Genomic DNA, 243,793 nt, shown 5'->3' with positions numbered 1-243,793 from the left:
GTTAAATATGGCTGTGTTTGAGATAGTCATCTGAAAAGAGTCTGAATTTCATGAACCTTGATATAGCAGCTGTCTGAGAAAAATAGATCTGTCATCTGAAGTGAAACTGTTACATTTGTCACTTAATTTTATTTATTTTTTATTCATTTATTTATTTCCAGACATGTTAATAAAACAGACTTTATAGAGCAAACAGTAACAGCGCACATGGGTACATTGGTATGATAAAAAAAAATAAGACAGCAAATGCTAATTTTACACCTCTTGGTTTGAGTGAGTCTAGATAAGAATGAATGTGCTATAATGTTTTACAGGCCGATATGCACAGAGTTGCACACTAATCACTTCATTAGAGCCAAACCGGTACCGTAATACTTTCCTCAATGATAATGCATTTTGTCATGCACCCACATTTCCTCATTATTCCTCAGATCAGATTTTTTCGTGTTGCCCATCTGATCACTTGCATGTCAGTGAAAAACAAACTGTAACTGTGGTATGGCAAACCCGTTAAATACAATTTTCTACTAATTTTGTACATTAACCAACTACCCAGTGAGCTTTACAACAGGACCCAGTATCGATCCTTTGTCATTCACATTCATATACTGGTGGCAGAAGGTCTCATACAAGAGGAGCGAAAAACATTCACTCAAACACTCACAAACAAATTGAATGTCAGGAGCAATTTGGAGTTTTTGGCAAGCTGTCAACTTTTTGATGATTGTATGCTTTACCTCCTGAGCCATAGTACCGTTGAGGTGGTAAACTGCACTTGTGCATTTCCCTTTACTTCATGCAAAATATTACTATAAGGTTGTTGTGCATAAGAGCCACCTCTTTCAACTGGCTCCCTGTCCTCTCTACATATCCTGTTCTGTCAGTGAGCTACTATCAGGTCTGCCAGCTGGCAAGCAAGCAAATATTAACTTGCAAATCAGTTTAACAGTTTGGAGACAGTAGAGTTTTGCTCTTATCTCATATATAGTTTGGCTATAGACCAAGCATATTCATTCAACATCTGCTAGCTTACATTTTCCTTTCAGTTCTATTTTCAGTGTCTGGTTGTATTAAATCCAAACTACATGTCATGTTTCTCACCTTTGCTTTCTCACTCAAAATTCTGCTTGAATTGACAGATTGTGGATGACAGCCAAAGCATGCTGCGGCAAATAATCAAAGAAGTATTTGACTGAAATACTCCCAGAGTTGTCCTATGTATGATTATTTATTGCTTGTTTTATTCAGTTTCAGTTATTTAAGCTGCTTTAAAACTTTTTATTTGATTTTGAGGACTGTATGTTTATGTTTATTATTAGAAAAGACATAAAGATGAGTACTAACACCACAACTAACCGAATTGTCACAATGTACGTTCTTCATTTTATTCTTTTGGTCTATTGCTTCTCTTGCTGATTGGTTTTAAGCATTTTTGTCTGAGAATGCTGAAGAACTGGGCAATCAAACCATATACTCTACAATGAAAAGTCATGCACTACACTAGAACAAGCAAGAAAAATAAAAAAAAGATTGAGATTGCTTTCCTCTAAGGCCATTCTGATATCATCACTGCTCTATCCCACAATCTGATACTGCAAGTGCTTGTTGACAGAATGAGCAGTGTGTTGAAAAAGGAGCTAGGCTAGTTAACCAAATGAGGTGTTTGGGAAGCTTGATAGGACTTGAATTTAGAGATTTCCTTCACAAAATAGGTTCACACTTCTCTTTCTACTTTGCATGATTAGCAGCAGAGCTTGTGAAAATCATTTAAATAGAGCTCATTGAGAGTGTGTCTAGGGCGTGGCACTACACTCTGCCAAAACACACAAGGATCTCATGGGAAAGGGGAGAATTAACCTTGCAAGCAGAGAAGATTTTTATATTATGTTTAGATAAATATTTTCTGTCACTCCAGTGAACAGGGGACCCAAATCCCTAAAATTGGTTTTGTTTTGCTCATAAATAGAGTTTTTAATGATACTGAAACAATTGTTGTCACAGCAGTGTGTGTTAGCGGAGTCTGAGTCTTTGCTCTACATGTACAATGTGAGAATTTTGTCATCAACCATGTTAATGCTGGCTGGAAGGCAAGTATTATCTGAGCAACCTATAATAATAGTGCTTGAAAAATGAACCAAAGTCTTTCTCTACAGTCCTCCCAACCCAGTAGAAATTGTTTATCACTTGGGTAGATGTTTGGTTGCTTCCCTCGCATGTCTGCTTTGGGCCCTTAAGCTGATTTAGCTACACAAGCACATTGTCTTCAAAGCATGTCAAGATTTTCCACGCACACTAATGAGGCAAAAGGATGGCTTCTGTTTTCTTCACAGGTTTAACTTTGACGAAAGTACTTGCATGACTTACGCAAGAGCTGTGTTGAAAATCAGCCTCAAGCATTTGATAAAATATCTAGCTCTACAGAATTATCAATTTGTGCTGTAACATTCATCTGCCACACAAACATGTACATTATACTAGATGCATGCACACAAATATATACCAGCATGACAACAAAAGATCTGAGGTTGTCATTTGTTCTTCTGAAAACATTTTGGAAAGCAACATGAAAGTAAAAGCCTGTTCTGAAAGATTCTTCTCTCCTTAGAAATGTGGATACAGTTTGTAAAAATCATGCAAATGATTACACATGCAGGGAAAATTCAGTACCCACTCTGATCTGATCACAGAATGGAAGTGAATCAAATCCTTTCCTACACAATAGGAGTTCGCTGGCTGCAAATGATGGTAGAATAAAAGCCTCAATCTGAACACTTGAAATGTTTAACTTCGGATGTGACTATTGCATTGACAGTTTTTTCTAAATGTGTGAGTCCATAAGTTACTTTAGGATACTGGTTACCTGAGGTCCGTTTTACAAAGCAGGGTGAACAAACGCTGAGTAAAATCTGTGACTCTCGGGTGATTTACCCTGAGCTTGGAAACGCAGAGTTTGCAGTTTCACAAAGGCTGTTTTGTGTTATAATCAACTACTACAGTGTAGGTGCAACACAACCATAAAAAGCCATCATTAATGGAGACCCGATTTGACAAATCACCATGATGGACAAGCGCTGTGTGTACTTTACGGTGGGGTAAGTCCAGATCTTAATGCAGGGATATGAAAACTTTGAGTACATTTTCCAAAGAAAGAGCAAAAGCGTTGCAGCTGCAAAGGAGAGGGAGATGGCGTGGGAGGAAATTGCTGCTCGAGGTCTAAAATATTGTTCACACCGGTCAGTCTCCTGCATTATCTGGGGGTACCTCCTCCTTTCATTATGTTTGACATTGTACAGTAAATATAAGTGGCCGCTTGACTGTTCAGTAGTTTTATCATGAACATAATGCTCTTTACACACACATAAATGTGCTGTCACCCAAATCAAGTTATGTTAAATAATGGAACTAATTTAAAGTTCTTAATGTTATTTAAATAAAAGAGTAAATTGGGAATTGCATGTTAAAGAAACTCACAAGAAGAATATTCACACCCATGCATATATCTGTATTATATAAGAACTGAAATCAATAACTGACATCTGGCCATTTCTCATGGTCTCCTTGATAATAGCCAAAATTTCTAAAGTGCTTACATCAATAGCTGTGGTATTGTACTGCTAATAACAGGTTTTAGGCATTCCAAGTTTTATTTTCTGTCTGTTTTATTCACATGATACACACAGGAGTTAGTACTCGATGTGGGAAAGAAATTAACAAGAAACTGAGGAAAACAAAGTCTAATATTTCATGTTACTGTCTCTGAACATTGTGATGGAATGTTGTGATGTAATACTGAGTGTGACATTTAGCCTCCATTAACCTATTAACATATTCTCATCCTTTTTAACAGAGCATGGCTGGGCAGCAGCAAGAGGCTCCTTCAGTGTCCACTACATAGGATGAACACAGTAAGCTAGATTCTCAATGAACATCAGCGGTTCATTCTTTGGAATTCATGTGCATCTCTTTGTATTAATGTTCTACTCCTGTATTCCCAGCTGTCGGTTAAAGACGTTTATAGAATTCACCACCTTAATAGAGAAAACACATGAGAAATGGTTTACTTGGACCGTCAGATTAGGAGGGCAGATCTGGAAATAGAAATACAAGGGCACAAGTTAGATGTGGGTGCAATCCTGTGGAACTCCTTCATGGTTCTGATGGATTTATTCCAGGGAAATTGACAAACTGGGGTAAAAGCCATTTCAAGGACAGGCACTCTGAGCATCATCTGCAAAACAAACAAACAAACAAACAAACAAACAAACAAACAAACAAACAAAACAAACAAACAGGTTTGCCTCTAAAATACCTCCAAAATAAAGACTGATGTTTTCTAATGCTTAAACAGAACTACGGTAAAGTGGGTGGCTTTAAAGAGGGCGGAAACCCGAGTTTATGGAGTAAAACCTGCTCCCAAACAGGTTGGCGCGAGAGACTGTTACTGTGGTAACAAACCCAGGGGTTCAGTTTACCTTGCTTCGTGAAGCAGGCGAGTTTCCCTGGGTTTCCCTCTTTTCTGGGTTGACATACCCAGAGTTTTAGTAACCTGACCACAGGACTTTGTGGCATCCTACTAGCCAACTGGAACTTCACTTCTAGTGACTTGAGTTTATGTGCATATACATGTACATACATACTCCTTTAAACCCGCTTCATCTGCTGTTGCAGGTCGCAGCCGACTGGGGTGTGAGGCAGGGGACACTCTGGGCGTGATGCCAGTGTAGACAAAGTCTACAGAGAACTTGGAGAAAAACCACGCGGACACAGGGAGGACATGCAAACTCCGCACAGAGCGGGGTTACCAGATACCGCCTTAGGGTACCCAGATACAATATCTAGAGTCTTGGCCCCAGGGGTAGATCTCATCTACCCCTGGGGCCATGCCACTATAGAACTGTTTTCTGAGCTGCAGCGACCTCAGCCCCAGTGATAAGCACACCCACCTCCATGTCCTCCAGCTGTTTCCTCACTGGAATAAGATAAGATAATAATCCTTTATCGTCCCACAGTGGGGAAATTTGTGGAACAGTGGGGAAATTTGGGAATGTGTGTCAGTGAGACTGAGGAGATACTCAAAAAATTCCTTCCACAGCGGAGCCATTCTCGCAGTTGAGGTAAGCAGGTCCCTATCCATCCTGGTTTGGACAAAGGATTGCTTTACCTCTCTGAAACATTGAATTGTTTGCCAGAGTGTTCTTGGTGGGGAGCCTCACCATATACAGGCTCACCTAATATAATATCATTAGTTTTATTGTTTTGCGGCTGTTCGTGTTTTACATATTTTTTTTAATTGGATGAGTCGTTCTGGTCACTGACTCTTTCCCACTAATGAGATCACGTCTCCTGAGTAAAAGGTTAACTACCAAATAAATCCTGGAGTGAATTATTTCCTTCCTGTTGAAAATGCTCTGGATGAGGTAAGCCAATGATAAAGCTTCTATGTAAAAGAGATCCTTGTGCTGATGATAATTCCACTGAGAATCAACTTCTGAGTCTGCAATGTTACCAACATTTCAGGACATTGCAAGCCATGATTGATTGTGGGCAGAAGCTCTGTGTTCTTCATGTTAACCATACAATACAAAAAACAGTGAAGGGCATGGTGAGTGATCCTGATAACATCAGGGATGAGATTATCATGTTGTTTTGATGTATGAGGTGTGTTGACAATTTTCAATGTTAATCTAAATAAAGAGGTGAACGAAACAAGAACCAGTCTTTCAAAATTTTATTATCAAAGCTTTGGGATTTAGACCACACCAGCAGCAATGCTGGTTGGGAGAAGAGAGTGAAGAGTGGCTATAGAGTGTACATATCTATAGCAATACGAGCAGGGGTGTACTGGGTGTAAAACAAAGGAAACAATAGAGGGGGTCGAGAGGGTTTTGAGCACCCTCGACCTAAACACTTGTCAAAGCAAATGTGAAACCGCAGTAGACAGCTTCTCGGTTTAACAGTCAAATTTATAGGTGCAAAATTCATAGGTGTAAATGCTTTGGTTTTTCTCAGTACCCATGTAACAAGTACGAAAACTTCAGACTTCATACCAAACATATGAAAAGAATAAATAGCTACCTTGTTCTATGGAGCTAACGCTACACTGCTAAAGTGGAGAGCTCCAGCTAAACATAGCCAACTGGTGCTAGCTGAGCTTTTGATGCAACACAATGCGAGACACGGTGATGTCATGTATGCTAGCGCATATTCCTTCTAGATCACCTTACTACCTGAACAGTGATTTCTACATTTTATTAGAACGATAAAAGTTTAAATTTTGATGATGTAACTTTCCAGAGTTGGAAACATCCTGTTGTGAGCAGATCTGCCGGAACCAAAACGAGCAGGACGTCTATTACGGTAACGACACAATCCTGGAGAGACTTCTCAAAATCATCCATACAGAATGAGATCACAGTAGGGATTCAGCTCGTCTTCATCGGAGGAGCATTAATAAACTCAAGAGTCTGCAGCAAAAACAAAAGTAGACGGTCTGATGACCGTCCAGTTGTTTTGGCCATAAACTGATTGTTGATTGCATACATGAGCAAGGCTGGAAGGAAACTTAATAAACGTGCAAAGCGAAGCTTTGATTTAATCCTTTTCAGTTGAGTTTTGCCCATTTTTTTGACGACGGTACGACAGTATTTAGATAAATTTTCACCCCTGTTGTTTGCAAACGGATGGATGTCGCAAATATATGAGATTCCTTTTTGGCCGAGGCATTGATTGTGTAAACAGCCATACTTTTTGTAATACCCCACATTCATTGGCTCTGGCTAAGTAGTACTTCTCTTTTTGTGACGCAATCCTTTCCTCTCTTTCAGTTGGAGTTTTACTCAGAATTCATTGCCGTTTTCTGTCTCATTCCTGCTGTTTGGAGTCTCTGCTCAAAAACGTGAAAATTGTTGTAACAGTAATGTAACTGTAAAATTATGTTAACTGGGAAGTCCATGTGTAGTTATTTGTTCTCCTAACATAGCAGATGCCTTACGCCATATTGTTCACGTGATTCCTTCTGGTAGATATGCTGTGATTGGTTGGGCGCTTGATTGACAGGTAGAGTTGGTGACAATGTGACAGCGTGAGACTTTCAAGTGAGTTTATTCAAATATATAGGTGGGGAGATAATGATACGGCATGCAAATAATTGCAAAAGCGTAGTTTGGGTCTACCTGGTAGATGGTAGAGGACGCATCTTTACAAGTGTGCTTTAAATATTCATTTATAGACAAGCTAATCATTTATAGATTGTATTTAATATATGAAATAATATAGGAAATATATGAAAGAGAAAGTCTATATTATAGCTGTTAGATATCATTTTGGAGATGCCACAACTGTGCAGTAATCATTCAATGTTAATTCAGTCAATTTTCTTCCTTATTACTATAAAATGTATTTGTTTCAAATGAATAACGAAAACGTGGGCCTGTGTTGTGTTGTTTTGTCTCATGTATCTCATGCAAACATTTGCATGGAAGTTATTCACTTTGCCTTTTCACTGGCCATCTTGGTAAATGTTAAAAAGCTCTACATTGCAGAAATAGTGAAAACAGCCTGAAAAAAATGAAATGTAGACAAAATCCCACCTGGAAAACAAAGAGCATCACAGATGCCAAAATGTCTTTTAACATCAAACAGAGAAAAAATTTGTTGGGAATGAACACATTGAAAGCTGTTTCAGTCAACATTTCATACAGTATTTTGCCCAGTGAGTCTCATTATCTTTCGACACGAAGACTCAATGACCAGATGTTGGAGATGAATCAGCTGGGAGCAACTCACTCCTCTGATTCATGATTTCATCTCCTTTCAAATACAACAGTTTAAATTTTTCCATTCTACACAAAAGTTCATGGTTCCCAGAGGATGAATCCCCCTGACTCGTGGCGTCCTGATTTTTTTAGTGGCACCTTCATGTTGAAGTTTCTGACTGTTGCCGAGACATTATGACAACTATTGGATGTACTGCCATAAAATCTGTTCCAGACTTTACACTATCTGGAAGATGAATCGCTCTCACACTGATTATGACCTGATTTTTGCATATTTTTTGCAACACATTGTGTATTACACTAAACAAATAAAGGACTGTGTTGTCCTCAGAGAGAGCTGCTGCCTAACTAACAACTTGCATTTCTGAACAATAATTTCTGAGTGAAGGTCAGTCAATAATGAGATTATTATGGACCAGGATGTATATATAATAATAACATTCATTTTAGTAAACACTTGAAAATGTAATTTATTTTATTTTAAAAACACAGTGCCATGTATGTTAGAATATTTTCTAGGCGTGTATTTTTTAACTATCACTGTAACTCAGGTAATACTCAGGTACTACTTCTTACATGTGTTTTCAGGTAAGGAAGAATATATTTTACCCGAAAGCCTTGCTGCTTGTACTATTAACCTGAGGAGAAATAGACACAAAAAGAACATGTGTGTTAGCGGTTGCCAGTCTCTTTGCTCTTTCTTGTGTGTCTTGTGTTTTCCCTGCCCCGTGTATTTGTCCTGTGTATAGTGTCTGTCTTTCCCCTGTGTGTCACTGCCTGTATTACAAGGTGTGGCTGTCAGTGACAGTATGTCACTCCTCCTCTGTTTTCTACTCCACCTTCTTCTAGTCCGCAGTCCTGCCTCTCATTAGCCCATTCAATCTTTAAGCTGTGCCTGTATTGTAAAGACCATGGGCATATCACTAGCATTGCTATACAGTGTTATTATACATGGTTAAGTTAAGCTCTCAGAAACCTGGAGGTTTTTTTATGCTTGTGCTCATTCCGGATTCCCCTTCCATTTCCCCTCATCTATCTGTAAATGTCATACTAGTCCTGACAGCTCTCTCTCTTCTTTGTCCTTCATTCATTCATTCATCCTCTTGAAAACAAGACAATCTTAACCGTTTCAACTTCAATCGCTTATTCAAAATGAGTAATGGGCTAGACTGGAACCCTGGTACACTATGGACAAGTCGCTGGTTTATCGCAGGGCCACACATAATCAAACACTGGACCTATCTGTTTTGCCTGTCCAGCCTTGAGCTTATGAAACTTCTATAGTTGAGATCAGCTGAAGCACAGCTGAATGTTGTGTGCATTTATTATTCATTCATTCATTCATTCATTTTCTTAATAAGGAGACTTTGTTATTCATCTAGTCTTCATCCACATCCATCTTGCTGGTCACATGTCTGCTCCAGCCTGTCCCATCAGACTATGGGTGAGAGGTGCACCAATCTTGGATAAGATGACAACACATTGAAGGGTCACACACAGACAAACAACTCATGTACACACACTCACACTTACTCACACTCAGTTCACCTAAGCTGCTTGTTCATGGAGGTGGGAGGAAGCCAAAGAACTCGGAGAGTGCCCGTGCAGACACAGGGAGGACATACAAACTCTGCACAGAAAGAATTGAACCTACAACCTTCTTGGACTTTGGTAGGGCTGCTGTCCAACACCGGTTCTGTTCATAATCTTTATGGACAGAATTTCTAGGCACAGCCAGGATCCAGAGGGTGTCCGGTTTGGGGACCAAAGGATTTCATCTCTGCTTTTTGCAGATGATGTTGTGCTGTTGGCCTTATCAAACCTGGACCTTCGTCTTGCACTGGAACGGTTTGCAGCAGAGTGTGACGCGAGTGGAAAGAGGTTCAGTACCTTTTAATCTGAGGCCATGGTTCTCAACCGGAAAAGGGAGATGTACCCTCTTCAGGTTGGTAGAGAGTCTTTGCCCCAAGTGAGAGGAGTATCTTGGGGTCTTGTTCATGAGTGAGAGAAGGATGGAATGTAAGATTGACAGACAGATTGGTTCAGCTTCCACAGTGATGCGGTCGCTGTATAGGTCTGTCATGGTGAAGGTCGCAAGACAAAGCTCTCAATTTACGGGTCAGTCTATGCTCTTGCTTTCACACATGGTCATGAGCTTTGGGTCATGAACAAAAGGACGAGATCACGGATACAAGCGGCTGAAATGAGTTTCCTCCATAGAGTGGCTGGGCGCACCCTTGGAGATGGGGTGAGTTCAGTCACCAGGGAAGAGCTCGGAGTAGAACCCCTGCTCCTCCTTGAGCGGAGCCAGCTGAGTGTTCTGTCCTACCAGGAGGAGACCTTGGGGAAGACCTAGGACACGCTGGGGGGACTATATTTCTCGGCTGGCCTAGGAATGCCTTGGCATCCCCTCGGAGGAGCTGGAAGAGCTGGAGAGGGAACTATGAGCATCCCTATGGGCATCCCTCCTGAGACTGTTGCCCCCTGCAACCTGGCCCTGGATAAGTGGCTGAAGATGGATGGATGGATGGATGGACCTTCTTGCTGTGAGGCAACAGCACTACCCCCTGTGCCACTGTGCGGTGCATTTGTCATCCATCCATCCATCCATCCATTTTCTTGATGAGCCAAACATAATTATCTCGTCTTCAGGTGCTAATCCATCTTGCGGAATCATTGGGGCCTTTACCAGTGTGCTATAGAGGAGAGGCGGGGAATGCCCTGGACACATTGGCAGCGCATTGCAAGATAATGAAAGACGAACAACCACTCAAGCACACACTTACATTTACAGACAATTTAGATACATCAATTCACCTAAATTGCATGTTTTTGGAGTTAGGAGAAAGCCGGACAACCAAGAGAGAACCCACGGAGACACAGGGAGAACATATAAACTCTACACAGAAAGAAATAAAAGCCAAATCCTTGTTGCTGTGAGGCAACAGTGCTACCCACTGTGCCACTGTGCTATGCTCTTGTCATTATTCCTTCCATTCAAAATACTAGTCTAAGTGAAGGATTTATACAAAATCTTGTACAGGTTTGGATAATTCCAGAAAACTTATTATCCTTCTCCTTTTTACCTGTATTGACATGTGTGGCTTTAATTAAAATAGCATGAAATTCTGTGCAGACAGTTTATTTCCCTCAACCCCCCCCCCCCCACACACACACACTAGTTCTATGTATTGGTGAACTATTCAAAATTTCAAAGTATGTGTTGAAGGTAATTCAGTCAAAAGGGTAAATGGTTGCAGCAGACTTTTTAAGTAACGTCAATATGTTACAATTACAGTATTTTCCACACTATAAGGCGCACCTAAAAGCCTTTAATTTTCTCAAAAACTGACAGTGTGCCTTATAATTCAGTGTGCCTTATACTGTATATGAAAAAAGTTTTAAAATTGGCCATTCGTTGAAGGTGCACCATATATAGACCAGTGCCCCTTATAGTGCGGATAATACTGTAAATTGTTTGTATATTAGCATGCCAGCATTAGCTTGTCTCACAGAGCTGACATTGATAAAAAAAATTTTAAATTCCGTGGTACTTCATAGACACCACAAAGAGTAAAACAGACATTCTTTGAAAATGCTAAAGACATTTTATTAGTAGACACTCATCAGCCAGAAAGATTACCTACCTGAAGAATGTCTTCCTGAAATACACCATTTAATTGGCAGTGTAAAATAAGGCAAAGGGCTTAAGATATTATATTATACAATTTTGCACCGACAATAAATATTAATACATTCACTTGTTAATGAAATCTCACTTTTGATAATTCTGTGCATACACTCATATATCAAAAAAACTTCATGAGTAGGAGGGGCAGGGACTGATGTAGTATTTGCAAGAATGATACTCATCTTAATGCGATAGCTGACTTGGCTAGAGATCAGACCACAACATAAACAAAGGTTCATTTTGGAATTGCAAACGCTAACACAGTATACTGACAAAGGTTCATACAATAACCAACACTGCAAGTGGGTAATACCATCAATATTGTTAAAGATCCTCAAAGGCAGATTATATTGTGTAAAGACTTAAATAAAAATAATTTTCATTTACTAATAGGAAAAAGGATCTCTATAAAGTCTCTTTTTTTTACATGACACATATTTCCAGTGAGCTGCAAAGCACATAGCATAGTATCGACTTCTATATTATTGAAAACTAGCATTACGTTGTTCTGTGAAGCAAAATGACCCATGTCTGCAAAAAACAAAACAAAAACATTTCCCACTTTGGTTTTAGCCAAACTTGCTGATGTCATATAATATTAACATTTTGTTGTTTTTATTCAAGGTTTTCCATTTACATTAAAAACACACATCAGTTGAGTTTATCTTTTGTGTCTATAGTCATATTTATATCCCTTCACTGCACTAAAAAACAGTAAGTTTGAACTGCGAATCAAGAACATGGAAAATGAAATAAAAAACTTAAAATTGGGAAAATCCAAGACTGATGATTTCACAGAGTAAAGTATTACCTGCTTAATGATCACCTTGTCTAATGTTACAGTGTTCAAACAGACATTTAATTAAATATATTTAATTGTTAAGGAGTTAATTGTGTTGGTGCAATGTACACATGTGCATTATGTTTCATGGTCTAAGCTGCATCAAGTAGTGCTTCACAAAAAGAGTGTCTTTATTTCTCTCTCTCTGTCACAAACACACACACACACACACACACACACACACACACACACACACACACACACACACACACACACACACACACACACACACACACACACACACACACAGAAAATGGAGTTGCTGTGGGTGAAAATGTCATTAGCAAGATGGGTTTAGGAAGAATGCAGCTCATCTGTACAGGGACTATTACCCTATTCAGAGACCAAACTGATTAGGAATAAGTAATTAAAGAGCTAATTTCCAAGTTCTTTATATCCATTTTCATTAAAATACTTTTCAGTGCTTTCAGTGTCAATCCTTATCAATTAATCAATCAAACAAAGCTGTCTTGTTCATTTTAAAATGATTAACGCTTGTAGTTACTGGGCTTTTATAGGGTTATATGGATATTTCGTTTTGGAAAGAAACTCTTCTTTGAAACAACAATCTTCACTTGTTTTGCACAAAGAACAATCAATGACATCAAAAAGAAAACAAACATACCTTTACCAAGAAGCACTGACTACATATACTTTAGAAATACATAGAAAAATATATAGAATCTGAATGCCCATCATATAATTTTACACAGTAGTGTCAGTATAAAGCCTATAAGATGGTGTGGAATATATGGGATTCATACAGAGGGTGTGGAGCCACTTGAAGTGAGATGTGTAAGTGAAACTGTAAATTAGGTGTTTAGTAAATTAAACGGTGAGGTTTGGGCACCTTTTTTCTTATCTCAAATTTCTAAAAATCCAAATCTGTATTTTAAAATTTTCGGAAACACCTGTTTTTGCATTTTTTCCCTGATTCTATAGTTTTGTTTTTTTATTGTCCACTTTTATCTACTTGGTTGCCAATGCTTTCAAGACCCCATGGAAAGAAAAGCAAATCTGTAGAACAAGTATTTAAAGATGTTGGCAGCATTTTTACCCTGAAAAATACCCTTCAGGAAAGTCCTCCAGTGTCGGCATTAATGACTGTATATGTCTTTGTTAGACTAAGCCACAAAACTAACTGACAACATTAGAGGTAAGAAAATGCTACAATATGTGCACACATCCTCAGAATACTGTGGCACTTGTATATCTACACCTATATCTTTCTTTCCACCTATCATCCATCTCTCTACTTATCATTCGTTCCCGGATTACTTTATCAAAAATAAAAGTCTACAAATCACAATTACAGAGAGTTAGGGAGCAATTACATTTAGTTATGGTTTAGGTTTAGTAAAACCATTGACACGAACACTTTAATTGGTGTTCACTGATACACAAAGGTATACTGCTGCCTATAATGCTGTAAGTCAAACAGTCATTGCAAATTTCCACAGTAAAAGCCTGAAATGTGGACTTAATTTGAAAAAACTGCAGTATATGTCAGTAAGGATTAGTTAATATTCATCTGAAGCCAACCAAAGACCAAAGCGACCATATTCCTAAATGTTTTGTTATGTTTATTCCAAAAGTGGTGATAGAGGTGCAGGTAATTACAGATAGAATACTGTAGGCTGACTAAAATCACTTCAGTAAGGTGATTAGATTTTCGATTAAATGTTTGGAATGTGTTGCACACAACCAAGAATGCATTTGAAAATACTGATTGACTGACAGTAAGGCATAATTCTGTTTAAGTCTGTTTGAAAACAACAAACTGTTTTAGAAGCATAACATTAAAATTTGAATATTCTATCTCACCATGTGCCAGATCTCGGACAGGGAAGACAGATGGTTGGAGAGAGGGGTGAAAGAAGCCATCCATGTCAAAGTGGAGAAGCCATCTCTGAACAGGGGGGGTGGTGGTGGTCTGGGACATTACCTTTCGCCCATTTACACTCAGGTTCTTTCGAAACTCCCAAAAAGAATATCTCAACGGATTAACTCAGATGATGTGTCTCATACTAATGACCCTCATTAGTATACAAAGGCTCAGTGAAACTCGCATTTCAACAACCCCCCTTTGACACCCCTGGCACCTCCATCAACCATCATTGAGGAGCCAGACGGGTTTCATCTACGGTCGTTGAAATGTGAATAGCACTGACTGCACCCCACAGGGTTAATAAGCTGGGACAAGACCAGCCACCTTCAGAACTGACAAAGCCCCTTGGATGACAAGCAAACCATTTTCAAGAAACTTTCTTAAAAGTCCTGTGAATTGATTTCAACTGCTTTGGATATACACGTGCCAGAAGTGAATAAATATCTTGCATGTCACAACTATTTAGAATATTTCACATGACATCACATCAACTTTCTTAACTTAAAATTCTCTAAAAAGGAAGATAATCTTATAGAAACATATTCATAAAAAGTACCTTTTGTATAATTCAGAGATATATTTGGTCTCCAATCTCTGGGGTTTGATTCAAAGATCCTTGTGAGCATGTGCATGAGACTTTTACATTAATGACTGATGCCATATTAAGGATGTAGACATGTTGGAATGTGACTGTGTTCAAGCGTCTTTATAGGAGTCAGTTAATATAAATCTTTAAAAGGCTTGGAGTAGTTGAACATCAAATAGTCCATGTAGTAGAAGTCATATACTCGCTGTCTCTCCAGCATGCTGACCTGTGAAAAGTATTTTTGTGTGATCTGCATAGAGGTCCTCGTGTCAGTAGGGTTCCTATCTTTAAAGCTGGGTAGTGTAATGTTGGGTGGAGCACCAGTCAATCTCAGGACAAAGTTAGATTCCTCTTCCATGTTTTCAAACTTGCCAATAAAGTCATACTCTATGAGACAAGGGTTGCAGAGCTGATTCACTTGTTCCCAATGGATGTCCATTCCGACTGGCCGGTGGACGTCCAGCAGGTACTGGACAAATTCTTTGAAAGTGACCCCACTGCCTGTCTTCAGGGCTGCCCGCGATGGGTTTGACCTGTACTTGGAAATGATGGGCTTTCCAAAAAGAGAGTGGTAGTAGTTGTTGGGATTTTCAAATTTGTCTCTGTATGCCGACACCATTCTCTCCAATGGCTCTCGGACAAAGATGACTTTGGTGTAGGTCTTAAGGCGATGCATGATCCCCTGGCGTCCAAAACTGTCGAGTGTCTTGAGATGATGGCCATAGTGGACTGTGTCATGTTTAATACTCTGGGCATTTGGGGCTTGGCCTGCCAACACCATTAGGGTCCTCTTCCAGTTGGAACAGCCAGCCTTTGGCACCTGGCAGTACAACAACTTATATTTGTCCTCAACATAGAGATGTTTCACATGATGACGTGTGACAGTTCTCGAGATGCTGCTTTTGTACTTTGCACAGATCTCCTTCATCAGTTGCCGGCGTGCTCCTAAGATACTGGGGGAAAAAGAAGTTATGGCTGAGGATGAGGAAGATACTGAGGATAGGGAGGAAGGAGAAGAAGAGGATGAGGACGAGGAAACATTATTGATGGTGTGATTGATAAAAGGACTTGTTTTCAACAGCTTCCGCTGTCTTTTGGAGACATGCAGAGAGACAATGTCTTGCTCCCGAGATCCGGTGGTAGCTGCTTGTCTACTCTCCTCAAAGTGTGGGAACTGCATCGGCGGGATTGGGCTGGAGAACATACTTGCTTCATCAAGTTTGGGTCTGTCTCTGTCTGGCGTCGAAAGCGTCTATAAAACAATGACAGCAAATGTGGAAGAAAGTAGAAATTATGTATATATACCGGAAAAGTATCACCACACATATAATATATACTTTTTTTTAGCAATTGAGGTTATGCTTTGCCACAATCAATGACATTGAAATCTCAAATTGCATTGAATACATAAATAGGCCACTTGATGGTGCTGTTTCACTATATCTTTAACAAGGGTCTACCTTTGTAACATGAAAATATTACATTACCCAATGCCATCCATGACGTATCAATAAATGGAGCTGTAATATAATGTAAATGTCTTATAAACACTTAATGGTGAATCTAAATTAGAATCAGCCGCTGTCTGATTAGCATTATTTGATTCCCCAGGTGATAGTGCATTCTGACATTTTATTTCAATTTGATGCTGTAATGGTGTCATAAAACCAATGGACTGGATGTATAATTTTAATTTTACAACCGACAAGGTGAGGAGGCCATCATGAATCTAGGCTCAACCCCACCCCCCTCTCCCCTTATGACTTAAATAGCCATATTCTTACATCTGCAGGGACATCTGGAGGAGAAAAAAGGAAGGAGTGATTCCTTGATATCTGTTTACGGTGCAAGGCCAGCAGCCTATGCATCAGACGTCACGTACTACAGGGTTTGCACTTATGTAAGTCTCTCATTGGTACTGAGAATCACAGCAAAGTTGAGAGAAAAAAGGTATCAGTTTAGAAGAGAAACAAAAGACTGGACACTGTAAGTGTGTGAGAAATATTTCAAACCTGATATTGTTCTTTATTAATTTGAACCTTGTTGGTGATAAATTACATAATAATAAAAATTTGGTTCAGAATTTCCATGCTTTAATAAGTTGTAGGGCAATTCAGGGCACATTTAATGCCCTGTAATGGTTTATTCAAATCTTAGAGCTTTAATTTATTTTTGATCTGGCACATGGGAGCAAGGTCATTAAAACTTGCACTTGTAAAAATAATTGCCAAAAAATACAGGAACTAACCTCAAAATGCCAAGTTGTATGGGTTTGAAAGGGTTGATACAATACTTAGCTCTTATCCGCTAAAATTGAATTGCCTAATTTAATTAATGGAATTATTATAAATCTGCATCCTTATGTTAATAAACACTGCCTACTATTGTAAATCAATAAAACTCATCAAAATTAATAAGCTTCTATTGTGGAGGATGAAACAATAGATGGATGTGATCCTGCACCTATGCCGGGTTGGACCAGGATTTTTTTATTACCCAGTAGAGTCTGACTGGCTGTCTGCACAGTGTGAGGTCAGTCTCTCTACACAGATGCTATTGGACACGATAGGAGGTACAAGGCATTTTTTGCAACATAACAGTTGGGAGCTGTGTAGCTGAGTTGGGAGAAAGAGAGTAAGCATGTACCTCTCTGGACTGCCGTAGAGCACTTCCAAGCTTCACGCCTGGAGGGGAGAGGGGAAGAAATAAACAAAATCATCTCTTAAGTAAACAACAACACTTTTTGTTCTTGTGGAATGCAGTTGAGCCTTGGATGCATCAGACTTCACAATAATTTAACGTTTCCTATCTCTTAGGACATTTGCTTTAAATCCCCAGGAAGACCACTGCTGATCAAGAAGTCCACAGGAGGAAGGCAAGTTATATCTGTGTGTAATGAGGTGCCACAAGCATGAAAAGTTGGTAAATGAGTTGTGCTCCAGGTTGCAAACACTGAGAATGAGACACAGAAAGTTAACACAGAGACTGAAAACTAGATGTTATTTGTTCTGAGAGGAAAGAGACAAGAAATAGAAAGACCAGGAAAGGAACCAATGGAAGTTTTATAAAGGTTTAAATTGCATACAAGTGGATTGTAAGAAAGTGAGACAAAGAGAGTCACGACATTTGTAAAATTTCAAGAGGGGGCAGTGGAAGGGTGATGGAGATATTCAAACTGGTTTTGTGGCAGCCTTTGGGACTGGGGTATGTATATTGACAGATAGGAAGCAGCAGGATAGACAGTGTGTTTAGTGTTCTGTCGTTGTTGGACATCTCCTTTCCTTAGCCCCCCCATCTTGCTGGTATATAATCAGGCTGACAGGTCTGAGTGGAGCTGTATGGCTACTGATGGAAGGGAGAGAAGACACCTTTGCCTGAGTATGCTGTCACTACCAATTTGAGTGTGGAAGTGATAGGAACCTGCACGAGGGTGTTGTGGTAGGGAGATGTTGATTCAGGTCACAACCTTCCCTAAGTGATGAGAATCGCAGATCCCAATCTCACGCTTAAACACGCATCGTTGGAGAGGGAATAAAATGTGTTGCCCAGGTGCAATGTTGTTTTAGATTAGTATGCGCTAGAGAGCTCTGTGTTGCTTTCTGGCTCTGTGAGACAAATCCTTACTTGTCTTCACTTCACTCTTTTGATACACTGGAAGAAAAGGCGAAGAAGGAAAAAGAAGAAGAATGGACGTTGATGGCGTTTGGCATTTTATAATCTTGTTTGAATGCTGCTGTGCCGAGCCCTAATGATAGCTTTTGTTCGATGTGCATCTTTGCTATCATTTACATTGGCGCATTAATAGTTATCGCAGCAAAAAAAGATGCAATCGCTGGGGAAACACATCCGAGCGCAGCGATAACAATGTTCTTTCCGTGTCTGGTGCTCTAATCTGATAGAGTGGCACAATCCAGTTGTAGTCCTGATGATCTTGTCAAAATATATGCTGTATATTATCAATGTACAAAAAACATCGATATGGTAATTAAAATCTCCAAAAATGTCATTGGTTCCTACTCACAGGAGTTATGTCAGGCTGCTGTTCAAGGTTTGTCACAGCTGTTGTGTCAATACTTTCACACTCTGCTGTTCTATAAACACCTTCAAGCACAGGGACATTTTACACCTGTTGGCCATTTGGAAAAAATAAAAGACTTCTTTAAAAGAAATCCTGTGAAACAAGGATCTGTTGAAACAATTGAAAAGTCAGCAATCTCCATACAAGGCTGTGTTTGTCAAATGAATCAGAATTAACACCACAGCATGAGATCATCATAAAGAAACTCACGGGAGTCTGCAGTACAAACAAACCTTGATAATCCAACACTGGCCATAGTATTTTCTCGTGCACAAACATGGCTGTAACCATAGTAGACAAGTGCACATAAAGGCTGTGATGTCATAATTTTCAGAGGACTTACATTTTTTCCATTTTGCTGGCACGAGAATTATATTCTGGGCTAAGTTTTCATTGGCTTGTGGTTTTAGGTTCTCACAAATAACAAAGTTGTTTGCATGTAAATAAATGACCAAAATGCAAAAGAAAAGTTTCTTGTTTTCAGGTGAAAATGTTGTGTAAATTGACCCTAACAGAATGACTATCAACTACATAGAAATGTTTGTCACAATACACATGTACACAATACACAGTACTTACACAGAGTAATTATTTAAATCATTGGCTCTGGAATGGGAGGCCATTGATAAACGTAGAAAAATGAAATGTAGTTACGTTAAACTAGATTCAAGCCTAAGGCATTGAGTAGAGCATACAAGACATCCAGCTGTTCTGTTCAGCACTTTGTGACAAAGATGTCTAGTTAAAGTTGCTTTGAAATTAAATGTGACACAGCTTGATTTAGCCAGTTAAATCTGGACTTTAACATCTGTTACAAATACCATTGCAAATTCTGGCTATAAAAATGCAAGCCACTGTAAAGTAAAACTAATTTCATGCAAGAAACAGTTTTACCATAATAAACTATGACTGAAACAAGTAACAATGTAAAGCAAATTTCAGGTGCACTTGCAAACATCATTTATCTCCGTAGTGTCTGTTTGGTTAAGGCTAATAGTTGCTATTTAATTCCAATTTCACACTCTGTCAATTCCACTCAGTATAAATATGGTATTGATTTTTACTGCTGTGTGGTGAAACACCGATAAATTGTTTGGAGGGTTTGTCCAAGCAATGCAGAAAATTCTTCCTGGTAATCCAACACATGTAGAAAGCTGTTGGCCAGTTTTTATGTAATAATGATGAACATATAAGTACAAAGAGTCTAGAAAATACAAGATCTAGAAGATGTTCTACAAGAGGATTATACTCTATAAGGGTCTTTTTGTCTTTAAAGCTAAACAGAAGGATTTTCTGCAGGACTAATGGCAAAATTCAGGGAAACTACACCAATCCTGTAACGTGAATGGAACATTCAACCAATAACACTGAATATGTTTTTATGCCCAGACATTAAACATTGGACTGTCTTTTCTTACAAACTCTAAAGGATTTCCTGTAAGCCCAAACACATAGGAAGCCCACTAGGCACAGTTTTGATCAGAAAAGGATCTCTGATATTTTTTGCTGTGATTCTGAGGTATTTCTCTCTAATTCTTTTAATGGTGGAAGCTGATTTTTAAGCAGAAGCTTTGTTGTCTCTTGCCCTCTAAAGTAACCTTGAACATCCCTGGCTGTCTTGTTGAGACAATGTCTCTGAATATTCATGCAGATGACCCCACATTACTGCAAGGATCCATATAATCAAGTGCCACATCATTAGCGGATCTATTACCATCCTTCCCTCTCAAAGACCCTTGTGTAAAAGAGACACACATCAAACATCCTTTTTTGTGCTACTGTCACAGAGGAGGAGTGACGGGCGAAAACAACGTGAAACTAGAACCAATGCAGTCACATACTGCAATATCTCGCGACACCCCTGAATTCAAAATTTTACCCTGACCTACTTGCATAGGTCAAAGATCAAAGCTAGTGCTCTGACCTACTTTCATAGATTAAAGCACTAGCTTTGATCTACGGTCTTACTCACACTGGTCTTCTCCCTCATCTTTCTATCCTATCAGTTCCTGAGTGTAATAAGGTTGAAATTTGACCGTGACCTACTTTTCTCAAGATCAAGGTCATCATCTCACTTTCATTCCCTTTGCCACCCGAGTAATGTGCTTTTTGTTTCATCTTTCTATCTGCAACGGTTGCGAAAATATTTGGTGGACGAACGAACGAACAAACGGACGAACACATGAACACTGACAATCACAATACATCACTGCTTTGAAGGGGGATGTGACAAGAACTTAGGCAGTCAGAGGCTGCAACATCCCGCGAAGTGCATAGCTTTGACCTTTCAGGGTAGGTCAAAGCTAAACACTAGCTTTGACCATGGATAAAAGCTAGTGCATAGGTAGATCAAAGTACTAACTTTGATGGTTGAATGAAGAAACGGATGAACAAAAGGACGAACGGACGAACACACGAACACACAAACACTGATAATCACAATACACTACCGCTTTGTTAAGCTTGTTAAGTGAAGGATTGTAGCCCGTCTGTTCTGAAGGAACTTGTTAAATCCGTGGTTTCATGCAGAGACAGACCAGGATGGTGCTAGAAGCCAGACACGGTTTGTCCTTATGCAGTCCACTTTTTAAACTAGGCAGTCCTGTTGTGCCACCATAAACCCTTATTAGTCATTCGGTGCACTGAGCTACTCTGACCCCGACCAGCTGCACGCCCCTCTTTCCCCAACAAGCCACCCACACCTGCACTTTTCACACATGCTCCTCCTCCACTTGACTCTCTGTGGGAAGACAAAGCTTTCGCATGCTGGTGTTCTTTATCAGAGGAAAAAAATACTTGAGAACAGAGGAATTAAGCTTTATACCCAGGTCCATTGATGTTTAAACTTGTTTTGGTGAGAGATAAAATGATGTTTCAGCTGGTGCAGAAATCCTCCAGGACTGGGCCAGAGAGAGCAGCTGCAGGGGAGGAGGATGTGATGGGTGAGCACTAAATGATTTGGGACTGAAGATGCACTTGCAGAGGCTCTCACAAGAACAAAAGCTGATCCTCTAAAATTTGAGTGTCTCATCATCAGACGGATGGCTCATGTTATGAAGGAAGGCTTGGCAGAGTTCTGTCGATCTTAGATGTTCACACCTCAAAGCCGAAGTTTGGTCGAGAATTAATCAATAACACAGGTCCAATGTCCTGTAAACGAACCAAGTAGCCAGGAAACCACAAATCAGAATATTCCCAAAAGTCCACACCAATTTCAATTGGATTTAACGTAATTTCAGTAGACTTTGTACTCTGATTTGATTAACTAAAACTGATTTGATTAGGTTTTACACTTTTCGATGCAGGGTCACAGAATGCTACAAAATAACTTCATATACTGTATATCATGATTATACTGCTGCAGGTTCTTCTGTTGTGACAGAATCTGATAAAGGACACAAACTGGCTCAAGCTTTTTTGTCTATGGGCATTTCATTCAGACATTTAAAGAAATCGTGATTCAAGGTGACCTGAAAGAATGACAAAAATACGTGTGAATTGCTCCCAACATCTCTGTTTGAATTTTGCTTTGTTTAGGTCCACCTTGTAGTAAAACTGTAGCTGTGAATATAGAGTAGAAAGAGGAAATAGAGGAAAAAAGAAAACACATTTTGTGGCTTAGTGACTAATGATGTGTATTAACATAGCTTTTGAATGCCCCTCCTAACAAAACCCAGCATTTTTCTGATCTTTGCAGAAATTTATTTATTGCACCTTGATGTATATGCAAAAGTATATTTATTTATGGTTTATTAGTGAATTACATAAATTGTCAAATATAGATGCCATATATGGGCTGTCCTTTACCTCAGGTGAAGTTTTAAGGTGTGAAGGGATGTTCCCTGTCATTATTTGCATTTCAAACGAAAGAATCCAATCTCCACTGCATTAAATCAATGCATCTTCCATGCACCATAAATAACATATAGTTTGGCTCATAAACTTCCATGGCAGAGCATGCAATGCACACAAAGACTACATTAATATTCAGCAAGATACAACCTAAGCATACTGCAAGACTATTTATATAATGCCAGCCTGTGGTGCTGCGTTAAAACCTTTGCACTATTTTCAGTGCACTTTGCTCTGTTCCTCTTAAACAATAGATGATGGCTTTTCATGAATAATCACTTCCATCATAACATCATCTCTATTTATGAGTTTGTGAATTGCTTAAGAATGATACACATTCAAGTGGTATTCATGTCATACCATCTTCATATAAATAAAAATTGCTTAAAAATGCTCGTTTCCAAAGATGATACATTGATCATGACAATCTTACAATTTCTTTCTAAAAAAAAAATAAAAAAAATCAAGGCTATTAAAATGGACATACTGCATATTCCTTAAGGAGTAAAACCCTTATGAAGGCATTTTCTTTTTTTGCAGAACTGCATAAAGAGAACCTAACTCTGTGGGGTAGTAAAGCTAGTAGGTAATATAATCTTCCTCAGTTTGCTCCAATATTAAGATTCTTTTCCTGTCCAATCTTTAAATTCTTTTTCTCAAGCTGTTAAGACTGAGAACTGAACACAGCAGGAGGTAAAATAATGAACAGATAGAAAGCCACCAAAGGATATCAAATGTGATCCTTATTACTGCTATGCCAATTAATTTTGACAACTATATCGTCTCAGGGAAGATCATATGTGGGTTCCTTTCAAGGTTAGGTGATGCACACACTACCGAGGGTCAATTTCCATAGAAACAGCGAGTCATGGAGCTGTATGTATGACTGTGTTGGGAGGTGGCTTGTTGTAATACATCGTAAAGGGGTATGGCATCCTGCACAAGAAGGGATGTGTAAACAAATGCTACCTGTCAGCTCCACGCCTGGGGTTAAGTGAATTATCTCGGCCGAGACGAGGTGCAGGAGGCTTTAATTGGCACATATCATATTTAGATGCTCAAGAGCTCTTGACCCAGCCACTGGGACAACACAGCACTTCCTATGAATCTCTTTCTCACCCGTGACAAGAAGCCAGTGGGATTATAAGAGGGACATCCTAAGTGGAGTTTTTTTTGTTGTATTTTTGAGTTTTTCTGTTTATAACCCTAAAATGTTTGTTTAAAGTCACAAAGTCTGCAGGTGGTGCTCTATACTGTCCTGGAATTTGCAAAGCACGGCTAGGTAAAGAAAAAAGATTCACCAGAATGGAGGATAACATGAGAGGAGCAATGTACTCTCATGTATCCATAGGCTGAATACTAAGTATTCCAAGGGAAGGAAACCACAGACTCACCTGGAAGAAAGTTTCTTCTCTGACACTCAGCAGACTTCAGTACTATATATGAAAAATAAAGTTGAGGACAGAGAAAGATTTGGCGATGTATATCAAAACTTTCAGCTATTTTCCCAGAAACCTACTCCTTCCATATAATTTCAAATACGATTGAATCTACAATGAAAATGTGGCGGACCTGGTCCTGGTCCGGTCCATTCAGGCTTATATTGATATAATGCTTGGTTGTCTCTTGCGAAACTTTTGACAATGGTTTGACAATCTCTGTGAAGGAAAATCTCTAAATAGAAGCAAAATGGAGTGCTTGTAAGATCAAGTTTGTTTCAAAACTAAAAACTCAATTCAGTTGTTGTGCAGTATACACATATATTTAGACCATGACCTCATTTAGATCAATGTTTATATGAAATAGACTTTTGTTTTTGTTTTACAAGTATCATTCAATATGCTATTTTATCACTTCCATTCTTTTTAAGTGCTGTCTATATACTTTTCATGAGTATTAGATGTCACGGTCCCAGTTTCAGTTTTCTCTCTTGTTCTCTGCATCCTGAATTCACTTCCACTCAATCCACTCATTTCTATTGGCTTTGTCGCTGCAGCCACCTGCTTCCCAAGTCCAATCAGGCTTCTCCCTACTGAAGCACTGCTGAGATATCTGTTCGGGGTCAGATTGTCATCGATTCATCCTACTCTTCAGCTTTCCTGGACTTCCATGTGATTTTGCCTGTCTGTCTGTTCCTTGCCAGATCTTCTGCCAACCCATTGTAGGGTTTTGAGGAATGAAACTATAAATGCAGTGGGTAGCGCTGTTGCCACACAGCAAGGAAGTTCCCGGTTTGAGTCTCGCTCTGTGCTGCAGTTTTCATATTCTTCTGTGTCTGTGTGGGTTCTCTGCGGGTTCTCGGGCTTCCTCCCAGCTTAAAAAAAACATGCGCTTCAGGCGAATTGGCTTGTCTCAAATTGTCCGTAGGTGTGAGTGTGTGCATGTGTTTTTATGTACTTGTACTTCATGTGGCGTTGCACCTGGAGTGTACCCTCCCTCATGCCCTAAGTCCGCTGGGATAGGCTGCAGTAACCTTGTGACCCGTGACATCGGAAGAAGAGGGTACTAAAGATGAGTGAATGAACTATGAATGTGGACTTCTCCCCGTATGTACAGTATTTCAATCAATCAATCAAAAGTTTTATTTGTAAAGTGCTTAATCACGTCAACAGACATTTGTTGGTCCTAACCACGCCTGTGACATTAAGAGGTGAGGTGATCTGCAATATATTGAAAGTAAAAGCTGGTTAATCGTTCCAGAATTTAGCCACAATTACATGAGAATTTGAAATTTAATTGATAAGCTGAAATCGAGGTTTCCAATTATAGCTGGCAGCACCTCTTTGCCCTCTGCATTACATCCAACTTTAAGTGGATTTTCCATATTTAGCTGTTTCTGTGTCATGCATATTTAAATAAGTTATGCAGTAATCACTCGTTACTCGTGATTAATGCGTTCCAGGACCACCCGTGAAAAACCAAATTCCGTGATATAGTGACAAACTATTTATTTCATTATTTCCGGTTATTTAAATGTTTATGAACTCTTCCATACTGATATTAAACCACCTTATATCTGTATTATCTCTTCCCACACTATTACAAATGGTAAAGTAAACTTTACCGTTTGTAAGAGTGTGGGAAAGCACCAGGAACCGTGAGTCTCTGAACACAGCACACACACATACAGCTGCTCAATGCCTAAATAAGGATCAAATTTTATCTCAAGAGAAACAAATGACAATAATAGTCCTATCATTTAGAAAAACATCTGTCATTCAATGGCAAAAGTTTTTCACCAATTTCTTAAAAAGAGAATTTACATCTCAAATGTTAAAAGATTATTATTTGCAGCATCACAGCACTGGCATCTTCAAAAAAAATGCTGAAGTGGCTGTCTTTGTATTTTAAAAGCAGAACTCTTTATTATTTTCATTATTGAAGATACTTTTGTCTTTCAGAGTGACCTGATGGCTTTTGAAGTAGGGAAACCGAGTTTCACTGCACTCTTCAAACTAATGAAACTTTTTACAACATAATTGTAAATGTTACATTATTTTGTTGTTTTTTTTCACACATTGAGATTATGTGCTTGTGCTTTGTGTGGAATTATGAGCTTTTTGATGACCTCTCTTATACCTCTTTCTCCCACAGTTCTTAATTTCTTAAAGATTAAAGATGGTGCCAAATCTTTTTACCATGACCTGTTAGTATACTATGGACTGAGGTGCTGTGATCAGATGCTGTATGTCTTTGTTAAGTCCCTCTGCTCCCCTGTTCACCTCTATTTGCAGTGAGATTGGAAACCTGAATTGGCCCTGTCACTGTTTACCCTGCCTCTCATTTGAGTTAGCTTCATGTTCTCCTGCACACCTCTTGTTTTCCTGTCAGAGCGCTCCTGATTACAGCAGCGAGTGATGAGTCCAGACATGTGAGTAAAACACAGTGGCCATGGCTGAATGCTAAAGGATCAGCAGTCACTCTCAGTCTGCAGTTCATTCCAAATCAACACAGGGGGAGGAGACTGGAATTGCCATTACGGAAACACTATCCATATTGCTCCATATAATACAGGTAGTCCTCAATCTACAAATTGGTTCGTAAGTCGTTATTTATTCAATTTCAATCTATACCGGTAATCAACATTTGAGGTAATTTAAATGTCATCAGTACTAAAGCACTTTTCCTTAAGACTTATCAGAAATAATTACGGGACATAAAAAACCACCTCAACAAAATAAAATACTGTATTAGCATAATGTAACAGTTACATCTCTACTTCTGCTGAATGAATTTTATCCTCGGATGTAGCGGCTGAGCCAAGCTTTCAGCCACTAAGGTATTCCACTGTACTTACATGAATGACACACTGATGCACTTCCTTGTAATCAAAAGTCCGACACGCCACTTTATGCTCCCTTATTCTGTTTTATTTCCATTAAGTTTCTCAGTTAACTCGACAAATGTACAGAGTTCAGCCTTTGTCAGTTATTGCTTCCGGGCAGAAACCTAACCTGAAGACATTGGTTCCTACATCAATTAGCTCCTACCGCGTGACAACCCTGTCAATAATTTAAAAATATGTAGTAACAATCTAATCCACTTTATTTACACAGCACAATTACAGACAGTTTGTAACAGTTTTCTTAGTCTATAGGTAGTCTATGGTCTACATTACTGGCTCTAACTTTCAACCTGACCTGGATTGTTGGCAGTCTCAATGGTCATGATGGTCCCCATGAATATAAATATATATGTGTTTGTTCCCTGTTCAAACGCTGCAGGTGAAGAACCAACAGGAAAGCCACATGAAATCCGACTTAAGAGCAGACTGTTCATTTAATGTAATATTTGCTGAGTTGATGTGACATGACGTGAAATCTTAATCTATGGGGTGTTAATCTTATGCTGCTTGACGTGGCTTGTGGCAGAAAGGGGAACTACAGCAGTTAAACATGGTGGCGCGTGGTTGTTTGTATTGACATATGTTTGTAAGTTTAGATGTTCATATTGTGAGGACTACCTGTACTGAAATGTTAGTAAAAACAAAAGGTGAGAAAGGGTGATGATTTAAGAAAAAAGCTGCATCTACAAAAAATTCACAAGTCAGTATAACTATTTAAAGTCAGAGGAGCCTTTCTTTTAATGTAATGTGTAGGTAATTAATGATTTGTACTCTAAAAGTTCCACTCTAAATTCACTGAGTATCTCTCCAGATTTTACAAACCATGGAACACCCTGGCCCAAATAAATTACTTATATACATTTATTAAAATCTGTTAAAACAAAATTGGTCTTACAATAACTAGTCCCAGTATTTCAGTTCCACAGAGTTTAGACCCAGCACCAGTTTGTTTGACTTTAACAGATTGATTAAAAAAAGTTGCAAATTATTTAAAGAGCTTTCATTCATTCATTCATCTTCCGAACCGCTTTATCCGCCGTAGCGGATCATGGGGAGCTGGAGCCTATCCCAGCTATCTTAGAGCGTGAAGCGGGGCAAAGTCCAAGCATGACTCCAGAACGCCGCAGAGCCACAGACAATTATGCACACTCACAATCAGATTTCAGGTTAGTTGGCCGTTCCAAATTTAAAGAACTTCTGATTTCATAATAAAAATGAAATCAACTAGTTGTTGAATATTAACATTGCATAGAATAAATGTCATCTAATAAACAATACGGTAGTATGCTGCAATGTATATTCTGTGGTATGACAAGGAATTCTGGAGAATTATTTTTCATAGTTTCTAGCAGTTCTGGTTGAATGGGAGACAATTTACAGCATGACAAGCATATTATTTCCTTATAAATATGATCAAGTACCCTGGATCCATTTGGTTTCAAACATTTTGCTTGTAAAACTGATCCTCTAAAATCCTCTCCATTAAAGTGAACTGATACTAAACTGGACTGTAAATAACTCAGATCGATAAGCTGTCACAAACAAACATTATGGGCTATGAAGAACACCACTGGAACTAGAGTTCACACCTCCAAGCAGCCTTATTTCTCTGTCAGTGCCCTTGAACCATACATTTTTAACATGCCTGCTAGCTCACCTCTGGGTCCAGCCAACACACAAACAAGACCATTACAGGTCTTCATAGCAGCTCCTGACTTGCCTTGAGCACATTCCTGTTTTCTTCTTACTTGCCTCTGGCCTTGCTTTTGTTATCCTCCACATTCCCTCCATTATAATTCTCTCCACCTCCATATATTTTTTTATTATTTTACTTCATTCCCCCCAAGTGCCTTATCTCTCCTTGTTCCTCCACACCTCTGGCCTCTAGTCTTCAACCTATAATTTCTTCTTACTCCCTCTAAACCCTCTGTCACCTCCCTGCTCCATTTTTTATGACCAGAAAAACAGTGAAAATATCACAAAAGATTAAACATAACTACACCTTCACAGTGTCTGCACCATCACAACTTCTGTGATTTCCTTCTGTCCTCGACTCTGCGTGGGAATAAAGATAGAAATAATGATGGTAAAAGTTTCCGTCTTAGCGACCTTTCTGAAAAAAGCTCGAACAAGAAGTGAAGTGTGTATGAACATCTGAACAGTGCAGAGCCTATTCAACCCCTCTACAACTCAGTGCTAATAAGGTATGTTGGTCTGTGTGTACTTGTACAACTGACTTTGTGGGAACCCTTCTAAGTTTTAAAACTTGAGTGTGAGCACATTTTTGGAAAATGAGGCCACGGTGGCTAGACTTTCAGACAGACCCCCCAAAGACCTGTTTCAGGGTTAGGACGTGGTAAGAAAAAGTTTTAATGAGGTTACGGTAAATGTGGAAAATGGGCATGTACGTATGATGGTTAAGTTAGAAAATTCAGATTAGGGGATATAGTATGTTAATGAAGAGCCTCCCAAATATAGAGGTATATAGCCGCAAGTCTAATGGCAGATGATCTTATGTCCTAATAGCTACAGTATTGGTAAAGAATCACAGTCTGTTTTTGCTGCAACTTATATTGTTCAAACCACCAGCCCAGGACTTTGCCTGTTGTCCAAAATACACCTACAAAGACATGAAAGAGTACAAAAAGAATCAAGGTGCAGCAGTCACTTTGATACACAAAAGTGTATCATTAAAATTATAGTCAAAATAATCAATTTAGTTAATGGTTATTCTAAATTCAAGGACATATGACTTGTGCCCAATTCCTACAGTTTAATGAAAATCAATTTTTACCTTTCCAAAGATACCAATATTATGTTTCTACTCCAAACAGAAGAAAGATATACCCTTATACATATTTTATGTCCTAAAAACACACTGGCTACCCATATAAACTGACCCACTCTCAACTCATTCGAATGCAACATTTTGCCTTGAGCTTGGCTTATAACCACAAGGACAGCCACTGTGACTGGTATTAGTCTGAATTTAAAGGCTCATTAGACTGTTAATGTTTAAACGTGATCTCACACTGTTTGTAAATGTTACATTAGCGTTTCGTCTAGGGTTGAGCCTCATCAAGGCATTTTTGATGAGTACGAGCACGATACAAGTAAAACTCATCAAAACTCGTGCTCGTGCAGAAGGAAAATCCTCATAACCAGCGGTCACCAAACCTTGTGCCACGGACCGGTTTCACCTAAGACAATGTTTTCATGGACCGGCCTTCATTTTCTCGATAATCGTTAATGACGCCAAGATAGCTGTAGTCTAATTATAAATCATTTGCAGTGGTTTTATGTAAAATGCAGACATCAACAGATAATAAACAACCTTTTTTGCATAAATTGATAATCAACATCACTGTAAACGAAATAATTGTAAGGAATAATTATATTACAAACTAGATTCAAGTGACTGCACTGATGAGGTTTAGTCATAGTTGACTTTATTGTCATATGTACCATATTCTGAAATATAGCGACGTACAATCAGTGCATTCAGTGTAGGAGAAATACTGACCATTTCCAATAAAAGGGTTAACAAGTCAATCAAATAATAATTAAAGTAATGAGAATTAGTGTTTGGTGACCGCTGATCTAGTTTGTTCCGGACGTCCGGTCTACTCCGCAGTTTGTTTTCTTTACGGTCAGAAAATCCCACGTCACAAAGACAGCAGGTTGGAAATGGAAGCAGGGTTTTCACTTTTTTTTTAGGTGATATCAGGATAATCTGCCTTGACTTTAATACAAAACGCTGGCAGATCAATCCATATCAATTTCAGATTTAAAATAATGTACAGATTTAAGCCCCACCCATTCCAGTCAAACCACACACACTTCCGGTTTAAGTCCTGCCTTTCTGAGTACAGATACGGATACAGATTGTGGTGTACTCGCTCATCCCTAGTTTCTACATTTGTTAAGCTGGAACAGGGTTAAGTGTTATTTGAAATGTAGCCACCATATCAAAAAGTCTGGCTGCTTTTATTTTATCTATTTATTCTTTTAAAAATTGGACTTGACTTATTGATCTGGTATTACCTTCAACTGGTGATTGCATATCAGTCTGATTGAATACATTAAATAATGCTAATGGGATATTAATGCAGTATACTTGATGATTATTTGAGTACTTTAAACTTAGAGAGATCTTAACATAAATAGGTCTCATAGAAAAAATGATGTAGAACATTAGTTGATAAAAATGAAAGAACTTAAATAAGAAACAGATGATCTGCATTGAATATAGATTTGATATATTAATAGGGTCAATATTTTAAGTGCTTAATACTGTTGTGTCTACATTTTGTGTCACATTGTGTTGTTTTTTCTGTTTCTGTTTTGTTTAATAATAACTGCTTGTAGGAACCTAACTTTCTGTAACAACTGCAGAGCTACACAAATGATAAGTGCACTAAAACGTGGAAATTTGTACAACTGCATTCTTATTCAATACAGATCCCACAAATTGAGTAATAACATAGGACAATGCCATGCATTTACATCAATGTAACACAAATGAATATATAAATCTGACTATATTAAAAGGAGATTAATGCCCCTTAAGAATCAGCAATGATAAGGCAGATACTGAAATTGAATATAACCAAAATTTATCTGAAATTTGCATATAACTTTTATACACATTTTGAATCTGTATTGCACAGATTTTTTCAGACATGTTTAAGAAAATATGAATCCGTTCATCCTCTTGACACCTAGAAGACATTTTTTATGCGTCTTGATGGTTTACACTCTGCTTTGCAGCATCCAAATGATCAGCTTTTTGTACGTGCTTTTTATCCGGTGTCTGAATGTTGATGACTACTGTGAAAAACAAACAAACAAACAAACAAACAAACAAACAAACAAACAAACAAACCCCAGCAACTCAACGAAACACGTTTTCAGTTTACAAGTATAGCAATGTCATTATAACATGTCCTGCTGGGAAGCACTTGGTCAGGAATTAATAAAGTACAGCCATGCTTGGCACTTATATAAAAAACCATTCATAGCTAAATGTCTTCAATCTCACATTTTTTGCTGGTCTCATTGACTCCTTCTGATTACCTGGCTACAGCATTTTAAGTGCTCATTGAGCCCAGCCTAGCCCCATTCTGCTACCTCAGACTCCTTTCTTCTCCCTGTCAGAGAAAATGCCAGAGAGGTGCAGTTAGCACCATTCTCTGCTCCCAGTGCTGGTAATTTGACAGTGAGAAGAAATTGTACAGAATAATTGGAATAGCATTTACGTGTCAATCTGACACTGAAGGAAAGCGCTCAACATGGGAAGGGAAAATGATCCTTGGTGATCCCTAAAATAGAATTAACAAGGTGACTATCTAAAAAAAAAAAAAGAGGTTAATCAGACAGAACAAGAAACACAAGACAAACAGACTGGAGCAAAAAAAACAAAACAACGTGAGTCAATAATTTCCAGTGCTGGTAGTTGATGATGGTTTTAATTGGACCTAACTTAGAGGACCAGATGCATTTAAATACAGGAAGACAAGTTTGGTAGTTTTCCTGGTGATATTTCTCAGACAGCCAGTTCTGTTATCAGCAAAAGTGAGAAATAAAACAGCACATTATATTTATTGAATCTTTCTCTGTCAAACACCACAAGCCGTATCAAGAAGCATCTAGATGGTATGACTGTTAAATTTCACTGAACTTTTTAATTGGTTCCCTCCACTGAACAGCATACATTCACTGCAGCTGCAGTGTGAAAAGGGTGAATCTTCCTATTAGGAGATGACATGTGAGCAAAACAGCAGCCGTTTAGTCTGTGCGAAGAAAAAAACAAACCCCTCAAATCCTTCAATAAAAACATCACATATGCTTCAACCGATCTGGTGCCTTGATACAATTTGGACAGTAAAGGCAACGATGTTAAGGAGATGGTGGGATTTGTTCAGTTATCAGTGCTTATGTTTGCATGTCAGACAATGATAGTTAGAGAGGTCTCTGATGACATTTGAATGCTCAAGTGATCAAGATGTAGACTACAAGACACAAGTACTGGTTACAGCCTGTTTCTGGCGCTGACTCGTCAGTGTGATTGTCCTGTTGTGTTCTCATGTTACTGGATGCTGCTTCCAGCCTCTCAACAGAGGGACAGTATGGTGTAATGAGCAAGGTTATCAAGGGAGACCAGCAAGAATAGTATTGTATCAAAGGAAATCCAGTCAGTGAGAGATATTCAGACAGCACTCGTGCTCTTTTATTCATTGCCTGCGCGTCCAGAGTGACTCAGCTCACTCTCCTGCTGTCAAACCCTGTCATTATCCATTAGTGTGTTTGTGCCTCACCGGGGACCGCCCACAGCTGCTGGCAAGTGTGAGTAGGTGTTTTGATTTTGTGTGTATACATGTGTTTTGCTTTACGGCTGGTGAACACACATTTTGTTTACTGCATGCTTGCTGTTGTATGAATGGGTATATTCACATACCACTGTTTTTGAACGATTGAGGTTACTATTTGCTGTTGAGGAGCCTAACTGGTGGCATTTTTGCTTCAGGGTTTTTGTGTTCATGGTAGCATGTGCTTTGTTAAGCATTGGGAAATTGGTAACAGGAATACAGCCTCTATCACCACCTTTCAAACAGATCGAAAGGATGAATTACTTGTGTGTATACATGCTTTTATACCCGGTTGTACATAATTGAATTTTTAAATTTAGTGTAGAAGAAAGCTTAACAATGCTGTCTATCACTTAAAACCAAAACTCTACTGCTTTGTTTAATAGGTCTGTAATTACCATATGATATCCTCATGAGAAAGTGTTTTTTTACTGTTTGAAAGAAAAAAATATTTTCTTTAACTAAAAAGTTTAAGTCAATATAAATAAACAGACCTTTGTCAAATTATTTTCAGAAATACATTAATTATCTATATTTGCATATTGACTTACCATTTTTAAATATTATGTAGACAAACAACTGTCTGGATACACTATGTATCATAGATCAGCTGGGGCCTATTTCGGTTTGCTATGAGCGAGAGACAGGGTACACGCTTGATGAGAGACCAGCACATTGTGGAAAACAAACAACCATGCACGCTCAAACTCACATCAACAGACAAATTGGGAAGTCCAATTCACTGAAGTTGCATATTTTCGAAGGTGAGAGGAAGGCAGAGAACCCAGAGAGAAAACATGCAAACCTTGGCAGAACATACAAATACTGAACAGATGCCACAAGTAGAATGTTTTTGATTTTGAAAATGCAGAATTTTCAGTATTGTCTTATTGAAAACTTTTCATCATTACTTTCAAAGTGCTATCTGATTTAAAGCAAAATCAAGCACTGCAGTGCTTTATTATGAGTCATTTTGTAATTAATGGCATCCGTGATGGCTGCTTAATAATCTATTTAATCACTGAGCCATGATTAATGTTACACATCTGCTTTATCTTTGATTTGTTTGGTCGAGCATCCAACAAAGAACGAGAAGAGGAACAATGACAGACCATCTCTGCAACAGTAGTACTGATTTGCAAATACTAGTCGTCTCGTTTTATTTTCAAAATCTATTTCATTATAAAAGCATCACATCCAAGAAGGTAGCTGTCGACATTGTCACTCTTATTGGGAGGGCTGCCACGTCACTACTTATTTTTGACTGACTGGCTTTTACCAGTGTCGTATATACCTGGAACGGACAGCTTGTTGAATTCATTTAGTGGAATCCTTTCCAGTTTTATTGTCAGGAAATGCACTCATGAGAATTGTGTTTTAGTTAAATTTGAGGAGGCTAGTTCTTGTAAACATTTTTGAGAGATGTCAGTATATAGCATCGTGTGTATGTGTGTGTATATGTATGTATCTGGATCAGTAGGCTGGACGTCAGGTGTTACTTCCCTTTTATCTCCTCTCAGCTGTACTGCCCCAAGGCAAGCAATAGTGTTTTAAGGATCAAGATAAGATGGATAGAAAGAGAGAAGTTGATGTGAGCATCAGTGCATATGTGAAAGAGTGATGTTAGGACGGGAAATATATTTTGTCGGGGGAAAAAGAGAATGAAGCAACTGAGATAGAGGATATACTGTAGATATATAACAACTACTTGAATGAGAAGAGATATATAAGGAAAGAATCAGAGTTCAGCTAAATGGGAATAGAGAAAGGGATACTATTAGAAACAAAAAGTGCAGGTGACAGAGGGGAAAGACATGTTTCATTTACCCTGCCTGGTCAAGACAGAGCTGTTGCAGCTTTAGGGGTGCCCCATTGCAAGATGTAATCCAGTGTTTTGTAGTATGAAATAGCAACTCATGTTGGTGCACTGCGCAAAGACACTATAACCCCCCTTCAACTTCTCATGAAGACACTATAAAGTGCACTACTAACACCCCATATCTCCTCTGTTACACATTTACATGGCACACCTCTTTTGTCACATATTCAGGTGATTGTGTGAACATTATGTTAGTTGTTATCTTTCAAATAAATGATGGTAGTTCATTGATGAGCCTCTGTCTGCGGCCAACCAGAGTGTAAAATCACCAAATTAATTCATTAACCAAAATGAAACTTAATTCTTGTGTTGGTTATTCTTTCCATCAGTCTAAATAACAAAGAAGTGAAGATGAGGAGTGAACCCAGGCTGAGACATAAATACATTCTACATAGTCATCTATCGGGACTTGTGCTAGTAACAGGGCCTTAGTTTTGCTTTTCTTTGCCTTCTGAACTATTTACTTGCTAACCAATCTACTAACAAGTAACTGACCTTACAGTGACCTGATAACAGCTAATCAACTCATCAACCACTACCTGAGTTGCCAACTGACATGCTACATGCAAACTGATGTGCTAACTACTGACTAAGAAATGTTTTACCCCAAACTGAATAACCAAAATGTCCTTCCTTTTGTAGACTTTCCTGTAAACTTTTGCTAAATTATTCAGGATTGTTAAAAGGATGAAATCACCACAACTGAATGAATGGACTATATTTGAGTCCATCTGATACAAGGTTATATGGAAAAAATACATACAATTAATTTCTGAAACAACTGACTTGCTTTTTCAAAGAGTTATAAATATTGAATGATTGATTACATTTATCAAATTCCCAAAAACTGACACAGAGGCAGGTAAGAATTCCAATTCCTCAGGCCCTACTCAAACTTGTCCTCATTAAGTTTCAAAGGACAATGGCACAGTATGGAAGCACAATTATTCTGCCATCAATTTAATGGATTCAGTAGGAAAAATTTCTTAATTTTGCACTTGTACTTAAGTTTTGTATTGTCCAACAAATACAAGCAATGAGGTTGAGTTTCATAGTAACATAAAAAGATTTAAAAAAGTAGGACAAATTAATAAAACCAGACAATGATTATGAAATGTTTTTCATAATAATTTTTCAGGTTTTTCAAATACACAATAAACAGACCGTGCATGGAAATGGATTAATTAATTTGCTTGGAGTGCATTATTGTATAGTGATTTTTTAGCAGCAATACATTAAAAAACAAATGTATTGTATAATTATACAACAAATATCAAGTAAAAAATTAGTTTATAAAATGAATACAACAAATGATGCACATTATGCAATGTTGCTACACGCTACTGTTTCAATTTAATCAGCCTATATGAATATTAACTAAAAATACAAAATTTTGATCAAATGTAGGTAAATTCAAATTTGTAAATGATCTCACAGAATTTCTATGAAAAGACAATTTTAATTACCAGTACTGGGAAAGTCAGTAACTCTAGATTAACATTACACATTTTTTGTGTACATAATGGCATTTATTGTGTTTTTAATGCATAAATTTGTTTTAACTTTTTAATCTAACATTAAATACACTGTGCCGGCCTATATCTAAATGTCTGCAAAAATACAGTCTAAGCTGAAGCAAAACAACTCCGCTGCAGAATGAATAAATTTCACAGCACAAAAAGCATCACTAGTGTTACTTGCATGAAAACTAATACAACACAACAACACAACACAGGTACACTAATTAGAAAGCACACAGCTACACAACACAGGTACACTAATTAGAAAGCACACAGCTACACAACACAGGTACACTAATTAGAAAGCAAACAGCTACACAACACAGGTACACTAATTAGAAAGCAAACAGCTACACAACACAGGTACACTAATTAGAAAATTCAATAGTCCAGAGAATGCCACGATGTCTATGGCTACCTTTGTCTTGTATTTATTTATACTGTACTCACATAAACTCACTTCCACAAAAGTTTCCAAAATATTTCTACTAAGGATAAGTTAAGAAAGGTTGAACTTTGAAAAAGAAAGGCAAATGTCAGCGTTGTCTAAGAAAGTATCTTTCACAATGAATCAGATCGTACAGCCTGATGATGGCAGTTGTGCTTTGAGTTTGCCCTCACTTCTAAAAAGTCTTGGACAACTTTAATTGCTGAAGAATGGTTGTGGTTCTGATCGGCAGCTGAACTTTAGCCTGTATGAATACGTATTGCAAAAAAACCCCTGCATGCCCCATCAGCTTAAGTTAAAAATGTGCAGCTTCTCCTGCACTATTATTGTGCCTCTGGCTGCTTAATGATGCTGACCTAAAACTTTAAGCTTATTTCATCACAGCATTAACAGCATCATTGAATTGCTTACATTGAAAAAGTGAACACATTTATACCTTTCGTACACTGCAGGACAAGGTAGAGACATGCTGTCTTTCTTTGTAAGGTATTGTGGCATGAGATTGCGCAGCAGAACAAAAGTTTCTCCGCTCAGCGACTTGACTGAGAGACAGCTCTGATGTTGCATGAAAAGTAGGTTCCACTAATGACAGATCCGGCCGAGCAGGAATGTGGCCAGAGGCATGTTGTGAGAGCGCTGGCTCCATGGCAGATCTCTGTCATTTGATCAGGTTCACTTTGAATTAAATGTCTTACTCTGTGGCTGCAAATGGATTTACAACGGGGTTGTACTTGGGTGTGTGGAATATAAATAAAAAAGAAGGAATCAAGGCAACAGAGATATGGATTCCAGGGAGAGATTGAAGCTGAAATTATCAAGAAGTGACAGGAACACAGACAATAAGAAAAGAAAGAGAAAATACGAGGACATGACATAGAGCAGGAAAACATGAAGAAAATTGCACAAAAATAGAAATGTCATATATAACATACGTATGTAACAATGTTGAATGAGCTACAGACATGACAATGAAATGAAACGAAGGAAGGTGTACAGACTTTGTATGCTCTCATCATCTATTCATACTATAATTATGCATGTCTACCCCTCATATCAGTACCCACTAATCACTCATTATTTGGTCTTAGTTACATCTGCTTAGTTACGGCTTATCTTGATGCTTAGGTGTCACCTTCCTCTGTTGTTGTTGAGACAATTTATTGTCGATTCTTGCATCAATTTAGTACTTATATGTATATTCAAAGAATACATTATTTCCCATTACCCTTCAGGATCACATTTGTGTATTTAAGTTTTGTAAATAATTGAACCATTTTTAACTAATTATTAATGATTTATTTAAAGTAACTAATCTCATGTTCCATTGAACAGAAACTCAAACTTCTTTGGAGAAGTAAAATTAATAAAGATTATATAAAATTTACTAAAAATTACTACTAAATAAAATATTATTTATAATTTCTACAAAGTTATGATTTCTGTTTCAAATTTGAATGTATCCATCCATCCATTTTCTGCTGCTGTATCCGCCGCAGTGGGTCACAGGCAGCTGGAGCCTATACCAGCTGGCATAGGGCGTGAGGCGGGGGACACTCCGGGCACGACGCTAGTGCACCGCAGAGCCACACACAAAGACAGACAACCATGCACTCACACACTCACTCCCACAGGCAATTTGGGACCGGCCAATCAACCTGAAGTGCATGTTTTTGGAGTTGGGAGGAAGCTGGAGAACCTGGAGTGAACCCACGCAGACACGGGGAGAGCATGCGAACTCCTCACAGAGCGGGACTCGAACCTGTAACTGCCGTGCTGTGAGGCGACAGCGCTTCCCACTGCTCCACCTCACCACCCTGAATTGACAATAATAAGCTAAAATGTTTCAAATACACTTCATATTTGAAAAATTTATTTATTTCTGCTCATGGTAGTCTCATCCATTTAATAGTAGTAACTCCCATCATTACCAAAGCTTCCATGAATCATAGCCTGTACTGAAGCCACGTGGGAGCTGTCATTTTTCAATATCTATGTCTAAACCAAAGCAAACATCTTCTTTACAATGACATTCTATTATGCAGTTTTCTTTTATCCTATTTCTGGCCTATTCATAATGGCAAAATATCCTGCTTGTTTATAGTTTTCCTTTTTCAGCCAGAATGTAGATCAGCTCATCACCACATAACCCTAGTGCATTTAGGAACACCTGTTGTTATTAAACTTTTTGGATTTTTATTTTAAAAAAGTCAGAAGAGACTTAAAAATGACGTATATAGAGCAGTGAAAAGACTGTTACCTTCTAAAGCTGTCTCATAGCACCTGGGAGAAGGGAACACAGACGCACCTCTCTTCTAAATAAATGGACCCATGTAAATTTTTCAGAAATGAAAGATTACGTTTGTGCTACACTTTGAAAGAAACTTGACAACTACTTTGAGAAATTCCAGATTTAGAAGTAAATAGGACACTTAAGTCTGTCTACAATTTAGTTTCACTTTGTGTGAAATTGAGTAAGCTGTGCTGGCAATGTTTTCTGTCAGCAAGGCTCAAACATCATATTCCGCTTCATGCTTGTGCATTGCGGAGCATCTTTATGACACTTAAGCCATTAATCTGTCCTCTGCATCAGCCTACCAGTGAGCTGCTCACGGCAGTTTTAAGTGAACAATAGAGTGGAGATGACATCAGCTACCAGGAGGATGAGTTGTCAGACTTGTTGCACATTCACAGCTGATAAAACCTAAAAGGGAATGGCCAATTACTCACTATTGCTGTAAAGAAAGAGAGAAGGAAGTCAACCACCTTGCCAGTCTTCCTGCCTAATGATGGCGGCCCACAAACCCACATACAAGGACAGATCAGCCTTGTGTTGTGTCAGCACAGCATTATTAATGATGGAGTCTTAAAACCTTATTATAGCCTGAGATTGTGAGTACGCTTGATGTCTCAGAGATTCAGCAAGGTGGGAATTAGCCAGGCAATGAATAAATGACATGCTTCACCATCCACCGAAATAAAATTGCACTACATTAATAAAGGAAAGGAAAATAAGAGAGTCTATAAAAGTGAAGAGCTATTAAGTATACAGCCAGTATAATCACAGTTTCCATAAGAGCAACATAATAATACGAATCAAAACAATCCTGATTGCCAGGGAGTAGATATGATGTGGTGTGGAGCTGCTGTCATTAATCCCCACATTCGAACAGTCTGTGAAACAACTCGAAGAGCCGAAAGTACATAGCCATTGATTTACAGTACCAGTCAAAAGTTTGGACATAGTTTTGACTGGTACTGTTACACCTGTCATGAATCTCCCTGATACATCCACAGAAAATGAACGAATGAAGTGATTCTTAAAGTTCAACACAGGATGTCCAAAGAAACATTTCAAGCCGGAGGCAGACTCTGACAACCATTAATATTTGCTTCCTAACATTTTTAGACTTAAAACCTCAGCTTTTTTCCTCTCCTTCCCACCATGGCTCTTATTAGCATAGTTTCCATTTGGAGCAGGCTGTTGTTCTCAGCAGAAAAAAGCTCCTTCAGGAATTGGATTAGTGTTAATGAATAAAAGGTAAAAAAAAAAAAAAATCCCAAAACAAAACAACAGACAAACAATAAAGCGAGTAGTAATTTAACCTTTGCTGTCCAGTAACAGTATTACAGCTAATCTTATTACTCATGACACTTGTCAATAAGCAGCTCTGCATGCGCTAAGGCACCTTAACAGATGTTTATTAGTTGGAAAGTTGCTTCTGCTCTTGTCTCATGTAAATGTATTTATTAACATAGAATTAGGATCACCTTGTTGTTGGAAGGTACTGTACAGAGAACAGAGAATCCGAGATCATAGTTAGACCATATAAAACCACACAAGCAATCAGAAAAGAACTAAGAAGTTGTGTTATTTGTGTTAGACTGCACTCTTCAACCCCCACAGTGCAGTGTAGTAATTGCACTACCTGCCAGCATGGAAGAAGTGCCCCCTATTGAGTGTTTCCATCATTTTGAAGGTTATGGCACTTTGATGTAACACAAGCTGCTTCATTTGACTATCTGCCAAATGTATTTCAGGTGGCTCTCAGGTATTTGTGTGGAACATTATCAAACCTCCCAAATGAAATAACTGACAAGGAATATACGTATGAAGCACTACATTAATGAACGAAAGGCCAGAGTGCATCACAGAAAGTTAAAAATGTAATACCCTTAATCATTTAAATTCATTAATTAAAATTAATTGTTGGAAGGTTTATTTGCCTTACTTATGAATTAGTAGAAAAGCTAATGAGTAGCGTGATTCTAAAAACGTTTTCAGACCTTATTGAAATATAACTACAGTAGTTCCTCCAGATACGAACATCTGACTTACGAACAGTATGATGATCTTATCTGGGGAACATCTGAATATAGTTCAGCTTCGTATTAATCCCCAATAGGCATTTTTCTCATCAATCCTCGGTTTTTTTGCAATTATATATGAAATATAATATACAGACATGGTTCGATTTACAAACACAGTCGGTTTTGGGAAGCTGTTTGTAACTGAATTGTTCTTAAGATGTTATATATTGAATTTCAATCTATAATGCAAGAAGAAACTGGGCGGGACGAGGGATATGAGTGTTAAAGATACACATATGGAGCAGTGCTGCTTGGCAGGGTTACAGCAAAAAGGGGGGGACTACATTTATAATGACTAATGAACAATTCAGCTCACAAACAGCTTCTCAGAACCTATTGTGTTCATAAATTGGGCACTGTCTGTATATCAGATTTAATCTCAAAATCATATTATGGCTAAAATAAAAAGTGATCACCCCCTTCAGGAGTTTAGTTACCCTGAGTTTAAGATGATGAAATTTACTGAAGTGCCACTTCTTTCCATAAATTTCCAAAAATGGCAGAATGTTTCACATATGATATACAAAAACTGCACTTAATAGCTGGAATAAAATATTGGAATATAAGAGGAAGCTTTGCAGTAATAAGAACATATAACAAGTCCCTTCATTCAGCTAATGTGAAGCATTGATAAAATGTAGTGGAAATATTAAGATTTCACTTTTCACAGCAAAGTTTAACGTGTACTTAATCGAAAGATGTAGACACTGCCAAGCAGTCTCCAGGTTTGGTGGGCAGCTTCCGATACTGGTAATTTTGCAACAAATGAATCACTTCATCTTTTTAGGTGACAGCCATATCGGCATCACAGTTTAAGTACAATCATTTAACAGATGTGCTTGTTCTGAGCCGCTTACACTGAGTGCGGCAAATATCGGAGCAAAATAAAATGGGCACAAATAGCCTTCCGCGCAAACACAGTTCTGAATTTCATAGAAGCAGCGAGAAGGAGCTGTGAAAGGAGTGAGTTTGTGGGGGTGATGAGAAAGACTTTCTGAATGTTTACATCCTGGCTGAATTGGCAGTGAGTAAAACCCTGTAACCATACCTGTCCAATAAAATAAAACACACATTGTACTCTATGCTGTTTCAATCACAATACAACAAGAGAATGCAATAAAAAAATAATATGAGAATGATGTCAATATGAAGATCACAACCAGCACTCCAAGCCATAGGATATGGCTTGGAGTGCTAGAAAAGGTCAGATCTGTTTTTTTCTGAGAAGCTGCTGGAGTTGGATTGCCTCCAAAGCAACTGGTGCGGAGAGAGCTGGTGGAGGGTGAATCACCCTGACCTGGCACCAGCTCTGCTGTGAGGGCACCTCTGATGATCTCAGGTCACGTTTCCTTCCATCTCTCTTCTCTTTGTTATGTTTCACAGTTTCTGTTTCTGATGCATTTTATTATAAGAAGAAAAGCTCCTGCATGATCAGACACATGGGGCCACCTGCCGTTGTAGGAACCAGTGGATAATAATTCTGGATTCAATCACCTCGTCCTCCAATTGAGGCCGTCTTTATTGTATTTATTATATTTTTTTCTCCAGTCATAGTGTGTAAGAAGAAAGAATAGAATGAAAGGAAAAACAAAGGAAGGAAGGTGAGAAGGAAGGAAGGTGAGAAGGAAGGAAGGAAGGAAGGAAGGAAGGAAGGAAGGAAGGAAGGAAGGAAGGAAGGAAGGAAGGAAGGAAGGAAGGAAGGAACAAGAAAGGAGAGAGAACAAAAAAGAGTGTGGTTTGAATATCACGAGTGCAGTGGGTGTGGCTGATGGGCCTTTGGGTGATGCTGACATTTTGCCACATAAAAAGCTTCACGCAGCTGTTACAAAGAGCTCTGAAGACAAGGCCGATATAGCGCTGTAGCAGGATAAATGCTATCCACAAAGGATGTCCTTTCCTTACTTCCTCTCATGGTAACCTGAAAGATCCTTCAAATATTCATAAACATTCCCATCAATAACGAACCACAGAAGTCATCGCCTAGGCACCACACATCAGACACTAATGGCAGTGAAGCTGAAAAGGTTAGTGGTGGGACGAGGAGTGGAGTGTGGTTGATTGGGATGATGTCTCTTCTACAATTTAGATGTACAAATTGTTCCTTCAACTAACTGTTCACTGATTTTTAAGATTCATTTTCAAAACCTTTCCTGGGATCCCCTGATTTTTTAAGTAAATATTATTTCATTCATTCATACACTTGAATGGGAGACAATCAGTAATTGTCTCATCTTCACTTGCTTATCCAGATCTGGGTCATTGGTTTACATTGAAGCTTATCCCAGCTGGCTATGGGTGGAGGTGGGGGACACCCTGCATAAGGCATAAGTCACCAGTTTATCACAGGGCCACATAGGAAGATAACCACCCATTCACACTCACAACATGGATAATTTGAAGTCACATACGTTTCATGTTTTTGGTGGTGAGAGGAAGCTGGAGAACCTGGAAAGACCCCATGCAGATATGGGGTGAAAAAACAAATATAAAGGCCCCAGGTGGAATTGAACCAAGGACCTTCTTGCCGTGAAGCAAAAATCACTACCCACTGTGCCACAGTCTAGTTTCATGTAGCGGTTGTAGTTCTGTAGTTTAATTTACTGTAAATCATTATATTATATTAATTTAAAAACATGGGCCATCAGAAGTAATTTAAAATATATGACAAAAGTAATACATACCTGATTTTTTTTTTTTGAAAGATGGATTATGGTGATGAATAGTTGCTGCAACATTAGTTGTCCCAATAAAATAAGTACTAATTAAATCCTCCTCGTAAAAGATAAGAGATGCTTTGCAATTTGTCTTACAAAATATAAAATAAATAGGAGAAATAATGTAGAAAATTTTGCAATTGCAGGAAAAAGGTGGTGATATCTCTTTTTTGAAAACACCTCTTTTCCCACATTAAGCATATTATTACATTAATACAGCTACAGGCATGCATTTGTAATTACCCCGTGGATAATTCCAGTCTTAAATGTTTTCATTCAGAAGTAAAAATGGATTTTTTTAGTGAACATGGTCATGGTGCAGAAAATTAGACCTTAATTCCAGGATGTTAGAGTGGAATTGAATTTCACAGAAACAGTATAAAGTTATATGCTCACTCTCTGGGTAATGCCTGTCAAACCCTGATAAAAGGCTGTGCAGCTACAAGATCCACCAAAAGGAATATGGGCTTTCAAGAAATAAATTCAGCTGATCCTCTTTGTAACTTTGGCTTTTAATGAACCTACTGAGAGCAAGAATTAGTGTTATTTGAGCTGTGACCGTGAAAAAAAGATGTGGTAACGTGATTTTACACGTCTGTGCTCATGTATGTGCTAGCATCTTCATTCATTGAATATCTATACTTGCATGTAAAGGCTGCACTGCAAGACTGAGGGTCCCATGTGGAAGCATCCCATTCAAAGTTATGCTTCATTTAATCTCTGTCATGCTTACACCTACGGTAAATCAGATATAATATGCGATGCTTTAGAACAATGGCATGCAATTTATTTGACGCCATGGCTAATCTGAATGCTCTATCTTATTCCAAAGTGTTATCTTATGATATACTACGTTTGTTCTCAGCTCAGGTGTGTAAATGTTCTATGTGTGCAATGAATTGCTACCCCCCTGTAAGCAGGAAATGGATTGCAGGGCTTTTCATGGGGAAAAAATAACCTACATTAGCAAAATGAAAGACCACCATCGTATAAAACGAACCCAGCCTCCCACAAAAGGGGAGTAAATTCCAGAGGAAGTTGTACGTGCTATACAGAGAGCACAAAATAGAAAAGCAGGAGAGGAAGAAAAAGTTACAGAAGAAATTTTTAACCCATCTAATGAAAAGCTTCAGTTCAGAGTGAATCAATGTAAAAGCTACAGAGAGCGATATCAAAAGTGACTTCATCATTGCTGTGCATTCTTATTAGAAAAGTACCTGATGGAATAGCATGAAAGCCATTAAAAATGCAAACACATGCATGCATTAATGTATTAACATTTGAAATTTGAAATTACTTGTCATGGAATTCAATTCATGAAGTTAAATATTGATCTGATGTAAGTAACCATCTTTTAAAAATAATTTCCTGTTCGACAGGAAGTGTGAATGATTCCACGTTTAGAAATAAGTGTGCAGCCTAATAGTCTAATTAGTATCACCTTTTTTTTTACCTCAAAATAAAAAAAAAGGCCTTCTTCAACACCTACACAGCCCAAAGGTTTTGGGGTTTACTGTTAATCATACGTACATTTTTGTCATTGGACATATTCATTACCCAGAAGATGCAACTTTTGTTTTTGGTTTTGTGACTTTCTTAAGAAAATTATTGTTTTTGTTACCTGGGTTACGATTTGTCCCAGCTACATTTTGCATTAGCTTTCCTTGAAGGTCTCAAATGAAGGTTGTCTAAAAGAGTGGAGATGTGATAAATTATTTAGATTGTAATTCAGGATGAGATACATTTGTTTGTGCATCAAAACCTGGTGTGGTGCAGCTGTATGCTTTGTGATGACGAGGATTAAAGAACTAAGACAACTTTGATGAACAGATGTGCGATTCTTCCCTTCTCTACAAATGTCTGCCAATGCCTCGGCACTATTTGCAAGTGAACAGTAATATGGCATGGGGCTGTGTTTGCATTTCTCTGCTGATGTTGCACCTGTAATTGTGGTTCAGCTGTCAGAAAGGTAGATTCTGTGTTATTGTGCAGCAGCCCTCTAGCTCTAAGATCTCTGTGTGTACAGTCCAAGCAGTGGGAAAGAGATTACCTCCACCTGTGGCTCAACTGGGAGCTGCTGAAAAATGAAAAAAAAAAAAAAAGTGTAGACAAGGTGCACTATTGCAGAAGAGACAGGTGTAGGGAGGTGAAACTGAAGTACGAAATTATATGGAAGAAAAGAAGCTCACAGGACAAAGACTGTATTCCCATCACCCACCCTGCCCTTCTTTGTGCCTTGATTTTGTATAAAACAATCCATCAGAAAAAGCTCAATGTAACCCCATCTTCACCACAACAGGCTCAGCTGTTGCTGACTAAGTCAAAAGCGTTAAACTAAACAGAGCAAAAGAAATCACACATACAGATTTTACATGTAACAGCTGATCACCATTTACTGCTGTTTTATTCAACATGTTATTAATGATTTGTCAAGTATTAGATGATATATATATATATATATATATATATATATATATATATATATATATATATATATAGCACCGGGCCCGGATATGATCCATACATACTGGCTAAAGAAGCTGACAGTACTCCATGAGCGTCTAGCAGCACAGATGAACCAGCCGCTAAGGGATGGGACGTACCCAGACTGGCTGACTGAAGGTAGGACAGTCCTGATCATGAAAGACCCAATGAAGGAATCTACCCCATCCAACTACCGGCCAATAACCTGTCTCAGTACAACATGGAAGCTCCTGTCAGGCATCATGGCGGCTAAGATGAGTAGGCACATGGATCAATATATGAGCGGGGCACAGAAAGGAGTTGGTAATAACACCAGGGGAGCCAAGCACCAGCTACTGGTGGACAGAGCAGTACACAGAGACTGTAAGAATAGGCAGACCAACTTGTGCACCGCCTGGATTGACTACCAGAAAGCCTACGACTCAATGCCACACACGTGGATACTGGAATGTCTGGAACTGTGTAAGATCAACAGGACACTAAGAGCCTTCATCAAGAACTCAATGGGGAAGTGGAAGACAACCCTGGAAACTCCAAGCCAATTAACCAAGTTAACATCAAGTGCGGCATATACCAAGGGGATGCACTATCACCACTGCTGTTCTGCATAGGCCTGAACCGCCTCGGTCACATCATCACATCAATGAGCGGTTACGGATACCGATTCCAAAGTGGGGCAACAATCAGCCATCTCCTCTACATGGATGACATCAAGCTGTATGCCAGGAATGAGCGAGAAATTGACTCACTGATCCACACCACCAGGATCTACAGCGACGACACAGTGATGTCATTCAGATTAGACAAATGTGACCAGATCAAGAAGAGGCAAGATGATCAGAACTGAAGGGGTTGACCTACCAGGGGGCAGGATAGAAGACATCAAGGACAGCTACAAATACCTTGGAATCCCACAGGCTAATGGCAACCATGAGGAGGCCGCAAGGAAGTCATCCACAGCCAAATACCTCCAGAGAGTAAGGCAAGTCCTGAGAAGTCAGCTGAATGGCAAGAACAAGGTCCGAGCCATCAAAATGTATGCACTGCCTGTCATCAGATACCCCGCTGGGATCATAAGCTGGCCAAAGGAGGAGATAGAAGACACAGACATCAAGACAAGAAAGCTCCTCACCATGCATGGAGGGTTTCACCTCAAGTCCAGCATCCTGAGGCTGTACACTTAGCGGAAAGAGGGAGGCCGAGGACTAGTGAGCATCAGGGCCACTGTCCAGGATGAGACATCAAAAATCAAAGAGCATATCAGGAAGATGGCCCCAACAGATGAACTGCTCAGTGAATGCCTTAGACAGCAGAAACCTGAGGAGGAAGAGGAGGAGGAGGAGGAGACAACATGGAGGGACAAGCCCCTACACGGCATGTACCACCGTCAGATAGAGGAAGTGGCTGATATCAAGAAGACCTACCAATGGCTGAATAAAGCTGGACTGACAGACAGCATAGAGGCACTGATCATGGCAGCACAAGAACAGGCCCTAAGTACAAGGGCAATAGAGGCCAATATCTACCACAGTAGATCTGACTCAAGGTGCAGGCTATGTAAAGAAGCCCCAGAGTCAGTCCAGCATGTGGTAGCAGGGTGTAAGATGCTCGCCAGCTCAGCATACATGGAAAGGCACAACCAAGTAGCTGTGATAGTGTACAGGAACATCTGTACCCATTATGGACTAGAAGTACCCAAATCCCAATGGGACATACCACCGAAGGTGGTTGAGAACGGCAAGGCTAAGATCCTGTGGGACTTCAGCTTCCAGACCGACAAACAGCTACTGGCTAACAAACCGGACATTGTGGTGATGGACAAAGAGCAGAAGAGAGCAGTGGTGATAGATGTGGCGATTCCAGCTGATGCCAACATCAGGAAGAAGGAACATGAAAAGATTGAGAAATATCAAGGGTTGAAAGAACAGCTGGAACAGATGTGGAAGGTCAAGGTTAATGTGGTCCCCGTGGTAGTAGGAGCACTTGGGGCAGTGACCTCCAAACTGGAAGAGTGGCTCCAGCAGATTCCTGGAACAACATCTGAAGCCTCAGTCCAGAAGAGCGCAGTCCTAGGAACAGCTAGGATACTGCGCAGAATCCTCAGACTCCCAGGCCTCTGGTAGAGGATCCGAGCTTGAGGATGACACACAGATACCACCCTGAAAGGGTGAGAGGGACATTAAAAAAAATAAAAAAATAAAAAAATAAAAATATATATATATATATATGTATATACCGTATACTGTACACACACACACACACACACACACACACACACACACACACACACACACGCACACACACACACACACACACACACACACACACACACACACACACACACCTGACACACCTGACCACACGTCCGCTGCCAGATGTGTCTAGGCACCATTGACTTCGCTGTCACTTTTAAAACACTCTGCAGTTTGAGTACTTAATATCAAAATCTGACCATTGCCTTTTTTGTATTCTATTTGGTATTGAAAAATATTTTTAATTGACTCAGAACGATGTCCTCACTTATAAAATATTGAACCAACACAAGTGTGTCAAATAATTAATCAAAACAAAACTCTAATTCAAACAGAAGCACAGGCATTTTAGTGGGTTGTTTTAAAGCAGCTTGATGCTGGTTGAGTGAAATTCAACCAGTGGATCTGCTGTAAGTAATTGTGGTTTAACAGTGCACAACATCACTCCAGCAGAGACTGCAGATGGAACAGACACATGCTGTCTTCAGACAGTTGTAAAGCGACACCAGTGTAAGCAAATGGTCAGAAAGCAGAGCCCTCTTCTTCAAATCATATTGCCACGATGGGAGAATAAATAAATAAAATATCAAAAGTAGCAGTGTGGAAAGATGAGCAGGGAGAAGGCTCATTGGAATGGAACCACTTTTTGTCTCAGACACAGGCCCGCCTGCAGGCCTGCCAAGGCAAGCTTGGATCTGATTCAACCTTTGAAAACCTGCCACGGTGTGGTTGCACATGAATTACCAATCGATGGATGCTATCCTGCTTGACAAACGAAATGGGAGTCTCTTGATTCACAGTAATAGAGAAGAAATTGATCCTATTTGTGCAAGATTTCCCAAAGCTGTACAACAGATGTTTTTAAGAGTCTACAGAGGAAAACAAAACAAAGTTGGAGGTTGCAAAACACATATGTCAATAAGAGTCACACAAATACAGATGACACATAAGCGTCTGAAATATAATGTGGCACCAGTGATGCCACATTGCATTAATTGATAAAAGTGGAAAAAGGCCTGATAACTGTGTATGTTGATGTCTATTATATGGTGGTTAATTGTGCTACATTTATGTCAGTGCTTGATGGCATTGTGTGATGATATGTGTTTGAATATGTGTTGTATAATCTATTAGCAAATGTGGAATCTATTTTTGCGAAAACACTATATATCAGGGTCCTGTGCCACACTGTTATGATGCTATCCATAACATCCTAATTTGATGGCACTCCTCAAACATAAGGCGTTTAGGAATTCATGTATATTGCTTTTCATGAAAGGCAGCAGATGGTTGTTATATTGATGACTTTTGTCAAGAAATGTTGCCATAAATATTTATGTGGTCTACTGCTCTATTTTATGTGTAATAAAAATGTGTGTCCAAACAATTTAATAACATAATCTGGTTTTGATACACTAACAAAATGGCTTGCAGTACATAAAGTATACATCAGGAATTCTGAATATCCAAACCAGGGTTTGGATACGGAACAAACGCCAAGTCAGCCTGGACCCAGTCTGTGTGTTATGAATGCCAAATGTCATAAAGCTATCTTTTTTAGTTGCTCAATAGATTGTTAGTAATGTTCAATGCACTGTGTATGAAGATCATAAGCTGCGATCACAAGAGGTGTCAAATTAACTTCACAGGGATTGTTGGTTTTAGCAATTGATAGCAGGCGAACAGTGTAATTTCTCCCAGTAGGCTTGAATGTATTTTTAATTTGTTGACAGCTGTAAGTTGTTTTGACTGTTTTAATATTTTTTTTTTATATTTGACATTTTGGATGTTGCTTGACAGTGATAAGTGTGTTGAAAAAATGTACATGTGTTTGAAAAAGCAAGTTCATTAAATGCCATTATACCAATCCTAATTGTTCTAGACCTCTGATCTTAAATGCTCATTATGTAGACGTTTGAGAAAAAAAGTCTGTGAACCTCTGCACTATGTGAAAAGAAACATACTGTGCCTAGGCATAAATGTCGCAAAGCTTTCTCTTGTTGAATAGACAGCTACCCCTTGTATCAAAATTGGGCAGATGGATAAAGAGGACAAACTCATTTTTAAAATGCCACTTCATTGAGCTGCAGTGCACCAGAAGCCAATAACTAATACTCAAAATGAAAGAAAGCAGTCTGAAAAGATCATTCCATTTTTATTATGAATATCCAAAGCAATACTTGGTTATTAAAATCCAACGGTCTATAGACAGTACCTCATATTCAGCCATTTTAATATCCTTATAATTTAATATCCTCGGCAGGATTCATTTTTACCTCTCTGTTTGACACTGCTCCCTGCAACATTCGGGAGAGAAAATGTAGATGTAATGCATTAAGTGACAATCCTGAGTAATAATTTCACAGCAATGATATGAGTATATTTAATTTTTTCTTTTAAACCATGGAGCAGCTACAGGATCCATATTGGCTGTTGAATCTGATAAAAATTACATAGTGACAAAGCAGCTATGTGTAATAGTGGGAAGAGTTTAGTACTGCATCATTTTCCTGAATATGGGCAAGGTCAACAATTCATTCGATAAAATGGAATTTTAACTCGTATTCAAGATTATTTACATCAGTTGTGTTTCCATACTACCTATTTATTTACTGTGTTTGAAAGAATAATATGACTACAGTCAGTGGTTTATTATGTTATAACTTAAATGCGTATGAGGTATTAAAAGGTTTGGTTTATTGTTATTGTACCATCATCTGTGACTGAGCAGCTCCAGAGACTTAAAAACATTTTTGAACTTAAAATCATTATACCATCCACGTTGCTCTCTATTATTGCCCAAATTGAACCAAACCCTAGGGCGTGTTCAGTGTGAGTTGATGTTCAGTTTCAAGCACAATGTGCAGACAGACAGTGAGGTAGTCAAAAAAAACTTTGACTCAGTTATTAATTAATTAATTTATTTATGTATTTATTTATACCAATTATTTGCTAAAGGATATCTGTAGTGTGTGAGGGCCACATGCATAAATCTAGTTTGTTCTTGTTGAGAAAAGCATGTTACTACTTGCCCACATAAAGACGTGTGCATGACTATTATTACTGGTGCAGTACCTAGGGAAAATCCCAACTGGCAGTTACTGATATACAGAATAGGAGCACCATTTTAGCCCTAGGCTAACTGTCTGAATATATAGAAAGAGCATAAAAGTTAGCATCCTCCCAGCACTTATTTAACTTTGAACCTGTATCTACATTATCCTTGGTGGATCCAGAACAGCATGAGAGGATAATGTTTTGGTATGAAAGTGATCATGGAACTCGTTAACAACATTGGAATAATTACAATTTCCATTTACATCATGTGGACAAACTTGTAATGGAGCTCACTTCCACCAGAACCTGGAACCTTGTACTGGTGGGAAAATCAATAGGTCAATATAATTCAACAATTAAACACATCTCTAACAGACAAAAGTCAATTAAAAATTTTTGAGAGAACCTGTTGACAGAGAGAGATCTGGATTCGTGCAAAACTACTAATGCCATCTCACAGAGATACATCAAGACTTATTCTAAATTAAGTTGTCATAGAATGAGTTAATGGAATTTTTTCTATTCTGTTTTCATTTGAGTGGTTTGCAGTTCTAAACTGTGTAATCTTTTTCTTTTTATTGTTTTGTAAATGATCTCTACATTTAAAGTCTTCAGCAGCTTCAGGTGGGTCTAATACTGTCTCCAATTAATTCTAACATCTATGGTAAGTAAGATATGCAATGCTTTCGTTGATGCATTTATATATAAAAAATGAAAGTCATTGGATATTAAGTGCATTCTTTTTTTTGTTTTTTTGGGTGCCTCTGGGGATGATTTAATGTTGTCTTTAGTTCTAAGAGCAGTAAAGCTTAATTTTTGCAAAATTTTCTGTTAATGATAACAGGACAAAGAAAAATATGTGTGTATTATCTTCCACTTCCTTGACGGAGCTAGCGTAGCTTCTCTCCCCAGCAGAGCTTATCTCAGCATAAAAGGCAGATTTTCCCTCACATGGTGACTACCAGGCAAGATATCTCATTAGATCACACAACACAACACGAAACAGCTCTCTGCACTGATGGGCCAATAAGGTGCTCAGTAAAGCAAGCCATGTGCCACTCAGCTCACATCCCAGATGCCGCAGAACGCTGTCAGTCCATTAATGGAAGACAGCAGCATGTTCAGTGATTAAGCTGGGTAATGGTGAGTGACTGCCTCTGGAGGGTCTGGATGGATTGTTGGGGTGGTGTTTGCGGATGATGCTGAAGTCTTCACTGCATGTTTTCAATGAAAAATTGTCCAAAAAACAGTATGTGGACTTTCCCTACTGAGACACTTCATTTCCTGACTTATGGTCACAGACACTTTGAATACATTTAACACTTTTAACAATATGGCAAGAACATTCCATGATAACAAGTGTCCAGAAATGTGGAACTCAATTGAATGTTATCTGTCCTTTATTTACTCATGGATGTTTTGCTGATAGTCTGGAAAATTTTCAGAAACATTTTCTTGTGTTACCATCCATCCATCCATCCATCCATCCATCCATCCATCCATCCATCCATTTCCTAACACCACAGAGGCCATTTCTTGTATTACACTATATATATATATATATATATATATATATATATATATATATATATATATATATATATATATATATAAATATAGATATAGATATAGATATTGATATATTACACTCATGCAGCTGCAATGCTAAACACAACAACAGGTTCGTAGATACATCTAGTTAACAAATGGGCTGCAATTGCCATAAAAAGGCACTGCAGGCTGTGGGTGGATTGGAAGCCGTCATTTGTGGATGACCAACTCAAATCTTATGCTTACAGCATATTTTCAGTGAAAAGTGGTCCAGACAGTTTTGTGTACATTGCCTTTCCCTTTTAAAGTACATGAAAACTAGAGCTGTGTAGTTTCTCACTTCTCTCATGTGAAGGCGTTGATAGGAATTAGAAAGAATGACGGTGATTCATTTCCTGACATTTGGCACAGACACTGTGGATTCCCCCGTGGGACTGCAAAGCCCACATTATGCTGGAGATGCTTACACAACTCAGCTGCTAATGAAATAAGAACTCCTCTGATGTTTTTCTTATTCCAGAAGTTATTTGCAGGCAGGAATAAGGACATTAATAGCTCTACATCACATAACTTTTGATTGCTGAATTGAATGCATCTTTTCAAAGAACTAATTCTAATTTCCTTCTGAGGCTAACATACTGCTCACATGATAATAATAAAATACATTGTATAGCATTGGTAATGCAAATACTAGAGAGGAATAGAGAAGAAGATTTTAATACAAGTCCAGTTACGAAATTAATTATTGCTCTAATCTCTTTATACAACTGGATGTCTGCCACATATTTGGCAGCCAATTGGCATCTTGGCAACAAGGTAAAATTTACATCCCTCTGCAGTCCTGCTTCCTAAAACTTTACGGTAATGTTGTTAATTAATGTACCTGGGAAGCTCCGGAAATTCTAGATTGAAGCAATCTTTCTATAAAAATAATACATTCTTTGATTAATAACAATGACTTAACTTTATCCTCTTCTTTTGCGGAGGCTTTCCTTTGTAAGCCAATACAAAGCTCTCAGCTGTTATGCTCAGACGTTTCTTCCATAGTTGTACAGGTAGGTCTTCATAGCCCATGCCTTATCAACTGCGTTCTTAAAGCTGTTCCTCGTGACTGCGCAGTCTGTGTTTTCTTGTAGTTTGTTCCACGGGTTAATCGCTCTCTGCAAGAAGAACTGCCCTCACGGCTTACTCTCAAATCTCGGCATGAAGATCTTCTCACTATAACTTCTTGTGCACTCAGAGTTTGTTCTTCTGAACATGCTTCCCACTTCAACCTTGTATCATCAAGATAAGTACTTCCATGTGTTCATCAAGTCTCCTCTTGCTCTCCTGTAAGTTAAGCTTAGAGGCTTCAGCTTTTGCAGTTTTTCGTCATATGTTAGATCCTTTAGGTGTGGCAGCAGTTTGGTTATTCTCCTATCAACTCTCTCTATAGAATGCACACCTTTCATTAATTGAGGGTATCGTATTGCAGCTTCATACTCCAAGATCAGCCGTATTTGACTTTTGTTATTAGTGTTTTTGTCAAAGTATCAAAGTGCTCTTTTTATCATCCCAGTTTTATTAGCAGTTTTATTTTCCTTACCTACACAGTGTTGAATGTGTTGCAAGAAGGTCAGCTTATCATCATTATACACTACAAGGTCTTTCTCACATTGGCTGACCTCCAGTTCAATTTCATAATCCCACTGGATGCTGTCATGCATGAAGTATGTGAATTTCTGGTGATGGCCCCCAATCATCATTGATTTGCAATGATATGGATGAAACCTCATCTGCCACTTAAGAATCCATTGTTCCATTGATAGCAGGTCCTTCTGTGTGTCATCAGTTATCATTGGAGTTGATCACACAATATAGTTTGGCATCGTCAACTTTATACCGTAAGAGACAATTCCTGGGAGGTTGTTAAAAATGACAAATAATCATGATCCCAAAACAATTCCTTGCAGAATCCCACTCAGTACATCTTGAGTGTTTGATGTTGTGCCCTTGAGTAAGTTTGATAATGGTTTTGTATTACACAAGCAGAAGTGCTTGGAGACAGGGCTGCCCCAATATAATTCTGGTATGTAAAGCATGTTTTGTCTTAATATCCATATTACCTTATACCTAAACTGTTCATTTATAAACATCTGCATAAAATAACCTGGCCTTCAAAAATATATCTTCATTTTCAAATAATTCTATGGACAAATGGGCCTGATCATTTTATGTATGAAACACAAATGTAAAAAACAACAACAAGTAAACAAACACAAACTAATAAATACAACACCTTAACCCATAGACATTTCACAGCATCAATAACAGCATCAATATTATTGGTCGTGCTGTATCCAGCTGTCTTTCTACATCCACAAAGTAATGGAATAGGGAAAGGCAAACAGTATTTATATCAACTTCAAATTTGTATCTCCCTGGCTTTATCTCCAAAACCTCCAACATGTGCTGTCCCTCTGATGTACTCATTCCTGATCCTATCCATCCTGGTCACTCCCAGAGAGAACCTCAGCATCTTCATCTCTGCTACCTCCAGCTCTGTCTCCTGTCTTTTCCTCAGTGACACTGTCTCTAGACCAAACAACATCACTGGTCTCACCACAGTTTTGTACACCTTTCCTTTCATTTTAGCTGAAACTCTTCTATGACACATCACACCTGACACTTTTCTCCACTCGTTACATCCTGCCTTGTACACGCTTCTGATTATTATTGTTTAATACTTTATTTCTTTTCTATTTTTATTCCTTGTTTGTTGTATATATACTCTTTTAGACATCTAAAAAAATTGAGTCTGTAGGACGCAGCTATACAGCCATATTATTAATCTCACTAATGACATTCCATTGGTAAATGTCCTTTTACAAGACCACTGGGTGCCTTCATCCCACTTGTGTATTTTTATGTTTTAAAAAAAATATTTTTTCTCTTTCATTAATAGACACAAATAAAGGTGAAATATTCAGCAGTGAAGCAGTGGGTATATGAAGAGATATTTAAAATCTCAAATGTGAAAACCAATGTAACAGCTGAGTCAGGAAACTCGGGTCAAGGTTTGATACTGTAAATGCAGGAAAAAGCATTTTTGCAAACCTTTTTTTTTTTTTAAACAAATCTGAGCAAATGGATAAAATAGTTCAAGACCCACAACATTTATTGTACATGAAAACATGCTGAAAAAGGGGCAATTTATGTGCAACTAAATACTAAAGAAGGAATAGGCTCAGGATCAAAACACGATTTTCATATAGGCATAGTCATTGAAACAAGGACACAGCACTGTACAACAGTATATATATATATATATATATATATATATATATATATATATATATATATATATATATATAATTTAAGTACAACATACCTGTTGCCCTGTTGCACAGCACTGTACAACAAACTATAGAAATACAAGCGTTAATATGGGGCTACTTTATGGATCAAAGTTGTATAATGAGTGGAATATATGACCATTTAAAGACTTCTGTGTCTAGCAGAAAGAAAATACTCCAGTACATACAAATAAAAACAGTCCCAAACATTAGTCTAGACTGAAAATAACATGACTGGAGAGAATGAATGTTGTTAGATTTTTAGCAGGTTCTTTTCTTTCCAAAATAACTCGAAGAGACCTTATTAATGCATAAGAAAAGGGTCATGAGGTTCTTAAGCAGAGTTAACTGCCTCTCTGAAAACCATATTCGCTACCTAGCACTTTTTCGCTCTATGCTTGATCACAGTATTGCAGTTTATGGCTGAGTCTGAAAGATTGTATTGTTGAAGCTTAATGAAACTCAAGCTCCGTGACAATGCTGTGGAGCTTTTAAATCATCTTCTCTTCCTGCCGTTCAGATTCTGCCAGGAGAAAAGTCACTCGATGTCGGAGGGAATGACTTGTTTAGTTATTACTGACGTGAATACAGGGAGGATCCCATTATGCTCAAGTTTTATTACAGGAGTTCCAGGAAAATTAAAATTGATAGAATGCATGTGCAATCGAACAGAAGGTGTATATGCACAGTTGGATTTTGCTAATGGCCAGTAGACCTACTATGTATTTGAATTTGTCCCTAAAAGGATTGAGATAATGAATATTGGGTTGATCAGCATTCTCAGTTCATGTTAGAAAGCATTACTCCCAGGACCTGCAAATATAGACTAATTAAACTGTAGTATGGTAAAATATAGAGTGAGCTAAGGGAGATTCATCCAGTAATTTTCTTCTTCCTGAAGCCTTCGTTGTTACCAGTCCCTCAGCACCCTCAGTAGCTTCATTTAACCAAGAAGAAGTAGCGAGAGATTGTTTCAGCTAAAATGGTAATTGTGCTAAAATGTCTTGAAGTTCAGCTTACAGTACATATGTTGTTCATTAATTCTCCCTTTCCCCATTTGATGTTCTATTAATTGATTGTGGAAGAGGAGGAAATAATAAAACAACGCAAAGGCTCTCCAGAAAGAGTATGTACAGTACTGTTTATCCTTCCTTCCTGCCTTCACTTATTCATTTGTTTGTTCGTTCGTTCATTCATCCATTCATTCACTCATTTGTTCATGAACTGGAAATCACACAGCCAACCAAACAGACGGTGTGATCAGCTTTGTTTAACAAACAAGAGGCTGCATGACAAACACATCTGGTCAGGAACCTTTGCTTTTTTTTATTAAATTTTCTGTTCTGATCAAGGTTGCTCCCAATTTCTCTGCCATCTGTGTCTGCTCTCTTGTCAGTAAACTCCATCAGCAGACCGATTTCATATTAATGCCATATAGAGTAGAATATATTGTCATTACATTAAATGCTATGTATGCAATACAACAAAATTATATCAGTCACTGCACACATTTTAATGAAATCTCTACGTAAGAAATGCAATATTACATAATGATTAATGTTTTTTTCATAAAAAATTCTGAAGAACTACGTTTAAAACCATCACTGCCACCCCATACCTATGCAGCAGTGGCTCAGTGGTAGAGCGCGTGGTAGAGCGGGTCGTTCAATGTTTCAAGACCAGCAGTTCGATTCTAACTACCGCCCAAAACAACACCCGGAGGTGAGCTGACAGTGAGAGGTGTCAGCTCACCACTGGAGCACTGCCGAGGCACCCTTGAGCAAGGCGCCGTCCCCCTTACAAGTTGCTCATTTGGGCGCACCATGAAGGAGCTGCCACCACTCTACCTCCTTTGCATTCGTACAGGCCCCCTGTGTGTGTGTGTTTGTGTTTTCAGGGACTGTACACACACACACACACACACACAGACACACACACACACACACACACACACACACACACACACACACATATATATATATATATATATATATATATATATATATATATATATATATGCATTAAAAACATCAAAAACTAACTAGAGTGTGCCACTAATTTACCTGCGAGGATCATAATCAGTATATCAAATTAAATTTAAAAAAAATGTAAAAAAAAATAAAAAAAATTCAACAATACCCCTTTTTCGACCAAACCTGTTTCAACACTTGAATAAAGTGAAGTAAATCACAATATTTTTCATGTCTGCTGTCTAAACATGATTGTAAGATCCAACATTTAATCAATTTTATTGATTCAATGACTATGATAATGTTCGTTTTACACTTACATATGATCATAATTGCATATGGGTGCATGTTTAACCTCGGTGTGAATATGGGTGCATGTGCAGTTATTTCTTTCTACATGATACTGAAGACTTAACTTATCAACTGATAAGTCCCACATATAGCCAGTGATTACAGTTAAGTTTAATATTATCAGAGGAACCATTCCTATTTGATACTACTCCAGCCATCACTACACCTTTAGCTTTAACATGTCACATCTGTCATCTTCCAAATTGACTGTTGTGCGCTTCATCTGTTCACCAATTACAGCATTTGTGACACTGACATTTGTTAATATTATATATTAGTATTCTTTGAAAGGTATCAGGTACAGTTCAGGAAGCAGATCCAATTATCTTTATTGGCCATGCATAGGACATATGATGACTTGGTAACCATGGCAACACACACATGTAGGCACAGGTATTTTCCTTGATTAATGTTAAAATCTCAGCCAGTCCATGTTCATAAAAATGTGTGTGACATCAATCTACCAGTGATAAGCACCATATCATGACTTACAAGATGCCTCATTTTCTGCCTGTCTCTGCCTGTTAGTCGTGTTTTATAAAACATAGTTGATGGCATCATCATTCGGACTTGTTCAGCTCACATGGATGTGAAATTCTATTGTGTATTAAATATTTTCTTTTCTCCTGGTTTGGAATTACAACAATCTTGTTTTCACAGTGGATCTATGTTCTCACCAGCTCCTTCTGCATATCCCTCTCTCTGTCCCATTTCTCTCCATCCTCCGCTCTCCCTTTTCACATTGTCCATCAAATACAAACATATTATACACAGAAAGAAGATAACATGAAATCTGATGATAAATAAAGCAACAAGTATATATTTCATAAATAAGAGCAAGCAGAGAATGGAAAAAATACACATTGTATAACAGAATATCATTTTGCTCCTTAGTAATGTAGGGAATTGTGAAGTTAAGTGCAGTAAATGTGGACAACAACAGCTGACTTGGCATAAAATAACAATGCTATCTTGACAAAACTGACACTTTTATACCTGGTTCTTGGTCTGTCCCTCTGGGTTGCTAAAATCTAAGGATCTCCAACCTGCATATTGCTAGAGTTGTTCAATTTGCATATAAATGTCTAAAATTGCTGGGAATTACAGTCCAATAATAGTAATCAAACCAAACTCAGAATTTCATTCCATTGTGGAATCAACTTCTGGATTGGTACCAGTGCATCTTGATTAGATTAGCTACAGTGAAATAAATCAGAATTGCCTTGTTTTTCACTGAGAGACAGCTGCCATGGCTTGATATAAGCAGGAAATTTGATCAACATATTTATTTAGTTAACTTTGTGAGGACTTGTGCTGTCGATGGTTAGGTTAATGTATTCTGCATTTTGCATGGGTGTATTAAATGAGGGAATTGAAGAGAAAGACTCTCAGAGCTCCCTGAACAGCAAGAATACTTACTATATAGTGGGGGATACTTGCCAGTGTAACCTGTTTTTAACTTTAATGTTGGATACACAGAAAATAATATTTAATCTAATCCACTGACTGGATTCTACATTAACTAATGTCCAGGTTTTTTTTCTGATACCACCAAACCTAGAATCTTATTTTCTTGGATGTGTTTTTATGCTAAAATAGTAAATAGTTTTGCTTATGAAATTATGTAATTGCTGGTCCTAACCCTAAGAAGAAAAAACAAACAAACAGACTTGGTATAGCATCAGCCCTTGAATTGTATTTGGTTTATTATTTTGCTGTGTTAAGAAATTTTGGGTGTCAGCAGTTTGGTAGAATGAGTGTTAATTTTTAGTCCCAGTGGAGGAGATATCCTTGCAATGAGACTCAACAATCACTTATTTTGCTCACTTACTGCATATGTTATTGCTGACTTACACCATGCTTTCAGGGGACACATGGTGTTCATTAGTGAGCACGACGAACAACACTAATGCGTGACTCAAGAAACTGAATATGTAATCAATCAGTAAACAAACTTCGTTTTAACTTGTCTGTCTTGCTTTTGACAAGGACATATTAATGACAACCAAATGTAAAAAACAATCTGAAGATAGATAATGCTACTAATGTAACAGGTTCATATGTAGCTCTGTATCATGGAAATGTAAAGGTGGAACGTTTTCCTTTAAAAAGCAGAACAGTCTCTCCATATCCTGTGTGTTTGGATAGCTGACTGACAGATTTATCATAACAAGTTTTCTTGTTTTTTGAATAGAAAATTAAGTCAGGTAATAGCTATGTCTAACAGAACTTGTATTGTGTTGTACGTAGAGTGCTATTCAATAAATTCTTTTCACAGAATCTCCTATGTGTGAAATTTCCTTGCGATTATCCACCAGAAGAAAAAACCCTCTCCAATCTATTGATTTTCTTAAGAGACTTGTTACAGCAAAGTAATCATACTGAGTTATACAGTATTACAATACAGTACAACTGTACTGCATTCAGTTGTATTGATTTTATTATAGCATTAATCGAAAACATTAAGCAACATATTATTTAGGGTAAATAAGCCATTAAGGCCAGATCTAACATAAAAAGCTAGTTCATAACAACTTTTTATTCACTCTTGAGTAGTTTAGTTTAAATAACTGTAATGTTGAAACAGATGAAAACTTTTGGACATTTTCTTTTTGATTCTCTGCAAAAGTAAAGGTCTTTAATATTAGATCATTCAAAATTTTGTTCAGGAAATATTAGCAAATAATTTGAATTGGGGAACTTAGGCAGGGCAAGAAAACTTCAGGCTGATTAAAAATGTATTCATAACCGGTACAGAAAGAAGTTCCAAGAGTTTTCACTCAATCTCCCTGAGGTTGTGCCTGATCTTTTCCAGCACATGTGATTTCCGATTTCATTTTTGTGTATATTTTTGGGGGGATGTAAATTTGAAATTAAATTGAGAACTGTAAACATAATTACAGTACTTTGACGATAATTGTTTTGAGAACTAGAACCAGAATTATTAATATTTCAAAGTAGAAATATTAATGATTCTGGTTCTGTATATTCTGTTATTTCTCTTCCTGCCAAATGCATGGCCCATAAACAAAAAAAAAAAGAAAAGGAAAGGAAAACCAAACACAAAAACAGGAGGACTTCAATGAACCATCACAGGTTTTATTTGCACCAACGCTGTGCTGTCCAGCCTTTTGCACCTTCCATCCTCTGAGGTCCTGCCTTCTGTTCACTGTTACTGTTTGTTTCCCACTCCAGGCTCAACTGTGGGCTGCCAACTGCTCCTCCTCTGAACCTCCCTCCCTCCTCCATCTCCTGCAGAAGCTTCCTGTGTTGGATGAAGGCCTAATGCTTCCAAGCTTAAATAATGTGCATTTCTCTCTTGCATCCCTGCTTCTGAAAGAAGATTCTTCACCTGGAGACTGAAGAGTCCTTTCAGTCTGTTCCATCTAGGCAAACGCCAGGCTTGTCTGCTGTTTTATTTACCAGTCTCCTGAATTATTCAAGTCAATTTAGGTGTGCTTCAGTCAGTTGGAGAAAATGACAAGCTATATTATAAGCCAGGACGAGCTAAAACCTAATGAATAATACACTGAAAGATAAGAAGAATTAATAATTTTAAATAAAATGTGTGTGATTCATATGGAGCATGTTCTGTGGACCACATAAACAACCTGAGTGGCCGTCATCTATTTGTCTATCTCATCTTAGACTGGAAGCATGGATTGTTTAGTGAGTATGGAAGGTGATATCCTTGTGTAAAACAGTAGACTCGCTGCTAAGTGAAAAATGTGACTCGTTTATGCACACTAGAGAAACAAGTCTGCCTGTGTGGCTGGTGTACTACTTAACATGACAGAAAGTGTGCACTTGTAGAGAACGAGTTTATTTTCATGGATTCATTAGCTGTATTCTATGGTATGGTTAGAAATGCATGTGCTGGAATTAAAATGCTTGACTTTGGCTTTTGTTTTGTTTTTTTCAGGTGAAAGATAAATTCTTCATCAGATGCCTTCTGGCTTCGAAACACAAGTCTCCTCCCTAAGTATCTAAAATGTACTGCACAGTTCCATTTCCTTAAAACCTGTCTCGTAGGGAAGCTGTTCAGTGGCAGCACCATCCATCTGTCACTCACTGGATGCAGAAGTGGAAAACTCATCTGTGGTGATTGTGCCATGATAAATATGTCATCAGCTGTCCATCCTTTCCTTGCCTGATATCCAATTTATGTAGCTTGTAAATGATTACTCGTGCTTCCACACTACACGAGTTTAATATCACACTTTGAGATTTTTTTTCCTGCACTCTGTGAAACATCTATTCACTTTGCATTATCTCACAGCTATGGCTCATAAACAAGTTCTTGGATGTGTTGGATGGTGGTGGGAGTGGCAGTGACCTCATTTCCTCACTTAGTTTTGCACTTCTTCCAGCACCATCAAGACTTGCTAAAACTAACACCATCATTTTATCAATGAGTCCTAGAATCACCTATTTCTCTAACAAACCTGAACTAGCTGTTGGAAGCGCAGTGGCACAGAACAATCACCAGCTGCTATAAATAGACCTCGTGTCAACCTCTGAGCTTTGTGGTTTACAGACTGCTCCTATCGATCAAAAGAAATTGCAGGAACTAAAAAACAAAAAAACAAAAAAAACCCCCAAAACATTGCCAAACCATATCTGTTTCTGTACTAAGCGACGAAGTTGACCTTAAACTATAGCCGCGTGGATGCAGTCAAGCAAAATAGGACAGTGGTGTCATCTTTCCCGAGTTAAAGCCCCCCTTTCAGATTGATTTAGTCTGCAGTGAAAGCAAATTCTCCTGGGCTGCCCACTTGCATTTGCCTCTAGCTGCTTGGGGAGATCTCCTCTGGAGTAGCAATCTCAAGGGTGAGGTGATAAGAGGCCAGAGGCCAGGCATGACCAAATTTAAAACCTCCGATCAAAGGGCAACGGGTGAAGGCAAGGTCACCAATCTCAACTTGAGAATATCATACAGAATAGTCTACATTTTTATGTGGATGTAAAGTGCTTTTCTGGTGAGGAGCATAGAACAGTCACTGGTCCTTTGTGTCCAGGAGTAATAGGATTGGCTGCACTGCATATGTCAAAGTAATCTGAGACCAGAAAGAAATGTGATTGATGCAATCTTCTTAAGGCCCTTCTTCAGGTTGAGAGGAAAGCTCTTTTAGCTATCAAATACCAAGATGAGCTTTCTCTCCGCTCTATTCAATCATTTTGTTGTGTATATCTGCCAAACTTTTCATGGAAAGTTACATGTCCCACGACTCCACGTTGTTTACTTTCAACCCTCTGCTAACTCTGGGGAGTCAAATCTTTGTTCTTTTCATTGTTGTCACTGCATCTGCTGCCTGTTGGTTATTTATTGACAGGATTCTGTGTCAGGTGTGCAAAAATAAAATGTAAAACTATCAATACACTTTGTCTACTTCAATTATGCTGCAGTGAAAAAAAAAACACCCTCATGAGAATGTTGCCAGGAAAAGCAAAAAGTGTTTCACTAGTGAAGGTTTCTTTGAAAAAATCAGTCTGTGTAATTACCTTATGGGTTGTAACAGTTATAATCCTGTTTATGTTGTGTATTTCCTGAGGAGAACCTTTGTTCCCTTTTCTTCTACTTTTTTTTTTCCTGGCAACTTAATAAGATGCAGATTAATTTCCATTGACAGAGACCACCTGTTTCAGCAACCATCTCTCTTCTCTCCGTCTTCTTTGCAAGTATCTTTTATCTTCTTTATTGAATCAATGCAGCTCCAACTGCATGCGGTACAGGCTGAGGCGTGGACGTCTGTTGGTGGAAGGCTGTTTGGCTTGGTTCAAGAATGAGAAGATGCAGGCAACCTGCCACCCGTCAACAACTCATTCTCAAAAAATAGATATGCTTTCATTTAAACTTACTCTAAACTTATTTATATACGAAAGTATAACTATTCTAAAAGTGTTTGAGAAGTTACAACAAACACCATATGTTACAGCATTTTACTTCTATGCTTTGAAGTTGGCTTTAGCAATTGAAGCAAAATAAACAGTATGTTGTTAAGTGCAAGTTTCCATAGTTAACACTGCACTGTTTTGGAGCTTTTTGAAAGGCAGAACTCTACATTTCTTCTTTTGCCAGGCATCTTAGCACAGCTAAGAATTAGAATTTCACCTGGCTATTTTATTATAATAGCACATTAGCTCTGAGTGTGGCTCAGCAGCAGCATTACCCAAAAATTCACATGGTCTTCACCAGTAAAATGAGGATTGCTTAGACGCACATTAGTGAGGACAATTAAAAACAGAGCAACCACTGATAAAGATGAATGACAATGAATGTACCCAGACTGATCATGGTTTAACATTGAAGTAAAAAATCTCCCTCAAGAAAATTAAAACTGATTTCTCTGCATTTCAGATCACATTGTAAGTATCTGGTTGATTTTTTTTTTTTACACAGAAATTTGACTACATCAAAAATACACTCTTCTTACAGAAACCATCAAAAATATTTGAAAACTGTCATAAGGAGGTCTTTAATTCAACTATAAACATTATATTGGAACAGTTAAACTAAAACTTCTGACAGTACAAACTGCATTGAATCTGTATAGTGAAAGCAGGCTCTGCACCTGTCTTCCCTGAAGGCATTTGGCTGAAACAACAGAGGAAACTCCTGAATGAGGCCTCTGATCCATGCAGATATGGAAACTACAAGATGTATATGACACGCTGAGCAGTGGAGCATGGGAATTATGAGCATTGCTTGCCTTATCATCTGGTGTTTACAAGGATATTTTTGGGATTTTTTTTATGCTGTTGATTGAAGGGCATCAGAACTGACAAAGCAGACAGATAATCCATCACTTGACTCATGGGCCTCTATTTTCCTTGAATCTATTGACTGAGAAGCAATACTAAACAACAATTACCACCATAGTCAATATACTTCTCTACTACAACTGAAGCTCTTCTGTAAAAGGAGGCTAACATCTCATTAAGCAGGTTTAGAAACATGAACTCATCTTTTTTTTTTTAATCTTACGATTAAGCCTACTTAAGAACTTTTTTCTGTCGTCCTCTCTACTGTATGTCCCTCTTTGCCCTCCTTCAAAATCACATGGGCAAAAAATGGCTTATAATTCATCCGATGGGTGATTCTGACAGATCACTTCAACAGACGATGCGCCTCATTTCGCCAACAAGCAAGAGCTTATCTCTGCATTTGAGGTCTGATATGTCTGATGTTAATGTAATCACCAACTGAAAAGGCCAGTTTGGTCCTCAAAGTGCACTGACCTCATGACAGCTCCATTACAGTAGATGTTTATATACACAAATGAAAATGTGGCAGCAAGCCAATGGATAACCTTTCCTGATGTGAAAGCACCAATGACATGCAGTCTTATGTTCACAGGATACTTAAATTAGAAATTACTATTGAGAGACATAACAAGAGACAATATGTGTATTGTATAAACACAGTAGTGGAGGTGTAAGTGGAAAGGAGACACTATGGGTTCACACACAACCACTTCTAATATTTCATCAAAGTAATTAATGTGTCTCGTGTTGTAATACTTGCTTGTGGTGTAGGATTTTGGCATAGGATAAAGCAAGCTGGAACTTATGATGCACATTTTTAGAATATACCATGAAATTTAATTCTGTGGCTAAATATTTAGATGATTAGTGTGAGCTATCCGTTCCAATGTTATTTAAAACTATCCATTTGGTTCACACCTATAATTTCAATCCTTTCTTAGGCCATTCGGGACCTTGTAGAACTGAATGTTTTAGAGATTCATAACTGTAACTGGATGTATTGGTTATAGCTGGTGATTACTTGTCTCAAAAGCAATTGAAAGATTTCCTACTTTCTTTGAGTCTGATGTAATGTGAGATAACCCTTTGTTGCACCCATCATTTTCAGGAGTGGGTATTTTTTTTAAATCATTGACTTGATAAACCACTGGGGGCTGTTTAATATTTAAGCACATAGCTCTTTAAAGGAAAGCCAATCTTCATTTTCTCAATAAGTACAAGCAAAGCACATGCTGTATAGTCATAGCTACTTGGAATGCAAATGAACCTCAATAAGAGCTCCTCAGTTCATTGAAGCTGCACAGAGTAAGACCTAGATCCAACTTATTGCTTAAGAATTAGTGTTGAAACAATACTCTCCTCTTTTTTGTGTGGAACCCGTGGTATAAAACTTATGTGTTTGCATCATTTTAAGTTCCTCATGCAAGGAGAGCAAAGTTGCTACAACAAAGCATGCTGTTGTATGAATTTCAATATAAATCCACGCCATGAGGCTCAAGGCAGCACACGCCATGCCAGGGAAGAACTAATATGTGATGAGTGCTTTTTACATGCTTGCTCTTTGAAGGATTTTGACAGTGAATGCAGACCAGGAAGCATGGAAGCCATACAAAATGTTTCATAAGAGACATTTACACAAAGGAGTAATAAAATGTTTAGACAGGATTTTCTCCCTTTTTTTTCCAGGTAGAAAGTATTCATAGCATCTGCCATGTGCTTCAACATTTGAAATGTGGTAGCGGCATGAGGGTGTACAGCACCCTTATTTCATCTTGCAAAAAATGTGAAATGGGCTTGTGTTTCTGTGTTTCACCCTGGTTATGTTATAGCACACAACATGCAAAAATGTAAGTTTTGTTCAGGACGGACCAGTTAGGAATTTGTGTAGCTAGACCTTCTGATGTTAAATATAAATGTTGCAAAAGCTAACCGTTAACAAGCATTCGATCTCTGTATACTACTATGTTTTATTTAGTCATTAAAATGTATAATCTGCACAGAGAAAATTTGTTACCTTCCTTAAACTCGTCATTGATTTAAAATTTTAACTGTTTTTCAGTAAATGTTCACATCACAATGTACAAATGTATGATTAGGGACTATTGCAAAGGAAACGAAAGCCTCGTTTCGGTTAATACCTTCAAACTCTTTACCAAGTTTCTGCTTCAGATCACGGTGCCTTGAGCTAAATGATTTAATAGACACTTGTCACACAAAGTAAGCAAGACACACTGAGAAAGATACTCAGCCATTTTCCTGGAGGAACTAGATTATTATTTTCCTCTCCAGTAATTTGGTAATGTCTAGTCTTGAGGTGATAATTGGCACATTGCGTGTCAGTTTTTCACACTGGTGCTTTGGCGACTATGATTCACTGGTGAGTCATGCAACACGAGCTGTGAGGATTACTCAACTGTTCCCGGATGCGATCTAGCAAAAAGAAGTGTTATATTTCGCTTCATTAGTATACACTGTTGCAGAGACAGAAAAAAAGTCTGAAACATCAGGAGTCCAAGTCCAAGGGGTTAGTGTGAGCTGAATAAAATTGTTTACTTTTTCTTATGTTAAGTTTAAAAAAAATCACCAGAGGCACTATAATGATCCAGGTGCAGTGTGTGTGAGTGTGAGTGTGTGTGTGTGTGTGTGTGTGTGTGTGTGTGTGTGTGTGTGTGTGTGTGTCCTTTTCCCAGTGGCTAAATATTGACTGTGCTATATAGCAGCAGATGGGCAGAACGGTGAATGCAGGCTGTGCTGGAAGGAATGAGTGAGTGTACGAGTGACATCTGGTCCTTTCTAAACCCGGTGGACCTGGTTGCTACATCAAGCTGCCTCATTAGAACTACCTGGGGCTTTAGGAGCATTCTGCCACTCAAGCCACAGCTCCGGTGCTCCCCACTGAATCCCTCATTTGCCACTATGCCAAGACTGAAGGACCATATAATGTGTTGTGTCGGCAAGTTTTGCACATTTGTTTCTCTACACGCTGCTGGATTCAGCTATTCGAACTTTGGGTAAGAGAGTGATGAGGTAGTGACTGTCAAAAATATCTGCATTCAACCTTGCCTCAGAGCTGGTTTTCAGTAATGCTTCCTGAATGATGGCATATAGCTCTTACATTCCCAGTTTCAACTGACAATTATAAAAAATGTTATGATTCTACCCTTAACATTAGTTTTGTACTTAAATTCCAGAATACTAATACTGATGCTTATATTAATACTAACTGTATAGTTGGATATTATGAATTCCACATAATAGACAACTATATGTGATTTGATTGTTTAAATAGCTGGAGCTGATTGTGGAGGATGATGGTTTGCTACATCATTTACTTCTCAGGGCAGAAATGACTGATTCCTGATGCATCAAGTCACAAAATCACAGACTGCTCTTAGTCACATAGTCTTACATTCTGGTATATTTATCAGACATATATACACCTTGTTTAATTTCCCAGTTTGGGATCAATTAAGTTCATCTTATCTTATCTCTCTTTTTCTCTCTAGTTAGGGATATTGTCATTTCTTTATGAGTGCCTTTCCTATTTGGTCTGAATTTTAATGAAATAAGTAAAAGTTTCCTTTGATATTACTAATAATGAATGAGAAGAAACACCATATTCATTGGTTTAATATTTATTACCCACCAAATTTAGACAATAACAAGGATTGCCACAAATAAAAAAAATTGCAATGTCATCAACGGGTGTTTCTACCATTGGCCGCAATGACAGCTTGACAGTGATGTTTCATGATTCTCACTAGCCTCATGTTGTTCTGACGCAAAGCGTTCCCCTCTTCCACAAGTGCTGCACGCAGTTCTGCCAGGTCACGTGGGGGTAGGGTACGAGCATCCAGTCTCTGCTTCAGCTGGTCTCACACGTGCTCTATGGAGTTCAGGTCAGGGGGCATTGCTGGCCATACTATATGAGGCACTCCAACTCCCTGAATTCGAGCTGTGACAATTCTGGCATGATGTTCATCCATGAACAGAAAGTTGGGGGGTGTGCTGGCGGAATTGGAGGATGATGATGGGTTCTATGATGTCTCTAAGGTAAGAATGTGCAGTGACTGAGCAATCTGCAATAACCAAATTTGTTTTGCACTGTCTGGTGATGCCTGCTCAGACTGTTGCACCTCCTCCACCAAAGCGAACCCTGGGGACCATGTTGACCTTGCCTTCTCCAGCAACGCTGACGACCATTATTTCTGCGCAAGGTGACCCAACACTCATCAGTGACACTCATCAGTCAATGCAGCAGTGGACCACTGCTGCATTGTCCAGGTCACATAGTCTTGTGGCCACTGCAAACGTTCACGGCTGTGTCTTGACGTCAGTGGAATCCCCTGCGATGGTCATCTGGCATTTAAGCCAAAGCGGTGGAGTCAGTTGTGAATGGTTTGTCTGGAAATTTGAGTACCTCTCACATATCGTAAACGGGCCTGCAGCAGTGTGACAGTTGCATAATGATGTCTGAGTGCATAGGTCCTTAGGTGCTGGTCATCGTTGCGGTCTGTCACTCCTAGGGCACCACTCCTGGGTCTGTCACAAACTCTGCCAGTAGTTCTATGTAATGCACTTGATCACATAGTGTTACATTGAGATATATATATATATATATATATCTCAATGTAACACTATGTGATCAAGTGCATTCTGTGATTTTGTGTTTAATAAATGTTTAAAAACACCACACATCCACAATTTGGACTTTGCTCTTATTGGGCTGCATTTATGGTGAAAAATCCAACCCAAAGTATTTAGTGATGAATCACTGCAATCACAAAGCATGAATTCAGTGATTTCCACTCTGGGTAAAGAGTCATTTATTTTTCTGATGGCTGTGAAGAGTCCTCATTTCAGTTCAGTCTCTGACCCTCTCCTCTGCCGGTAGCGGCAGCTGGGTTCCGGTTCAGCAGCTCAACTCGCCTCTCCTCGGGGCTGCAATCATCTGTGGCACCATCTACTTGTAAAAGAGGGCTCTTTGGATTACTGCACCACATTTAATGGCAAGCTGCCATATGATGAATATCATAATACACAACACAAGTGGTGCTACAAATTCTGAGTCCCTTCACAGCCTTGCTAATCTCAAACCTGAAACCCCCCAGCTATTGGGTTTCTGATATCATAGAATACAACACAAATTATTCTGGGAAATGATGAATACAAAAACTAAACAAGCAGGAGACACTTTGTTCTTTCATATTCACGCTCTTCCTTATAAAGCACAGGTTTTCTCAGCACTACACACTAAAAAGCGATGTTGATTTGCATGATATTTTGGTAAATTACAGTATTCCCAAAGTTAATCTTCAATTATCAATAATATCCACTGGTCACACACCTTGCTTTTGGGTTTCTGAGCAATGCTTAGAAACATCAAGCCGCTCAAATCTGATAAGTGATTTGTAGATTTAGACTGGTTAGAGCAGCTGTAGAAATGGGGGTTGTGTCAAAATCCTGACAACAAAAAAGTTACTTGAGGCTACTGCGCAAAAAAATACTCAAAATAAGACCTGTGGATTTAAATCAATAAAATGGAACAGCCCTGCAATAAAATTTAAACCTTGCCAAGCATATAGTTTTAGCAATATTTACGAGAGCTGCCAACTTGAGGGACATTTAATTACAGTAATCTTTTGGTTTGTAGAATGATACATAAACAGTACTTTATAATTTTTTCTGTCATGTAACTCAATTTATCCTCCAGAACTAACAGCTACGTATGTATACCAATTTCATTCTTCCCTTACAGGAACTCAACTCTTTATCCTTCATGCACCCAATTTTATCACTTTTTGATTAGGCCTACAAGAAATAGACCACTTTAATCTATTTTCTTCCTTTTGTAACACATTGAACTGTTCACTATTATGTGCTTGTGATGCAACAAATTTAGGAAATAAAGTTTTTTTTTACTAGCACACTAATTTCTCACCACTCAGGATAACAGCTAAAAAGAGGAAATGAATAATGCAGACCCCAGGCCTCTGGGGAAAAAATCTCTTTTAACATCACTGTCTCTTGAATTCTATTAAATTGTAGTTGGTACAATGCAAAATGGAGCATATCATATTCAGATGTTATGTTCTTAGTTATCCTGCAGAATTACTGACCTCCTGTCTGAAATAGATCAACTATTTTCACAAGAACATAACACAGACAATTTCTCCACCATCATTATTGATATCAGGATTCTAAGGGCTTTGGCTTGGAATATTTCTTTCAGAAACTGAGATATTTTGATGTAGAAAAAAACTATCATCATTATGTAAAGAATGTCATTCCAAGATGCCCAAGTCCTTGGATTAATGATTCGTGGGTTGGCTCTGGTCATCTGAATTTACCATAATCATCCGCAATCACACACCCACATGGATTATTTTCTCCGTTTCAGATATATTCAATTTTACTCCACCTCTTTCAGCTCCTCTAAACCATGTTGCATTTTTATAAACATTGTGTGAGCTGTCAATGTGATTCATCCATTACTTCATGAACTAAATATATTTATACAGCTCTGATGGGGCTAAAGATGTATAAATCTGCTTTATGACATCAGCAACTGCTTTACAACAATGATGCTGCGAAAAATGACCTGATAGCATAAATTAATACTTGATCCTGCTCAATCCAGTCAGTGTGTGAGTGTGGAGATTTCCTTTTTTTAATCGGGAGACATGCAGTATTTATCATTTCTGCTGCTGAGGGATCGCTGCAGGTGAAGTTTTATTTTTCTCTTTGGCAATGTATTTCACTCACCATGCAAATTGTTCACCATGTAACAGAATTTTCATTTTGACCTGGTCTAACTGAACTACAAATTAACCAGCACGCCCATGGAAATAACTTGTCTTTCACTTGTGTTGATATGCAGACTGAGGTAGTGGGCTGGCATTCTCTTTTATTCAAGTCTAGTTTTCGTAATCTCTCATATGACATGGATGTAGGGCTTGCCATGTTTCTGAACGAGTATGATGGGGATGCAAATAAAGGATTTCAAAACTTGGCTTTATGTAGACTAGCTTAAAAGTGAGCTTCTGATATTGACTGCTAAGAGTTAGATGACTTATGACTGAATTGTTGAAATACACTGCTGACAAGATTTTCATGTGAAATAGAGAACCCAGATACCTTTAGATCTGCAAGCCACCAAAATAAATACTATATTTAGACCCACAAAAAATATGAAAACAAGAAAATAAAGTACAACACCACAGTACTAAACTATACTACTATTCATGATAAAATGTGTTACTGCTACACCAGGACCCAACCACAAAAATAACTACAGCACCTGCAGCCCGAGCCCCAGATTGTTTAGGTGCCAACTCCTCAAAACGCTCATTTCTCATACCATCTACTGTAAGCTAGTGGTTTCATTTTCACTTTCCCATAGCTGATGTTGAACAAGAACATGTCTCCACTATGACCCCCAGATTTTGCATAAGTATAGAGATCAAAAAGCTTGTAAATTGTTCAACAGTCCTTTAATGTACAATGAAACAGTAGATTGTCTTTCCACTTTGTCAGAATAATGGCATTGGTGCGCATAAACAAAGTGGAGCTACTTTTTTAAATTTATTATTTAGTAGTACAGTATTAATATTATTGTCTTGACTATGCTGGTACTATACACACTTGGAAATTGGACAGTGTTTTATTCAGCAAATTTCAGATTTGTGCTTTAAGGCCTTTTGTGATGCAAATGGTTATTTCTGAGGCAGAGGCAGTCAACCAGTAAAAGTGTGTAACCTTAAGCTATAAATAAGATTCTAAGTCAGTTGCCTCTTTAGAATACTGTACTGTAAAATATATTATTGACTTCAAAAAATGAAATAATGTATTTAGTTGTTTGTTTTTGCGCTCATGTTACATCCTGTTTCATTTTGTTCATGCATGGACAACAAAATCAAACAGCTAGCTATACGTGAAAAAAATCATCTGAAACTATTGATGTGTCTTACATCAAAGCAGGAAAACAGAACAAATAAATAAACAGAAGTGAACACCATGCATGTCAGTAGGGTGTCACGCCTAACAGTATTCCATTTACTTGAACGCCGTAACATGAGCTGCTAGCGGTGGTCTATTAGTGAAGCTGCTGGCTGACTGCATCTTCTGGGGTACAAAGATGCATCTGGGCACTACATTAACAGGGAGAGGGCTGCTGCCTGATGGAATATTGATAAAATGTTTTTTGTTTGCTGCACATTGCTCAGTAACTTGATGGCTGACTGCACTAAATCATAAAGCCCACTTGGGCGTACTGCAGAGTCAATAACCAGTTCTTTTTCTATTCTGGGAATAGTTTCTGGGAGGTTGTCAACTGAAGCCACGATGGTATTGAAAGACTCAGCAGTAACTCAGCGCACTGCTACTCTCTGGTACCCAATGTACAGATTTTCTCATGGAAGCCTTTCTTGACCTGAGTGTGAACTTATGCAACAGTTTCAGTATCTTATTTACAGTATCTTATGTCTTCATTCATTTGCTGTTCTTACCCCCACGTACATACTTTGTTTTCTACGTTATCCTTGGAGACAGTCCTAAAAATCCTTTCAAATGCAGCTATATTTATGAAATGAAGGGATTCTGGCTCTGACATCACCACATTTTCATGTCTTGAAAGACAGGTACATATATCAGAAAAATGCAGTAGATATTTTACTCCTAAACTCACTGATTTGACAGTTATTGTAAATGCTTGTAGTTCTCTGTGAAAGCAAGTGACATGTATCTTCTGTGTGAATGAAATGTTTTTCTCTGCCTGGTGACAGGTAGTTAGAGCATGCTGGAGCTTTGGCTGTTCAACAGCAGCAGCAGCGGCAGCAGCTCCAGCTTTGAGGTGAAAGGTGACGTACCACAGGAAGTAATGATGCCAAGAATGGCTGTATTATCACAAAGCCTCTCTTAACACTCTTAAATTATACACGACATCATGAAATCTTAACTCTGTTGTTTCCAAACACTCTTTTCAAATTGCTGCGCTCATTCAAGTGGACTCACATCTATTTGATGAGAGCTGACTAAGAATGCTCGGAAATTCTTTATTTGCATTTGGGTAACTCCATGGAATGGCGGGTGATAACACTGTCACAGCATGCATGATAATAAAAAAAATTAATATATGTCAGTGTGATGCATGTGCGTTGTGGACATCTCTGTATACATCAAGGATTGACCACTAGGTTTGTTTTCAGAGCTGATACCAATAAATTAGTAGTAGTAATCAAGAAGGCTGATAACAGATATGTAAGAAATTATATTAAAAATAAATGCATATCAGTATCAATGCTTGGTATGACAAGTGATGAATGTAAAGTACTAAACCGAGTAATTAACTACTAAGTATTTAAATCAAAAAGATCAAAAAATAATCAACTAAATTTGCTTTAGGTTGGTTGAAGACATTTGACTTCTCATCAAAAAGAGTTCTTCGGTTCAAGACATAATATGTTCATGAGTATTTTCCAAATTTTCCATTCCCTACATTATGAAAGCAAATTTTTAACATTTATTTGATAGCTTCACTAACAAGTTACTTTGCAGATCTGGATTACAAAAACAAGGAAAACCTATTATACAGTATTCACTCTAACAACATAAAAGTAAGAACTTAACTTTATCAATGATTAGAAAAAAAACATTACAATATAATACTATAAACAAAAAAATCAGATGTGATGATACCCAATATATTAGTACAGTAGTTTTAAAACAGCCCATGTGTGAAGCAGATAAAATATTGAGAATTAATTATGACAGTCAAGAATGCAGCAGTATAACATGTTCCTGTTCATTGTGACTTCTGTCCTTGTGTGCTTGGCCAGACTGGCAGTTTAGATCTTATCCAGCAGAGTGGAGTATTGGTGGACTGTGATGTGTTTATTTATAGTGTACATGGAGCCTAATTGGTAAATTGGTCTAATGATTTATTCCTGATCGTGTCTGGTGTCGTCTTTCTCGCCTCTGCTGTGAGGGATGTCTTGAAATAGCAGAGAGGACAGCAAGGAGAAAGAGCCAATACTTTCCCCTGAGTGCTTGATACTCCTATTAACAGCCCATTGAGAATTCAGCCCACTGTAAGCAATTAGACGTATCAAGGTTACGGCTCAGTATGGCTATCACAGGGATGAAAAGAAAAAAAAAAAAAAAAACGCTTAAGGTTTCTTTTATAATACCCATTGAACAGAAGCTTTTGTTTTATATTGCTTCCGTTTTTTAACCATGAATTCATCCAATTACCAAATTAAACCTTTTTTCACATTTGTTAAGTGATGACCGGATGCAGCAGCTTCAATCCTAATTCTAAAGATACATAAAACAAATGGCTGAAGGGGTTTGTGACTATCCTTTGTAGTACAGGGTGCTAATTAATCAGTTTTATCAAAGCATGATATAAAAGTGCTTTGTTCAGATTTTGTGCAATAAAGTGTGCTCCTCCATCTTCTCAAAGTTCCTTCTGCTGTCGTGTAAAATGGCCAAAACCAATACATGCTTTGTCTCAGCAATCGCTTTGTTGCCCCATAAGTGTTGTTTCAACAAATAGATTAATTCCTCTTTGTGGCAGAGAGCAGGCCATTGCAAGACTTGATAGTCACAAATAAATCATGACTTTATGCATAACAGTATTCCACTTCATATGGAGGACTTAGCTCAGGGGCCTATCTTGCTGGCTTCAGGTTTGAAATTCAATTACGCGCTGCCCTGGGTAGCTCCTTGCTGGAAGCAAATCATGGATCTGAGGTAGGGTTTAATGGATTTGAAATATAATTTAGCTCAGGCTTGGCTCCTTAGAGACAGGTCACCATTACCTATAACCACATTAGAGGTAATCAAAGATTCTCCTGAATTTGTTACCTTGGCTTCCAGCGAGCATCTAGAACGTTGTACTTTTTCCCCCAGCTTGGATACATTTAAAGGGCACATTTTGTACGGGCATGAGTCATGAGTAATGTAGATATGCTGTGAAAGACATCTACTGTAGTTAGAAACAGTGTTTCTCCTTTGTAGCACTTTCCTGTGAAATCTATCATTGGTACTGTATCAAGGATTTTATTCATTAAAAGCAACCTTACAATGTCTAACAATATCTATTGCTAATTCTCTTCACACTGCATCTCCTTGCAGGACCTACAGGATGCTGGGTTGAGATGATATGATACAACACACCCGCTGCTCCTTTGCTTTAATTGCAGATAGGGGCTTATTGCTTGGCCTTTCTTCCCAAGGATCCTTTTTTTCCGATAGGTCGAGCCTCTCCTTCCTCAGACACCTGTTATTAATTCTCTCCTGTTTAATCAGAGACCTGGGAGGGAGCAGTCACTCCTCAGGCTTTGAGGATGACAAATGAATTGCCAGGTTAGAAAAATGGACTCAAATTCATCCGCTCTTGGAATTTGTGTTCACATCCGTGCATTGTTCTTCCCCAAGGATAATGGATGGCAGAGGAGGAATTTCAAAGGTGTAGCAAAGAATTCCAATAAATAGTTGATGTTGCAAAAAGTCACCTATTACAGTTCTCTGGGACTTTGGCAATCTTACTGCAGTGAGCATATCAGCGGGGAAACAATGTAACTCCAACAATAAACCATCACTGTCAGGGGAATGCATATGAAAAAAAAAAGATAATAAGACATCTGAACAATTTGCAGGCAAATACTGTGGCCTTTGTAAGCCACTGAATTCCTACCTTTGTATATAAATCAGATTCTAGGTTTTTAGATTCTTTTGGTTTGCGTTTTTTCTTCTATCTGTAGAATAACCTGGAAATGCTGCCATTGCTGTCTTCCATATAAGTACAGTCCCTCTAAAGATCCACTGTGGAAATGTTCACATGCATTCTACAGCAATATTTAAATAAAGTGTTGATAAAGGTTGCAATGGGGCAATTTTAACTCAAATTAATAAAATCATAATTGTTAGAATTCTTCTTTACTCCACCTGCAGTGAAACAGGAGATCATGTTTTCTTGTAGTCTGAAAGCTATCATTTCATATTTGGTCTTTTTTGTTGATAAAAATCTACACTAACATGTGCTGCCTTCTGTAAATAATTTCTTATTCTGTGTTAATCCATAAATAACTCATATTTCTAATTATTAAAAAGCAATTCTAACTATATTAAAATGCATAAAGATTGGACTTGAGCTCAGGATTATCACAAGCTGATAAAGGATATGTTCTAGAGGCACAAAAAGTTTTTGTAGGGTGTAAAAGTATTTACTCAGCATTGCATCATCAAAAAGGAGCAGCAGTCTGCTAAATCCCCCAGTGGTTGTACTTTTAAGTGCCTGAAATGGCATACTTTTCTCTTGTCAACCAGCATTAAATACAGGACAGAAAAGAGGTGACCTTGCCCTGTCAAGACACTGATAGGACTCCCTACTGCTTGTTAAAGTTTTGTATTTCACAAGCTTTGTGAAATAATGTTATTTACAACAGTTTAAAAAGGGATGTTTATTTTTGTTTTGTTTTCTCTCTTTTTTATCTTGCTTTATTGTAAGATCCTGAATTTTTGGCATGCTCTGTTAAGGGTTGACAAAAACAATGCTCAGTTTAGGTGAATTAACACGTTAGACTTGCCTTTTTTGTTTTACATAATATATGAGTTAAGTTTTTCCATTCATAGTTAAAAAAAATTCAATTCATTCAATTTATGAGTAAAATAACACTTTTCTGCATTGATGTACGTAATTATAAATGTTAAAAACAAACATTTTTAAACTGTTCACATACTGCACATTCAAAAACGCTACATTTAGTCAAAGTCTTTGAGGCAAACTTTCTGTCCACTGGTTTAAATTCTTTATAAGTTGTATTTATGATTCCAGCTGCTGTCAAAAGATTATAACATCATTTATGCAATATTACTAAAGCAAAAAGTTTCATAAATCAAATACATGTGTTTACATTTTCTTGCATTGAAAGTCTGAATGCATAAATGAAAATGAAACACACAACGGTAAATATCTGTGTTGAGGAAGTATTTACTAATGATATATATATATATATATATATATGTCATAATTTAAAAAAAGAGATACACAATGAATTTGATTGTTGCTGACATACAGTATAAAACAAAACCAACTCCCCCAGGTTAGGTTTTTATAGGTTTTGTGTTCTGATAAAAGCTGCCTAACAGCTGGGAATAGCAATGACTACTTACATTTATGAAAAAAAAAAGGACGGTGTGGGCCTACTCCTACATGAATCATGTTGTCTTAACATCAAAACAGCTGCCGTCTGGGCACCAAATCCATTCCCTTTAATCCGACAGCTCACTTACTGATAATATGGTCTGGTACTTTCACACATTGTGCTGAATTTGAGTCTTCCAGCTGTCTTTCAAAGTCCTTGTACAAAGCATTGCATTGATCATTTGGGGAGAGTAGTGTCAAGGACTTATACATCTCATGCAAAGTATCAGAGAGAATAAAACCTTAAGAGGATTGTGGTGTTTAAAAAATGGATACAGGAAAACATTTTACAATGACTACAAATAAATGCATAAAATGAAGTGTTTCCTGGGATACAAGCTCCGGAGTTCAGCATGTGTTTCAAAGTCAAAGGCTGACAGGAGGCGCCTGTTTTCTGCTGCTCTTCCGGTACAGTAGTCCTGAGGAATTGGTATTCTCCTCAAGCTATCTGCCTTTCCTGTGAGACCGATGCTGAGCCAATCATCAGGTGTAAGAAACAACAGAATCCCTCATATTGCCCCAACCATTAAAGCTACTCCTTACAATAGCATCACACTCACATTGACCCTCAATCTAACAGTATAATAACATGATCAATGTCACTGAGGCATCACTGATTGTTATCTTTTCTTTTTAATAAGCCTCGGTGGTAAGTCACTTTTTCTATAGCCGAAGAAAAAAAAGACATTCTATAACTGACAAGAGCTTGACCGTTTAATGAGACTAAAGGTCTTGAAGCTGTATTTTACAGAACACATCCAGGAACACTAATATTTGATGGATGGAGAATGTTAAAAAAATAAATAAATAAGCTGCTGATAGGATGAAGAAGTGTGTAATTTACAGTTTCTTCAGAGTCAAAGGTTACACCAGAGCCATCAATATTGTGCAGAAGCAGCCCACGGTCAGGTGGCTTTGTGCTGCTTTTGTCTAGGTTTGTGGAAAATCACGATAGGCCAGGGGGCTGGTTAATAAGGCCTGTGTGATTGTCGGTCCTTCAGCTATTTGATCATTGTAGGAGGCAAAGCAGGAGAAATAATCAATACCACAGGGCTATGAACACATAATTATGAGGCTGGAAACATATTTGAATTTCTGAAGTGAGAAGTCTTTTTAGAATAATGGAAAACAATTCAGTGTCATTCTTACGGTTGTTATTACAAGATTTTGGTTAAGAAGCAAATAATAACCACAGAGGTTTAGCAGTCCTTTAGTCATATCACATGACATGTACATGTCCAGAGAATGTCACTAAACCTTGCATTGTGAAATCTTGAGAGGAACAGAAAAAAGAAAAGAGACACTTCTCTGTTCAACTGTCAAAATGCTGGACAGGTCCAAGGCCAAGCCAGTGCAAGTGATAAATTTCTACCATGCAGAGCCTCTAATAGAGCTCCCAATGAAATATGACTTTACAGGACTAATTCTCCAATGCCATCCAGGGGGCCTCAGATCAAGAAACTTTAGATGTGGTTTCAAAAGGCTGGTAGATTGAAGCAATTTATTCCAGACTTGTATTGTTTTATGAGGTTACAGACAGGCCTCGGATTGGGCTCCTTATTGATGGGCTTATTGAGGCATCAGACTGGGGGATAAATCTTCCAGAATGTCAAAAATCATCAATTTCTCTATTCTTTCTCACCAAAAAATAGTAATATAGAATTGCATTGCATTTCTGGAAGTAAAATTATTCATCACCCATTGTGTGTTATGTCCATTGGCAAAATGTACTATTCTTTAGCTAATTGCAATAATCAGGTCAGAAAAGATGACTCTAAGAACTTTACGATGGATATTATCATGCGTCTCTCAAAGGAAAACACAAAATACTTCTTTTCCTGATGACTGCAGTCTAAACATGTACTATTATGGCATGTTAAAGTTTAATGCCATATCTTATTTTCTCTTCTCATCAGATCCTTCCATCAGGACTCTTGCTAAATGCATATCAATCAATTCAAAATATCAGCTTTCATTAAAAACCTCACAAAGACAAAAGTCTGTCACCAACCATCGATCCTTCAACTCAAGAGCCACTGCTCTCCCACTGACTTCCATATCAGCAGTCTATGTGTGTGTGTGTGTGTGTGTGTGTGTGTGTGTGTGTGCATATGGTATATAGCAGTATGAATGACTCATGCATTGCATGAGCTTGGTTCACCAATGAGGTGGGATAGGTAAGAGCAGGGTAGTATTCATGCCGTGTGTGGTTCTGAGCTGTGGGAATCTGACCCTGTTAAATCTCCACAGACTGTGAGACAGCTTGACCACATTTTGTAGTGACAAGCTCATGGTATGGAGTTCAAGCTATGTGTAAAGAATGTTCTAGTTGTTCTAGAGAGCGAGATAGGAGCCAAGCAGGCGGACCATGCCGCCCGCCTGTCGAAGCAGAGCGGCAGCAACAAACAGGCCCAACGCCTCTCATGTGACTCATTTTGACAATACTCTGGCAGCTGATGTGTGATGCCGCTGCCTTCCGAAAATCAAAGGCAGTGCAACAAATGCAATAAACAAGCTGAGGCTGGGGGGCATGGAGAAGTGGGTTGAAGGAGAATGTGAGAGAACGATTCTCTGACTGGACACAGACAGGAGGAGGAGGGCCTGTCCCTGCTGAGTTTCTGATTATTGTCTGATCCATCCTAAATCACACACCGCTATCTGCTGAATTACTGTTGAATCTGTTGCGAGACAAATCATTTTTATTATAATTCCCTCTGCACGCAATAGCTTGTTCTTTGTGTTATTTCATGTGTTTGGTGCATCGCAATTTATCAGAACCCATTCTCATTCAGAGGTTGTCAGCAGACATTTTTTCACATGCCTATTTGTCTCATAGAGATGCACAAGGTGGCCTTTAGCATCGCTGTCCCGCTGACAGACAAGCTTTACCACCAAGCTTTACAAGCCTTGCTTGTATAATGATGCCATAGGATTGGAATTTTCTTTAGGATTAGGCACGAAAGTACTTGGTTAGGTTCAGGTACTGATTCATGGAATGGGATAAAAATGTGTTGTTTTTTGTGTATTAATTGAGTAGTCAATAAAATACATACTTTCTCTCAGTAGATAAAATAGCAAAATTTGAGGGTTTGAACTATTGATCTGTGGCCTTTACTAAAAGTAACCATGAACACATGATGCCAAAAGCTGTGATGTCTGTATATGATGACCTGGGAATGAAAACCGGGTGACAATCACAGATTGAGTAAATTGGTTGTTACCGTGTTACTACATAGATGTCAATATTGTGGATTTTTATATAAGAGGGTCTCATTCTGACCCTGGAAGAGAATTACTGAGTATAATATTGTGAGTCAGACAATGCAGTATAGATATAATGCAGGTGCTGGTGTGTATACTACAGATGAGGGTGGGTGTGTTGTGTAGGATGGTTGTGTGTTAGTGATAAGCCCACTGGAGGTGTCATGTATTTAAATTTAGCAAACATCTGGGATGGGAGGAGTACATACTGCACTCCAGTGGCCTACTGACTCAGTTAATCTTTGCTTTAATGTCTGAGCTAGATTCTCATATACTGTATGTTCACCTAAAGTGGGATGAGGAGTGTTATGTTGCTATGATACGTGCTTTATAATATCAGGCGACACATACCATTTGTCAAAGAATTCTGCTTTCATGTATTGGAGAGTTTCAGAAAGTCAAGACAGAGCAAATATTTTTATAGCTGAGATCAGAGTCCTTGAAGCAGTGGTCAGAAGGTGTCTGCTCAAACATCCCTGTGAGGGTGTGGTTAAGATAGCCAATATTTGTCTCCTTTATTTCATATTTGTCAAGCACATCCAAACCAATGAAGCCAACATACATAATTAATAAAATATGACCCTATAATAATGCAATATTGGATGAAAAACTCCATAAGTGTATTCTCTAGGAGGAAACCCTTTAAATTATTTTCTCAAATGAAGATCTTGTTCAACACGATCGCAAATGATTTGCTTTACTAAAAAAATCCAATTTCTAAACAACTATCAAACCTCTTTCAACTTAAAATTTTGATTGATTTATTTTTCCTGAGATTGCTTTCATGTAGCTGCTGGTAAACAGATTCATTACATGTCTTTTGCAACCACCTTAAAATAGAAAACAATTCACAGAAATGTCCTCTTCCAGCAACACGAATTTCTCTTGGGGAAAAACAATAGCTTTGATATGTTAAAAAAAATGCAAGTATGCAATTTCTGCTGAAATGTTTTCTGTCATGCTGCACTGTGCATAGGGATGCACTTTGCATATCCATTATGCATGTTCCCAGTAAACAAGAAACCATGTAGAACTCGTTTGAAACCTCTTGTATATTTCTTTTGAGACCTTTTGGCTCATGTCATTGAATGACAACTGCCTACAGTTGCTCAACTTGCAGGAGTCTTGTCCAAGTAAGAGCCTTGATAAAGATTGCATCACTTAGCTCTGGTGGAGTAGAAAGAGTGGATACTGGATCTAAACATTGTCAGCTCTGGGGAAAACTACGTTTTAGCTGCTTGTTTATTTCGGTGTCAAACTTTAAACAAACCTTTTAATGTTTGTGTAGTTCCAGTGCTTATGAATTACTCACTATGCTTTAGAACTGTTTTGGTAGTGTTTGAGTAAGCTTAGTTCAAAAAAATATTTGGAACGGACATTGTGCTTACCTGTCCGGCCGTCAGCATGAACAGAACACAGAATGGGCGTGCAGAAAAACACAAGGGAAAGGGAAACAAAGGGAGAACAGAATTAGTTTTCCATCAAACAAAGTGAAAAGGTACATCCAGAGGACTATTTTTGTTAGTAATACCCGCTCTCGCTTAATATTTACTTGCTTCACAAAGGAGAGATTTAAGGTGACTGAAAAGACGACTAAATTCCATGAGGAATTTGAAGGAATCGTCTGACATTTAATAAAATTCTGGCACCACTCACAATTGCAGAGTAAATATGTAGCTGGAGATGACGGCCACACACACAGAGAGACAGAAAGACTAAAAAAGGGGGAAGAGACTGAAACAGCTCTATCCAAAGCAACAAAGCCCAGCAGCACCTTTACAGTTCTCCAATTAACACAGGCTGTTAATCTGATTTCTAGCCTTTGGCCTAATAGCTGTTTCCCCTTTTTCTAGTTTTTATTAAACTACATTATCTGTCTTCTTGCTGAGAGTGTTCTTATCCTATTCAATACCAAAAGGTTAATAAGAGTTTAACTAAATGCATTAAATATTTAAATAATTAGCAGGAAAAAAGATAGGTCTGTCAGGACATTGTATACACTTAGAATGGGCATAAATTGTCACTTTATACTTCATATTCATGTGTGTGTGTGTGTGTGTGTGTGTGTGTGTGTGTGTGTGTGTGTATGCGTGTTGGATGCGTTGCGGGGCAATGTGTGGATGTGTTGGATGCAATGTGTGGGGCAGTAGAGCAACAATATGGGCATGTGTTAGGAAGTTCAGAGAGCGGAAATCTGCAACAATGACCAAAGGGGAACATTTTGAAGACAAGATGATGGACTTATAATACACACATTTTCAGTGCTGCACAGCAACATTTTAAGGAACTTATTACAAAGAAAGAAATCTGAGGCAATTTCATCCATGCATGAAGGAACATGATAAAAAATTTGTTTAACCTTCTTTGGTGTGTCCTCATGATGAATTGTTGAGTAAGACAGTATAATTAAAAGTTTGTAGAATATAAATGTAATATACATTAAATATTTCAACAGTTTTTATTAATCCATTCATCCATCTTTCTTCTTGCAGATAAGACGATTGCAGTTGTCTTGTCTACAGCCTATTATCCAAACCTGCTGGAGCTACGGACAAGAGGTGTCACGGTTCAGCGTGGCAGTGCTGCTGCGTGGCAGGGAGAGGCCAAGCTGGTGGGTGGAGCCACGGCTCCACACCTGAGACTCATCCACACACCGTGGTGATCGTCTCACCTGAACTTGTTTTGAGCTAATGACTCTAAGGCTTTTTAAGCCTGGCTCAATGAGAGCTCAGTGCTGGTTCATTGCTCATGTTTGGTTCCTGGTAACCTGTCTTGTTTTTTTCTAATTCTTGTCTGTCTGGTTAAATTTTGAGTTTCTGATTAAATCATGGATGACAGTTTTGCCTTTGGTGTCCTGCATTTGGGTCCATACCCCTACATACTTGACAAGAGGTGGGGTACAAGCCAGATGATACACCAGCTGATCGTGGGGTCACACGGTTTGCACCCGAAAACTTAATGCTGTGACAACAGCGTTACCCACCGTGCCACTGTTCTGTATTAGTTATTTAAGTAGTTAGATGTTTTGTTAGTTAGCTTTTTTTAAAGTACTGAACATTTTCACAAAAGTACAATCAATACACAACATAATGCTATTTGTACACAAAATACAATATATACTATACAATTTATATGCGGCATTTACAACACAGCTCCATTCTCTACAAATGTGTTCGTGTGCGTGCACTTCTTTTTATTTATTTATACGTGAGTGCGACTTTTGTGTGCGAGCGTGCAGGTGTCCGCATGCGTGATTTGCATGATTTCAGAAATACAACTTTCAGAATAACAAGAAAAATGGATTAAAGAAACATGGGACCTGTAATTTGCACATTGCACAAGCAGTGCGCTCAATCTTGGCCAGCTGGCACAGACTGCGAGGAGCAATCTAATCTTGTTCATTATGAAAAAGAGAAATCTCCAGAGCCTATTCAAGACAAACCTCAAGACGATCCCTGGAGACTCTTTTTCTTCTCTAAAGGCAATTGCTCACCCTTTGCTTGCTTATTAATGTAGGTGTAGATGCTCCTTGGCCTTCTATTGGCCTGTGTCTTTCTCCTTTTACTCACAGCCTTTAGCCCCAGGGCCTCAGTGAGGACTGCCCTTGGACCATGGCCTCCAGCTTCCTCCAGCATGACTATATATCTTGGCTTTGAGGCCTTGCTCATAGCAAAAAAGACTACAATAACTGAGGAACCAGAGAGGGGGTTGGGATTATTAGACGTGACAAAAAAGATACAGTGGTTATATTTTTTTTGATTGCTTATTCTCTGTCCTAAAAAAAGGTGACAACAAAAAGACAAAAAGAATCGAGGCTATTGTTTTAGCACACTTTTCATGTAATATTTTTAATCAACCTTTGACAGCCTGTGTTGCTGTTTCATAATAAATTACCAGTGATTTAATTAATTATACAGTTGTATTAAATAAAACATTTAATAAAATAGAAAATTATATCTTATTGAATTAAGTGTGCACATTGTAAAATAACGTACATTTAATATGGACTGGTCTATTTAAATTATGAAAGTCAACAGTAATGGCCATGAAAACCTCTTAAAAATACAAAACTTTCTCTGAAATATTATGCAGTGAGGAGGAAAGTGGATGCTTTTTTCACCTATTACACCTTATTATTAGCCTTGAATGTGAATGATCACTTTCAGTTTTTGAAAGCGCTGTAGATAGTGAAGCACAGCTGGCTAATGCTATTAAAGTAACACTGCTGAGAAAACATCCAGGGTGTTGTTCTTCATCCTATGATAACCTATTTACAGCCATCATGTTGAATTCTAATGTGAAAAATTAGATAAGATCATTTGTTGCCATAATTTCTCTATCATTTCAGGTTTTGTTACAGTAGCTGGCAGTCACTCATCCCATGAAGACACCTGAGACCTTCAGTCCTTTTGTGACTGGTTAACACAAATGCCCTCAGAGCTTGGATAAGTTGGACAAGTCAAAGGCCATTTATATTACATTTTGGTTTGTTAAAGCACCACAAGGTGTAGGCTGCTAGAGAGACACCATGCATATCTGGAGCCTGGAAAAGCATACCTAAATCAAATGCAGATATACCGTATTAATTGTTTTTGAACTACAGCAGTTAAAATGAACAAATGATAGTGGAATTAAAGTTTATGTTTATCAAATTGTAGTACTGAGGACTAAACCTATAGTTACATCTATTACACATATCATTGTTCTGAAGAATAATCCTCTATCTATCCATCCACCATAATTGTCTCATTCACTGCTTCCTCTTCCACTTTGTTGGTCACGGGTTACACTGATTGCGGGTGAGAGGTACAAGCCAAACACATCGCCGGAGCCACGCCAAAGACAACCAATCACATCCACCTTGACACCTACAGGCAATCTAGAACAGATCAATTCACCTAAATTGCATGTTTTTGAAGGTGAAAGAAAGCTGGAGATCCTGGGAGAACGTACAAACTTTACACAGAGAGGGCTCGAACGCTGTGAGGTGACAACGCTACCCAATACACTAGTAAGCCACACAATCAAGAACTAAACTTAAATCAATTGCATACTTTTGCAATTGATCAAAACACAGAAGCAAACTCATGATGACCAGTCACAGAAATGTGCTGCAAAAGAGTGCTCTTACATTTTCATTTCAAACATGTCTTTGATCACACTGAATTATTTTTTTTTACTTGTGAAGCATAGAGTGGTCTTCCTTAATTAAATATCTCAACATTTTGTCCCACACCTACTGAGATCCTACTTTGACTGACTCACCATATTTCTCTTCATCACCAATAGGTAGCTATCAAAACAAGGCACAAATATCAAGTTTTGCTGGACACAACAGATTTAACAAAATTTGTTACTAGTGTGCTCCATTTGACAGTGAATTGTAACAGTTACACAAGCTCCATTTTTATGACTACTGTTTTTTTTTTTTGAGGAAGCCCACCACATCAACTGTGAAAGAGAGAAGTACAGCTCATTATGTGAATATTGCTGACATCAGTCAGCAGAAATAATTAGGTGTTATATTACTGAGTGTCATATCTTGTGTGAGACTGAAGCCATCCAGTTGGGATCGATTGGACTCACTTTCTGTGGAAAAGTAATAAACATAATTATGCTTTTTGCTCCTTTTTGGATTGAATCCACACAGAATGGGATGTGTGTGCACTCAAGCAAAACACTTGGCCAATTACCACGAATCATAGTCAGCTGCTTTTAATAGGACTCAAACTTTTCTCCCTTTTTCTTTTTGTTCATGCTTGGCATTGCTGAGTATGGCCCATTCAATACTTCCATCTCATGTCATGCTCCTTAAAATATGCATTGATTAACAATTACCACCTGTACCTTTACAACTGGATCAATTGATAATGATGTGAACTGAGGAAGCGATTAAAAGACAGTGGTTAGTTATACTGAGTTATTCACAATATGATATCGCTGCAGCTAACACATATTTGTTATAATAGCATCACTTTGTCTAATTAAATTGTGAAACATATCCTGCACAGTAATACATTAAACAACAGAATAAAACTAATTCAATCCCCATGAAACACATTTATTCCCTATTGATTGATAATATATCAGACAGCAATTATTTCTGACTTCAGTATTAAGTGATTGCAGACAAATCTGTGGTAAATTATATGTCCAACATCTGTCCAAACCTCCTTATTAGGTGGTGTGCTGTAGGCAGGTTCATGCACATGGTGTATGACAAAACAACTCTTAGGAACTAAATATTAACCTTGATATTTATTGAATTGTAAATTTGGGTGCAGAAAATATAATTCACAACACATACTTTCCCCAGAACATGAACTTAAAACACCAAAAGTGACATGACAGGGGCACTTCACGGTCCAATCAGAACTCAGTGGGGTTCGGTGCACCACTGCTCCCACCTCTGAATCTACACATGCGGAACTGCAATTTCTTTTTTTTCTTTTTTTGCAATTTCATGCAACTAGTTGTGTGTGCAGCGTTGTGCTCATATTTGCTGTTGCATTAAATGATTTCATTGCCATTAAAAATTCAAAGCATTTCGATTTTTCCGTTTACATCATTGTAACCTGTTCAGCAATTTTGGGAGAATTTAATTTAAAATAATTGTCACAAAAAACGAGAATCATTTTGCTGGGTGATGATTTTTTTTTCCTTCTGTGAACCACTGCTTTAACATTAAACATATAAAGTTGTTACAAGGGTAAATATAAAAACTAGGGATAAAATGACACTTTCATACTGGTTAACTTTTGTTAAAGGTGACACAGTGCTGAAGGAAATATACTGTGACACAAAGTCAGGAATGGAAATGTAGGGACAGAAACACAACTGTAGGTGGGAGCACAGTAAGTCTGAGCCTTCAGATCTTCTTTCTTTCCCATGCATAAACTGCAAATGTGATGCAAATGTGTTAATTCCTGTCATAGGAGGAGGATCCAACTATATTAAAACCTGATTGATTTCAGTATCCTGCCTCAGACAGTCTGACATTTATGTTGAATGAAAAAGTATGACTTTAATTAATTCACACATCCTCTCAGCTTAATAATAATCTCTTCCATCTTCAACACCCTGAATTTAATCGAGCATGACTCTTAGAAAATGTAAAATAGATGTTTGGTACAAATAAGCATTCCTATAGAGAACTATGAAACTGGACTTCATTGAAATTGCCAGGCATCCGATGTACTATTTTTGTCGCTATTCTCTAAAAAAAAAAAAAAGAAACGAGATGTGCTTATTGCAATCACAGCATGGCAATTAGTAAATATGAAACCTGTTTAGAATAACATGTTAACAAATAATGTTAATCATAATCTATTATAAATACTGTAAATATAAAATATCTCCATAATATAGAGCTTAGTAACAGATAGATCCTAACTATTTTGGATCTGTGTTGTGCAGCTCAAATGCTAAAGGTTATGAAATATTTTCTCATGAGGGTCATGAGGCATCGCCATTTTGGGGGACGAGGTGAACATTTTGAGAACAATGGTTTAAAGAACTCTGATATCCCATCTCCACCTGACATTATAATGCATCTTGTGTCTGTGCTGTTTTTAATGGAAAGGGAAAAGAAAAACTATGACGAAAACGTACATTACATGTAGTCAGAATCTCTGTTTCTATGTTGTAAATGTTGTTAATTTGTTGTCTAGTCGGTTAAAGTTAAAATTGTAATTTTTATGTCAAATTTTTATGTTTTCAGAGCACTTTCAAGATACAGCTGTTACTGTCTGTCAGGCACAATTACCATAGTTACCCATATCGTCCTCACTTATCTCATAGAGAAAGAGACATTGATTAGTTGTTCATACATAGTGTACATGTCATTCATTAAACAAAAGAATGACCTTCCTCAGCAGATCCAGACATACTATTTAAGAGTTCTCTACATTATTTATTTATTATTTTAGCTAGTGGCATCATGACTATTATTTAACCTTGGATAACAAAATTATACACTATTTATATAAGTATTATATTTTGTGTTTCACAACATTGATGATTTTAGAGTTTCCCAGCAACCCAGCTACTAGTGGACAACAGATGACGGTTATGAACTGCATCCCCTTTTTGCGCAAAGTAGCGCAACTTAAACAGACCACTCACAGAAGTTAATAATATATAGAAAACACAATTAAAATACAGTTTAAAATTAATCAAATAAGCAAGCAAACCATGTAAAACCTTCCACTTAATGAATAATGGCTGTGTCTATGCACATTTAATATTGGCTCTGGAGGTTGGTTTAAAAAATGGCCCACAAATTTCCTGTAATATCAGAGGTAGCACCTTGAAATACTCAACCCTTCTAGCATTGAGTCATGTCTTTGGTGACAGAAAGAACACCTCCACCTCCAGATGACCAGACTTGACTTCTAACTCATCCTTCGCATCACTGGGAATTACTTGTATTTTCTAATTTATATGGCATCATTAAAATAAATTTTGATTCCTTTTGCAGGAAAACTCGAGAGCACAAGAAAAAAATGAAGAAAAAGCTGCTGCTTTTTCAAGCAGTGATCATATAATCATTGTGTTTTCATCTCTGCTCAGCATGGAACTATTGCTTCATGGCAAATGTTTGAAATCCTTGCTAGCACACTGGCAGGCTGCACATCATAAGAAGTGAACTGAGGAAAAAAATTTGTATGTAGGGAGTATAAAGATAAAAGCAACATACAAGGATGTTAGACTGCCATGGTAGTATTATTATAAAAGATTTAATAAAAATGTATGCTTGGCAAAATATGATTGTTTTATATTGTAGAAGAAAAACAGTATAACAATTCATAATAAAAGTAAGGGTGATTAGACTTATCTCTATTGGAGAAATGCACATTTATCTGTCATTTTTCTTAGACAATGTGATGCTTAGGGATAACATTTATGTTATCAGATCAACGCTTAAACACACAAGATTGAACCTGCCCTAAAAATATACCACATGTTGTAATTATTCCCACACAACATTGGGTACAGATGCTTCTCTAGTGAATATGGACACTGTTACCTGAGGCGCAATAAGGTCTGTAAGGATTTGTGTTTCAATTTATACAGTTTCAATGACAACAGAAGAAAACAACTCAACATTTCACGGCCATGTGGTGGAATTAACGATAATGCTTAGGATTCTTCTTCCTCATTTTTCATTGAAATAACTGTCATAAAATAATACAGTGTCTGGCTGTGTCTCATACACCTTCCTGAGTGATGGCAGACTCTTGACAGTAATGCCCAGTCAAAGTCGCCATGGGTTAGTGTGGAGGTGTTCTGGGGTGTGAATTATAGCTGATTCGGAGCATTATCTTTAATGGGGCTCCAAGCGGTGGCTCTAAAATGTCCGTTTGTTGCCTCTATAGGCACCATTCATGTGTACGTATTACTTTGCTGACACAAACACTGTATAAACTGTGGGGAACAGGGATTACCTGTGTAAGATAGCGTCCAAACTTGGACTTTTTTCAACTGAAACTGGATAATGACTTCATGGTCTGCTACTAGTGGAGGTGAGACAAATAGAACAGAGCCATTTTCTGTGGCAACATGAGAGTAAGATCATACTTATAGTCTTGAAAGACAATGAATCTGGATTGAATTCTGATAACGTACAGTACAGCACAGCACATGATGTGATTGTTGAAAAAAAAGTGTCCTAAAGGCAGTGTGAGAAAGCCATGTGACAAAACTGTTCCACATTTGTGCTATGAAGACACAGTCACATCTTTTAAAATCAATCTTCTCGTCATGGTGCTCCCTTCAGACCCACAATATACTACTGTGTCTTATTTTTAACATTTGTCCCCTTACACTTTCTCTCCAGATGGCCCCCTGCCCAAATTTCAGGAACCTAACAAATAATCAAAGACCCCTGACATATAATTTCTACTCTTGAGGAAACTGAGGAGTGATATAGTAATAGATTTTCTACAATTATTTTTTACTGACAACTGAAATAACAGTCTATTATGCTATGAGCAGTTTGCCCTCATGCTGCCTCTTCTCAATTTACAACATAATCATTGGCCAGTGCTCAAAGCCATCAGAAAAAGCTTTCAGGATTCGCAGAATAACTAAACACCATCTTTATCATGTGCCTCATGTTTATTCCACCCAGTGCTGAATCCTGTTTGAGAGTACATTCATCACCATGATGATTCCAGACAACATGTGCATTGGTTTTTAAGGTAACAGAAAACACGCACAACCTGTTACAAACCATACGTGCCACACTGGGCTCATTAATGGCCAACTTTTCTGTTCACAAAAATAACCGACCTAACCAACATCTGATTGATCTGATTTTACACTATTAATCACACCGATGTCATCAAATCATTCACGTTTTTGTGCCAGTTTCCGCATTCATAAAAGACTTACAGAGGGTCTTTAATTGCTGTATATTGACAATCAGGCATTGACAGAGTGAATGCATGTAAATCCACTCAATATTGTAATTGTTACAGGATCAGACTGTTAAATGGTAGGGGGGCACTTTAGATTAATTTGACATTCAAATCAAATAAGAAGTAATAGCTGTCGACACTTAGTTGTCAGGGGATCTCAATCTGCAATTTCATGACAGTAATAGAACCAATATCCGATTCTCACCATAATTTTATGTGATTTCCCACTTGGTTCTCCTTCTTGTATGTGTCATTAAAAAAAAGTTAGTCATTGAAATGGGTTGTGTGGTGGTTTATGTTTAATAAAATGTTTAATAAATGTTTAATAAAATAATCATGTGATAAAATGGTATAATCAAATAAAAGTTATGTGTTAGGCCTAACAATCATGAAGGCCTAACACTACATTCATATGACTAAAATAAATATAAAAAAGAAATGATGAAATGAAAAAGGCTTCGCTGCTGTTTATTTTTGGGTTTTAAAAACATGTTTTCCAGTGAAAGAATACAGTATTTGCTTATGAATGAATAAATAAATAAATAAATAAATAAATAAATAAATAAATAAATAAATAAGGGGCGGCATGGTGGCACAGCGGGTAACGCTGTTGCCGCATAGCAAGGCAGGTCTGGGTTCGAGTCAAGCTCTGTGCGGAGTTTGCATGTTATTCCCGTGTCTGTGTGGGTTCTCTCCAGGTTCTCCGGCTTCCTCCCTACTCCAAAAGCAAGCACTTCAGGTTAATTGGCCGTTCCAAATTGCCCGTAGGAGTGAGTGTGTGCATGTGTGTTGGCATGTCTCTGTGTAGCTCCGCGGTGCACAAGTATCGCGCATGGAGTTTGACCCGCCTCACTCCCTAAGACAGCTGGGATAGGCTCCAGCTCCTCGTGACCCACGCAAGCAGATGAAGCAGTCAGGAAAATGAATGAATAAATAAATGAATAAATGAAATGAAGAAATACTACAATTCTTTGGTTACTTTTGAGTTTTTTTCCTTGTGGCAGCTTGTATAATTCTAATTAATATTAATAATAATTAGCTGTTCATTGTGTAACTACATCTACATCAGATCACACCAAGAGAGTAATTGGATGCAGAACATGTGAATGTGAATCTGTCCAGATCACAACTTCCTCAAATTGTTAAAGATGAGGCTGTTTCAGAACTATTCACCTTGACCCTGCTATACATACATTTACGTGTAAAGCTGACTACTGAAATCTATAAAAAAAAGTTTAGAATAACAACAACAAAAAAACCCACCAACAGCAAGGACAACAACAACGACAACAAAAACAAAACACACCTAAGACTTACAAATCCACACAATGCTGCACCGATTTAGACACAAATTCAACTAGAGGAAGTACAATGGAACCATGGGTACCATTGACGGATAAGAAAAATTGTAGAGCAGAGACATATGTGAGCTGATGTTGGTATATTAAGGCATTGATTATTGGACAAATATTTTTTTCAATCAATAAATCATGGGAAAAGTCCAACAATACAAGACTGTCCTCTGCATCATATTGCAGGCAAAAACAAAATAAAAAACAAACAAATAATAATTTATCTCAGTTACTTCTGTCAGTAAACCCATTTTTCTGTAGGTCCAGTCTCTTAAAAAAAATCTAATTTCCCTACGGGATCAATAAAGTGCATTTCTTTCTTTCTTCTTATATTCTTACTGTTTTTGGAAAGAATATTTAAATGTAAAGAGTTTAGTAATGTCAAAAAAGGCAAATTTATTGGTCACATCACCAGGCTGGTGATGTTATACTAATTTCATAAAAATCTGTGTTGAATGGCAGTTGCAGCAACAATTTATTCTCCTTCTCAGTAACACTGGCCTGTCTGTGTTGCATAGCAGCACCCCTCTGTTCACACTCTTTCCACTGGGGAGCCCGCACTCAGACAACATCATACAGCTGCCAAGATAAAGTTAGAGACACAAGGATAAAAAGCACAGGCTATTTAGAGTCAGTGAAGGCTTCAACAGATAAAGTGTTGTTACTTTTAGTCACCCTAGAAGATATGGCGCAAGCAGACTTTGGTGCCTCTATTACTTGTGGGTTATTTATGTGAAGTTCAAAGCTCCCAAGTTTCAATAAAGTTGTAAGTCATATAAAAATGTGCATAGAGCAGCATAAAATCAAAACCAAGTTTATAGTTCAAATGAAGAAATTGCACTACTTGTGATAAGATCTGCACATCATACAAGAACAAAATTATTAATGCAGTTCTTAGTTAAGTGATTTATATAATTATTTTCTCAATAAATTATACGGATGTTCCTTTGCAAATCAAAAATGAATGATCCTCATAAACTTTCCAATTTGAAAAAAAACAAAACTTGACACATTACTGACTGTAAAACGTCTTCAATGTATTTGTTAAAAGATGAATGCACTCAACAGTTATTGGGCTTTGGCTTTGGTGTAAATCATCAATGAGAAAACCTGTAAAACAATCAGTAGATTAATGAATAAATACAGCATGATGAATGTACTCAAATCAAGTCACCGCAGAGTTAAGGCATGCGTAACCACATTTGTGTTCCCAAGCTCATATTTACTTATTAGAAAGAAAAAGTTAGTCGTGTTAGTTGTGAATGATTTGATTAATAGCTTCCCATCTTGATGCATCTCCCTCATGATAGATGTCAACCTGAAGGGGTTTCTTGCTTGCCTCATTACAGGATGCTTGGAAATTGTAGGTGTGGGTTAAACTGATATTAGCATACTAACAAGCACCATCACTGTGTGTGTGCTATATCCCCTCATCCTTGTGTACAATAAAATATAGTGCAGCAGGACATTTTGCTCATTCCTGGAAATGAGGGTAATGAATTACATTCTGCATATGGCACATTGATAAACTCACTTCATGCCATTAATCAGCAGGAGACGGGAAGTCTTGGGAATATGCTGTGACTGACAGGGTAATTTTGTAAAAGGAAGAAGTTTGGGGTTTTTTTTTTTGCTGTGTATATGGTTCTGCTTACACAGACTGATTTAAGGTGGCTGCTGCACAGAGAAGACCTTGCCATGGATTCTTGAGACCAGTTCTGGGAGGTCATGCCACAAGAAGGAAACAGTCAGTAGGTTGGCAAGGACGGGATCAGTGCTCAATTTTGGTATTTTTATAAGAAAAAAATCCTTTTGAGGAGAAAGAAGGAACACTAATCACTGGCTTCACATGCTAATGGTTACGTCAGGAGCACTATCCTTTTTCTTTGAATACACAAGTTGGTTTTCCCAATGGGCCGTCATGTGGTTCATTATCATGACCCCAAGTATGAATATTGTTTACCCTCTCTGAAGAGAGATGCTAAGACCACATTGTATGTGACTGAAAGGTAGAGGAGTAGACCACACCCTGTGTTTGAGGTAATTTAGAGCTATTCATCTAGAATCATCTAGAATTGTAATGATTTAGTACTGAACATTTTCAAGCCCTAAATAAAGGTCCATTACCAGGATTATCATGACCTGAATAAACGAGAAACTAGACCAACAGAAATGCTACTTGATTGTGATCCTAAGAGCCACAATTCTGTTGTAACTTGCCTGCAATTGTCATCTGAGAAAATTATACTGTTTCCACACAAGACAAGATTATCATCTTCTTAACAAACAAAACACATGGATAATTAAAGACATGATATCTCCGATAAGGGTTTCTATGCAGTTATTCTAAAGAAACTGAAAATAGTGAAGGTGTCAGCTCATTGGTTCATGAAACTGAGCCTAATGTAAAGTGGACTCTACTTTACATGTCACACGACAAGATTCCTGTTTTTGAGGTTGATTCCATGAGATTTGTCCAGCAATTAATAACCACAGGGTTTCAATCACAACAAATAGTGATCGGTGGAAAAACCTGGCACCTCCAAGTCCTCACCTACAAATCGTCAGTAGTGACTGGTGCCATCTGTGAAGTAGAACACCTAGCCCATTCAACTGATTTGACATTATTAGACTACTACCATTTGAAGGAGTTTAGTTGTACTTTGACAGTAACAATGATGATTGTTGCTTTGACCACTGGATTAGAGGAAAACTCAACCAACACTGGTTCTACATTTCATGTCAGTGGATTTAATATAGCCATACAAAATATGGCTATATTATTTTGGTAGGGTCAGATTTTTGGTCGAGTAAGTAAGACAAGGGATATGGATTTGCAACTGTACAGTGGATGGTATTCCAGAAACACTGACCAATGTGAGTCAGATACAAGCATGATACACCAGAATTGTTAAGACAAGAAGGGGATTATTGCTGTTATGATTGCCCACATAAAAGCTGATTGTGCTGCGTGATTATCTTGCTCATCCTGCTCTTACAGCAGCAGGACTGAGATAGCTTTAGACATCAGCCTTGCTCCCAGCCTTGAAATATCTGATGTGTTGCCGCCCCTTTGAATTTCCGAGGGCAATTCCTCTATTCTATTAACATCTCATCTGGCCCTACGCATTGAATTTTCTCACTTTACATTTGTGTGCCAAGCAGCGCTTCTGCTTGAATAGCAGAATAATCCAATCAACTAGGAGCGTCTCACACCCAAGACATCTGACCTCTACTGAGGATGGGATCTTGTCAAAGAGCCTCTTATTTGTGATAATAATTCTCCTGCTTTGTTTGTAGAACGTTATTTCTGCTGTGTGCTACAAGGCAATTTCAGCTCTGAGTAGCAAAGACATTGGAGAAAATTAATAGAATGTGTTTTGAAAGAGGGACAGATTTTAAAGAACATCTGAAGATGGTAAATTTGTAGAATTGTTTATTAGTCTATTGGTTTAGTTGTCAATGACGGAATACTTTCAAGAAAATAGATTTACCCAATCTGAAAATGGAAAAGGAGGTAATAATCACATTCAAAAATTATGGTATATTATTATTGATTTTTCACTTGGGTTTACTGGTAATTAAGGTACTTTATATAAGTACTCTTCTGGGCTACACAGCAAAATAAAAAACAAAGTTCTGTGCATTTTTCTTTATTTTTGCTGTGTGATATTGTGACAGTAATATGACTATCATCATCATGTTAAAAGTTCATCTTGGTCACTTAAGAAATACTGTTCATCAACTGTGTTTGAAAGCCAAGCATCAATGATACATGGATGGTTCATTTCTTCTCTTCGTACTGTCCTTTACTCTTTTGGTTTGTAACAAGGTTCATCTCATTAATTATAACTGCTTGACTCTGGAACACTGTGGGCTTAACGGAGTCTAATTTTCCATTGCTTGGCCGGCTTTGGCTAGCCCTATTTTTATTTGCTTCATTTCTATGAATATATAATAGCCTGGAACTGGCATAAATCCAAACTTCACTAGCATGGCTCCCATCTAGTGATGGCAGTCCTACTACGCTAAAATCATTGTTATGATCGTACTTGTATAGTTCATTCAAGATATTTCACTAAAGTGTGTGAAATATCTTGTAATGACTATCCACATATATATACTGTATGTAGTTCATACAAGATATTTCACTAATGGAATATGTTTACAGCAATTTACATTCATCTACATGAAGACCAACAAAACGAACATACACCCTTCACCTTCTAACACTGAAGTGATTCATTGAATAAAAATAACCAACATCATGCTGTTGTGGAGGATGAAATAATAGGGACAATTTGGGGAAAAAGCAAACATGGCATTATGAAAAATAATTAAATGTGTGTGTGTGTGTGTGCGTGCGTGCGTGCGTGCTTGCATGTGTGTGACCCGCAAGGCGGATAAGCAACTGTTGAAAATGGATGGAATAATGGATGGATGGATGGATGGGTGGATGGAAAGATGGATGAATGTATTTTCTTTGGCAGGACATAATCTCTATAAGGCACTGTGTGCGGCCAACTTGGTATTCCTTTCCAAACTAGCATAGAGCTTCATCAATGGACCAATGATCATTATAAAACAAAGGCTATCAAAAATGACACATTGCAATGTGTCATTTTTGTGTGCAGAGTCAAAATAGTAAAACTTTCAAAGCCTTTGGAAATGATCTCTAAGTCTATATATTACATTTTTTGAAACAGGAAGGGCATATGTTCCTATAAACAAAAAGGAGAAAAATCACATTACCTGAGAGCGAAAGACACACAAATGGCAAATGTGAGTATGGCCATTTACTGTGCAGTGCATTAGCTTACATAGTTGAGGACTTATAAGTAGGTGCTTCAAATGAGCAACTGAGTGCTTGCAGCCCTTCAACATGGAACCATAGATGTTTTAGAACTGTAACAGCGGTTTAATGTTTTGAAATCACTTTATGTACTCTTAAGAGTATTTAAGTGAGTGCTCATTTGTCACAACAGGAAATCCTTAAGAATATACTACTATAAATCAACTGTCATTTGTTGTTACGGCTCATTATGTTCAAGGAAAATGGTAGAATATTAATTTGGTATAATTTTTTTGCCCACTGATGAGGATGGGGGAATTCAAAGAAGAAAGGGCTAATTAAAAGAACATGATAAGTAATGGTTTGATGGGTTCTAGGCCCCAGGGGTCACAGCATAAATTTATTTCATTTATTTATTTCATGCCTACATATGTTTGGCTCTTATACTACACTTAACTGCTGTCACACTACATAGCCCATCCGTTACATATGTGTTATACTGTATATTTCTTGTATACTGTTGGTCCTCTGCTTTGAAATGTGTCAGTAACAACTGTTTTTCCTATTTTACATGACACATTAAATTAATTCTGGTAAAGTCAAAGACCAATGACTGAGGGAAAGGAGAAGCTGGGAGAGAGAGCGAGCAATATTCAGTGTGCGACATCACCCACTTGCATGTGGGGATCCTCTGGCATAGTAACATAATCCTCATCCAAGGCTTTCAGATTAAGTAAAGGGACATGGAGCCTGAATCTTTCATTAAACGAAGGCTTATTTCATTATTTAGAGGGGTTTATTTTCTGCCTCAGTTCACCGGCTAAATGCCAACTGGCAACTCCAAGGTCTATTTAAATGAGTCAGACTCTGGTCCCATCTGCCCTGCTGGTTTCTTCACTCTTCCTTGCAAGTGGGTGGGCAGACTGGTGATGTAGTCAACCTCTGAGATACAGACTGGCTTCTGCTGCATCATCTGTGTTCCCACTAAGCTTCCCACATACCTGTTCCAAAGCCATGAACCCAGCAACACGTAGATCTCACAGCCACAGGTAAGACAGGTAGGATCTTTTTTTTTTTTTTAACCTGAGCACTCATCGATATCAGGAAATTGTTCCTCACAGAATAATCACATTAGTGAGGTCATTAACTGGCCCACACAGGTAGTACCAGGTCAGCGCCTTTGTTAGACATTTCATTAAGAAGTAATCTCTTGGCCTTGATAGTTTTAGGGTGACTTTTGGTTTCCATTGTGAAATGCTTATGAGTGCAATCAGCAAGCCACATACTATATTTAACAAGACCACAAGCTTTTTAAAAGAATTTCCACTGTTAATCGGAGCAGATTAAGAATAACGCTTTACTTACAGGGTAGCATTCTAGGATCACTGATAAAATTCTCAGGCTCTCCTCACTCAACTGGGATCTTAGTATTGGCTTAGTGGTATCATAATCTTTGGAGTGCCATGTACACTATATACATGAGAGTTGCATTCTTTATATGGGTTTTTCAAATTGTTCTCTCATGTTACTAATTTCAATTCATTGGCGTCACCATGTGCTGATTTACAGAAATTTAAATATTCTTGTCCTCTCCCAGTTACATGAGGTGAACGCATAATTCCGTAATTCTGTCTACGAAATAAATAATTGAGTTTCATAGACTGTCAAATAAAAAGCATCATTACAAGCAATTCTGACAAGTGAGGGATCTTTTGAATATGGCTGGGTTCATTATTATCTGTTTCATTCATTATTGGCTGGTTGAGTGGCTCTGATGCTTTTACAGAAGGATAACACTCCACGCTATAAAAGATTTAATTTAGTGAGCTGGGTCTGGCATAATGCTGTTTGCCGTCTCTCAGGAGGAAACCATTATCTGCAGTTCCTCTATCCATAGAAAGTCTTCAGTGTCATAACAACAAAACCTGTTTTTTTTTCCCTATATACTTAATTTTCCAAATGACTTCGTAAATAACTATTGGCTGAAGAAAGAAGCTACTTCCAATGCTTCTTATCAGGGGATTTGTGTAGTTTAGGGTGCTAGACAACAAGCAAAGCCATAAGAAATACAAGAGCCAGCATGAGCCCATAACATCTGTTCACACTGTCTGTTAAGTGAAATATGAACGTAGTGAGCACTTTGGTGAAAAGACCCACTTTTCATTGCTGGTGGTCCAATCTGTTAATTTACAGTGCATTTTCAAAGCATGACAGAAATCTCTCAATTAATTATAACATTTTGGATCCACCAGTCATATTTCCCAAGTGAGAAATGTGTTTTCTTCTTAATCCCCATTTGCCAGATGGCCTGTTAATCATCCTACGGGAATGGACGTTGCTGTTGTGGATTTCACATCCTTCTATTCCTTTTTAAAACAAATGACATTCCATACATTGGAAAACTGTCAGATTTCATCTTTAAATTGAAAGATATCTTAGATTCACATACTTTGTGATAATTTATTGATCACTTTCAATTTCAATGAAGCTCATGTAGGGGGTCAGCTGCAGAGCAGGGCCCCTGCAATGAGTATTGTCTTCATTCAGCTCAAGGTCAATATTGTATGGGTATATATACACCACATGTTCCATTAAATAAATGGAGGTTTTACACAAGCAGCTCCTGGTGGAGAAATGGATTCAGGATTGGTGTCAATATTTTACAATGAAAAACATCCACACACAGGTCTGTACTAGGGGGCAGTACAGAATTGAAGTTAGTCACTTTGAGGCAAGTGACCCTGAGGTGAATGGAAGTTATGTTTATGTATGCTGAATAAAAAAAATAACATTAATAAGACAGAATATTCCCATTAATTACTTTAATGCATGTCTGTTTTAATTTTAATTAATATTTCTTGAAGGGACATTCCATTTTCCAATAAAGTGTGTTCTATATAAAGAGAGCCTCAGGAGCTACACAAAGCATTGATAATCCAGCACAGACCATCTGCATTTGGTCTGCGCTAAACTAAACTACAGTGAGAGCTTTCTAGGTATTGTTTTCAAAGCTTTACTCCAATCTTGCATATGGATTAGTTTGCTTCCCACTGGTTTCTTCTCAGGAACTAATCAGAAGAAAAGCTGTATAATTACAATAATTAAGAAAGCACTGGGCAGTCAGTGTTTTGGATGTCATGAACCCTGAAGTACAATCCCTGGGTGGTTATTAAATAGTTACTGAATCAGCTTGAGGTTTATTCAAGGTTTTAACTGACACATTCAACAAATTCATTATTTTTGGAAATCAGGTGTGATTCACAACTGCTATTTTTTCATGTTAAAAATGGAGTGAAAAGCATAGTTAATCTGAGTGAAAGATTTCAATAATAAAACACTTTTGCCCATAAGATAAATGGTGAATAAAGATATCCTTAGATCTACTGTATTTTTGTGACATTTTGAATGTTCACATTTCACAATATGAGCTCAATTTCATCCAAATGACCTTGCTGCTTTGTTTCATCTGTGATACTCCTCCTCCCTGTTCTTCTATGCTGCTTTCTCTCCTACACATAGCACTGTCTCACAAAAGGTTGTGCGAGAAGAACTCCCTATTTGTAATGCCACAGTGAAAGTCGCCACTGGGGACTCACTAGAAGTCAGGGCACACCTGATGTGATACTGATAACATTTCTTTTCCATATCTCTGCACAACAGATACAGTTATACCTGAAAAGACACAATCAACCACTAAAATAATAACAATTATTATTGTTATTTATAATTTATTTTATTATTATTATTATTATTATTATTATTATTATTATTATTATTATTATTATTATTATTATTATTATTATTATTATTAATAATAATAATAATAATTATGTCTCATTTCTAAGGAAGAAAGTAAAATCACTTTTAGATATCCCTTCCTCTACCACCACCTCCTTCCTTGTCGGTTCAAATGGCATGTCTTTGCACTGCGAGTTGGACCTGTGACACACACCAAATTTTAAGTGCAGCCTTTAAAAAGTTAATGCATGCTATTGTCGGCATTAAACACGTTACACATAGACTCTGGGATATGTTTAAAAAGGCTTTAAAATTCAGTTCTGTCTTCAGAGATTTACACTACACTTTCACTCACAATACCGTAATACTGTGCATAAAATACAAAATGCAGTAACTGCTGTGTATGAACTCAATTTCATAAAATGCATACTCTTGTCATTGCCTCACAAAATCTAAATCTTTGCACTCAAAACTAAAAAAGAGGAATTTAAAGTTATATTTCAAATAGAGATATTTATCTTTTTTGAACCTATGATAACGAATTACAGTAACTTACATTATACTGTACTATACTACATTTATAGGGCCTACAACTCCTACAAAAATAATTTGGATTCCTGTCTTCCAGTTATTGTCTTGATCAATATATATAAACAAGATGTGCTACGCTTGTGGAAAATGTCATTGTAACCATTGGGTCACAACTGAGACAGAGGATGATAAAACATCACACGAAATGGAATATTTAACTTCATAAACAAAAACTTGTAATCACTCCAAGAACTGATAAAATCATGGGCAAATATGCGCGCCTATTGGTATAGTAGTAGTAGTAGTAGTAGTAGTAGTAGTAGTAGTAGTATTTACTTTTGCCATTAGTGGTAGTAATAGTAGTAATAGCAGCAGCAGTTTTTTCTTGATAAGATTAATAATAATAATCATTATCACTGCCCACGATCTTTAAGACCGCTGTCACATGACATCACATTTGATGGGATTAGGCAGACTTTCCATGTTAGCTTTACTATCTTAGCATGTGTTCAGCATTTAAACAGTGAGCATGTAAGGAATAAGTTGGCTTATTCACAATCAAAGACAAAGGAATTTTAATTTTTAGGAATTGCTAATTTTTAATGACTATTTTTACAAAATAGACCTGTGATTGGGACAATGTTGTATCATTTTTGTAATGTTGCTTTGAGAAATCCAATTAATTTCTTTTAAATAATCGTGGCATTGAATTTAAGGATAATTATGGAAAAGCTGTGATGCGGGATTAATATTATCGATACATGAATTAATTTCTGACAGGCTCGTCATTCACTTCACAAGCAAATGATTCAAATGCATTTGAAATATTGTAATTAATCATTTACATACTCCAAATGTCACCTGATAGTCATCATGCTGTGCTTTTCCAGCACTTCTCATTAAAATGCTAATCTAAACTGCTGACCAGCCTTGCTGCAGAGGAAGACTTTCCGTAATGACTTGCTCCCTACCGCTTCGTTGTAGTCCTCTAAATCCTCCAAAGCAGAGGGGGCCAAGGGCCCAAAACAGGGAACATGTAATGGGAGTACACCAGATATGTAGATATCATTTTTTTCCCGATGACCTCTGTGTGCTACCGGGGAACGCAGGGCTCATTAACCAAATGTGATTTTTAAAATAGCTATTTGCTCTTGCTTCATTGAGTTAATATGCTACACAACATAGGTGACTGATATTCAGTGAAGAGGTATAACCTCAAAGATTATGAACAGCTAAAGACTCATCCATCTGCCCCAGAGGGTACAGTGACAGTTAGAAGCAGCTCAGCCTTTAAAAGGTGATGTGATGTGATGACTCAATCAGATCTACTACTAATACTAATGAACTCTAATGTTCAGGAGAACACCTTCATAAAGTACATAGAACAGCACATACAGGGCCGTAGAATAGTATTTGCTCCATTCCTGATTTCTGACATCAGGCTCAAGTGCATTTGTTTTATCCAGCAGGACAATATTCTGAAACACACCAGCAAGTCCTCTGAATGTCTCTAAAAAACAAAATTCAGGGGCATGGGTGGCATAGGTTTAGAATACCTTTTTCACGTCATTGAAAGTTATGACCATTTGATGATCTGAAATATTGTATTCTGAGAAACAAGCAAAAACAGAAGAGGAAAAGAAGAGGAAATAGTTTTTCACCACACTTTATCAGGCTGTCCTCACCATTCAGGCATCAAACAGCTCCATAAGTACAAGAACTATTCTTTCATTTGATGATTGACTGAAGAAAGCATCACAGCTTTGACTGACACATCCAAATCTACCTGTCCTCCTAACTGTCTAACCATCTCTCTATTGTCCATCCGTCCATCAATTTTTTAAAAGGTTTTTCAAAAACAATTACAGACAAAAAAGAGCATTTAACAAGAAACAGACATGAAGCACTTTGTCTGAATACTATGTAATAGTATTTGACAGAATGTAAATTCATATTATTCTATATAATGGGTTCATAAAAAAAGCACAGACCATCAAGTGAAGAACCAAACATAAAACATGGTTTAATATCCATACTTCCCCCAAATGTCTGTTTGTTTTTGACAGAAGGTTATGTTCTTGTCTGTCATGTGGTGCAGGAACGTTATAACCAAAGTCAAACCTGGCAATGACAGTTATAGTTTGAAGCATAGTAATAAGCATAATAATATTAATCCCTCTATAATCAGTAATTCATTCATTCATTCCTCTTCCAAACTGCTTTATCCACCGTAGCGGGTCATGGGGAGCTGGAGCCTATCCCAGCTGACTTAGGGCGTGAGGCGGAAACACGTGATACAGTTTTTTTTTTCACTTTTGCTTTTCACTCAGTAGTTTTCTTTGCCTTTAATTCATATACTGTATTCTCCTGTAGACACTGCACCAAGCTGGAAGAACTTTCTCCTCACAAATTTCTGTAAAATCTGTCAGTAATATCTCTTTTTCTTCATCAACTTTTGATTGTTTTTTATGCAAAAAAACACTCATTGTCACTTGATTTTTCTCCAACTTTTGCATCTTTTTCGGAGGCATGGTGATAATCAATAATTCAATCAATCAATCAATCAATCAATCCAATCGACATTTATTTGTATACCGCTTAATCAAATCAACAGACATTTCAAAGCGCTTTAACAGACAAACCCAACAGGATGCTTATGATTCCTCTGGAGGGTCTAACTAAGGTCTTGTTCAGACTAGTCGCCTATACCCAATTTTTGGCCCATCCAGATTGATGTCGCATGTCTCGTGTGTAGTCTGAACAGTCCCAATTGGATTTTTGCGGGAAGGATTGAAACCACCTTTGGGAGGTAGATTGGTGTCTGATGGGGACAGAGGTGTCTGCAGTATGAACAGCTCCCAATACTCCAATCGGATACAGCAGACAGCGACGTCATATTGCCACGCAATAGGGAGGCACCAGAAGGAAGATCTCCGTGCATTACAGAGCGGTAAAACACGAAGGAAGAAATTGACGATTTATGGTGTGTGTGTATGTGTTTTTGCTCTACCAGACAGTGATATCACCAATACGCTAAGGTCACAAAACTTCACGTTTGTCATATTTGTTGTTGTTGTAGCCGTCGCAATTATATGACCTCACATTACGTGCACTGAACAACGACTCCACCCCGACGTCGGTTGCTACAGCAACCTGTCAGAATGGCCGATAATGTGGCCCAGTCTGAACAGAGCCAGATCGCATTTGGACACTTGCTAACAAGTGTCCAAATCGGATATGGAAGGAAATCGGATATGGAAGGAAATCTGATATGTCTGCAGTCTGAATGGGGCCTAACTCCTCCCTGTCATTGCAGCTTGTAATCCGAGCAGATATCGTGTTGCCATTTGGTCATTTTAATAAGGCAGAATCACTCAGGTGAGTCTCGTGATGAGAAACTCACGCAAGCTTCTCGGGCGTGAGCAAAACGTAATGGCAATTTCCGGGATCAAATTTATGTGGAGAAATGAAAAAATCGTGAATATTTTTGTTGAATGGAAGTGCATTAAAGCTTACGTCTTGGGAACGCATGCTGTCTGACGATTGTGTGTCCCTGTCAAAAAACGTGCAACAAAGATGCAAGGATGCTCGCAAATGAGAACAATGATGTTTCACAGTTCAGCTGATACAGAGATTTAAAAAATTTTTTAAAATAGAATACAAAAACGTGCAAAGAATGTGCTGAGAATGAGAAATTAGAGCAAAGGTGATAAAATAATTATGCAAAAACCCTTTATGTTCTTTTTTAATCCATAAAGCTGATGCTCTCAATTATTTTTGTATAAGCTGAAGATCTGCCTTGTCTAGGTATTAAAAATAGACTTGTATTAATGCTATCTCTGACAATACCAATCAAAAGCAAACTTCCAACTAAGTGGAGGAGAGGATTCAAATGATCTGTCAAATACAGAAAACATTTTCTCGTGTAGCTGCGCTTCGATAAAGCTGCTCTCTGACAAACAAATGGTTGCAATAACTCCAGGCCTCATACACAAGAAGTTGTTTCCAGAGAGAGGGACCACATAAATGGAACAAATTGGCTGGAAGTGATATATCAGTGCATTAGATGCCTGTGTGCCAATATTAGATGCTACTTTACACTGTATAGCCTCTGGGTCCAATTTACACAGTGCTGGGGTTAACTATACTCACGTCATACTGGGACATGTTTTGTAGTGACACTTGATCAGAAAAAATAGAAAACAACCCCTCTATTAGGATTTCAAGTGCTGTTTTGTGGGAGATTTCAAGAGAATAACAATGTATTATCAGATACTACGGATGATGAGTACACAACTATCTGTATCTGTATCTGTTCAACCATCTAAATGATCTGTATCCATATTTGTACTTGGAACGGGCGGGGCTTAAATCGGAAGTGGGTGTGGTTTGACATGAAATGGCTGGAGTCTAAATGTTACATTATTTTAAATCTGAAATTGATTCGGATTGATCAGAAGTAACTATATTGTTTATTTTAAAACTATTTACAGAACAGCCTCAGAACCCTAAGAGATACATTCAAACACAGAAGATGACATTATTAATTAGCTCAGAGAAGCTCAAAGAACCTATAATGTATGTGTCACACAGTAGATGCAATGCACCATATTCATTAGCCACTCTAACAAAGATTAGTCACAAATTAAATTAATCTTTCAAGAAAGAAACGTAATCCTTTGGATTAAACTAAATTCAAATGCAGTGCATTTGCCATAAAGATCTGCAAGTGTTTAGCCACAACATCGAAATTCTGGGGGAAAAAAAAGTCTAATTTGAAGCAGCCATAAAATAAAAATCAGGCAGAGAATAGATCCAATTAAAAACTAAGCCAAATCCACTGAAAAGAAAGAGAATCAATAATACAGATGTCAAGATAGAGCAAAGCAGATCAGAAAATCCCCGTTCCTCATGCAAAGGATGAGTATTTATCATTGTCTCTGTGGCACTTTACTTATCATCCTCTTCACTCTTTAGTCAATGCAAGTGTGATTTATCACTGGTCAGCAGAAAGGTTACTGATCCCTGAGAGGTTTGCATTAATGCATTATTCAAAACTTTTTTTTTTCTTTAATCTGCCACTTAAGGATTTTTGAGTAAATCCTTACTTTTTTACTGAAGACTCAGTCAGTAGAAATGTGTTTTTGGTTTCCCACTCAGTCTGACTGTTTTTAGTCCAACCAGTCAGCAGAAACCATTATTATCATGCACAGAAAATTTTACTGCATGAAAGAAAGTCTGTCACATCACATTGCGCAAATATAGTGTCCATAATTAGAACCCAATATTGCACCACAGCGATATTAATGACAAATTCCTGTCTCAATACATTCCGATCCTCCATCCAAGTCGTCTTTTGTGATTGTGCCAATAATGTTAACAGCTGTAACAACAGTGGGTCCAATCGATCAGAGTGTGTTATCAGAGGCTTGCTATGTTGCTGGAGAGCGTCCATCGAGTGCAACAGAGTGAGAGGAGCCTCGTGTTAATGAGGTGAGTAATTAGGGAGGGGGATATTGAGCCTGCTGACCCCTCCGGCCTTGTTGAGCAGGGGGACCGGAGTGAGATGCACCATGTAGCCAAATTACACTTAGAGAATTAATTAGATGAGCTTAGCTACTCAAGAAGGCCTCACCTACCTTTTATGGCAGCTGGCCTACATCTCTCATTGATCTGCATTAATTTAGACAATTATTGCTTTTTTTCCCCCGAACATTTTAGAAGAAACACCCAAGAATGTCTCATTTGTGATCCTGCAAGCATTTTATTTTTCATCAGTCTTAGGGGGGGATTCCTGATATGGGTTGTGTGCATCAGGTAATGTCTGCATTAGGTATTAATGGAGAAAAGTGTCGTGAAATGGGACAAAGTGAAAGATAAAAAGATGCTGAATTCACACATCTATAAAACTGACACGCGCACCCACATCTACTGCCAAGAAATCAAAGATTAAATTTATGTTATCCAGTGTGGTATGTGTCAAAACACAGGACAATATTTATTGACGAGCATAAATGAAGGGATAATTGAATGTATAAACACATACTGTATAAATATATAAAAAACATAAAACATTCATGATATCATAAGGGGAAGCACGACAGGTAAAAAGAAGGTCTAAGGTTTAGACCTCGGACTTTGTGCGGACTTTGTGAGTGAGTTTACTTAGTTGTCCAGCATGTACCCTAAACAGTACAAGCAGTTAAGAGAATGAAAGAATGATCATAAAATATATGACATATGCTGAGGAGGAAGTCCTTGGTTTGATTCCACCTGGGGCCTTTCTGTGTGGAGTTTGAATGTTCTTCTCGTGTTTGCATGGGTTCTCTGGCTTCCTCCTACATCCAAAAACATGCAGCTTAAGTGAATTAGTTTCTATAAATTCCCTATACTGTAGGTGTGAGTGTAAGTGTAAGACGGTGTCTGTCTTTCACGTGTGTCCCTACAATTAACTGGCAACTTGCCCAGTGTGTACCCTTCCTCTTGCCTGTACTCAGTTGGGAAAGACTCTAACCGAACCCGCGACCCGGATTCGAATGAGTGTTTGAAGATGAGGCAATCAAACTCATCTTCAAGTGGATGAATAAATGAACGAATGAAACTGCCAAACATCTTGTGACAAATTCACAAATTTCCCCACTGTGGGACAATAAAGGATTATTATTAAATAAAGCTACAACCTTTCAGCCTAAACAATTACAGTACAGAAAATCAAAGATTTTCACCAAGTTGTAACTGTCAGAATGAAACAGAGAATCTAGAGAAGCATTAAATTAAGATTCGGTTGCAGATAACTTTGTCTGCTTTTGGACAGAAAAGTATGATGAGGTAAGGCTGAATGATATTAGGTTCAGTATTGTTTACATCATCTGAGAGAAGTGATGAAAGACACTTTTATGTTTTGCCTTGATTAATTTGGAGCTATTTTGTAAGCAACACATTAATCAAATGACTTTTCGAACACTATAATTATGCTGTCCACTGACTCTGTAATTACCTCCACAAAGGAGTAAACGTTATTAGTGATGTTTGTTTGTCTGTTAGCAGGATTATTCCAAAAAAAATCACAAATAGATTTTGATGACAATTTGTGTAAAGCCTGGGATACCCAAGCCAAGGAACAAGAATCTGTCAAACACTTTATATTCTATAAACTGGTAGAGCCTCAGAACATTTACCTAAGAATAACTTCAGGCATTGTACCTCCTCTGGAGAGAGGCCAAACTGGTGGCAGAATCTTTGCATGTTTCATCCTATGGACGTCAGCTGTATTTGCCTTTGTAATTAGATCGTATGTAAACAGTGAAGTCCATGTGCTCGGCTATTCAAATTTAAATACGATAATCATTTGTCTGTATGGTAATTGGTGAAATCACTCCAATATGACAGGTGCAGTACGGTAAGGGACCCAAGTGAAACCCTTACTTTGATTCCATCATTAATTCATGGATGCTGTCCAGGAAAAGCTCCTCACTTTCATGTCTGATCTACATCAAATATTAGTGAATATAAATTAAAGGCAGCTGCTTTTATTGTGCCATGTCATTCTGCATGAATGTGTTGACCCATTAAGTGAGATCATTGACTTTCAACAGATGTGTGCAATTTAATATTAAATAAATCATAAACAAATAAATAAATACAACCAATCACACTCATTCATGCTTGCATTCAATTCAGTTACCAATTCCCATCTATTGCATGTTTCTGGATGAATAAGCTGGAGAACCTGGACAGAACCCATGCGGACACAGTAAGAACATGCTAACTCTGAACAGAATAGTCCCGGATCCTCAGGTGAATTCAAACTCATGACCTCCTTGCTGTGAGAAAGCAGTGCTAGGCATTATTTCATCATGCTGATGGGACAAAAAAGCAACTCTGAGCTGACAACATAGGAGATAATCTGTACAATGGGAACGCATCCAATCAGAGGTCATGATGTAAGGCACTGTCCTTACTCCCTTTTGTAACATCTGTGGTGATGTGCAGTCATCGCCTGCAGTGTTCCATCTGTTTTCCGGAAATCGTATTTTGAAGGACTGACAGCTGGCCCCAAACCGCAAAAAAAGCAGGTCTGACCGACTGTGACTACTGACTAAATAACTACATTCATATTTCATAAAGATGTGATACTGGATTCTTTTTTTACGAGGATATACTGTATGTATTAGAATTAGCAGAGATGGAAAAATAGGGAAGCTTACACCTTTCACTGCTGTTATTTTATCAAGACGGGAAACAGCTTCTCATATTCCGGTTTTTTAACAATGTTGGCAAATAATAGATAATTGCGAAGCCTATTGGTATAAAGACAAGGTCTTTAAATTAATGTTGTCATTTTTTTCACTGCCTTCAGAATGATTCCTTTCTTTATTGATTTTGAAACATGAAGCAGCTATTATCTGAAAAAAGCCCTATCTTGGCAACAAGGGATTTCTTTTCCCGCAGGAAGATACCTCATGTTAGAACAGAAAAATTTAAGGTTGAAGTGCTGTACGGTATCAGGCAGAAGCAGCTCAAGATGTGCCAACTAAATACAGAATCCATAGCTGGTGATTATAAAAGTGTTTAGTGTGTTTGTCTCCATTCAGAGATGGCCCAAAACTGGCATCAAAAACAGAAGCCTCATTCATCTTTATAATGGCCTAACTCAGAGTTTTCTTTTTGTCTCTGTTGTCTGGTGGTATTTCTTCTTAAAAACACTATTCACCACATTGAATGTGTCTGACCAAAGATTTAACATGAGCTGGGTGTAAAAGGGAGCATGTGTATTTGAATACAACTTCTGTGTTACAGTATTAACAGAAATCCCAGCTTAACAGCTCTGAAATCTGCTCTTTCCTGCACCTGTGCTTATGACCGTGCATACTGCAGTGCAGCATAGGTTATGAATGCAGTGTGTGTGTGTGTATGTGTCACATCCCACTGTCATACATGCATGAAACCATGAGGATCCGCATCAAACGAATAGATGGACTTGTGTAGTAAAAATCTTGCGTGTATTTTCATCATGTTCATTGCACTGAAGCCTGTCTTGTTCCTGAGATATTTAACACACACAAAAGGGTACAGAGAAGGTATAATCGAGGCAATGCCCCAATTCTGTCAAAATTTTGCCTCACTGAATCTTCCATGCTTTATTTCTGCAGTGCTGTGTTTCCTTGCTCTGCCAGACTCAGATCGTTACACCTGGGTTATAATGGCAGCATTAATCTCTATGTGACTGTGGCATTGTTAAAGGAAGTGGAGACTTATTTTTCAGCTGGCTGATAGCTTCTGCCCGAACGCAAGGGAATGAGACAAGTGACAATAATCATTAAACTAAAAAGACTCTGTGATGGCATTTTGTCACGTGATGACAAAATTAGTGATAAGTTGCTTTCTAATTTAGTATTTGCTAAATTAGACTTATCAGAATCAAAATCTGTAATATATAAAATAAGGTTTTGACCTTGATTTTGATAAATATTTAAATACTGTAAATAGATTAACTTTTGAAGTGTCCTGTGAGCCAGCTCAGTTCATTTACTTTGAGTTAGTTTTTTTTTTTCTTTCTATATCACTTTTCCATCAGAAAGTGTTGTATGTGTTCAAACAGTCAAGAGGGAATGAGTGGAAAAAATTCAGGACAGGTTTCTTCCATAACCGTGAGCAGAATTCTTTTACTTAGTTAAGGGTCAAGAGCTGTGACCTAGTTCAATCTTAATGGCAGATCCAAACGGCTCCAAAAGCAAAATGACAAAGATTAGCTGTCCCTTGGAGCTTGAAGGCTCATAATTAATGCTGCCTCACTTCCCTCTGTCCCTGTGTTGGGAGCAGGATTGACACTAAATTGATAGAATTGCCATTTAGGGATCAGTCATACCCTGATGGACCAGACAGTGATGGCTTCGTATTTGTCAGGTTTAAGCCCACATTGATCGAGTAGAAGAATCTCTCATTTTCACAACAAGCCATAAATAAAAGGTTAAAGGTTACGTTTTAAATGCCTGAATCAAATAACATAAGCAAATATATTTTCCATCGTGAATCAAGGACGTTAATTTTGTCTTTAAACAACACTCAGCAGGCTTTGACAGGTCTTTGATGAAACCTTGAGGTTTTAAATGCTGTGTGGTTCTGTTGGGTGTAGGCTAAGGGGAACATGCTAAGTGGTGCCAATCACTGTGTGGAGGGCAGTGCTGTAAACAGCCTTGGAAAAAGGATGACTTTGAAAGGCTCCCTCCTACCTTTGAGTGGGCTGAGCAAATCCCTCCATTGAAGTGGGCTTATTTCTTAACAGCGCTCCCGCAATTTTATATGGATTCCCTGGAATCCTCTTTGCACATAAATTCTCACAATGATGTTGGCAAAAATAAGGAAATCTTTTGTCATGAAATATGGTGTCATCTGTAATCAATAGACGGAGGCGTGGAGGTGCAGCCCTCATTTCTGCACTTGGATTGTCTGTGACCAATAAGACAAAAAGCTAGTGAGGCATTCAGTACACAGGGTGTATCAATTGAAGGTGAATCGAACAAATTTCTCAGCCATGACAGAACAGTTTAAATTAAATGGAAGACAGTCTTGCTTGTATATGTGGAGGTTAAGTTTTTTTAGCCTCTGTCTTGCCTAAGTCTTTTCTCATAAAACAAGCACCACTGTGTTTTATGGTACAGGAAGACATAAAACCTCAAAGACTTACTGAGACATCTGAAAATAAATAAAAGGAGATCTATGTCTAATTCTCTTTCATGCCAACATCAGAGAAAATTGAAAATTGACAGTGACAAGCTCAATTTGTCTTGATGTAATTTAATGACTATTGCAGTAAAACACAATGAACAAAAATTCTACTCAGGGAAAGAGGCTGTAAACTGCCTGGCAGCTGTAAAAGCAGCGTTAACAGGCGCTAGCACATAGGGGTAAACAACACCAAACCCCCAGACAAATTTATTCATTCCACCTCAACTCAGAAATGTCAGACACAATACACTCAAATAATGAAGGCGTTCAGGGGTTCTATTTTTTTTCCCAGACAAATATATTTTGGAGGAAAAATTTTCTTTTCTCAGCTGTTACCGAATTTTAAGAGTTCATTTATAAAATTGTCACAACTTAAGTTTAAGAATACATTCTATTATTGTGTTATAAAATAATCCTCCAGAAAACTAAAAGCCAGTGACTGATTGTTGTCTTGGCCCCTTAAGACATACCTTACTAACCTTTCATTAGTTGCTGAAGGCCGGGAACTATAGGACAAGGCTTTGGAACTAAAGTGCAAATATGATCTATTTCTATTGAAATCAGTCCTGCAAGTTCTGAATCTAGCTTGGGCTCTTCTTCCACCATATTCCCATGACGTGTCTAAAGCAAGGAGCCCATGAGGTCCAAACCACCTCAGCTGATTCTTTCACTGAAGAAGAAGCTGCAAAACTTCGTCTCATAAAGAAAAAGTGATGCCCCTCCTGCTAGTCTCATGGGACAGAGCTGGGCAGAGGGTAAAAGAGAAAATCATGTAGATGCTTGCTAATGCTACTGATTAAGGTATGGTGAATTCACAACATATCCTCACAATGTATACTTCCCATCAGTATCCCTATTGCCATCTGTTTTCATTTTATCTATAGATTTTAAATAATATATCAACACTTAAATTTGGGAGAAGCCAAAGTTTGACTTGTTTCTCAAAATTATATTTTCATGTAGAATTTTCAGGATTTTTCAGATGAATAATGAGTTTTAATAAAGAGATAAATATGAGAGATTTGTGTGAATTCAGTGAATTTAGCACAGCTAACAATTATGACCTATAGTAATTTTTCATTAATCATTGTCAGGTAATTTCAAATTAGAAAATAAGAAGTATCACTGCCTAAATTCTGACATAATCAAAGCTTGACTGCGGTTATCAGTCTGGTTGAAAATTCCCTTGGAAAAGACTATGACCGCAGATAAAGCTTGTGTTTTGTTCGTGACTTCACAACCTAGAATTTGCACCTGTTGTCTTCTCCTTCCTCCATTGCCCTCTGTTTCCCCACCCTATTGTTTGTCATCCATGTCTGTCAGTAGGTGTGTGTGTGTGGGGGAGGGGGGCAGCTGGGATGGTTCCTTTGGCACTTACCTCCTGGTGTATTTAAACCTGCTTGTCTTCTGGCTACTGCCAGTTTGTTACTTAACCCAATGTGGTAGAGGTCTTGGCTCCCTATGGGGACACAGTTTCTGTATTTAATTATACTCACTTTACCTGGTTTGTACCATCACTCCTGCCTGTGATCTCCTCTGTCTCCAGCCAACAATTGCCAAGTCCTCTGATTTGGACCTGCCTTGCCTGCTCAGTTCCTCGCCTGCTTAAATCAAGCCTCAAGCTATGATAACCTCATCCATCCACATGCTAAAAAAGCCCGTTTGTACCATTGAAAACTACACTGCCTACCATGTAGGAGACCCTGGGTTCACTTCCTGCTGTTATTTGAATAAATCTTTTTGAACTGAGCTCTGCTGAGTTGTTCGCATTTTTTGAGTTCACCGTTCCTTCTAAAATTTAGGTGGAAATGATTTAAATATTTAGTTCTGTTCTTTTCTATTTATTCTGTATTTTTCTGTGCTGATTATTTGTCCATTACCAGTCTGTCCTTTTGGGTACCCGATACCTCAAATTCAGCCAGCACAGAGTGTCTCTAAGGCGTCCAAAATAGAACCAGGTCAAAGTGATTTCTCTCCTACTCAGCTCTATGGAAAAAAAACCCATGGAGTATCTATTTCATATCATATGACCGGTGTTTCAGGATCAATAGCTCAAAGTCCACAAGGGAAAACCCTCCTGCTTGCAAGTCTGAAATCAAATTGTTAACAGCCTGAAATAGCTCCTGCGTGACTAATTCCCTTTCTCTTCCATAACTACTGAGATTGTTAGCGGCTTTTTTGTGTCGACCAGAAAATTGGATTCTTTACTTCTTAACAGCCAGATCCTTTACCCCCACACAGATACAAAAAGAAGAAAAGAAATTCAACCTGTCAATTTCAATGACAAATATGATCAAATATGGCTTTGCATGTTTTATTAGCCATCTGGGAGCTATGCTGAGCAATCTGAAAGCCATTTTGGAGTTGTAATATTTGAAGATGATGAGAGACTTGAAAGATACGACAAAAAACGCCTCATTTTAAAAGGCCAGATCATGCCAAAGTTGGATTGATTTAATGGATACAGAGCATTGACAGGCCCCATATTGCTGCCTCACTGGCCAAAGAAGTGTGCATTAGGAGTTGGCAGTGATATGGCTTCTACATTTAACAATCTATGCCCATACAGAGTGGAAGGGTTCAGGAGACAAGTTGACAGAGGGGAGCCTCCCATCACTTGTCAGCATTGTCAGGGGCGATGCCTCATTATTCCCAGTCTATTGGCTTCTTTTATTGTCATTTATCATTCCCTTCACCTTTCCTTTGTGGCCCATATCAGAATGAGCAGTGAGATCTGGAGGGGATATGTTTAGATAAATATGCTGGAAATCGTCTCAGTATAGATTCATTTGCTTGTGCACACCTCTTTGTTTAGTGGCATAGAGAGGTTTTTTTTGTGTATCTGCCAGTAGGGCCATGACTCCCTCCATCAAAGGAATGTCATTCAGGAGATACGCATCAGCTGGCGACCCACTCCACTGACACCAACACTTCTTTCTGCAGTCAGCAGATTACATTTTAGAAGTTGACAGCTTGTTATCACTCTGGATAGCAGGCGGGCTTAATCTTTTGTTCTTTTCTGTCTCGGGCAGGCCAGAGAAGTCGTTGATTCGGGCCAATGAGCCCACTGACTTCCCTCCTTGTGCCCCTTTGCAGTGACACATGTGGTGAATAGGCCACTCTCTCTCCTGCTCTTTTCATCTTCCTCTAAGTGTGCCTGAACTTTGTAGAGGGATTACAGTGATGGAAGCCTCAGCAGTGCACAATGATACCCATTCAACATGTCTCCATTGCAGACAGTCTGATTTGATAATGAGTATATGGCTTTGGTATGGGGTGGCTGATCACAGTTCCAAAGGCAGAGCTTGCCGTTTGGGAACAATCATGTAGAATCCCGATCAGAATAATAACCATGGCTATCACAGGGTTGGAGAGTGGTTTGCTCAGCTCCTACTAATGGTGTTTAGAAGAAAGCACATCCTTAGCTGAAAATAACTACCAAGATACCTGACTAGCTATTAATGCAAACATCAGATTCCAGATGACAAGAGAAATTACTTTTTTTGTACTATATTTTCACAAGGAGTAATTTAGCCACCATTGGCTGGATGACAAAAATCCATTTGTGATACAATGAATGACTCATACAACAGACGTTCAACCATTAATCTATTTAGACATCATTTAATTAAATTCAAAAATGGGCACATATTAAAGTCATTATTACAGATTAACCTACCTGGTTAGCAAATGAATTAAATATACTGTATAGCAATACTTGCAGTACACTGTCTTGTATTGATAACTTAAGCATCTTCAACACTGGACTTTATTATGGCTGCTTTCCTTCTGAATATTTAAGATGTGTCCTTGGTGAGAACTGTTGTTATATAACATTCCCCTCTCCTCCCACTCTCCTGTTGTGTGTCTCTTCCTGTCTGCGTTGTTTTCGGCTTCTCATGCCTCCTGGAGAATGACTGCAAAGCTCACATGTACACGCTCCTTTGGCTGGGTATGCTTAAGACAAGGCTTTTTGCTTGTTTGATTTGTTGCTGAGAAGAACAGTATTTTTGATATGAGCAGTCTCACACAGAGATAGTGACAGTTATGCATCGGAGCAATCTGATGAAATTAATTCTATAGACAAAATTTCTGTCTGTCAGACTCCAGCCAAGCATTAGAGATAATATATATACTGAGTTTCTAATATTCCTGCCACATTTAATCCTATAGAGATGATAAATTTGGTTCAATACTCTTCAAACTCACGTGAATGATCCTTTCATTAAGAAATAAAATGTATTGTAACTTTTGTGTCATATTGCCACTTACTAGGTACAAAATATCTTTAGGCAAGTTTAACTTGAAAACAGAATTTGACTTATAGCCACACAAATTCATATCTGTCACTTCACAAAAGCCACACACCTCATCTAGCACCTGTACCAGTGTGACACAAAAGCCCTACATTAAGCAGAAAAACAAAAAGCTATGCTTAAGACAACTGTTTGGTTAAGTCTGAAAAATAATGTCACTCAGTGAACATTCAATGTTTAAGTCACTGAAAACACATGTTTGATATAATGAGACAAACTGATCATGCTTTCCAACTGAACTCAGAACTTTGTTGCTGAGACTCGTCAGTGCTACCCACTGACCTTTCATTAGTCCCAATTAATTTTACAACATTGTCTCAGCTGGCATTTCTGTGCATTTGGTCAGTCACATCATATTGCTTCATCGACTGACTGGTATGTATTCAGTGTAAGTGGTACACACACAAAGAGCACAAAAGCAAATGTGATATCACAGAAGTGGCCTTTCAATTGTGATTATGCTGTGCAATTTGAATTGGTATTGGCTTCATCCTAAAGAGGTACAGTCAAACACTCAAAACCATCAAATGCGGGAAGAAAATTGTCACTTGGAGCATGAATGCTACTGTGAACTCATCTTTTGTTTGTAGCCATCAATCCATTATTCCCTACCTGTCCGTTTTTATCTGAAACTGTCCTCATAAAAACGGACTATAGTGTGTCAACAGCCACAGAATGAGAATTGAACCTCAGCTGTGATTCCTGTGACATCGCAAGGGGCAGGCTGACAGCATAGAGGCAGCATCTGTGATGACAGTCCTACAAGACATTTTCAGAAAATCCGCCTCACTGTTGGCTCCACCAGGTGCTCTAGCCTTGTACTGTTTTATTTCCTTTGGAGTTTTTAATGTTGCCTAGCTGGCATTATGGAAAAGGGCAACCTGAAAGCCCACCCACTGCCAGCAGGACTGCAGCAGAATGTGCTCTGCTGCTCTGCAGGGGTCCTCACCCTGTTTGCTTGTCAGTGGCTCAAAGAAAGAATCTTCAACTCTGCTGAGTTGTTGAAGGAAAGATCACATCATACATCTTTTTTGCTTGTTTCAATCAATGTACACCTGCTCTTCCTTGCATCTTCCTCCTCAACATGTATGTTTGCTTTCATCATTTTTTGGACAGGAAAGGCTTGGTTGTATAAACTTATTTGTTTTTTAGAGAGAAGAACTGGCTAAGTGGAGGGTCCTATAGTAATGAGAGTTGCACCTGTACATTCAGAGCGACCTTGCATGCTGTTGATGTCTTTTTACGCCATCACTGTATCATGTTACAACACACTGAAAACATTACTGACTTAAATTTAAGAGTGGATCTGAATTAAAGAATTTAATAATGACTAAAATATATTTAAGTACCTGCACATTTCATGATAATGATCTCTGCTTGAGTGGCATTATGAAAAATATATTTGGTTCAAATTGATGTACAGCATTCAATAGCCATTATTGGCAGGTTTGATGCAATTCCAAGAAACACGGATCACGTTGCAGGGCATAGTCCTGGGCATTAATGTTAATGGAAGTCACATGACCTTGCAGTTGGTACTGAGTGGCTGCATTTCAAATTCAATTGACATCGACCACTTCTGGAAGAGGCTGGATGGATGGCGATGCAGGCACCTGATACTCATGCTTCAGTTTGTTTTTTCTAGTTTTCCTTTCAAAAAATCACAGAAGCTATAGCTGACATCTCCTCTCAGCGATGAACAGAAGACGTAGAGCTGAATGTGGTACAGCATCACCAACAAAAGATGCTGGGACACCTATGATCCATGCCAAATGCCATGTGACACAAACAATGGTAAAGCTTGGCTTGGCCACTTCTATATTAAAATCGAGATATGTTGTTGAACCTGTGCACTAAAGATCTAAGACCCTAAAGACAGTTGTGTGAGGTTGGTTTAAAATCTCTTATGACAGAGTTGGCTTCTCCAAGTATTTGTTCCCAATGATCTTCTTGCTCTAGGAGGAATGATAGGTTAGTGCCAGCTCAACAGAAACAGGCTTTGTTAAAGCAGCTTTGCACACACAGATGAAAGAGTAGAAAAGCAGGGTAAAATAACATTCAGGTTTTATTCCCCGAACATCCAATGGATGATTTGCATTTAATATGGTGCAGTTCCATTGCTCTGAGCATCATCAGCACAGTTTAATTACATTAAGCGACAGTTAAATTGGACTTTGCAAACAGACAAGGCTTAAGGGATTATTGGACCTCTGACAGGGCTATCAGATTTTACCTTCAAGGATGAAACAATATGCCTAGTTCCGGATTCAATGTGCACAGAGAGAGAGAGGGATGGAGAGTTACAAAGGAGATCTGATGGACAACAAGATAATTAGTCTTTTTTGTTGTTGTTGTTGGCTCTATTAGAAATGACCAAAATTTAGAAAGCACAGTGCTTTGATTTAAGGTGACACTATCTCTTCTGCCTCTATTTGGGATGAAAAAAAATGCATTAAACTGGTTTTAGTCCTTTTTATCTAATCGGTTTTTGTCCATGTTGATGATGTATTCTCCATGTGACTAAATGTATCACATTGGACTAACCAGAGCCATATTATGTCAAAATCAAAATTTTCTCAGGAGATGAGGCATAAGTGAATGAAATTAATCAACGTGGGAATCACAGACCTCTTTCTAAGACTCTGGACCTCCACAGATCCACAATGAAACACATTATCTACAAATGGAGAAGACTTGTAACAACCAAAACCCTCCCAGAAGTGACTATCCTTCCAAAATTTATGAGAGCGTAACAGAGACCTATTCAGGAAGTCATAAAAGGGCCAAAGAAAAGATCCAGGGGATTGCAGGGCTCTTTCATTTCAGCAGTCAGCGTTCATGGCTCCATCATTTGAAACACACTGGTTAATAAATGGCATCCATGGTGGGGGTGAAGCTAGTCACTGCTGAGACAGAAGCTGCTTTCAGACTGCAGGCAAATCGGATTCCAATCAGATTGTTTTAGCAAGTGTCCAAATGCAGTCTTGCTCTGTTGAGACTGGGCCATATTATGATTTGACAGGTTGCAGCAGCAACAACGTCAGGGCGGAGGAGTCCTCCGATCGTCAGAATGATGGATCTCAAAAATACTTTTGACTTAATAATAATAGTATAGAGCTGCACAAAGGGTTTTGCTGACACCAACTACTCAAAATAAGGTTATATGAATCCATAACAGACTTACGGTACATTACGACCATGAACATTGGACATGGTCTACCTTTTTATAACCATCTCTGCAGATGAGTCTTTTCACGCATTCCATGTTCCTTTTCCTGGCATACTGAACACGATAGACTGGTAGAACAATCACTGTAGCCCAGAGCAGATATTTGAAGGAGGCCAGCCTACTTAGGAAGCACATCCTACTGTGCCCCTTTGTGGACACAAAGTCTATGTTGGTAGACCAGGCCAGGGTGTTATTCAGTTGCAGCTACAGGTACTAGCAATTACCTACCACCTCCAACTGCCTGCCCTCGACAACCAGAGGAAAGTGCCACCAAAAGTCCAAGTGCTGCTGGTCTCCACTGTTGGTCATCAGTGGTGACCACCAGCACGGGGGTTCTACAGGCCCTTGTGGAACCCCCGTGCTGCTGGTCCCCACTAGTGACCAGCAGTTCTCCATTTGAACATACTGGGGTTTGTTTGTCAGGCAGCAGGATATTCAACTCACTAGGTGAGGGTCCACTGATATTGTGGCCAGTTTCTCCAGCAGTAGTCAGGACTGGATGGTAATAAAGGCACTCGAAAAGTATAAAAGTCTAAAAAGAGCACCAGACATCCAGTACTGCTGGATTGCAGTAATGGACTTGGATGGAGGCTGTCCATAATAAAGACTTGACAGATATTAAATATAACAACACGCACGCAAAGCAGTGGAAACCTCCAGCATGCTCATGTATGTACAGCAAGATCATGTCATGTTGCATTTACAGTATCTGGACCTTTTACTGCTTCTTCTTCCTCTTAGTAGCAACCCTAGAATAGGAACTGACACTGTCACTATACCAGGGAGTACCTGTAACAAGATATGTTAAGGCAATAAGTGCTGAGCTAAGCTTTTCCTAACATTTTCGGACCTTAGGCTATTGCATCACCTACTCCTAATACCAAAGCAAAGTTACTGATGTCATCTGTTGTATGATGATAGATGTTTACATGTTTTTATTTTCATTTGTTAACATCCGCATAACAAAGGAAATAAATTAGTTTTAAACACATATTTGACAAGTGCCCATAGAGTTGGTGCACATCTGTACACCGTTGTCTGCCATTAGATGCAGAAATACATCTTGAGATTTGCTTCAGGGCTACCTGACTAACATCAAGTATTTGCTGTCTCATAGCTGCCTTTACAGTCTTGGCCTCCACTTGAAAAATAAATCTCTCTTTAGCTGTGAATGTCCAACCATATCCCTTTTCCTCAAGGCATAATGCCTTGCTCTCCTGTATCTCATCTAGGGTAAATAGTCATTGCTCACTGAGCTGTCTGCTATAGAATTTCAATTTTGACCAATTCAGTAATGTTTAGTCTAGATTAAAAAAAACAAACAGTTGCTGCTCATGTGAAAATATAATGTGGATTCATTACCAAAACAATTTTAAACAACCCATCTCTCTGTGGAATATAATATATAGCATCCACATTTAAATAGAAATATGAATTTGAAATATTATTGGCTCAGTTGTCATGCAGGCACTATACAGAATGCTTTCGAAGGGTCAAGGGTGCACAGGCCACGCAAAGAACAGAAGATTCCATAAAGGACAACTTGAAAAACTTCCCATCTGTACAAGAGAGCTTAGGATCCATGCTGGAGTGAAGGAGAACCGGCGAGTTATAGAGCTTCCACCTCCTACATTAACAAACAATCTGAGAGTCTCATCAACATCGGAAAACAAAAAGGAAAGTTTCTGCATCTGCATCTCTCATTGTCATTCTTGGGCCTGTGTTGCGACCCAAAACCAAAGAGAGAGCAAGCAGATGAAGTCACTAAATCCAGTCTATTTACCACCTGTGAAATTATGATGCTGAAATCATGATATTTTAGCAGGTTCTTGTACTACAAAAATGAATTCTCTTTCAAAACCTCTTTTGATTAAATTTCATTATATATTGGTGTTATGGCAACTTCTGTTTACTATTACTGTTTCAAGCTGATCCAGCAGAACATGCTACAACTGGAGGCAGTAGGCTGAGGGAACAGCTTATCAAAAGCATGCAAAGCAATAGTTTTACAAGAAACTAATTTAAAAATGTCTAAATTAAAGACTCGTCATAATTATGCGTTCATTTTCATGTTTTTCCACGTTTTGACAAGCTATTACCATTATTTAAACCCTCCGGATAAGTTTTTGCAATTTATGAAGGAAAATAATTTTTAATATTGCCCAAGGATTCTGCAAAATCTCTATAAAGGTTATTCAACCAATTTAAAGTAAATTAAAGGCTAAGTTCAGAAAAGTAAAGTAAGCAGTACTGGAATTTCATAATACAAGAAGAAGCAAGGCCACTTGTCCTGCAGCAGAGACAAGTCATAAATAATAATAATAATAAAAATATATATACACTGTGTGTGTGTGTGTGTGTGTGTGTGTGTGTGTGTGTGTGTGTGTGTGTGTGTGTGTGTGTGTGTGTGTGTGTATATATATATATATATATATATATATATATATATATATATATATATATAGTGGTAGGCGATAGTGTAGCCAAACAGCATAGGATGATGGTGTGTAGGATGATTCTAGTGGTGAGGAAGATGAAGAGTACAAAGACAGAGCAGAGGACGAAATGGTGGAAGCTAAAAAACCGGATCTTAGATAGTGAGAAGATGCCTGAGGAATGGAGGAGAAGTGTGCTGGTGCCCGTTTTTAAGAACAGGGGAGATGTGCAGAGTTGTGGCAACTACAGAGGAATAAAGCTGATGAACCATACAATGAAGTTATGGGAAAGAGTAGTGCTAGACTAAGGGCAGAAGTGAGCATTTGTGAGCAGCACTATGGTTTCATGCCAAAAAAGAGTGCTACAGATGCAGTATTTGCTTTGAGGTTGTTGATAGAGAAGTACAGAGAAGGCCAGAGGGAGCTGCATTGTGTTTTTGTAGATCTGGAGAAAGCTTATGACAGGGTGCCCAGAGAGGAACTGTGGTATTTTATGAGGAAGTCTGGAGTGGCTGAGAAGTATGTTAGAACGGTGCAGGACATGTATGAGGACTGTAAGACAGTGGTGAGGTGTGCTGTAGGTGTGACAGAGGAGTTCAAGGTGGAGGTGGGACTGCATCAGGGATCAGCTCTGAGCCCCTTCTTGTTCGCTAGGGTGATCGACAGGCTGACAGACGAGGTTAGACAGGAATCCCCGTGGACTATGATGTTTGCAGATGACATTGTGATCTGCAGTGAGAGCAGGGAACAGGTGGAGGAGAAGCTAGAGAGGTGGAGGTTTGTCCTGGAAAGGAGAGGAATGAAGGTTAGCCGCAGTAAGACAGAGTACATGTGTGTGAATGAGAGGGACCCAAGTGGAAGAGTGAGGTTACAGGGAGAAGAGATCAAGAAGGTGGAGGATTTTAAGTACTTAGGGTCATCAGTCCAGAGCAATGGAGAGTGTGGAAAAGAGGTGAAGAAGCGTGTACAGGCAGGATGGAACGGGTGGAGGAAAGTGTCAGGTGTGATGTGTGATAGAAGAGTTTCAGCTAACATGAGAGGAAAGGTGTACAAAGCTGTGGTGAGACCAGCAATGTTGTTTGGTCTAGAGACAGTGTCACTGAGGAAAAGACAGGAGACAGAGCTTCAAGTAGCAGGGATGAAGATGCGGAGGTTCTTTTTGGGAGTGACCAGGATGGATAGGATCAGGAATGAGTACATCAGACGGACAGCACACGTTAGGGGTTTTGGAAAAAAAAGTCAGAGAGGCCAGACTGAGATGGTTTGGACATGTCCAGAGGAGAGATGGTGAATATATTGGTAGAAGGATGCTGAGTATTGAACTGCCAGGCAGGAGGCCTAGAGGAAGACCAAAGAGGAGGTTTATGGATGTAGTGAAAGAGGACATGAAGGTAGTTGGTGTGAGAGAAGGGGATGCAGAAGACAGGATTAGATGAAGGCAACTGATTCTTTGTGGTGACCCCTGAAGGGAAAAGCAGAAAGGAAAAGAAAAAGACATACATAAAGTGCACCCTCGCAAATTCGCACATCAACGATGGCGACTCCACCTCATTGCGGATTTTCAGTCACGTTATATCGTACGCACATTCTATTGGCTGATAGTATCCGGAAGTGCGATCCATTTTGTTAGTTTCGGACTTTCGTGAGACACAAAAGTGCTTTAAACAGTCTATCAGAGTGTGGGAAAAGGTAATGCAGATGTAAGATGGTTAAATATCAGTATGGGGAGGGTCATAAATGTTTAAATTTCGGTAAATAATAAGATAAATACTGTAGTTTGTCACTATATCGTGGAATTTGTGATTTGTGTGTGGTTCCCGGAACACATTAATCACAAAGAACGGGGGCGCATCTATACATACATGCTTATATATATATATATATATATATATATATATATATATATATATATATATATATATATATATATATATATATATATATATATATGTGTGTGTGTGTGTGTGTGTGTGTGTGTGTGTGTGTGTGTGTGTGTGTATATACACACAGTATATAAGTACATATACAGTATATATACAGTATATATACATATGTGTATATATATATATATATCTTCTTCTTTTCCTTTCGGCTTCTCCTTTCAGGGGTTGCCACAGCGAATCAGCTGCCTCCACCTAATCCTGTCCTCTGCGTCCTTCTACGAACAAACTGTCCTCCTCTCCCTCTTGAACAACAGTAGTCCAAATCCACCTGCACCCTGTAGGTGAACAGCACCAATAGCGGTCATTGTTAATCCGGGCCTCGACCAATCCGGTGTGGTGTTTGATATTGCATGTTTGATTTGGCAAAAGTTTTACGTGGGATGCCCTTCCTGACACAACCCTCTCTATTTATCTGGGCTTGGAACCAGCACAATAAGACACTGGCTTGCGGCTACAATGGTGTGTGTGTGTGTGTGTGTGTGTGTGTGTGTGTGTGTGTGTGTGTGTGTGTGTGTGTGTGTGAGTGCGCGCGTGTGTGTGTGTGTGTGTGTGAGTGCGCGCGTGCGTGCGTGTGTGTGTTTATACATTTTTTAACGAAAGTTGGTGAATAAATGTCCTGAAGCATCAATGCTTTTTAAATAATCCCCTATCCCATAGTCACTTCAGAATTTTTTTTAAAGAATTATAGTAATTGGAGTAATTTGGAGACATTGTAAAATATATCTAGAATAATAAATCCAACTATTTACACATCTTAAAATTAGCTTTTGATACTCATGATTATTAGTCACCCACTGATTCTGCGGTTTTAGAATATCAGCCACTGGATTTGTCACGGATTTGTCAAAACTATGTGTCAAAAAATGAGAAGTCATATCATTAGTTACTAGTAGATCCATTCAACTGACCATTTACCAGAAACTGGAGCATGTTCATTGCATGCACTTATTAGGTGTGTTCATCTAGGACACTGTTAATACACTGTTTTAATCAAAGATATTGATAGACGGATAGCCATTGATCTGGTGAGGGAGATGCACATGCACGGTACCAATAAAGCAGGATATACAACAAAAAATTAGTATTAAGTTAATTCTGTTTTGACCAATCACTTACCAGACTTAGAGGAAGAAACTGACTTTCAAAATGAAACCCATTTTCTCGTAAACCAAGTCAAGAAGCTCAAAATCCTAGAGTGGTTTTCAACTTAAAGCTCAGGTCGAAACATTACCGTTTGAAGACATCTTCAAATTGAGGCCATTTTTTCTCTTTAAGCCAGTCAGAGAAACTGATGAAGGCTTTTATCACTAAAAACCCAGACTACTTCAATGCTCTCCTTTAGAAAGAGAAAGAAAAGAAAGAAGCTTTATTGGTCATTATACAATTGTACAACAAAATTGCAAGGTCAGATGGAGAGTTGGTCCTTGGTGTGCTTTCCACTGTGGGCCATGTAACCTACGGGTCCTTAGACACATGTTTTTCATGATGTTGGGAGGAAACTGGAGTACCTGTTGAAAACCCATTCAGACACAGAGAGAACATGCAAACTCTGCAAAGAAAGGCCATGTTGGAAATGCTAGAGTTTGAACCCTCTGAACCCATGACCTTCTTGCTGTGAGGCAACAGTGCTAACCCCTATGCCACCGTGCTGTCGTATTTTTTTAAGAAAAATTATCATAAATATCAAAAATATCATAAATTTGCAACAATTATTTCAAAATTCTTCCACAAGTTTTGAGTGAAGCCAAAAACAAAAAAAAGCCCTATTTTTAGGTCTCTCCCCTGGCAACCTGCTAGATTTCCTTTGTATGGTTATCAAACCGCACCAAATTATGCTTCAAATGTAAATCTGGTTTACTTCTATACATTGTTTTTATGTATTGTTACTGTTTTATATTATTATAATCATATTGTATATCATATACAATATGATTATATACAATATATCATATTGTATATATCTTATCAATTTTATCATTTTACAATTAGTCAATACAATTTGTTATTGTTTAGATGTTTTAAATGGTGTAATAAACATTTATCAGGTGTAATATTTTAAATTCTTCTTATTCTCTTATCTTTTTGCTTATGTTATATTTTATTCTAGGGGCGACCGGGTGGTACAGTGAGTAGCGCTGTCATGTCACAAGAAGACGGTTCTGTGTTTGATTCCTTACCGTACAAAGTCTGTATGTACTTCTCGTGTCTGCAGGGTTCTCTTTGGTTTCTGCCTCTTCCTCCCACCTCCAAATACACAGAATTTATGTAATTTTATTATTCCAAATTGTCCATAGGTGTGTGTATGTGCATGAGAAGTTGTTTGTGTATGTATGGCCTTGCGATGTGTTGCAGATGCATCCGAGGTGTACCCCACATCTCATCCCTAGGCAGTGGGATAGACTCCAGCGTAACGCGTGAACCAGGCGGATGAGCAGATGTAGACAAGATGTTTATGATCATCAAGAAAATGAATGAATAAATATTTTACTCTAAATCTTTCTTTATCTTCACTACCATTCTCTATTATTTAAAACTCTAAATAATACACAATAGATTCTACATCCGTTTTGAATTTTTAAAAAAAATTTGTACAGAATCTTGAATGGCATGCAAGTAGTTTGAAAGGCACTACAGTATGGATTTGATTGGTTCGATTTGGTTAAATTTTGCAGAGGGCAGAGAGACAGGTCTGAATAAAAGACAAAATCTTCAGAAGGGTTTCAAGGTCATGCATGAGTTACACTGGCTGTCATTGGTTCAGTTCCACAAACACGTTGCTGCAATTGGAGTTCAGGCTTCACTTCTAAAAGCACTTAGCAAAAATAGATTTCATATAATCGTTCACTGAAGTCTTGGAACTCTATTTCTTGTAAACACATCCTCACACGCCTAAGAGGGCAAAAATTTCACCTCAGTCATGAATTATCCATCAGCTGTTTATCATTTGCAGGATTGTAAGGTGATGCAGGTGCAGGGTACACCCAGGATAGGTTGCAGCTCAACACGTCCCACAAAACATAGAGACAAATAACCAGTCACATTCACATGGCCATGGAGTCACCACTTAAATTAACCTATGATAGTAGGAACAATTATACTGAGAGAACCCACACAAACACACACAATGTCTTCAGCCAGTCAGTGAGATTCCAACCCATACATTAAAGCATTCTTCTGTGCTGGGAATAAAAAAGTGAGACATATTCTGACTTTCCGCCCACAAGAGCATTCCTTCCTCCCACTCTTGCCCATCTGAAAATTTCCAGAATTGTAAATGTGTGCAGAAAATTCTCGCTGAGAAAAGGGCTGCTGCTTCTCCAATCGTTTTTAAGCAATTACCAGAGAGGGATCATGGCAAAACTCTTGCTGGTTAAACCACATTTTAACATTACGCAAAGCGGTGATATATTGTAATCATCAGTGTGTGTTTGTCCGTCCGTCCACCAAATATCTTTGCAACCGTTGCCGATAGAAAAAATGAAAGAAAGAGCACATACTCAGACGGCAAGGGGGATGAAATTGAGATGATGACCTTGACCTTGAGAAAAAACTAGGTCAAGGTCAAATGTGAACATTTGTACATTTTTTGCACATTTCTCAGGAACCGGATAAGATAGAAAAACAAAACAAAAGGCGTTCTATTCAGGGAGGCAAATTACATCACAACCTTGACCTTGAAAGACTAGATCAAGGTCAAGTTGTCACTTTTATACCTTTTTTGGTACACATCTCTAAAACTATCATGAGATAAGCACCTGATGAGATAATCACAAAACAAAAAGCAACATTTTTAGGAATCCAGAGGCCCAAAAATGTGATGATGTCTTGGGATGTTATAGTCTCAGACTGCCTTGTTCTCATATACCATTGTGCAGGTCATCTAAACCACAGGATACAAGCTTTCAAGTACACTCCAAGCCAAATAAAGAGGTGGAGAAGGAGGGGGAGGCAGATAAAAGCTGACACCCAATGTATTATAACTCAGCTCTATTAGATATGAGCCTCTGCAAGGGTGAAGCACGATAGCTTAAGGCAAAGATACTGCTTGCTCATTGTGCTTTAAAAGAAGGAGCTCAGAATGTGGCTTGTGAAGCCTCCGCGTTCTGTATACTGTATTCAATCTCATACATGATTTAGTAAAGTAGAATTTTTGTTTGAATATTCTAGTAGCAATATAACAGAGGAGAGAAAAGGGTTTGCTTGGGCGGTAAAACTCGATGTATCTCTTTAATTTTTGGCAGCATAAATGGATGTATATTCAACTTAGTGTCTGAAAATAATATGTTGAAAAGACAGACACAATTCTCTTTTGGTTAACAGCATCTATTATGGCAAGAAATTGTCCTGGGCACTGTCTGTGCAATTGTCTGGTGTCCCGCATTTATTATTGATTGGTATAAAGGCAAATGCAGACTAAAGTTAAACATTCGGTTTGGATGAGTGGAAATACAAGAACCATCCGACCTTCGAACTACACCAAACATTTAATCATTAATACATAGACAAAATGTCTGTGTATCACTTCAGTTTTAAGAACATTTAAAATTTGTATTTCTGTAGTAATGACATACAGTATTTGTTCATTTGACTGCCTTAAGTATTTTTTGTCAGATTTTCAGTATATCATCACTGCATTCAAATATCCTAAGACTGACTTGTGATAGTCAGTACTATCACAAGTCAAGTATTTGTTCAAGTATTCTTATTCAACACTTCTCATAATCATAGCATGTGTTTGTTGCATGTACTTTAATTGTTCAACATTCATTATTTAAACTGAGTTTAAAATAATTTACTGTGTTTTCTACCTCAGTACACTAATTGTGTTAGTTTGATCCGAATGATCAGCAAGGTATAAAGCATTTTGTTGAGATATGCTATAAATATAGAATTTGCTTTTAGTGAAAGACAGTCCAGAAGTTAAAGCTAAACGAAGTTAAAATGAATACTTTGATGGCAGGAATTCTAATTTAAACTCCAAGCTAAGCAAACAACACAATGCATATGCAACAAAAATAATATGTATACCTATGAAATACCATAAAGTATATTCTCATATTAGAACAGCTGATGTAGATGCCAAGATTTTTCTGAATACATATTCATGGCTCTGAGTGGTAGTGGGAAAGTGTGGGGGAAAAAAAACAAAAAAGTAGCAAGATAACATTACAATACTGAGAAGAAGTCAGAAGAGCAAAGAAAAAGATAGCAATTAATAATATAACAAAAACTACATGTAAAGTGTAAAACTGTTTATTACAAACAGGCATCACTGTTCGACATTTTCTGTGCATGTTTTAGGTTTCTTTCACCACAAGAAACCAACATTTGTTTTTTTAATTGAAGTACAAATACGAAAATAACTTAATAGCAATCAAAATGAAATGGCATGTCATCAAATAAACAAAACAAGGTTACAAATTTTAACAATGTTAAAGACATACTGTACTTGTCAACTAGTACTGCCAATGACGTTGACGTTGCTCTCTTAAAATGACGTAGTTGACCATTTTGACAGCAACAACAATCTGCAAATTATCATTACTCTAGAATCCTATGGATGCAAACTTTTGAATCATTTGCAAAATAATGAATCAATTTCTTAAAAATTCTAACGAGTCTTGCCCAGATTTTTGCCAAGAGTATTGTATATGATCTATGTGTACATAATATGTGTGTCATCTTTCTTTGTATGTACACCATGTGTCACTGTGAACAGCCTTATCCCCCCTGCCACCCCCCCTGAAAGCAACTGACAATCAGGATAAAATTAGAGGGTTGGAAAGATTCCACTCTTGCTAAGTGGATCATTTTACCTTCCAATGTTACACCACTCTGACATACATGATTCACACTGCTGTCGGCACACAATAGTGTTGCAGCTGAGGGGATTACAATTTCTCTGACTCTCTCGCTGTCATCCCTGGAGAGTCTGCTGGGTCAGGAAATCATAGTTTTACTTGAGTGCCATAAACAGTTTGAGTCCTTGCAGCTGAATTAAAACATTAAAACAATGGAATTGGATTTCATTTTATTTGTACCACTTACACTCTCATCCAAAAGTACCATGTAGAATATTCTCTATGGGCAGTTTTCTGAATTAAGAAGAGCTAAAACATTGCTATCGAGTGTCTCATACAGTGCCGTACAGTCGGGAGAGGCAGGTGAGGCCGTGCATCACCTGCCATCATAAAAGACAAAAAATGGAATGGAAAATGGAAGGAAAACACTAAATGGTTATATTTATCTAGTGATATCAATTATAGAGTTATTTTCCATTTAACGCCACCAGTTTTACGTTATTTCACTCAAAATCCCTGAATTTTCACATTTACCGCTGAAATACTGAGAAGACACCTTTGGTGAGGTACCAGCCAGCTGTGCCTGGTTTTTTAATCAAATGTACTGATTTGTGTGTTACAGTTTGAATGTGTAAATAATTGTGCTATGAGACTAAAAATAACACACTCACTGTTGCTTATTAAATGGTGAATACAAACATATGAACCTACACTTTAGGTTCATGTTTGTAGACATCTTCATCTGATTATGATGAAGTCAGTGCCTCACCAGCTATGAACCTCACCGCATGTCACTAGTCTCATATGATGTGGGTCCATCGACAACAACATGATACAACAAATCCTGCTCTCATTTAGGTGGAAGGTGTAGTACAAGCCAAAGAGGAACATCAACAAGCAGCTGATCTTTTGTTTCTGAGACATGAAGCGGCTTAGTTTTACACGCTCGGGATATTCTTCCATTGCAGCTGCTTAAACCCCAATCTCCTTAATGCTGAGTGCCAAGCTGAAGCACATTCTGTCTGACTCATTTTGAAATTGAAAGCGCAACTTTCCCTTACCATAGAGGAAACTCGACCGAGGCCACAAAGCTGAAAATGAAAACTAAGTATGTGGAAAACAAAGATTCTGAGCACCACTGATTGAACCTGAAAATAATACACACCAAATAATAATGTATATCTGTCAATTTTTGTATCTTTCTGTATGCACCTACATACAGAGATATGTCTGTATGTAAGTGCATACATACATACCGACATGTAGGTGCATACATACTGTACACACAATTTGTGAAGTATAATTGGTTGACACATTTATGTGATTTAGTGTGCTTTCACCTACATTCGTACATTTAAGAGTTATGCAAACAAAACAATTCAATTTGGAGAGTCCAACTACTGTTTTTCTTTTGCTTTGGCCAATAAATCATCATTCAGCTAGTTCATCCATCATCTCCTCAGCAGAAAAATCCATTAGTTAATATTTTAAATTAAAAGTCCATGCACATGCCTGTATTTCAAATGTAGTTAATGTTTTAATGGATGATTACACAAACATTTATGAGAAACATATGAACAAGATTACGATTTAGTTTAATGTTATATAAAAAATGTAAAATAACCAAGTAATAGCTTGATATTAAGAATGAATCTGTGTAATGCTTGTTTTAGGTACAGGTTGTTTAAAGCCTTAAAAATGTGGATAATAAAATTGAAACATATTTAAAACAGCGATGAGTAACAATGATAATGTGTAATACAGGATGATATATTTGACTAGGTGTAAAAAAAACCATTTACTATTCACATTTAAGGAGTGTGAATAATGGGTTTTTTACAGATATTTTTTGAAATGTGTTCAAACAGTTAATATATAACAAGGAAACTACTTCCCCCCAGTCTAAGAGTTGATCCACAGGCTAAAGAACTGTCTTGAGTTAATTATATAATGGAAAGTTAAGGTGTTTTATGCAGGAGGAAAATACTGGTTACCTTAATTAAAAGAAGTACATGACACTAACCTGGGCCATGCTGCTGAACCATTTCTGACAGATCCCGCTGGTGGATGAAGAGAACCAAACCTCCAGCAGCAAATAACAGGAGGAACCAGAGCGAACAGGGCATCCTTCTTCTTCGTCCACATACAGAGTCCATCACCATCTTCCACTTCATCCAAAGCATGATGCAGCACTTTGAGATGGCACTGTGATAGGTTCTGGAGACACAAAGAAGCAAGACATAAATAATGTTGTGAGCAAAAGAAGTCAAGCCAATCAGAAAGTCAAACTCTTACAAGTAATGTAAGAAGTGGAAAGTCACTTTATTCATTCACCATCTACTTATTAATATTATCATATAATTCATTCATTCATGTTCTGAACCCGTTTCCTCCGCTGTCACGGGTCGTGGGGTGCTGGAACCTATCCCGGTCAACTGGGGTCATGAGGCAGGGGACACTCCGACTGCGATGCCAGCCACACATACAGTGTACACAAACAAACACACGCGCACACACTCACAGCTACAGTTAATTTGGGACTGGCCAATTAACCTGAAGTGCATGTTTTTGGAATTGGAGAACCTGGAGAGAACCCACATAAACACGGAGAGAATATGCAAATTCCGCACAGGGCAGGACTCGAACCCGCAACCGCCATGCAGTGCGGCGACAGTGCCACCCTACCCATTGTACCACTGTGCCTTCCTATTATTATTATTAGTAGTAGTAGTAGTAGTAGTAGTAGTAGTACTTATAATATAAACTTTATGCACAGTCTTTTAAACATGAAAAGCAACTGCAACTGTTTTATAAAAATAAATTACAAGTAAAAGCTAAATGCAAGATACGTATATAAAGACCTAAAAAAATAGGAATAAAAAGTTTATGTAAACCCAATATCAATAGCAAAGGTAGATTTGTCTAAAAAAAAAAAAGGACTAATGCATACGGATAAGATCAGGGATAATTCTGAAATGAACTTTCTCTCCACTTGTTCTTCTTTTCCTTTCAATTTTTCCCCTCAGGGGTCGCCACAGTGAATCAGTTTCCTCCATCTAACCCTCTCTTCTGGATCCTCTTCTCTCACACCAACTACCTTCATGTCCTCTTTCACTACATCCATAAACCTCCTCTTTGGTCTTCCTCTAGGCCTCCTGCCTGGCAGTTCAAAACTCAGCATCCTTCTACCAATACATTCACTATCTCTCCTCTGGACATGTCCAAACCATCTCAGTCTAGCCTCAGCATCTTCATCTCTGCTACCTCCAGCTCTGTCTCCTGTCTTTTCCTCAGTGACACTGTCTAGACCACCTAATTAATTATAATTGAGTGCCTCTATACTGCCCCATTAAAGACATTGCTTAGATATATTATACAGTATTTGTATTAACAATAAGTGACTGTGAAAAAGTTGTTAATAATCTATGGTGAGTTATGATATAAATACGGACTAAATTATGTTTCATCTCATGATATTAGTTTGGGGTTTTCAGAAAAAAAAAGCAAAACTGTCAAATAAATGGAATTACTCTGAGCTTATCATTTTTACGTCATAATGTGGTCATTTGAAAAATAAAATAAGGGCATTGTATATAATCAAAACTACTATATCTGTATTTTTATGTTTAAAACAAATATGTCTAGCAAATTAAAGCTGTGCAAAAGTTCAACATGAACTTCAATGAGGCAATATTTAAAACCTCCAAATAAAGAAATCTGTGGTCTGTTTGTAAGGATACGGTTTTGTAAACACAATTCCAGTTGGACTGGCATGAGTGCAAACCAACTCTGGGCTCTGTTCATACAGAGGAATGTATAGCATCTGTCTTCAAATTAATATGCAAATGAACTTTGGTGACTACTCAAGCATTCATTGTCAGTGCAGGAAGTAGCACTGGGCTTGTTTTATAAGAACTCAAGAATTTCCCTGTCAGAATGACTTTGTGCTTGTGTTGTTACTATGATGTATGACTATAAACAGATCAATTATAATCATAATTTCATGAACAACAGTGTGACGTACAAAGATGAGATCAAAGCAGAAGCCATAGAGCATTACATGAATGTCTCAAGACATAATCAAGGTGACAAACAATGACAAAAAAAAACTTTAAAAAGAAAAAAATGGAGAATAGTGAAAAAAAGCGCATGTAGAATGTATGTACGTATAATTAAAGGAAAAAAAGAAATACAGAAGGAAAGTAAGACCGAAAAAATAAAAAGATTTTACTGACATGAAACGTTTACTTTAATAAGAAATTAACCGGCTGCCTCAGCCACTATTTGCTGATGCATTATAATAGCATCATTACTCCACTCAAAGCAAGAACTGATTCCACAGAGGCCAAGTACTCATTTAAAGATAGTGCTATTCAAAACTGACAATAAAAATCCTTATATGTATTTAAAAAAAAACACTTTCATAGAGGTCACCTTATGTCAGCAGTCTCTATAAGCAGTCTGAAATCTCTTTTTTCAAATCTTGCAATTGAAGTTCCTTTCTTACTCCTCTTTTTACTCACATGCACATTTATTACTGTGCAGTAGTAAGTAAGCTGAAGAGTTTGATGCCAGCTAATAGAGGCTCTTTTATTAGCTGGGTCTGTGCTCTATGTCGTCACAGGTTTTCACAGGTTCACCCCTCATCCGCCCATCTGCTGTAGACCTGCTCCTCCAAGCCCACCAGTATCACCCCTCATCTATCCATTGGCTGGTGTCTTGCTGCCTTTCTTCCTCCGTGCCACCATACAATCATCCATGCAGCTTTAATTGTGCCTTGAATTAACCAACTACATGATGGGGAACATGTACGTATTGAAGGCAACAACCCAGGAGTCGGTGAACGCAGCCTGACTTTCCCGTCCCCAATTCAGCTCCTGCATCAAATCGTCTAACTATAACCATAAAGACACTGACTCCATCTGGCCTATCTGCCACTCTCTCTCACTGTCTCTCTCTTTCTCTTACCCTTTCCACCCACCAGGTCAAGGCGGATGGTCGCCCAAAAGAGTCTGGGTCCTGCCTGGAGTTTCCTCCTCAACAAGGAGTTTTTCCCCGCCACTGTTGCTTATGCTTGATGTGGGGGGTTCAGTTGGGTTTTTGTCTCTGTTAAGGGCTTTGAAATGTATGTTGCCATGATTACGTGGTATGTACATTAAAACTTGATTGATTGGTTGAGCTAATAATTAAAGCATATAGAAGAACTGTTACAGCATAAATACAGTATAAATGAGTATAAAGGTTAGGTGACAAGTTGTCAATGGTAGAAAAATTTACAAAATAATTGCACTCATTTTTGTGAGGATTAAACAAGCCATTAACTAGCCAGAGAATGCCAGACTGGACCTGCATTATGTTTTTGGAGATCTGGAGAAAGCTTATGACAGGGTGCCCAGAGAGGAACTGTGCTATTGTATGAGGAAGTCTGGAGTGACACGGAAGTATAATAGAGCAGTGCAGGACATGTATAAGGACATGTATAAGGAGGAATACAAAGAGTAAAGGACTGAGAGTAGGGACGTTGAATGTTGGAACTATGACAGGAAAAGGTAGAGAGTTGGTTGACATGATGCAGAGGAGGAAGGTAAACATACTGTGTGTCCATTTAGGCTTTTCCCTTCAGGGGCCACCACAGAGAATCAGTTGCCTTCATCTAATCCTGTCTTCTGCATCCTCTTCTCTCACACCAACTACCTTCATGTCCTCTTTCACTACATCCAAAAACCTCATCTTTGGTCTCCTCTAGCTCTCCTGCCCGACAGTTCAAAACTCAGCATCCTTCTACCGATATATTCACCATCTCTCCTCTGGACATGTCCAAACCATCTCAGTCCAGCCTCTCTGACTTTTTTTCCCCAAACCTCTAATGTGTGCTGTCCCTCTGATGTACTCATTCCTGATCCTATCCATCCTGGTTACTCCCAGAGAGAACCTCAGCATCTTCATCTCTGCTACCTCCAGCTCTGTCTCCTGTCTTTTCCTCAGTGACACTGTCTCTAGACCAAACAACATCGCTGGTCTCACCACAGCTTTGTACACCTTTCCTTTCATTTTAGCTGAAACTCTTCTATCACACATCACACCTGACACTTTCCTCCACCCGTTCCATCCTGCCTGTACACGCTTCTTCACCTCTTTTCCACACTCTCCATTGCTCTGGACTGTTCTCCCTGTAACCTCACTCTTCCACTTGGGTCCCTCTCATTCACACACATGTACTCTGTCTTACTGCAACTAACCTTCATTCCTCTCCTTTCCAGGACAAACCTCCACCTCTCTAGCTTCTCCTCCACCTTTTTCCTGCTCTCACTGCATATCACAATGTCATCTGCAAACATCATAGTCCATGGACATTCCTGTCTAACCTCGTCTATCAGCCCCTTCTTGTTCGCCATCACCATAGCGAACAAGAAGGGGCTCAGAGCTGATCTCTAATGCAGTCCCACCTCCACCTTGAACTCCTCTGTCACACCTACAGCACACCTCACCACAAGATCTTGTCATCTTTGAAGTGTGGTGTTAGTTTATGCTCATTCAGGAGTGTGAAGTCACTTCATTTTAACATTCAGACGGTTGATCTTTTCTTGACTCTCCTAGAATAACTGATACACCCACAGATTGTGACCAATAGTGGGCTTTACATACCCATTGTATCATACCATCATTCCCCAAAGATTTTCCCCTTCGTAACCAGTTGTTGATAATGAACAAATCGAGGTATTCACTGAAAGCTGTACACTCCACAGTGAAGATGAGATAGAAGATGATACGGAAACAAAGCACTACAAACGCACAGTCAAATGTATCGGAAATAATGACAGACAAAAAGAAAATCACTACTGCAATCACAGCTTGACACATACATGTCATTGTCATCAAATAATATTTCATTTTAAACTCTCTGCCTTTGAACTTTACTTCAAAACAGATGTATATGCCAAGAAATATCATAACATGTCTTATTTTATGCAGATACAGAATTTCTCTGTGGCAGAGTTGTAATGGAGGAAATTCTGTTTGATGTCCATGTATAATAGAAAAGAAAATTTCAGTTTTCAAGCAAATGGAATTATGCCAAAACTGCTGTCTGCATGCATGACTTAACTGTGATGTGATTTGCAAAGCTTCATTATTTATCCAGAATGAAATTCTTTCATTGCAAACTATGTGTTAACATATGTTAGAAGTAAAAAAAAAAAAAAGAGAGAATAGAATAAAGTCTTGATTTCATGTAAATGGAGTATCTAGTGTTTGGAAATTATTTCTTTTATTAACCACCAATCACATTTGTGAGAAAAAACAATGCAGCTCTGAGCTGCATTAACTTTGGTGAGGCAGTTGAATGTCCTCTTTGGTTGAATATCTGCTAACCCCTGCCTTAACTATCAGTTATCCTCAGCTTTTTCTAAGCTAGTTCCAGGGCAGATAAGATATTTCAAACCTCCACTATGAACCCTGACTATATTATGGAGTTTCCTTCCAATTGGTTGGGTCTGAAAAAAAACAAAAAAAACATCAAAACGTAGGCAGTTAAGAGACATTCTAATGTAATGCATGTACAACGTAAACTGGCTCCATTCAGTGTGAAGGGGCAGTAACAATAGTCTGGATGATGGGTGTCTTCATGTGTTGTCATCAAAATTACCTTTATTACCGCTCATGGGAGCATCCTCTTTCAGCACCCACAGAAAATATTAGTTTTCTTACTTAAGGATATGTATACTGTAGAGAGTTGTGATCAAACAGTCGATCTGACTTCAGCCAAACAGGTAAGTTTGTTTTGAGATGATTAATGACAGAAACGAAAGCTGATCATATGAAATAATCAGCTCTCCATCTTCTTTCACTTATCCAACAGATAAAGCAGTCAATGTGAAATGCCCACCCTCCCCAGGAACAATGGTCAGCACCTGCAGTGTGATCATAGAATGAGATCTGTAATCCCTCCAGACAGTTCTCTTCTCTTATAAGTGTTCTGAAAACCTTCAAAGTGAGGTGACCATGAGTGATCCTAACCGGACCCTTGAGTCACCTCAACTGGTGTCTTTTAATGAGAGGGAGCAGCAGCTCTAGTCCGAACCAATTTTCAATACTAAATTAAGGTAAACTATGGAGAAAGTTAATTTTAGCTACAGTACTTGCTTTTGTGATCACAATCAGAACGAAGACTTTGTGCCAAGTATATGGCCAAAACTAATTTACATATTTAATAAAAGGCTTGTAGCAGCGACTCACTGCATACTCCTGCAGTAAGTCCCAGAGGAATTACAAAGACCATAAAATGCATGTAAACACACATAAAACACTGGGTAAAATACTTCCTGAACTGTTAGTATGCAATGGCTGACTACAGTGGTTGAGTCACAATAGAATCAACACAAGGGTACAATGATGAAAGAGGCAATGTGAAGTATGAATGTACTGATAAACTAATCTACTGAGCATGGATCAGTAAGTGGACACAAATTTTCTTAACCTCTTTACTCTGTGGACCATAAAGTTTAATGTGTTCTTTCTAGCACTGATTACTAGGATTGTTATCGTTATGGTCAATCAAGCATCAAGTATTGCTGCTTTGTTTGGAGATTTATAAATGCTAGTTTATGGTGGAGACAACTATGAATACAGGACTGTGAATGGTAGATGGCATCAGCCTGTAGATGAAAATGGTAATGCTTTGCAAATTTAGATATTCTACTCATGGAACTATTGTTATAATGTGTCACATTAATTTTTCTTTCATATTTCACAACACCTCAAAGGTTTTTCATCACTGTGACCAGCTATAACAGTCTTGAAAAAAGAAATATGTATATTTGAATGCTTCTAGTTAAAAATCATGAATCAAACACACCATGTGGGCTGAATGCCAACAACACACATTAACAAAAAAGTAAACAAAATCAATTTTCATTGTGTCTCTGTATGTTTCATTCATTTTCTTCCACTAAAAGGTTGAGGATATTTCAGGTGTTCCAAAAATATTCTAGAATGTTTTTAATGCAATTTAATCTTGTTTCACTACTGTGTCCCCACATTTTGGCTAGTAACAGCAACAACGGAAAGCTGTTGTAAGGCCTTTCTCGTAAATTAATGATTATGGTTGAAGGGATAATAGATGCTGGTGTGGGATCATGTTTGAAGTTTATTTCCTTTATATGTAAGGGCTGGAGATATCTAAGATCAATTAATGTCAAAATACTTTGATGAGCCTTAGTAATAAAATAAGTGCAGAAATCACCCATCAAACCTTTTTAATATCTCAGTTACTGTTTAGATATTATAAGAAGGGTTCCTTTCTGTATAGTACATAATGAATAATATAGTACATACAATATTCTGGCTACATTTCTAGCTATGGCCCTGTTGGGTATATCACGTCAGGACACACAGAAATCCATAATTCATAATTATTATTACACCAAACAACAGAACGTTGTCAAATTTGGGCACAAATTTTGCCCCTCACATGCTGGATGACAGCTGTCTAATTTGTATTGCATATTTCATTTGAAATATTCATCTAAATTTAATCAAACACCCCATAAAATAAGTAACCTGTAATATATTATACAGTAATCTGTGAAAGTGGAATATTTAAATAAAGCGACACATTGAACATGTGGATAGATCCAGCAATGACCATACATCTACTGTATGGGCATCTGGTTTTCACTCTCTAAATTTTTAAACACAATTAAAATTCTCTTTCATTATTTATACTGCATACCAAACCACAGCTGTTATGTTGGGTGCACTCCAAACAGCTCCATACTGCTTTGAATAAAGCCATGTGAATAAATAGTCAAATTAAATTACATGATGCGCCTACTCGCTGTACAGTGGACTAACAGCTACACAAGTACAGCACACACACACACACACACACACACAAAAAACCTCAACTATGTCACTAACGTGAAAGCTCTGTGACGGTGACCTAGTGTGTGGCCTCGGGATAACTACCCGCTCCGGCAGAACAGGTGATGACAGCTCCAACCCAATTGGACATGCTCATATACAACACATCCTTGCCATATCATGTCAGCCCAACGGCTGCCACAGGGCACTGCTGTGCTCTGCTACACACCTATCAGATGAGGTAACAGAGTAGTTTTTGTTCATATGTAGAATCCTCACTGCAAGCAAATCGCAAGAAGGGCAGAGCTAATAAATTACAGGCAAGCCTATGCGAAAGAACAAAAACCATCTTTCATAAGGCCTTTAATTCAAGTTTGAAAAAAAAATGTGTTGCATCTCTAATATGATCCAACAAAGGGTCTGCTTCTGAAAGCCACACTGAGAAAATGAATCATGTGTCAGTATTATCCAAAAGCTTTTTGGCAGATTTTTTTTTTCAATTTCTGAAATATAATTAAAACGGACTCTAGCTTGATCCACCAACACTACTGCCCACTTTCTTGAATAATAACACACCTGAGCCTGACACACCAGACTAATGATTCATTTGGCAGCCTGTAAGCCTCTACTCTCTAATAATTTAATTACTATTTAAAGATAATATAATTACAATCATTGGGCTATAAAAGGTGCACTGAAACTCCCCAGAAACTCAACCTATTAAAGCCTTGTGCAAAAGGCTGCATGATTAAATGCATAATATAGAATCATGTGAGTCCATAAAAAAAATCTAGACTGTGCTCTTCTTACATTATATCTGCTATTTAATACACTTCACTCATGGAAATAAGAAGTAGATGGAAGGGAGGAGCAGGCTGAGGAACTTTTACTCCTGAACATTCAAGAGAGACAGATGGTGCAATGCTGGTGCAATTCAATACTTGAGACGGTATTCCTCTTACTTTCTGCCTGAGTCTGTCAAAGAGGTCGTCAGTATTGAAAGGAATCAGATATGGCCAGTGCACATTTCTCTGAATGTGTCAAATATAATCAACAAACAGCTACTTTTCTTTGTTTGTGACACCATGAACTGTTGCAATGTTGTGAGTTTATTTGCCTATAAGAATACATACAAAATATGGCCTGTTTCTATTCATGTGTAGGTAGTAGATCGAGTACAAGGATCCTCTGGACACCTGAGTGCTGGACTTACGATAAGCATTAAGAATAGCACATATATACAGTATTATGGTCTGGATTCAATGCTGAAAGGATTTTGAGGATGTGTTTTATGTCCATGAATACTGTACTGTGGTGCTAGCATAGCAGCAAAAGAAAAAAAAGGCTATGTTCTCTTGTGTTTTTTAAATTGAAACCTTCAACCAACAGCATTTAAAAGAGTTGTGTAGCCCTCGCCTAATTCCTCTGCTGATTTCAAATCACATCTGGTTATACATCAGAGCTATTTAAACCTCAGTCTATAGGACAACGGTCCTTTGGTTTTTCAAGAATCTACTAAATCCTGACCTGCTCACGATTTACTTGCTCAAGTTCTGATCACATTCCCATCCAAGACCAGTAAATGCATAATCTCCAATATATATCACTGGCTTTTGCCGATGCCAATCATTCTTCCTCACCTATCTTTTTAATTGTCCAATGATTTCGCAAGCAGCCTGAAGGGAGTCCATATAATTTCGTTCAGATCTTATGGATATTAATTGTTAATTTGGTGGAAGCTTGTTGTGGGTTTTTCATGAGATTGTCCTTTTCTTTGATTTTAGTGGTGCAGTATGAATGCTGGATGGTGACATATACCCCCTGTAATGAAGTTATCGACAACACTGTTCTGTTTGGTCTATCCTTGAATGAATTATGGTCTGAATTCTCAGTGAAATGTTTGTCATAGCACAGAACACCATAAAAATTATTACAGTGTAAATGAAATGAAAGATGGATTTCCTTTGCAGATGTGTTCATTCTGTATGAAATAAACATGTACAAATCATGGAGGAAGACAGCAGTGGCAGACTGCAAAATTTGATGGCATTTTCCTTTATTCCTTTTAGGTTCATCTCTTTTGTCTGAGCAAAAAGCCACTTTGGAAGTTGTATCATTACATAAAATGAATGCCTGTATCCTTCAACATAAAATGTAGGCAGTGAAATCCATGCCTTATTAACATGCACGGACAATTTCCAAGTCCTCTGAGAGACAATTCTTTTATTATTATTTTTAAAGTTAACAAATTTGATTTGTGTAGTGGTTGTGTAAGAAAAATTACATGGGTATCACTTTGAGATGAAGCTTGACCTAAAAATAAGAATTATTATTAAATCTATTTCCATATTTCTCTTGGGTCTCCATGGTCACCATGTCTTCCAATATAAATATGCAAAGGAGAGAGAAACACATTTTTCTTGTATAAAAGAATCGCAAATTAAGTACTTGTATGAAAAAAGCAATATCTTAGCCCTAAAACAGAGTTATTAGTTATGATGATTTAAGGAAATGCTGAAGCTGATGGGCCCCATCTGGGTTACGTGAGACATGTACATAATCTCAGAATGTAGTGCATAACAGCAGAGCCCAAAGCATGGCCTCAGCGTATTCTTTCTATTTTTGAAAAAGTTTCATTGTTCAAGCATCCTGTTTGGCCTTAATAAGACAAATGCATCAAAATAGTTGAATGTAGTCTGCCTTCAATAACGCACATTGCCAACTGAGCTTCAACAGATGACTGTGCAAAGCACAAAAACATATTTTTTTTTACTCTTGCCGAACACATAGCTCAGCAAACTCATGCAACCTTGGCAAGTACAACCAAACTTCTCTCACTGATGCACAAGCTGTGAGCAATCGAAGCACAGGGTCATGGAGGGTTTATTCTGGAAGAAATCATCACAACTATTAATATTTTCACTCTCTGAAAAATAGTGAGGATGTAAGCCACTGCTTGTCCAGCTGGGTTATACATCCTGCATCTTGTTAACTACCAACGGATGTCTTAGTATTTTAATATACATTTGTTAGCTCCAATTTCATTTACATGCAGATGTTGGATACAATAGTTACTGAAAATGTTGCTAAGGGTAGTGTGTGTGTGTGTGTGTGTGTGTGTGTGTGTGTGTGTGTGTGTGTGTGTGTGTGTGTGTGTGTGTGTGTGTGTGTGTGTATGTCACCATTTGTTGAAGAGCCCTTGTCAAAAAAAACTAAACATTTTTCAGTAACTCATTAATTCAAGTCATTAATTTCAAGTCTTCTTTACCTTTTAAATTTTAAACAATAATATATAAATCTGAAATTGTTTATAATATAAAATTAGATTTATAGAACAATGGAAATTAAAATAGCCAAGGTTTTCAATGCAGTTTGTGCTGTATTGATTTTCTGCTGTGAAGCTGTGCAAACAGCACACTTGAGAGTCAACAGCCAACAGCATTGCATTCACAATTTATGCTATCACCAAGTGAAACATGGAAATTATGTAAAAGGTTAGTGTGATCATCGTCAAAAAGACAATGATCAAAATCATGTTTAACAGCTAAACAGCTATTTGTCATATTTTGGTAGTTAAGGTATTCTGAGCACATTACATCCCACCTGATAGCCCACATCACTCCTTTTCAGCCAATAGAGATGAAATATGAATGACTGCAAAAGAAAGGTGATATTTTTTCCCTTCTATGGTTCTGTCTCTTCTGAGGTTCTGCCTCTTCAGACAAAGGAAAAGGTTTGTCTATGAACTGATGTTGATGGATTGTATTTATAGTCATGTTGGACGAAGGAAAAACCATAACATTTGGATGTTGCATCTTTTCTGATTTGAGTGGGAATATATAAATACAGGATGTTCATTACTTAAACCCTCTGCAATAGCTTCTGACTACCATATTATTTCTAGGCAGGGAATGAGCAGCAAAAACCTAAAAGCAACACATAAATGTAGCCATTTACAATTAACCACAGTGCAAGTTTCATGTCACCCTGGACATTAGTGCAAACAAATCAACATTGACCCATGTTTCCCTTTCTCGGTATGCAGAAGATTGAGGCATAGCATGAATGATGATGAGAAATAACAGCAGGACATGAATGAAAATGGATTCACCTCCAAACTTCGGAAAGAAAATGAGAGAAAAAAACCTCATGAAATTTACATTCATATAAAAAACCCAATCTAATCGATATAATACCTTTATTCAGTCATGCCGATAATATAATAATGGGCAATCTAAAAGACTAATTGCAATCAGTGACAAAAAGTTTTCATGTAATTTGGAGTTTTTTCCTGCTATTGTGTTTGAGCTCCTGCATCTTGTCTGTCATTTGATCTCATGTGTGACTAAATTATCTGATTAACTACAAGCAGCAATTCTACATAAAAATTGATAGAGATACAAAATAAGATTTTTATACATATTCTATGTTCATCTCTCCTGGTGAAACAGTTTGCCATCAAAGAGTTTGGGGGTCGGGGTGTTATCTTAAAAGTTAAGTAAAGACAAAGAGGAGCTACACATTCATAGAGATTTTGAATGTTCTATTTCTGTTTTTGCAGAATTGCAACTATAACTTTTATTGTTGCCGTATCTCTTTTGCCGGGGAATTGATTTGAATACTAAGCTGAATTTTATACTCTAAAGCATTAGCATCAGCATTAATTGCTTACTGACATGCATATTCTGTCTGAATACTAATATATCTATAAATAGGCTTATACAGCGAATACAAATCTTCGAATTAACCAATGGAGCGTTGATGATATTGCTGATTTGAAGTAATGCAGCACCAACAAGCAAAAACTATAAAGAGCTGTTCATAACACATGCAAACATAAACTTCCCTCACACGGCAGTAATGCCTTTCTTCCTCTTTTCAGCTTGCATCAGTCATCATAAATCACAGTCGGCCTCATAATTGTTATCAAACCCCTCAGAACACTATTTGTCCCATGTCTGTTTATCCAACACATGCATGTAAATATGGAGTTATGAGATAAAAAAACAGAGACCGATTTTGCAAGTGAAAACAGAAAATGTTGCTAAATGCATCCTAGAGCAGATTGCCTGCTCATCACAGGTTTGCTGGTTCAGTCTCAACTTTCTAATGCTTAAAATTTGACGTGCTCTTAGGTAACACGTTGAAATTACATTTATGCTTGCACACTCTTATTGGGAGAAGTGAAATGACGCTATATAATCATGTTCAAAAGCAGCATTCTGAGTGCATACATCTATATGGAATTCTTGCATTTACAGTGATACTGGAATGTCACCCTGGATGTACGTATCCAGCATTCCAACATTAAGCTTGAATAAACCAACAGTGACCTTTCTTTATCTTACTCAGGCAGTATATGGAACATGGATGGCACAGCATTATAAAGGATTAGCATTAGCCAAGAGACGTGTTACAGAATCGATGTACCAAACTTCAGTGTGAGAGACAAACATAGTGTCTCCATTTTCATCCCTACAACAATCCAATTATTTTCATGTCTTAATTTAATCGGGGCGATAATGTAATTACAAGCCGGTTATAGCTGGTGCAATCCTGCATACTGAGATTTTATGTGTTTTGCTATTCATCCACAAATGTTTCCTGCTGTTGGATGCTGTTATTTTTGCTAGTTTTGTGTTTTTGCCTGTGCAGCTTGTCTCATTTAATCAGTCCCACAGGCTTCACTGCTCTACACCAATAACGAATGCATAGATTATTTTATTCAATTTAGAAAATAATTTTAAGAAGTTGCGTCATTTAACATAAACTGAGAAAAGCAATCACAAAATAGTTCAGTGAAATAGTTGAATATTCATTTAATGTATTTTGGAGCAGTTCCATTTTTTTTAGGAAACCAATTCAAAATAAAATTAAATGTTCTTATTCATACGCACAGGATTTTTTTCTTCAAAATAGAAATTTTTTAAAGATTAAAATGGCTCACAAAATCATCTTGCATTTACCAGCATAGAACCACAGAGCAAGCTTCAGCAGATGTAGAGTAATTATTTTTTTAGGTTGTTGTTTTTTTGTAATATTTCAATGAGACAAAGATTTTTTCCATCCTGTTTTAGAATATGAATAGAATAGAATGCCTTTTAGTGTAGAATGAAATTCTTTGACAACTCTGTGCAAAGGACTTTCAAGTTTCAAGTATTAGGTAAATATAAATACAAAACAAGAAAAACAAAAACAAAACACAGTTGTAAGAACATGCAAATATGAGAATATATTTAAAGTGAACCGTCAGATTGTACGATGTACTGTGCGGCAGAGAGCTCAGTAGCAGCAATTGTCACCAGGGCATTGGACAGGTTCCTAACTGGGACAGACTTCCAATAGCGTGTCATCAGTTTTTTTCGGAGTATGGTGTTCAGTACTCTCATTGCACTTAAATAAAACGTGCTGGTCAGTCTGGAGGTCCGATACCTCTTCCCAGAGGGCAGCAGCGAGAACAGGCAGTGGGCGGGGTATGAACTTTCACTGGTGATGCTCGTGGCCCTAAGCAGACATCTGGTGTTGTAGATATCCAACAGCATAACTGTACACCTGCGCTGACTTCCTGACTCTTTCCAGAACCTTTCTGTCAGCCTGAGAGCAGCTCTTGAACCACACCAGCATATTGTTGGTGAGGATGCTCTCCACAGAACACCTGTAGAAGGACAGCAACAGGTCCCAGGACAAGTTAACACTTGTCCTGGGACAACAGCGCCTCTACTTATCAGGGACCTTAGTAGAGGCGCTGTTGTGCCTTTTTCACGAGAGCATTGGTATTGGTGCCCCAAGTAAGGTCCTCTGAGATGCACGTTCCCAGGAACCTGAAGTCAATTCAAGTCCCCCTCGGATTAGTCACTTCAAGTTCCCCTAGAGATCCTCCCTTTTCCTCCTGAAGACCAGCACCATCTCCTTGGTTTTTGAGGAGTCTAGTGCCAGGTTGTTGAGGGAGCACCAAGTGGTTAGTTTCAGGACCTCCTCCCTGTAGGCTGATTTGTTGCTATTTTTAATCAGCCCCACAATAGTAATGTTCACAAGGACATTGCTGCTGGTGGTTGGGACGCAGTCATGGGTGTACAGCATTCCTGGGGAGCACCAGTGCTCACAGCCAGGGTTGAGGAGTAGTGGTCCCCCAGTCTGACTGACTGCCTGCGGTTCGTGAGAAAGCACCCACTCCAAAGAGCTGGTGTGCTCGTCCATACCCAGACCGCGCAGTTTGGACAACAGTCTGCTCAGAACATGTGTGTTAAAGGCAGAGCTGAAGTCCACGAACAACATCCTCGCATAGCTGCTGGGGTGTTCAAAGTGTTCACATACTGTTTTGCAGCCTGCATTACTCATCACTGAGCAAGGACTACCTCATAGATGTTTTCATCCCCTTAAAACACCACTTCATAATTGAACTCATGGGCATGAAATGTTTTTACCAAATGGAAGCTGTCAAAAACACTACAAATGGTATTACCTCTTAAATGTTTTTAGTTGTGTGTAATTACTGATCCGGGCAATTGAAATGGATACGTAACCTGTGTAGAAGCAAACTTGGTTTAGTACTTCAAAGTTGTTCAGCTTCATGATGCCTTTTATCATTAACATGTATTTTGTAGGAATCTGAAACACATGGGTATTATATTTCATTTTCTGTATACTTTCACTGCAGGATATACAAATATTGATGTATTTAAAAGAAACATTAAAGATTGCTGCTCCAAAGGAGTATTGTAGTACAAAATACCACACCATTTGAGGACAAATGCATTAAAAAAAATTTAAATCTATTTTGCATTTGTGCTTTATAGTCTTATGACAATGACTAGGTGAAGTAGACGACAGAGGACACAGCAAAGGCTGTTGGCTGTTTCCATTTGATCAACCTGAACCAGTGGGCAGTGACATCAGTTCAGAATGTCTTACTTTTGTCCCTGTGAGGTTTTGAGGGGTTCTACTGTGAAAAATATACATAGCGGTCCTCCACAACCCTACCAACTCCTAGAATCTGGAAAGCAAACACTTCCTCTATCGAATGTAGAGCTGAAAGTTGTCAGAGTCCATAAAAAATCCATTTGATTCAGATCGTGATGTAACAGCTGGAGTGATTGACAGAGTGATAAGGGTGGGTTCATCCTCGAGGTGAAGTTCATGTTTAGGCCAAGGTGGCATTGTGTGAGTCCTGACTGAGAGCTACACACTGAAACTTCTCACTGAAAGTCAGCTTGTGTTTGGCTAAAAATTTAGCTCTGCTTTGGTCTGTGTATGTGTAGTCTGCATCTCTGTGCCTCGTATGAACACACACAAAGTTAGTGAACTCACCTCACAGGCCTCATTAAATGGGTTTGAACGTTACCTGTTGAGGAGTCTACAACTTTTTTTAACAATTATTCTCATTCTTTAGATGCTGTCATGAAAAAATGACAGAAGCAGCTCTTTTAGCCTATATATTAGAACTTTAAACATCAGTGTGATAGCATGAGCACAATGACAGTCATTTATTAATAGCATCCTAACATCACATAGTCTTGTCACTATCCAAAGTATAGTGTGTATCAGAGTGTACCCCACCTCTTGCCTGGGATAGGCTCTAGCATCACCCGTGGCCACCAAAGCAGAAAAGCGGGTGCAGACGAGACAATTACGGTGGTCTTATCAATAAGAAAATGGATGGGTGGATCAATCAATCGATGGATGGATGGATGGATCGATCGATGGACAGATAATGATGGATTTAAATTGAAATAAGTGTTATTCCCTCCAGAAATTTAAACATGTTTATTCTGACAGCTCTTTTCTCATAGGCATGTACAGCTCTTGAAATAATGGGGACCATATATGAATTATGTGCATGCATAAATATGTTCCATAAAACTTAAATAAATGAATACACAATGTTCTCCATCCCCTTCAGTTAGATGTGAATGAAAATGAAAATGAGATCAAATCCTACAAGTGGAGGAATTTGTGGCATTTTCCCACTGTTCCCAGCCAGTTGGAATACATTTCATAATGCCTTCAAAATGAATACCAAATTTGACTCCGATGAATAGGAGAAGCCTGATGTGAGGGCCCCAAATTACAAGCCTGCAGACAATTGCATTGCTGGGAAAGCACTTTTATTCCTCTAAATTCTTCATCTCTGCAGATTTTAAATAGCAACAAGTTCTTGAGCTCTTTTTGTGATTAATTTGTCAGTAGGTATTCGGTGGGAAGAAGCTGTTCACTTCATATTTCTAACATAGTTATAAAATCAGTTTGTAACCAAAACAGATACACTGAAGAAAAGAGTGGTGTTTGTATGCTCAGAGGGCTTTAAACCACAATGTATTACAGAAAACAAAAAGGATATGGAGACATCCAAACGTTGACAACGGAGATGATATTGATTGGTTTTAATCTGAATATACACTTTTTAAAATTGTTCTGGCAGATAAATTGTTGCTGAATTGAACACTGAAGAATTTTATGTTTCAAATCTTCTAAATCAGAATCTTGAACATGTGTCTCTCATATACTGAAAGTCAAACTGACTCAAAATAAGAAATAAGAATACACAAAGTTAGTGAATTGTCCTCACAGGCCTCATTAAATGGGCTTAAACATTACGTGCTGAGGAGTCTTGAACGGTTCCTTTGATGGTCTATTGGATGGTTATACAGAAAACAGATTAGCAATCAATAAAATCTCTCCAGGACCTTTGCTCCTATATGTCCTACAATTTGTTATTTTGTTTGTTTGTTTTTTGTTTTGCTTTGCATTATATTCAATAACTTTTTCATGTTGAATCCATGTGTGTTGCACTAGAATAGTTCATTAGCATGCACAGTGATTACATTCAATCGCATGTCATCGTTGATGCCATACAACCAAATGATGTTTTATTGTAAAATCTGTGTCAATCATGTATTGTCTGTCTGTCTTGTAGAGAAACCAACAACCAGCCATGTCAAATTACAGCAGCTTTCACTGTGATAAGAGCGTCACAATGATTCGTATTCTTTAGACGCGGTCAAGGAAAAATGACAGAAGCAGCTCTTTTAACCTGTATAGTAGAACTCGGAGAATCAGTGTGATAGCATGAGCACAATGACAGTCATTTATTAATAGCATCCTAACATAGCATAGTCTCGTCATTAATCAATGTATAGACTAAATTGAATATAATAATGGTGTTACATGGGCAGGCTTCTATTAATTCTTTCACTCTGAACATGAGTGGAAAAAGTAAGCCTCATAAACTTTCAGACAGTCACCAACTTTGTTCATTTAATTTTCAAAAACTTAAAGAAAGGAGCTGAAACCTTGTATATAAATTGGATGACTCCAGAAACACTTAATCTAGCTCGCTTGTACATCCTTCAAAACATAAAAGAGCTCAAGGTCAACCTCAAAGTTCAGCTCACCAAATTAAAATCTTCAAGGTGTGCCCTTCAACTTGAAGAACCCCATGTAATTTTAAAAAGACAATTATTATTTCCCAGTTTTTCTATAGGCTGTAAAATAGCGACCTGACTAACATTAATAACTCAAAGCTGGAATTACTTTATCAAACTGAAAATGTTCAGAAGAGAGAGTAGCTGATAAATCAACCTGATCAAACCTCTGCAGAGGGTCTATATTATACTATGTGATTCTTCTTCTCTTTAAATTGTATGACTTAATTTTGCAATACAATCAACATGAAATTGTGAAATAATATGCATTCCATACAATGCATATGTTGTGTGTGTATATATACAGTGTATATATATATATATATATATATATATATATATATATATATATATATATATATATATATATATATATATATGTCACAGTTGGATGTGGAAGTGCTGCTGCGTGGCAGGGAGAGGCCAAGCTTGTGGGTGGAGCCACGGCTCCACACCTGTTACTTATCGTCACACCTGAACTTGTTTTGGGCTATTGACCCTGAGGCTTTTTAAGCCTCGCTGAATGAGAGCTAGGTGCTGGTGCATTGCTCATGTTTGGCTCCTGGTAGTCTTTCCTGATTTTGAGTTTCTTGTCTGTCTGGAGAATTTTTAAGTTTGTTAATAAATCATGGATGACAGTTTTGGCATTGGTGTCCTGCATTTGGGTCCATACCCCGACATACGTGACATATATATATACTGTATATATATATATATATACTGTATATATATGTATATATATTAGGGTTGAGCCGGATACTCGTGTCATACGAGTATTCGGTATGGATAACGCATTTTTGACGAATACGAGTACGATACGAATAAAACCAGTTAATACTCGTGATCGGACTGAAAGAAAATCATCCTGTTTTCACGCTCTGTGATTGGCCAGTCACACATACTTCCCGCCCCTCCCTACAGACTGCAGTTAGAGCAGAGATTGTCCCTGTCCCACTCTCAGGCACACGCAGACAATTACTGATCTCTCTGTTGGTGGCCTCACTGTTCCTTACATCTTTCTTCTTAGGTTTTCTTCAGCTTGCCTCTATTTCGGTGTTTGGTTACCTGGTGAACTTTCTTGTTGTTTTTTTGTTGCACGTACGCCTGCATTTAACCACCGCCTCCACCCATCTTTTTACCTGCTTATCTAAACTTTGTTCAAATCAATAATTCTATACCACACACACATACACATACACACACACACACACACACACACACACACACACACACACACACACACACACACACACACACACACACACACACACACACACACATTCACCGCAATCAACATTGTTTAACTTTATGTGGAAAAAATGGCAAGAACATTAGGTGCTAAAAATAAATAATTGAAAACAAAAACAGTTTGACTAAAAAAAAATTAAACTGAAAAAGAAGAAAAAAAATTAAAAGTTTTGTTAAGTATGACAATTACTGTATTGTTCATGTATACTTCGTAGTTGATAATTTCCTATTGCATGCACTTCATTAATACATTTTGTGTTTACTCGTTCTATATGTAGTACCTTTACTATTGTGATCAAAAGCGTTGAATCTCAATTCTGAGGCTCTTCGGTAAATATTCATTCATAGACTTAAGAATATTCATGTTCTGACTCAGTTCCATAAAGAACTTGTTCTGTAAATAGTTCTCTTACTTTTGTGATCAAAAACATTGATTTGAATCTCAATTTTGAGGCTGTTCTGTAAATAGTTTTAAAATAAACAATAAATGTAGCAACTTGTGATCAATCCATATCAATTTTAGACTTAAAATAATGTAGCGATTTAAGCCCCACCAATTTCCGGACAAACCACACCCACGTCCAGTTTAAGCCCCGCCCATTCCGAGTACAGATACGGACACAGATAATCTAGTTGGTTGAACAGATACAGATACAGGTAGTTGTGTACTCGCTCATCCCTAATATATATACAGTATATGTATACAATGACATTATCATCTTAACATTTATAATGGTGAATTATTTTAAAAGAGAGCAGGCTTCTCATTTTTGTAAATTTTCAAAGGGAGTACAGATAATTAACATCAGTCTCATTAGTCCATGAATACACTTGGCTTCATTGAGAAAATGGCTTTGTTTTGTTTTGTTTGGTGTTTTTTTGACGGTCAAGGAACTTCTCTGCCTTGTTAAATCAACAAAGCACCAAAGATATTATTGCTTCATTAATCCTGCATCTGTTGCAGTGATAGCAGGTGTATTTACATATTGTGTTTTGTTACACTCTATCAAAGTCTTATCTGAGTCAAATCAAATATTAATCAAAATTATGCCATCTGTGAGGATATGCTGCAGTTCCTTTTCCTACAATGTGGAACAGTTTAAAGTATGATGCTTGTTACATGCTGTTCATTATCACCAGCTCTGTTGAATAAAAAATATGTTTATATGATATTTCAAATATGTTAAAGTAAATTATTGTATTCCCTTAATCTACATTCCACACAATGCAACATCTTTATCACATGTGTGTCAGCTATCTGTCAGCTAAAGACTGCTCAAATCTCATTTTTTGTCAGCTAATCATTTTTCCATGTTTGATGAGATCTCATGGTCACACATCAAGTCAAAGATTGGACATCACAGCCTGATGAACAACAGCAAAATGTAGGAGCCACAGCTCCTACAGATATTCAACCCTTGGTCAATATCAAGGGTTTATGTCAAAATGTTGTTTTTTCACTCCAACACTCTTGCTTTGCATTTCTAACTCTAGTTTTGTATGACATAAAAACCTGAATTTACAGAGGTATTACATGTTGGAATAAAGATTGCAAGGATTCAAAGATTTTAACAAAATATTTCTAATGTTGCCAAAGTCTTTTTACAATCTTGAACACCACAAACTTTGTAATAGCTTGTTCCACAGCAATGCTCCGTAATTAAGGCCTTGAAGGAGTTGCAAAGCAAAGATTTTGTCTGTATGAAAGCCAGAGTCAGGTTGCAAAATAATCAAAACATTTACAGTACAACATTTTTTAATATCAGTGGGAACTTTGATTAAAAATGTTCAATGGAAAATATATGTTACTTATATCATTTGAGTTTCATATGAACAATCCATTCCTTCAAAGACCTAAAAATCACAATTTCAGCATCTGTGTGAAATTGAGCATCATGCATCACTGCCATCCATTCAATTTTCTTCTAGTAATGTCTTGCTCTTCTTGGTAAAGTGACCATAATGCAAATCAAGATGGAAAACTAAAATCATTTAAAAAATCATTTCTTTGTGATTGTGACAATGGTGTCTGACTGTACACTTTATTTTCAGTCTAATTTCTCATTTCCTCAGGTCCTCATACATCAAGATTACTGATGATGGAAAGAAACAAATGTTTACCAGGTATCTTCTTTCCTAAAGTGGAGTTACTTGTTGTCTTCTTGGCTTTTGTCATAATCATTATGACAATTACATGTAAAATAAACTACAAATTTTGAAATATTTTCACACATAATCCCTTGTTCCTCTCCAGAGGACAGTTTACGACATAATTATATTGTCATCAATTTAACAAGGAAATGTCTGGAATCAATATGTAAACTCAATGTATTACAGTGTGTTCCATGATGTGACCTTTGTTATGTATATTTGATTGAGGAGTCCATTCGTTTGACAGAAATGTAATCTCATGGAAAATAATTTGATAAAAAGCATTAAAAAACCAATATTCATTGCATTTTCTCTGAACAATTTAGGGGGAGGGAAAAATTATTTTGGGGCTAAAAGTCTTCCCATTTGACCATCAGTAGTTCTACTTAGTGGGGGTCAGTTCTGAACAAGTCAAAAAGACAAAAGCTCATTGAACAACACATTTAATCTGATTATCTAGAGTGCTAGAGAAGGGTTCTGGATTTCTTCAGATTTTACTGTCAAGACTAAAAAGTTTGGAAATGTGTTAGAATTACTTCTACATGACTGCAATCAGTGCAATCAGTGACACTGATTTGCATGTTGTGTGGTCCTTTTTACTGATACCATACACTTTATATATTTAGTTCATTTGAAAAGACTATTTTGTATTGGAAAACTGCTTTGAATGTGTAGCTTGTAGGTAAGTATTATGTTTCCCAGGTGTGATGTGAAACACAGCAGTGCTTTGTGACAGATACTGAGTTGTGATTCTGTAAATAATGTGTGTTTGTGATCCTGCATGCTATATGTTGACTTTGTGTTTGTATTGCCATTATCTTTTTGGGAAAAGGTCAAGTCCTGAATTTTATTACCAAAGAGGATTTTGGTTTTCAGTCTTACTGCTTGAGACTGCATGGTTCATTGTTGTGGTTTGATCTATAAGGCAGCATCTGGAAAATTAGACATTGATGTGGAACAAAATGAACATGAACATTCAATGTGCAGGCCTATTTGTCCACAATATAGTGCCACGCAGTGCAAAAAGGAAGGACTACTAGGAGTATTTTTCAGCTTTTTCATTCAACAGTTCACTTTAAAGATTGTTATTACTGTCCGATGGATTGTTAGAAGATCAAACTATCTGGCTGGAGTGATGTAAGTGTCACCGAAGTGATGGAAGTGTCACCGAAGCTTTCAATACTGTCATGGAAAATACAAACTCATCTCTCCCAAAAGGAACCGTTTAATCTTCCGTCACCGTACAAACTGCCTCACTCTCAGCCGATGAGGGAAGGAAATCAGGTAAATGCAATCATTAGTTAAGTGTGGCTTCCTGCTGGGTCAGACAGGGCACAGATTGTGGGTAATTTCATGTGATAAATTAAACACTAATTGAATAATAAGCAACTCACTGCCCCATTGTTCTTTATTAATCATATGGATGCACACATGCTACTCCATGTTACCTGATGGGATGTGGGTTAAAAAAACAACTAGAAGTACATAGATGTAACATTGTATCCAGGAATAGTATAGATGTATTATTTTAATTTCTGTTAGTATGATTTTGACAATTGTTTCTGACTGTCTGCTGAACTGGAACCACGTGTATTCATCTAAATACACTCTTGAGGATAAATCCTATCCCAGCTTTAGGTCCAAATAGTTCGGTTTCAATTACGCCTAGTCATGGCCTCGTCGTTGGTGAGACCAACACTGTGTTCAGCATTTTTTTGGCTTCAATTTGTTTGTGTAGTGAGAGGAAGTGGAGACATTTCATTGGACTCAAATATCACACAGGCCTTTCTGGGCTAGTTCTCAAGTACCTGTTTCATAGCTTGTAATACTGACTGAAATGAAGTGAAGATAAATGTCCTCAAAATAATTTAACAAACTCTGAATATGAACTTCAACTAAATTCATTGCCAATCATTGTCAATTTTGCACAATAACTTCTACATTTACAAGGAGCAATGATAAATAGGAAGTGATTGCGATCTTCTGAAATGTGATTAACTGGGCCTGCAATGGGGGGGGGGGGGCACCCCCTGTGGTGGTCCGGGGGGCCTCCCCCGGGAATTTTTTTAGAAAATGGGGTTGTTTTCCTGCATTCTGGTGCATTCTGAATCTTCTGTACAGTTTACCTACAAAAATACACCAATGTCAACAGTTCAAGCTTAACTATCTTTATTTCTATCCTAATTTATGCAGGTATAAATGTGAGATTCAACAATTAAAAACTTGCATTCACTATGTGAAGATAGTCATACAAAATATTACTCAATGTTTACTTTTAAGTTTTTCTTAGACTAGAAGACATTTTAACTTTGACTTAGACACTTTGACACCACTGGTATACCATAATTCAGTTGTTTGTTTTTTTTAATTTGATAATATGATTTTTCATTTCAATTTAAAAAGGCATGAAAAATAGCAAGCAACGTGAATACATATTTACATGTATCGCTGGTTATTTCTGCCAGTCATAGGGTCAAAAGTCTAAGACTACATAAAAGTATTGATAATATCTTCCATTTACCTTCCGATCGGTCTGTCACCACTCCTACCCCCTCTCAGCATTCACCATGTAGCATAAAATCTACTATAAAACACTCTATTCTCATTTTCTTTCGATCGATTGTCCTCGCCTTGTCGTACACCAATTCACGGGTTTAGCTTGTAAAAATAGAATCCTTTTTTTTCATTGGACGAGAGGAGGTCATGACTTGCATGCATATTTAATGATGGGGAGCGTTCAGGTCACTTCGGCTATTTCCGTCGGCATGCGTGCTGCCTAGCAAGAGAAAAAGTTTGTTTTCTTATGTTATCGCTCGATTTTTGCAAGTACAAAAAAGTTGTAAGTTTTAGCCTTTTTTTCCTAAAAATAAAAACACCACTGTGGCTACACAGGCTAAAAACCTTGTAGCCACTCTGGAATTTACTTCGCCTATGGCGTAGTGGTGATTGGCTAGCGCAAGCACTGATTAACACTGGGTGAGGGCGGGGTGTTTGAGTTCATTCATAAAGAAACAGTTATAGACATAAAAAGAAAATCATTCATCTTGTCAAACTGAAATTTATTTTTTGTTCTGTATTTTGACTGATTTATCCGTGTGGACACAATCAACCCATTTGGGACCACATACAGAGAAAATCAAGATCTAGCTGCTGCATCCACAAGGACACAAATGTGATGCCAAGTACTGACAAGTTTAGGCAAAATAAATTAGGGTACTTAACTTTGGCAGCAACAATCTGGCCCAATTGATCAACACCATGGCAATTAAGCACACGTGGAGTGAGAGGCTGGTAATGACATGTTGGTGTCCTTGGTGGTGGCTTTTCAAGTTATCATTCTGTCTTCCAACTTAAACAGCGTGTGGCTCCGCATCAATCTCTGAAGCAATCACCTTGTCAAAGTATAAAGCTGCTCTTTGCCCCTTCAGTTTCTTTGGGCCAATCCACATCATCCTCACTTACACACAGACAACTTGATGAAACCTGCTTTTCTTCAACAGTTTTTTCAGCACCATGATAAATGAGCATTGTCACTGCTGTACACATACTGTACAGGCAATAAAGGGAGTATCTCTAAAAGAAATGCAGGCACTCACACAATCCTTAAGCATCAGTGTCCTCAAATAACATTCTGTTTAAATTGCCTTTTTAATCACCCTTCTGAACTGAAGGACTTGGTTTTTAATTTTTAACTTCTGCACTTGGCAGCCGAGAATTTCCACCCACACTCAGTGATCATGATATATAGACGACGTATTTGATTCACTTAAATAAAACGCAACAGGAACAGCTCTTGTGAATGGCAAACACACAGACTGCCAGTAAGCAGTTTTAAACAAAACCATGATTTACTGTGACAGATAGTAACGCCTGCCTTTTGTGAAGCCTGATATGCATATGATTAGATCTCAATTGTCTTTTTTGTTGTTCAGCAGCACTTTAGATTGATACATATAATTGTGAGTAATTACCAAGGAATGAGCATTCATTAAGTCAGGAAATGTCTGATGTGGGTCTAATGATGAATATACAATTAATAAATCAGTACGTAGTTAAAGACTATTCTAAATTGAGGACTAAATATAATCTACGAATCAGTTCAAAACCAAGGACCACGTTTCAAAATTAATTACATAAAAGCACAACATAATAAACAAAAGGAGGAAGAAAAACGTGAGCGTTTTTGGCTCTGATGGGATGCTGCGCCTTGAGCTCACCATTACTGCCGGGTATTATGAATCCACATTTAATGTGTTTAGGGTCATATTTCTTCACCACCTGCTCTGAACCTTTTATTCATGGATGGTGGTCTCCTAAATCACGATTCCATTTAAATAGTTGATGCACGTGAGACATTGTGGCAAACTGACAAAACATATCTCAAAATGAAATTTGCGGTTCATGTGATGATAATTAAATGTACCTGTAAATGGAAACTACTATATTTTAGTTAAATTATTCACCTTGTCCTTGAGCACATTTAAATGGAAGATTAAGTCAGTTGAAGCATTTGGCACTACAGCAGCAGTGAAAGCACATGATGCTAATTCTGATCCATTAAACAATGTTTTGTTGTAGTTTTATCGCCTGCTCTCTTTTCCTGTATTTTTTCTTGTGATCAACTCTTCAGTGCATGTTTGCTACTTTTTCTTTTTCTTTTTTTTTAGAAAGTACTATTAATAATTAATTATTTATAAGGTTGTGTTGATTATGTCATGTATCCACTGTGATATTATTTGGATCAACTTCTGCAATTTCGCCAGTTTAATTTCCATCATGTGTTGCATTAATTTTACACCAAGCGCTTGTATTGATGATGGTATTTGGACCACTGAGCAAAGCCGTCTCCAGCACATCCTAAAGATTCTCAATGGGGTTAAGGTCTGGACTCTGTGGCGGCCAGTGTGAAAATGATGTCTCATGCTCCCTGAACCACTCTTTGACAAGTTGAGCCTGATGAATTCTGGAATTATCATATCTGAATATGCACGTGCATGTGCATCAGGGAAGAAAAAATCTATTGATGGAGTAACCTGGTCATTCATTATAATCAGGTAGTTAGCTGACTTCATTCTTTGAGCACATACTGTTGTGAATGTCGACTTGACCAACTACATAAACCCCAAATTGTTACACTGCCCCCACAGACCCTGTAGTAGGCACTACGCAAGATGGCTACTTCACTTCATCTGCCTCTTTTCTTATCCTGATGTATCCATTACTCTGGAACAGGGTAAAGCTGGATTCATCAGATGACCTGACCACATGACCTTCATCCATAGCTTCAATCTCAATGATCCCTAGCAAACTTAAGCCTTTCATTCCGGTTATGCTCACTAAAAAGTAGTTTTCGTAAAGCTACACAGCTGTTCAGTCCCAATCCCTTGAATTCTCTTTGCATTGTGCGTGTGGAAATGCTCTTACTTTCACCTTTAAACATAGCTCAGAGTTCTGCTTTCGTCATTCTTCGACTTGATTCGACTAAACATTTACAGTAAATGATTGGCAATTACGAACCATCAGGATCAGGATTTCCAACAAACTTATTCCTCAACACCCAAGACAATATCGCAGTCAACCTACAATTAACAAAGAATTAACTATCATACACAGGACATTCACTCTCTCACACACACACACACGCACGCACGCACACACACACACAACCACTTACACACACTCCCTCCTTCTCATACACACGTGCATCCCTTGTAACCTGTCCATGGTAATGTTGTGTCTCATACTGTATTCTTGCTCAGTGTAACACAGTACAGTGGTACCTCTACTTACGAAATTAATTGGTTCTGGAAGAAATTTAAAGTAGAAAAATTTGTAAGTAGAGACACGTTTTTCATGCAAATGCCCTAATCCGTTCCAAGCCCCCCAACATTCAGACATAAATGTTTTATAATTCATAAAAATGCATCAAAACATGTAACAAATACATGTTACAATTAGATTATTACACAATAAATGAGAGTTGTGCATGAGTGAAAAACAAAGAATAGAGTAAAGAATAATAATGACGGTCATTTACCTTTTAACTGCTGTCCTCATTGTTTTTTGCCCTCTTTGGTTCATGCGCTCCTATCTCACGATGCTGAACAACAGAGTGAATTTCAGTCCTCCTCTTGAACTTCTCCAACCACCCACGTGATGCCTTAAACTCCTTAAACTTTCTTGTGTTTTAATAATGTGGCGATTGTAGATGCATTACGGCCATATTCTTTGGCGAGATCAACCAAATGCATCCCTTTCTCATGCTTTTCTATGATCTCTTGCTTTGTTTGTATGGTCAAAAAACTCTTTCCTTATTTTTTTTCCTCTTGTCTCCATCACTTTCTCGGGGTCCATAGCGAATACTCAAAAAGTTAATATATTTACGTACAACTATCAGAACACATCATGGGCCGAATGACGAGGACGCTGCATAGACACCAATCCAGCTACACATAGACGTCTCTCTTAGCCAATGGGATGCCAGGATGCTATAAAGCTATAAAAATGTTGTGTTCAGGAAACTTTGGGAGGTGCGAGTAGTGGCCCATACTGTATTTTTTACCTTTCGTATCTTGAAATTGCTTTCGTAACTAGAGGCAATATTTTCTTGTTGAGGCGTTTCGTAACTTGGAAATTTCGTGTGAAGAGACGTTTGTAAGTAGAGGTACCATTGTATTTGTTTAGGACTACATGTTCTAAAGTTATTTTGGGTCCTTTTATCTGTGTTTGCTCTTTTTCCAATTAAAAAATGCTTTAAAACGTACAAAAAAAATTATTGTGCTCCAGACAATAATTGCCCTTGAAGTAATTATAAAATACAAAACTCTTGCATATTTGCGTAGATAAAACCTGGTGGTGACCTTATTTTTTGACCAGACAGTGTCTTTACCAAATGAATTATAAACGGAAAATTATGTTTTAAATGAGAAACTATTACAAGTCTGCTAGAATAAGTAATGTAAATTACCATGCATACCATATATATTAGTAGATTACATAATGACAGTCAAATAAAGCTTCATTAGATTCAGCACAGGGACATTTTATGCAGTTTAAGTCTTATGTAACTATATCAATCCCCATTATCACTGTATCACAACTTCATGTGTAATTGCAAGGCAGTGACAGTCCTAATGATCTCTGCCTCCACTGAACTACATTTAAGACACCATTGAGATAGTTTCCATAATAAGATGGGTAATTTTGCTGATTTCCCCCATTCAAAATGACAAACACACTTCTGATTTGATGTCCTTCCATCTGTTGCATGATGGATGTGTACTGTATCTGGACCTCTGCTGTCAGAGGTCACTGTTTATAAAATTGGAATAAGGGAAGTGTCTTCTCACACACCGACACAGACAGACACACACACATACACCACACATTACACACACGCTGTCCCTCTATGCTTCCTCGTCTCACATAACAAGATGAACATTTTTACTTTCTATCCTTGCTCAAAATTCATGACGCCTCCCGCTAATCCTTCCATGGAAGTGACTCATATTACAGCATTCTTCAGTTTAATGCACTTTAATAGCATTAATATCTGCTCTTGCCTCTTCAGCTGAAATAAACACCCTTTACATCTTAACAAAGCCGCTTAAGAGCAACTGACATGGTAAGCATACCAAAACAGAAATATACCTCAGGTGAAAAGCAGAATAACTCATTGTTAAGGAGTAATCTGCTGTTATTTTTTTATATACATATAAATTGGCAGCAAGGCACATGGTGTACAGTAAACAGACACTGGGGGAGCCTAAGACAAGGAGCAGGCAGCTCCCTCCTACTTCCTCACACACTGTGTGGCAGACCTACAGGTATAAGGAGAGCAAGAGTTCCTGACAAATTTTGTACCACCCATAATGCCATTGTAGAGACATCCAAGGTCAGGTGACGGTTGACAGAGGGTCCCAGCATCGATATAAGATGTTCACAAATCCGAACCTCTGTGCTGTTTTTCAGAGGAAAGAGAATCCTGCCCCTGAATTATTCAATGGGTCTCCCCCGCCCTAAATAACACCGGCAAGCATTGTTTGACATCCTGAATGAATAATTAAGATGTGACCTTTTGTTCCCATTAGAGGTGATAGGTTGATAGTGCCGTACTTTGTGGGTGAGACTGCGAGAAGATTTAAGATGCAGTGCGGTACCAGGAATTTTATACAAAAAATTATCCAAACTCTCAGGGACAAGCAGTGATGCTAAGAAAAGAAACACACCATGTCCCTGCGGGATACATTGATGTGCAAAGACGTAAATCTAGTCTCTGTTGATTGTTCCTAAAGCACAGCCTGAAGCTGTTCTTTGTCACTACTTCCGTGTTCTCATAAGAATGGTGCTGCAGTTTGTTCCTGACGCATCAGAGGCATTTTGATTTTGTCAGCTTGTAGTCAGCTCTGTAAATCAGAAATTACTCTGTAGTCTGACTTAATCTGGTTAAGTTTGGTTTGGTGGTGTTCCAGTGACTTATGGTCTATTTCTGTTTTTCTTCAAATTAAAAAATCGTATAACCCTGAAAGCTGTATAATGATTTAGGGAGATTTAAGAGACATCATATAACACAAATGTTTCTACAACCCCTAGCAAGGGAATCACCGGTCTAACTAAAAAGATGTTCATTCAGTTCTTTAATTTTGTCACAAAAATAAAAAATAAAAAAGATCACATCACGGACATGACACAAAACTGAAGTGATTTCAAATGGCAACTTTCTGGCTTTAAGAAACATTAAAAGAAATCAAGAAAAGATAATTGTGGCAGTTACATTTACTTTTTTAGACCAAGCAGAGGGGGAAAAAAATATGGAATCACTTAATTCTGAGGAAAAAATTATGGAATCATAAAAAACAAACAAAAGAACATTTCAACACACCACTAGTGCTTTGTTGTACCATCTCTGCTTTTATAACAGCTTGCAGTCTCTGAGGCATGGACTTAATGAGTGACAAACAGTACTCTTCATCAGTCTGGCTCCAACTTTCTCTGATTGCTGCTGCCAGATCAGCTTTACAGCTTGGAGCCTTGTCATGGACCATTTTCTTCAACTTCCACCACAGTTTCAATTGGACTGAGATCTTGACTATTTGCAGGGCAGGACATTGACCTTATGTGTCTTTCTTCAGGGAATATTTTCATAATTTTTCCTCTATGGCAAGATGCATTATCATCTTGAAAATAATTTCATCATCCCCAAACATCCTTTCAATTGATGGGACAAGAAAAGTGTCCAAAATATCAACGTAAACGTGTGCATTTATTGAAGATGTAATGACAGCCATCTCACTGGTGCCTTTACCTGACATGCATCCTCATATCATCACCGACTGTGGAAATTTGCATGTTTTCTTCATGCAGTTGACTTTATTTATCTCATTAGAATGGAACAAAACAAAAGTTCCAGCATCATCACCGTGCCCAATGCAGATTTGCGATTCGTCAATGAATATGACTTTCATCCACAGTCCAAGACTGTTTTTCCGTAGCCCGTAGTAAACTTTTTTTTTCTCTTTAGATCTTAATGATGGTTTTAGTTTAGCTTTTCTGTAGGTAAAGGCAGATTCTTACAGTTCACTCCCAGACGTTGAATCCAGTTTCCTTCCAGTTAATTATTTGTTTTGCTGTGAAATTTTCTGTTTTCAAGACATATTGCTTTTAGATTTCTGTCTTGATGCTTTAATGTCATTCTCGGTCTGCCAGTATGCTTGTCTTGAACAACCTTCCCATGTTGTTTATACAGATTTTAGACACAGCTGACTGTGAACAACCAACATCTTTTGCAGCACTGTGTAATGATTTATCCTCTTTAAGAATTTTGGTAATCCTCTCCTTTGTTTCAGTTGACATCTCTCGTGGTGGAGCCACAATTCATGTCACGATGGATGGATGGATGGATGGATGGATGGATGGATAGATGGATGGACAGATGTTTCTATATAGATAGATAGATAGATAGATACTTTATTAATATATTCACCAATGTGTCATTTTACTTTATACTTGAGGTTCCAAGGCGAGTCCACTTATTTGTCTGTCCTGTTTAAGTTTGTGTTGCATGATTTCTGATGATGAATGATATTAGCAAGAAAAATAATCAAAAGTAGATCTAGTGGCAACATATGCAAGTTTAAATAATAACAATGTCATCTCTACAGGCTCCTTTCATAGTCCTCGATGTGAAAGCAGCTGCTATTACAGTTTCTATATCGATATTTTATACACGTGAGATCTTCCTCTTTGAACTGATGGTAATGTGCCCGTATACTGTTGCTTGGGCTGCACCTTAGCTGCTCTTGAGAAATACACATTTGAGGGACTTCACAGTCAATGCTGATGGAACAGGGTTTTTTAAAAGGCCATCAAAGGTTATCAAACCTCTTGAGTTAAAACTCAGATTGGTTAATGCCTTATTACTCTATGAACAACCTGCACCGCTGAAAGAGAAGGTGACACAACTCTCTTTGTGTGGTTACAGAAGTAGCCTGTCTTGTGAGGAAACCAGAAAATAAGCTGTTAATTGAGATATTTAAAGTCTGTTGCTGTGATTAATGAAATAACAGGGGGGAAAAAACTTAAACGAATCCCAAAAAAATTTCTCAACTTCTTACTGAACTGTTCAATTATAATTGTCAATATTACTGGTGTTATATGGCATTAATAATAATAGACTCTATTTGTCAGATATATTAGCTTATAAATACTTAACTACTGCTGTGGCACAGATAAATTTAACTACTTGTTATGGGAACGCTTGCCTGAAACCAGGCATTCAGACCTTGCCTTCAAAACTGTAAATCATTAACAGAAAGATCTATTTAATTACTGCTGCAATATTCACTAAACATAAAGCAGATTTGCATCAGTCTGTGGAAAATTATTTAAAATAATATCATGAATTATTTATTTTCGTTTTAGTTTAGGTTAATAACCATTTGAACATGGGATGTTACATCACATGATAATATTTAAAAGTCTGCATGGTGCAATTCAAAATATATTACTGTACCTGAATTGTGTAATCCATTAAGATAAAAATACTGCACACTGGCAATGAGCATGTGTACTAGTATAACTGAAAACTGAACGGAGTCAGTTCATCAGTTTCTATTAAAGATAGCAAAATCCAAGAATTTTATAAGCATAAATATTTTGATAGATCTAAATTGTCATCTAATTATGTTATCAACAAAATTGTAGAAAATATAAAGATAGAATTGTTTGTAATCATCATGCACTCCAAAGATGTTAGTGTAAACAATAAATAATAATATGCATCGAAAAATTGTAGAAATTACTTGAGACACTGGAGCGGGTGTCGGCTCTGGAGCCGCATGCGGCTCTTTAGCGCCTCCCTTGCGGCTCCCTGGAGATCAATCACAAAAAAATAATCCTTAAAAGAAAAAAATAGACAGATATGCTATTCGTCGCTGAAAATCTTTGCAAACAAAGCTTATTGCTGTCAATTTCCTACGTTTTGTTACGTTATCGATGTTATTGTGACGTTTAAAAATTCAGTCCCCAAACGTCTATATTCAGTACTTATAAAACAGTTTTTAGTGACATCTTTTCTTGAATATGACTACATTAGGCCTACGGGTTAACATTTCTGTCAACGAAGGATTGCGTCATAGCCTGCGACGCATTTTGCAGGCTATGACGCTTTGTCAGGCAGGTGGCTGTTGTAGACAAACCGGCGGATGTGTGATGGACCATGGTTCCAACAAACACAGTCCTTTTCCAATAGGTGATTACGAGAAGGATTCATTCATTAAAATAATGACAACAAAGCAGAGATAATACAGAAAATTAAAGACATGCTTCTCTCCGCAGACAGTGAAGGAAAGGACACGTAACATCACCAATTAACAAACAAAGGACATTAATTCAACTCCAGCATTATTAATTACATGTGATGAGTCGTGCGATGTTATTGATATTGCACAGACAGCGCTGTTGTGCAGTGTTGATTCTATTCTATCAATTCATTCCAAATATCATTCATCTACACTGTACTTTTTATACCATGCCATAACAAATAATTTTTCATTTTGTCAACATGTGTGTGTGTGTGTGTGTGTGTGTGTGTGTGTGTGTGTGTGTGTGTGTGTGTGTGTGTGTGTGTGTGTGTGTGTGTGTGTTTGTGTGTGTATTTCTTCTTCAATAACAAGTCAAGACCTGAGTCCAGCCTCTGCTCCTGTACAGAGTGCTGTTGCCATGATTATTCATAGATTAGAAACACTGAGAACGCGTCACTCGTCCTTTTCAAGTCGATCAGATGAACAGTTTTCAGTATTGTAGGACACACAGCTATCAGGTGATGAATTTATTCATAATTAATCTATTCCTAGAATTGCACAGACATCTCCAGAAAATGTTCTGGTGGCTGGTTTCTTCACAGCATGAGGGAGAAAACCAGAACTGCAGTCCTCCCTCAGTCACACACTCGGGAGAGTGCTACTCTGAGGCGTGCACAGATTCCTGGTTTAAGCAAAGAAAGAGAGCCCGGATCTTGGAGACAGACCATATTTATAGCTAAGGATAGGAATAATTTATTGTGATCAAAGTGCAGATCATGCTCCATTCCATCACAGAGCAGACGTGGCAGAATGAAAAGAGCACGCTCTCTTCTCGTCTGCTCTCTAGCGGCTTCCCAAATAGAAAGAGTGAGGTAAAGTTACCTCTGTGAAGGCACTGTGTGTGTGTGTGTGTGTGTGTGTGTGTGTGTGTGTGTGTGTGTGTGTGTGTATGTGTGTGTGTGACATCATTTGCTCTGCACTCATTCTCCTGTGGCTTCACTTTAGAAGGAGTGCAATGTCTCCAAAATGCAACACACAGTAAGAGACAAAGAAAAAAGTATCCCATATGCACACCCACTCAATCAGAGTGAGGAGTGAATATCAGATTCTAAGCTCACAGCGGGTGGGCATGCGCCTGAAGCCATGTGCCATAAAGTACAACCAAAATGACAACTGTACGTCACACGGCTCCCGCATAAGCCTGTGAATACATTAGATCAGCGTCAGGAATGACGGACTGACTGGAAATCCAACAGACTGTCTCTGGTGGACTTGGTCCTCCATTTTGCCTGTTTTCTGCGTGCAATTTTCCCCTCCAGTTGCTTAATATCATCAGTGAACCCACTGACAGCATTCAGTGTCTTCTTCTCTTCACACACACAAAAAAGCAGAATTCCAGTACCAATGCAAATATTCTATTCTTCATTTTGCATTCCCAGAGACAGAAACATGGCTGTTCTTTTCTTCTTTTTTTGTTTGCGGTCTTTCTTGCCACTTCTCTCCTAGTGATGCTTTATCTGCAATTACACACACAAATAGACACACACGCAGACGCACACATGCTTGCTTCTTCCAGTTTCATTTTCTCTCCCTCCCACACACAGACACACTCATGCACCTCTTTCTTTCTCTTTTTCGTTTTCTGTCTCCACCCTTGTCACTTCTTCACACACAAATTCACACATGCACATACGCACACACATATGCACACACACATACACACACATGAATACGCACACGCACACACACACACACCAATACATAGAAATGCACAATTACAAATTTATGCTTCTACTCCCTCCCACATTTTGTATCACCACTTCCATACTTGCACAAAAACGTCAGTTTGATTCACTCTCATTTTCTCTCCCTCTCCCACTCATTCTTAGCCACCACTTCAAGAAGCACACGCCCTCTCTCCCTCTCCGTCTGTCCGTCTGTCACCCTTTCTCTCATCTTGTGTTCCCGTGCTAGTACGCAGTCACAGCACCAACAGTCCAGCTTCCCTTACTCCCAGCTGGGCTTGGACAGCTTTCTTCCCCTGGCCTCTCTGGGCCATCTGGGCTGAATGTCCCTGCTCTGCTGGTCCCCTGCCAGCCGCTGAGCCTCCCAGGATGAACACAGCATCTTCAAGCACAATTTGTAGGCGTCAAAGCTCTGCTGTGTGTCCAGTGACCCAGCTGAGTGAAGTCGTTGTGTCTGGCATTTCCCGACTCAAAGGAACCTCATTCTGCTTTGATGACACCTGCGCTTCCCATCTCTCTGGATGGAGGATGGAGCAGTAATTGATTAGAGCCACTGAGAAACTTTGGTAGTAATTACATGTCTGATGTGGTGGAGTGTTCATCTTTGAAGAGTGACTATCAAAATCTGGCCAACAGGTCAAGTACCAGGCAAAGTGAAAGTTTAAAAAAAAGTCTTCTGTTTGAATGACAAGTATGGCTATATTAGAGGTTTATTCCACAGATTTTTGCACAGGCATGAAAAAATTTTTTTTTAAATTATTCAGTGGACACCAGCAAGAATTGTGTTCATGTGTATTTACTGCACATGTAACAGCAAAATGCAATTATCACCAAAGAAAGGTTGTATTCATTTGTTTTCAATCTAAACTAAGCTACTAATGTGAACGCGAGTCTCATGCAGTGTTACGCTCTGATTATTTGCACAAAGGCTCCCGCAAACCCTCAGAGGTTGACAATTTCTGTCTTAATGACTGAAATATAAATTAGCAAATCCATTTCAATGCAAAAGAATGAAAAAAAGTTCCTTTTGAATTTAATTATGCGTTAAGTTATTCAACCACAAGTTTCCTACGCTAAATGCATATTGTTCGGCTTTTTGAACACCCACGCTTCTTCTCACATCAATGAAGTAAGTCTAAAACAAGGAATTTCTACATTTTAAAATCTGTTACATCCAAAAGTATTAAAACAATATTTTCAGGAACTTTCTGTACTTGGGTTCTTTAGATCTGGTTCTTAAAGTTTATTCTCATTTAGTTGGTTTGGATTTTCTCATCCAGTGAGTGAAAGGGCATAGTTTATCTCCAGCCAGTGCACACATACACAACTCCCATCTGCTGATGCTTGAGGACACAGGCAGAACCAGTACTGATAACATGAGAGGAGAGGAAAACAGATCAGCGCGCAGAGGTTGCTGTCTTGGAGATGGATTTTGGATCCATTGTTTTTATAACATGACTTGTGTAAAGAAAGTAATTCCATTCCAGTTTCAACCATCCAATCTAATCAAGCCCACATGAAGCAGGTTATTTTTAATGTCGCCAGAACTTCAGCCTTATCAACACCTTTTTCAGTAACAAAGACCGAAGTTTAAATCGACATCACAGTTTTACCTGCTGATAGTTCATCCTTGTTGCACCAAGCTGCAGTAATTACTTCTGCCTCAGACATTATTCATCTCCTCCACTGATTCTATACAGAAGATGAGCATTGCTACACAATGACACCAATTAGCAGCATATGATGTAAACTGCACAAAAACAGAGATGTAATGCAAACTGAGCGATGAAACAAAAATAAGGAAGCCCAATTAAAACTTTATTTATGTTTATGTATTTATGTTTTCTTTACAAGCTTCACACCTAGTACGCTGTGCCTTTGAGGAGGTGACAAGTCGGCATCGCCCTCCAAAGGTTGTTTCAAACAGCTTGTTAGTGCAGTGAGGGGGGTCCGACCCTTTTAAAATATTGATTATGTTTGTGAACCAAACATTTCCACTCACTTTCTGTTAATTTGTCATGTAGAGTTGAATGCATAATCGAAATGATTTCCAATGATTCTCAAGTTATTCAAGGAAGACAGGTACATATTAATAAAGAACTGACAAGTTTAGCTGTATTTCTATGCTTTCAAATGGCCGTTATAGCTTTTGTTAGGATTTTAGAATTTTGCTGATCAACATCATGGAAACATTCAGACATTTAAAGTTGCTATGAAGCATTGGGTGGTATTAAGGATGACTGAATAAAATTGTACACAACCCAAAAGGCATAAAGGACACCAGTGGCCAGCTTCTGAAAAAAAAAAATTGCTTGTGTTTAAGTCACAGGCTAGAAATAAAAAATAAGCCATTAAACACAATGGGATGGATCACCAATCATTCTTAAGAATTCCAATTTTTTTGTTTAAAGACATTAAATATTGATCAATTTTGCAAGAAACAATAAGTACATAAATAAATACAAATGTATCCTGTGTGGAGTTAACAGGTAGCCTTCCATTAGACCTCACTCTCTTCATCATTCCAATTCAAATCTCCTTGAATGTTGGCCACACTGAGAACTCTACTATATTAAGATATTTCATACAGTGAACAAAAACAAGTGGAAATAAATCTTATTGTTACCCCAAAAATGAAAGAGAAGGATCGGTCCTTTGTTGAATCTTGACAAGTGAGTGAGTAGCGCAGAAATCAGCCTCCAATAATAACTACACAATGAGCACTTTGCCAGTGATCCCATCATCTCCTCATTTCTCATCAAAATAATGTATGAGTTTAAGTAGAAATGAACTATGTGGAGAAAAGACTAGTGTTCAAACGGTCTGTTGCTATGAGATTTGAAAACCACAGCTTGAGGAAAGGACATAATTTAGGGGGGAGCAGCTGGACGGACAATGAGGAATAAGTAGCAGAAGTAAAATTCTCTACAGTGGAGTGAAAGATCAAATCAACAAGCAATCAATGACTTTTGTGGGTCAATAGGGAGTCATTCCACCAACTTTGCAGCTGTGGTCAGTTTGAAGATGAAAGTCACCAGGCTCAGGACGACAGATGAAGAGGTGGGCAGCATGTTGGGTTAGGGTCAGGGTTTCAAATGTCACATCACCTCTCATGACAGCCCGTCGGTCCGAAGCACATGAACAGAAGCAGACTTACCTCACTGGAGCTACCGGGAAAGCTGAGAAGCAGGTGAGGAAGAGCGTCTTCTTCTTCACTAGTTGATCAACCGGGAGTCAAGTCGTTCTGCCTCAGCACCACAGAAGGCGCACCCGCCTCTCCGGTTGGAATGATGCGAGTTGGTCGTTGACGCGCTGAACGCTTCTGCTGAGCGGACTGACGGCGCGTCGCCCCTCAACTTCTACTGCGCCTCGGTGAAGCTCTGGGCTGGAGCGGACACAACTCGCCATGCACGATTCTTTGGGAGAAAGTACGGCCAATCACAATACCTCTGGCTTTCCACCACCACCACCACCAACCCCCTCCTCACATCCTTGCGAATCCTCTGGGAGTCTCCAGTGACGGACGCGCTTGTCTTTAAGACGAGCTTCTCCTGCTTTTGGAGGGGGGGTCTTCATTGGCGGCGCTCTCTTTGTCTTCGAGGCGATGCTGATACCGATAAAGACGGGCTGCGGGTTCCCTCCCGCGCACCGATGGTGTGCGGGAGGGGAGCTTGTCTGAGCCGGGAGCTAGAGGAGTGTCTTTTACAGTCTTGAGTTTATTAGAGACTCTTCTAATGCGGATTAAGTCCCTGTATCGTCGTTGTTGTAACAGGTCTTCCCTGACCGAACGGTGTTGATCGCGGCGAGCGGAGAGCGAACGATGCGCGCTGCTGTAATAAAAATGCAACTGAGCTACAGTAGAGGCGGCATAGAGTTTATCTGTGATGCCGCTCCTTTCATCAGAGACTTGAGACACATGTAGTCACTAGAAGAGATCCATCATCGATAATCAGTCAATCAAGTAGTCACGAATAATGACTTAGATGGTCCGTAGATCTGACAGCGTTTTTCTCTATTCTAGAAAGACTCCCAGACTTCAAAACAATTAATGAGGCGAATGCATCTGATGGAAATTCTGTGGGAACTGTTGTCTTTAATTCCTCTGCACTGCAGCCAGAAGGCCACAGTTGTTTGTCTTTATTAGGGTGAGGAGTTTAGTTAAAGCAAGACTGCAGACATGAAGTACACTCAAAGGATTTAAAAATACACCACTGTTTTTATTTGCAAATCTTATGGGTAGTAATTGCCTGGTACGAAAAAAACAAAAAAAAGCATTTTGTTTCCAACTAATGTTTAATAGCTATTTTAATTTAATCGGTAATAAAGCAAGGCGATAAAACAAAAACAACACCAATCATGTGTGCACCATCAATTTCTCATGCAACATGAATATACAACATTTCACATGAACAGTAATGAGTGTGTTCAACATGGATTAGTGCAGTAATCCTCCTCCTCATGGAGCGGCGCAGGCGTCAGATGTCGTTCAGTTGCCTCTGAGTCCATGCAGGATGTTCAAACTGCAGCAATCCCTCATTCAACCAACCCCACAGGCTTCCTGCGGGGCCTTGGTCAGGGCTCATTGCTGCCCACCAGTCATGTTGTCTTGGCTGTAGGATTTCTGCAGATATCATTTTCTTCCCAATCTCTGTGCTTGATGTGGTGTTGGCGATAGAAAATGGTGGGTGGGGTGTGGGGGGTGCTTTAAAGAGGGAGTGGTCGTTCAGGATCAGCTGGATAAAAACATTGAGGTTATTCCACAGTAAAATTGATTTGTTTTTTTTGTTTTTTTTGTTTTTGTCAGAGTCAACACCACTCACTAAAATCTGTCAAGCATTTCTGGATGTCTGCATTGACAACCATCACAGATCCTGCCCTAAATATAGACAAACAAATGTAACGTGATGTGTTTTAAATCCCCTGAGTGTAGTGTTTGTCTTCAATCTTTTTTAAGCCACTCCAAACATTTCTACATCCAGTTCGCTGGACTAAAGATTTTCCCTCGCCAGCTTGTCAGACAGTCGAGGACACACTACATGTACTAATGTCCAGTCCACCTCAATGTGCCATACAGTGCAGGTGTGGGATGATTAAATGAAATTAAGATAATTGTGATGTGATTTCATTTGAGGTCGCATTAATCTTTTCCACCGCTATAAGACCAAAGTGGCACTTCCAACAAGTTGACCGTAACCCAATTAGGCTGATGCTAAATATTATTACCCCCAGCCATCAAACAGACATCAGTCTCAGAAAAAGGCACACACAATGAGATATTTAATCTTACGCTGATTTGAACTAAATGATTTTGCCGAGTCATTTTCTCTAAAAATGGGAAGCACGGTTGGAAAAAAGAAAAAGAAAAAAAGAGCCCTGTGGGATGGATATCAAAAGCCAGTGAATGTGCATAATTTATCTTAGACTATTTCATAAAGCCTGCAGGAGGATTCTTCTTTAACCTTTTTTTTTTTTTCATTAGGAAAAAAACGTTGAATATTAGCCCTCTGCACTGTGCAGGAAGGAGGCTGTTCACAAGAATCCATACTGAGACAGAATGTTTTGGTTAGTTTGTTGTTTTGTTTTGTTTTAGTTTCAGTTAGTTTCCTAAGTAACAGCAAGTACAAGTAAAAAATCTTGAATCTGAACCCAATGTCCATGAAAAGATGTCCAAAAGCTGTGCTGCTTTCATATCATTGTCGTCCTGTCTTATTTCAGGGTGTGGCCGGAGTCACATCAGAGGCCCCAACAGGTGCAGTGATGCTGTGCTTGACTTGAGCACACCCCCCTCTGCTGGAGTTAAGCTGCAAAGAAACTTCCCTCTCCGTTTAGCTGCAGTGGCTCTAAGTGCATGTCCAGAACACTAATTCAGACCCACAGGAAGGTTTGCTATCCACTGCAGCACAAGCAGGGTTCCTGTTATTTTTTTATTTATTTTATTTTTGTAGAGTCTCTTTAATTCACAAAGCTGCTTCATGTAAGTGGGGCAAAACATCGCCCAAGTCCTGAAGATCTAAGAGGCACCAGCACAGCAGCTGCAGCATGTCTCTGCTGGGACTGTGTGCCGTTCACTGTGTAGTATCAGCAACTCTGACTAGAAAATATGCTGAAAACGATCAGTGTTGCCTATGTTGTGAGGGAAGAAAATCTGTGTATGTGCTTTTTAGTGTAACTTTATCAGGCACTCCTTATTGATTTAGTCACAAATTAGATGAGACACAGGAATCAGATCTCTTCTGGATTCATTGGTTTTAACTTAAATATTATGTGATATTTACATGCTATTCATTTAACAGGATCAACTTATCGTGTGATGTTATTAAGATTCAACCGATTGAGAAATGATCAATAATACACCTCTGCATTAGATCGATCAGATGTGTCTTTTTATTTTACTGATAGTTTTTCTCCTGAAACAGCCTTATATTTGAAGAGGTCATTTCTGCATGTAGTTTAATGAACACGTAGCATTGGGCTGCTGGCTTCTGATGGATTTGGGGGGTTTGTGAGACTTGACACAATTCCTTGGTCAAAAGATGAACAACTCCCTCATGGCACACTCATCAGTTAGATCATCCCAATACACATCACTCATCCAACTCTGGCATCTGGTGTTACTCATAATCAATAGTGTTGGGATCCAAAGCAAGCAGTTGTCAATTACTAAGCACACACAGAATACTATCTCTATCATGGGAAAATATGTATTTTCTCTTTCTACATGAACATATTATGTTATAGTTTAATCATAATACTGTATGCAAAAAAAAGCTAAATAAAACATGGCATACAAGGTAGTCCTACTAAGCTGTACTAAGGTTTGAGGAAGAATGCAACCGTTTTCATTGCTTGGATATAATCCTTAAACCTCCATATGCTCTCAACATCTGGCTTATTTGATCTCTGTTGCCTTGAATATATTCGACTGTTCACACTTAATTCGTTTTCATCTTTCACTATCTATATTCTAAGTTGATCTGTGGAAGGACTGTAAGTTATGGATCTACAGTGATGAATGATTCATGGCATTTTGACATAAACTGTACCCTCAGGTGCAATATCGCTTCAAATGATCTTACTCATCCTTATTATAGACTTTGCAGTGATATAAGTCTGCAAAGATGTGAATTAGTCTTTTGGCCCAGCTGCACTTTGATTGATTAGAAAAAATGGGTATGAGTAACAGTTTAATAAATTATACTGCATAAAAACAGAATGTTCAATATGAGTGGGCTGATTCACTTTTTGGTATTGACCCATCACAATAATGTCTCTAATTTCAGCAGGTCACAGCTTTGAATTTTTATGTTTTTCGTGAAGGTCAGTAGAGTTCTGGTGGAGGAGCAATTTATCAAAAAGAAGTGACTTGCCAAAAGAATTAGTGCATCAAGCTTTCACATTTGCAAATTATTAAAAGCAAAACATGCATTAGGAAAGTAATTTTACCAAAGATAGAAGACCAGCAATATACCGCTCTCATGAACACAACACAGGCGGCATGTAAGAGTGACTGCATTTGACAAACTGCAAAAACCAGCAGAAAAAAATCCCCTGGTTTCACCTCCTTCTCTCTAATCATCTCTGCCGCACAAAAACTAACTGATACTTCATCCTGTGTTCGTCTGATGAAGATGAATGCATTTGTGCTGTTTCTGCTGGGTTTCACTGAGCTGGAGTCAGACCCTGATCAATGACAAGTAAACCACTGCATAGGCGACCAATCCCTCCTGGTGTGCGCACCTGTAGCAGGGTGTGGACATAAGTCTTTTTAGTTATCAATTACAAATCAATTACTGTCATTATTACTGTTATAACATCCCACGAAGCGGTGATGTAATTGTCAGTGTTTTTGTGTTCATCCGTTCGTCCGCCAAATATCTTCACAACCGTTGCGGATAGAAAGATGAAACAAAAAGCACATTACTCGGGCGGCAAAGGGGATGAAAATGAGATGATGGCCTTGTCCATGAGAAAACTAGGTCAAGGTCAAAGGTCAACGTTTGTACATTTTTTTGCAAATATCTCAGGAACCGGATAAGATCGAAAGACGAAACAAAAGGCGTTATATTCAGGGAGGCGAGGGGATGAAAATTAGATCACAACCTTGACCTTGAAAAAATAGGTCACGGTCAAATTTTCACCTTCATGCCTTTTTAGGTACACATCTCTGAAACATGATGAGATATAATCACAAAACAAAAACAGCAACATTTTCAGGAAGCCAGAGGCACAAAAATGTGTGCCTGAGGCACAAAACTGTGTGCCTCTGAATTCAAAACTTTGAATTCAAAACTTTGAACTTTGAAATTGTTATATCTCATCTGGTTTCTGTCTTTTTTCAAAACTTTGAATTCAGGGGTGTCGTGGGATGTTGCAGTCTCTGACTGCCTTGTTATGTACTTTAAATGTAAAACCAGGCCATGAACCAAAAATGTGGATCTCTGACATCTGGAGCATTTATTGTCAAAGATTAAATAAGAGGAGCAAGTCAAACGGGTTAGAGGTTAAACAGAAGCTCAGGAAGATAAGTGTGACCTGCTACAATTACAGCACTTGGTAATAAGCGCTGTAATTGACATAGACAGTACATACAGAATATAATAAATCCTGCAACAGCAATTGACTTTAATTCAGGGTTAGTATGTTCTTGATATAGATGCTATTATATTTTCTCTCTGTGTTGTTGCATAGACTCATCCCATTTTGACTGACAATATTTTATTTGGCTTCTTTTAGTTTGGAAAAAAAATCAATGGCCTCATTGGCACTGAGCTTTGGCGTCTGCTACAGCGCACCTGTCGAGTGATCTTGGTGGTGTGCTTTGGGATTGCTGTGTTTGGAGGATTCATGTTTGTGTCAGGACCATACGATGACCTGTCTGTTCCAAAGAAGTGTAAAATGATGAGTTGTGACTTTGCTTGTATGGCAGTCATATCGTTGACTCCATTTACCTGGTTCCATCTCATGCACAACTACCAATTTTCTATCTTTCAGACAGACAGGATAAAAATGAACATTAAATGGTCAGCAGCATGGTTGGGTTTAAAGGGTTCAGTAAAGCCTTTACCAAATCTTTATTGTCCATCCAATTGTTGCAGATGGAAGTCAGTGTGTTGCTGCACACAGAACAAAAAACGTAGTCCCTCCATTATGTAGTCATTGTACGCAGACCCTGTCATTGCAGCACAGCGGATAGCTTTTATGCTCTTATAGTCAGATCACATTTTCCAAGAGGAAACTAGAAAAGAAACACCTACACAGCTGCACTGACTCAGAACTGAAAACATGTTCTGATGCTGCTTTGTCCCACTTATTACCAAGTGCTGAAATTGCAGCAGCACACAGTTATCCTTCTGAGCCTCTGTCTAACCTGTAACCCATTTGACTTAGTCCTTGTTTGTCTCATAGCCTGGTTAACAGTAATAATGATAGTAAATGATTTGTTCCGATTGTAGGGCATGGTGTGTTGCCGACAGCAATATGGTCGTTGGTTAGAATCCATCACGGTCTTGACTTTGGGGACTCTGTTCCTGTGTCTGTATGGGTTCTCTCCGGTTTGTATTACCGCCAACAACTTGCAGTAGAGGTGAATGGGATTGGCTCAAGCCCAGCGACCTTATACCGAATAAGCAGTTACACAAAATTGATGTATGAATGAACAGAATTCTTTGACTTGCTCTCATTTCAGACAAAGAGTGGTTAGGATATAGCTGAATTAAGCCATTTTAAGCTTGCCATAAAATTGCTAATTAACGTACTCAAATGTGCACCTTGGTGGATTTTTAAATTATGGGATTTTTTAATTTCCTGTGAGACTCAGAACTTTTTGAATAATGAACACAAATAATGAACTCTCCTTGGGAACAAGGTCATAGACATAAAATACTTTACAGCCTTGGTCTTTAACAACAGATTCATAAAACCTCACCGTATTTCAAGCACATATTGAAAAGAGTATAAATATCTAACAGAGAGAGGTCTTGGCATAACTGCCAGCAGATCTATTCTATCTCCAGTGAATTCTAATTCAGAGGCAGCTATGAAGCAACACATGCTCTCTGCTGAAGGGAAGGTTTTTATACCACTGCAGCAACTGTCTGCCAGATGAGGACGGCGCCTCTGCACGTCATTATCTTAAATCACATCCACTCTCATCACTGGAACACACAGGTCTTAAGAAACAGCGTGGGATTTTTTTTTAATTGTCAGACTTTGCAAAGTGAAAAATCTCAGATGAAAAATTGTCTGTTTGAGATTACTAAAATGTAGGCTTTTTAAGGATTAAGCGAATGAAAGTTTTCGTTTTACACTTTCTATTCTTCACTACAACTTCTTTTCTAAATAAAAAAGAATCTATAACTAGTGTTTTAAAATATTGTTGCATAGAAATTATCATCCATGAGCTCTGCTGTCCTTCATCCGCTCCTCTCAGGTTTTCATCATTAATTTTTCACTCTGTGAATAGCTTCCAGAGAAAGTGCCCTTCAGGGTTTCCTCTTGGCACTATCTGTAGCGTTTCCTCTTTTTCAGGTCAAGGACGCCTTCCCCATGTCACAGTAGGTTTGGGAGAGACTTCTGACAAAAACCCTAAACCGTCTAATGAAGCCAAAGGAACCGTAGGGTATTTTAAAAGCACTACGGGGCTGATGTGGCACTCAAGTCAGCTCCTTGTTCTGTCTAAAAGCGTTTTTTCAGCTCTTTCTAATGCACTCTAGGGCTCAGACTGCACGACTAACCTAACCCGAATGAAACCATTTTATCCTTTCAACTCTCCCCATGGAACCACAACAGCAAATCCTTCCTGGAAAGCTGTGGCTGTGCAGACAGTACAAGTACTTTTACACTCTACTTCAATATTGTTTTGTCATTGGCATGTGGTCATTTCTGTTGGTACTGTGGTAAACTGCTGACAATACACTTCAAACAAAAACGTATGCTAGCTTAATCTTGGGTAATGGGGTAGCTCCTGAAGGAGAAAAGAGTCAATTCACATTCACCACCTGTTGTTTGTATTTTGCTGGATTGTGCAAAAATGGGCAAATTGTAACTCAAAGAAAACTAATTAAGAGTGAAAATGGCTATCTTAGATTCACTTATCCTGTGTGGGAGTCAGGGGAGGTTTATAGCCTATCCTGACTGAGTTTGAGCAGGAGGCGCGGTACAGCCTTGACAAGATGTCAAGTAATGCAAGGCCACATAAGATGACAAACAGCTATCTATACACACGACACACGCACAGAAATGTCTTTTCACCTATTGCATATGGTTGGTGGTGGAAAGAAGCTACAGAACCCACAGTTAACTCATGCGGTTATGAGGAGAACGATCAAATTCCCAAGGTGGATTTGAACAGGGATCTTCTTGCTGTAAGGCAACAGCCCGACCGACTGCACCACCTTCTGTTTCACATGCAACTTTATTTTTCTCATGCTAAAATGGTCTCACGTATTCAGGTAAAAAATTAAAAAAAATTTTTAAAAACCTTAAAACTTTATCTGGTTTTTAGACATTATTCTATTTTTCTTTGTGGTCACATGGTACAGTGAGTGGATTCAGTGCTATTCTGTGCTCACTGTATGGTTACAGGGTGCATTTATCATTTTAGGCATACAGCACCATGATGTGTGAATCCTATAGGAAGAAACTTGATTCGGTTCCATAGCAGGAATGCTTTGTTAAGAATAGACAGGCAGCAACACATGCTGTCAGTCATGTCTATCATACAATCTGTTTTTCCACAGAGTTCACTGCAGGTCAGCTGCACACACCACTCCAGGAGCTGTACAGGTTTATGACTGTGTTCCACCAAAATTTTCAAGGACACAACTGTCAGCTTTTTCCCTCCCTCAGCGTCTGGAGCCCCCATTTCTGTGGAACAGCCTATTACCTGTCTTTCAGGTTGTCATTTGTTCTGTTGTCTACTTGCCAAATGTCAAAAAGGCAAAAATGCAAGCAAGCATGTCAGAGGAGGAAGGGGAGAAAAAACACGGAGGGTGAAGCGCCAGAGAGACAATGATGGACATTGAGTGACACCACTCAGCTTTACATTTTTGTTGTTTGTTTTTTTGTCTCTATTTGTTTATCAGATCAAATTAACTATTTCAGGAATAGTTGTGAGACTACGATGTGTTCCCAGTAAACCCAAATGTTACCCCAGTATCCCCCAATAAGGGTTCTCACTCACACAGGTGGAGTTTTCCCAACATCTCCAGTACTTAGCTTGTAGACAAATGAGTGTTGTGTCATGACTGACACACTCCCTATGTAAAAAGTACAGTCCTCCTCTAATCCACCAATACATTGCAACAACAACTCTAAAGGGGATGTTATTTATTCTTCACAACCTTCTTCCTCACCAAATCTGACTCCTACACGACCCACAAGACATCCATTAAGACCAATAGCCTGTTAAACCTCCAAAAAACATAGTCAAATGTTTATTCTGATGGAATCAGAACATCCTGTTGTGTTTTACAAGTACACTTAATAGTCTGCCTTTCTCATACAGCAGGGTTTGTACATAAACATCACCCCTGTATAACACAACTGAATCACAAACCAAATGTGAGCAATCACACCTCAATGTTGTACATCATCTCATAGTAGTTTGTCCACTCAGAAGTCTTATTACTTTCAGATTAACTGTGCCCAGAAGTCCAGTAACACCCTCTTCCATATCTGTTCATCACTGCTTTGGCAATGTTTCTGCCATCCTTTTGTCTTCTGGCTTTTCCTCACAAGACCATGAAAAAGACACAGGATCAGCCTGTAATCATGTCCACTGAGCTCCATCTAATCCTCCACCCCAAGTTTCATCTGTTGTTTCTATTCTCTCTTCTGTTCACCCATTTCTCAACAGTCATTTTCCTGAGGGTTGCCTCTTCAACTAGCTGTGTTTCATTTTATTTTACCTCCTTTTTTCAAAGAGAGTTGGACAATTCTGAGCAAGAAATGTGAAATGGATGATTGTGGAATATTGAACTGAGTTAAATAAATGTTTTTGTTGTTATTGTGTGTTGGTTGAGGTGAAAAAAAGGCATTAAATTACATAAATCCTTCTGATTTTGACTCCAGCCTGGTAGAACGATAAGCATCTATCTCAGGGGCTGACTCACAACAAGCAAAAAAGGGTTTTTCCTCTTGATGCTGAAAATGTTTCATGGCATATTTAATTCAGAGCAAGAGATGTTCATCGTCCTTTGCTCCACACATTCCTACCAAACTCACTTGTTTATTCCTTTTAACAAATGTCTTCAAATGTGTATTGATTACAGCATGTGATAAAAGAAATACAGCACCACACATCTTCAAAAACAGGCTTATTCAACACCTGTGATGAACAGGAGACTTGTTCAGCTGTGATGGGTTTCCATTCCTTTGTGATCTTGCAAAAGATAAGTGGTTATAGAGAATGAAGGAGGCATTTGTTTTATTTACTATTGTGAAATTTGTTTTAGGATAAAACCCTTTTGGCATTGGAGAAGGAGAACATAACACCGTGTCCGTGTGATACAGCTGTCTATTCATACCTTAAGACCAACCAGAGAACTCTGACACCTCAACAATCTACGTCAGACATTTTCCGTGTTGCGTGTTTTATTTTACCTCTCAGTTCACTCCCACATTTCCTGCCCCAAGTGCCCTCCTCCAAGGCGACAGTGTGCCTCATCATGACAGAGGTGCCTGTCCATTGTTTGCCTTGCCCCCTTAGAGTAAATGCATATTTACCTACCTGGAATTGTTTGCCTGGTCCAGCTACCCTATTGTGTACCAAAAGTATTTTTGTCAAGAAAGGATAAGCATTAGGATAAAAAAGTTTTATTCTAAATTGAACTTCTCCCTGAGTAACACATTTGAGTGTGGTCTATGTGTTCACTCATTTATAACTATATCTAAAGCAGTGCAACATTAAGCTTTGAATTAATGCTAACTGAAAATAAAGAATGTGTTTGCAATATGGAATATGCAGCAGGAAAAAAAAAAAAGCAGTTCATTCCTCATTCCTCAAGGAATGTTGCTCCTTGTGTGGTGTACATTTGCATCTTGATTATCGCCAGCAGATACAACAGTCAGATTTCTGATGTCACTGATGTTAATTGGGTCTGTTTTAGTAACACGGTGGTGACAGTTTTTGCAGCCTTGTCTTTGAAATAAACATATTCACACATAATAATGTTCTTGCAGGGCTTTAGGATATACACAACCAGATTTAATTATTCGTCAATTACATTCAAAGAAAAATGTGATTTTTCATGCTTTTAAATAAAAGATTCTTAAGTAAATACTATTTGCCTGTGGCACAACCTAAAGCTTTTATATGTATAAATAAGTATGCCCACCACTTACAGCAGTCTGACTTCTATGAATATGTAAATTATGTAAAATGCATGCAATGTATTCTAGTTGTTCTGGCACATGCTGAATAGAACTTTGTTCCGCCCTTTGTGCCTTATACTGTGCATTTAATATCACTGGTGTGATTATTTCTTTAAAATCATCAGTGGAAAGCCAACAATGATATCAGATTGATTAAAAGTATCATCCTTCACAGTGAGTGAACACTGCAGCACTGTAAGCTTTGATTATTTCTCAACACATACTGTAGTGTAGTGTTTGTTGAGTCTCCCATCCTGTTTGGAAGTAGACAGACAAACATTACTGATATGGAGAGATGACTTTGGATGTTTAGTTTGGGTTGACCAAGAATCTACATACTCTGTGGACAGAGAAACATGAACACAGGTGATTGGGGCTTTTATGAGGGTCTTCCTCTGGGTTTTAAGAGTGATGAAGACAGTGATGGAGCAGCCTTCCACTTCAGTCAGCCTTTGAGCATTCATCTACAGAGAGTAAATCATTCAAGGTGCCTTAGATTCATCACAGCAGAAAGGAGTGGCCTCATTTTTTATGATGAAAACATTTCAGTGTGGAGAAGGAATCTTTTTTTTATACATTTATGTAGCATTCATCCTCTTTGGTGTATTATAAAATGACAGTTTTTTTAAACTGATTTCTTAGACTTGATACTTTTATCGTTTCTCAGAAGCTTATCTGTCTGTAGTGCTGCTTGATATGACTTTAATAAGAAAATTGAATAGGTGTATCTAGCTTATCATAAAAATGTTCACACATGCTAGAGAGCTCCTGCAGAGTGCTTTAGCGTACAGCTAAACACAATGAAGGGAATTTATTTTTCCCTCTGTAGATTTATATGTATTTATTCAACTCCTGGCTTTGATGCAACAGTTAAAAGTTCCTTTGTTGTAGTAATTAGGACTGTGTTGACTTATCTTTTTAACTATAGTGGCAGTTATGGAAGCCTGCCTTCTGGGACACACTATTTTTCAAACTGTAAGCGTCTTATTTTCCCAAGATATCACTGCTGATATAGCTGTAATGGGGGCAACAGTAAAGCATTAGCTGTTCTATGCGTAATTGCCTGCAAACATCTTTTCAGGCGCCTTGCCCGATGGCATGCTGTGAGGGAGGCTAAGAAAATGAAATTAAGTGTATAATGTCTGAAGCATTTGTAAAAGTAGGTTTTAAAAACATTCTGCTGAAGCTTTCTTGCTTTCTAGATTGTACTGATGTCATCTGTGTTCTGACAATTTTTTTGTCTATACATTAATGTCTTTGCATACTTGTCTTGTATGTCTTTTGTGTGTGTGCCATGAAGACCACCTGGGTGGAGAGACAACGTGAGCCACTGTGGCCACTGAGCCACTGTGGCTCAGTGGCATTAAGTCATCACAGTCAAAGTGTATTGTGCCATGACAGATGGAGGACAGTTGCATTTTCTCTCCCTGCAGTGAGCCATACCACCTGACTCATTTGCTTGACCTTGACAACAAAGTGATAGTGAGGCTGACAGTGTAGCTGTAAGCACCCTTGGGAAACAGCCTAACTACGGCATCCACCAATCCATCCTGTAACACCCACTGACCATTGCCTCTTCTGGCCTGCTCATTAAAAGAGGTTGTGTTTGGCTGTGTTGACAAGGTCTGCAGAGCACAACAGACAAACACTGTCAGGTATTAAAATGGAAAGGCAAGGCTTTTCTTTCATTTTTCATATTTTTACAAATATTTTGTGATTTCTGTGCTAACACGTGATCTCATTATCAGCATTTCAAACTGAATGTGTGCTCAAAATTTTAGCTTATTGTCAAGACATCTTTACTCTGATTACGCCTGGTTTCACAAAAGTGCTATTTGAAAACTATGAATAGATACATCTGCTACCAAAATTAAAAATGTGCAATGAGTCTATGGGACAACACCGTGTCCATCCATCCATGTTGCTTTCATTCTTCCATCATGACTGAGACAAAGACAAAGCTCTCAGGATTATTTGTCCATGGAGACGATCTGCTTGCTTGAAAACCTGCATGGTAATTAGCTTCTTGTTAAGTGTTTCTCTAGCATATGGCACATCAAGATTAAATATGTATGCTTCTCTTTGACACTTTATCAATGTCCCTTAAAATGTAACGCATTGACATTTGGAGAAAACGAGGGAAATTAATAAGTGACAAACTATTTCTTTTTCTTTTTCTAATTCTCTTATTCTTATTTTTATTCTTATTTATCACCTGAGCACCTGAGCAAAAAGGGATGAAGTGGTTCTCGTTTGTGAAGAACTTATTACACATTTTGTCCTTTTTGCAAAGATTTGAAGAAAAGCATCAGATACTTAAAAATCATAGCGGTGAGAGCTTCTCATAGAGCCTAAAATCACAGGCTTTGTTTTTTTGTAATCACGCATTTGTCTTTCAGCATTGTACAATTTGGCCTGTTTTCTCATGAAAGAAAGTTGTTGTTTTTTCAACACAACCCAAGTCACTGTTATGCTGTCCTTTTCTGTTTTATTTCTTCTCTTTGCCAAATAATATTATATAACCATCCTTATTGTGCTGCATCATAATCCATGTGTCCAAATATATAGTTAGACATAGGCAGTGGCAGGGATATTTATTCACGTGTACACAGTAAAAATGGGAGGTGTCAGTTTCTGCAAGAAAGAGAGAGATTTTGGAAAAAGAAGATTATAGTCTTGTAAGAAACTTTTTGATGGAAAGTAATACTTACTCTATGTGTATACTGTATGTAGAGAGATACAGAGACAGATAAATGATGATATGGTATGTTGATTTTCTGCATACATGTCAGATATTGATTAATGTTTGATGTATTTTTTTTTTGCATTGTCAATCATATTTACTCAAATGTGTTCAGTGTCCTTTAAAGGACCACACAGTTTATCTGCAGGTTTTTGTTCCCTCACCACTGTTCAGATGTTCAAATCCTCTGACCCACTGTCGCTTAGCAACAAGAGCCATGTATTTTTATTTTCTTGTGCATTGATTGTTTGAATTACTTGCATGTGCTGTTTTGTTTTTTCACGTGCATTAGGAATATAAGGCACAGTCCTATGCAGTGGTTGGAATTTTGCGCAGGAACAACACAGAAAAGGTCTGTTTATCTCACATAAGCAGAATCACATAGAATTTATTATTCGAGTAGTTTAAAGTTTAGTTTTTTGTTTAGGTAAATATTCAGAGGTACAAAGTTGATTCTTATTTATGTCCTGTCTGATCAGACTGAAAATGGAGGGCTGCACAAGTGGGGGTCGATGCAAAAATATATTTATAGCACAATGTGGAAAACAGGACGAATTTAAGCTCAGGTTCTATATTGGCTTGTCAATAATTCAGTAGCATTGCGACCGGGTATTGTGACTTAGTGTGGGAGGGGGCTGGAAACATTTTGAATTTGTCCACTTAACCTTAAAGGCTGAACGTTTCTGTGAAATTTGTTCGGTTTATTAAGAAGAGAACACAAGGACATAAATAGTCTTGTGGCACCTGAAAAGAAAAAGGACTGCTCGACTTCTTACAAGCATTGCTCACTATCCTGCGCTCCAAGGGAGTCCTGTGAAAGTAGAAGGGGTGTTGTCTGCTCTTCCCCCAGGGTGAACACTTCTCTCACCACATAGATCCAGGCACGGTTTGATAACTCCCCTTCACAGCTTTTGATCCTGCTTTATAAGCACTGAAATATGATGGGAAAGAGCTCTGCTGTGAATGTGAAAATACCAAGCGATGGTGTTTGAGAAGCAACTGCGGATTTCAGCAATTTCCATAATTATTGACGTAGAAGGAGGCTGTTACAGATCTATATGGCATGTGTAAAAAGCAGAGCACAGATCGCTCCTTGTTCTAAAGCAATATCCTTGAGAAATTAGTGGAAATCGTGATTGTTTTAAAATGACATTATGTAAACCGGTTCTAAAAATTTTACATTCCGTTAATAACAAATGTAATTATTCCCAAATCTTTTGTGCTTGTAATATTAAAGAATATAAACTGAATGTCCTTCTGAATGAGAGATATATACCTAGAATCATGGCTGAATTCACCAACTGGCAAGAATAAGAGTACCAGCTCTTCATTCTTGACATTTTTTTAAATGTTAAAAGAACTACCAAACAAAGAAAACAAAAACAAACAAAAAAATAACATTGCTTTAAAGCAGACATTTACACAAATCATGGTTGGGTGGCCTGTACATTGCATAAGAGAAAAGAGAAACTGGGCCCCTGACAGCTCCAGCATTAAACTTGTTTGAATGCTCCTCTTCTATCGCATGTAATCTCTGCAGAAAAGCCCCTGTGCCCAGTTCTGTAATTACAGCTGCTTAACGTATCTGCAATAAGCAAACAAGCTGATCTTGATTGCTTGTAATCATCATCATTTTCCACTTAACTGCTAATCGGCTTTTCAGATGTTTTTTCATCCAGTAAAAGAGAACCGTAGACTTTAGGTCTCAGTAGATTTCATAACCATGCCAAATAAACAAACAGGATATTTTGTAATGAAAATCATCATACAGTACAGTAGTTGTGGAAATAAGGATTTCTGTAAATGATACCACTTTCATCTCAACAAATAAGTAGAAAATGCATTTTTTGATAGATTTGTAATCAAAAGTTAATCACAATCAGTAACACTAGTGAAGAGATGTTAGAGTGGTGTATAGAATGCAGATAACCATGGATATAACAAGATGATGATGGCTGAGGCTTGTATCCCTCTGGATCATTTAAGCAGGAATAAATGACCATCACTTCCCTCATCCATCAGCTTAATAGCAGGAATTTTCTCATGCACTTAACACTCCCCCCAAACCTAACCCTAGCCCCTAACCCTAACACCTAACAACCCCCCACATGAGTTCTAAGTGTGTTAATAAATAGGGATCTGGTACAATAACTCTGACAGAGTGTCACAGAGTGGATCTGGTGCTTGAAAAAAAAGGTGGTAAAATTGTCATCTTCATAAGATGTGTTATATTTGACGTGGTACCTACCTGCACATGAATGCACCTTAAAAATAAATGTTATATCATTCAGCTCTTCTAACAATGATGTCATGAAACCAAAACCAGGACATATTTGAAAGCAGAAGCCACTTAGTGCATACCACTGCCAATGCTATTATCACTAACTCCTGCACAGCTAATAAGTCACCATGCAGTATGGTGGTGCAGTGAATAACACTGTTGCCTCACAGCAAGATGGTTACAGGTTTGATTCCTTTCTGTGAGGAGTGTACATTTTCTCCCCGTGTCTGCGTGTGTTCTCTCCAGGTTCTCCAGTTTCCTCAGACCTCCAAAAACATGCAGGTTATGCGAATTGATCACAGTCAATTGTCTTTAGGTACAAATGTGCCTGTTTTTTTTTGTCTTTTAAGTGGCCTCAGAATGAGCTGACATCTTCTCTGGAGTGTACCCCACCCCTCAACAGTAGCCAGCTGCAGTGTTCTCTCTGAGCTGCGCATTTGCGCAATTGCGCACTGTTCACACACTCTCACTGCACAAGAAAGTAAAAAAGAAATGCAGTTCTTTTAAGATGGAATGAGTACTCTAGGTGCAAATAAAAGAACAAGCGGTGAAACTGGGTCATTAAATGCTGTTACTATTAGATAATTCATCGGTAAGAGTAATGAGATATTTTACAGATAGTTACAGAAATTTACACTATATCACAAGCAATAGCACACATCATTGTGCAAAATGTGGATGTTTTAATATGAACAAAATGAAAGGTGTATATGTATGATTTCTTCCAGAACAGGACCCTAAGCCAGGCTACAACTGGACCTTACTTAACCCAAAGTAGCTCTCCTGCCATGGCCAAAGCAGGACCCTCACATATAACATACTACTATTTAATTTCAAGTGGGCCAAATAACTTATATTAAAACTAAACTAATGAAAATTGTGGCTGTAATTTTAAGCCATGTAACGTGCTATGATCTAAGGTTTTGAACAAGTGAGATACTGGTGTGTGGCCACAGCTTGCACATCTGATGTTGCTCACAGTGGTCCTCAGTGCGCTCAGGAAGCTTGTGTGTATGCCCAGACATGAAAAATAATAGGAAACATTGGCCAGCTGGAAATTGTGGTGCTGTATTTGTGTGTATTTTTGGTTTGAACTCTTCTTATTTCTCATCCTGTGTATCCTGGAGGAGGAATACCTCTGGTGGCTTCGTTACTCACTTGTCATGAATAATCCAGATTATAGGAAAACTATTGCATTAGCAATATCTATTGTGAGTCTGTGTTGTGTCAGATCTAAATAACCTTTCAATCTGGCCTCAAACACTAAAAAGAATTATTATTTTTCCTGTTGTCTATGCCTACATAACACATAACACCATGAAGTGTAGTCCCTTCTAGCGCATGTGGTGGAAAGTTTTTATTACAATAAAATAATACAATAAAATAATTTAATAAAATAATATCATTTCTTGACCCAAAAATCTAGAGTGTGTGTGTCAAATCTTTCAGCACTTGGGAGAAACGGCCCCAGGAAGTCTCGAGGTCATGAAAGATTCAAGAATCAAATCTGTTTTTAGAAGTGTTTGCGTAAATGTCAGTATCTGTTAATAATTTTGTCTGCACCAAATGTCCGCGTGACTGATTAGGTTATGTCATCAGCCATGTGAAACTGTCGACTAGATGTCTCTGCTAACTTCTTGAGGTCATGATGTACCTACTGAAACTGGGGGAAAGATTAGTGGAGAGCAGAGGGAATGAAGTTAAACAACTGATTCACACCTCCCATAGTTACGCCTTTAGAGTATAAAAAGAGATTTGATCCATTTTTTAGTTTGTACTTGAAGTTTTTCCTGTACCCAGAGTACTCTGCAACAACACACCAGAGGACTTTTTCATCGTCTCCAGAGCTCTCATCATGCTTAGATAAGTATTTGTTGAACTTACCTGTTTGTTGAACCTGTCTGTCTGTCAATATCATCGATGATGTTATTGGAATCATACTCAACCTATTGATGATATTATTGTACTGCTACTCAACCTATACATGATTTGAATTGACTAATAAATATTTTGTATTTTACACTGTCTCCTGTCCTTAAGAAAAACGAAACCCCACCACACGCACTTCACTCCAGTTGCTTTCTCACATTTTTGCTGACCAAATACTCATTCATTCATTCATTCATTCATTCATCGTCTACCGCTTCAGCCACTGTGGCGGGTTGCGGGGGGCTGGTGCCTAACCCAGCTGACTGAAGGTGAGAGGTGGGGGAAAGTCAGGGCGCGACGCCAGTGCACCGTGGAGTCTGACCAAATATGTCGTGTTAATGTAAGCATGTAAAGATTTCAATGTGCAGGAGTGATACTGAGACCAGCCCGTTCTTGTGTTCCAGTTATTTCCCTAAACAAATAAAGCTTAAAATAAACAAAATGACCTCCAGCCATTGAGTTAGCTAAAGAATGAGTTGCTCCTTGTAGACTGTTAGGACTTATATGACACTCAGTTAAAACTCACTTAGCTTTGACAAATCACCTTTGCGTCGAAGAGTCGCTGTCCTTGCGCGTGTAAGTGAGCATGCCCTACATAAAAATACCACTAAATTTATTCAGTAAGATGACTGAAGGCCAAAAGATATCCTCTTGACCTTCAGACTTTACACTGACATTGACGTTTTGGCAGTATTTCTCATCAGTTGCACACTGACACGTGAAGGAAGTTATTTTGAGCAGCCTCACTGGCAACAGATTTAGCTGAGGGAACAGTGAGCCATCGCTGCATATTAGAAACAAAAACTCTCTGCAAAAATGATCCAAGAGCTGTGACTGCTTTGATATTCTTATTGCCTGTAGGCATCTTGTATATTCCCTAGTCACTTCAACAGCATTACTCATGGATGATTGACAGCAGAACATAAACAGATCTATAGCACATCTGTCATAACTATTGATTTCTGTTTCTCAGAGCATTTGTGGAAATTGGAATTTGTAGACAATTAAACAAAGACAACATACCAAAGAAAATAGTGATCTATTCAAAACAAAATGAACAAATAGATGATTCCAAACAAAGCCACACCTTTTAGGGGGGGAACACAACCAATCACACAGGCAAAGTCATAAACATCAAACTGTTGTGCTAATTTTTTACTGAAAGACAAGAAGTATACATTGCAGGTTTGTAGTTACAGGCAATAATTAAATACAAACCATATGCACAACTTGAAAAAAATACTGCAAGATAATGGATAATTCTGAGCCTTGGTGAAGTCAGTCCCATTGTCCCATCTCAGGTGCTATGTTGTGCTATTAAAATTTGTGTTATGTGCAGGATTTACAAAAGGGCAGTGCAGTGTTGTATACCATTTAGTTTGAGTAAGAGATTTGTATTGTTTGGTTATATGTCTATCTACATGTGCTTCTCAGAGCTAATTGCCCTCATCTTTCAGTATGTTTTCAAACATTACCAACACAAGGATGTGCTGCTTAGCACTTAAGCTGTTTGCAGATGGGTAATAAAGTGTGCTAAGCTCATTTGTGCCGTGCCTTTAAAATGTTCCGCTCTGTGCCAGGGGAGCTATAAAACTGCATCACTGCTCATGTGAGACGCGTTTTTGTGTGGAGCCAGAAATCACTGCTCTCAGTATTTCTATCAGATTAGTTTGTCCCTGTACACTTGTAAGATATATTAAAGCATGTGCAAAGGACGGATGGATGAATGGATGGATGGATGGATGGATGGATGGATGGATTCTGTCATTAAAGTCACTATACAACTACAGTATCATATATTAAGTTAACAACTGAAGAACATACAATGGTGGGAAAGCTCATTGGTTATTCTAATAGCCATTAAGAAATTAATTTTAAACGTAAGTGCAGGAAAATAAGGATACAAGCTACAGTCACTGTTACGCCTACAGCCATTATCTAAACTGTATTCAAATGTAACATGAAGTGCATCTCTGTATCTAATTTTCTTAACTCATAACTTGTTACAGCTATCTCCATATAAACAGAAAATACTACATTTGTACAGAGAGCTGAAAAATGATTCAAAAGGAACTAATGCTGAAAAAACTGTGCTTTTAAAAAAAACTACCTTAATTTCTCAAAATCAGACTATTACAATAATTGAGTGGCAAAATAGTCAAGCATCCCTAGGATAGTTATTAGAAAAAGGACTGCTGTTCAGTGTAGATGGTGCAGAGCACTACGCTGAACAGCAATCCAGTCGTAGGATAACCCAGTCAGCGTGGATTTAATTAAACAAAACCCATTTAAATTTATTTTACATAAAGTAATGAAGAAGAAGATTAGAGTGTCTCTAATCACTTTATATAGATTAAAAAGCATTGAAAAGGGTTGTCAAAATTTTATTTTCCAGGAAAAAATTTCAGCATTTTCAATGTCTTAATCTCAAACGTGGTGTTAATATGAAGATTAATAACAATAAATTAGCTGATTATATGCCACCATATGTGCTCGTCAATAATGGCTCAGTCATCTGGGCCATAACTTTACTCAAGGAGCAGGAAAGGATTATAATGTATTTTGTTAAATCTGTTGACTCAGAGGTTTTGGTTAATCCTCTGATGATTTATACACAATGTTGAATTAAAGACAATGAATTTGCATAATTTAATGCAGTGCCAGTCTGAGTCAGCAGATAAGTACATATAAGCATATAAGGAAGCTAAACATATCATTAAATGATGTTTTGGTTTAAATACCACAAAGAGATCATAACAGCAAGTGGACCATGATCAGTACATACATACATATATATAGACAACAATGATGATAACAATGATATAAGATATCTTTTTAAAATGGCCCCATGACAGAATATGTACTTCCTTCCTGAGAGAAAAGATGTGAAGATGTGGGAAAAATTCTTCCTGCTAAAATGAGAGTTGCTAATTCTCTGAAGAATTATGAATTACAGACATGGTGTGATCAATCATTTCTCTTTAATACATACTATATTGTTATGGAGAGCAGCACTTCAAGAGTATTACTCTAATAATTGTAACAGCATTTCCTCATATATACCCAATAAAACCCATCCCACCCATCCCATTTACATTTGACAACACTTACATGTATACCCTCTGGCTTCCTGGAAGGGTTGTCAAACTTTATTACTTCCTGTGAAATGATCTTTTTAGGGTCAGTGATTAGCCCCTTACTGTATGAACAACCCTCCTACTCAAGTCATTGCAAATACCACGTCAACCCTCACAAGGCACATTGTCTCCCGAAACATTTTCTCACAGACGGTTCCCAAAAATGGCCTTTAAATTTGAGAGATTTGAAAGAAACTTGATACAAATTGATAGTGAAGTCAGGGTAACTTGATAATTATAAATGGGTCAATTGCCATTTGGCAAATTTCAATCTGCATTTGTTAATGATGTTAAGTATGTGTAATCAAAGAATTGAAAGTTTAAAATGGACTCTCTCAATAATGGATATAAGAGTTTCAAAGTGACCTGTCAACACTTAGACTAGGTTTTTGCTTATGGAGTCTATGTTTGTGTCAAATGTCAGCCTGTCATCCATGATGGTTCACAAAAACTTACTGATGCATCACTTCCCCCAACATGGTCTTTGATAAAAGTGCTTCTGAAAAAGTCAACAAGCATCTCTAACACTTCAAACGCACTGCGCTGTAAGTATGACACGTCACACTATTAAATGAAGTTATCCACAGTTGGACCATGGTTGTCATGGTCTCTGTTCCAGTTTTCCCTCCTGTCCTGTCTATCCTGAATTCTCTTCCTCTCAGTGTCCACTCATTTCTGTCACCTGTGTTGCTGCAGCCACCTGCTTCTCAAACAGTCCAAACAGGCTCTATCTGCTTAAGTGCTGCTCAGACCTCAGTTCACTGCCAGATTGTCATCAACTCATCCTACTCTTCAGGTTTCTTGGACTTCCATTTGATTTAGCTTGTTTCCTGGATTTTGTTTGTTCATCTGTTCCTTGCCTGAACTTCTGCCAACCTGTTGAAGGATTTTTGATGACTAAAACTAAGAATGTGGACTTCTCCCCCTGTGTAAGTGCATTTGGTTCCTAACCACCCTTGTGGCAATGGCTCAATCCTGAATCAAATAGTCACCTGTCAATCACTGAGTCATCAGCAGAACTGATGATACACCATGGATCAAACATGCTATGATAGTCATTGGTACATACAGTTTGTACAGTCTCTGATTTGTATTGTAAAAATAATTATTGTAAAGCTGCTGGTGAGGTCAGGTTTGGAAATGGAAGTCTTGACACCAGCCCCTCTGATGTGACTGTCCTTTACATACACAATTTATTCAATTCATTTCACATGCGCTCATGTATGAAACATTCATCTCATTTTACAAAATTTTTAATGCTCTCAAAGATCTCAGTGGGAAATATTTCAGTATAAGGATGCTTCTCTCCTCAGGTGGTCTACCGATTTAGGATAAGCCCAACAATGCCTTTTCACCAAGTGCTATCAGTTGATTACATTTCTTATCCTATCTGTTTGAAATATTTAATTTAAATTATTTACCCTGCAACATGCACAATGTGGGGATTGTTTTTTATTTAGCATTTTGTGCTACAAGACATGCTGCTCTTAACATTCTTGAGTAAACAGGGATTGTCTGCCATCCCTCATTAGACTGTCCTCTGTCTTGCTGTCTTGAAGAAATGTTCCAGGAATTGAAGTCACTATCTGTTCTTCTGGAATGAAAAAAAATTCAAACATGTCTTCACCTTCAACGAAAGAAGGAAATATTGGCCACAACCTCGCAAGATAATTGTGTCTGCAGTCAAAATCAGGCTAGGTTGGGGCGGTTGTGTGTGTTCTTGGCCTCCCAGACAGAGCTATAAGCCAGCCTGCTCAGCTGTAATGGTCTTCGTGCTTGCTTGGCTGCCCTTGGCATTAGACACAGACCTTTATTACCCTGCAGGAGGCTGGTTCATTATCAGCACGCATCTTTACTCTGTAAACTTTCTATTTCTTTCCTCCCCTCAATTATTAGCAAAGATTACCAAAGAGAGTTCAAGGGCTGAACTGCTCTGATGAAACTGGCCTCCTCAAATGAGCCAGGATGCCATTCAGACACATCTCCCACTAGAGAAAATTGTTGACATCTATCCCCTGGGTTGTGTGGCAATAATGAACTGAATTTTTTGGTTGTTATTGTTGTTTATTAATGGAAATGGCTTCAGTGACAATATTTCCTGACACAATGGGTTGTCACCACAGATTAATTGGAACTTGGAAATGAAAAGATTCATGATAGGAGGCAACGTCATTACTGTTACCATGGGTTACCGCTGCTGCAGTTACTTAAGTGTAACTACTTTGAATTATATGTGCTGTCTGATGCTCACTGAGTCATCAGAGGTGTTGTCATTGTTGAAGAATCACCAAGACGGAATCATGAGGGAAGAACTAAAGATAGACAATTAGAAACATCTTTTTAACAAGATAACAACTGTTTTCCCTGACATTTTGAAAGGCCGCCTGTAAAGAAATGCAAGTCAACAAGACCACACAGAGCAGAAGTTCACACTGTGATAACACAACACACAGATTTACATACACCACTAGCTAAAAGTGTGGATGCGCCCTCCCACAGGGATTGCCGAACTTTTGACTTGTTATCACAATGATTCTTATATCACAATTGTTATACAAAAATATATGAAATAAGAGTAAAACAGCAGGTACTCCCACAAGAAATAAATATAAAAAGCAGTTATGTAGCAATGTTTTAATTATTACATAGATGTTTTTTTTGTACGATTTTTTTCTAAAGTATCTTCATAAATGAAAAAGAAAAAATGATTTTTGGTAGTTTGAGCAACAATGATTTATGTTTTGTAGTAGTTTACTTTGGCCAACTTCACCCACAGTGAAACGGAATGCAAAAAAACAGTTACATACCAACAGGGCACATAACTACTATAAGGATCAGACTGTACAGATCTCACACATTATTTTTGTTGTCTATGCTTGTGCACTCTGTTTAAGACAGATACGGAGCTTTAGGTGTTTTGTTTCCCAATAAGGCTGGCTGAATTTTAAAACCTTGTGAGACTCGACAGACCTGCCACAGGTCAGCAGAACTGCTGCTTATTCAAACTCCTCCCATTTTTTACAAAAACTATGATCTGAGCATGTTGGAGATAGGAAGTCTGGATCCTCTGCAGCACTCAGTCCAGTTTGTATCAATAAAAAGGAAGTCGACAGCTATTAGAATGTCAAATTTGAAGTTTTTTTAAAAAGAGTGTGGTTAACTTGGATCAACGTCAATACAAATATGGTAAAACGTATTTGCTTTTTATCGTTTTTTGTTTTTTTCGGTAGATCACAGTGCATCTTCATAATAACCAGGAAAGAACTTTAGTTTAGTTTATAGTTGGCATGGTAATGTAGATGGAATGACAGTTTTAATCCAGACTTGGAGGCTTTGTTGAGGTTACATGTTCTCTCTGCGTCTGCGTTGGTTTCGTCCAGGTGCTCCAGCAGTCCTTACACACACATGTTAAGTGAATTGGTGGCACTAAGCTGTCCCGAGGTGTGAATGCAAGCATGGCTGGTTGTTTGTCTATCTGTGTGTCAGCCCTGTGATGAGTTGGTGACATGTCAGTGGTGTACTGCGCCTCTCACCTAGTGTTAGTTGAGATAGCAACCCTGTGACCCTGCAAGGATGAGTGGTTATAGACATAAATTAATGTTTCAACCAAGCAACTTCATTTTTTTAGATACAATGTTTTGTATCTAAACTCATCCACTTTAGTATTATTGATACCACTCACAGTAATAATCCATCCGTCCATCCATTTTTCCAACTGCTTTGCCCACTGTAGTGGGTTGTGAGGAGCTGGAGCCTATCCCAGCCGGGCATGACGCTAATGCACCGCTGGGCCATACAGAAAGACAGACAAACAAGCACGCACCCACTCACACCTACGGTCAATTTGGGACCGACCAATCAACTTGGAGCACATGTTTTTGGAGGTGGGAGGAAGCCGTAAAACCCGGAGAGAACCCACGTAGACACGGGGAGAACATGCAAACTTGGAACCGCCTTGCTGTGCGGCGACAGCGCTACCCACTGCGCTACCGTGCACAGTCATAATAATTACTTATATTTACTTCTTCATTTTATATACTGTATATATCCAAGAGGACAGAATATTGTAAACCAGGCATGCAACATTTTGGTGGCTTGAAGAGAGTAGCAAATGATCTGTAGGGTTTCAGTCTGGAGCAGAACTTCTAATGAGCTCAGTGGGTGGACATGTGCAGGCACTGAATGTGATGAATACGATGAAGGAAGGTTGCATCCATTTGGCACTGAAATAACTGCCAACAGCATCAGGGACATTTTACATTACAGCAGGATTGGCTGAAGTGTCACAGCAGCGTCAGGTTTGTTTGACTATTGGAATGAAAAGAGGAAAAGGACAAATGAAGGATGGACGGGGAGAGTACAAGCAAAGAATTTTTTCACTGGATGTGTATTAGTGCATTTTTAAAAAATCCTTAATGTTACACTTTGATATTGAGAAATGCAGCTTCCTGTTAATTGACTTCTAACTGTGCTATCAGCTGAATAGTCTATTATTCAAAATGTCTTTTTTTATATAGCTTCACAACAATCAATCAATCAATCAATCAATCAATCAATCAATCAATCAATCAATCTGGGGTTGGCAGCCTTAAATGTTCAAAGTGGACCAAAAAAACTAGTGTGATGGTGATGAACGTCTCTGGACTCTTTCAGGGAAGGGGGGTGAGAGAGCCTCGATGTACATCTCTGATGAATACAGTCAGCTTGAGCTCCAATGACAAAACAGTGTTTCTGCTCCTGGAGACATTTATCGAGCATGTTTAGGTGACATGTTCTAACACAGGGAACAGTTCAGATTTCTGGTACTTAATTAATAACTTATAGTTTTGAACAACTCAATTTTTGTACAGGAAAACAGCAATATCAGGAACACACCCTATCGCTAACTCACTACACATCCACAAAAACATTGTCTAGGACTCTAGGGAGCCGCAAGGGAGGCGCTAAAGAACCACATGCGGCTTAGGAGCCACGGGTTGCCAACACCCAGTCAATATTAATGTCATGTGCTCCAACCAATGGATTTATAAAACGACAAGACATGAATGTTTGTTTTTTTCTTTTATTTTCTCATCGATTATGAAGTGATGTTATTTATTGGTGTTGTACTGAGAGAAAATAGACAAAATGACTTTGATTGTGCAAATAATATTGTATTGCACATTTAAGTAAGAGGTAGCTCTCCATGTGCTGTTAGAGAAACTCAAAAGGGTGAAATTATTGGTGCATGGTAATACTTTCCTACATTTCAACAATCAAAGCAAAGGTCTAAAAGACGGGACTGAATTTCCTTTTTCCCTCTGACTAGCTCAGCCTTGAGCCTGAAGCCTGAGGCACTGAGGCACTGAGTTGCACTCTAAGGTCTCATTTTCAGGGATAAAGGTGGAAATGTATATTAAATGACATAGGTCTTCATAAGTGTCATTGTCTCACTGGTCTGATGAAGACTGATGACTACACTCAATTGACCAGCTGCGACTTTCTCTTTCATCGTTGCAGAGCTACTCTGAGAAGAGCAAGCCTCTGGTGGCGTCAATGGTGTTAAACCAATAGATTCCTCTTCTGCTAAAAGAAATGTACTCTGTTGTCTCCAACTGCTGGGGTCAAGGAAAGTGCAGGCCTGTGCATATTTATCTGGCCAGAATGTTATGGGACCAGGTCAAATGAGACTATAGATCATGAAGAAATACTCTATGTCAAATGCAACATGTCAGTGATCCCACTTACAGCTAAATTAAAATTGCTTTGTGCATTTGCACAATAACATTAACATCTCACATCTGTTTCTCTCTTCGTCACTTACGAAAGTGAATAAATTCATTTTATTAAAATTCTATTATCAGGCCTGCTTGTTAAATTGAGCGTATCATCTTTTGCTGACACCAAACAAAGTAGTCTGTGATGAGTGCAGCTTTAATAAAGTGATTTCATTGTTTTAATGCATTTATAAATATATTACTGTGTTACACAGTAGCTACTGAATTCTGACCTAGTTGGACTGCAATTCTCTTTTGTTAAACATAAAGTTGGGTAAATCAAACCAATATTTATATTGGATCTGCCTATATCTCTTTTGTAATGTCATTTGCGACACTTTTCTTCAGAAGGTTGTTGTTGGCGTGAATTAGGACAGCACAACAACGAAACTTTAGACATTTAACATGTGCAGCATAGTTGTGTCTTAATTCCCTTTAGTTATAGTTTAGTTGTTGTTGTTTTGTGAATATCCCCCGTTATTTTTTGCTGCAGCAGCAACTGATGCTGATTCTGAGGTGTAATCCAACTTATATTCTTCTATTGAAAAGAAAACTGGAATAGAAACATGATTCTAATGACCTGTAATAAATATAAGATGCTCCTCAGAATTTCTCTCCTCAAAAATCTGATCTTTTCCCCTGAAGTCGGTAGCTCCCAGGAGGGACAGCTGTCCACCTTTCAGGTTACCATAGTGATATACCCCTAAAAGCTTTGTGATGCTGTGGCTTTTGATTAGTTATCACAATGAAATCTTGCAGGCTTTGTGGTTTGAACCAGTGAGTAGCTGACATGGGTACAGAAAAAATTGATGTGAACAGCCAGCAGGTGTTTAATTTCACCTCTGCTGCCAAAGTTAAAGAGAGATGAATTTAAAGACCCCACATTGCAGATTAGCCTGACCACTCACAGGTAAAGGTGACGGCAGTGGGATGGGTTGCACATAATTTGAGGTCAACATAACTAAATTGACATGGTGAAGCAAGGCTCAACCTCAAGGCCAGTAGGGATGATAGAGCTTGTATTTCCTGTGAGAGGTCATACTCTGTCGTGTTCTGCATTGAGAAAATGTAAGAATGTGTCCAAGGCTTCTCACATGTTGTAAATCTGACAAGAGATAGACTGTGCAACCATTTGACCCTTGTACCTCATTGATGAGAAAGGGCTGTGCAGAGTTTGGTCTGGGGAATAGAGATGCACACTGTATAAAGTTGATGTAGTGTTACAAGAGGAGCCCAGTGTGAGGTTGTCTCACTTGCACTGAGGCTGCATAGAAGGAGGTGGGGATGTTCTGTGACATCTTGGCAACAATGTCCTTCACCATTGTTTTGAAGATGACCATCTGGAGACCACACCATCTGTCAATTAAGAAAAAGTGTGTACAATGACAGAAATACTGTTGCATGTCACCTACATTTCTGCTTATTTTACAAAATCAATTTGCCTTTACCCAGATGCTACAAGACAATTTGCGATGTCAATTTCCTACAAATTTGACAGCAAACAACAGAACACAGCACACTAAAGTCTGGTAGATTGCTTTGGTTTATGGAAATGTCAAAATGTGAAAAGGGACAAGCCTATTTCCATGTCCTTCGCCCTGGCAGTGTGACTATCCTTAGCTTGGACTTGACAGGGTCAGCCCTCTTTGACTTTGTCTTCTCTTGGGACATCATTAAATTTCTGTTTCCAGCACCTGAGCCTTTTTTAAGCTGATCACATCCCTTATATCTCCCTGGGCTAAAATGTGATGTCCTCGTTCCATGCCCTAGCTCAGTTTCTTAACACACATTTCTTCCAAGATGGTCACTTTTTATTCAGACATCTGTGGAGATCAGGTGATGTTGGATGCCCAACTGCATAGACTTGCCTACTTGTCTACTCATTGTGTTTTACTGCTTAAAGACAGCTGTATTCAAATCACCATCATGTCTTTTGTCTCATCTACAACCCCAACAGAAAGATGAAAATAAAAAATTCATGCCCAGGCATTCATCTCGATTAAAATAATAGCTGTGAAACAATAAATACTTTTAACAAGACAGGAACTGCGCGATTGAGTTAGTGTTCTACTTAGAGAGATGATGGTTTGTAAAAGAAAGTGTGAAGTGTGTCAAATCTCCCCAACTCACAATTTTATTTTTAAGCTCCTGCTGAGTGCGATATAATGATACATGGGCAAATCAGCCATTAAGACACTAGAGCCTGTAGTGTGTGGACATTTACTGCCAGAATAACAACTTAGTCTTAACCTTTTTCTCTGCCCGGCACACAATCACTGTCACCTTATTGCAGCTTTCCCTCAGTTTTTTACTCACTCTATCACCCTCTGACAATATACACACATTAACTTACTGAACGGCACAGCAAGAATACAATTGGATGTTTCATGTTTTTGCTTAGCAGTTTGTGGTTGCTTAGTACAATAAAGAGACAAGCTTTGTCTGGGGAGAGGCTGCAGGGCATCAGACAGAAGACTGCTGAGAGATACATGAGATTGTGGAACTCTAGCACTGACGATGAGACAACTTGGTGATACAACAACCCATCACACCCCACTCAAATTTCTAATTGTGCATCAACAAACAGAATGAGGCTGTAGCTCATAGCTTGTTGACCTAACATAGGTCAAAAAGCTTCTTCTAGCATTGTTAGAAGACTAAGAACAGGGAGAAACAAGCATTCCTAAAACTGGAAAATAAATCCAAGTGGGTGTTTTTCTAAACTGTGTTTCTGCTCAGCTCCTCCAGAAGAGACAGAGACATATGCAAAGAAGAGACACAAGGATGAAGGAGGCAAAGCTGTCAAATGAGAAATCCTTTGTTTCATAAAAATATGTCACCCTTGACATGCTACACAGTTGAATACCCTGACATAGTAAGTGAAATTCATATCAACTTTGATCCAAAGTTTAAAGTAGTTTTCCTATAGGCATATTTGATTTGCCTTGTACCACCTTCTTCCATTCTACATGCAAAATGCTATATGCATTCATGTTTCACATTTTCATGCTTGACTAATTATCTAGATCCATAAGACCGCATAATAGTTTTAAGTTCAGCCATTCAAAGGAGTGACCTAAGGATTTTTCCAGAATTTGGACCACAAAGTAGCTTGTTTACACAGAGAAGTCAGTGTATGTCAAGTCAAGTGTATGTCCGGCATCCATGCACATTTCCCTTGTCACTAAGGTGGACATTTCAATCTCTGTGTAATGTCGGCTTCACATCTTTAAGGAAAGACATAATTTGGTACATTCTGCACACTGCAAGTGCTTTATCCATGCATGTTGAATATATCAAGAAGGAAACATATAATAAACAGTTAGTAAACAGAGAATGAAACTTCTTGAGTTTCACATTAGGTGGCACAGTGGCGTAGTGGGAAGCACAAGAAGGTTCTGGGTCCAAGTCCTTTCTGTGCAGTTTGTATGTTTTTCCCAGTATCTGCATGGGTTCTCTTTGGGTTGTCCGCCTTTATAATTCCAGATTGTCCACAGGTGTAAGTGTTTGTGTGGCCCCGCGATGCACTGGCGACCTGACTCACAGCGGCTGAAGAGAGGATGATTTCCATCAAGTCTTCTTCAAGAAAATGAATTTTACAGAATGGTTGGTTGTGACAATACTAAAACATTATCTCACAAATAAAAATGTAATTAATCTAACTTGACAATAAGTGTGTGCATGAGTTTTTTTGTCTTTCATGTAGCCCTATGATGCGCTGGCAACTCGTCCGGAGTGTGTTCCACCTCTCGACCATAGCTACCTGGGATAGGCTCTAGCAACACCTGTGACCAGCAAAGTGAAAAAGAAACTGTAAAAGACAAGAAAATCTACAAGCAAATGGATGGATGGATGGATGGATGGATGGATGGATGGATGGATGGATGGATGGATGGATGGATGGAATATGACTTTACATTACAGTTATGATGATACTTTCCAATGTTTAAGACAATGGGGGAGAACATTCCTGGACCCTGATCCAGAGCTCCACCAGAATTTAGTGGATTTGTTTCTCGTGCAAACCATCTTTTGGTGGCAAACAGAAATTATTGATGCTTGTATTCAGGTTTCATGTAGCTCTGATCAGCTAATTAATCTCAAATTTACTTACAAGAATGAGGCAGACATATCTTTTTATAATATAAACAAAGTAAACAGACTATCCCCATGTCCTTGTTGCCACTGTGATGACATAACTACAAGAGCATCTCTGATACCTTTTGTCAGACTTCCTTGATTTGGTATCTCTCCCTTTCTTCACACCGCTGTATTGTTAATGTGCCTTTCTTCATGATGATTCATGGAGCCTTCAGTCTTCAAGTTACTGAAAGGTTAAAAAATTGGTTTAGAGTAAGTTATTTTAAAAACAGTTTCCTTCAGAAACATTTTTGGTTAAATTAAGACCAATGACACCATTGAAAGGATGGATTTTCTGATTTTAGCTTGTTCATTCTTTTTAACTAGACAGTAATATCCTCCAATAGTTCTGTCTTTGTAGAAGGACAAAAGGATTATTTCTTTATCTTTATCAATGTCATCATTGGGCGACATAGTAGGGCAGCGGGTAGCGCTGTCGTCGCACAACATGGCGGGTCCGGGTTCGAGTCCCGCTCTGTGCGGAGTTTGCATGTTCTCCCCATGTCTGCGTGGGTTCTCCCAGGTTCTCCGGCTTCCTCCCACCTCCAAAAACATGCGCTTCAGGTAAACTGGCCGGTCCCAAAGGGGTGACTGTGTGTGTGCGTGGTTGTCCGCCTTTGTGTGTGGCTCCGCGGCGCACTGGCGTCATGCACGGAGTGTCCCCCGCCTCACGCCCTATGCCAGCTGGGATAGGCTCCAGCTCCCCGTGGCCCTGGTGCGGCGGATAACGCGGTAAAAAATGAATGAATGAATGAATGTCATCATTTGTTCAATCTCACATTTCACCTGTCACAGAGAAGACAGGTCCTGTTTTACGGCGGCCAGAGTTTCTTTTGCTCTTCAAACCAGGCGATAAGATTTTAGGCTGGATTTCATTTCCACCAAATGGATTATTTGACCAGACTGCTTCAGGGATACCAGGGTAATTGTTCTGCCTTATCTGTATCAGTGTCGTATCTAGAGTCATCTTCAACTTCTTACCACAGATACAGCATAACACTCACTGTGACACTCACTAGTACTAGATGCTCTCGTACGACCTCACATTGGCCTGTTTTTGTACTGGTGCATTATAAAATAGGATTACCCCTCTGATCCTATCGTAGCTGCAGTCATACTGAGTGTGAACGTAGCATTTGTCTCGAGGCTTGGTGATTGCTGAAGAAAAGGAATATCAGCGTCCCTCTGTTCCATTAAGGGAGCTTAGATTTTGCACCGGATGTTTAATCATTCTAATGAGTGCATGCTAATTAGAAAGCTGACAAGATGTAGCAGAGTGGGCACAGGTGAAGGAGATGGTCTGTGGACACTGGGGACCACGGTGCTCAACACAAGCCCACTATGAAGGATAGTGTGACAGAGGACAGAGCCAGTGACCCAACAACATCAGAGCATCTGACACGCCACGCTTTGCTTGACATACCTTTCAAATGACACACCTGGTTCTGACCTGCTTTCATCTCCCCAAATGGTAGCATGTATTCGGCACATGGATTCTTTTTCCAACATGACCAATTTCTTTGATTGCAGCAGTTTAGAAATAATGAAAACTTTAAACTTGGTTAACCTGGATAATGTGAAAATAAACTCCACACAACATTCAAATGCAGACATGGACAAACAAAGCCAACAAAATGACTGCAGGCTCTCCCTAAGCGTTGATGAGGTGTATTTCTGTGTTGCCGCCCTGCTTTGTCATTCAAGCTGACAAGTGATTATTTTAAGCATTCATGGTGTGGCCTTAAGCAAAAATCCTACAAGCAGTAACAGGGAGTAAATTCTCCTTTGTACAGAACAAGTTGAATGCATTTTAAATACTGGTTACTTCAACTGCAGTCAAACCAATGCATCTACAAAACGCTGCCTGATCCTGTTTTGCGAATGAGAAAAAAACAACTGTATAATCTGTGGGGCCCCAGAAGCATTTGGTGATTTCAGTCGGAGGGTCTCCACATTCACAGTCACTTGTGTGCCTCAAAAACCCATATAGCTATGCCAGCGGGAGCAATTTTCTCCCAGCAGCGTCACCCATGCTGGACAGGTCGAAGGGTAGAGGACCGACAAAGAACACGCCACCGGTCCCACAGGTTCGGAGTTTGGGCACAGGGCTAACAACTCAGCACCGTAAAAATATCTTGTTATGGAAACAGCAACCAAGGAAAATAACACTACTGTTTGGGACAGGCTTCCAGGGTCATCAGAAGATACTCATATGAATGGCAGCAGTGAAAGCCAAAAGTAAGCTATGGTCAGGAAGATGGAAGTCTTGAACGCCAAAAGTAAAACAAGGATGGGTTTCTGCAATGTCCGTACTATGTAGGAGTCAAGTAAACTGGCCCAAAGTAACATCTGAAATGAGGCGCTGCAATCTGCATGTCCTTGGTATCAGTGAGAGCAGATGGACAGGTTCGGGCAGACAAAAAACATGGACAAGAGAGACAATACTTTATTTATAACACCATGAAGGAGTAGCCATCATTTTGAGAAAGGGAATAGAGAAATACCTGATGAGTGGAAACATGTCAAGAGCAGGCTGATGAAAGTCAGGATGAGAGGGAAATACATCAACACGTCTATTATTCAGTGTTATGCCCACACTAATGACAGCAATGAAAGAAGCAAAAGATGTACTGTATGTATATGCGTTTGAAGTATTCACTAACTGGAGTGTGCTCTAATTTTCCCTTAGGATCAGATTAGTACATAAAATTAAAAAAAATATTCGGGCCTAATACCATCTCCAATCAAAAGCTTCTTATGTGCAAACAAGACAACATGGCAGACATCCTTATGAGAAGGCGGTGGAAGTGGATTGGACATGTAACCTGTAGAGAGCAGGACACAATCACCCAAACTGCTCTTCACTGGACACCAGAAGGCAGGCGCATAAGAGACCAAACCAAGAACACCTGGCGGAGGACAGTGGAGGGAGAACTGAAGACCCTACATCACACCTGGGATTCCATAAAAACTCTGGCACAGGACAGACAAGAGTGGAGATTCTTCGTTGCTGCCCTGCATGCCAGTTGGCATGTGAGGCACCGGACCTGACATCACTTTTGACAGACAGCAAACAGCGCAATAAAGAAATAAAACAATGATAGATATTAAAAATGCATTACCAGAAGAATCAACTAGAACTAAGGCAGTCACAGACTGCAACATCCCACGACTTCTACTTGCATATGTCAAAGATCAAAGCTAGTGCTCCCTCGTCTTTCTATCTTATCCGGTTCCTGAGTGTACAAAAGTTGAACTTTGACTTTGACCTAGGTTTCTCACGGTCAAGGTTTTCATCTCATTTTCAATTCTCTTTGCCGCCCGAGTAATGTGTTTTTTTGTTTGATCTTTCTATCTGCAACGGTTGCAAAGATATTTGGTGGACATACTAACGGATGGACAAACGAACCAACAAACGAACACACAAACACTGATAATTACAATACATCACCACTTTGAAGCGGGATGTAAGAACAATAATTTATGCATACAAAAGTTTGTATACTTCTTTTGTCCTTATTTTTTCATAGAATAATGATTTCCCTCAACGCTGTACCGCCTGAGTTATAATGAGATCTATGCCCTTGACTGGATTCATTAATATTACTGATTATACCAGCATTCAACAACCGCTGATGAACTTTTGGTGGATCCTTTTATGGTGGTGCTTATTTTATTTGATGTTGTTTGATGTGTAACTACTTTTTCTGACTTTTGAGACTTAGCTATATACTTTGCAGCCCAAATGACTCAAATGGTCCTGTAAATACTACAGTATATTTTGTCCTTCTTAATGCTGGAGAAGATACTCTATCTGTCACATTCAACTAAACACAGCAAAACACAGTGAGACTTGGTTTTTTTTGTATTTAATCTCTTTTTTTTAAAAGAATCTCTAGGTAGCTGGAAACCAATTCAAGCAACAGGTTTCATCTGTGTTCATGTTTTTATCCTTTACATGGATCCACTCCAAAATCTGAGTTTCGTGTTTTACGCTCCCACCAAGTTTAATGGTGATTCATCAAAACTATGACGAAATAACATTGTTTGGGAAAAGAAATCTCTCCTGCATTGTTTTAAAAAAAGAAGGAAAAAAAACACAACAAAAACAAGATACAGACAACCCCCTCTTTTTCTAGATATCCTCCAAAAATTGATCTGTTCTATTTTTGGCTTTAGTTACGTTCTGCAAAGACTGGTGCAGGAAGTAACTATGTGGTTGCTATCTTCAGATATTTAAAGTAGGACACTATACCCAATGACCTTCCTCAGCCACCCAGCTCCTGCTGGCTACACTGCCTGTATTTTTCTGCATAATCAGCTTCACAGTGTGCTTTTTAACCTTTGCAAATTGATAAAACAGTTGGGTATATTAATTGATAATAAACTGCATTGCTTCAAATACACGATCATGGATGCAAACTAAATTGATTGATATGTAATTTCAACACAAATCACTATAAAGGGGTTGTTCTGTTTTGGAACAGTGCTGTTTGTATTTCAGCAACTATATTTGTGCAGCTGTTCTATTTATTTCTGCTCGTGTAGCTACACAAACCAATACAAATAGAACAGCTGTGTAAAACTAGCGATAAGCAGTGCAACACATACAAAGCTTCTGTGCTTGAGTTAATTATAATGGATGCACCCTGTTGGGGGAGATTTGTATAGTGCGTTGTGGCATCATTTGCTGCACAGTTACCATGTTGTATTGCTGCCCTCAGGTTTGCCATCCATTTCCAGTCATCAAACCTACACAGTCAGTGTCTGCAGCCTAGTCTTGTCATCTGTATCTACTACACAGTTATTATCTCTATTCCACACAGTTGTCTGCCTAGTCACTTATTGCTCCATTGCCTTAGGTTGACATTTGTTCCTACTTCACAGATCCTTGGTCAAATTAAGAGCCTCCTGAACTCACCTGCCATGAATCTGAGGGGTTTTTTTTGTTTGTTTGTTTTTTTTGAGGGGGGGGTTCTTTTGTCTAAATACAAAAGAAACATTCTGAATGTAAAGTTCATTGTCAAATCACTGTCCACCCGCATAGTGGACAGGAAATTCCCAGTAAAATGATTCTACCAAAGTAACTTGATAACAATATAAACGTGTAGCGTTCAAATCTTACTATTGCAAAGCTTTTAGTACAATGTGCACCATGGCATTGCAAATTAATTTGCAGTGACATAACATCGAATATATCTGCAAAAGATTACATTAATTTTATAATATTCAACAGTTCACTCAACATTCTTTCATCCTTGTTAAGTGTCACAGATACACCGTGGCTTAAAGCCCTTTTTCACCATTTTTCTTTAAAAGCAACTTTTGTATTTTGTCTCTTTTTTTTTTATATATCTGTTGTGTTTTTCTAGGCATTCCAAGACAGTACAAGAGTTTGATGAGATTTAATAAGCCTATTTCTTCCAGAAGCAAAGCTCGCACCATCTCAGGAGGGATGAAGAAGAAGGCTGGACATTCGCCACCATACCTGTGGGAGGGTTTGGAACCTGCAAAATGTTGGGAGTGCCCTCTAATGACCAGTATGTGCAACAGCCGTACCTAAAATGCCAAACTGGGTAAATATGTATACTAAAAATAAAATGAACAGGGAAAAAAGATTATATGAGTGATTTATTGTGGCTCATTCATACCTGATTATCATTAAAACAGATTACATACTTTAACCTGAAATAATGTAGGATTGAGCGGTATTGAGTAGTTGCTGCAATTTGCAAATTAATGATCAACCCCCATCTCACCCTTCTCTCACATGTTTTGTTATTTAATTTATTAAAACTTTATGAAAACCTTTGACATTAAATCTTGAATTTTTTTAGGGAGACCTGGGAGATAGCAAGTGCCTGCTCCAAAATTGAAGGACCAGCTCTAGGGCCATTGTTTGGTTTTTCCTATTTTGGGCTACCATAGAAACTGACTGTGCAAACAGAACCAGTTTAACATCTCGAAAGGTTTCTTCTCAGGGAATGGAAACTATTCTTTACTCCATTCAAATTTACAGTACGGTCTACAAATCATCATGCTTTTCTTATTCCAATACAATGCATGCATTTGTTTAAAGAGCCCCCCCCCCGCCAAATATGAAATATTAGTATTTTCAACTTGTTATTAATAATAATTAATCACAGCACATCATTCCAATTAATTAAAATGCATGTTTTAATTAATTGACTGTATTTGATTTGATAGACATCTGATAGACGGTAACTACACACTGGGCAGTGCCACACTGCAAGGTACAACTATTAATAATTGACAATACTGTATGTTATCCATTTTGTGTTGCTTTTTAAATTTAAAAATTGAAAATATACCATGTACAGTATTGTACAAAGTTATTATTATGGAAAAAGCATATTCCCTATTTGCAAAACCCCTGGCATAAGGTGGAATATGCCTAAGTAACCCAGCTCATATTGCCAGATCCCAGGTGTCTTATTCCAGTTTCTCACAGCAGGAATATGAGCTTCTCCCCCACCTCTGAAAATGCTGACGCACCAGTTTATGGGAAGAATATTACCCCAAAATATATCTACTACCTAAATATAGAATTCTAATTATACTCTAATGTCCATAACTGTGAAAGAGGTTATACATAGTTCCTAACAGAATACAGCAAATGTACATTTGGAGACACATTGTGGCTTAAATGTGCTTACCAACTTGATACGCTTACCATATGTTGCATCGAGGGACATTTCGGCTTAACAGTTTGCTAAATGTTTTTGGAGGCTTGGCTCGCCGTGAACATAAATCACTTTTAGTGGATCTTACAATTGAAACAGTGTTGAATTGATTTTACATGCCCACACTAAGTAATCCTGTTTGTGTAGCCTCCTGTGATTATCGCTGTCATGATTCTCACAGCATTGGGGGAAAAACAGTGAACCGAAAAGGAAAACAATGATTTTTGGAACCTGCTCCACTTTAGATGATACAGTTTAAAGAGGAGATTAGTAACCTTCAGCGAGGTAACACGGAGCTCTTAGATAACAGCAGAAAGCAGATGCCACAGCTGCATTCAACCAGTGTATCCTCCTATGAAATACTTAATATGGTTGAAAAAATTAATTAGATGCCAAATGAGTTGTTTTTCAGATAGCATTAGTACCACTAAGAACAGGTTGGTCTTGTTCTCACCTGTCTTTTTTTTAACATAACAAATGTAAAAGTACTGTCATCACCACACTTTAAAAACAACTTTTATCACATAGGCACTCGCTTTGAGTTTTTATTCCTTCTTTGTTCTGTTGAGTAGAGCCTTGGAGAAGACAAAAACAATTTAATCTAATTTACTTTGAGTTCTGAGTAATAAGTTTAGACTGTGCTGCATAAATAAAGCTGTAGTGTAACATTTGACTACCAAAGTTACAGATTACAGTCATGTTGAAACAGAAACTAAAATTGAGATGCATGTCATTTAGATTCAGTTTATTCACACACATAGGACAAGCACAAAATCTACTGTCATATTGGCTGATGCCACTCCATTACCAAAGTTTACTTAGTCACTACCCTTATATCCTTAGAACACAAGTTTGATGTTTGCATCATCTAAAATAGAGACTTTATGTCATACTTAAATAATTTTTTTGTGGCAAATGAAGTTTGGACTAACGGATCGGTCCTCTAACTGTTTGACCTTCACCAGCATTGAAATGATTGAGTCATTATTTTTAGCATAACATTCATTCAAGCTCTCTGCAGACCACTCTGTTCTGTAATTTGAGAACTACAATGTGACTCATCTCATCTCATAATCTTTTAAGGCGCTCCAAATTACTTTACAAACAAGGTCAGTACACATTCTGAAATAATAAGATTTTAATAATCATTTTAATCCTCAAGCTGTTACACCACAAGATAAATTGTGCAGCTTATTTATTTTTCATCTGGGTTGTTACAAATAAACACTTTTGGTTTCCACTGACAGTGCTGTGGATTTAATGCTCCTACCGCTTCCCTGCTCCCCAAAGCCCGTGTTGTTGAACTGATCTTGGGTCTGTCTGCCGACAAGATTGCCTCACATTAAACAGTGGAGACAATCTCCACCCTAGCCCACAGTGCACTTAGGTCAGGTTCATTTAGGTGTGACCACAGGATTGGTCCCTATGGGAGCAATTAGTTCTCACCAAAGAATATGGGATGGTTGAGCAGCAACATGTCAAACAATAGCTCCGCTCCTCGTCAGCTAAACGCCTGTTAGCCTCGGCTCCTGAGAGGGTGAACTGCCAGTGTTTTGTTTCTATGTGACTACTCCCCTGCTGAACACACCATGGCTCAAAGTGATTTCAGACTCTGTTCAGCACAACCTGCCTCACTGCTTAATGTCATCACTGGAGGTGTGTGTGTGTGTGTGTCTGTGTGTGTGTGTGCGCTGTTAATTCAAAGCAATAAAGCAATTATGGTATTTTACAGTCTGGTCACCCATAAACCACACAGAGCACATTTGTTTATCAGGCTCTCCAACGTGCATCAGGCATGTTGTTTATTTTAAAACCTTCTTGATGTGTCAGACTTGCCCTTGAAAATCATTTACAAAATCTAAGAAAACAAAGGAAGAACAATGTGTTTATACAGATACTGATAGTTTCTCATCCTTATGAAGTTAACAACCTACAGTTTAGGCAGACCTGAAGTTAAGAAACGCTATGGTTAGGTCACCAAAGTTGATAATAGTAATAATGGATTAGATTTATATGGCACTTTTTATAGACAGTCAAAATTGCTTTTTTACAGTGGATCCATTATTCATTCACTCCTCATGTACTTATACTCCTTATATGTCCTCCATGAAAAAGATGGATGAAATTTTTCTGTACCCCATTTCACCCATTTGTCTTTCTTATTTCAAGGTAACACTACTTTGAGTTTGTTGCTGTTAGCATCATCTTACAGTTCACATTACACTATATGGGCGAGTTAAAACAAATACTCACTCCTGAGTCAATTTAATTTAATCTACACTTGTTATTCTGCAATTATTTAAAATGTTCATTCTCATGATTATTACTTTTTTTTGGTGAGACCTACCATCCTACCATATTATTTGGGAGAGAAAGGCCTACTTAGCTTAGATTTTGTATTACCACTACTGACATCGCTAGGTTAAGGTTTTGCTTTCGTAAAGATATTCAATTTTCTGATGCATGTGTGTTCTGATTACTTCCCTTATGTGTGTTTATTGATAGGAATAACATCTAGAGCAATGCTTTGTGAATTTTTAGCATACAGAAAATATGTCTGGTCTTTGTCATAGACCAGACATATTTATTTCATTCTGAGACAAAGTGAAAGTGTCTCAGCATTAAATAAACACAGTACAACTGTGTGTCAAAATACTGTAGCGTATTATTATGATTATACAGTATTTAACTGAGATTGGTATCCGTTACACTAGTCCACTCTGCTTTGGGAAGTCATCTAAGAAAAGGTTGCACTGGAAGGAGTCTGAAATGCAATCATTTTTCTCACGCTTCTTCCAACTGCAGACTTCCAAGGAGACTGCACTTAAAAGTTTTTCACTTAGTGAGATTTTGGTTTCACAAGTGAAAACTAGGGTTTGTGTTTTCATGACCATGTGCATGGAGACTGAATTGCTTGAATTTATTCAAAGTTAAGCAATTCTGCTGGAATGTACTCTTTGAGATCATTTATTGTAATTTGTAATTGTATTTTCTGTCTTTCAAACAGCAAAAATTAATTAATTAAAAAAAACAACAACATCCGCATCAGTCACAAAACATTTGGCTCCTTAATCTACCGAGATGCAGCTGCTCACTTTCCTTTCTTTTGTTTATTCAGTGGATCACAAAAACGTAAGGTATTGTACATACCAGCCAGTTCTTACTCAGGCGGCTCTTAATTGTCAGACATTGTATATGCACATGAAAAGCTAATGATAAATCAATGACAAACACCAGTCTCATTCATCTTTGTCAGTCATCTTTCAGTAACGATTTATTCATCATGTAGAAATTCAAATTCCTGACTTTCAAATTGATGTTATTTCAGCAATTTGCTGTAACTTTTATATAATAGTATAAATAACTGCTCATAGCTGCAGTTACTAGAACATTTGTGAGAATAATGTCAGCTTTGTCAGTTTTTAAAGTTTATGGTGTGCTATGACATTCTTTATATCACAAATGCAAAGAAACCTTGTGACAAGAATTCTTTCATTTGGCAACGAGAAAAAACAAGTTGTTATGGTTACAAGATAAAAATAGAACAGCTGAGAGTGTAGGTGACAAGGAAACAGAGATTTTCAGGATGAAAGACGAAGATGAAACTCACTCCACAATCTCTTGCAGCAGATATGCTAATTTAAAGGGAAACATTGACGTAGACAGACTCGGAAACATCAGACAAAAACCCAACTTTTGCTGCATTAATTAAAGTTGCATAGAGGCTCACCTGAATATCACATCATCTGACGTTATCTCTATATCTCACTGCTGTTTTGCTGATGTCTATAGTGAGCACTTTATATGACTGCTGTGACACTGCAGTTTCAGTGTTGAGTATTGGAATAGAGACAGTGATATTTGGACAGTCTCCCCGGTGATTTTTGGCATTTGTGTCATGCACATTGTTCTCTGCCCCAGAGCCGAGCTCCGAAGGCCTCCTGATATAGACTGTAATTAGAAGAAGCTCAAGGATTTAATGAAGAGGCGTTCACTTGATGGCAGCAGTGCTTGAGACATTGCCAGTGGCTCTGACTTCAAAGTTGGAGATATGGCTCCTTAGCAAAGGCTGGGAAAAAGCTGCAACGAGATAACAAGTCATGGCTTCCTTTTGATTTGTGACATGCCAGGGAACTTACCGCACAGGTTTGCAGCCAGTAAGGGCATGCAAATGGTTGTTCAGTGTTGCAATGCATTGGGCAATGATCATCAGCAAGAGAGCCCAGTAAATGAGGCGAGTGGGAGTTAAGATAAGATAGGCCGCATGAATTTCATCCCTCTGCTGATTCTCAGTCAGTAGTTAACTACCAGGATGTCTCCTGATTGTTTCCTTTCAAGTTATCCTCCTTCAGAAAAGAACTCTGTTGCAGCAGTGTGATCAACTGAAAGAAATCCCGGAGAAGGACGATGTGTTTCAAACTCATTTTCAGCTCTCTTTGAACATAAAACTAAATTGAAAAAAATGGAAAAGCAACATTTTCAAACTATAACTTCATATTCATGATACTTTTCAGATTTAACGTTGTACATATATGTGCATGTAGACAAGAATTGCTGAAGTGCAATGTTAAAGAACAGTGCTGTGCCCTGTCTGTGTAAATTAATGAAGTAGATGAGATATACAGCTGCATCGCTGAAGGGTTTCCACCCCCACATTTACTTTTCATTAACGACAGTATAATCCTCCAAATTCATAACACTGACAAGATACTTTTCACTATGAGATGCCATGAACCTGTATCTAGCTGTTTCATAATTGTCTTTTAAAAACCTTATATAAGATCATTCCTTTATTATAGAGCGTTGTTGAATAGAAGCTAACTTACCATGTGAGGAACGATTCAAGAGACCAGATATTGTTTTTGCCAAAATGATTTCAAATGTCAGTTCTAATCTCAAATAAAGAACTAAAAAAAAAGAAAATGACCTATGATTTCTGTTATATTCTTGGTGTCTAAAATAACTTTCATTCTCCTGGCACTGGTGCCCCGCATCACAGTGAGTCACAACTTGCGTCACAACTTGCCAATAGAGCTGTGTAGCCGCAGTCCACGCTGACCCCAGTCCACCAGAGATGTGTTGCCAATATGGAAAAGCATCGAAACTGAACCCCAGAACATTGGAAGAAAGTGTCCTGATCCAAAGATATTTTTCTTTTACATCATGTAGAAGGCTGAGCACTTGTGCGTCATTTTAGTCTTATTATAGGACTATGTAACCATGGATCGATAGGTAGAAGAAGAGAAGCAAGCAAAGATAGTGTGATTCTTTGGAAAATGCTCCGTTGGTCAACCTTCAGTCCTGGCATTCAGTCCTGGTTCTTTACAAACCAACTGTTTGAAAATTGCTGTATACAAAGAACACTGTCCATAGAAATTATATCCTCTCTTTCAGCAGCCTAATATACCACATTACATTGTAAAAAAAAAAGAAAAGAAAAAAAAGTTCAGCAAGGATTTAAGGAATGGCTAAAAGAATTGAAGGTGTTGACTCAATTTCCAAATTCCTAAGATTCCAATCGATCATCTGTGGGACGTGTTGGACAAAGCTTTAATGAGCAGTCTGCCTGAGGCATGTACTTCGATAGAGCTGTTTTGCCCAAATTAAGTTTTAAAATCAAAGTAAGTAATTTCACTGAGGTAACAGCAGCAAAGAACAGCAAAATCTTTTTAAAGTCATGAAAACTGTTGCTTATCGTTGGGGTTCTTTTTTTTCTACCTTGATTGGCAGTATAATTTGAATAATCAAACATCAAACAGTTTAAAATGAATTTTCGGTTAAATTGGCTGAGCTGCTCTCAAACTGAGACAATTCCAGTCCTTCGTATGAACAGAAATAGTTTTTTTTGGCTGATTTGGACTGCATAGGCTTGAATTCATGACACTAGAGCAAGAGTTTCCTGCATTCAGCCATCACTTACACCTTTACATTTCAGTCTGTTCACTTTTTAACACTCTCCCAGTGTCACTGTTTGCATAAATCAGCTATCAAAAGATTCTTATTCATACTTGCTGTCCAACTGACAGACAGCAGTTATGAAATTCTGAAAATTCTAACCAAAATCTGTTCATCTTTCAGGTGGAAATGACGGTGTGGGTTACTTTGGAAGCTAAAAATGTCTCCCTGGACACTTCATCGTGATTAAAAAAAAAACTGCCAACATTATCAAGCAAAATGTTATTAATATTTTAATCACATGCTATCTCTGTCACAGGAGGCAATTATTTTTGGTGATAGACTGTCACAGCTAAATGAATAACCTACTGTCACTGCACACTGCTGAGGACAGAGGACATCACTGTGCAAATATACAGCCCAATATTTCAGCAATTAACTTCTACCCTCCATTCCCCTCTAAAGCATAAATAACATTTATGTTCCACACTTTCTATCAGTTGAACTTCTTATGCAGAGTTACGTGTATTATAAACTCATTACAATGACACACAGAAGCTCCTTTATTCTCATTAATATGTCAGTCTACCCCAATGCTCACTGCACTCACCTAATGAGTATTTACGAAATGAGACTATTTGCTGCCATATAGGAAAATGTGTAACAATCTGCATTCATTTTCTTACTTGCACAAATGTTAAAAATCATGGAGATTGTTTAACACTCCAAATTAAATGCAAAAACAATTCAGTATGTGTCTGCCATTACCTTTTACACATGCATGTAATCTTTCCTCTTTCCTTTGAGAATATACAAATACAATGGTAGGTGTCAATCCAAAATTCTAATTTGCAATGGGAATTTAATCAAGTGGATTTTTAATTTCACTTAAACATATTGAAAGAAGAGGTCCATATAGACACTAAAAGCTAGCAGGGGGGAGCCTGAGCAAAAGTTCATGAATAGAGAGTGGGGAATAACAGAGATTATGAGACACAGCATGCATCTTGAGGAAAGCATAAGCAAAAAGCAATAGAATTTAAAGAATAGCGATGTTTATCAGACTGTCTCCATTGTCGAATGCAGGGAGGTTACTCTGGCTGACTTTTCTGACTTCTCTGGAGTCTTGTATTCATGAGGTGGGATATTAGATTTAATGAGGTCAGAGAGGTAAGAAGGGGTGAGCTCATTTACAATTTTGCAAATCATCAGATGCACATTAAAGTCTGAACTGACATGAACAGCGAGTCAATGAGGCGAGGCAAGGGTGGTGCAATATGATGACATTTTCTAATTTTAGTTAAGATTCTAGCTGCAGCATTCCGAACCACTTGAAGGTTTTTACTGACAAGTTTTTGACTGGATGACTAATACAAATTATAATGTTTTCTGAGTGAAAGAACATTTCACAAAAATTACTACAATTAAAATTTCTTTATTGATCATGAAGAGTAAAGACATAATTCTGACATTTATTTTTTGTTGCACAAGTAAAACGTTGTCTACATCCAGCCGGACAAACAATATTAGATTGGAAATTACATGACTTACAGATTTTCCCCACAGGCATGTCTGCATTTCGATGTGTAAACAGCTCAGCATCATCAGCATAGCACTGTGGCATTTGGCCACAAGGTGAAATAGAAAGGTCAGAGATTAGAACCCTGAGGTACTCCATAATTCCAACCAGTAAATATTGATCTGAGTGAAGTGCTAATATATATCCGCACAAGCAACTGGGATATTAGATTAACTGGGATAGTAGATGAACTGGGATAGTAGATGAACAATCCCTACTGCCTCCTTGAAAATAGTACTTGCTCCCTTTATTTGGAGACATAACGCCCTTCAAACTGTTTCTGCAAACAGAATATAGAGCAAGGTGAAGTGCAGATTAAGTCCTGACTGGCCTCTAGTTTCTTAAAATTGATGAGCAAGTGAGAGGGAGAGAGAGGGGGGGATAGAGAGAGGGGGGAAAGAGGAGGAGAAGAGAATGAGAAAATGTTTATGTGCTGTTCGAGGTCTCCTGAGCTGTTTGTCCATATTTTGTGAGAACTAATGTTTGGACCCAAAAGAAGAACAGACTCATGTTATCAAGCTTAATTGGACTTTGAAAGCATCAGGACAGTAAACAGCTTAGTATAATTATGAGAAGATTAGATTATCTGATGTGTTACACAGACCTAAAAAATCTTCCTCTGGTCATCTCTCGGACTTACTGATGTGGTTCTCACAGAAAACTGGGACATGGAGGGTTACATGTTTTTCGCATCACTGTAGGTTCCCGACAGACAGGACTCCCCTTGAAGCCTTTCTATGTTAATTTTGATAAACTGTATATCTAAGAGAAAAATTTTAGTCTTTATATAAATTTGAGTCTTTATATATATATATATATATATATATATATATATATATATATATATATATATATATATATATATGAAGGACATTTGATCATATTAATGACTGATCTGCCAAATCCCTGAAACACTGGCACTAGAGTAACATTGCATAATAGTTGAAAATATGTATGAGATAAAGTGAGAGGTTTTAATGCTATCCTGCATTAGAATGTTATTAGATAAATCCTAATGAAATGTGCCCGAGCCCTAATCCTCTTAAATCATAAACATCTGTGCTGGGTTAGGATGTGATTGTTGTTTAACCTGCACAGCCCTTGATCTGGATTTGGTTTTGCCTACACCAACCTGATTCTTTCCCACATGTGTCTTTTTGTATTTTGTTTGGAATATAAAATTTTTTGAAAGCTTAAAAGTATTAAAATTACGGTATATTCCCTTCTTAAAAAATAATCTATTTATTTGTGAGACTTCAATGGCTTTCTAATCTGTATTTTATTTTCACTTACTCCCAATGGGATGTGAGTGCTTAAGTCCTTTAATTCAGTTACAGATGGTGTAATAAAAGCCAATTCTGCAGGGAAATAGTTTTGCTAATAGTTTTGTGTTTCTTTTATTGGTTTAAAACAGCATTTCATTTATCAAGGTCAAGACTGAAATTTACTATGAAAACTATGTGCTGTAAATGAACACACAGAAAATTTAAAGATTATGAGCATTCTACTTCAGTATTTCTTTCTTTCCTAAACGCTAACAACAATATTACACATTCTGCTTTTATTTAGCATTGCTTTAAATTCAGCTCAGATAATGCTGCTATTATGCAAAAACATCCTCATTTGAGCTATGAAATTTCCCAAAGGACTATCTATTGTGCTCTTGCTTTGTCTCTTGTGCCGTTTGACAGTGCTCATAAATATGACATGTTGTATTCAGGTATGGTGGGTTTCCACTGCCAAATTTTTGCTAGTCAATATGAACTGTAAACAATTACCGACAGAAACAATAATTGATATACTGTACATAGGCTACAAAAAGACATAATTTTCAATATTTTTAATTCATGAATTTAATATTGAGTGAGATGCAATAGAAGAGTTTCATGTAAAATGAAAGGAAAGATGTACAAAGCTGTGGTGAGACCAGCGATGTTGTTTGGTCTAGAGACAGTGTCACTGAGGAAAAGACAGGAGACAGAGCTGGAGGTAGCAGAGATGAAGATGCTGAGGTTCTCTCTGGGAGTAACCAGGAAGGATAGGATCAGGAATGAGTACATCAGAGGGACAGCACATGTTAGAGGTTTTGGAGATAAAGTCAGAGAGGCCAGACTGAGATGGTTTGGACATGTCCAGAGGAGAGATAATGAATATATTGGTAGAAGGATGCTGAGTTTTGAACTGTCAGGCAGGAGGCCTAGAGGAAGACCAAAGAGGAGGTTTATGGATGTAGTGAAAGAGGACATGAAGGTAGTTGGTGTGAGAGAAGAGGATGCAGAAGACAGGGTTAGATGGAGGCAATTGATTCGCTGTGGCGACCCCTGAAAGGAAAAGCTGAAAGGAGAAGAAGAAGAAGATTCATTTGTTTTAACTGATAAATATAATTGTGTATCATCTGCATAGCAATGAAAATTAATGTTATGTTTCCTTATAATATTTCTCAATGGTAGCATATATAAATTAAACAGAATTTGCCCCAGATGGGATCCTTGATGTACTCTCAGAACTCAGAACATGAAGTGCATTAATGAATACAACGCATGCAATAGGAAACAAGAACCAATACAGTCAGAGACTGCAACATCCCGTGACCCCCCTGAATTCAAAAGTTTACCCTGACCTAGTTGCATAGGTCAAAGATCAAAGCTAATGCTCTGACAAACTTTCATAGATCAAAGCAGTAGCTTTGATCTACGGTCTTACACTTTAGTTTTCCAGTTCCTGACAAGTTAAAATTTGACCTTGATCTAGTTTTCTCAATGTCAAGTTCATCATCTAATTTTCATCCCCTTTGCCGCCCGAGTATTGTGCTTTTTTCTTTCATCTTTCTATCTGAAACAGTTGTGAAGATATTTGGACGGACGGACGGACGAACACTGACAATTACAACACATCACCGCTTCACGGGATGTAATTAACTGGATATTTTCAATGAGATATTTCGGCTGGTGCATTTCTTGTTCTACAAGGCTAAACAACACAATGCTTGAATCAGGCTTGAAAGATAAAACAGCTTCTAGATCATGTTTATCATGTTTAACCATCTCTACAATTTATCACAATCATTTCCTGAATACATTTTTTAAATCTGTTTGAACACAAGCATTCAGAGAATATTCAAAGGCACTTTTGATGTGTCGAGTAAAACAACGCAGACTCACCTTTTGGGTGTGGAAATGTTGTTTGCACAGCAAATGGGAGTATTTCCACTTGAAATGGAATAAATACTGAGTGAAATTAAATATAGTGCAGCTGTGAAAGCTGGAAAAAAATGTTGGGGTTTTGAGTTTTTGTATGAACAATTAAAATGCAAACAGGACTGTTACTGGTGGAGATCATTACAGACCCTTATTTACTAGTCACACTAACATTTTGCTGTCATTCATGTGTTTAAAGAGAGAGCATAATGCTAATTCCAGCCTGAAATTGAGATGAATGAAATTACTTTCTTGCTCATTAATTCTTATTTCAGCAGTGCATTAAATGACAGTTTAATGACAGCACTGTGCAGAGGTAAAAAGAAAACATGTAAAAGATGTATTGAGCAACATTTTTCTTCATACTGAACAAAATAACCATTCCTGACAAGCACAAATGCTAAATGCATCTCAATGCCTCTTTCAATTATTTTGGTGCCATAAGCCACACGTATGTGGTAGTAGTAACAAGACACCAAACCATGGTGGAAATGGATAGTTTAATTATTGGTCATAAATTGGGGCTTTACTCTCAATTTGATTGAAAACAAGACAGCACAAGATAAAGACCAGGGAAAATTATTACCGAGGATGATAGACTTGCTCCAATTATCAACAAGATAAAGGTGTTTTGTCCTTGAATAAAATATGAAGGAATCCAAACATCTTCAGAATAACTTGACAGTATATTTTTTTAAAAATAAAATAAAGTGAGAGTGACGCTATTGTCGGGATTGGTATGTTTTCCTCTGTCAGTCCATTTTTTTCATGTTTCTGTCCGTCTCTCCTTTGTCTCTTTTGCGTGACTTACAGGTCCTCTCTCCAGTATCACCAGTCAATCAGTTCATCTGCTCTCACATCTGCCCTGGCATTCCATTCAGTATTTGTCAGATGGTCAGTTACCCCCTGCTGAAACACATAGACTCCTAACTTTCCTTTTTTTAGTGAGAATTGTGTTGGTCCTGTTTGTTTGTTAGTTGTTAACTTCACCCTCTGTGATGGAAAACATGACTCAACCTGGCCATGGGTCAGTTTGTGAGATGTGCTTTGGAAAGCCTTTTTCCAAGTAAATCTTGTTTGAACTTTCATTCTCTTTTTTTTAATTTCTGTTTTGTATTTTGGGTCGAGTTATTCTGATACACACAACAATTAGAGCTGAGGTAGCCCTTCTCATTCATGAGAGGAAATGATGGTGGTAAATACGGTATACCTCCATTGATTGAATTATGGAAAATTGGCTGACTTATTCATTGGAAAAATTGAACAAGTTGTTCAAACCAAATATTCCCGACTCATTTGACTCTGTGTAGGCTTCAGATGTAATCCACCATTAACTATTTCCCTTTGTGAAAAAAGTACAGAACTTACCCACTTTGCTGTGCAAGGTTATTTACACAGCTCTGATGATCTCTGCTACCTCCTGTAGCCATGTTTATGTTGTTCAGCTCTCTGGAGATCAGCCTCTAGTGAGTCTCCTCATTCCAGCAGGCTACTCAGTGGCATATTAACAAGATGGAAACAAGCATTGTTGCCTCTACTGGTCCATTCATCTCTTTATCTGGCATCTCGGCAGATGGAAAGGAATTGGCATATCATACTTGTTCTACCAGCATCGCACCCGTGGGAATGTAAGAGTAGCGACTGTCAAACTTTGAAGGATAGAAGTGTTATTTTAAAGACCACAACACACTGTTTTTCCCAATAGAAGGGTTTTCATGTTGTGATATTTACATTTCAGTAAACTTGTAAATGTTGGTATTCTGTGCGCATATATTATAGCTGTCAATCCCAAAGGTCCACTCATAGTTTATTATGAATGTCTGAAGAAAAGGGCTGTGCTATGTTGAGAAAAATAGCATCCCATAGGCTTACAAAACCAGCATTAAAACGTAAATGTTCAAGAAAAACAAACCAGCTTCACTAATTACGTGTTCATGGTTCCTTCTTGTAATCTAGGTATTACACAAATGAACAGCTGAACACACACTGACCTTTTAGCAGTCTTCACGTGACCTCAATAGATCAGTTGTACCTGATAAAACAAGATTAACTTGGACCATTAGTCATGCGTCCACAAATATGTTGTTTTACTCATCCTATTGTTTGCATCCAAAATACAAACAAACAAACAAACAAACAAAAAGCCTAACAGGTTTCAAAAATACTGTCATATGCTGAGTTGTGAAGAAAATCCCCATAAACACTACTGCTTGGTCTCAAAGCAGTAGATTTAGATAAATATATCAAAAATGTGGGAGAACCATAAAACATTGTATGTATAAATGGAGTGTAATAATTTTTTTTTTTTTAAGTTTTTTGACCAATGCAAGACCCAGTGGTGACCTCTGTGGGATGTGACATTTGCCGAGTGATTGAAACTAGGCCTTTGAGAAGAAAACTGGTTGACACATTTGGAAGTTCACATAGCATGAAATAAAAGCCTATAGAAAACTTAGGGCTGCATGCTGATCGCTGCATTGTACGTTGTATTTTTTATAAAGTTCTTACTTACGCTGTAAATGGGTCGGCACAGTGGCAGAGTTGCTCTCCCACTGTTGCCTCACAGTAAGAAAGTTCTGGGTTCAATATCTTTTTGTATGGAGATTTTACAGTATGTTCTCCTTGTGTTTGCATGGATTCTCTCCAGGTTCTCCAGCTTCCTTCCACCTCCAAAAACATACAGCTTGGCTGACTTGATCACTCCAACCTTTCTCCATCTTTCTCTAGTTTCCACTATAAGGGGATGAGTTTTTTTCATGAAACTATTTATCAGTTTAGCTTATCTCAATTAATTCATAATTGGTCCAGCAAAACTAGTCATATTACTGTTTTAGATTACAGTATTTTCTGCACTATAAGGCACACCTAAAAGCCTTTAATTTTCTCAAAAAGCGACAGTGCGCCTTGTATATGAAACAGTTTTGAAATAGTCCATTCATTGAAGGTGTGCCTTATTATCAGATACACCTTATAATCCAGTGCGCCTTATATGTGAAAACGTTTTAAAATAGGTCATTCATTGGCGGTACGTCTTATAGTCCAGTGCGCCTTATAGTACAAAAGTACTGTATTGTTTTTATTCAGACTGTAAGCTCTCCAATGCCTCTTTCAAGCTTGTCATGCTAAGCAACAAGTTTAGCATGACAAGCTTGTTGCATTCAAGTTAAAGTTGGGGTGGAACTTTAAGATCATGGAAGGACATGATCCCTGTCTTTGTTATCTTCTTTAACATGTTTCACTTCAGTGTGGGATTATCTGATTTTCTCAGCCTATTGCTGATTGTCTTCTTCTCTCTGTGCTTCTTGTTTTGTATTGTCTCATCAGCATCGTCATCTTCTTCAGCTGCACACAGTATTTCTAAACATACATCCATTTTTTTTGTAGACAAGACAATTGCAATTATTTTGTCTGCAGCTGCTTATCTTCCTTGCAGGTTCTGGGTCAGCTGGAGCCCATCTTTATCTAGCTGGCTACAGACGAGAGAGGCGGGGTACACCCCAGATGAGATGCCAACTCATTTGCAGGACCACACGAAAAACAAGCCACCCGTCACGTTCACACTCACATCTATGCACAATTTAGTATAGAACAATTCACCTAAGCTGCGTGTATTTGGACATGGGAGGATTCCGAAGAACCCACAGAGAGCTCACGCAGACACAGGGAGAACATACAAACTCCACACAGAAGGGGATTAAACCCGGAACACTCTAGCTGTGAGGCAAAGTGCTACCCACTGCACCACTGTTCTGTATTTCTAAACATCGTCTAACCATTTTCCCATGTTGCTTATACATTATTCCAAGGGCTGTTGGAGTTTGTTTTGGGCTCTTCCTGTTTAGAGGATCTTACCTCTGTCAGTTTTCTTGGTGACTGTTTACTCCTGTGGGGTTTTCTGGGATTTTTTTACCCTGGACTGTTGATTTGCTTTTGAACATTAAAGATCCATCATGTCTGCCTGTGGATCCTCACATACTCACTGAAAGCATGTCATGAAATAAACATTTTCAGTCATCTAAACACCCATAACCTCCATTTTTGCAGTCAGCATCATTTCTATTTTACTTTTAAACACATAACGTGGCTAGAAATTAAGTACGACAGAAGGCAGCAGATAGCTCTGAAAAATGCATTTCCATCGTCTGCAAGGGAGACGTGAGACGGTAAAATGTGATTTGGAAAAGACTCACAGTCCCATTTGTAATTCAGATAAAAGGATAAAGGAATTAAAAGCAGATGGTACCCATGTTGTCTGTGTCCCTTTGTTCCTATATTCTTACTTTTTGGCAAGAGGCATGGAAACAACTTGTTTTCAAAGGAATAACAAAATATATTTGAACAATTAAGCACTTGTAATTAAATTTTCTATCCTCAAACACTTGTCAGACGGTATTACTAGACATCAGAGTCCATCTGCCGGCAAGCAGATTTTTGTGTTTTAATTAAACTCTTTTTTGGTCATCTGAAGAGAGTAAATAGTCCAAGTAAACTGTACTACTCACTATTCTACACTAATATAATGTCTAAAGCATTCATGTCGTAGAGGATTGGATTAGTTCGTAGCGGAAAAAGAAAGAGCAACTGCAAACATTTTAAAGTTTCTCTTTCTTTGAATCATTTTATGTACTAAGTTTACCTCATCTTTCTATCTTATCCGGCTTTGCAACAATTGTTTTCATGGTGATGCAAATATGTTCATTACATGTAGACTTCAAGACACATCTACTCGTAGTTGCAGAAATGGGTCCTATTTAAAAAAAAGAAAAGAATTTCCAGTTGTCACACTGTAAGTGACAATGGTGAACACAGGTTCTAAAAATGACAAAACATTTAAAATAGATTATGAAATAAAATTTTGTGTTGCATTACAAACTAAATATTTGTTCACCATCCATTCATGACAGTGATATTTTACACACATGGATTCAAATTCACTGCATTTAAATCTTCACATACCTTGTGAAAATAGTTGCTCCATGCAAATGTATTCCAGAATTACCCACCCTTTTGAAACTGTAATTATTCACTATAATACATTCTGGATGTAATGTTGGACTTCATAGGGAATATTGAATAAGAGCAGCACATGAAGTCTGGGAGCTAGCTTTAACTATTTCACTTGTGAAGTGACATGCTCAAGGAAAGTCACGAGAGAAAGTCACAGATATTTTATTATTACTATTGTATTTATTTATTTATTTATTTATTTTGCTATTTTAGGTTGTTTTAGCAAGCCTATAACTTAGTGGTCACAAGATTCTGCACATGTTAAAAACACCCTTGAATATCTTTCACCAGAAATGTTAGACTAGTGTTCACTACCACCATGCTTTCCTTTGTTTCTTGAGGCCATTTGCTGTCCTGAAGGCTCAAGTATCTTTGAATATGATCCTCCATCCATTGAAAAAGTCCAAGACCCAAAAGGAGTTAAGCCAAGGGCTCAAAGCTAAACAATTCAACTATATCAGCAGAACTTACAGCTGTCACAAGAGATAAAATTTATGTTTCAGGGGAAATGGCACTCAATCTACAGTGACAGTGGTTGTTTGATGCCTTACATCCCGAAGTGTTGTCCTTCCAGCAAAATCCTATCCTCTATGCCAGGGTAAGACAGTATAATCGCAGGATATGTTTTTGTTGCTTGTCAGGATGACTGTGAATGAAGCCACTGATTTGCTCGTCAACTTCTCTTCCTTTTCTGTAAAATGATTGTATTTTGCTAGAAAAACAGGAGTAACTAATAGGATTGTGCTTTGGTCTTTGCAAAATTGGCCAATGTATTCACATGAATATAAATGAGAAAAATTGCCCGTAGTTCAGATGAGGCACAACTTACTCTGAACAATCATCATTTAGTTGAGACCACACTGGCTATAAGGATGGTGGAAAGATGATGAGCCTTATTAATGTCTGGAATTCTGAATAGCTCTTCAGTGGTTTGTATTATATTCATTTAAAGATCTCATATTATACTCTTTTTTATTAATTTCACACAGCTGTCAGACGTCCAACCACACTGTATTTGAAATGTATTGCCCCAAACTGATCTGTGGTTATGAATTTCAACTATTATAAAGTTGCTGAAATATGCTCTCTCGAGAACAGGCTGTTAGTCTGAGTTGGCCGGTAAATGTTAAAGGAGCTCCCTACTATAAACACCTACTACATGTCCCTGTTGACATGGGTGGACATACGTAAGTACCCATAAGGCACAATGCATGTATGCACATGTGCACACCACAACACTTTTACTTTTTGCTTTTACTTTTAACTTTGTTACTGCAAATTTTTTTCATTTGCTTTTCTCTCCTATTTTTCATTGAACAACAGGTCATTTTTCTACAGTAATCCTGAAAGTACTTTCACTCCCAGTCAGCCTACCATAAAAACTCTGTGGCTTATTGTGTAAACATCAGCTGATTGAATTAAAGCTGACCAGCATCTTTTCAATACCGACAAGCATCCCTGGTGGAATTGTAGAGAAAAACCCACCATGTTTGAAGACGGGAAAATAAATCAGAAGACAACGAATGAGTATGGAGAGAAGATATTAAAAGCTAAGTTTCCCAACAGTCATCATGGACAAGGATAACTGGCAAACAAGATGGAGGAGCTAACGGGACTTGTCCAGAATCAAAGAGATATTGAGTTATTCGTTACGCACGGACATGCAATGAGGGCTTCCAGACTGTTTGTGTCGACAGGGATGGACCGTAGAGGTCTTGTCTTGTTCATGCAAACCACATTGAACTTATGACTGCTGTGCTCTGTCCACCAAACCAACGTCACACTGAGGAGGAACACAAATGGAAGCTAGGGCAATAAAACTACATATGTGTGTATACATTTTTATCCTCTCATCTATTCTCTATTACAATGTCTTTTTAATCTTTCCTTCTTAAATTCTCCTTATTCGAACAACCTCTGTTTCTTTTTATGAGCAGTGCAACTATAACAATTTTACATCATCAATCAATCTACATCATCAGAAACATGGGTTAATGAACAAAAAAAACCCATGGATTTCTGCCTGGAGGAATAACATTAAGTTTGACTATTTAAAGAGCATGTTGATGCCATTTGACAATATAATAGCATGTGTAACTGTTAAAGTGTCAAACTAACAAACTGGTTAAATCTTGGATAACACAGCCTGTCTGCTGAAAGAGGTGAATATGATCATGATATACTTGTGATGAACACTGGCAAGGTTAACTTCTTCTTTTGACTATCTATGATGTTAACAAATCTTATTGTTCCTAGGAAGAATGTAAACATGGTTATGCTCTAGGTTATATCTCGGACAAAGGCTAATATCTGGAAGTAGATAAGAGTATTGAACATCTGTCAAATTTCAATGGATGAACTGGTTGAAAACAATGTCTGAGTTGGTTGACAATGCATTGTAATGAGAGAGATGTTTGTTGATTCAGGGGGGACGACAATTTCACAAACCTATTGGTTTCTACCCGTCAGCCCTTTTTTTCCCCGGAATTTGTTGTTGCTGCAAATGTGACAAAGGTGTGAATTCTGTTATATCAACAAGTCCGGAAAAAAAATAACGAAAATAAATTTCCCGCTTGGGCTCAATAAAGTATGATTCTGATTCTGATTGATGTACCAGGTGCTCCCCGAGATACAAACAACTGATAACTGATGTGTAAATGCTCATAATGTGCCGTATTGTGTTTGCAAGCTCATATTTTGAACTGCACACCACACGTGCCTATTTTCCCTTTCTGCCGGAACCCACGTCGATCATCAATTCTCCATACGTACATCACTCATCTCCTTCATCTTGACTTCACTATACTCATAAGCAACTGTATATAGAATATATACAGTTTAGATTTAGGGAGGACCTATATGGAGAGCTCTGACCCCATTAATAAAAATGCAAATTACACAAACATGTAGAAACTAGAAACTGACATTTGTTTGACATTGAACATTTATTACATACGTATGAACATACCTTCATTAGATATCTATTAGAACATATATTCCAACAGTTAAATTTAAGTAATCCCACCTGGATTGGAAGTTTTTTTTATGAACCCAAAAACTTAAGTTCTGTAAAAAAAAACCGCTTGTCATCAAAAAATCTTGCCTGTATGTGTGAACCCTCTTGACAGTGTTTCATCTATGCCTGAATGCTGTACTCTTACACATTGTTTAGAGTTACCTGCATCATGAATCTGCAGTCACTCAAAATAATTATTTCCTAAAATTCTCCCTGCATTGTGACAAAAGAGGGTTGTATCTCCCCCTACTGTTTTTACTGTAAAATCACTACTGCACATCACTTCACAGTGAGAACACACTGTCTTTTGTTTCCAGTAAATATAAATAAATATTTCTGTTTCACTTCATTCCTTCCATGCAAGTATGCAAAAATATACCCACATTGTGCATTCCCTGTAGATTACAACATGCTCTAGTTCTTCCTAATTCATAGATACTGGTGATTTCACATCCTCAGCACATGACATAAAAAGGAAGTGAAAGACAGACATCATGAATGACTCCAATTCTGAGTCTGTTCATTTTCCTTTTTATATGTTAAAACCACAATCAAAATTGATGGTACTATCTGATTATGGTTCTTTATGTTAAAGTGAAACGGTGGTTTAATTTACGTTCTTGTTAATGAATGACTTAAGTGTACTTGGGATGTATCTTTCGGTTGGATTTGATTTTGCCAAAATGAACAATTTGATGAGTTTTTCTTTTCATTGCGTTACAAAATTGACACACTGAATAACGTAAGAGCTGTGTACTATTGTATAACCATGCTATATTTGATTTTTTTAAAAATTGTTTTGCAATCCTGGATTAATATTTCTTTGTTCTATAGATAAAACACTATTTCTCTGTGATAACTGTGACTGAATTATTACACCAAAAGTTTTTTTCATTGTGATCAACGTTGTTATGTTATGTTACATTATGTTACATTATGTTATATTTTATGTTATGTTATATTATGTTACATTATGTTATATTATGTTATATTATGATGTTATGTTGATGTTATGTTATGTTACATTATGTTATATTATGTTATATTATATGTTATGTTGATGTTATGTTACATTATGTTACATTATGTTATATTATGTTATATTATGATATGTTATGTTAATGTTATGTTATGCTGTTTGTTACATGTACGTGGTGAGTTTCATTCATTTACGCTGCGTATGCAACGATGCGACATTTCAGACAGTGACAAAAATATTTCTTCTTCGTTAATTTTTTTTAAATTTTATCAGTAAGACCGTTTGTCTAACATTTAGATCAGAATACTGTCTACAACCGTCCAAGGCGGAACAATAACACCTTAATTACAACTTCGCTGTTGTATTTCCGTGAACGCATCATGACGTAATGAGGGCACGGCCATGTAAATGTCACGTGACTCGTGTGACACGTGACAGTCTGGACTAGCTCGTCAACATGGCTGCATCACCACAGTGAGTTACATCTTTTCTGGCAGCGCTTTGCTTATAAATATGTGGCTATTCAATTCTTTACATTTAGTCCCACGTTAATTATACACTTTATTCATGATACACCTTATCTCACCATAACACCGTAAGGCGGGTGAATCCTGGCTAACAGTGCGCTCTGAATTGACTCAGGCAAATGAATGGTTGTCTATAAAGAAATGTACTGTATGCTGATTTTAAAGATGGAAGCTGAAAAAGGAAGAGAGTTGCATGACTTTTAGGAAGGAGCTTAGACAGGCTCTCTGTGGTCAGGAGGTGCTTCCAGATGAATGAAGTATTTGCAGTATTTTTGGTCAAATGAATATATTTAAAAGTTTTTAAAGTTATTAAATTGACCAGTGACGGTCACTTTCTGATATACTTCCTTCTGCCCCATGAGTACGTGTACACTTTTATTCTAGTTTAGCTGTAGTGCAGACGCTAGATTAGATTACGTTATAACGTATGATACAAAGGCAGTATGACGCAGTTATAACTGTTGGTTTTGTTTCAAGTATAACTGGATATTGTAAGTGTTTATGAAACAGAAAGCATAATCTATCTCTGGAGAGATGTGTTGTCAGCCTTTGAAAATGTAATTTGTGTTTATCTGACGTATTCTATTATTACATTCCACTTCAGAGCTGTGATGTATTATACTTGTCGGTGTGTTACTATGTACGTCCACCAAATACCTTCACAACCATTGCATATAGAAAGATTGAGAAAAAAACAAAACTAGAGTCAATGCAGTCACAGACCTCAACATCCCGTGACAACCTTGAATCCAAAATTTTACCCTGACCTACTTGCATAGGTCAAAGATCAAAGCTAGTGCTCTGACCTACTTTCATGGATCAAATAAGGACTTACTCACACTGGCCTTCTTCCTCATCTTTCTATCTTATCCAGCTCCTGAGTGTACAAAAGTTAAAATTTGACCTTGACCTAGTTTTCTCAAGGTCAAGGTCATCATCTCATTTTCATCCCCTTTGCTGCCCGAGTAATGTGCTTTTTGTTTCATCTTTCTATCTGCAACGGTTGCAAAGATAGGCCAGTGTAAGACCAAGAATCAAAGCTAGTGCTTTGATCTACCTATACACTAGCTTTGATCTATTGTCTTACCCACACCGGCCTATCCTCAAAGTATGTCAGGGTGAGTCGCGGGATATTACAGTCTCTGACTGTCTTCTTCTTCTTATTATTATTATTACAATTTGTTGTTTTGAAAAGTGCAGTGTGTAATTATAAAAGTAATAAAGAAGTTAATAGACTCGCTAAGGTCCAAACTTCCACTTGCAGAAACATCACGCTTGCTTGTAAGATTCCACTCTACTGCCAGTTATCTGGTGTTTGGTTTGTATTCCACGACATCCAGTGTTCCATATAGATTACAAAACAAAGAAAAAGATAACATTTAAACAAATCAAATCCAACAGTATAATCATGCAAGCGACACAAATCAAGCGTTACCTAATACTGTTTCATTCAAAGTGGCTGTAGGTCATCACCCAGTGGCCCTTTTGTGCAGAGGCCCTGCGGCCTACATAGAGCCTAAACTCTGTTTTAGTAGTTTGACAAAGTGAGAACAAAAGGGTTCTTGGCTCGGTTCAGTGGAGCCTATGGAACTCTGAATCTTCTTTTTGATGGTAGAAGCGTGTATTCTTCAAATACAACATGAGAAGGGCCAGATAAAACATTACCTGCCAGAGACAACATATGTTTAGTGTATGCTGCTTGTAAATGTATGTGTTTGACCTATAATCTTTGGGCAGATATTTAATAGTCTGGCCAGTTTGATTTGAAGCTGAACAGAGGTGAATGTAGTAAGAAGACGAAGAAATAGATCCAAGCATTCTGGAATGGATGGAGGAAAGTGTCAGGTGTGTTATGTGACAGAAGAGTCTCTACTAGAATGAAGGACAAAGTTTAAGACAGTGATGCGGCCATGGTGTATGGATTAGAGATAGTGCCACTGAAAAGAAGACAGGAAGCTAGGCTGGAGGTGGCAGAAATGAAGATGTTGAGGTTCTTTCTAGGATGGATCCTATCCAGGTTGGATAGAGTCGGAAGCGAAACGAAAAGAATGAAAAGAGAGAAACTGTACCAATCACAGATTCTGTACAACATAACAGTCTATTATAGCTTGGAAAACTAATACCAGAATTTGTTTGTTTGCTCCAGATGATCTTAGTCTGATCTTGTTGCTGTACATTTCTCCAGATATAGTCTATATGTGCACTCCATTATAAAGTTGCATCCACATACCGTAGATACCTAAATATTTTTATGAGGAAACAATGTACAGAATAATTCCTAATCCAGTTCTTTATATGCATATCTGAATATATCTACTGAAAACTATGAATTCTTGGAACAGTTGTATAACATATTCTTATTGTCATATAATCCATTAATATATGTTACAGTAAAAATGTTTATTGAAATAGATATCTCAAACATATTTTTATTATATTATGACCCAGGCAAAATTAGATGATTAAATCTGGAAATCACGAATGAGTGAAGAATCAGACGAAACCTTTTGAGAAATGAACATGTTAACCTGTAACAACCTGGAAAATCACCTGACAATGAATAATTCCAAAATCCTTGAACCATGGAATATGATTAGGTTATTGATTGACTTTTGGTGTAGTTCAAGCTGAGTCAGATGCATTTGTTATCAGTAAAATTATTGCCTGAGACCAAGAGTTATAACTGAGACCAGCAAAAAAAACCAACATGTCTATTTATGTCATGACACTCCTTGAAGAAGGAAGGGCAGTGGTTTATCTGCTTTTCCAGTCTGAAATATACTGACCAGATAATGAGGAATAGCTAGAAACATCCAGATTAACTAAAAATATTATTAGATTCATCCCCATGTTTTGTGTGTGTTCATCTGTGCTTGCATACAAGAATAGATAAATACTGTCTTTAATCCTGAAGGAAATTTGGGATAAGCATAAATCAGACCAACTCAAACATCAGATGAAGTTAATCAAACTGCAGCTGCGATTAATTTTTGTGACTAAGTACTAATAAAGCAGAAAATAGTTGATGGAGCCCTCAGTGAAGAGAAAATTGTTATTTTTGGCTCATGCTCATTATGACAGCACAATCCTAATCTAGAGCCAGTCCTTCAGTTGAGTCATTCATTCTGTCTCCCTGTTCATTCAGACCCATCTACTGGCTGGGTAATGACACCCTAAGGGTGTCTGCTGACCTGTTTGCAGAGAACCGTCGACGACTGTGCAAAGGGTTGAAAGCCAAAGACGGAGTGGTTCCAAAGTCAGTGGTGGTGCTGCAGGGAGGAGAGCAGAAGCAGAGATTCTGCACTGACACAGACCTTCTTTTCAGGCAGGTAGGTACTTTGAGTTTACTGGTATTGGCGCAAAACTCTGCCTGAAGTGGGGAACATGGTCTTGCATTTATTTATCCATCAATCTATGATCCCCAAGCCGGCAGCTAGTTTAAGTCCCTCAAGCACATCCTGTGTCCGTCTTCTCTCAGCTGGTTGTGGCATCGATCCATAAAAGTACCCGGAGGCCATTCAGTTAAGGTGCCTCATAAACCCCTTCCAGCTTCTTCTGTCACCCCTAATTCTCTTCCATGATTGTGCATCTGGTCACATGCTTATTAATGCAAATATCTAATCAACCAATCACACAGCCATTCAATGCATTTCAGAATGTAGTTAAAGTCAAGTTGATCTGCTGAAGTCAGACAAAACTGAGTGGAGAAGAAAGATGATTAAGTGATTGAGAATGAGGTATCAGTAATAACAGATGGGGAAGATTGTTTTGTACTAATAGAAGCAGAATGAAAGCTGGATCCGTTTGGAATTTTGGTCCTATAATACTAACCAAATATTGTTCAAACACCGCAGCCTGTCTGAATGTTGTTATCAGGTACTTTCCTTTATGACCACAGTGTACCCATATTCTCATGGATACTTCCAGGTGACACGTTAAACATGACAATCAGTTCATAGTTTTTCAAATGTACTCTACAGAGACTTGATCCCAATCTAACAGCACGTTTTGCAATGAGGAGAAATGAGAAATTGGCATCATGGATGAGCTGTGGATGCCAAATCTGCAGCAGCTGGATAACAGTATTATGTCTGAGTGGATCAAGAAAATCATGTGTTTGATAAATCATATTGAAGTGCTGAAGACTTAAAAAATGAATCCAATTCTGTGAGCGAAATTTCCTCTAACTTCCTCGTAGCAAGATGTATATGAACAGTGGTCAGTGAGCGTTATATATGCCAGCATATCGGCAGAAAAATCCCTCCTGTCTAAGTTTATTCCAGCACTCCTGGGTAAGGTTATTACAAAAATCAATTGGCACATAAAAACATTTGAGTTGTTTGTTGAGCTCTGTATTCACCTTGAACTAGCCTGACCGGTCCAACATCTTTCTTTTTCTTATTTAATAACCTGACAAGAATTAGCTCTCTTGTCACACTTGCTGCCATAATCTCCATCACTAATACTCTGGTAATTCTTTCCTTTCTGCAGGAGTCTTTCTTCCATTGGGCCTTCGGAGTAACCAACTCTGATTGTTATGGAGCCATTGATGTGGACTCCGGCAAATCCATTCTTTTTGTTCCAAAACTGCCTGAAAGCTATGCTACTTGGATGGGCGAGTGAGTCGGCACTAATCTTCAAAGAGCTTAGCACATGGCCAGCAGTCACCAGCTGCTGGTCCGTAGCTGAGAGCTATAACTTGAAAGGGCTGACAAAGTTATGCGTTACATAGATGCATCTTTTACGCCGAACATGTGTGTTCAGCTTATTGTCATTCCACTGATAACTATAGTTGTGTCATTACTTCAACCACTTCATGCATATTTCATTAAACTGACAGCAATGCCTGCTGCACTATTTCCAGTCTGCATTCTATAAATGTATACAATTTAACCAACTTTATCTTTAGTATTCATTTTTGAATTACTCACACTCTTGCCAATGATCTGAAATGCCCCACTGGCAGGGCAGTTTTTAGTTGACATGAAGTTACAGTTGAACAAGACTGTTTTACACATTTTGCTACAAGGTTAACTGTATGAGGGCAGGTTCTGTGCACTGTGCTACATACAGTACTACAGACTCACTGCTGTTTGTGCATAAGATTGTGGATCTACAGGTCAAGACTGACTGGATCGTTATTAGTGAAATGGATTTGTTGTATGCCTTCAGCTCCTCTTGTGTTGACAAAATCGGTAATTTTTTTTTTATAGAGACTGATCTTTTAAAATATGGAATGAGAAGAAAGGGAATCGGTGGGAAACATCCCGTGAGTCTAAGGGCTATGATGACTCCATAAAATGTTTAGCTTCTATGTTGATTCATTTTTCCATTTCACAATTTTCATTTCATTCCATACAACATTCGTATCAATAGACAATTAAAGTTACCAACTTTGCAATCCGTGGTTGATTTAGTAATTTAACAGATAAGTTCATCATCGTTTGTGCTCAACCATCAGCAGCAACACACAAAAAAAGCAGCTTAGTTTAGAATAGAAGCATGAAACACACATACAGTCTGTTTGTTTCTCACCATTCAGCTTGTTCTGTTGTAAAAACCCAAGCATTACAGAGTTCTTGCTGCTGTAATACTGCAGGCAGCCATGTTTTTACATGGAGTTTTACCTCTGCTAATGCTAATAATTTTGTGACTTTCCATTAACCTCGTTCAGAGGGAGCTCATTGCCCTTCATGGTGTTTTTTATTTGAAATATTCTGCAGATACAGACACAGAAGTGTGAAAATTTGGTGTGACAGTATGTGCCGATCATATTCAGGCCTATTTCTCATGATCAACAACTCTATGGAGAACTGATTATTATCAGCTGTTTTGCATTAAAACGAAGACTTTTTAGAGAGCATCACAACCTAAGAATCACATTTCAATCATCTGTATAATAAATCTTTTCCTTACACGTGTTTTGTTGTGGAATTTGTTTACAGGATCTTTCCCAAAGAGCATTTCATGAAGAAATATGCCGTTGATGAGGTGCACTATACCTGTGATGTAAGTCTGTGTGTTTGTGTGTATGTGTGTGTACGTGTGTGTGTGTGTGCACACGCAACCGACCAACCAACCGTCTTTCTGTGCAGTTACCTGAACGAAAATGTTCAGTCTCTGAGCTATGGTAAGTTACAGCCAAAGGGCATTTGTCCTTTCATTCTCTGTTTTAAAGGTGAAAGTCGTTCTTCTTTTGTTTGAACTGTCTGGTAACAGACACTCATGGTTACCACAGCAGGACCAATTTCCAGTGTGAGGTTTTTCTCTGACCTCATGCATTTTTAGTGGCAAGTAGAGACCTGCACCGTCTACCTCTGTGCAACTAAAGACATTAACCATAACTGTCACGAGATTTTGTTCAAACAGATTCTATATTGTGATTTGAGTGTGATTTTATGACAATTATGATTTTTAGGCCTGTATGCGTTTGTAAATGAGTTAGATGTTTGGGCATAGACACACATTACTGTGAGAGGAAGTGATAGTGCTGGTGGCATTTAATGACATGAGCTGCTAACAATCTGACAGAATGTAGACATTAGTTCTGTTTACAAAATGCATGAGGATCATCATACTGATATGTCATTAGCTTCAACAATTAATCAAAAATGAATTAATCCATCTCATCCAACATAGTTGCTCTTGTTATTTAAATTTAGATCCTGCAGCATTTTCTTTAACAGCCTCGTCTAAATATACATTTCTGTTAAGACATTTTGTAATAGCCTATTTTAGAGTTTGTGAAAACAGTATATTAAGTCTGACAGCAGACTCCCAGGGGAGCCATGTTAGAGGGTTGACAGCTCCAATGCTATTTTGGAAGTGTGCATCTTAGCAGATCAACATAATATATTGTGATTATAATGGCTTTCACTCAGCATCACATTACTAGAAGTTTACTTTTGAAATGGATCACACAGTTTAATATTTCTACGTTCACACTCTGACATATCAGTGATTCATGCTGACAATATATCGGATTATGTCTTTCTTGTGTGTGTATCTGGCTGTCAATTTTCCTAGTTACAGTACTCACAATATTACCTTTTTCAATCACACAACTCAGCAGCTGGTCTTTAACATTCAGGCGATTCTACCCACAGATTGACCCAAAGAGACAAGTTGTGATTTTGTCATAGTCAGGCCATGGATATATGAGCAGTTCTCTATCTGTCAGTGAGACATGGAGTGAGTCTCACACACTTATCTGTGGGCTGTTTTTCAGCAGTTAACTAAAATATAACTCATCCATTTAAAATGGTAACATCTATCAGATGGGTAAATCGTTCACGCCCACCTTGTTTGACAGCGTGAACTTATTATTCACAATATAATCATTAACACATGATAGCAAGTGTTCCAATGACCCAGTGCATGCAGTTTCCGGACTGCAAAGTCAATACCAGGAAGCCAATTTGAGTGGTGTTAATGATAATAATGATAGCAAAGTTCCATTTTTGCCACATTGTCTGTGAACACTGAGTCAGGGATCTGTTATCTGACATTTAGGCTTTTGACTGAGGAATAATAAAGTCACTAGAGGTTTGTTATGCAGTGGGTTGCTGAGCACCACAGAGGCCACGTGACTGTCGGCATCTGCCAGAGTGACCTTTAGTCTGCAGCTAGAGAGCAACAGAAAACTGTTTCTGCAGCACTTCTGCCTGTCCCAGTCTTTTAATTGCTCCCTGTGTGTTTCTTTACAGATTGCCAATGTCCTGTCCAGCATGAGGCCAGCAACTCTCCTAACTCTGGTATTCTTATGGCTTATCTGTATAGCAGAGCCACGCTGAAACAGTGCACAGCTCACCCTTACACAATCACAGCCATTTGTATTTCATATGACTAATCTTGGGACCAAGAGTGGTGTGAGAATGTTCAGTTGGCGTTACTTTTTGAACTTTTGTTTTCAAGGTCATGCAGCTCTACCTCACACTATTTCAACTTGATTTCCACTTGATCATGTTTCTACTACTCTCAAAAATACATCCATTATCAGGAAATAGATAATTAAAGTGGTTGTAAAGCACTTTCTTTAACTTTACAGGCATGACTACTTGTTGGGGTTTCCCTTTTTGCCTTTCCCATAATTTTTTTATTTTTTTTTTCCGTTCAGCGAGGACAGAACACAGACAGTGGGAGCATTTGCCGTGAAGCCTCCTTTGAAGGAATTAGCGGGTATGTTTAATTGGAGTCTTGTTACATCAACATAATTATACTTTGTTTGAGGTCGATTTTTCCTTTTATCACCAAGAAGAGAAATAACTCATAACTACTGATTGTTGCTTATTAACCTAATGCTGAATGGATTTTTTTAAAGGAACTATAATATTACTTTTGCAGAGCTAGACTTATTTTTGTTGTCCCAGTTGGACAGTACATTGTAATATTTAACAGTCTCCTTGAAGCTATGTAAACTGGAAATAACAAAACCCATTGCTTTGAGAAAGCAGAGATGCAGGTTTTACACAGTAACAATCCAATGAGGAGTAGGGATAAAAGCAGCCCTCTATACACCATCTGTTGAGAGAAAGAGGGCTCGACCGAATCACTTGACATCAATCAATTTAACAAAACACTCAGTACAGAGGAAGTGATGTAGAAATAGTGAGATTCTGCAGATAAAAGCAAGTGAAAGAAGAGTAGAGCCACAAAAGACAAACATCATCCCATGAACATTTGAAACAACCAAACAAAATCAAACTTTTTTAAATATACAGTATATTATATGTCAATACAGAGGGTTTATTTGGTTACACACTAACATTTGACAGCTGGAGCTCAACTTGTTCATTAACAGTTGATACTAAAGTTAACTTTCATATGACCCTAGTGACTGTCCTATACTGTTTTTCAGATGTCTGATAAATAAAGATGTCGCTCCAGTGTCCTTTTATTGTGATGCAGCCATTTGAGCCGTTGCATTTGTTTGGGTCCCTTGTGAAGTTATTACGTCCAAAGGTTATGGAAAATGTCTCGGCAGCATCATCTGTGTCCGCTTGAACCAGATCCATTTGGTTGATAAGGGAGGGAATGACATTTAGCTCCTGCTCGTCAGACATTTCCTTAATGTCTGCACACCTGAAGAAAACACAAATCTGTAGTTGAAGATACATTTTCAACTTGGTAGAAGTTTAAGGGTCCAAACCCGAGTTTAAACTTCCAGTGGCTGTGTTCATTTGTGCTTGGACTTTGACAACATGGGAAAGTAAATATAATGTAATGGGGGGGAGAATATATGAACAAAAAAGATCATAAAGGAAGAGATCCAATTTAACTTGTGTTTACAATGTTGCTATGTCTTGTTCTTTTTATCAGCTTCCAAGTAAACAACACTCTTTTACACCCGGTCATTGTGGAATGGTGAGTAATTGGAACATGCTTTACAATATAGGGTAAGGTGACTTTAAATCACTAAAAGATGTTACTGTAGCCTCTTCCCAATTAACCAAAGTTTCTTCAAACATTCTACGACTTTCACACTCAAAGCTTACAAATTACAGCTGCCCAGTCAGGTACTTGTGCATCTGTCACAAGAAACAGGGACTTGTTTTTTCCAGTCTGCTCATATGTAATGGACTACGTGCTTGCCTAGTGGTCCGTGGCATTAAAGTTTGCACCCTCCAGATGAATTGACATTTTCTGAAATGAGTAGAAATGCTTTTCAGGCACACCTCCTGGGGAGAGATTTGATTGAAGCCCCCTGCCTCCTCTGCTCTGTGGAGCTTGCACTGCTCTTTTTTTTTTAAGGGGCTACATTTATTACCCATTTTACTGCAAGTCAAGTCAGTCGGTTACCACTGACTTGACTGTGTGTTATTTATTTGTTGTTTGTATACATGATAATCTTCAGTATCGTGTCATATAAATGGCAGGGACTGCTTTTCATCACAAATGAATGAAAAAATGGTAATATCAGCCAGCAAGTTCTACAACTGTCCAAAAGCTTAGACTTATTTCAAAGACTATTTTACAATTTATTTGGATTTGAATTCTGAGTTTCCCCCATGGACTTTTGAGACCGACATGACTTATATGCATTTTGCCTGGGAATAATGGTCAATCATCTGTGTATTCTCTAAATCACTTGCAGTATCTTCTATAATTATTGGAAAGATTTTAAAAATTGAAAGTCTCGATCTCTTCCATCGCATTATTATATTCCTTTTTAGTTCAATTTTTGAATCCCCACTACTGTTTAGTTGTGCATTCATTGTGTTTTTTCTTGATGTACTGCCAGTTTAATGGTCATAATGGGAGTGCTAGTTTTCCATTCCTTTTTACTTTCTGTCTCCAGCCGTGTAATTAAGACTGATATGGAGCTGGAGGTCATGCGTTACACCAACAGGATTTCCAGTGAAGCCCACAAAATGGTAAGTTTCCCTTTGGCTAGATTTTCCATGTGCTGAAATTTGTGTATAAGAAATTTTCAAGCAGTCAACAATAGAAAGAGGTTGTCCGCAAATTTGATGTTCGTTGAGGTGAATTTCAAACGGCGGTTTTATTCAGTAACTCGTTTATGACTTCACTTGTTCTCTCTAGATCATGAAGCATGTGAAGCCTGGACAGAAAGAATATGAAATGGAGAGGTAAGTGGTGCCTTTTTCTTTTTTGGTAGATCTTGTTAATAATGGAGGAGACTTGTATGCCCTTGTTTGCTAACAAGACAGAAATAAACGTCTTTCGTCATTAAGATCATGTTCTATTTTTAAGCAGTGTTCAGTCATGCTAATTCGCCTTAACAAGGACAGGAAATGTGTTCATTTTAGACAGTGCTGCAATGCTGTTAAGGTCCACACAAGTGTTTGATGTCCTTCACTGCGTGATGATTAACGAATGGTTGCTGAATGAGTCGGCCTATTAAAAGTCTGTCAACTAATTAGTATTTCCTGTGATCTTTGCTCTGGTGAAATTCTTCAGCTTCTTTTCTCAGTGGATGCCTTGTTTTTTAGTTTGTTGTTGTTTTTTTCTTTGCAGCCTCTTCCAGCACTACTGCTACAATAGAGGAGGGATGCGTCACACCTCGTACACCTGTATATGTGGAACGTAAGCCTTCATTAGTCAATGCTATGAATACCCATATGATTTGTGAAGCTGCAGTAATGCTTCATTTTAAATTTTATATAAGTAGCATGTTGCAGAGGCTCACAGAGGAGCTTTCGTACTCCCAGTCTCAGGAAGATGTTCTGCTAATTTAGACCAGCTTGCATCAACAGGATGGTTCTCCGTTTAACATGCCTGCTGACAGTTTAATAAACCAAACATAAACAAAGTGTATATAGTTATGAAAAAAAGAGGTATGTGAATTTATACCGTCAGAACTAATAAGGACTTTGGCATGGAATATTTAGCTCTTAATTTAGAGAAGCTACCAGTTCAAATTCTTCATTAAATGCTGATTTCATCTAGTCACCTTTATTGTCAAATGTGCCATATATGCACGACATTCAGCACAGATGAAATTACGGTCCTCTCAGATCCTAGAAACACTTTAAAATGTAAGGAGATTTTTGTGGTGTATTTTTTATACTCCAAGAGGCAATAACCGTCAGATAAACAGCATCATTATGGATGAAGTATTTTAAACATTGGGTAATCATACCCTGGCCTTTTCTATAAAAGGCCACGTGTAATCACTACCACCTGAGGATTAGTTTTCAGTAGATTCAAGCTTTTTTCTGTTCACATTGAGAGGTTATAAAGAATTCGGACCCGATGACTACATTTATTATGAATTCATATTTTAACATTGGCTAATCATGCATTTGCTTTTTCTATAGAAGGCCTTGTGTAATCACTACTACCTTAGGATTAGTGCTCAGTGGATTCAAGCTGTTTTTCTGTTCACAGTCAGAGGTTATAAAGAATTTGGACTCGAAGACCACATTCATTATGAAAAGTACATTTTGTCTGGATTTTCAATTTAAGAGGACATTGAAAACTGTTCCCTCTATTGAAATACATTTATTAAAATCGTGTGAATTTTGTGTGAGTTATGAATTACAGTAGTATCTCAAGTTTAATTAAGTTGAATTTCCGTGACTGAACCTGTACATAAAACAACTGTACTAAGTCAAACAACATTTTCCCATTTAAAACATCTAAAATCATTTTAGTCTGTTCCAGCCTTGCAAAAAAGCCCCAAACACATCTGTTATGAGGTGTTTGGGGTTTTATGACATAAAATATATTTTTTATCAACCAATAGACATGCATACTTTGCCTGTGCATAATTTATTATCTATAAGTTACGTAAATAATGATATGAAAAGAAAAGTATAAGTCTGAAAAGAAAAATCAAAAGTCACAAGTACACTCAAGCCTGTGACCTTTGGTTTTACTCTACAAAACCAAAGGAGATACGGTGTGAGCTGTTGTTTAATCCATCCGCCAACACATGAAAAACAATGAGATATGTTCCATCCATCCGCCAACAGGTTGGAAAGAACAAAATGCAGTCTGTTAATGTTGTATCCATCCACCAACTTATAGTGGTGTCCCGAAACATGGCTCTTTTCTCGGATTTTGCTCGTATGTCAATCAAAAATATGGACAGAGTGATGGTTCGTATCTCAAATGAATCGTAGGTCAACGAACCTTACATCTCAAGGTACTACTGTATTTACAATGCTCATGTGTCGTCTCTATCCTTATATTGTGTTACTGCTTAATAACAGGGGTACTAACTCTGCCGTTCTGCACTACGGCCACGCTGGGGCTCCGAATGACAAGACAATTATGGATGGGGATATGTGGTAAATAGCCTTCAGTGGTTTTTCCCTTTTTCAAAAACACGCAAATCCAGAGCACTGAACATTTGATTAAATTATCTTTGATGTTTTGTCCCTTGCAGTCTGTTTGACATGGGCGGAGAATACTACTGCTACTCCTCAGACATCACCTGCTCCTTCCCGGCCAATGGAAAGTTCACTCCAGACCAGAGGGCCATTTATGAGGCTGTCCTCAAAGCCTCCCGAGCCGTCATGGCTGCCATCAAACCAGGTTATTTTAGCTTACTAATTAAATGTTACTTTCAAATATGTGTGTATAATATATATGTATCATAATCTGTTGTTGAGGTGTGTGTGTTCACATTATTCCAAATGTTTTCAAAAGAAAACTGTGATGTAATTCAATCATAAGGAGGATCAAGTATCTTCAAAAACAAAACACTCAATCCATAGTGATCCTTGGAAAAAACAGTGAACTCTGCAGACAAAATGACAGAAAGCATATAAGACATGGTTTGTTGGTGAGCGACCCCTAGTGGTAGAAACTACATACTGCTCATTTAATTGGAAACTTTTACAGCATTTTGCAGACGTGATCTGTTGTCAAATATTTACTAAATTAATAACCATATTGGCTGAATTTTGCCTGAGTCACGTTAGGTTTTCTGAGCATTTGAACAAAGCTGTTTTATTTCAATAA

The 243,793-nt window shown here is 38.1% G+C and overlaps 2 protein-coding genes across 3 annotated transcripts in view; one reads left to right on the top strand and one right to left on the bottom strand.

The window, feature by feature from the left end:
* Window positions 1-11,378: 11,378 nt before the first annotated feature.
* Window positions 11,379-172,673, bottom strand: LOC137613541 (carbohydrate sulfotransferase 8-like). Of its 2 annotated transcripts, XM_068343246.1 has the most exons (4): window positions 172,257-172,673; window positions 133,896-134,089; window positions 17,428-17,465; window positions 11,379-16,033 (listed from the first exon to the last, which is right to left on the bottom strand). In XM_068343246.1, the coding sequence occupies exons 2-4, from the start codon at window positions 134,053-134,055 to the stop codon at window positions 14,915-14,917; spliced, it is 1,317 nt and encodes a 438-aa protein (XP_068199347.1). In that variant the 5' UTR covers window positions 134,056-134,089; window positions 172,257-172,673; the 3' UTR covers window positions 11,379-14,914. The 2 variants fall into 2 exon arrangements, with proteins under 2 accessions (XP_068199347.1, XP_068160017.1); XM_068303916.1 differs by lacking the exons at window positions 17,428-17,465; window positions 172,257-172,673 and having other exon boundaries at window positions 133,896-134,005.
* A 57,581-nt stretch (window positions 172,674-230,254) lies between these two features.
* The window catches only part of pepd (peptidase D), a 17,180-nt gene continuing 3,641 nt past the window's right edge, over window positions 230,255-243,793 (top strand). Inside the window, exons 1-12 of the mRNA XM_068322218.1 lie at window positions 230,255-230,309; window positions 233,508-233,691; window positions 234,854-234,981; window positions 236,308-236,371; window positions 238,069-238,116; window positions 238,479-238,540; window positions 239,681-239,725; window positions 240,660-240,735; window positions 240,905-240,951; window positions 241,340-241,408; window positions 243,040-243,117; window positions 243,216-243,364. Coding sequence (XP_068178319.1) covers window positions 230,293-230,309; window positions 233,508-233,691; window positions 234,854-234,981; window positions 236,308-236,371; window positions 238,069-238,116; window positions 238,479-238,540; window positions 239,681-239,725; window positions 240,660-240,735; window positions 240,905-240,951; window positions 241,340-241,408; window positions 243,040-243,117; window positions 243,216-243,364 — 967 coding nt within the window. The 5' untranslated portion in view covers window positions 230,255-230,292. The remainder of the gene's footprint in view (window positions 230,310-233,507; window positions 233,692-234,853; window positions 234,982-236,307; window positions 236,372-238,068; window positions 238,117-238,478; window positions 238,541-239,680; window positions 239,726-240,659; window positions 240,736-240,904; window positions 240,952-241,339; window positions 241,409-243,039; window positions 243,118-243,215; window positions 243,365-243,793) is intronic.

This window comes from Antennarius striatus, chromosome 1 (genome assembly GCF_040054535.1).
Source record: "Antennarius striatus isolate MH-2024 chromosome 1, ASM4005453v1, whole genome shotgun sequence".
Taxonomy (NCBI): domain Eukaryota; kingdom Metazoa; phylum Chordata; class Actinopteri; order Lophiiformes; family Antennariidae; genus Antennarius; species Antennarius striatus.
Note: the sequence above shows the minus strand (reverse complement) of the source record. Positions and strands in the feature narration are given on the sequence as shown.

Bases quoted from the DNA above. Each gene is read 5' to 3' on its own strand.
- LOC137613541 (XM_068343246.1), bottom strand. From the start codon at position 134,055: ATGCTTTGGATGAAGTGGAAGATGGTGATGGACTCTGTATGTGGACGA. The intron at 17,466-133,895 runs GTTAGTGTCATG...TCTCCCCTCCAG, and splicing joins GGTTCAGCAGCATGGCCCAG to GCGTGAAGCTTGGAAGTGCT. The intron at 16,034-17,427 runs GTACATGCTTAC...ATTGTTTTATAG, and splicing joins CTCTACGGCAGTCCAGAGAG to ACGCTTTCGACGCCAGACAG.